At 41.3% G+C, this 285,562-nt stretch overlaps 13 protein-coding genes and 1 long non-coding RNA gene across 37 annotated transcripts; 8 read left to right on the forward strand and 6 right to left on the reverse strand.

Annotated features, from left to right (window-relative positions):
* Positions 1-478: 478 nt before the first annotated feature.
* On the reverse strand, positions 479-20,825 carry c2cd2l (c2cd2 like). Of its 3 annotated transcripts, none has more exons than XM_026181647.2 (15): positions 19,157-20,825; positions 18,462-18,900; positions 8,091-8,186; positions 7,875-7,994; positions 7,453-7,563; positions 6,748-6,855; positions 6,520-6,619; positions 6,299-6,431; positions 5,676-5,740; positions 5,305-5,426; positions 4,594-4,765; positions 4,385-4,483; positions 3,901-3,995; positions 3,251-3,464; positions 479-2,334 (listed from the first exon to the last, which is right to left on the reverse strand). In XM_026181647.2, the coding sequence occupies exons 2-15, from the start codon at positions 18,813-18,815 to the stop codon at positions 2,090-2,092; spliced, it is 2,034 nt and encodes a 677-aa protein (XP_026037432.1). In that variant the 5' UTR covers positions 18,816-18,900; positions 19,157-20,825; the 3' UTR covers positions 479-2,089. The 3 variants fall into 3 exon arrangements, with proteins under 3 accessions (XP_026037432.1, XP_026037430.1, XP_080163627.1); XM_026181645.2 differs by having other exon boundaries at positions 3,901-4,034; positions 19,157-20,824; XM_080307501.1 differs by lacking the exon at positions 19,157-20,825 and having other exon boundaries at positions 3,901-4,034; positions 18,462-19,112.
* Positions 20,826-26,413: 5,588 nt separating this feature from the next.
* Positions 26,414-30,161, forward strand: dpagt1 (dolichyl-phosphate (UDP-N-acetylglucosamine) N-acetylglucosaminephosphotransferase 1 (GlcNAc-1-P transferase)). Its single transcript, XM_026181648.2, has 9 exons — positions 26,414-26,900; positions 27,012-27,132; positions 27,217-27,430; positions 27,519-27,665; positions 27,756-27,840; positions 27,957-28,145; positions 28,246-28,333; positions 29,668-29,823; positions 29,915-30,161. Exons 1-9 carry the CDS (start codon positions 26,746-26,748, stop codon positions 29,978-29,980), a joined length of 1,221 nt encoding a protein of 406 aa, XP_026037433.1. The 5' UTR covers positions 26,414-26,745; the 3' UTR covers positions 29,981-30,161.
* A 1,487-nt stretch (positions 30,162-31,648) lies between these two features.
* Positions 31,649-35,778, forward strand: hinfp (histone H4 transcription factor). Its single transcript, XM_026182350.2, has 9 exons — positions 31,649-32,082; positions 32,445-32,671; positions 33,182-33,293; positions 33,424-33,576; positions 33,663-33,740; positions 34,260-34,380; positions 34,487-34,625; positions 34,714-34,838; positions 34,910-35,778. Exons 1-9 carry the CDS (start codon positions 31,926-31,928, stop codon positions 35,274-35,276), a joined length of 1,479 nt encoding a protein of 492 aa, XP_026038135.2. The 5' UTR covers positions 31,649-31,925; the 3' UTR covers positions 35,277-35,778.
* A 1,065-nt stretch (positions 35,779-36,843) lies between these two features.
* LOC113030693 (inactive serine protease PAMR1) lies at positions 36,844-39,565 on the forward strand. Of its 3 annotated transcripts, XM_026182354.2 has the most exons (5): positions 36,987-37,393; positions 37,526-37,690; positions 37,792-37,959; positions 38,052-38,252; positions 38,420-39,565. In XM_026182354.2, exons 1-5 carry the CDS (start codon positions 37,288-37,290, stop codon positions 38,431-38,433), a joined length of 654 nt encoding a protein of 217 aa, XP_026038139.1. In that variant the 5' UTR covers positions 36,987-37,287; the 3' UTR covers positions 38,434-39,565. The 3 variants fall into 3 exon arrangements, with proteins under 3 accessions (XP_026038138.1, XP_026038136.1, XP_026038139.1); XM_026182353.2 differs by having other exon boundaries at positions 36,844-37,387; positions 38,052-39,565; XM_026182351.2 differs by having other exon boundaries at positions 36,849-37,393; positions 38,052-39,565.
* Positions 39,566-39,639: 74 nt separating this feature from the next.
* On the reverse strand, positions 39,640-41,629 carry LOC145431544 (cobalamin binding intrinsic factor-like). 2 transcript variants are annotated; one of them, XM_080307503.1, is made up of 4 exons: positions 40,698-41,629; positions 40,479-40,614; positions 40,206-40,335; positions 39,640-39,862 (listed from the first exon to the last, which is right to left on the reverse strand). In XM_080307503.1, the coding sequence occupies exons 1-4, from the start codon at positions 40,777-40,779 to the stop codon at positions 39,818-39,820; spliced, it is 393 nt and encodes a 130-aa protein (XP_080163629.1). In that variant the 5' UTR covers positions 40,780-41,629; the 3' UTR covers positions 39,640-39,817. The 2 variants fall into 2 exon arrangements, with proteins under 2 accessions (XP_080163629.1, XP_080163628.1); XM_080307502.1 differs by having other exon boundaries at positions 40,202-40,335.
* A 444-nt stretch (positions 41,630-42,073) lies between these two features.
* On the forward strand, positions 42,074-62,661 carry abcg4a (ATP-binding cassette, sub-family G (WHITE), member 4a). The gene is made up of 15 exons (XM_026182540.2): positions 42,074-42,806; positions 45,039-45,276; positions 50,625-50,742; positions 50,852-50,984; positions 51,068-51,118; positions 52,109-52,254; positions 52,345-52,468; positions 52,687-52,801; positions 52,886-53,025; positions 54,280-54,378; positions 54,497-54,665; positions 54,750-54,850; positions 54,937-55,095; positions 59,092-59,210; positions 59,339-62,661. Exons 2-15 carry the CDS (start codon positions 45,048-45,050, stop codon positions 59,562-59,564), a joined length of 1,929 nt encoding a protein of 642 aa, XP_026038325.1. The 5' UTR covers positions 42,074-42,806; positions 45,039-45,047; the 3' UTR covers positions 59,565-62,661.
* Positions 62,662-65,109: 2,448 nt separating this feature from the next.
* LOC113030812 (histone acetyltransferase KAT5) lies at positions 65,110-77,595 on the forward strand. Of its 3 annotated transcripts, none has more exons than XM_026182534.2 (15): positions 65,110-65,200; positions 65,281-65,347; positions 65,996-66,064; positions 66,369-66,559; positions 67,095-67,169; positions 67,640-67,798; positions 67,891-67,965; positions 71,242-71,304; positions 71,585-71,833; positions 71,956-72,045; positions 72,144-72,284; positions 72,405-72,498; positions 72,588-72,747; positions 72,839-72,920; positions 76,084-77,595. In XM_026182534.2, the coding sequence occupies exons 1-15, from the start codon at positions 65,171-65,173 to the stop codon at positions 76,216-76,218; spliced, it is 1,680 nt and encodes a 559-aa protein (XP_026038319.1). In that variant the 5' UTR covers positions 65,110-65,170; the 3' UTR covers positions 76,219-77,595. The 3 variants fall into 3 exon arrangements, with proteins under 3 accessions (XP_026038319.1, XP_026038320.1, XP_080163199.1); XM_026182535.2 differs by having other exon boundaries at positions 65,111-65,200; positions 67,095-67,163; XM_080307073.1 differs by lacking the exon at positions 67,095-67,169 and having other exon boundaries at positions 65,111-65,200.
* Positions 77,596-79,915: 2,320 nt separating this feature from the next.
* Positions 79,916-117,379, forward strand: sipa1 (signal-induced proliferation-associated 1). Of its 5 annotated transcripts, XR_013911891.1 has the most exons (17): positions 80,691-81,104; positions 98,413-100,022; positions 100,655-100,779; positions 100,858-101,046; positions 102,458-102,632; positions 102,960-103,063; positions 103,990-104,147; positions 104,421-105,027; positions 105,113-105,387; positions 105,806-106,195; positions 107,812-107,938; positions 108,026-108,158; positions 109,061-109,159; positions 111,237-111,309; positions 112,463-112,541; positions 114,290-114,491; positions 116,458-117,379. XR_013911891.1 is itself a non-coding variant. In XM_026181747.2 (16 exons), the coding sequence occupies exons 2-16, from the start codon at positions 98,915-98,917 to the stop codon at positions 114,431-114,433; spliced, it is 3,786 nt and encodes a 1,261-aa protein (XP_026037532.1). In that variant the 5' UTR covers positions 79,916-80,074; positions 98,413-98,914; the 3' UTR covers positions 114,434-117,379. The 5 variants fall into 5 exon arrangements, 4 of the variants coding, with proteins under 4 accessions (XP_026037532.1, XP_026037530.1, XP_080163631.1 ...); XM_026181747.2 differs by lacking the exon at positions 80,691-81,104 and adding an exon at positions 79,916-80,074 and having other exon boundaries at positions 114,290-117,379; XM_026181745.2 differs by having other exon boundaries at positions 114,290-117,379.
* An 8,003-nt stretch (positions 117,380-125,382) lies between these two features.
* On the forward strand, positions 125,383-159,090 carry LOC113030209 (sodium/potassium/calcium exchanger 3). The gene is made up of 17 exons (XM_026181406.2): positions 125,383-125,967; positions 132,551-132,667; positions 143,300-143,376; positions 143,552-143,626; positions 143,726-143,810; positions 144,246-144,349; positions 144,763-144,837; positions 144,927-144,952; positions 148,641-148,694; positions 148,800-148,942; positions 149,037-149,203; positions 149,280-149,517; positions 150,606-150,772; positions 150,954-151,068; positions 151,169-151,281; positions 151,432-151,497; positions 152,096-159,090. Exons 1-17 carry the CDS (start codon positions 125,865-125,867, stop codon positions 152,204-152,206), a joined length of 1,836 nt encoding a protein of 611 aa, XP_026037191.2. The 5' UTR covers positions 125,383-125,864; the 3' UTR covers positions 152,207-159,090.
* Positions 158,756-170,074, reverse strand: dpf2 (double PHD fingers 2). Of its 6 annotated transcripts, XM_026181409.2 has the most exons (13): positions 169,967-170,073; positions 167,547-167,707; positions 166,977-167,084; positions 166,099-166,277; positions 165,910-166,002; positions 165,748-165,826; positions 165,243-165,284; positions 164,052-164,075; positions 163,374-163,511; positions 163,125-163,256; positions 162,926-163,038; positions 162,752-162,833; positions 158,756-161,309 (listed from the first exon to the last, which is right to left on the reverse strand). In XM_026181409.2, exons 1-13 carry the CDS (start codon positions 169,996-169,998, stop codon positions 161,227-161,229), a joined length of 1,266 nt encoding a protein of 421 aa, XP_026037194.1. In that variant the 5' UTR covers positions 169,999-170,073; the 3' UTR covers positions 158,756-161,226. The 6 variants fall into 6 exon arrangements, with proteins under 6 accessions (XP_026037194.1, XP_080163632.1, XP_026037196.1 ...); XM_080307506.1 differs by having other exon boundaries at positions 158,756-162,833; positions 169,967-170,074; XM_026181411.2 differs by lacking the exon at positions 164,052-164,075.
* Positions 170,075-174,692: 4,618 nt separating this feature from the next.
* On the reverse strand, positions 174,693-223,054 carry sptbn2 (spectrin, beta, non-erythrocytic 2). 5 transcript variants are annotated; one of them, XM_026181034.2, is made up of 40 exons: positions 222,491-223,054; positions 207,949-208,136; positions 191,073-191,224; positions 190,654-190,827; positions 190,265-190,356; positions 190,095-190,175; positions 188,955-189,070; positions 188,518-188,630; positions 188,233-188,420; positions 188,008-188,125; positions 187,748-187,906; positions 187,345-187,647; positions 186,082-186,235; positions 185,570-185,964; positions 185,222-185,485; positions 184,928-185,139; positions 184,486-184,623; positions 184,159-184,378; positions 183,475-184,011; positions 183,001-183,203; positions 182,801-182,891; positions 182,557-182,703; positions 182,128-182,391; positions 181,703-181,927; positions 181,512-181,601; positions 180,843-181,121; positions 180,625-180,755; positions 180,316-180,520; positions 179,826-180,200; positions 179,485-179,729; positions 179,233-179,371; positions 179,030-179,114; positions 178,576-178,772; positions 178,295-178,422; positions 178,115-178,190; positions 177,500-177,574; positions 176,288-176,466; positions 175,988-176,161; positions 175,821-175,863; positions 174,693-175,727 (listed from the first exon to the last, which is right to left on the reverse strand). In XM_026181034.2, the coding sequence occupies exons 2-40, from the start codon at positions 208,103-208,105 to the stop codon at positions 175,515-175,517; spliced, it is 7,137 nt and encodes a 2,378-aa protein (XP_026036819.1). In that variant the 5' UTR covers positions 208,106-208,136; positions 222,491-223,054; the 3' UTR covers positions 174,693-175,514. The 5 variants fall into 5 exon arrangements, with proteins under 5 accessions (XP_026036819.1, XP_026036818.1, XP_026036821.1 ...); XM_026181033.2 differs by having other exon boundaries at positions 177,500-177,577; XM_026181036.2 differs by lacking the exon at positions 177,500-177,574.
* Positions 223,055-232,226: 9,172 nt separating this feature from the next.
* Positions 232,227-271,963, forward strand: LOC145431545 (uncharacterized). Its single transcript, XR_013911892.1, has 2 exons — positions 232,227-232,298; positions 271,409-271,963. It is a non-coding gene; the product is annotated as an uncharacterized LOC145431545 (long non-coding RNA).
* Positions 235,643-285,335, reverse strand: ltbp3 (latent transforming growth factor beta binding protein 3). Of its 4 annotated transcripts, none has more exons than XM_080307510.1 (29): positions 285,317-285,335; positions 260,089-260,361; positions 259,843-260,006; positions 259,647-259,752; positions 257,410-257,496; positions 255,743-255,859; positions 255,450-255,602; positions 253,652-253,750; positions 253,539-253,552; positions 253,387-253,453; positions 253,130-253,207; positions 252,110-252,238; positions 250,074-250,205; positions 249,864-249,992; positions 249,581-249,700; positions 248,148-248,270; positions 247,880-248,002; positions 247,578-247,697; positions 247,223-247,351; positions 246,818-246,988; positions 246,622-246,702; positions 246,243-246,371; positions 245,991-246,128; positions 245,762-245,902; positions 240,867-240,995; positions 237,280-237,438; positions 237,108-237,197; positions 236,850-236,978; positions 235,643-236,666 (listed from the first exon to the last, which is right to left on the reverse strand). In XM_080307510.1, the coding sequence occupies exons 1-29, from the start codon at positions 285,318-285,320 to the stop codon at positions 236,515-236,517; spliced, it is 3,486 nt and encodes a 1,161-aa protein (XP_080163636.1). In that variant the 5' UTR covers positions 285,321-285,335; the 3' UTR covers positions 235,643-236,514. The 4 variants fall into 4 exon arrangements, with proteins under 4 accessions (XP_080163636.1, XP_026037562.1, XP_080163635.1 ...); XM_026181777.2 differs by lacking the exon at positions 285,317-285,335 and adding an exon at positions 274,920-276,053; XM_080307509.1 differs by lacking the exons at positions 252,110-252,238; positions 285,317-285,335 and adding an exon at positions 274,920-276,053.
* Positions 280,338-285,379, reverse strand: LOC113031019 (uncharacterized). The gene is made up of 2 exons (XM_026182853.2): positions 284,226-285,379; positions 280,338-284,146 (listed from the first exon to the last, which is right to left on the reverse strand). Exons 1-2 carry the CDS (start codon positions 284,932-284,934, stop codon positions 283,194-283,196), a joined length of 1,662 nt encoding a protein of 553 aa, XP_026038638.2. The 5' UTR covers positions 284,935-285,379; the 3' UTR covers positions 280,338-283,193.
* Positions 285,380-285,562: the final 183 nt, after the last annotated feature.

Here is a 285,562-nt window from a genome sequence, read left to right on the forward strand (position 1 = left end):
CCCTAAATAACATGGTGAGGGAGTCCAGCAGTTCATCTATATGTAAAGAAGCACTTAAACTATAACAGACATAGCTACGTTAATCCTACCGTAAAACAATAAAACCAGGTACAAGCTCTCTCGTTCTCCCAGGACGTGGGGGTGCATTCCTGAGGTGCACACCAAGCCTGCAGCCTGCTAGAGATCACACACAATTGATTATATGCCTCTAAGTATACATGGTTGAATATTTCCTAATACAAATCACTACATGCAGTATTCTACCATATGCAAACTTATATCACTAAAAGATTATACTGACTACTAAATACAATTTTCCATTGACATTAGTACATGTAAGTTAATTGCAGGTACAGAAAGTTATGTTCTTTTAATGTTACGCTGTAGCCCATGCGCCTTCACAGACCTGCAAGTGCATCATAAAAAGGAACCTTTTATGGGTTATTGAAAATACAATGAACGAAGTCAGGTACAAAGATGATGCTTAAAAAATAATTTATTTGCAATAAATTAAATATTTAAAATATAACAGAAGTCATCAATTTTGCAGCCACTTTTTGTTTCACAATACAGCCACAAATCTTTATTCATAACGTTTGCTTTATGTGCCTTTAGACGTTGAAGAGGCTTTGTTCTCTTCTTCAGCATTTCAAAATCCTTTTATTAAAAAAATTATAATTTCAAAAAACAACCATTTATTAAGTTTGGTTTTTCTGAAGTCTCATAGTTAATGCAGTCAGTTAAAAGATTATTTTCATGTTTTCAGACAAGACTCAATTGGCCCTAAAACCTATGTACAACTTCACATACTGGATCTATTTGCCTTCAAAGTATGCAAATGCTTTCTTAAAACCTGTGGCTGCTAGTAGATTTCATTAAAACCCTGAGTACCGTATTTCAACTCTAACCCACACCGAGTCCTCTTGCTTTGCCTGAGCGCAGCATTAGTGAACACTGAGACACACCAATCTCCTTTTTTAAATATAAACTGCAGAAATATTTTAGCGTGACGTACATATATCTAAAAAATATTACATTATCATAACAATCCCAAATGTTCATACAGGAAATGCTTTGCTATATTAGTTCATTATTAGGAACTAATCACATGGCAGCATTCTCTGCAAACGATTTCACCCGCAACCCTTTTGAGGCATTTAACACAGCATGTCCTGCACAGTAATGATAGCTGTTACAACAATGAATTCTGTAGAAGCACGAGAAGAGGCGAGCACGCCTGATCGCGTTGCTGTTTTCCCCCGACAGAAGACTGCGAGACTTTCAAAAGTCTAAAAATCAGCTTCTGGCTTGATAAATAAGGTGGCTGGTTAGATTTTCAAAAGCAAAGTGAAGATATGATACTTCAGAGAAAGCACCTTTGTCAAAGTAAAAGTACAATATGATCTTTTCAGGTTTTTATATAAGATACAACATTTAACATTATTCTAAAACCAATGTCGAAGCAATCATGGATGGACATTATAGCTAGATCAAGACATTTTTTTTAAACTTACTTAAACTATGTGTTGAAAATTACATTTGTATGGAAAACACACCTTAATGTCTCTATATTATAGTGTAATGTAGCTATGATGATTAGTTGTAGGGGGTTCAAATAAAATAGCACTTGTTTAATGAGTCCAACATATTAATAAATTACACTTTAACAACAAGCACATTTTTACATGTGCTGTTAAAAAAAATAAAAAGTCAAAAGTGCAACCAAGAGCATAGTGGCATTTTACATCATTAAAATGTTTTGGAGCGTTTTCACCACCAGTGCCAGTCCAACAATCCCAGAAGCGTGGAACATTTCTTTGTAGCTATTCCCATCTCCTCCACCGAGCAGCAGATTCCTCCTCAAATTTAACAACAATTCAGAGTCAGCGATGTGATTAAATGAGACTTCTGTCCTGAAAGTGCAATAATTTCTATCCAGAGGGGAGCCCTCCCAGAGGTATCCTCCTTTAAAGCTGTGCAGTTGACAACCCACCTGGGGCGCTCAGCCTGTCAAAGACCGTGCTGACGTGTAGTGATAACAGAGAACGCTCTCAGGATGACTCGTGTCCATGTCTGCTGGCCTCGAGAATTAGTTATCCAGTGCACTAGCTCCTCCATTGGCGGCCTTGCCTTTTGATTTGCCAGAAGAGCGGAAGGAGAAACGTTTGATGAGGCGCCGGGAGAAGCTGCCAGACTTTTTACGGCTGATGTTTGGTGCGGCAGTGAAGTTATTGCCCAAGTTGGAGATGTCTTCGTGGGACTGGCTAAGGCAGGACTCTTTCTCTCGATGTCTTCTGCGGAAAAGCAGCTTCGTCCCGCTCTGCAAAAAGCCCACTGCAGGAAACACATCGTGGAGTTACTTCTAGTTTCACAAATGATTTCAATTATTTCACAACATACATGACAAAAAATCCATGCATTTTTGCGACAGGCTGCTGATAACAAAGTGCCTGAAGACATCATCTAAAACTGGCTCTCTAAGTTCTCTGTCATGTGTAGACACAGCACTGACAAGAGTTTGGAGCCTTGTTTTTGCTTGAGCAATTCATAGGTAACGTAGCTTACCAAGCTAAAAGAAAAAAACATTCCTCTGAAAACAGTCAAGAACTGGACTGAAAATGAGTGAAGAAGCAGAAAACGTCCAAAGAAAACTTTGAAAGACCATCAGAAAGGTCGCATAACTATTGTTAAAAAGCACTTTGAAAATAAAGTCTGGCTCCTTGGAAGCAAAATATAAAGAAATGAGGGGTGGCTTAGTTTACTTATTACTGCTTCTCCCACTCCTCTGCCTCACCATTCAAATTTAATTATATTGCATGAAAAAAATAAATTAAATTACAAACAAACACACGTTAGTTTGGCTTTGTAGATGCTGAATTATGGCCTCTAGAGGGCAGCAGCAGTAGAGGAACTGACTGTGGTAAATCTGTGAATTGAACCTGAAGTCCTGATGTTACCTAAGGCTATGAAATATTTGTTTGCATATAAGATACACTGTGCCGTTATTAATATATATAAAAAAAAAAAAAAGTGAGACATGAAAATTAAATCTAAAAGCAAAACGTCTTTGAGACTGAAAAAAATGTAAACCTGCTCATGAAATTCTGCTTTAATGACAAAACAAGAAACATATTTGAATAATTTACAGAATATTTCAATAGCTGAATAATGTTTTTACAGTTACGCTTTTCTGCGAGACGTTACTGAGAACTGGACCTGGATTCTTTACAGCACAGACTGCCTGCGTTACCTTTATGATCCTTGAGACTCCGGGTTTCCAAGGCACCAGTGGAGCCAGTATCTGATTCCACATCATCCACAGAAGGACGCTCTGATACGTCAGAGGGCGTGGTTTCATCTGGATCATGGTGACGCCCTGACCCGTAATGGTTGCCGTGCATGGCTGCGTCCATGGCTGCAGCGTAGCCACTTGATAATGCACTGTTATCTTCAGAGAGTGGAACCTGAAGCAGAGAAATAGATGTCACTACTGAAATTACACGCCATTACATGTATATGACGATTAAATTCAAATATACACGATTATCAGCACACTTTCTTTTAGTGAGGTTGTCGAGCGCTCCTGACACGTTTTCAAAGATTCTCGAGCAAAAATCAGGTCAGAAGATTCTCATTCTTCTGTAAAGTGGTCCAGTGGGGGGGCTGTGGACTAAATTTAGATCACACTTATTCTGCCCGGCTCCTCGTTGTATTTTACAGTAGATTCCCAGTAGCAGTCGCAGCAGTTATTACGGCTTACAGCTAATTTAATATAAAGACTGGAGGTTGGACTATTTCCTTTCAATCATTATACAGGTAACTGATAACCACAAAATCGCTGAAGTTTTCAAATCAAACTCAAAGCACGTGTCTAGAAAGATGGCGTTTTCACTCTCTGACCTTTGACACACCCGAGATGATTAGCGTGCTCCTTTTCGTCGGTGTCTTCCGTGCTGCTCTGGACCCAGACTCTGTCAGCTGCCGTATGGCGGTTTCTGCAACAGGATCCAGGCCATTAGAGAGGCGGCTGCTCTCTGAGCAACAAAAAACACAAATATGTAAATCAGCACTATACTAGCAGACCACCATGTGCTATTTTTATTAAAATATATTGCTGAATTAACTGCTGTTGCACTACATATAAGTTTGTGCTTATCTTTTATCTGTTTTGTGTCAGCAATTAGCTTCCCGCTGCACCAAAAACAGCACGTAACTCCAGCCCGTGTGCGAGTTATGTGATGCTTTTGAAAAGGATTACCTGCACGGAGCGCACGATGCGTACTCAGAGTGCATTCCTCTCGACTCGTGTTACTCTGCTGCGTGTTGCTTATCCTACTTTGCATCTGTTATGTAAAACAAATCTGGTTTTCAGGGCAGAACTCACTGCTCGCGTTGGGGCTGCTGCTGCTTCTGCTATCAGGCAGCACGGTGGGTTTCTTCTCATTCACCTCCACTTTAGACGGAGAACGCAACGGGGAGTCACCTGAAAGGGAACGCTGCTATTTCATTTCTTATTATTGACACTACTAAAAAAAACTCATCAGGCACCTGCCCTGCCTGGTTTGGTGACATGCTTTGCTTTGTCAAACGCACCTGGACTGCGATCGAGTTTAAGTCGGGACTGGACCGTCGTGACGGTGGTGACGATGGTTCCGTCTGGCATGATGGTTCGGTCCACGTCAACTTTCTTGGTGGGGGTGAGAGAGGAGCGAAGTAGCAGAGCTTTGTGGGCACTGCTAGGCTCCTGTGTTTCTTGGTACAACAGCTGGAAGAGGAAAAAAACAAACAAAAAGTGTACAAGCTGGAGGTTTCTTCCTGTTAAAAGGGAGTTCTTCCTTCCCACTGTCACATAGTGCTTGCTCAAAAACGACTGCCTGATTGTTGGTCTTATATAAAGCACCTTAATCCAACTGTTGTTGTGCTTTGGCTCTATATATAAATTGGAAATTAAGTTATTAAGAAATGACAGAATTTGCCAAATGAAATGTTACCCCACAGAGACAAAGCACGTTTATTCTCATTTTCTCTCTCTTTAAAGACAATGTGGACTAGAAGAAAGCCAAAAAAAGAGCAACAAGTTGGCTGCTGGAAAGTCTACAAGAGATCTGACACAGCGATTATAAGAATGACAATGGATTTTGTATCAGCTGTTACACAACACTGCCTCTTTTGTTGGGAATCTTTGATAAAGTCCAGATCTAGATAATAAACCGTAACGCAACCTTCGTTCTGCGTCAAAGCACAAGTAAGAATTTCAAACACTCCCTACACTCTTACAGAAATCTAACTCGTCTGGTCACTCACCTCAGCGGTGATGACAGCGTTTGGCGTTGAGTCTTGGCCAGACCTCATGGACAATACGTGCTGCCCAGTGGGAACTTTACCCTGGATGTCCAAAGCAATGGAGGCGTGACCTGGCAGGAATTCTAATCATATTTAAACACAAAAAGAATATAAACAAATTGTACAAAAAGCAAAAAGGTCTTTCCTTTTACTGTAGTTCTGAGGCCAAAAAAAACGAGCCTCTCCAGACATCACAAAATGCTAACAAAGACAGTGAGTCTGCCAATACTGCATTTTCAGCACTGATGACTCTGCTTAAGCTGTAATATGTTCCTGCTGATCAGCTTTCTGAGCAGCAGCCAGTAGTAAATTGCTATTGAACTATGCCTTACGTTCCCGTTTGCCACTCCGCTCCAGAAGTCTCACTCTCAGCTCTTTGGTTTCTGGGCCCAGCTCCCTTCAAACACAGGAAACAAATGAGTTAGCATTACAGTGAAACTCCATTATCCAAGTATTATTATTTCAATTAAATACGTTTCTTTCTACAGCCATTACTTCTCTGGAACATTAATATTAATACAAATATTTTAACTATTTGATTGTGACTGTGACATTATGGGCTCAAGAAATTCTGATGTTGCTAAATCTGAATTGGAGCATTAAAATAAAAGATCCCCAAAACTGTTGCAACTTTAGGGAGTTTAGAAGAAAGTATTGTGGTCTAGTCTTCAGACCAGGCTTAACACCCAGTTTCAGACATTTCTTTCTACTCTTGGATTTGTGAGAAAGAGCTCTGGCTGTGAGCACAGCAGCTCCACCACTTGCTGTTCAGACCTTCTGGTCGTAAGGGGCAGCCAATCAGAAGAGAGGAGGATTATTTTAAACTGTGAATCATGCAAAGCTGCTCTAGCAAAGTGCAGGAATAAAATGAGGGCTGCAAATGAGGCCAATAGGTGACCTGCAAATGCATCACAATCATTACACCCTGAATCTGCTTTCTAACACGGCAGCTTACAGAGTAATATCTTCACTCCATTCCAGTGCAGCATTGGCACTGCTGGGCACAGGCAGGAAGCGGGTTGTTCTCTCTGTAGACGGTTGGTCCAGGCTCAGGACACAGCACAGCTCCCCTGATTTAGACCATTGACCTGCAAAACACACAATGACGCAGTGAGACTTCGGTAATCAGCAGGAAGCTGTGCGGAAATGATCTGACGCTGGGGGAAAATATCTGACCTTTACTTAAGGTCGCCCTGAGCTGCCGGAGGAGTAGTCGTCTCACCAAGACACTCTGGGATACAGAGTTCAATCCCACTGAGAGACTGTCCATGGGGGCCTGGGAGTGTGCAGAAAGGGGGGTGGAGAGCTCAACAGTGAAACAGCTTTAAGTACATCATCTATTTTATTATATAATCTATACATCTTTTAGTTAATTTGTCTCATTAAAGGCAGTAAATTTCTCACCAAAGGACTGGACGTCCTGAGATTGAGGACCATGGCTGGCTGAGTGCTGAACAGAGTATCTTCTATCAGACCCTTAATTGTGTCTATGTCTGCTTCACCTTCAGTGCACTGTGAAGAAAAAAGCACACTTATTACTCAGTGATGGTTAACCAACACCCGCTGAACCGAACTAACTACAGCCACAAATTGAGGGTTTATTTATTTCATCTCAATTCTTACAGGATCCCAAAGGAAAAAAATTACTGCAGCTTTAATCTGAGAGCATTTTCACCTCTGGGGGGCTGAACCAGCCTTGATACTTCACCCACGCTGGGCTTGCTACGCCGTATAAAGCAGGCTTTTTATATTCCCGTATGGTGGATGTCATTAGTCAACACAATGTCTTGTGCTAAGTATTTGTTTCCTTTTTATTTTATTAACGTTGTTACTTCCTCAGACAAATGGCATTTAATGGCATGCCCATTTATATAACAATATTAAAGGACGGCACTTCCTTCGTGACTAATCTTGGGTTTAATGGGATGGAAAGTCACTTGCATGCAAATCAGTGCATGCTGATTTACAAAGAAGACAAATTAGATACGGGAAATTTTTTAATGTGCGTTTCCTTTTTTAATAACACACGCATGCTTTTAATTTGAAAAATGTGACGGTCACTGAGAGCAGTGACATCAAATTAGTGCCATTAGCGGTAAGCGTTCCCACCCGTCTCTGCAGCTTGCATGGAGACACGGTCAGAGAAAACGACGGCTGCTTGGAAAGACTCCAGGATATCAGCAGCCCCTCATCCTCCACCTCCTCCAAGCACGCCACAACCTGATGGAGGTAGACGGAGCGGGGGGGGGCAGGGACGGTAAGAAAATAGTAACAGGCAGTTATAACAATAGATATTCTCTGTGCAGCAAATTGTCATTAATAAATAATTGTCTTACATTAAAATGCATCAGGTAACAGAAAAACATTTCACATTTAATGACCACTGCAATGAGGGCACAGATGACATGCGACTGTCTGTGTAAATTTTCACATTTGAATAACAATGCAAATCACGCTCTGACATTTGTTTTTTTAGAGGTCTGGTCTCCCGTGTACAAATTGCTAAAATCCAGGTGCAGTGCTTCAGGTACCTTTGCCACCACAGGTGCTATAGTGATCTGATAGGTGTCCATAGAAATGGCAACTGGCGACTGCTGGGTGACCGTCACGGGTAACCTGACCCTGTCTACTGAACAATTACAGTGCAAAATCTGCAAAAGAAAAAGAGAGGAGGACAAATACTCATGCATACATACACTCAAAATGCACTGCTCCTGATGTCACAGGTATAAGCAAAGATTACTAACCATTCGGTTTGCTGACTGGTCAGTGCAGCTCACGCTTTCTATTGCAGAGGCAGCACTTATCTGGAGGCTGCTGTCAAAAGTGATCTGAATGGAGCTCTGGCAGAGACAGAGGAAGAGAAAAATGTCCCAAACATTACACACGAGAAAGAGAAAAGAGACTTTGAGATGACAAAAGATGTAACAGTGCAGGGATACAGCCTTTAATACAGCTGACTAGCAGCTGGGTATGTGGAACTTGCTTTATGGACCTTTGATCATATCATAAAGTAAACTGCTAATTAATCCTGGTATTTAATGCATTTAAACAGTATCTGCTCACATAGCTCTTCCTAGATACACTCACATAAGACAGTGACTGTGTCGTTCACATGTTGCTCATCCAATGCAGTCTTTAAAAAGTAAGAACTACTGTTTGTTCCTGTTTGTACACTTCCCTGTTAAAGCAACCGCACTGTCTTTGCAGAAGCCCAAATGTTCCTTATAGCTGTAGTAACCATGACGATTACTATGCGATCGTTTTCTTGTGTTTAAGTTCCAAAGTGCAAGTGAAAAGACTGATAGTAGAATTCACATGTATCTATAGTCACTCTTGTAAGTGCTATACGGCTATAAAAAGGCAGTGCTGAACAAATGCATGCAAATGCATTATTGAATTTACAGTTCATGGCCGACCACAATTGTGATTTAAGCCCAGGCAGCTGCATGGATTAGTGGGCTCAGATGAAAAATGTCCGAAAATACTGACAAAAAAAACCAACACATGTAGTGGTAATTGTGTTAATAATACATTTATATAATCCTTTTTTGTAATCCTTCAGAAGTTGGGAGATTTAATGCTCCTGGCTGCTGAGAAAACCCCATGTCTCAGACCTCGTAGCAGCATCTATTTATCAAGTCGGTGCTTACTCGAGCTTACAGCCGGGCACGTTTTCCTGTGTGGAGGACAGCCCTAACAAGAGGAAGAAGTAACTCGGTTTTAAGAAAAGATTCAGCAGAATCACACGGGCACGGCGGTGACCTACTATCACTATGTGTGCGTGTGTTGGCCAGAAGATCTGTTTTACTGGACAGCTTTAACTGAGAAGCGCGAGAAAACAAAATCCCCTATTGTCACAGCATATGTTCCACTAGGTCCAAGTCCAATCTGTATCAAACACAACAGCGGAGGCGGGGCAGAGGTGGGAGGATGATATAACAAAGTTTGTGGTGTGCGTGCGAGTGTGTGTCTGTGTGTGTGTCACTTATTGCAGCCAGAAGGGCAGGAAGCCAAGTGCTATGCCGCAAGCTTACGTAGGTTCCCCTGGACTAACACTGCAGTCACATGACCGCAGCGTACAACCGGCTGTGTTTACTTCAGTTGGCTGGAGCCTCTAAAACTGCTCAGTCACCCAACTGTTCATTTGGATTAAAGTGCAGAGCAAATATGATATATCAGATTGAGAAATACAGCTTAAACCCTGTCTGTGTCACTGCAGGCGGGCACATTAGCATCTTTGCCGTGGAACTAAACGGAGTCATCTAGCAGAAATTATTACGAGGAAGGCACAGCAAAGTCCATTTTTGTAGACTGCTTTTACAACATTTTGCTTGTATTAGATGGCTTCTGGTGTAATTATAGAGTAAATATAAGAAGACAGGCAACAAAGCCGCCTGCAGTGAAATGAGGACATCACACTTTGATCGCCACCAGAAAACAAAAAAGACACCCTTGAATCCAGAGTCAGATTTCTGGCGAGTCAAACTGCACTTACAGCACAGATTTGTGTTTGTGTGCATCAAACTTGCTAATCCGTGTTGAAAGGAAACTGACAAATTTCATTTTTTTTCTTTTCCAAATGACTCCAGTAAACATGGCAGCAAAATATTGCCAGCATGTGTCAATCACTCATCATTCATAGGGAAAAGAAGGCCGGCTCGCTCCAGCTTTGTTCATGATTTCAGTTAAAAATCATTTTCTACTCTTATCTTTTTTCCAGCACTATCCTTTTTTGGGTTTGTTGTAAGATGCACCTGAAAAATTATTATGGGAAAATATTCAGCCATTATCGTTTATTGTATTTTAGCAAGTTAATAGAATATCTAATTAGCAGTAGGTTTATGGTTTCTCTTCCTTCCAGGGAGTTTACACCCATTGGCTTTATAAGGAGCCATCTGCTGCACTGTGGTGTTTTGTATCCTCCTTGGCAGAGGCTACAGACCTCATTTTGTCATGGAGAGAGCAGTGCTAGTAGCATGGCCGCTGATTTGTCCTTGTGATCCACCGCTGCTCAACAGAGTGTATGTGAGGGGTATTTCTGGGTAGAGACAGTTCCTGAGGACATCCATAGTGTCACTTCAGGTTTGTCAGCGTCCCCCCCTTTGGGTCTAACTGGCTGAACGCCTCTGAAAAGCATGTGGGTCAACCAGAAATACACTCCCCCATGGCTTCTGATGACCCTCATTTTCCTTCCCTATATTTTATGTTATCTGAGCTTCCTGCTATAACAAGGTGCACGATTGGAAAATTACAATGTTCATGCACGGGAAAAAGCATACATGAAAATTATTATTGATGTAATTACTCAAAATGGCAAAATAACAGACAGGGTCTGTGTGAGGGCAATGTCAACAAACTGAATGCGTACATGCTGCCATACTAAAAACAGCCAGAGGGCTACACCTTGGACAGCTCTCCGTCCAGCCCTATGATGGACCATGATGGACACGGAGAGACAGACAACCGTTAGCTCTACAAATGGAACTATATCTACTGTCTCTACTTCTTCTATCAATAATGCAGCTAAAATTAGCATTTTTGTATAGACAGTATAAAAGATGGATGGAGCCACTGTGACTTTACCCACTGCTTGCTATGAAGCCTCGATCTGAGTAGTTTCTTCTATTTCCACCTTAGTGATGTGAAATTGGATGTGACAGGTTATGGCTGTATCTGACTGAGAAACAAAGGAAACTGTAAGCCCATTAGCTAATTAGCTGAAGCTGATCCTAGATAATTGTTCTTTCTAAATGTTAGAATTGAACTGAATTTACAAAATGGACATCATATTCTATTTAACATACCTGAAACGAGACACTAAGCTGAGGTTTTTACTGACATAATAGAGCAAGCAGGCACACCTAGAAGTCTTAGCAACCAGAGGAGTCGCTCCCTGTTGGCCATTAAAAGGACCATCATTTTTTTATATTGTCTACTATTTTTTTTCTACAGCTTTATTGCTTCATTATCCCACAAGCTATAAATCTGGAAGTGGGAGTACAAAGAGAGGGAGTTCTTGAAGTTTCTCCTAAAACCAAATGGCTAGCATGTGAGATTAACATGCTAGCCACTAGGATTTAACACCCAGTCACTACTTTTTTTTACTCTTTTAGGAAAGCCATAGTCCAACACCCACCATGTGAAAGCTTGGGTTACTATTAATACTATTATTAATACTAAAAGAATGATAGTACAATTCATGTATTTCTATAGTTACTCTCCTAAGTGCTATATGGCTAAAAAAAAAGGCAGCGCTGAACAAATGCATTATTGAATTTACAGTTCATGGCGGACCACAATTGTGATTTAAGCCCAGGCAGCTCTGTGGATTAGTGCACCGGTCCCCAACCCTCGAGCCATATAAAAATTATAAACAGAGTCCGTCACAAAGGGCAGCCCTGGTGAAGTGTCCGTTAATACTGGCAAAAAAAACCAACCCAACACCCACGAAAGTTTTCACAGGTTTCACAGTAGTCCTGTAAAAGAATTAAGGAATTAAGAAAGGAACCAGCAGCCAGGTGCTGCTGATCAAATGCAGTTTGCTAATCAAATGCTGATCAAACGCACTTTGCTAATCAAATACACTTTGCTGGACATACCAGCATTTTCACCCCAAGGTCAGAGCATGCAATGCTCAGACCGTACAAACCCAAGAACTACACCTCAGACTCTACAGGCATCAGGTAGCATGTTAAATGTTAAAAGTTCATGACAGTACAGCTAGAAAAAGACTGAACCAGTGTGTTTGGAACTTGTTTGGAAGGGTTACCAGGAGAATGTCTCTCCTATTTAAAAAGAACATGGCAGCTTAGCTTTGCAAAGCCGCATTTGAACAAACCACAAGATTTCGTGAACTTTGGATGAGACGTTTGCTCAAAATGCACCGCCACATTTGGAAAACGCCTAATGCAGCATATCAGCACAAACTCCTCATACCAACTGCCGAGCACGGTGATGGAGGGGTAATGATATAGGAAAAAAGAAAATTACCAAGTCGAAGTCCAGACCTCAAATCGATTCAATCTAAAGAAAGCTGCGCATAAACAAATGCCTGGAAACCTTGATGGACTGAAGCAGTTGTACAAAGTTGGCCAAAATTCCTCAAGAGTGATGTGAGAGAGTGATAATGATTAAAAAAAACGAGTGCTGCAAGTTATTCCTGCTATAGACTCTTTTAGAAACTACTGAATCAGGGAGTGTTCTTAGCTTTTTACATGACTGCACCGAGTCATTAAAGGTTTTTTTTCTAAAGTATACCTAAGAATTGTAAAAAGTTACAGTGAATCTGGAAAGACAGTAGTGCCTTAAGTATCCAGTAATCCATCTTCACTTCAGAATTTGTTCAGGTACTATTAAATTTACATGTTGGATATTAGCTGAGCCTATTTAAATGCTGAGTCATAGCCTCAGAAAGAAGTTGGCGTAATAGTAGATTTTGGCTGTTCAAATAAAACTGGCTGGTGAAGATGGAGCTCATCATTAGCTCTGACTAAAGGATGAAAAGGTTGGTTTCCTGCACTATGGTATCAAATCAGCGCTGAGTGTTTAATGTCCCCTGTTGTTAAGAAGGAACCTACTTGAGAATAATCACAGGGCATTAATCATCTACCAGCAGCTCTCAGAGGGAGAAGAAGTGAACTGTGTCCTCAAGCTATTCACCAGACTCTTTATAATTGCAGATTGTGAATATACAGGGAGCTTCCTTCCCTGCAGATGTACGCTCGTTTTGTCCTCCCCTACCACTCAGTAATGATGGCTTGACAGCATGTGTCAGCTGCACACACAGGCTGCTGATGCCTTATGATCTGCACGTCTGGGGCGGCCGACCAGTCCAGTCCTTCAAGACTCCTCTACAAACTAATCCAGCCAGAGACATCTGAGTAGCTCCATATCGAGTCATTTCTTCTGAGGCAAGATTATATCCAGAGGCTCACGCTGTAAATACTTCAACAGACAGGACATTTTTGCTGGGTAAACAACTGAGAACTGAGTCTGCATAATGGGAATACACTCCAAAGCTACAGGAAGAGACCAAAAACACAGACATGCTGCTGCCGATGTTTAAATTAAACCATGCTACGCAATTCATGTCAGATCAGACGTAGTTATAGTCGGTGTCAGAAGTAAGTATTTGAGATTATTGTGCAGAATGTAAAAATCACTAGAATCTGACATCAGAGATGACGTACTTCTGTTAACATCGCAGCAATGAGCTGTAATGAAGCCTTGGGGCCCTCGCTGGACTACAAGGACAGACGAAGCGTGAGAAGGGGGTGGGGTGGAGCTGGTGGTAACAAGTATTAGTTACTGAGACAAGAGGTAGACTGTGTATCTTCGAAACCGTGAAGAAGAATGAAGCACGGCTGGTGCTCCACCTGTTTACCCTGGGTTTGCAATCGTCTTCTCTAATCTGTATCAGATACTGTGTAGGACACAGAAAATCAAACCTCATGGCTTTAAGTATCTGCAAAAGAAAAATGCCTAGCTTCTTTCTCTCCTCACACAACAGTCTATTTGGGTAGTATAAGCATTCTGAGCTGTGCCGTTCTGCAGCACAAATGTACTTTCAAGTCATATTACATTTAAATAAGTCCTCATTAGCTGCCTCAATATCCTGCAATCTCACTACAAAGGGATGAGGCATTTGTTGCAGTTTATGTAACAAGCCCAAACCCCGGTGTCAGTACTCAGCCCTCTGAATCTTTTTGTGTGTGTGTGTCTCATCATGCTGTTTCAAATGCTGGACATCAGGGTCAGGGTTGGGTCTGCCCTCTGGAATGTTTTGCTACAAGGACAGAGCACTGTGACAACACTGAAAATGAGCGAAACAGCAAAAGGATTCCTGGCCTTACATCACTCCCCGCTGTAGTCAACAATATATCGACAAGCACGCCAGAGTCAGCCGTCCGGGATGAGGGATGTTCAAAACTGCACAGTCGCGTCGCTGACACGTAGGAAGATATCAGGAAAAAAAAAGACCCTAAGACACTTTTTGTTTCAGTGATCTCTTTTCAATGTGGCATCAAACCAAAAACCTGCATCTAAAATATCAACTTTCGCAATCGAGAGCAGCAAAGTCTTAAAAACTTTATGTGGTAAGGTCACAATAGCAGGCTAGATCACACTGCCTGTCATTTCAACTATTTTACTTCATAATTTGAGTATAAAACCAGTTTTTCCTGTATTAAGCTGAGGCACATTCTCAAACTTGTTGTTTCCTGACTTCAAGTGAGGTAAACAACAGAGCCACCAGCTCATAGCTGTGTGTGTGAGTGGCAAACAGGGGTTTAGTCCTGGCTAGGTAATGTAAATAAAATTCATACACTGTATGAAAAAAATTAATGTAACCACCAGGTCTGAAAATAAAGCTGCGGAAATGACTTAAGCTTTGATTCTTTGACTCTCAAAAAGACGTTCAGCTGTATAGAAGCTATAAGACAGTGACCTTATTCCTCACTCATTTAACTTTGTGAGGTTGTTTGTTAACTTCGAGTCTTCAAAGTCTATAATCAGGCTCCAAAGAAACAACAGGATGACATCCAAATGCCAGTTTATGTATGATGGTCCACCTCTTTTATACACTTCGTGATAAAATACAACAGGAAGGAAGTTTTATGATAAATGAAAGAAATATTGTTAATCTGGTCATTTTTAACAGATGAAATGGGACCATCAGTGCTAACTGGGGCTTATCTCCACAGGAATTTTCGGGGACTGTTAGTACATATATATTAAAATAATTATTGGGAAAGAATAAATCATAAAAATACAACTTGCAGACTGGCAGGAGGTTTGATGAACCCTTTCTGTTGCTCTAACTTGACCTTGCATGCTCAGTCAGCTTGCCTTTATTTGGATAAATTTCAGCATAGTAATTATTTAAAGACCTCTGTCACCATCAATCTTAAGTGCCGGAAAAGTACTTAGGTTAATGCTATAAAGGATTTGCGTACTAATCCCCACGATGACACTGAAGCACCACTTCCCCGGTGCTGTGTTCCTCCGGGGAAGCTCATGTTTTGCCCGATGTAGAAACACAATCATGCACGTCCGAGGAGAATATGAGTCTTTGGGACCGTAATATATGTTCACGTGTCTGTTTTCAGAGCGGCCACAGAAACCTGCCTGGCAGGTGGCAGAGCCTCGCTGTATGCGAGAAGCAAAGAATGTGAGGCGACAAGTTTCTTGCCACTTAATGCTTGCCGTATCGCCGCGGCTCCTTACAGCAGGTTTTTCCAGTCTGGTTTTTACGTGGCAGGTGAACATAATACAGCTAAGACACACTTAACTGGCTAATAGAACACGATACTACTTAATAATGAACAATTGAATAGTGTCACATCCAATGCACCTGTTGTTGATGGTAAAACGGACGCTATGGAGACCGAAGCATGTGCCCCTTAAGCTTCAAGACAAAGACTGCTTCTTAGATTACATCCTGTGGGTTTATCTTTGAAACAAGGCACACTGGTGATTTGGTACTTAAGAGTAATGTTCAAAGGTTCATTAAGAAACTAACATTGATTTGCATATGGCCCAGACACATTTAGAACAACAGCTTGCTGTGTTTGCAGACAGTATGACTAGCAGATATTTTATTGTGATGAATGAACTCGGGAAGCTCTGGTTCACACACTCGGCTCACAAACTAAACACCCTATGGACAAACACACACAGCCAGCTCGTCTCTGTGTCCTCCAACATTGACTTGCTTGCCCAGTGTTATAAAATCACCTCCCAGTGAACTTCAGACACTTTATTCGCCCTTTTTCTGCACCTTTCTAGTCTAACTCAAAGTCCCTTCACTGTGGTCTGAAAGCATTTCATAAGTTGGAACAGGGGTCACAGACCGCACACACACAGTTCATGTGACTATAAATGAGCTATGAGCAATTACAGCCAGGTGACGGTGCTTTTTATCTTTGAATTATTGTAAAATCATAAAACATTTTATGAAGGTAAATACAGCACGCTCGGCACCTGGAAACTGCCACTAAAGGCTCACCCAGGGTTCACTTCAGAGTTTGAGTGTCTTAGTAAATGAGAGTGTCAAAGGTCAAAGCAGATCAGCCAGCCGAGGTCATAGTGAGATAACTCGGCTGACAGCAATATAGTGAAGAAAAACGATCCACTACAGCACAGGGACCTCTGACTATCAGCACAAAACTGGGTTATATGAAAGCAGGTATCGAAAGCTCAACAGACTTACTCCTGCATACAAAACATGTACAAAGTGCAGAGAAGATACACTTTTCTGCCACTTTATTAGATACACCTTTTGCCTTTAGAGCTGCCCAAATTCTGTGTAGCATGGATTCCACAAGTGGCTGGAAACATTCCTCAGAGATTTTGGTCCATGTTGACATGATAGCAGATGATGCAGATTTATCCGCTGCTCATCCAAGATGTGAGTCTCCCACCGCATCTCAAAAGCGCTCTGTTGGGTTGAGATCTGGTGACCGTGGAGGTCATTCGAGTACAGTGAGTTTATTGTCGTGTTCAAGAGATCCGATTGAGATGTTCTGAGCTTTGTGACATAGTGCATTATCCTGGAAGCAACCATCATCAAAAATACTTAAATGGGCTGTGGCATTAAAATTATGTTCAGTTGGTACTAAGGGGCTCAAAGTGTGCTAAGACAATATCCCATTCATACAGTGGAGGATGGATTTTCATGTTGCGACCCTACCATCCAAATTTTGTAGCTGAAATTGAGACTCATCAGACCAGAGCCTATATAATCTGTAGCCTCAGATTCCTGTTCTTAGCTGACAGGAGTGGTCTTCTGCTGCTGTAGCCCAGAGATGCTCTTCTGCACACCTTGGTTGTTACAAGTTGCTATTTGCATTATTGCTATTCCTCTATCAGCTTGAAGCAGTCTGACCATTTTCCTCTGACCTCAGGCATCAAAAAGGCATTTTTACCTTCAGCAACCACTCAGATTGCTCAGGTTGAACTTCAACAGGCTGTCTTCACCATATCTGCATGCCGAAATGCTGCCATTTAATTGGCTAACAAGATAATAAGATATAGCTGAGCAGGTGTACCTAATAAAGTGGCTGTGATTGTACCTCCAATTCAAAGAAACGCAAGGCAAGCAGTCTTCAAAGCTCTGTGCTCTCATTTAGATGTTTAGATTCTTATCTGTCACATAATGCCATTAATGACCTGAAACAGATGGTGAGGCCCTGATCCCAACTCATGGGGTCAGTCTGGGGTCACAAGAAAAGGTGCCTGAAATACTCGGTTATGAAAACAGGTCATCTTTTAAAGAAAACCAAATACTTGCATTGTAATAATTTTAATGGTATTATTTCTGAATAAATGCTCTCCTATGGAAGATGTTTACTCTGGACATCTGCAGATGAGCTCTCAAACAACAAAGGTTAGGTGACCCTCACGAATCAGAAAACAAGTGCTGTTTGTTGCAGATGTGCAATGCATGTGATTGATCTTGTCTGACCCCTTTAAACTCCCCGCCAACTCATCTCTCGATAAACACGCACGGTTTTAAAAGTGGGGGGTGTAGAGGAGCCACCTCCGTCTGACTTTGATTCACACAGATGAAAGAACGACTTAAAGGGAGAAAGACCTTTAGGGACACTGGACACAAAGTGGCAGGCTGTCTCCAGTGCTGAACCCACTGAATCAAACATTGATGCGTTACGCTGCGTTCTAACTGATGGCCAAGGTTACGAGCTGAAGGGAGGGTGACACAGCCATTCTTTTCATTCTGCCTCTTTCCCGATTTGATCAAACACACATCTACTTCTTCCCATGAGGGTATAAGACTATTTTTATGAGGTGTGGGTGTTACTGTGGCTGTGCTGACTGCTCTTGCGTCTCCACTCTTTTGTGCATTAAATCAGAGCTGTTACGCAAGGCTCTGCCCCCCATCCTCTTACCGATTAGACACTCCAACTCCCACACCTCCACCTCCTCTGCCTACACACACACTTCCAGCTGCACATGAGCACACCGACTGTATCAGCTCCTGCTTAACTATTTATGCCTCCACTTAATGGAGTAACCTCTTGTGCACACACACTGGCATCATGTTTAATCAGCTCTCTTGTTAAATATGATGTATTAAAAGCTTAAAGATTTCAACTCACCCCATGCCTGCAAGCTTGCTCGTTCAGAGCCTTGACCCAGGTCCTCTGAAACAGCTCCCTGAAGGACTTGAAGGAGAACAGAGAGGTCAACAAGCCTTTAACCCCGGCCTCAGATGTGGGTCGTCCATCCCGGCCGGAGCGGAGCTTCAGCAGGAAGCCCCACAAAGCTCCGGCCAAGCTCTTATTTGGGTGCTGCCTCCAGGCTGGGTCTCGGCTGTGTCGCTTTGCTGCCTTCCTGGCTCTCCACAACCGCAACACAGTCAGCGAGTACTGGAACAACCATCCCAGCACGATGACCAAAGAGGCGAGGAAGAGACCCACCAGGCACAGCCAGCTCAACTCCTGGAGCTCCATCACCGCCTCCAGCAGCCTCTCATATCATCAGCTCCAGATGGAAATAACAGGACTGTGAGTGGTGAGCAGATCAGCTGCTTTCAGCCTGCGAGTGGCAGCAAACAGACGGTCGCGTTGATTACCGGTAATGGAGAATTTACACCGTGGTTATAACGACAAGAACCAATTTTCTTTTCTTTTTTTTTTTTAGGTCAAAATAAAAATTTGTATTAAATTAAATTAAAGATTAGGCTGTATATTTAAAAAAAAAACCTACTGCGTTTGCGCCATGCATGTATATAAAACATGTATACGATATCTAATAATAATATACAGAAAAGTCACATAACGTAGCTTCATACCAAGCTGAAGTTTAAGCGGTCCGAGCTGCAGGCTGCAGGTAATCGAAAACAAATGAAGCCGTGTTCATGGCGATATGGAGCGCTTCCAACAACAACTGTGTCTGTCCCATCTTCGAGCGCTTAGCGATGCTTCAGTGTGTTTGTTGTCAACTGTCGATCCCAACACAAGCCTCCAGCTCTCCGCCTGTGCGATACGGGCTCCGGCGCATTTAAAATCTCCGCTGGTCTCAGCTCCTTCCTCCGCAACCCCTCCACGGCGACGATTTAACAAACAACAGCATCGGCAGACAGGTGGCGCTGCAGGGGACGGACTCATCAAAAAAACGGAAGCTGGTCGGACCTTTCAAAATAAAAGGAGGACACAAAACGGCGTTTGTGTGTGGAGGGTTGTTTTTTTTTTTAAATAAATGTTTAATGTTTCAAGCACGAATACAAATATGACAATTACTGTCAAAAGACGCAATCAATTGCCAGAGAGAACAGTGATTACTATAACAATGTAAACATGCAAAATAAAAGACTGCTACACAGATGCAAGCACACCAACAGTATGTGATATTAAATTAAATATCACACTGGGAAGAGAGAAAAAAAACAAGGGGAGATACATTTTATCTCAGATATCCAAATCAGTGGGAAGGGAATCTTTGGTTTCATCCTTTTCTCAACATTAAGCAAGAATTTCTGTTTGCGCAAAATGAGCACATGTTCTCATTAATACTGAATCATACTCTAAGTAATTATTTATAAGGATAGATGTCATTCATTATCTAAAAATATGTTGTCAATTGAATGTAGAACTGTGCCATACTTATTTACTTGGCATCGATCTGCTACCAAGTAAACACAGGGCCAGTCTCGCTGATACCAATACTAATACTTTTAACCTATAAAGGCAGATTAGGGAGAGTAGTGTGTCATGACTTATGGGGTGAATCAGCATTAATTTGCAAATTCTGAACCCATTCTAATTAGCACTAAATCACAATTAGTTAATACAACAAAACACACCTTTCAAATTCTTATATAGTGTTTGTTTTTGGAGACCAGGAATATAAATGTGCCTGTCGCTTTAAAAGACAGCCTTTGTTCTTTAAATGTGCTATAGGCAATAAATAAAATAGATGTCACAGTCAACACAAAAAATGCTCAGGCATTTTTCATAGTGCATGTTTGCTTTTTGTGAGTTTCATCAGCTAAATACAAAATCAGGTTCTGTGTTTCTAAATAATCAGTTACCAAGTCATTGAAGGGCAAAATGTCTTTGTGTTTACTGTATGCTGTTCTCACATGGCGAAGACTCATATGCACCATATGTCAGTCTACGTCCCTACCCTTACCTATGGCCTCTGGTGAACCTTGTCCACTCCAGTGGCCTTGCCACAGGAAGTTGTTTAACTGCCTCAGTTGCCTTGCCCCGTTGATGGACGAGTCGTCCCGCTCGTACCCGGACTCTGCTTCCACTGAAGAAGTGTCAGTGGGATTAAGGAGCTCCTCAAGTATTTCTTCCACCACCAAACAATAGAGTCGCCTGACAGTTTGCTAGAATCTCTTCGAGGCAGTCTGAAAGTCTTTTTCCATGACCTCTCTAAACTCCCCCCAAACCCGGGTTTTTGCTTCAGCTACTGCCCAATTCGCATTCTGCCTGGCCTGTCGGTACTTATCAGCTGCCTCTGAAGTCCCACAGGCTAACTGGCTTGGTTAGCCTGTGGGACTTCAGAGGCCTGATGGTTCCCTTCACCTCCAGTGTCCACCATCTGGTTCAGGGGTTACCACCACAACAAGCACCAACCACCTTGCGGCCAGAGCTCAGTGCACAACTTTCACCAATGGAGGTGCTGAACATGATCCATTCAGACTCAATGTCCCCAGTCTCCCTCGGAACGTTGTCAAAGCTCTCCTGGGACCTCTGCCAGGTGTTGGCAGCGCACCCACACTATATGTTTTGGCGCCCCAGGTCTGTCCAGCATCTTCCCCCGCCACCTGATCCAACTCATAACCAGGTGGTGATCAGTTACCAACTCACACCTCCCTTCACCTGAGTGTCCAGAACATATGACTGCAGATCTGATGATACAATTACAAAATTCATCATTGACCTGCGGTTTAGGGTGTCCTGGTGCCATGTGCACTTATGGACAGCTCATTCAAACATGGTGTTTGTTAAGTCCAGTAACAGAACAGGGCTTCAGATCTGGCAGGCTGTTACATCCAATTATGCCCCGCCAGGTCTCACTGTCATTGCCCACATGAGCATTGTCTCCCACTAAGAGGATGGCGTGCCCAGGTGAAGCATTCTCAAGCGCCTCACCCATGTACTCCAAGAAAGCTGGGTACTCTAAACTGTCATTTGGCACAAAAGCGCAGATGACAGTCAGGACCTGTTCCCTGATCTGAAGGTGCAGTGAACAAACACTCTCATCCACCAGGGTAAAGCTCCAATATACAGGCAGCAAGCCAAGTGGATACTAGTAATGACTATGTGTTGTTTCTATATATACTTCACTACTAAAGACATTTTGTATTGTGTCGAATCTCATCTGAATCTCACAGTTCATCAGAACAGTTTTTAGCTCATTTGTCATTCAGAGCTACAGATCTCTCACTTCCCTTAATGCTACTTTATCTCAATGGCTTTGGTGCAGTTCTCATATCAGGAAAGTCATTCTCACACCTCACCTTTTTACTGTAATCAGATCACTTAAAACATTTTTCAAATTGTAACACTAATTAACCCTTCAGAACTGCTTTAAGTCTTCATGATGCAGGTTTAACAAGGTGCTGGAAACATTTCTCTGAGATTTTGCTTCATATTGAAATAATAGCACCACACAGTTGCTACAGGTTTGTCATTCGCTCATCCATATTTCCCTTAAAATGTCCTTTACTGGACTGAAATCCAGACTGTGAAGACCAGCCCATCTGGTACCAACAACCAGTTTCAGTCACCTTTCTTCCACTATTCTAATGCTCAGTTTGAACTTCAATAGGCTGTCTTCGTGATGTCTACATCGGGGACTCTTCACCATCTTCAAGCAACTTAAAGAAGTCCAGATACTTTTATTTTCAAGCTCCTTAGACTACAATGACCTGGATGGCTGAGAACCTTCACAGACATCTACATGTTTAAATGCTTTGAGCTGCTGACATGTGATTGGATAATTAGATGTTTGGATTAACAAGCACTTGAACATGCATACATAAAAAGTGGCTGCTGAAGGTGTGTAGCATGACTTTACTGGAGTATACAGCAGTTGGTTCTATGTTCTCAGATTTTCTTTGTCTCTTTTCTGATAGGAAAGAGACAGTACCAATTCGCTTTTCTCAATTTCAGCCATTTAAAGTTTCAAATAAATTCTTCACTTAAAACACCCAGCACGCCCCTGCGGGCGGTTTATCCTTCAAGCTCGGGTCCTCTACCAGAGGCCTGGGAGCTTGAGGGTCCTGCGCAGTATCTTAGCTGTTCCCAGGACTGCGCTCTTCTGGACAGAGATCTCCGATGTTATTCCCGGGATCTGCTGGAGCCACTCGCCTAGCTTGGGAGTCACCGCACCTAGTGCTCCGATTACCACGGGGACCACCGTTACCTTCACCCTCCACATCCTCTCGAGCTCTTCTCTGAGCCCTTGGTATTTCTCCAGCTTCTCGTGTTCCTTCTTCCTGATATTGCTGTCATTCGGAACCGCTACATCGATCACTACGGCCGTCTTCTTCTGTTTGTCTACCACCACTATGTCCGGTTGGTTAGCCACCACCATTTTGTCCGTCTGTATCTGGAAGTCCCACAGGATCTTAGCTCGGTCATTCTCCACCACCCTTGGGGGCATCTCCCATTTTGACCTCGGAACTTCTAGGTTATACTCGGCACAGATGTTCCTGTACACTATGCCGGCCACTTGGTTATGGCGTTCCATGTATGTCTTGCCTGCTAGCATCTTGCACCCTGCTGTTATGTGCTGGATTGTCTCTGGGGCATCTTTACACAGCCTGCACCTGGGGTCTTGCCTGGTGTGATAGACCCCAGCCTCTATGGATCTTGTACTCAGAGCTTGTTCTTGTGCTGCCATGATTAGTGCCTCTGTGCTGTCTTTCAGTCCAGCTTTGTCCAGCCACTGGTAGGATTTCTGGATATCAGCCACCTCCTCTATCTGCCGGTGGTACATACCGTGCAGGGGCCTGTCCTTCCATGATGGTTCCTCGTCTCCCTCCTCTTTCTTGGGTTTCTGCTGCCTGAGGTATTCACTGAGCACTCGGTCAGTTGGGGCCATCTTCCCAATGTATTCTTGGATGTTCCTTGTCTCATCCTGGACTGTGGTGCTGACACTCACCAGTCCCCGGCCCCCTTCCTTCCGCTTAGCGTACAGCCTCAGGGTGCTGGACTTGGGGTGAAACCCTCCATGCATGGTCAGGAGCTTTCTTGTCTTTATGTCAGTGGCTTCTATCTCCTCCTTTGGCCAGCCTATTACCCCAGCAGGGTACCTGATCACGGGCAGGGCGTATGTGTTGATGGCCCGGATCTTGTTCTTACCATTCAGCTGACTCCTTAGGACTTGCCTGACCCTCTGCAGGTACTTGGTGGTTGCAGCCTTTCTAGCGGCCTCTTCATGGTTCCCATTTGCCTGCGGGATCCCCAGGTACTTGTAACTGTCCTCTATGTCTGCAATGTTGCCTTCTGGTAGTTCAATCCCCTCAGTTCTGACTACCTTCCCTCTCTTTGTTACCATCCGACTACACTTCTCCAGTCCGAACGACATTCCAATGTCATTGCTGTATAGCCTGGTAGTGTGGATCAGTGAATCGATGTCTCGTTCACTCTTGGCATACAGCTTGATGTCATCCGTGTACAGGAGGTGGCTGACAACTGCTCCGTTCCGTAGTCGGTATCCGTAGCCAGTCTTGTTAATGATCTCACTGAGGGGGTTCAGGCCTATGCAGAACAGCAGTGGGGACAGAGCATCTCCTTGGTAGATCCCGCACTTGATGGTAACTTGTGCTATGGGCTTGGAGTTGGCCTCTAGTGTTGTACGCCACATCCCCATTGAGTTCCTGATGAAGGCTCTTAGGGTCCCATTGATCTTGTACAATTCTAGGCATTCCAGTATCCAGCTGTGGGGCATTGAGTCATAGGCCTTCTTGTAATCAATCCAGGCAGTGCACAGGTTGGTCAGTCTGGTCTTGCAGTCTCGGCTGATTGTTCTGTCTACCAGTAGCTGGTGTTTTGCACCTCTGGTATTCTTGCCAATTCCTTTCTGTGTCCCGCTCATGTATTGACCCATGTGCCTGTTCATCTTAGCCGATATGATGCCTGACAGGAGCTTCCATGTAGTACTGAGGCAGGTTATTGGTCGGTAGTTGGAGGGGACCGGTCCCTTCTTGGGGTCCTTGGGGATCAGGACCGTCCGGCCTTCAGTTAGCCATTCCGGGTGTCTCTCGTTAACTAGCAGCTGGTTCATTTGTGCTGCCAGACGCTCGTGGAGTGCAGTCAGCTTCTTCAGCCAGTAGGCGTGAACCATGTCGGGCCCTGGTGCTGTCCAACTCTTCATACTGGAGACCCTTTCTTGGATATCTGCCACTGTGATGGTTACTGGACCCTGTTCAGGGAGGTCGCTGTGGTCTGCCCTCAGATCCACTAGCCACTGAGCATTGCCGTTATGGGTTGCATCCTTCTCCCATATGCTCTTCCAGTATTGCTCCGTCTCCAGCCTTGGTGGTGCTGTTCTCTTATTGTTCCCTTGCCACTGAGAGTACACCTTTGCAGCTGGATAGCGTAGTGGTTAAACTACACGCCTTTGGAACAGAGGATCGCAAGTTCGATTCCTGCCTGGGGCGTCTGTATCCAGTAAGGGTCCTAAGGCTAGACCCCCTACGCTAAGCAAGCCTACCGCAGACATGAGCGAGACAGATAAATATGAAGGCATGCCGGCTTGGACGTCGCCCGGATCAACAAGGTCCGCGTCAGGTGTTGAGGAACCAGGGCACCCTGACGAAAAGTGGGCTACTGGAACAAGAAGGCATCGGTGGGCAAGGGACGAAAACAGGGCGTTGTTGGAATGCTACTACGCAAGTAACCCCGGCGGAAGGGGCTACATGAATAGGATGAGGGACCTATGGATTCTTCGATACCCAACATCCACAATGACGGCGAAACAACTAGTAGCTCAGTGTTCCAACATTCGAAAGAAGGGACTGCTCTCACAGCTAGAGATTGACGAGGTACAACACAAATGCTACGGCAAGGAGGAGTCAGGACGCCAGGTCAGGGGGGAGATATCATCACCCCCACCCGAGATTGGGTACATAGCCCCAAGTGCGATAGGAGAAGGATCGTTGAGTGCGAGAGGAACTGACCTGAAAAATAGGATCATGGCCAAGCTTGAAACCTGGATCCCCCGTAGCCGGTTACCAAGATTACGTGAAGTACCCTCAGAAGGTCTGCTAGATGATGTTAATGCGGCAATACCTACAACCACGATTACCGACACTAACAAGCTGATCTACAATACGGCAGCAGTGATCAGTGAGATGCTTGGCTACAAGTTGAACAGCCACAAGGGGCTATATATATATATATATACACACACACACATATATATATATATATATATATATATATATATATATATATATATACACGCACACACATGTATATATATATACACACACACACACATGTATATACACACACACACACATATATATATATATATATATATATATATATATATATATATGAAATCAATTTTCAGTATTGATTAAAGATATGATATGATGAGATAAGTCCCTCACTTGGGAAGGTTTTACTATTATAATATCAAAATGAATAGAGAAGAAATAAATATATGCAACATAACCTATAGCCTACAACAATATTACTAAACAGCAACAGAAGAAAAATATACATTATACAAAAGAGAGAAAGCATTTGTTTTGTCAACAGGTGGCAGAATTTTATCATAAAAATGACGTATGTGCGAAAAAATATGTACCGAAGAAGAAGATTTCACTTCCGCGTCAATACAGATGTCGGAAGTCAAAGTTAGTATTTTCTGTATGCTTTATACAATAAGAGTATACAGAAATCTCTCAAAACCTTATCAAAATTTCAGATATTCTGTAAATAATGCAAACATTGAAACTTACACACAATAGGTATTTTATTCTATTGAAAGCTCATTTTAGCTTTAAAAACGGGTTCGAGAGAGAGACGTTATGGGCCAATAACGTTTTATTTTGAAAACCCCAATCGGAAGTCCCATCTTGTTGTAAGTTGTATGACTTAACGGTTGAACTAATGTCAGACGTGGAGTTTAGACAGCCAGGCAATGCAGAGCTAATAAAATTTACAAGTCGTAATGACAGATGGTATGGATTACCACTGTGACTCGAGGACTTATAGACTTGTGGATTTTTTTTGACCGTGGAATTACAGAGACGCCTTTTGTTCTGAAATGATGGCTTGATATGTTTCTCGTACCTCGGTGATCACAGTCAGAGCCAATCCGTCGCCCGCCCGCAGGGAAGCGGCGTCACAATAGCTACAAACGTGATTTCGATCTGGCAGAAACCAATTCGCCAAAAAGCCCGAAATAATGTCACCCATACCCGTCCTTCCGCTGGTCATCAACTGCTTCATGTCTGTGCTCGGCTGCTTGGCCACACTGAAACTCATTCCGGCTTTCAAAGATCATTTCATATCAGCCAGATTATACGGAGTGGATCTAAACAAAACATCCAAAAAGGAAGTGTGAGTCGTCTCCCTGTCTGTCCTTTTAGCTACACGGCTTTCAGCTTAAATGACATATTCAGTAAAATATGATAATAAATTGTTTTCCTTTTCGCTCCCCTTTCTTTACAGTCCAGAGTCTCAAGGAGTCATCAGTGGGACTGTCTTCCTCATCATCCTTTTCTGTTTCATCCCAGTGCCTTTCCTCAGCTGCTTTGTTGGAGATCAGTGCATGGGCTTCCCACATGATGAGGTGAGTACACTGATGTGCAATGACCCCGTGTTTCTTTCCAGTCTGAACCTCACGTCTGACCTTTGTGTGCGTTGTTTTTGCCAGTTTGTACAGCTCATCGGTGCACTTCTAGCCATCTGTTGCATGATCTTCCTTGGTTTTGCCGATGATGTGCTCAACCTCCGGTGGAGACACAAGCTCTTGCTTCCCACCATGGCTTCCTTGCCACTGCTCATGGTCTATTTTACCAACTTTGGCAACACTGTCATAGTGGTGCCCAAGCCCTTCAGAGCACTGCTCGGACTGCACTTGGATTTGGGTGAGTTGTGTGGTTGTCCGCTGTTCTTTGTCTGGATTCACTGCTTTGAAGTCTTCCTTTAAATGGTGTTTCGTCATTTCTTCTGCAGGCATCCTGTACTATGTCTACATGGGAATGCTTGCTGTATTCTGCACAAACGCCATCAACATCCTAGCAGGCATCAACGGGATCGAATCAGGCCAAGCTCTGTTTATCTCGGGCTCCATCATCATATTTAACCTTCTGGAGCTCAGCGGTATGCATTTTCGTTTCCCGTCACACGGGTGCAGAAGCTGGACATATTTTGTGTAACATGTGGTTCTTTGCACTTTCTTCTTATTATTAGGAGATTACCGCGATGACCACGTTTTCTCCCTCTACTTCATGATACCGTTCTTCTTCACCACATTAGCGCTTATGTACCACAACTGGTAAGATAAGTCTACCAAACTCGGGAAAGTTAACATATATTTTCTGCAATCAAAAACAAAGAGCTATATGTGCAAGTCCCCCTCTAGCATGGTGATTGTAATCTGTTTTGTCACAGGTACCCTTCATCTGTGTTTGTGGGAGATACTTTCTGCTACTTTGCTGGGATGACCTTTGCTGTAGTCGGCATCCTGGGACACTTCAGCAAAACAATGCTGCTGTTCTTCATTCCTCAAGTGGTTAACTTTGTCTACTCCGTACCACAGCTGTTTCACATAATCCCCTGTCCCAGGCACCGGCTCCCGAGGTGACTGCCTGATTATGAACATCATTTATATACGATTATACCCTGTTGATATGTGTATTGCTCAACTTTTTCTTTCTTCCAATGCTCCTTCTAACTAAAGGTTGAACCCAGAAAATGGCAAGCTGGGGATGAGCTACTCTAAATTCAAAACAAAGGACCTCTCTAAGTTAGGCCACCTCATTTTGACGGTAAAGCTTTTCTTTTGCGTTTTCTCTGTTTGAGTATTCCCATGCTTTAATAGAAATTCTCCTCAACTAAGCTGTAAATCATGTCAGCTGCTGGTCTTGTCCCATCACAACTCAAAGAGGAAAGCACCAAATCCAGACTTTTGATAAGATGAAATGAGGAAATCTTTATGAATATCATTATCTAATTGCTTTGGGCAATGAAGCTGATTGTTTCTGCTCCAATTGCCTCGCGCTGTCAGCGTCCGTTATTAAAACCCAGACGCATTATTTGGTTGTGACGCAGAACACATTTTCTCATACACTGTATGACAGAGTCCCGTAAAATACTCACTGCACTGACTGCTTCCATTAAAAAAAAATAACAGGGTAAATAGCAGCCAGGTGCTGCTGATCAAATGCGCTTGATTAATTGTTCATCATCAAGTGTGAGCGCCTCTATAAAAACAGACGTGTTGGCAGTTTGCTGGTGTGAAGCATTCAGATGCTTGTTAACAAAACGCCAATGAGAGAAAGATATAAGCATTAATGGCAGAGAAGCAATTGTTGCTGCCCATCAGTCTGAGATGGGCTATAAAGTAATTTCCAAACAATTGAAGTCCATCATTCTACAGTTAGTCTTCTCACGCGTTCCAACAGATTCAATCCGTGATCACATAATACAGTTTTCAGAGAAATAATAATAAAAAAAACCCAGCGATATGGCCAAATATGGCTGTGCATGATATCCCTCCAAGTGTCACGCACGGTAACGGTGAAATCATTCAGTCAGCCATGAATGCCTCTGTATACCAAAGTGTACTAGAGCCAAATGTGAGGCCACATTTAGCTGTCTGTTCTGTTGCATGACCCAAATGATCCCAAGAACAGCAGCAAATCTAACCTAGAAAAAAAAAGATAAAGCAACAAGCAATAAGAGTGGGCCAGAATTCTTCTACATTAATGTGACTGACTGATAAAGCCATACAGAAAACAATTAAAAGTAGTTCTACGATGTAATGAATCACAGGGAGTATCTAGTTTTTCACAGCACTGCATACAGGTTGTACCGCACATCGCAGCACACCTAGATTTGGCACATAATAATTATGCCCATGGGACAGGTTACATGCAACATAAAAAAATGACAATGAACCATATGTATCAACCTGAAAATCAGATGAATTAATCCAATACATTAATTTGCTTAATTAAAAAAATTGGAGAAGTTGATAATAACTCACAAGTTTGGATATCATGTATGAACGCGCACACACACACACAGCTGAGGCAGACCACTAGCATGCGTCGGGCTGTGTTTACTGGCTGATAACAATAAAACCTTTAATCCTCAACAGGTGGCAGAGTTATTAAAGCTGCTCGAGGTGCGCAGAGGCCATGAGGGGGATGGTGATTTTATTGAGTGCAACAACATGACCTTAATAAACCTGGTGCTGAAAGTACTCGGACCCGTCCACGAGAGAACTCTCACAGTCATCATGCTCGTCATACAGGTATAACAGAGCACCTGCAGTATCCACATATGCCTGAATATTGTCAGCCATAAAATGTTTGACTCGCCTCTCATTTCTGCGTCTCACTCAGGTGATGGGCAGCGCAGTGGCTTTTGGGATCCGTTATCATCTCGTCCGTCTCTTCTATGACGTCTAGATTACCGGGACTGAGGACGGAGTGCTGACTGAGGAAAATATGATACTGCTGTGGAACTATTTTACAGGCTCACTGTTCATTTGCCTTTTAATAGTTTCCACTACCTCACTGACATTTTTCATATTCAGACTCTTTCTGCAGTAAAGACCCAGAGCAAGGATTAAAGCTTTATTTAACTTCACCACAACATTTTCATATATATGTACAAGCAGAACGGCTAATGATTTGATGCCAACAGTAGCGCTCTCCTGGGATTCAGTCATTACAGTCAGGGAAATGTAACTGGGTCTTAATCACCCCACGTGTTCAACCTGAAAGTATATTTTTATACTTGGTTTTTAAAAAGAAAGTCTGTCAAGTTTTGATCTTCGGTGTAGCAGACATCGCTGACTTGCAAATGTAGAAATCCTCTAAAAACTGGTCAAATATTCACATGTTCACATACTGCTTTAACCTGCTGTTGAGAGAAAATGTGCCTACTTACACTTTAATGCAGTTATGGTAGGAATTGTGTGTGTGTGTGTGTGTGTGTGTGTGTGTGTGTGTGTGTGTGTGTGTGTGTGTGTGTGTGTGTGTGTGTGTGTGTGTGTGTGTGTGTGTGTGTGTGTGTGTGTGTGTGTGTGTGTGTGTGTGTGTGTGTGTGTGTGTGTGTGTGTGTGTGTGTGTGTGTGTGTGTGTGTGTGGTGTGTGTGTGTGTGTGTGTGTGTGTGACTGATCGTCTTTGCTTTTCTTTCATCAAATATATAGCCGTGTTGTTTAGGACTGAGCATCATCCCAACGGTTTCAGAAAGAGCATCAACGTGAAGTCAACTGGCACTGGACTTTTTTATTTAGGAATGTAATTACAAGTGCAAAACTGTTTACTGAGATTGAAGGCACAGATTATCAAATAAAAACGGGAAAAATGATGATGTAAGATTGTGTTGTATTAATACTTGGGAGAAAGTGTGCTAAATTATAGTGCTTAAAGTGTTTCCGTTATAGTTCAGAAATGGGACCAAGTCACAGTTTGTGTGGTTTTACCTCTCTCATGCTGAATTGTAACACAAGCAATCAATATACAATTGAAGTGCAGACATTTTACCAAAAATTTAGCATTACCTGTTTATCCATTGTATACAAATAGCTGAAAGGGAGGACATGCAGAGGGTTGGTGAGACAGAAGAGAGTGTTAGGGTTAGATTGAGGCAGGTGATCCGCTGTGGCGACGCCTAACGGGAACAGGTTGTGGGTTGTTTGACATGGAAGACCCAAAGAGTCACTCACCTCAAAACAGAACATTTTGTGCTTTATTAATGAATTGTGCAATGAAATGTGCGCTAGTAAAATCTTTTACCAAATACTTTTTCATAATCTTTAATTAGACATCACTAAACTTATGATTAAAGCACAAAATACTTTGATTTTGATGTGTGGAATTCTTCTGGTCTTCCATAATTGTAAGCGTGTAGTAAGGTGATATTTTTGCCTTTAAAATGTACACAGTGTCCACTAGTATAAAATAAAATTATAGGAGCATAAATGCCCTAAATTTATACTTAAGTAAAATATTTGAATAAATGTCAATAAAAATGAAGATTTATTGTAAATATCTTCCAATTGTTAACTGTAAATACAAAAAGGAATTTTTTTTTGCGTAGGAAAATTTAACTAAACTTTGTTTCAAGGGGAACGTCGGTGTTGTTGCACAGCCCGCGTTTGTGGACGGAAGAAGAACAGGTCCGATGAATACGAGCTCTCTTTTAACGCTGTCGTGAAGCTTATAACAATTTATGCTTTTAGCTTATTAAACAATTCTCTGCTGGTGTTTCAGCAACACTGTGGAGACTGTTTAATGTAAGCTAGCAGCTTAGTTGCTGGGCGGTCAGGTGATGGTCAAACAGCGTTTGCGACTTCGGTCCTGGAGCGAAACGTCTGACATTTAGTCCAGTTGTGACTCGGAGAGATGCCTCCTAACAAGCGAATGCAGAAGAAAGCACTCAAGCTGGAGTGTGAGTGGGGTTCATGCCAGGAATCATTTAATCGGATGGAAAACTTTTGCAAGCATGTGGAGGGTCATCTAAGTGCTTTGGAAGAGGAGGAGGAGGAAGAAGAAACAGAGGGTGAGGTGAAACGCAGCTTCGTGTACGTGTGGCACCTCCATAGCTGAGGTGTTTGTTTTGGAGATGTAGCGTGAGGAGCTGGACAGGAACGTGTTTTAATGATTTGGTTCAATAGGCCTTAACCAGTGTGGCCTCACTTACTGCACGCCTAGACCACCACTAGAAATGACGAGAGTTTTTATCCATCAGCTACTTATTCATAACATTTGGCCACTAGATATTGAATTGGATTAATTTACTTAACTTTGCTGGCATCCAAAGTCCTGATGATAAACAAGGCATTCAGATAGATAAGTCATACTGATCCTTTGCCCAAAGTGATGATTCCTCCTAATCTAGTCTCTTTTACTTTTTGTGAAAAGGGGAGAGAAGCTGTCTGTGGAGAGACTGTGGTTTTTGCTCCGTGGAGGGATCTGAAGAGTTGCGGCGACACGTGTTCTTTCACTGTTATCACACTAAACTAAAGCAGCTGGGTCAGCAGGTTCTCAGTGCCCATCCAAAAATCGGCAACTGCTCCATCGCCTACCACAATCGCAACATCATCCCTGAAATCCCAGATAATTTTGTCTGCCTTTGGGAGGAATGTGAAGTAAGTTTGCTGTATCTGCTGCTGGTGAAAGACGAGAGTAGCAGATACATTGAGCATTGATGGAGCTTTCCCAAATCTTATGCTGCCAGTTCTATAGACACTAATGCTACTTCGTAACGTGAGAGGTCTAGGGTTTTGAACCGAAGCCTGAAAACAAGCTGGCTAGTCTCTCCACTGTTCACTCCAGAGAACATGACATCCATGTTTTCCAAAAAGAATTGCAAATGTTAATTCGTCTGACATCAGAAAAGGTCTCTGCTTTGCTTCACTCTATTATAAATGAGGTTTGGCCCAGAGAAGACAGCAGTGTTTTGGATTATGTTCATAAATGGCTTTTTCTTTGCATGACAAAGCTTTAACCTGCTTTTGTGGATGGCACTGTGAACTGTGTTCAGATCTCTGTTAGTGTTCCTGAACCCAGTATTTCTGAGTTTTTAAATGATCTGTGTAGTAGAGTTAAACTAATAATACATGTGGCTCTGTAACTCTCTTAATGCACATGTGTTAAAGCAACCACCGTATGAAAACCCTGAGTGGTTTTATCGCCATGTGGAAATGCACAGCCTGTGCATAGAGATACCTACAGGAGACTGTGAAATCCCGATCCGCTGTGGATGGAAAGGTACGCTTACAGTGTTTGTTGTTTTTTTTCAACTGTAAATGTTAAGTGAAGATTGTACAGCTGTACATTTTCAGTGTCGAGCTGAGGATTTCAGACTTTTGAATCCAGGTTTTGTGCCTGTCATTTTCAGACTGTGAAGCGACTGCTAAAGGCCGTCCTAAGCTGCGAGAGCACCTGCGCAGCCACACTCAGGAAAAGGTGGTGGCATGTCCCGGCTGTGGGGGGATGTATGCCAACAATACAAAGCTGTTTGACCACATCATACGACAGAGCGCCATGGAAGGTAGATTCTGTCAGATTTATGAAATTAAGCTTAGTAATGTTAAAAAAAACCTTTAATAATCGAACAATCTGTGTCGTGTCACATAGGTCAGAGGTTCCAGTGCTCACACTGCTCCAAACGTTTTGCAACAGAAAGACTTCTGAGGGACCACATGAGGACCCACGGTCAGTTATGCTTCATTGTGCTTTTTTTTTTTTTTTTTTTTTTACACATGAGCTTATGCCATGATGAGGTGTCCATCCATACACAATTCACAAAAAATGATACTCCTGGAGTATGAAGCAAATCTGTTCCATACTCTTGGAGGTGAAGCTTTCACACATTGTTCATCTACCAGGTCTTCACTCAGATTGTGTTTAAGACTAAGACTTTATTTCTGCATGTCACACATTACAATAACCCGGGAATTGTGATGGACTGTGAGCCAGATGAGTTAATCAGCATCTTTCTGGATCTTTTCTGCTTCATAGTGAGAGCATCCAGTTTTAAAATGAAGCATTTCACAACTATTTCTTGGCTTGACGCAACCAAAAATAAAAATAGTCCTTCACAGTGTCTATTTTTGATCTGCTGAGCATGTGATGCACTTTGTTGTGAGTGAGTGAAGAAATCCTGTTGCCAACAAACAACTCTGTAGTCTTAATATAGACAAATTTAATTTCCCCACTGCTTTATTGGGACAGTGAGCCACTACAAATGCCCATTATGTGACATGACGTGCCCGTCGCCCTCTTCACTGCGCAACCATATCAAGTTCCGCCACAGCAACGAGAAGCCATACAGCTGTGACTACTGCGAGTACAGGTACCCAAACCCCTGAAACTTCACCAATTTAAGTCAGGATTAAGTTATTAAACAGACAATGACATTTGCTCCCACCGTTTTTAAAAAAAACCAAAAAACCTCACAGCTGTAAGAATCTGGTCGACTTGCGCAAACATCTGGACACCCACAGCAGCGAGTCAGCCTTCCACTGTGACGTCCCTGGCTGTGGCTTTACATCTCGAGCCGCTTGCACCATGAAGATTCACCACAAAAGAGAGCACGAGGTGATGTTTGAAGTGTTTGTTTAAACTTGCGTTCAAGTAGGGATTTTTGATGTTTTCATTGATGATTGTGTTTTATTTCCATAACCAGGGGAGTTTTGTAGCTCGCTACAAGTGCCATGTGTGCGGCCAGTGTTTCACCAGGGGCAACAACCTAACTGTCCATCTGCACAAAAAGCACCAATTTAAGTGGCCGTCTGGACACCCCAGGTTCAGGTGAGTGTTGCAGTGAAGCAGCTGCAGTAATAGCTATTGCAACGCTTGAAGTCTTTATTCGCTCTTGACAGATACAAGGAGCACGAGGATGGTTTCTTGCGTCTGCAGCTGATTCGCTACGAGAGCGTGGAGCTGACCGAGCAGTTGATGCGAGAAAGACAAAACAGGCAAGCGGAGGAGGACGGCGGCAGCGAGCCGACGGAAGGTCAGGAGCTGCAGGAAGGAGCAGCTCCTGCAGAGGTGCAGGTGGAATTGAAAGGGGTGCTGCTGGAAGAGCAGAGGATCGACGAGCCAGGCTCGACAGTTGGCGCTGAGGAAGGCGGACAGGAAGAGGGCATGCTGTATGTCCTCACTGGAGGACTGTCACAGGCAGGAGAAGAGTCTGTAATGCTGCAGCTCCAGGATGCTGCTCAGCAACAGGAGATGGAGGTGCTTTGACTTGATGCACATCCTGAGCAGGCACAAAGTACACAGTCACACTCTTCTTGGAATTCATGAACTTCTACAAAAACCTGGCTTGGATTTGAACAGAAAGCGAACTGCTTTACTTAAATTATAACATCTGAATTAAGGAACACGTACTGTTATGATTCATGTTGAATGTAAGCCTATATTAGGCAAGTAAACTGTTTTTTATGTGTTTATTTGCTAATGTGTAGCACCTTAATTTTAAACTGTTTTCAGTTAGATGTTCGTGTCTCGTGCTGTAAAATCTGTCGAGACAGTTGAAGGCTAATGTTGCACTGCCTGCTGGGTTCTCAATCAATCAAATTCAGAGATACATCAGCTGAAACCTTTAAAGGTTAAGAACATGAGTCATGGGACGTCGTGTTGTCATTAATATTCAACAGAATCTGGATTAAAGCTAAGAGGGCTCACCTTATCATCTCGCAGAGTGTGTACCTTTCCCAGTTAAACTTGAATAAACACGTGAAACCTTTTTGTCTATTTTTTTTATGTTTTGTAATATTTTTTTAAGAGTGAACTTTTTTTCTTTATGTATTACATACATTCATCATCTGTTTTAGCTCCACCTGCTAAATCTAACTGCACTCCTGCAGCTCTGTTACTGATATACACGGCTGTATAATTGACATCTCAATCGTCTAAAATGTCTTGACTGAACTCAACTGAGCTGTAAATCTAAACGTTGTCTCTGTAGTATTGTTAACGTCCACATTCACCACCCACATCGTTAGTTACACCTTGTTGGTACCAGTTTGGACCCCCTTCTGCCTGCACAGCTGCCTTAATTATTTGTCGCTTAGATTCCACAAGGTGCTCGAAACATCTCTCTGAGAGTTTGACATGATAGCATCACACAGTCATCGCACATCGGTGATGTGAATCTCCCGTCCTGCAACATCTCAAAAGAGTTCTATTGGATTGAGATCTGGTGACTTAAGGGCATGTTCAAGAAACCAGTTTGAGATGACTTAAGCTTTGTGACATGATGCGTTACAATGGAAATCCAGGCTCATCAGACCAGGCGTTGCCTTTTCAATCTTTTGTTATTCAATTTTGGTGAGCCTGTGAAATTTTAGCTTGCTTTTCTTGTTCTTAGGAGACAGGAGTGGCGCTCAGAGTGTGGTCTTCTGCTGCTGCAGCCCATCTGCTTCATGGATGGTCAAGTTGTACATTCAGAGATACTCTTTTGCATACCTTGGTTATAATAAAGTTACATTTTCAGCCAGAGAAATACTGTTCTCTGGATATTTTCTCTTTCAAACCATTTTCTGTAAACTCTAAAAAGGGTTGAACTCACACCAGCCCGTCTGGCACCAACAACCATGCTATGTTCAAAGTCGCTTAAATCATCTTTCTTTTCTTTGTTTGAACTTCAGCAGGTTGTTTTCAAGCAACAAGGCCAACATTAGGTTTGTTTTCTGCTTTTCTCATACAAGAAAGACAAAAAACCCCAGAAAACCATTACAATTTTTCATGCTGACCAAAACAAAGTTCTATATTTCTCTCAATATATTCTATATAATTATATATATTTCATATATTTTAGTTAATCCATCTAATGTGAATGATGTGCATTGGATAAAGCGTCTGTGTTTAAGGTACAAGTACCTCTGTTATCCATCACTCGTCTCATCAATTTGGAGACGGTCGTTCTTTCATCCCTCTTCTGCTTTAAACCTATAAAAACCTTTGATCAGGTCAGGTGTCAAAATCGTGACACAGCTTTGCCCAAGTGGAGTCCCAGGATGATAAACAGTGCACAGCATTAGCTGTTTGTAGAAGATTAGGCAGCACACAGAGCTTAGTTGAAGCGTTACTTAAACTCTCTCTCGCTGCTTCCTCTTCCTCCAGTGAGTGAACTCGGTTCTCCTGGGACTGATTCTAATGGCTTCATAGTTTAGTGATGGCGTAGTATAATGCTTCTAGTTGGTTCCTGGGTGCACCTAAAACATTTTTTTTAGAAAAACTACTTCATCAGGAGATGGGAACTGTGAGATTTTACATACTGCTGCTCCTGTTGTTGTTTGGGTCCATCCACAGAGGGACATCTCAGTTTCCTGAGTGGAATGGAGAGCTGGAAGGTAGTGGTAAGATCTCCTTTTCTGACACTGTAATGCTATTCTTCACTAACTTTCTGGTTACTAAGTCATGGCATACATGAATGTTTGTCCAATCCTTGCGTATTAAGAAGCCAATGATTTAGTATTTTTCTTCTTCAGGTGAGATCGAATCGATTTCCCAGCCGAATTTCATAGATGACACATACTGGTCTGGGTCAGCCCCGCTTTGTTTAGGAGGTTGTAAAGCGCGGCACCGGGAGCTGAGGAGAGATCGCTGTGGAGACTCTAGCTGCTGCTGGCTCGGCTACAAATCCTTGTGCAGAGGTAAGACACAGAATCAGAGCGAAGAAACAAAAGGTCACTTGTTAAAAATACCTTCGTCTTGTGCTTTGTATTTCCTGCATTTCCTTTTCTCTGTGTGTCAGTGAACTGTGGAAGGCCAGATGTGGACTACAATGGAGCAGTGTATGGTAATGACTGGTGGGTGGGATCTGTGGTGAGGTACACCTGCCGCTCAGGATTCAGGCTTATTGGAAACTCTACCAGATCATGTCAGCCTAATGGCCTCTGGACTCCAAAACCTATCTGCCTACGTGAGTCCACACAAACCGCAACAAAACAACAACAACAACAATAGGTTTTCTGACCCAGTATCAACATTTACGCTCTTTGACCTGCCTTTTAGGAATGTGTAAGCAGGGGCAGATTGAAATCAGCGAGCGTGAACTGAGTGGGACATGCAACTCCACCTGCGTGGGTAAGAGCTACTTCGGCCCACCCAAACGAGGCTGCTCTCAGATAGACAACTGCAGGAAGAAGGAGACCGGCTGGAAACGGTTCTTTGCACAATGTGTCCCTTGCATTTGTGACTGCGCTTTCTCGTGTGGTGAGTTGCTTCCACCTCCACATTGTCAGGACAAATGCAAAGCAGAATGAGCATGCTGCGGTGCTGTCTGTGTACAAATACATTTGAATATTGCTCTACACATGAATTTGCTATCCTTCTTTCAGGAATGATATCTGCTTTGTTTTTTTTGTTTTGTTTTTTTCAAGTGTCTGCAGGCTAAAACACAGAGATGCTTACAGTGTAACAAGGCTGCAGACAAAGAGGAGACACAGACCGGCTGTAGACCAAAGAGTCACGCTGCATTTCTGCTGCTTCATCCAATTTTAAGAACAAATCTGGGTGTTTAAGGACAATAATTTAATCTCTCCGGCACACACTCCAAGCCTGCCTGCCTGCTTTCTGTATGTAAAGGATTACATGGCAAGAACAAATCCTTCTGGCACGCCAGTGTTAAGTCACTCTTTAGGATGCAAAGCGGCGAGAGGGTCAGAAAACAAAAGGGAGGACAAATTTAGTGAAAGGCACCTGAGAGGTTTAGATTAGATTCAAGTTCAGCAATTATTTGAAATAGAAAGCGACTTTGGCTGATTTTTTGGGCTTTTCAACATTATTTCCTGTCTAGATATATATATATCTCAATCTCATACTATATTTAGCTTGGATGTCTGCAAACACATGCACATGTTTACTTTCCTCAGATAAGGATGGGAATCAGAGAAACAAGGAAAGAGGGAAGTGAAGCCAAAGAGATTGGCATCTTGCGTCTCCTCTCAGCCCATCTGTCGTGGAAGGAGCTGAGACCTTAATCTTGTTATAAGATGTTTGTTCAGGGGTCAGAGTTAACAGAGAGAGTGGTGTAGAACTGTTAACAGCATTTATACTTTAGGTGTCATGCTGTGTGTACTTTTATTTTCAAGTTATTTATTGAGAAATGTATATCACAAGCCAATTGTATGAATGTGAAATGAATTAAAAACTACTCATGTCTTTGAAATCAAAGGTTTAACATTTAAAGCGATGATTTCTGAGCCATGCAGACCTGAAGCAGAGCTTTACAGATGGCACTAATATTATTCTGATTGGATTATATTATCAGTCATCCCCCGTGTCCATCATCCCATCGCTCCTCACAAAACAACTACTGAGCATTAGGCTTCCAGGCAGGCCTGTGACACTTGATATAGTTCCAAATTAAAAAATGGTAAGAAGTAGTGTGGAGAAAGCAAGTCACTAATCAAAGATTTTCAAAAGATATATGACAAAATATTTAATAAGTTTTGACCTCTGCTCCCATTTAATGGCTTATATGTTTTATATATTTTAAAATCACATTAAAAGACTTCAGAATTTTTTTTCCTCTGTCTTTTTTTTACTCAACTAAAATCGATTTCATTTTGAAACCGAAAAACAGACTCAAAATGTGGGGTTTTTTTTTCCTTTCACTGCCTTTAATAAGCGACATTACAGGTTAAACCACTAGATGTCGCTGTTTTGTCACAAAGTGCATCACAAGTGTGAGATTTAGGACTGATTCCCTTCCACTTGTGATCCTGAGGAGTTACTGCTCAGCATGCATCACTGTTGAGGACTCCAGGTGGTGTACCTCAAGACGATGTGCTCATCCGCTTTGGGCATGTAGCAGCCGATCCCTGTACGACGTTTAGATGACAAACACTGATATTTACACACATACAGCCTGACAGAGCATTATAACAGAAACAACAGCAATAGAAATAACAATGGGGCGTAGCATCCTTTCTCTAAAAGACAAAAAAACATGCTTTAATAGATAAATCACTATTAATGTGTAGTATCACCACCTTCTCCTTCTATAAAAGATAAACACGCACAAATGTTGTCAGAGCAGATAATTTTTCAATAGCTGTAGGAGGCAGTAATTGAAAAAGACAACCCAATCTCCTGTCTCATTATGGCTCATTAAGTCGTCCTCAGATATGCTGAGGTGAAGCTCTGGGGATGACACTCACCTACATCCAGTCTGTCGAATTCTCCAGAGCTTTCAGACAGGATCTCCCAGTATGTCTTCTCATCCTTATTTCCAGCCACTCCATTCACACTCTCCAAGAACAGGCCAAAGTTTGGGTCCTCCTTCACTGTGAACCTGGCAACACAAACAGTCAGGGCTTTAAGAGCAGAAATGGGTCACCCTCAGCTTAAATATGTAAGAGAATCAGCCGGGGCTCCTTTTTAGCAATAAAGCATGCTAGACAGTTATATTAAAGGGGATGTCATGGGTGGACTTACTTAAAGTCGTGCTGTGCATCGTGCAGTCTCCTCAGAGCTCCCAGCAGCACACCTCCCTTTACTACACTGCTGGAGTAGGACTTGAGAGGCTCGTTAGACTGCTCGTTCTCCACAGACAGTTTGATAGAGAGGGATCCTGATTGTGCACGCAAAGCAATTCACATGTGATACAATTTATGATGCACGTCTACAAAAGATCAAAGCTTCTGTAAAATTTACCTTCATCTGTGTCTGTAAGAGCGCCACGTGTCAGCAGGAGGAAAAAGCCCACAGAGAGCAGAGCTGATGTCCTTAGTGCCATGTCGAGCGATCTTCTATCTCAGATGTGTGTCTAACACCACATCACCTCACTACTTATAGCATGCCTAACCCACATTTGTAAGCAAACTCCAGTCCCAGAAAGTCACGAGGCACTCTCACATACCTTTGTTGAGGTTAAACATTCACATTCACATCCTGAAACTTAAAACTAACACAGAAGTGCTTTTATGTGACAATCAATGATGGTTAATGTGTGCTTTATAAATACAGAAACACTGTTATCTCGGAGGTTACACTAGATGATTCATGATCTGTCCTGTGGCTGTGGGTTTTTCTTTCAGATGGGTGGGAGAATATCTCTTTCCCTAAAGACAAATATTATGTTACGCAAACAAATTTTTCTTTCTTTTTTCTTTTTTTTAATCTTGACAGTAGAATAATAAATGTAAGTGAACTAAATGTGACCCAAGTCTTATCAGACGAACCTGGTTATGGGGGCACAAAACATCAATATAGAACTAAAAACGGCAGGTTCACCTTTATTTTGTGAACTGACTTATCCCCCATCACACCAAGGATGATCTACAGAGAATTCAATTAAAAGAACCAAAGTTTAAACCTGCTGATTTAGGTCTAAACCTTACCGTCTGAAAAAAACAATATGGTCCCTCCTCTTAGCAAAATGAGTCTGGCTGAGAAAGAGAGTAATAGGCTGGTTTGCTGAAATTGCTCGTCTGGCCACCAGAGAGTGAGAGCTCGTTTTAAGTTAGTCTGATTAAGAGGCAGGTGCGATTGGCTAAAAATGGTTTTGATTTCCTCTCAGGGGTGATGTAAGGCATGTAGGGCCCGCTTGAACGCGAGTAACCCCGTCTGTTTTACCGAAAATAACCCGGGCACTGCAGCATCAGCACCAGGCAGCTGCGCAGGTGCGGCCTTTAAAGAGACAGAGGGGCCTCATGTTTACAGCGATGGAGCCAGACTTTATCATATGTATCAGCATTGGATGTATACACTTAGCACATCTATGCATATACAGGCTGTATATTGTACGTTACCCCAGCAAGAGACAGCCCCAAATAACCACAGAGCAGAAATCAGCACAAAAACATGTTTAAATTGCGGTCACAGAGGCCAATTTAATCAAGAAGGCTCTAGCAGTCACAGCGATATGAATATATTCAATTAACTGTTTATGAGTTCCCAGTTTAAGTTCAGTGTCCCAGCTTTAAATCCCCCCCGTATTCTTAAAATGTTTCGGAAATGTGCTTATTATCGATCAGCCCTGCTGTCGATTATTGTTCACAGGTTTTATTTCCAATTCATTAGAAAACACCAGGTCGGGATGACGATTTGATCTGTCAAAAAAACAAAACACTGTTTCCTCCACTAGCATCTTGCCAGCAACGCCCTGCATCCCAGACCGGCGTGCGCACCACACAGACGCACTAACCGGCGAGAGGATAACGGCGGCTGCTCTGTCGGGCTGCAGCTGATGCTGCTGAAGCATCTGCAGCGCTGTTTGCTTGGTTTAGTGTGTGTGTCTGTGTGTGTGATTCCAGATGTCACCGACTGAGGATTGGCGTCCACACCGCTGCGGGGGATGTGTGTGAGTACAGGCCGTTTGGATGCGAGTTCGGGACGGACGGATTTCATGAAAGGAACAATCTCAGCGAGGGAAAACATGACAGTCTTCCCGCTCCCCTGACGATTCTCCGGGATGCAGTCATAGTCTGAGGCCGGACATGATCTTAATCTCAGGGATTGCTGTAGTTGATGCGGGATGATGTGCGCCGCACCCCGAGTGATATTGATAAGGGGAACACAGCTCGGTCCTTCACTACCCCGCTGATTTTTTGCTTGACTGTGGCTCGTAGTGATCATCTTCATTTATTTATTTTTATTATTTATTTTTTATTTTTTGAATTTTTTTGCTGGGCTGGGACTATTTGGGAGACCTTCTGATGTGGAAGGACTGGGCTATTTTGCCTGAAGGGATCAATTGAGCACTGTTGCTCTCACCCGGAGGGAAACCAGGGCTGAGCTGCTCACCTGGTCATTTCAACACAAGTATGTGAAATGTTTTTCGTGTATGCGCGTGCATGTGTAATGAAACACACTGCATATTTAGAAATGACCGGTGAAGCCACTTTTACTGCAAGGATGTCCTCAGATCATACTAATGTATGACTCATCTACTTAAAAAAGTCACTTCTGCTAAATACTGTATCTGGCTTTCACCCTTTTACTGTTAACAGGTGCTTTTTGGAGAGATGTGAGCATCCCTCACCACCAATGGCAAGTCTCTGCAGGGCGCAGAATCAGTGCATATTGCACTGCTATACATTATAGTGATAACCATATTTCATCCCCCTGTATAGGAGACTTCTTCTATGGCTGTCTGAGCTCATGTGTCCTGTCTTTAGGGCCGCACATGGTGAAACACTGAGGCCTTCCTCTGACTGAGAGGCCATTAAAGTCTGTCAGGGTTTTACAACGCTTATATGCAGGCTTGTAATGGAAAGTCACTAATGGGAGGATGATCAATAGAAGCCTTGGTCAATCTTCATCACTGGCCCTCCTTTATCTGAGGATATTTTATTACACATACAGTAGGTCATCAGTGGCAGACACTGACTCAGAGTACTACTGCAAGCACTGCAAGGCTTGCATGACAGCAGCAGACGTTTGTAGCCTTTACAGTAATCGCTTAAACAGTTTGGATTTGCAAATACGCATCCCACAAATGTTTTCTGATATACTTTTACATCCATCCCAAATTTCAGTAGTATATGTGATCTGATTGGTGTCGTGTAATAATCGTCAGTGGTACCTGCAATGATCACACTTGGACATGGCTAAGTGGATGATCTGGCGTGGTTTGTGTATGTGTATATTGCATGCATTGCAATATCCTGTTTATTTGTATCTGTCCACAATGGCTAAAACTGTCCTAAAGACATAATCATATTATTATTATTATTACTGTTATTATATTATTATTATGGTCATTTCAGACTTGCATAACTAGGTTTTTCTTTTTCAAAATTATTTGGATGTAATTTTGTAATTTTATGCATTAGTTTTGTTCTCTTAAAATTAGACACATACAAGACTTTTATATTATAAGAAAGATGATTATAAATAGTATAAATAGTATGTAAATAGTAGCTTGTTAAATATACATACGACCCACTAAGTCAGAGCAATCTGTGAACATACAGATAGTAGTCTCCACATTACTATGAAGGACATGCCAGTAAGCAAGTTCCACAATTTTGGACAATATCACACAAAATTTGATATAAGCCTGCTGCTTAAACACAGACATTATTGATCAAATGCATCTATACCATTTTTTCATCAATGCACCAATATGTTTGGTGTAACATGAATCTAGTAAATTTCATTTGCCCAGATTCCAATTTAAGTTTTTGTACTTATGTAATAACATTACATGTGATCAAGTTACTTAGAGTCAGGACTTTGGGCCTACATCATTCACTCACACAATAGTACTTTAATATGTTTATGTTGATGTGTAACATCCACGTAGTTCATTTAAAGGTTCTTAATAAAAAAAACTCGTACTGGTCAAAACCAGGCCACTCAATTAATTCCTTAAGCTGTCTGAATTAGGCCCGTTATCCCCCGAGTTAATTAAACTTAGTTCTAATAGTAATTTATGTGTGTCAAAACCTATTGACTATCATTAATGATTAATGAAATAACTGTGTTATAATTTTGTTTACACTTCCAACAGGCTGCTTTGACTCGGGGTGAATTTGTGTGAATCAGCAGAACTGCAAGTGTGCTGCAGGACTGAAACCAGATCCCAGCTCCTCACGCTCTGAATCTCATTCCCTTAAAACAGCCAGTCCATAGAATAAACTGTAATCAGATCATGTCCGGCACCTAGTTTTAGGATGATGTCTCCAGTTAAACTAAAACCATTCCTGGAACACACCCTTACGCACTCACCTCTGCTGAGCCTACAAAAGTCTATCAGTTTGTTCACTATGTAGAAATACTTCAAATGAATTAGAGCTTCTGCGTGCATAGTGCCGTTTACCGGCTAAAGTTTGAATTAATCTGGTTTATTATGGTGTCTTTTATTTCTAACTACATCTAGCACGTGACACAAAAACTATCTCTGTCAGCTATACTTTGTGATTAACGAAGCTTGCTTTGGTTCATTTATCAGGGGAGCTACACTTCATAACCTGTATAAAACCAGAGATACGAGACGCCATTGCTTTTGAAGCAGAGACTGACACGTCTCCCTCTCGCCCTCCCCTGCAGCCTTTCAGCATGGCTGAGAAGACGATCGAGCAGGGCTCGGTCAGCATCCCCATGGAGGAGACCAAACTTCATGGCGGAGCGCCTCAGGAGGCGCCGCTGCTCACCCACCTGAAGAAAGTGGAGAACCACATCACTGAGGCCCAACGCTTCTCCCACCTCCCACGCCGCTCCGCTGTGGACCTGGAGTTCAATGAGCTTTCGTACACCATCCGGGAGGGTCCGTGGTGGAGGAGGAGAGGTACGGGCAATGCTTAATTCACACAGTAACCATGATGGATGAGCAAGCAAACATTACCAATGGCGATCAATACGAGGAGGCCTTTAAAAGCCTTTGTGACATTTAAGAAAAACAATTTTTTCTTGTTGTTGTTATTTTCTGTTACCTTTCTCCATTATTCTGCCACATATATCCCAGCCCACTACACACACACACACTCACACTCACAGACCTCCACCATGTTGTAGCAGCCAGTGTGCCTGCAAGCTTTGCTGCGCTCAGCACAGTTTAGACATAGTAAATAATTTACACTTGCAGGTTGGCACGCTGCTTGCGTCTCTTTTGTGGCGATGGCGAGTCAAGCCCATGATTGAGCTGTTGAGCTTGAGCTTGTGAAATACAAACAGCGCTTAAACTCAACGCCCTTGTTGCTGATGAGCCTCCAGCTTTCAGTCGACTCGTCAAATAAACCACCCTCCGCAAACTGTTCGGTTTAGCTGCTTTTTTTAATGCTCTATATGCTCAAAAGGATGGGGGAATGTGAGGATAAAGGGTGCTTCAGAGGAATCCTTTATTTACACTAGGCACATGTTACCCTAGGAAAGCCTCTACATGATGCATTGCAGGTTGTGCTATTTTCAGTCTTTTGTAATATTGATGCGCATTATGAAAGCCTGGCAGAGGAGTATTGTGAAACCTGAATTCGTGGAGAGTATCAACAAGGAGCGAAGAGGAACAGCGAGGGTACCTCTAGCTTGGATCAATAATCCAGCGTTGCTTTGTCCATTGAAGCCCATGTTTTTTGGAGGCTAGTTTATTAAAATCAGCCCCTGGTTTGCTTCTGTTTTCTCATCGGGGTGCCTGCCTCAGCTCATCAGCCTGATGATGTGTGAACAGAAAGTGTTTCTCCATCAGCTTTTGCAAATTAAGTGGCTCCATTCATAAAGACGTTCTCCTTGTCATTTTACCCTCTGTCCAAACTCGCTGAACCTCCGATCACGCCTCATACTGGGCCCATCCTGCCCATTTGTTTTAACCAGCAAGCCATACCTAACTTTCTAATTTCACCTGTGCTGGAGTTTATTCTGAGGGGCTTGTCTGTGTTTGTGCCTCATTTACCCAGCTAAGCTCAGAGCTGCTCCTCTCTGATCAAAGCTGCAAAGACAGTGTAACAGCACAGAGCTTAGAACTGCTGATCTGCTGTGTGCGTTTATATCAAGTAAAACACACACGTTTTTATATAATTCCCACTGAATTACACATTGTAGGACAGCAAAGAGGACGAGCCGTGAGCAAGTGACGTCATTTGTATTTAATGTGTTTAAGTCTTTTGGTTAGCGACACACTGCTTGTGAGTCACCTCTGAAAATCTCTGTGATGAGCAGGAAGCAGAAGAACTTGTAATGCAGTGAACGTAGTTTCTGTTTACTGTAAGTCAGTGGAGGAAGGTAATGCATGAGCCGTCCTCTGTCTGTGTTATTGTTATTGTGGGCCCTTTTGTCGTGAGGCCAGTTATTTATCGCTGCTAGGATGAAGCTACTGTGACCCGCTTTCATGTTGAGGATATTTTCCTCCCGAGGGAGATAACTGGTGAAACACTAGCTCATACTTAAAAGGGGAGGGAGGGAGGAAGGGAGAGTGGGAAATGTTTACATGCCCCCAGGCGATTTACTGTGAGTTGCTCATTGCACCTGCACTGATCATCTGGTTAGTAGACAAAGGAGGGTTGCTTTTATTTATTTTTTTGTTATATTTGCAGCTTATTCATTGAATGCTGCACTTCCCGTACCATTATCCTTTTAGGGCTAATCTCAAATCTGTAAAAGGAGTGGTTCATGCTCAAAATGGAGCATAGATGCTCAGTTCTGAGACTCTGTGATGGAAATCATGCATCCTGCTTCATCACTGACATTGTCTTGCAGAAAGATTATGGATAATTTTCATTAGCATTGATCAAATATGAAAATAAAATCTCTACATGACGTCTGCATGATCAAATGAAGGTAAACTGGGAGCCACTCTGTTTGTTTGCCGTACGAAGGCTGGATATTATCTATTAAATATTCTGATCCCTTCAGTTTAACAGAGCTGTTTCTTCCGTTAAACAGCCAGGCTGAAAATGAGGCTGTGAAGTGAGAAAGAACTTACACTTCTATCACTCGCTCTTCATCTCTTATTGAGGCCCGTGGCTCCATGATGCATTGGCTCTCACCAGTAGCCTATAGCACACCCACGTCTCTGACTGAAGTGTCAGCTGTGTGGAGGACAGCCTAGACATCGGGTTTTGACAGAGAAGAGGAATGCATGCAAAAAAAGGGTTGTGTCTCTGGTTTTGCTGCTTTTTTAAAGAAATCATTTTTGTGCATCAAATGTATAAAAATGTTGTAGACGTGTTGTGTTTTTTCCCCCCAACCAGGTAGTATTTTAGCAGACACTTCCTTTAAGGATAGAATGAAATTAGATGAAATAGATACCAGTGAACAAACAGTAAACTCCAAGTGTGAAGGGAAAAAAGAAGAAGGTTTGTTGGGAAAGATCTAATAATTTTCTTTCACTTTAGACATGTGATGACCACACCTGATGCTATTCCCCTTCTTTGACTTTGTCCATGAGATCAGGCTTTAGTCACTCACTGAATAGAGCAGGGAGCAGTGAGGTGAGCCACATAATCTATGGCTCTCATGGCACTGGGTTATGTCCCTGCAGACCCACACAGATAAGGCCATTATCGTCCACGGCTTGTAGCATCAGGTTAGATCATCAGTATGCACCACATGCCATGGCATCACTGCTTCTCTGGCAGCAAGCAGCTCTGCTGTCTGAGTGGAGGCTGTCTGATGTTATAGCACTGAAAGGAGGAGGGGGCACTACTTTTAGGCTATTTAACTCAGAAGGCTGGCAGCTGTGCTGCTGAGACCCTAATTACACAGCTCAAGACAGGAAAATGTGTCCATACGGACACTGGAGAAATGGGTAAGGCGAGGGAGACATGCGTCAAAAGCCAGGGTACTTAAAGCTCCTTTTGACATTCGATTTCAAAAAGATTTCAGGTTTTCTGTCAGCTCTTAAGCTGGTTGTTTTTGCTGTTCCCATTGTGCCTGGAGAACTGCAAAGGTTAGAGAAGTTCATCATTAAAACTGGAGTCATCTTCATTTGCAAGCCACACCAAAGCAACCGTTTGTTAAAACCGCTGCATGGGAGTAATGACTGTGGTTCATCTGTTGGTGCTAGTGAGGGCATCATCATCTTAGATTACTGCTTTAATATGCACACTCCAAACCCCCTGCAGGTCTCAGAGACTCTGAGAGCCTGGATATGTCTGAACTATAGTGTTTTTTTAAAACTAAGCTAAATTTCTTTTTTCTTTCCCGCTTATGAGTAATATTTATGAGTTTTCAGTTTTTGGTATTTTTTAATTTTGTGCTTAATCTTTTGGAACATTTTGTTTTCATATCTTTTGCATTTAAAGGTTTTCTTTTCTTGAATTAGCCTTTTATTGTTCATCTTTCTTTTAAGCATTTTAACGCATTACACAGAGCAGTTGAAACTGTCTTTGTGCTAAACAAATAAACTTGGTTTCCTTTGTCTCGCGCCCGAACCCTAGCCCCCTCTAACTGCAGTTCAAGCTTCATTCTGTATGCCAACTTCACTTAAGAAGTCACTTCTAACAGCAAGTGCATCTCTAATTTACAATAAGACTCCCTTTGCTGGGTGGTGGGGATGCCATGGCCAATACCTCTGCACTGTGACTGACAGGACTCTTAGTTCTGCTTAAAAGTGGTATTTATCGTCTGGGACTTTAAGTGGTGGAGTGAAAATAGGCTTTCTACCTGCATAACCGTCTGTTGAAGCTCTTCTAAAATCAGTGAACTGAGTCCGTTCCAACATGAGACACAAAACTGCCTGTTTCACTGTTACACTGTCGGGAGGCTGAAAAGTTTTTTTTAACAAGTAGTTTAAAAATGACCAAGCGGATGGGTCGTAGCACTTTACATTCCAACACAGGATATAAGAGTTCATTTCATGCTTTTGTCTGTTGTAAAGCCTGAGGGTGGTAACACATACATTCAACAAGAGGAGCGCAGACCTCCACAAAGCCAGCTATAGGGGAACAATGTTACATTGTTATATTTCATAAATATTCTTTTTGTTTTGTGTAGTGCATTAAACTAAATGGAAAGTGTCCTGTTGAAACTACTTGACATAGTTATTTTTATTTTTGACGATACAGTAAATGTGAACATGCATTCCAAGTGAATTACTACTAAATAAAGTAAGTTATTTGTCAATAACTGGACATGAATAACTTGAGCTGATTATATTTTATATCGCAGTGTATTTCTAATGAACTAAGCAGCTCATCCTCTGTCTCTTAACACTTTCTTTAAAGATATAATGTATTTGGGGTCAGTTTGAAAGAAAGGCAGATGTGACACGTAAACGTGAGGTCAGAGGTCAAATGTGACATGATATTTGGATGCAAACTATAATGCGATATTTAGTGTCATTTCCTAAATATTGCCAATACAAATAAAGGCAGCAGAAATGTAAGCGTAGTTTTAAAGATGAAGACATTTTATGAAAGTTTGACCTTATTTGACTTTGAAGAGGTCAGAGGTCGAAAGTAACATGATAGCTAGAATCCCAATGTGTTATTCCTTATATGCCTATATGTTGTCAGTACAAATAATGTCAGGAAGAAACATATAAAGCTATATATAACTATATAGCATTATTATCACTTTGACCTTCAGATCAATCTATTGAGGTCAGAGGTCAAATGTGGCATATTTAATACTTTTTAGGCTACTTTTAAAAGGTTTTTTTTTTTTTTTAACCAATAAATCTTTAAGTTGACCTTGAAGACTTGGTGGATGTAAGCCAGTTTTTAATGGGCTGTTAATATCACCCTACTCTGCACTCCTACAAAGTTTTATCAGAATTTAATCAAAACTTTGTTTACAGACAAACTGACACGTGAACGCTGTGAAAAACACAACCTCGTTGGCAAAGGTAATAAAGTGCAGTACTCCCGCTCTAAACACTTTGAACGAGCTGTTTATCAGATCAGGAGCATTCAGTTTTATTTTTCCATCGTTACTCTTTTTTTTCCACACAGTTCTTGTACTTCTCGTTCTCATCGTCTTTCCGTATCATTTCAGGGCCACATTAAAAAAATGAATAAATAAAAGATTAAATGAATAAGTGAAAGAGTTCAATTTGAATCCAAAGGAAGAAACGCTCACATTAGACCTTATAACATTTGGCCTAAAACCATGAGTGTTAACTTTGAAGTAATGCTTATAAGAATAACTGGTGAAATTAATCACATGATTATAAATAACTCAGCTTTTTTTTGTTGTTGTCAGGTTATAAAGCCCTCCTGAAGTGTCTGTCAGGAAGATTTAACAGCAGAGAGCTGATTGGTATCATGGGGCCTTCTGGAGCCGGAAAGTCCACACTGATGAATATTTTGGCGGGGTACAGGTGAGCCCTGCACTTGGAGTTATTGCAGATGTGGAAATGGAAGATTGAATGATATGCACATGAAGAGGTCTCTCTCATGCTCAGAAGCTGGTACTGTGTTTAAAAACAGGGAGACCGGCATGAAAGGTACAATCCTGGTGAACGGCCGACCGAGGGATTTGAGGACTTTCAGGAAAATGTCCTGCTACATCATGCAAGATGATATGCTGCTGCCACACCTCACTGCGAGGGAGGCCATGATGGTGAGGTCATTAAAAAAGTAAAATCTTAACTTCTCATTGAATCCTAGTTCAGCAATGACAGCTGAGTTCTGTCTGTCTTTCAGGTTTCCGCCAATCTGAAACTGAATGAGAGCATGCAGGTCAAAAAGGAGCTTGTAAGTCTGAACTTACTGATGGTATTTCTGCATTACGTGCAGAAGCGGTTGCTGATGTTAGGGGTGTGGAAATGAATAGAAATGTGTCTAGCTGCAGAGAGTTTTGCTTGCCATTAATACAAATGTTTCTGAGGTAATTTGGGGTAAAACTGCAAAAAAAATGAGGAGTCTTACTTTTTGATCATTTTAATTTTGGGGGACTTTTAAGTCACCACTTTAACCTGAAACAGTTGTCTAATAAGAATTTATATTATGCTATTTAGAGAAGCAGGGCACAGACAAGACAGAGGAGGTCAACCTAATAGTTGCCTGATATAATGGAAATCAATGACCTATAGCAGGGGTGCCAAAGGTAAGGTCCAGGGACCAGAATCGTCCAAACAAAAACTCCTGTCCGGCCCCCTGGACTGCTTTGGAAAATGTTAAGGAAGGCATAAATTTTGGACTTTTAATTGTATTTCATAAGTTTGACAGCTTTTCTTACAAATAATGACTTCCCACCCTTGTTCAAATTACAAATAATTAAGTAATTAAGTAATAGATAAACAGTTACCTACTATAGAATTTTTATTTTCAGTAAAATATTTTTAAAAAGAAATTTTCTGCTTCTTCTGTACAGTGACAGAAAGGTGGGTTTAACTGGTCTGGCCAAAGTAACATTAAAGTGGGCTGTGGCCCGTGATGCAAAATAGGTTTGACATCCCTGCCTTATATTATCACAGCTAACCCAAGCCACATTATCACATTGGAGCCAGAATACTTGCCTGATCCACATCAAACAACACTGAAGGCAGCAAAACACTGTATGCTGATGTGCAGCTGCAGTTGATGACCACTGTCTTGTCTGCAGTGAAATCCTTCTGCTGCACATCACAGCATACATCCATATTTGGCTTTGAAGTTAAATCTCTTTCATATTGCACACCTCTATTTTTAGCTTTGAGTAAGCGCGCCGTGGCGTTCCAACACTTCTCTTTGTTTGGGTTGAAGGTGGACGAGATCCTGACCGCTCTGGGCCTTCAGGAGTGTGCTCAGACACGTACCATCTCTCTCTCTGGGGGCCAGTGTAAAAGACTGGCCATTGCCCTGGAACTGGTTAACAATCCACCTGTCATGTTCTTTGATGAGCCCACCAGGTAGGACAACACTCATCTGGATTAACTCTGTGTGATTTCAGCTGAAATGCAGTCTAAATAGTGCATCTTTCTTTGCGTGTCCCATCCAAGTGGTCTGGACAGCGCGTCCTGCTTCCAGGTCGTTTCCCTCATGAAGTCCTTGGCTCAGGGAGGACGGACAATCATCTGTACCATTCATCAGCCCAGTGCCAAGCTCTTTGAGATGTTTGATAAGGTAACTTGAGTGCTCTTTCTCCTGGGCATGCCTCACCACCCATTAGCTGCAGCTCAGACCTAGACTCTACATGCTTGCAGGGTTTGTTTCATGCAGCTGAAGCTGTGTGGCAGTCGATACCCGGCCCTGTTGTTTTGTCAGTTGTCGATGCATTATTCACGGAGCCATTGTGTTCAAAACTATGTTGATTACTCTGTACATGTGTTCTTATTCACCAGCTGTACATCCTCAGTCAGGGTCAGTGCATATACAAGGGCACAGTCCCTTACCTCATCCCTTATCTGAAGAACCTGGGTCTCCACTGCCCGACATATCATAATCCAGCTGATTTCAGTGAGTTGATTACAAGTGTATATCCATGCATAACTTTTTATATGTTATGCATCGTTCTCATTAGCTTGTCCTCTCTATTCCCAGTCATTGAGGTGGCATCGGGGGAGTACGGAGACCTGAACCCAGTGCTGTTTGACGCAGTCCAGGGCGGACTGTGCTCAGAGGAGGGCAAGAAGAACTCGAGGGACAAAACTGACTCCTCTTGTCCCTCACAGTGTCACAGTGTAAGTGATATCAGCGCTTTAACACATCACACACACCCTGTGTGTCTGGTATTTAACATTATTAAACCCCTGAAAGTACCAGACTTTACTCATTTTAAAGAATTGTTCATTTATTAGGAAAATTGATCAAATCTTGCTTTTTGTTGTCTCTGGTTTTCCTGGAATTAACCACGTTCGTTATTGTTGTCTACTTCTATTAACAATTAGATGCAGGCAACATATTTCTAAACTACAAAGCCACCATATAATAGAAATGATAAACGATACCTTTATAAAAAGTAGTAGTGCTGTACTTACTGGGGTTGTATTTCACCACAGATACTCAAATTGCTCACAGCTGAATGGGAACCTTAAAAATGCTGCTATGACAGCCAATAAAAAATATAATCAGTAGCTAAAAATTGAGGCAACAAAATAAATAAAAAATAGACCTTTCCTATTTCCTATTCACAGTAATACCTTTTAAATGGTACAATTTTTTCATCCCTACTCCACTGATCTGTCTCATTAGTCTCTATAAGCTGTCTTCTCACTATGTCTTTCTCAGCCCTATAATATAATAACTTAATAAGAGCATCAGCAAAAATGCTAGAACCGTGACTGTAAACCACCCACAGCTGTCTGCTTTACGGTTACTCCTGTTTAATGCATACTGCAGTTTTGCCCTGCTGCTTCCTTTAAGCGCAGTGAGGTCATTGATTTTCTCTGTTATTCTTTGTTATGCACTTATTACCCTTCTGATTCTGATTGAGCCAGAAGACAAACACCACTTTTGTATCTGTCCTTTAAATAAAACTACAGCTAGTGTGGATTTAGCTTAGATCTGCACAGGAAGTGGAGTTTTGAGTTTGAACCTGGTCCGTGTGGAGTTTGCGACCACTCCTCACGCTTCGAGCTTACTTTGGTTTCTTCATGAAAGCACACTGGGTTAATTCTGCTGTCACTGTGCCCTTGACCAAAGCAGTGGCCTACATGAAGAGCTGGCCCCTGGGTGCTGCTGCATCCTGATACTGCTCCTCCTAGTAATAATAATTAGAGAGAACATGTTTCCCTGTGGAGTTGAATAGAGATATCCTTATCGTCATAGTTTTCAATTTCATTTTTGTAAAACAAAACAAGTTATAGACAGTAAGTAAGCTGCAAGTGTCTCTGCCACTAGACAGAAACACTCTTGTTTAAAATACACCAAGAAATAATGCTACATGTTATCATTTTAACTGATATGAGTACTCTATTATTTCTAATTTTGCACAGGACACAGGAACACTTGAGAAGCATAGCTTCGCCACCAGTACATTCACACAGTTTTGCATCCTCTTCAAAAGAACCTTCATTACAATATGCAGAGATACGGTATAGTATTTACTCTATAAATATCTCCAGATTTTATCAATTAAAATTCACTTAAACTTTGTTTTTATTCTTGTCATGAGTTACAGACTTTTGAGTTTTATTTCTTTTTTTTCTCAAGGTGCTGACCCACCTTAGGGTGATGTCCCATCTGTCCATTGGAGTACTCATTGGCCTGCTCTATCTCAAAATTGGAAATGATGCCAGCAAGGTTTTCAACAACACTGGCTTCCTCTTCTTCTCTATGCTTTTCCTCATGTTTGCTGCCCTGATGCCCACAGTGCTAACCTGTAAGACTTGTCTTCTATGCAGAGAGTGGAAGTTGTTTGTCTGTTACAAGTGGAAAGTCTTTAAATGCCGCTGTTGTTCCACAGTTCCTCTAGAGATGTCTGTGTTTGTGAGAGAACATCTTAACTACTGGTACAGCCTGAAGGCCTATTACTTGGCCAAAACCATGGCTGACATACCGTTCCAGGTAGTGTTTTGCTTTTTGAACACTTCGTATTTTGTGCATGCGTGGAGTACAGTTTAAACTAATTGCATTAAAAATGTGCTTCACAGGTGATTTGTCCAATTATGTACTGTAGTATAGTGTACTGGATGACAGAACAACCTGCAGAGGTGGGTCGCTACCTGCTCTTTATGGCCTTGTCTACATCCACAGCGCTGGTGGCGCAGTCGCTGGGTCTGCTTATAGGAGCTGCATCAACATCTCTGCAGGTAAGTAATGGAGTGTTCTCTCCCAACAACGTACAAGAAAAAAATAAATGCACCCATGTGGTTTTATAATGATAGAGGCAAAGTTAAGCTACTTCATAATAAGTAGCTTGGTGCACCCCAAAAAGTACATAAGCAAAAGTACACAAGTACATGTACTATTTAAGATGGGGAAATATTGCTTCTTTTTTTTTTTTTTTTGCAAAATTACCAAGAAATTACACAATATTTAAAGTTGCTTACAGTGTAAGTTGTGTCTTCTTTTCTGTAAAATAACCCAAACTTATGCACAACTTAAAATTACTTAAAATGTAATTATTTGTTCTTTCCTGTATGGTACCTGAAGTTATGCAGTACTTAAACCTACTGATACACAATCTAAAATTACTTACACATTACTTAAAATTACTTAAAATGTAATTATTTCTTTGTTTCCTGTAAAAACCGGAGTTGTTACCTCCTTATTCTAGTGTCCCTGCCTAAGTATTTGTAGGTAAATATAATACATTGAAATTTCAAATAAAATACAATGAAATTTCATTTAATTACAGGGGAATTATACCCTTAGTTATGGGCTATATTATAAATGCTTGAATATGTAAAAATGGGCCTGTAGTGCACTGACTGAATTTCAGTAAAGAAAAAGATGTTTGTGTGTCAGATTTTGCTTTTTTCGCTGCTGGACTGTCTCTACTGTTTGAAATAAATCGAACGGGCTCACACAGCAGAGTTGTTACTACAGTGGGTGGTTTTAGTCATACATTTACTCTGAACAATGCTGCGAACATCTTGGCATTAAATGGCACTTTTTCACATGTAGCACACAACAAGAGATTGTGTGTGTCAGATGAGGTGTTGTAATCATTTATTGTTTAACGTAGGTGGAGGTGGTCACCCTTTATCAAAAAAGTATCCCTGCAATCCAAAATTTTTATTAACGAAATTTTCTGTGTTTTTGGTAAACTGGCTTTGTTTATTCTGGCAAGTCTGCATTTAGGAATGATAGCTTTGTTTAAAAGTGGAAGGTGTGAGGGTTGGGTTTTTAGAATAGAATAGAATAGAATAGAATAGAATAGAATAGAATAGAATAGAATAGAATAGCCCTTTATTGTCATTGTACATGTACAATGAAATTGTAGGTGCTCCTCTCCACTCACTAAATAGTAGACAGTAGGAATAAACTGCAAACAGGAGAAAACAGAAAGTCAAGATAGATATATACAAGATAAGATAAAAGGCATACAATGGAGAACAAAATAGTTGCAAAGTGCTCAGAGGTAGTGCAAAGTAAAGAAGCTGTTAATGAGTCTGGAGGTGTAGGACCTAATCGACCTGAGGTGCCAACCAGAGGGCAGCGGGTCAAACAGGTGGTGGGCGGGGTGCAAGGGGTCACCTGTGATGGCTCTGGTTCCTGAGACAGGAGGATCTGGCAATGGTCTCCAGGAGTGGCAAAGTGCAGCCAATGGTTTTTTGGGCAGTGTTAATTACCCTCTGCACAGCCTTTCTATTCTCAGTTGTGGCTCCTAAGGACCAAACACCCAGGCACTATGACAGCACGCTCTCCACTGAGGAGCGGTAAAAGGCCAACAGCAGCTTCTGGTCCACGTTATTCTTCCTCAGAATTTCCCAGGGGAGGGGTGGTTTCAAGCTGAGCAAAGAAGGTGTTGTGCTCCCCTGTGAGTTTGAGGCTGCTGTCGGGGGTTGTGGGGCTCCGTCCTTTGTAGTTACTGAAAGTTTGGATACCTCTCCACAACTGCTGGGTGTTGGTGGTGGTGAAGAAGCCCTCTATCCACCTCCTGCAGGCCTCCTTGGCCCATTTAATGCCATTCCTCAGGTTGGCGCTGGCAGTGCAGAACAGGGAAATGTCCCTCAGCCTGAAGGCTGAGTTATGAGTCATGAACAGAGCCTGTACTTCACTCGTTATCTAAGGTTTTCAGTTAGGAAAAACCTGGATGTCACATTCTCTACACAGCATTTAATGTAGAAAAGGACAGACTGAGTGGAGGTTTCCAGGTCCTTCTGTTCAAAGATTGACCAGTCTTTCAGATCAAAACAGAGCATCATCTGGCCATGTTTTAATGACATGGGTGCTTCGAGGGGTTTATTTCCTGAGGGGAATGCAGGCAGGGATGAGGAGCAGATAGAGGTGGTCAGATTGTCCTAGGTGGGGGAGGGGTGTTGCTCTGTAGGCACGCTTGATGTTACTGTGACCTTCTGTGAAGGCTTCTGTTGTTGGTGAGGCAAAGTTACACTGGATGCATTGTTAATACATTTCTGCAGATAGTTGGTTAATAAACCACACTGTTTCAGTTTTTATTTTGACATTTGTTCAATAAAAAACATAACATGTATGCAACATGTAAATAAAGAGAATGGTAAAAGGACTGGATCTTATATAACACTTATCTACTCTGCCTGAGACACTCAGTGCTTTATACAACTCACCTAATTCACTTTTTAAAAATGCTTTTTCTACATAAGTGCTTTCTGTCAAACATTCACAGTCCAATGGATGCATCAGAGAGCAACTTGTGATTAGTATCTTGCCGAACAGCCATCCCAGAATGGTGGATACTGTGTGTATTTATATAAAGGTTTCTTGACAGAGTTTGATAAGGTGTCTAGCTGACGTTTTAAAGTTATGCAATTACTTGGTTATTATATTTTTTAAATAACTTGTTATCCAGCACTGACGTGGATGCTGACAAGTATCCCAGACTTCGCAGTGGCATAGTGTCTTCTTACCACTTGTAGTTTGCCACAATGAATGATAAGGTCCTCAAAAATCTGTAATGCAATGCAATGGGGAAAAAAGCAGCACTTATAATGACAGTTCCACAATGTAACAGAACAAATTTTATATTGCAGAAAGTTGATTCAGTTCATCCGGACGTTGTGTTATCTTCAGTCTCAGCTGACTGCAGATCTCCCAGCCTTATAAACAAGGCAGCTGCACAACAATCACAACGAGCAGCATCGCCTAACAATGAGCCATGAGCTCAGTTTGTGGTCATTAATATGCACATTACATTCAGAGAGCGTTGTGGCATGGTGGTTTGCAGCAACAAGGTCCTGGGTTTGAATCTCCTTTCTGTGTGGTCTTTGTATGTTCTCCCCAAGTCTGCACGGCTTCTCTCCGGGTACTCCAGCTTCCTCCCACAGTCCAAAGACATGTAGTTGGTGAGGTTAGGTTAACTTGCAATTTTAAATTGACTATAGGTTTAAATGTGAGTGTGAATGATCTGTGTGTCAGCCTTGCAACAGACTGGTAGCTTCTTCAGGGTGTGGCCCACCTCTTGACTTCAGACGCTCCCTTCTTCTCAAGAAAAAAGGAAAAAGAACATGGATGGATAATATGCATATTAAAATGACAGTTAATCAGCAATGTGAAGATACTCTTAGGTACCCTCCTTGATCTAGACATGGTTGCTCTCCTTTTATACATATGGCCGTTTGCTCAAACCAGCTCTCCTCCATGTCTAGGCTGATCCTCATCCTCATCACTGAAAGAGTGCCCCCTACTCCGTAGGTATACGGTAACTAAACTGCAACATCCCACCTTTGATGTGGCTTCCCAGCGGTTCCCCAAGTCTCTGTAAACAGCACATATGGCCACTGAGCAAGGGTTATGATAATTTGCATATTAACAATCATGAAGCTGATCTTGTGTTAGGTAGTGGTGCTGGTTCTGATTGTTGTGCAGCTGTACTGTTAATATGGAGAATGTGCAGTCAGCTGAGATGGAAGAAATCACTTAGATGAGTTATAAATGTTCTTCTAACTGAAAAATGCTGTCTCCAGATGAACTGAATCAAGGTTCCTTAGCTGCATCATCAAGGATGCACCAAGCGTGCATTTTATAGAAAAAGTGACCAGTGTGAGCAAATAGCGGATAATGATAATGATCTAAAATGCTATACTACAATACTTTCTTTTGTCTGCTTACAAGGTAAGAAATTAACTTTTTCATATGATTTTTGCTGCTAATTCATTCCACAGGTGGCAACATTTGTGGGCCCAGTCACAGCCATACCTGTCCTCCTTTTCTCTGGCTTCTTTGTCAATTTTGACACCATTCCCAAATACCTACAGTGGAGTTCTTATGTTTCCTATGTCAGGTATGTCAGCTACCAATGAATTTCTAAGGCTGTTGAATAGAAAATCAAGCTTTTTCTAAACTCATTTTAGTAATTGGTTTCTGTGGTTTGACTGTCTACACTGACTCTCTTTAATCACCCACTTTTAGGTATGGCTTTGAGGGGGTGATACTCTCTATTTATGGGATGAACCGGTCTGAGCTTGAATGTCCAGACCCTGTGTGTAAGTTTCAAAAGCCAGAGGAGGTCTTGCAGCTGTTGGATGTGGAGGACGCAAAGCTTTACGTGGACTTCATGGTGCTGGGGGTTTTCTTCCTGATCCTCAGACTCGCCACTTACCTGGTTCTGCGCTACAAAGTCAAGTCAGAGCGTTAAGACGTCCAGAGGCACAGTGCTGATGGATATGGATGCTCATGAATATCCCAGAAGTGTGAGATAGTAAGAAAACCTATCCTCTCTCTTTTTCAGTTTCAACATTTCAAAATCAATCGAGTATGTGCTGCACCATTACTCAAACTGTACAGTATGGTACAGATTGAAAAGGTTTACTGATAAGAAAATGAAAAGTTTCAACTGTGAATTGTTGTTCCCTGCACACTGTTACTGTATGCCAGGTAATGGTCACCATCACCTTTCATAAATACAATAAAATATTGCTCAGTGGCACCATGAGTGGACAGAACACCCCCCAAAAAAGCAGATCGCATGTTTCATTAAGCTGAGAATTTTGAAAATGTACTTTTTTTGGTGACTCCAGGAAAGTGTTTGTAACTTGGAGCTTCTTAATCCAGTGCCTAAAAGGTATTTCAAGGCCCACAACAGAATCTGCTTAATTGACACAAAGAACAGCAGCCATCAAGATGACCCTGAAACGTGATTTCAAGTCAGATCCTCTGTTATTGCCAACAGAAAAGTGGAAGCCTTTTTTGGGGCTCATCTCTCTCTCCTGTAGGATAATCTTGTCAGGTGTCCTTACCAAAATGCACGACGTGGCGACTTGTCTTTATGGAACAGAAATCGACTGCCAGTGGATGACTCTCCTCGCTGGAGACCATTTTCGCAGGCCTTTTGCCCCAGCGCTCACAGTGATGGGACACTTTGCCTCGGATGAAGAGCTTGTGAATATGTTAAGCAATGTGTCTTATACAAAGACTGACATGGATTCGCCCCGCATCCGGCCCTAACGACTCCTTACTTGCTCCTGCACGTGTTTGCTTCTGCCACAACTCGGGAAGCATTGAGTGAATTGGGAGCGACACGTGAAAGCGAGTAAGCTGTTTGCAGCCTGATGCAGTGGGCCGTCTTCATCGCAGACAGAATAGCATTTTAGGTGAAGTGCAATAGAATATATTATGGCTAAAAAATAGCAAAAAAAAAGGAGAAGAAGAAGAAGAAAAAGTGTTGTTTGTCTAATCAGTGTCGCTCTTTTGACACAGTTCTTTGAAATGCTTGTTTCCACTCGTATGACTCTTTAGCTGCCTCCTCCCTGAGCTGAAAAAGGAAGTCCCCTCCTCCTTTCCTCCTCTTTCTCTCTGCTTTGCTGATGTCTGACAGATGCGTGTTGTTCAAAACAATGTTAGATACTTGAAATGCTGGCTGGGCGGTTTTTGTGCCTCTGAACTAGAATGATTTGAGTTTTCTCTGCTTCCTTGTTTGCACATACACTACACCTTATATCTACATACTGGCTCTCTATTTCTCTCTCTTACACACACACACACACACACGCAGAGGTACATTACAGACATACACACACACATCACCATGGCAATGTTTAGAAGAGCCTCTCCTAGTCACACGGCAATGCAAATATTTTCCAATAGACTTGCTATGAAATATTTCTTACTCCAACTATGCTACTTAGTAATCCTTATTATAATACTTCAAATAATGTGAGTATATAACCAATGATTGTACAGTGAGTATGTCATGCTGTAAACAAATGTACATTTGCACTTTTCAGTGTATCTTTATTGTTTTTTCTTATTTATTTGTATTTAGTTTTATTTTTTTAAACCTACAAGACGAGTGCTGCTTGAAAGTGCAATGGGGGAAAGAAAACGGCACATGGATGTTGCATGATCATCTTAGGAGTGAAATTTATGAGATATTAAATTTTAGAGTATGGGACAGTGGTTTTATTTCCTCATCCAAACATATCTGTCCCGCCACGTTTGAGGAGATGCGAATCCTCCGCTCTGCACTGAGCATTTCTTTTAGAACATCTGGAGCCACGTGTGCGTCACTAGTGCGGATTAAAGATGACACGATCAGGAGTGAAAAGAGGCGAATGTACGAGACGTCCTGGATGGAAGAAGGCAGGGATACAGAACAGAGAGCCAAATATGTCATTATGTAGCTAAAGAGGTTCGCAGTCTCTTTGGGAAGCAGCTGGATTGGAGAGCAGATCACTAATCACTAATCTGCTTCGCTGTTCAGCACAGAGATGGCTGTGATTAATAGCAATAGTTCACATCGTGATGTTTATGAAACCTCCTGCAGTTTATAAGGTTTATGTTCTTCTTACCGGTTCTATTATGTGCAATAACCACACAAAGGCAACTCTGTGAGACCAATTACATGAAATGTGACGCTGAAATTTTTTCGTTGTAGTGCGTTCGTTGCTTGTGTTCAGTGACAAAAGCTAATGTAGGGAAATGGATTGTCAGAAAGATTGTCACCTCAAAGACCAAAGCGGGATCATAACATTTATTCTAATATCAGGATAATTATAGAAAAAATGCATGGAATGAAATAAAAGGTGTTTAAACTCAATTTTCCTACAAAAACAGATGATATGTGTTTTAAGTTTCTCTAAATTGGAAGCAGAAACTTAACTGCAACTCCAACGCCAACCAATAAACAGTCATCAAGTAACTGGACAGTCTGGGGGAGTTTGGGGCTTAGATGTTAAGGCCCGTGGTACCAAAGACGAAAACAAGTCTCCCTTCTTCTCCCCCATAATGTGCATGCAGTGTCCAATATTACCATTAATTTTCTGACCAAAATAAGTGCTCTGAGGACACATTAACAAAGTCTGTAGTACAGTCAGTTTGTCTGGTAGAATCCCTGATTAGCTGATTATAAATGAGGTGTGGGAAGATGTGAGATGTGTGTAAGCGTTATGAAGTAGCTATGGAAGTGAAATTGCAGGATGCAATATCACTTGAACGCATGGTGACGTCACACTGTTTGCGCAGTCTCTTTATCACTTTGCAAAATCATTTCACAGCTTCATCCGTTTGCTCATAAGAAGCCACCGGGCTTATTGTGCACTCGCATGGTAAAGAGTAATATGCAGGCTATCCCTACAGAAAGCTTGGACTCTTATTAAAAATGTGTGATGGGATTAGAGGTAGTTGTTTTATCTAATTTTCCGCTTAGAGTTTAATTTCTGATTTTAAAAAAAATGCAAGTTCTGTATACTGAACGCTGTTCCGAGGATTATATTAAAGATCATTTATAACCTTTACCCTTTCTTTGTGAGATGATTTGATCGGACACTGATCGCTGATACTTTTTCCATAACCATATTTATACACTGAAGAGTAGCAAACACTTAATTATTTGTGATTCTTTCCAGTGCTCAGGAGTACACTCATCGTGAGCATTTTCACAAGACTCGTTTAGCTTTAAATTTACATTAGAGGCATTTAGGTAACCCAGTAGTAGCTCGGCTGCTGTTTCGTGCCATGTATTGATGCGAAAACCTCTTGAAACAGCTTTTTCAAATACGGGTGTGCTTTAAAACATAAATCATAAAGCTGAGGGGCGTGCAGGAAACATCAGGAAGAACCAGAAAATGATTTCCACATTTTATTGCACATTTTATAGCTCCGAAGCTCCCCAGTCCTGTTGACTTGGAGGGCAGTAATTGCAGAGAGGCACAATGTAGCAGGATGAGAGGGGCTGAAGTGTTTCCACGGATGTACATAATGGGTTTATCCAGAGTGGTGAAGCAGTTCAGTCATAAATTACGTTCCTCATCTCAGCAGAAGGTGACAAAAGAAAAGCAGCTTCAACGTAAACGCTCTTTTTCTACATTCACTGGGAAAATATTTAGTTGGGTCTGAATAGGAAGCTAGATTTCAAACTTAATCTACTCTCATTTTTTAAAATAGAGAGAAAATACATGAAAAAGCATGAAGAGAGAGGATATTCCTTCACTTTCTTTTGCTTATCCAGTTCAGACTTGTAGTGGGGCTGGATTCTGTCCCAGCTTTGATGGGGTGAGAGGGAGGTTACACTGAAAACATAAAGAGTGTTTTTAACTGTCCAAGTTCTTTGAGAGTTTTGCACAGCCTCAGAACGGACTTTAATAACTTGAAGATGATAAGGCTCTGCACTAGCACCTTGAGACAAATCAGCACGCTCGCTGGCCAATAAGGCAGCATTATAGCTAGTAAAGGAGCTGCCTGCCTGCCACTTTGCTCACCTAAAATCTAGGAAACTGAAAAAGCAAGGCAAGTTAGACTTCACGATTGTACTCAGAATAATGGGGTCATTGAAGGTAACTGCTAGTGTGAAATTCTAATGTGTTTCACTGTTGGATAAACTGGTCAGAGATGAAACTCATTAGGTAGGCTTGGTGATCCCAGCAGGCCCGATATCCCATGAACTCTTACCTGCATTGAAATATAAATAAAACACATAAAAGTGGTAGAGGCACAGCATTAATATTCTTCAACTCCCACTGAAGCTTTATTTAATGAACTACACGGCCTTGAAAGATAAAGACAGAGAATGATAACACGGCTCTCTGCTGTTACAGCTCTGTAAAGTGCAGCTGGTGTTTCAATGCTTGGAGGGCTCTCTGAGTATTCCCTATCACCACACAGTGAAGATGATGTTCAAAAACACCTCATAATAAACTCTTACACAGCCAGCTGCAGATCTGTAGGCCCTGATCAAGGATGCAGTCAATTGTAGCATTTAATGACAGTGAAATGCAAATGTGGCTCAAGAGGTTCATTAGAAAAGAATGGTGGAGGTTGCAATAACTTCACTGGACAGATGCTTCTCAGGTTGCTAATGTGGACCTCAACAGAGCTGACCCCATAACTAAGCATGTGACGCAAGGTTACTTTATGATGATGGTAAAACATCTCATTAAAGGGACAAGATATTAGTAATCAAAACAAAGGGGTCACTTCTTCTCAAACAAAGTAATGCTATATAATCAAATCATACCTGGTTAATGAATTTAAAACAGTGCAAAAAGCAATTGAATAAACTAAGTAAAAATAACAATTAAATGAAATAATTCAAGGTAGTTGAACACGTTATTGTTTTCAGCTCAGTTTAGTTTCAGTTAGTTTCCACAGTGTCATTGCTACTGTTTTAATCTTTTAATTAGTACCTGTGTGATTATTTAAGCTCAGTACAATGTTCTGATACAGACATGTGGCTTTCAGTCATAATGATAGCCCCTTATCAGTAGACATACTGGTTAATGCCAGTTATGTTGACAAATGTAACCAAATTGACAAAAACTAACTATTAAAAAAATATTATGTTATTTTGGTTAGCTTTTTGGTAGATGTTATGATCCTATAGTAGCTTTCTTTTTCCACTAATAAATAAATAAATAGCAGTCCATTAGTCCAAATTATAGGTTATCGTCTCAAAACTTTGACTCACAAACTTCTGAGAAAATAACTCAAAACTGAGGGGGGGACTTCCCGTTATTAAGTCGAAATTTTGAGATAAATAAACTTTTGACTAGCTTTGACTAGTTTTTTTAGAGGTGGAAACAATCCTCCATTGGTTTCAGTTACTTAACAAAAAATAAAGTTTAAAAAAAATGTATTTTACCTTTCGTTTTCACACTTTTATGCCAAGTGAATCGTTTCAGAAACACCCCCTCGCTTAGCTTCCGGGTTGGTTTTCCGCGGCTCCTTTAGGAAGTTTCATCTTGCCGTATATTTCATCTTTGCTGTGGACCGGCATTTTCCCACAACACCCCGCTCCTCCTCGCACAGATGACGAAAATGGCGGACAACTCATCTTCGGTAGGCTTAAGAAAGATATAATGTTAATATAGGCACATTGACCGGTTTCAGAGTATAAATAAATGTGTTGTTATTTACAGGTCGAGATTGTGGAGGGCTGTCGCCTCCCGGTTCTTCGTAAAAACCAAGAACACGAAGACGAATGGCGTAAGTATTGTCCGTTTTTTTTAATATGCTAAGCTAATGCTAAGGAGCTCAGCTCAGCTGTTGTTACCAGAAGCCCCGGCCTCCAGTTAAAGCGCTGTAAACACCATGGCCACGGATGGTGCATGCTGCTGTAAAGTGTGTATGAATTCAATTGGAAGACTTAAGAAAACTGCTGCCACTCCCTCGGAAATTAAATTGCCAGTTCTTAATTTTACTTAGTTTCACATTTTATAGAAAAAAAGTACTAAATGCAGGTGGCATCAGTGATGTTTACAAATTTGAGAGCGAATTTATCAGGTTTTCTCTCTTACTCTCTTGGCACTCAGTTTGGTCCATAGTAATCTTTTTTAACACATTCCTTTTTAACAACAACAACAAAAAAAAAATTAAAGCACAAATGGTATTTAAACCAAATTTAATTGGGCATTGCACTTAGACTTTATAATCCTGATACCTCAGCATAAATAATTACATTATAGGACATTTAAAATCTCACATTAAAGTAGATTTTGTGCACCTTTGGTTTATTTTTAGCATTGGAATGTAAACAGTAACTTTTATCACATGCCTGTGTATTTAATGTTAAGTGTGTTAAAGCTACAGTGTTTCATAGAAAAGCATCACAACGATTGTCTCTGCTTTGTACAGCACTGGCTGAAATCCTGAGTGTGAAGGAAGTTTCTAGTAGAAAGCTCTACTATGTTCACTACATTGACTGTGAGTATATTTTGTGTCAGTCGTCTTGGTTTTTCTCAAGATTTCACAGCCCCAGTTTAGTAAACATACACCAAGGTTAATTACACCTTTTAAGGTTTGTTTATTAAGTTATTATCAAAGATTGCAAAGCAGATTTGCATTTATTTAGTAATTCATTTTTTTTGTCTTATTTGGATCAATTCAGAATTATAGCTTTGTACACATAGCTTTTGATTCCCCCCCCCCCCTTTTCCTGTCATGTTATGAGCTAAAGATCTTCACACATCAAATCACCACTCTGTCTCTCTTTGTCTGTGTGTTTAAGTCAACAAACGTCTGGATGAGTGGGTCACAACAGAAAGGCTGGACATGAAGAAGCTTCAGTTCCCCAAGAAAGATGCTAAAACACCAACCAAGAACGGTCTTTCAGGTTCCCGTCCTAGTTCTCCGGAGAGAGACAGAGAAAGAGAGAGAGAAAGAGAGCGAGAGAGAGAGAGAGAGAGAGAGAGAGAAGTGGTAAGGAGTCCACGTGTCATTTAAAGCAATGTAATTATAATTCTCACAGTATTAAGAAATGATGTCAGTCTTAATTTCTGTGTTGTGTGGTTTTTATTCATTTTATAGAAAAACCTGCATGATGGTAAATTTCATGTTTGTTGCTGTTCACTTCCATTGATGCATGGTATAAGCTTTCCATGGTCACTTTAATAAGCTGCAGTGTGCTTTATGCTGCTTGAGCACTGATTTGTAACAGTCTACCCACAGGAAATGCAGCCATAATAACAATAAAAATATAGATAAATAAAAGGGCATCATGTTATAGAGGACCCTGTTTTTAACAAAATATCAATATCCTCTTTTTTCAGTCTTACATTTCTGTGTTAATACTTCTTTATCAAACACATGCCACTCAAACGGTGAAACTCTCGTTTTATGATTAAACCTTTAGTCGGATTTTGTGTGAATTGAATTCCTCAGTATTAACCTGAGGGTTAACATGAATTATCCCAGTGTTAACCCGCTTCCTTCTCTTCCTTTCCGTTCAATTCAGAGGAAGAGTCTAGATCTCAACGTACAAACTGCCACAGCTCCTTCCAGAGGCAAAACCCTCCCCACGCCGGTACAAGTAGAATTCACCCACTCCACAAATTACTGAGACCTTTTTAAACCTGGTGTCAATGTGATTCTTGTGTGATGATCCCACTGTTAATGTAGAGCTATAAGGTAAAGTAACGTTTAATATAGAGTGTATCCAAATGAAGATTTGTAATAGGAAGTGAAGCCCATCTGCTGCCATCACATTTAATACCAGGTTTAATGGGGTGTATTTACATTGGTTAACCTGCAAATTAGTTGAGATTTGGAGAAATAAATTGATTTGCTGTGGCTATTAAAGATGCACAGTCTTAGTTCTGTCTGAAAAAGCATCTTGATATCAAGATGTCACTCTTCATTGAATACAAATGGAGTCCCCGGCTTTTAATCAAGCCTCTGATCACGTTGACATGAAAAACAAATCCCATCAAATTCACCTTTGTTTGGTTTGTTTGTATTCAATCTTAAAGCTGAATCTCTAACACTGTTTGTTTGCTGCAGAAGAGGAAAGTAGAGCCTGCCCCCGTGGCTCCTCAGGTACCCCCAGTCATCCCTGTGCCCTCCCTGCCAAGTTCAGCTGAAGCCACTCAGGCAGCTGTTTTTCCTGCCGTGAGAGAGACGCCCACCTTTAAGTCCCGTGAAGACCATGAGCTCACAACGGTAAAGAAAATCCTCTTAAATTCTCTCTCTTTTGTTTTTTTTCCTTTCTCCTATTTGCTAATGAATATCTTTTAATGTCCTACTCACAACAGAATGGCAACGCCCGACGACTCATCCCCGCTCCACCTGGGAGGAAAAGAAAAGCTAATTGTGGGGGAACTGACGAGGTGCGTTACCTTGATTTACTGCATGTTTGTGGTCGTGTTATTCGCTTCATTTTTTGAATTTGTTAAGAGTCTGTCTGTGTTGGGTTTTGTGGAGTTGTATTAGAATGCATTTTGCAAAGCGTCACAGTCCGCTCACTGGAGCATTCTCCGGTGCAGCTGGTGACATTCATTCAGACTGGTGCACGGTTCTTGCACAAGGTCTATACTGTTGTAATAGGACATATTTGTTTTATTATGGGGACCTATTGTGCTTATTTCCAGCACCATATTTTAATTCTTGGACTTTTTTAAAGTAGCTTTTCATGATTCACAGTTCAAAATAATGCTTACTTATCCTGTATGAGGCCCTGGTGCAGCCCCTGAGTTCATCCTCTGTCTGGAATGAGAATTATTAGCCTCGTTTCTCCTCCGTTTAAGTCCGCTTTCTTTTGATTGGCTGCTCCATGCAAAAAAAATGTTTGAGCAGCAGGTGGACGAGGTCTCCATGATGACTAATTCATGGATATCCTTAGGAATGCCGCTCTCATCACGTGGATTTAAGAGTAGAAAAACTGGCTGAAGCAGAGTGTGAGCTTTTGCCTTACAGCAATTACTTGTACATATGTTGACCTTTTGAACTCTGGCCAAATTTATTCTGACCATCCACATCTGTAAAGGTGTGCATATATGACAGAAAATAAGGAAAAGAGTAATCACTATCCCCCCAAAAAACTTTGTACCTATATAAATTGTCAACATCACTGCATAGGATTCAAATGTGATAAATTATTGCTGTCATGTATTTGTTTATAAACCCCACGTGCAATCATAATGATGAAAATGTTTTGGTTTTTCAAAGATTGCTTTGTCATTCTTTAATTTCCCCCTTTCTTTACCCTTTGTGTGTGTGTGTGTGTGTGTGTGTGTGTGTGTGTGTGTGTGTGTGTGTGTGTGTGTGTGTGTGTGTGTGTTTCCCTTTTCATTTCTCACCCACTGTTTCCCTTCTGACCACCACAAAACAATTCATTAGTGTGTTTTTATGTATTGATGTGTTCTTAGCTCGTGTTTATTGTGGTGTTTAAAACAGGGAATTACATTTGCAGCTAGAGCAGGGCGATATGGCCAAAAATATTTATCACGATATATATTTGAAAATTTGCGATAACGATATAACCGACGATATAATTGATGTGAGACAAAATACAACTCCACAACATTACTAGCGCAAAAAGACAACCTTCCATTTATTTTCACTTAAACAAGAAGCTGGTTTTTATGTACATTAAAGCTTTATAAAAATGTAACAGTGCAAATGCAAATTCCTTGCTGAAAGTTTAACCAAAAGGCATTTCCAGTAGAAATGGGCTGACATATCCTGAGCATAACCATGTATAATATCCACTGAAGTTAAAAAGAGGTGCTTTGCAACATTAAACTGCAGTGTGCAGTACGCATTTTTCGGACCATAAGGTGCACGGGATTATAAGGCACATTAAGCGAAACAAAGCAGTCAGATAAATCAAACTTTATTAAACTCATTCTTCTTGCTTCCTCCACTTCTGTACCATTGATTCATTAATGTTGAATTCTCTGGCAGCTGCTCTATTCCCATGTTGTTGCAGTATATTAATGACTAACCTCGTATTGTGGATGGATTATCTCAGTTGTTCTCCTGACTGAAGTTTGGTCCGTTTACAGCATCCTGCCATGCGATTGCATTTGTCTCTAACCATGAAGAACCTTCACGTTAACTTTTATAAGTGGAAAAGTGTTAGTGTTCGTCCTCCAGCTTCACTGTTTATGTTATGCTAACATAGCTGTGTCGCTAGCGATCACGTAGCACATCATTATATACCAGCTAGCCCAACTTCAGTAACCCTACAAACGTCACTGCTGTTTAGTTTCCTGTCTTCATTTATGTTGGAAGTGATAGCAGAGCTGTACGTTTGATTTTTTTCAGAAATCTCTCAGTCAGAACATGCTATATCATGCTTAGGTAACTAGCGAAACTAGCGAGCTAACTTCCGCTAGCTTCCTGCTAACTTCTAACTCCGTTAAATATAATAACTTTTGTTTTCATGGATGCCTGGAAGTTAAACTTTATAGTTACACCTGGTAAAGCAGCAATGCTGATCGTTTTATTAAAGATGAAAGAATTTAGACAGTTTTTAACTCTAAGTGATGCTGCAGTGTTGTTTGACCTGAAGAATATGGAGTTTAGGACCCAGATTACTCCCAGATTTAAGAGCATTTTAGTCCGACAAATACGACAATAACAACGGCCGCTTGCATGTTCTGCAAAAAAATGTGCTTTGTTGTGTATCTGAAGGACAAACACCAAACCAGTTCCACATCACGGAAGTTGCACCATTTTTACAAACCAATTCTGGTTCATCTGTTTCACTCAACAATCGGCCATGTGCGTATGAAAACAAAGGCACTGCGCATGCGCGTTTTACTCCCATTCTATCGCGATATTTCATTTTCCTATCGTTGCCTAACATTATACCGGTATTACCGTGAACGGTATAATATGGCCCAGCCCTATTTGCAGCTATTTAGTTATGGCTTGTTGGCTTAACAATCCTCCTGAAAAAGAACTTGCTCTTTATTTATTTATATTTAGGTTGTTTGATTACTTTGTCATACATTTCATTCTAGCTAATGGGCACAATAACATATTATATGCTGGCAAGTATTGAGGACTGTATGTTGTGCTTTCATATATTTTTATTTTTCAGCATCAGCTCTGGCTAAATTCTGCAGCTTTTTAAAATATTCAATGAGCATTTCATTGATTCTCCTGTGTGGGTCTATGTTTGAGTTGATGTGTGGCTCTTTAAAAAAACAAAACTATCCTATTTAAATGAATCTGACCAAGAATCCTGACACCACATTTTACCAGGAGCCTGTAATTGTAATTTTGTGTCTCAAAAACGTTGTTTGACAAAACATTTTCAGCGTTTGCTGCTTTTGAGGGTTTAGTGTAACCCGGGATGTTCTGTTTTCTCCATCAAGCTACATGTACGCTGCTGTACTCTCATGTTTTATGCCAACCTGCAGCGCTCTCACATCAGCGGTGATGACAGTGGCCATTAGGTTCTTCATAAACATTAACAAATCTGTCAAATCCACATGAGATGAATGTTTGTGTTTGTTCTTTACCCCACTCTTCATTCACTGTCTAACATGTCTGTCTCTGTGATTATGATCACCAGTCAAAGCTGACGGGCTCCTCATGCAGCCAACCTGGATTTTACACATTAAAGCCTGTGTTTTTGTGTCTTTTTCTGCTAGATGATAAAGGTTTTGCAGTATAACAAGCCTCAAAGTGCCAGTGTCTTTCTACCACCACCAGAGGTCTGTTTAATTTCCTATTATTGCCCGTTGATTGTGTGTTGCTTTCCAAATTCAACTGTGCCTTAGTGGGTCCAATAAATCAGAGGTGCTGCTTACCTCAGACCCAAGTTTAGTCTTTCTGGACTAAACATGTACTCTGATTAATCATATTACCTTTTTTTTGTTGTTGTTAAAGAAATCTGTGATCAATCAGCTTTTTGTTCAAACACATTTGAAGCACTTGAGAATAACTGCTGCATAAGTATGTCATCTGTGTAATCTTCACATTTTGTACCACCAGGATTCCCAGGACAGCTCAGATGGCATTCCCTCTGCACCCCGCATGACAGGCAGTTTAGTGTCCGATCGCAGCCATGACGACATCGTCACCCGGATGAAGAACATTGAGTGTATAGAGCTGGGACGGCACAGACTGAAGCCTTGGTACTTCTCTCCATACCCACAGGAACTCACCTCGCTGCCCATCCTCTACCTCTGTGAATTCTGTCTCAAGTACCTCAAAAGCCTCAAGTGTCTTCAGAGGCATTTGGTAAGACTTTTGTTCTCTAAACCTTGGTTATGTTAACAGCTTACACCTGAAATCTGTGCTTCTAAGATTGTTTGACATTGCTTGTGTTGTTAGGTTTATTTTTTATTTCTTTCTTTTTTCAGACCAAATGTAATCTAAGGCATCCTCCAGGCAATGAGATCTACCGCAAAGGCACCATCTCATTCTTTGAGATCGACGGCAGGAAAAACAAAGTTAGTGGTGTGATGCTTCTTTTCTTTCTTTCTTTTTTATTCACCAGATATTTATTGTTGTTTATTTGTGGTTAATACATGTTTTTATATTTTTCCAGAACTATTCCCAGAACCTGTGTTTACTCGCAAAGTGTTTCCTCGACCACAAGACGTTGTATTACGACACAGACCCTTTCCTCTTCTACGTAATGACAGAGTACGACTCCAAAGGCTTCCATATAGTGGGCTACTTCTCTAAGGTGCACAGATAAGGCAGAGAATTTTTTCCACACTGTGATAGTGCACTCATAACAGGAAATATGCCTCTATGTAAGCAGGAGTTTCCAAAGCTTATCATTATTTTTCTTCCCTTTGTGCAGGAAAAGGAATCAACTGAAGATTACAACGTTGCCTGCATCCTCACCTTGCCTCCTTACCAGCGAAGAGGTTACGGCAAACTGCTCATTGAGTTCAGTAAGTGTCGTATCATCAGCCAGTTTTTTAAGTTATGAACATTTCTGTCTTCATGTCACCTCTTGTAAACATCTGTTTGTGTCTGCCAGGTTATGAGCTGTCCAAAGTAGAAGGGAAGACGGGAACTCCCGAAAAGCCGCTTTCTGATCTCGGTCTCTTGTCCTATCGCTCTTACTGGTCCCAGACCATCTTGGAAATCCTTATGGACCTTAAACCAGACAATGGTGAAAGACCACAGATTACCATCAAGTAAGCAAATATTCTGGATCTTATATGAGCTATAAAAAAATGTTTATAGATGCATGTTTGGAGCTGAAATGTGTCGTCTTTGTACTTGCAGTGAGATCAGTGAGATCACAAGTGTAAAGAAAGAAGATGTTATTTCAACACTTCAGTACCTCAACCTAATCAACTATTACAAGGTGAGAGATGAGCACCAACTGTAAATTAACTGTTTACACTTTTCTTGAAAATACACGTTTAATTAGATTTGAAATGCTAAAGACCCAAACTCTGAAGCCTTGAATTTTTAATTTGAATAACACACAGATGGGAAATGTTTTTTCTAGAGGTAAGCCAGGGCTCGCAAAATCGCTAGCGAGGCTAGCGATTTTTTCCAGTCGGGCTACCAAAATCTATCTCTGCCCTGCCCGTCGGACTATCGTAGGAAGGAAAAATATATGTCAATGCTTTTGCATTCTTTCGGAAATGTAGCTGGGTAATTATGTCATTGGCATCGGTGAGCCACTGTCAATATGTGACATATTGAAATCGCGTTTGAATTTGCGCTTGTTTTTTGCTTTCACTTTGCAATCGCGTGAACTGTGTATAGAGAGCGACAGCACTGATCTGTGAGTGATGATAATTTGTGCACCAATTCCTCTGACATCGTCTTATCAATCGTTAGCTTACTATGCAAACATGACAAGTGAAATCTCCCGCAGCTTAAACATGTGAGAGGTTGATCGCGCAGAGAATCGCTGACCGTTATGTGTGTGTGTGTGTGTGTGTGTGTGTGTAAAAGCAGCAGGATATATATTTTAGTTCTGCTGAGCCAAATAAGACAGGTCAGGGTGAAGAAGTGACAGCCAAAGAAAAGTTTACCACAAAACGGAGAAGTTATGACAAATCAGACTATAAGGCAAAAAGAAAGTGCAGCTTTATGGTTTCATGGACAAAATAATTTCTGTGGCTGCAATATGACGAGCTAAATAACCAGGGCTGCACATAAGTGGTCCGCAGGTGCGTATTCGCTGTCAAAATAAAAAACGCGCACAAGATAAGAAGTTGCAACGCGTGTTTGCGTACATAAGATTTTCAGGAGGAGGACAGACATTTGTTTAGAACTCTTAAAGATGTCGAAGAATCTCCTTAAGCAATTACTTTGGTGTTCCTCCACCTCCAAAGAAATGTCAGGAGTCTTTTGTGGTTCGGACCTCCTGCAACCACTTTTCCGTATTCTCTGGAAAGTGGTTGCAGGAGGTGAGCTGGCTTCAAACAAATGATGAACGCACAGAGATGTGGTGCAGAATGTGCCGTGAAAATCCCACTCTAGCGGACAAAAACAGTGCTTTTTATATGGACGCAAACGCGCGTTGCAACTTCTTATCTGGTGCGCGTTTTTTATTTTGACAGCGAATGCGCACATGCGGACCACTTATGTGCACCCGTGTAAATAACATAATGTTCTGCCGGGTGTGTTGTTGGTTTTCTCTCGATTTCTGAGTCGACAAGCGCCTTTGTTACTGGAACCAGTCATTTTAAGAAAAGCCCCCATTAGAACCCATGAGAAATGCAAGAAATGCATTATTGCTCATTCTGCAATATCTTTCCCAGAACAAACACCAATTGCAAATAACATACTAAAAATAAACCTGAGAAATCTGTTTAGAACAGCGTACTATGTTGCAAAGAGTGAACTACCACTGGCAAAATTTAGCAGTCTTTGCAAACTTCAAAAAGCAAATGGCCTAGATCTTGGTTCCACTTGCCTCTTACCCGTGACTTCAGTGGAAATTTCAAATTCAGGATCTGACACAGACTGATTCATGTCCTACACAGTTCTTACAAGTTCATAGAAATTTCTGTTCAATTAGAGCCAAGTATTTGAGTTGATGATTGTAATTTTTATACAATGTTGTAATTTGTGTTTCAACAATTTTTTGATTAATGTTTTGTTTCCTTTACAATATTATACATTAATGTATAATATTGTAACGGAAACAAAACATCAATCAAAAAATTGCTCTCTTTGTTATTCGGGCTACTTAAATTTATTTTGGGCTGCTAAAAACTGAAGAGTCCCTGCCCAAAGGGCTACCTGGGATTTTGAAATTTTGCGAGCCCTGTAAGCAGAATTCTAGCACCCGTTCAGCTTGGTGATTCGTCACTTAGAAGTCTTTTTTTTCTCCTTAACCAAATGAAAGAGGTTGAATGTTCGTTCGGCGAGCTTTGAAGATAAAAAAAAAAAAAAGAAATAGTAGAAACTAAACGGCGAGCTGTGACTTCACGCATATATGGGCTAAATCAACACTGATCATGGGGAAGTGGGCGGGACCACAGATGATTTTTCTCAACTTCCCATGAAGCGACTGAAGCGACTACCAGTGAGATTGAACAATACTGCCGATTCATGTATGATCTGGCAATAAAAACATTCTAGCGTTACCTAGGCCCTGAATGTGAGACCATTCGTGAGCGACCATCTTTGAACAGAGGCGGTGGTTTACGACACCAACTCTCTGCCATTTATAATCCAGTTTTGAGTTCCCTCCCCAGACGCCTTAACGCCCACTCACATCCTGGGCCATCTGACCTCAGGAATTCGCATGATAAGGTGGGGCCAGGTTTCACAATGAACTCACCCGAAACTCTGGCTGATTGGGACCCACACCCAGTTTCACACCTTGGCTCAGGCGATTAGAGGACCATCAGGGGGTCCTTTTGTCCCTCTTTGGGGGGAAACTCCCACTAGGTTTATATCTGGGACTCTCCACCATTTGACCTCAGAACTGAAGAAGCTTCTCGGATGAGAGGTGAAACGTCTTCAAGTAACTTAAAGAAGTCCAGACGCTTTTCTTTGCAAGCTCCTTTGACTATGATGACCTGGATGACTGAGAACCTTCACAGACAAACAGCACAAAAAGACTGCACATTCCAAAGATTCTCCATAGGGTTAAAGCCTGGACTTTCTATTGGTCATTACAGTGTAAAAAACGCTGTTGTTTTGTAAACAATGATTTTAAATCCAGGTGGTGACTTTGTCTCAGCTCAGCTTTAGTATACCACATGCCAGTCTCTCGCAGCAGTAATCATTACTCGTGGGTTTGCCTCATTGTAGCAGTTTTTTTGTTTTTTAATACTCCTTTTGTGGCTTTCAAAGTGCAAAAGCCCTAATTTAATGGCTTTGTGAGGAAAAGCAGTAACACTCCCAGAGCGGGAGGTGTTGCTACGACACTGCAGCCGCACCTTAAATATTTAAGGCTCTGTTTTGTGAGTTGAAGAAGTTGAAAGCAGTGGAGCATCAGCATCTTTTCAAATGAGCAGATAAAATGATGTGTACTGACTTTGGTTTCTTGAATGCAGGGTCAGTACATTCTGACTCTGTCAGAGGACATTGTGGAGGGACACGAGAGAGCCATGCAGAAGCGGCACCTGCGCATAGATCCTAAATGCCTTCACTTCACTCCAAAGGACTGGAGCAAAAGGGGGAAGTGGTAGAGTTGGTTGCTGAATGACGCCAGAACCAGGGCAGCAGACACCCGACGCGAACGGTGGATCAGATCAAGGTTTCCCCTCGGCTTTCTCATCAAGAACCCAGGACTTCTCTTCGATAAACAGTGAACATGAATTGTTTTGTTAAACGTTCATTCTATATCGTGAATCTAAAAGGCCGTCAAACCTGGGCAGAGGGAGAGACTGGTTAACAGTAACACCGCCAAAAACACAACACACCTTCTACTGTGTAAAAGATCCTGTTTATGATCAAAACAGTGCATTAAAAATGACAAAAAGGTGACTGTCTATCAGTGTAAAATGACAAACGCACAAACCACTGAAAGGTTGTTTTTATACACGTGATTTTAGATCCTATAGAACTGCTTCATCTGTTAGTCCACATTTTGTAAAACTCAAGTACATTTATTTGCTCTTCTTGTTGTTGTTGCTGTTCCCTTGACTACCACTGTGGCCACACCCTCTCATCTGCCATGTAAAAATGTTGTCATTAGGATCATTCGTATTCCAACAAAGTTCACTAGAGTCATAATTAAGAAACAAAACTAATGCCTGAACAACACTCCAAAATTTACTTTTTTCTACTTTGAAGGTTTTTCAAAGGTTTTTTTTTTTTTTTTTCCAAGGCTTCAGGACCTCTAAAACCTCTTCCTGGGTATAAAAGATTGAATAGTTGTTATTAGGAACTAAAATCAGACTGTGGATACTTTTATACTCTCCCTGTGACTAAGGCAGATGTTTATTTTGAGAGTTTAAAGAGGGAAATTGTACATTAAGACTTTTTTGGGGGGGGGGGTAAGTTTTTCTTCGAGTGCCTGAATATTAATGTTTCTTAGCTAATAATAATTATAATGCATCAGGCTGTTTTTAGTGTCACTTTACTAGGCTCATTTATAAATGTGAACAGCCCAATACTTTTGCATTATTTATTACATAAAACTCAGAACTAGGCATCAGTTATGTTACACGTTTGTGCAGTTATATATGTTCTTGGTTTGTGATCATTCAGGCCAATATTTCTTTTTCTTTTTTTTCATCACTCAAGCATATCAACCCCCTCTTGATTTAAACGTATATTTGCCGTGTCTGTACATACTGATGACAGAAGCCATGTTGAACTTTAAGGAATGTAAATTTCATGTACAGTCGTCTTTCTTTTTTACTCAATGTTATCTAACAAGCTGCACAATGTTTAAAAAAAAAAAGACCTAAAAGTGATATCTTACCTTCAGTTTTGTGTTTTATGTTTACATGTCAGAAAAGGATGTTGAAATGATTTAGTATATCTTTATGTGGAACACTTCAGAGCGTTTGAACGTTTGATATAAAAAGAAAAGAAAAGCTGGCTGAATTGATTAAAAACAACGCGTCTTTATTGTGTTTATTCTGGTCTGAGAGCCACTTTCATCTGTGTGGACAGGTTAAGCCGTGTAAATGAATGTAACAAATTCCCAGTGGACAGTGCATAAAGAGGGTGTTCAAAATTGAGTTAGTTTGTATGTAAAATTAAATTACATACATTTTTATGTAAAATGAATGCAGTTCATGTCAGAATATGCAGTTTGGCAAGAAATTATTACTGCACCAGGAATGTGAAACAAGCTATCCAGCTTTGAGATCCGGTTGTCAAAAGGTGCCATACAGCCCAATAGATGCTTTACAGAGGGTGAAGAAATTGCCGTAATTGTTATTAATTAGTCCAGTTTTCCGCAGTAAAGTTATGCAGTTGTTTTAACAGGTTGGCTCTGTCATCAAAAGGGGTGCAGGTGGTCCGTGAGCCATATACAAGCCCGATTTGTAGCCGGTGCCAAAAAGTGATTTCAAGTATGTGCCAAAAAAAAAAAAAAAAAATGCAGGAATTGAAACTGTTATAAAGGACTTGTTGACCTATAATATGTCAAAAAATATTTCTCATGAATGGAATCCAGTCTTTGGGCCAGAATGAACATTCCTGTCACAAGATCGAAGCTGCAGTCAGTTTTTGACAAAGTGACTTTTATATACTCATTCATAAAATGTCTTTTTCAATGGAGATCTGGCCAAGAGGGCAACAGAAATGGTAACAAATATAACATAAGCATGTTTTATGTGACCAAACAAAGAAGACGGCTGATTACAGTGTAGGTGCAATGAGGAAAACGGATGCAAAACAGGTCATTTTAGATTTTATACATAACAGCTGCACACATCATGTTCACTACAGTCAATTTATCAATTCTTTTTTAATGTAAACATATTAGACATTAAAAACGGTTTAGAATATTTTCACGGAGTTTCAGTATAAAGCTTGATCACCAGGCGGCAGTATTGTGAACCCATCACCTGTGCGACATTTGAAGTTGAAACCACAGGACGGTCGAGCGGAGCTGTAATTACAACCTGACCTCTGTAATTGTGTTTGAGCGGCGGAGGAACTGAGTTAGACAACAACTGGAAGAAATTTGGTAACAACCTGCATGAAGAGCAGCACTCTAGCATGTTAGATAATTGTATGTTGTTTGTTTTTATTAGACTGCACGGTGCATGTTGCTAACGCACACTTTCCCAGCTGAACACGACACTGCAGTTTACTCTCTGGATGTGTAAAATGTGTAACAATGGATCACACCTCAGTGTCTGCAGGAGGCCTCGTTTATTGAGCACGTTTCCTCAGCGGACCGATCAATGGATCTGCTTAAAAGTGCGCTCAGGCTTGATGGCGTTTTAATGTCTGCAAGTCAGGTTTGAGTTATCAGCATCAGCATCACATCACACCAATTTTTCTCTCCCCACCTCACAGAGCCACACCACTCCCCAGGAGGACACAGGAATTTCACACTAATCTAATATCCTCTTCCTGACATCTAGATTTCCTCACCCTGAGTCTGAGTGCTGGCACATTTTTTGTGCTTTATGGGCCAAAAGTTTATTTTGGGCCCTGGTTATTTTTACTCAGATACACAGTTGGATCATTAGAGCTGCCAGTTTGGAGTAGTTTGGGCTTTACTTTAACAAGCTTGAATTTTAAGAGTCATTATTATGCAGAAGGATGAGGAGAGCCCATAATTTGTAATTGTTTCAAACTGCTTGATTATACCAAGCATGCCTCATAAAATGGAATATCCCACTAAGCATAACAACAGATTTCCACATGGTGTCACTGCCGCACTGAGAGTTGTAGGGTTGTTTGGTTTCTTGAAAAAAATCATGCTCCATCACTGCAAACTAAATATTTAAAGATGTATGTTTACATGGAATTCAAGTGTAGATTGGGTGAGAATTGGATGTAATCCACGATGTTAAACCCGTCTGACACAAGGCTATTTTATAGCTTGAATTGACTTTAACCTTTCTTTTTCGCGCTGACTGTTCCATTGTTAGACGTTGGTGAAATTTGGTGTCACGCTCCGACACTTGCTGCCGATGCTTTCACTGGCTTGTTGTGCTCGTGTCTCTGCATCAAACAGAAAGCAAAGGGAAGCAGGCATCTCCGCAAACACCTCCTGACCCCTTATGAGGACACAAAGAGGTATGAATGTTTGCCACAAAAGCTGGTTTCTCTCCTCTCAACTCTGTTTTAATTTTTCTTATCTCCTCAAGACACACTCTACCAACAACTCAGGCCTCTCCTCTCTGCACTCCTCCCCGCCCCTGCCCCCAACCCCAGATCAGAGCCGCTGACCTCGCGACACACGCACACAAACACACACACGCTGCAACATATGGTACGGCCGGGACAAAACTCCACGCAGTAATTAGGGGGATGGTGCCGGACACTTGGCTCTGCTGCGGTGCAGGTTAAGCAGCGTGATACATCATCTCCTCTCGCGAGCACCATGCAAGGGTTTACCCAAATTGACAGGTATGTGCTTTTAAAGACGCTGCAGAGGCTGATGAGAGAGGACGGCCAAAGCTGTGTTGTTATGTATCCTGTGCTCTCATTGTTCTTAAGGAGGTTGATTGTTTGTTGTGGTCTTCCAGCACACTGAGCATGTTTGGGGAGTACGCAGAGGTCCTCTGCAAATAAACACTCTGTCACACACACACACTTGAGCACACACAACTGCCATTTTCACCTTTGCTTCTGAGGTTGTGTGCACTTTATCTCTCTCGTGCAGAAATTTCAGCGCTGGCGGGGGGAGAGTGACACTTTAAATGAACGTGTTTGATGTCACGAGTGTCGCTTTCCATCAATAAATTAGTCAAAGAGAGGTGGAGAAATCCTGGGAGGCAAAAGTCTTGGTACAACATTGCATCAGCATCGGGTCTGCCACACTGCTGCTCGTGTGTGTGTCACACACCGTTATATACACGAGTGTTTCGGGCATTTGAATCAGCAAGAAAAAATGTTTTTAACCACAGTCATGGCCCAGGGAGGGTTTTTGAATTCCAGCGTAAGAAACGCAGAGCTCTCCGCTTGGACGCCGCTGTCCGTCCGCCACTGCCTCAACCTCTCTCTGACAAGGAGAGGAGGAGGAGGGGGGCCGAGAGAGAGGCCGGGCGAAGCTGTGTGTGCACGAGAGAGAGCGAGAGAGGGGAGGAGGAGAAAGAAGGGGTTGGCTTTAGTGTGATGTGAATGGAATAGAATCAGCGCGAGAGGAAGAAAGAGGGAGGAGGACAGCGCAAATCAACCTGCCCCTTGACTTTAACAACAGAATAGAGCCGGCAGACACAGAGATCGGGAAGTGTGCGTGCGTGTGCTGCTGTTTTATTTTATTTTTGGAGAGAGGAAGAGAACATCAGACAGGAGGAACTGAGGGAGGAGGAGGAGAAGGAGCCTCACCGTGGAGATAGATAGCAGAAAAATGCTGTCACGGGGAGAGAAGGGGAGGGAGTCGGCAGAGAGGAACAGGATGAAACAAGGCAGGGTTGAGCAGAACTGAAATGTGGAGGTAAGCCTTTTCTTTCCGTATTAAGATTTTACATTCACACTGCTGCCGCCCCCCCACCACCACCACCGTCGCTAACACCCACCCTGTGTCCTCGTCCAGAAGAAGATAATGAATTCAGATTGATGGATCTGCACACCCTCTGTGTGCCACATACCTCTGTGTCGGCATGCATATTGCTCTGATAGACAAACCATCCGGCCCACCGACAATGTATGAGAGCAGCAGAGATGTAAAATGATGGGGTTGGCATCATGATATCTTGCAGCTTGTCCTCTGTCTTCCTCTCTGCCCTTTGTGCCATTGCCCCCCCCCTCCCCTTTTTTTTTTATAAATGGATTTTATTCAGCCAGCTAAGGTCTGCTGTATCTACCATTTACACATTGCATTGTAGGTTTGAATCCATCTCACAACCTTTGTCGCATTTCATCCCGGGCCTGCCCTCCTCCCCCTCCTCCTTCTCCTCCTCCTCCCCGTCTCCCAACACTAACCCCCTCCTCATCATCTATCCTGTGTCTCTCCATTGTGCGATCTGTTAACGAGGCCGGCTCGTCTCAAAAAACAGCGCTGTGACATTGTCGGGGCGGCACTGCGAAACCTTCGCCGTTAAGCGCTCCTGGCCGCGAGGGCAAGGTGGAGGGAGGAAAGAGAGGGAGACAGAGAGACGGGGGGGGGGGGGGGGGGGATTGATGGAGGGACACTCGCGCAGAATGAAAGAGAGTCAGAAAGAAAGAAGATGCAGGAACAAAAAAAATAAAAAGAGGATCAGGATTTGCTCCAGATACATATTTTCAAAGACCGAAAAGCCGTCGGTCTGCAGTGGGCTGGGATTTGTGTGGATAAAGAGGATTGTGCACAGACAATGATGGAATGGAGAAGCACAACCGGGATTGGGGTGTTGTTTTCAAGGTGGCAGAGAAAATGAAAAAGGAGGGATGCAGGAGTCAGTCCCCCCCCCCCCCCCCCAACCCCCCACCTTCACCACACACACATACCATCCCCATCCTCTCCTTGCCCTCCGCACCACCCTACCCACCGCACTCTCTAATTTAAGATGGGGCTGTGTGTTTATGAGACGCCAGGGTTTCAGGGGCTGGATGGGCTGCTGTAGGGAGAGAAAAGCAGGGATGAAGAGCCGATCGAGAGGGAAGACGAGCAGCAGCAGCAGCTTACATAAGCCAGTGCACTCAAAGGACGGGCCATTTAATTTACATTGAGCTGCCTGGCTGCTCATCCACTGTGGTGTTCACTGTGGTTCACATTGGCTTTTTCTTTTTTTTTTCAAATGATAAAATGCAGTTTGACCTGACTGGATGAAAAGGAAGGATGTGCGATGACCTTAAAGCGTTGTGTCGGTGTTCCCGAACAGGAGGGCGTTATATTTTTCTACAATCTCAACTTTCTTGCTGGACAGTTCAGTAGAGTGAAACCCCAGCCTTGCAGGTATTTATCGCGGCGAACGATTAGGATGTCTGCATGAAGTGCACCGGCATAATGGTGCTCACAGCGTGCAGCCTGCTCATACAACTCAGCTGCAGATGACTTTTTGTTCTGCTGCCATCCACTGCGTCGCACTTACGGCGTATCGAGGCAGCGCAGTCCTCGGTGTGGGCCATGCCCAAAGGATAAGTGAAAAAGGCCCCTGTCTATAAAAAAAAAAAGAAATCTGAATGCGTGTGTGTATTTTAGAAGAGCAGTTGCGCGGAAGTAAAATGCCATTTCAGAGGATGGCAGCCCTAATGTAACCGGGATCCTTTGTGTCTCCTCGTGGTCTGTAGTTTGCTTTCTGCTTGGCCAAATAAAACAAAATAAAGCACCTGCTGCGTTTACTGCCTCCTCTGCAGAAAGTGTGTTTTCTGATGTGAAACTCACTCTGTTGGTAAAGCAGTGGAGCAGTTAGCATCAGTCGCTTTTCATTAAGCAGATCACCACAAATAACAATAAGTCTACCTGCTGCAACTTTGGAGTTAGAGCCTTGTATGTGAGTGAAGGTGGAAGATCTTTTGAGAATTCATTTATTTTTGATACTAGGAAACAGTGCAGATGTTTTTAACCCCCCCCCACACACACACACACACACACACACACACGCATGCCATAAATTTTCTAGCACTTAAAAAAAAAAGAAAAATGTTACACCGTGGCATTACTTTATGATTAATCAGCCCTCACATCTGCTGCAGTTGATTGGCTAATTATCTGACTCAGCTCCATTTCTGTATATGATGACATCCAGAATATGAGCACATTATGGAGTCTATTTTGGCCTGGGCCCACTTGCTAGTCTGCCTTTATGAAGTTTGTATATGTATTACATTGGTTATTTTACACATTTGATATAAATTCTCAAATGCTAAAAGCGACCTTTAACCTGACACTTTGTTCTTGGCCGCCCTCATATATAGAAAATGAAATATCCACAACCAAAAGCATACAGCGAGCAGGCAGCTTTCAGCAGCCCTGACAATGTGTGTGTGTTTTAATGCGGCACCCTATGTGTCCTCTCCCATGAGAGGCTTCCTCAGTGGGACTCATTCTGTATCTGGTTGAGTAGCAGGGGAGCAGAGTCGCGGGAGAGTCTTGAATCGATCGGCCCGTTTTCATTTCCTGAACCAAACAAGAACCAAGAGAGCTGGGCTCTGTACATGCGAGCGTCATGTGGATGCAGAGCTGTCAGCTTCTATTGTTCCTTGTTGGCGACGCCATAAATTTGTCCTGCTCTCCTTCAGCTGCTGTTTATACCAACCGTCTCCTCTGATAACAGAAACAGTATAGCCCATAGTTTCAGGTTTGCTTCATACCGTGTTCCTGCTCAGAATTAAACCACGATGCCTGAAGTGACTCTCTTGTCCACACAGCAAATAGATGACAGTCCTCACCTGACAGCATGAATGCTGCCAAAGTGTTACTTTGAATTCGCTCTGCACCACAAAGCACCCCCGTTTGATCAAAGCGATTTTTATCTGGTTTTGCACTCAGTGAGAATCAGATAAACATATCGCGAGGTTACCGGGCAGATTTTGTCCTGGTCTTACTCAGCATTATGTCACTCCGCTTGTTTTGGAGCCATTTTGCATGGCTACACCCCAGCAGGCTCCCTGTGGGTGCTCAGTTAGGAAGGGCTGTCGGAGGTGGAGACTTCCTCACATCTGATGGCAGGATGCCGGCAGCATTAGCCACAAGGTAGATCCTCTTAGCTCATGCTCTCTGCTGTCACCTGCTTACTGCTGACCGGTGATCTCCTGCAAGATCAGGCCTCTTTGGGGGGTTTTTTTGTCAAGGCTTTTGCCCTTCTCCACCTATTCAGCTGCACAAATAGAAAGCGGCATAATAAATGTTGGAGAATGACTCATGATTCACAGCGTCAGCTAAAGTAGGACTGCACAATTGAGATATATCAGCATGACAAATATTCAGGGAGAGTTTTACCGTCTCGGGAGTCAATCCTCACGGGCTATTGTCTTTTTGAAAATAAGCATCGAAATACTTAACTATTAAAACGGTTCCCCCCTGTGATTTCTGCTGCACGCACTCGCATGTGCATGGGACAATATTGTTAGATTTTCATAAATTACACGAGGAAAATTTCGAGCACTTTCAAAACCCGTCAGAAAACCCATCAGCTTTTTGAGTGTGAAATCAAGGACGAACTGAGAAATTGGCCCTTCGTGTACAAAAAGACGTAACCGCTGGCGGTGAATCACGCTTTAGACCTTTTAAATAAACGATGTTGTAATTGTTCTGATGGGTATCATGTCTTCTGTGTAGAGAGAGGGAAACAGAGCTAGGCATGTCCAACAACGCGCCCCTGATGTAATAGTCCTAAAATATGTGGAAGCTGCTATCTTCATGAGACATATTTATGTAAGCATCTGCTGTTAACACAGCCCACATGAATACAATCCCACTTTTTACTCCGTGTTGTGAAATGCCCCCTTCCAGAAATATATATTCAAGCTCATTGTACCAAATCGCAAAGTACCTCTCTCAGTTATGTCATACATACATTAAACCATTAAGCGGTGCAGTGGCTCCTTCTCATTGTTCTCATTGCTATTACAGGAGAGAAGTGCACTCTGGGGTATTCAGAGCCACTGAAAGCAGACCAGGAGCAACCGTTCATGCTCGTGCCACGTCACTTTCATCGCCGCATTCGGTCGATAGAGATCAAAAAAAGCAGAAAACATTTTTAGGCTCTGATAGGAGTTTAAAAATACCCTCATAAGGTTTCTATTTTGGGGATGATACTTGACGTATTAGAGATTGCCTCTGTGTTTGTTTCAGGCTGAAGAGGCTCTTTGGGCTGTCACAAATTTGAGAAGGAAGTTGCATTCTCAACCGTTTCATTTGCATGTTAAAGGCAAATAAAGAAGTAAAGAGCAGTTTGAGCAGGTACCTTAGAGCTCCACATCGTCTCTCTGTGGGGCACAGCAGCGACCGCACACAGGAAACTGAGAGATGTGACCTTAGAGGCGCAGAGGAGAGGTTTTTTTTGTGTTTAGCTTCTGCCACATTTCCCCTCATTCTAGGTAAAAAAAAAAAATGCAGTAAAAAAAGGAAAGAATTAGGGGAGAAAATACACTCTACATACTTTAGATTTAAGCAGATTCAGTCTGTGGCCCGGTGAATCACCAATCCCCATTACTGCACACTTCCCAGAATGCACAGCGTGCATTTTCATTCACAAGTGGAAAGCCACAGATGTACGGAACATGTTCCCTGTTTTGACTGTACCCTACGCACATAGCATCACATCAAAACCCTTCAGTAAACGCGCTGTTTGCGTCATCGTACTTAACATATTGGTGCATGAGCTACTCTTTGCTTCCCTTTTTTCTATCTAGGTCAGAAAGTGCCGTGACGCTGGTGCAAATAAAACAAGTGCCACCAGGCAGTAGTTTGGCTGCAAAGTGCAGCAAGGTAGCCGCAGTGTTCACATGTGCAAAATAATAGTTTGTCAGCAGGGTTTGGCTTCATATTTTCACACATATGTTGGTCTTCTTTGTAAGTAGCTGCATTAGCATCAGGGCAAAACTTTGCTTTAGAATATTTGCTCTAGAGGTGCTGGTTGAAGGGAATCGAGCTCTGCACTACAGCTGCGACATTTACATATAATGATGCTCATAGCTGTGGATTTCTTACAATATTGAAATGTTTTAGCACAAAAGACAAATCGTATTATCCAGGGGGAAATGGAAACGACAACTTCCTTGTGTGTGTTTTTTTTTTTTTTCAGTACTTTGGTCGAGCTTGATTTCCGTATCGAAGACGTCTCTACACAAGCAGGGAGAATGGCTTGATGTGAGGCTTTACAGATGCCCGCGCATCTGTGAGAGACATTAGTCTATTTCTCCAAATAATGATAGCAATTTGTGTCCTCTGAGCTCATAATGAGCGTAGATGGAACCAGTGTAGCTTGCAAGCGTGATGGCAGCCATTTAAACGTGGCCTTTACTGACTCCTGTACCCCGAAGTCATAAGCAACACTTATTTAGAGTGAGTGAGGACGGCATTTGATTCGATTTGCTCCAGTAAACAAAGATGTTGAGCTTAAAACGTGTGATGAATTCAGGGCATCGGCATTGCAGCTATTTTATGTGTCTTTACAGCAGGGACAGTGAGGAAGCAGAGGATGTCGGAGTCTCTTCCTCTGGAAGTAGACAGTGTACAGTTACTCTTCAGCGTGCCTTTAAAGCAATATTGAGCAATCTCGTTTCCTCTGCCTCAGAGCTGGTTGCACAGATGACGGAGGGGTAACAGTGAACCGTTGAGCCTCAATATAATAGATACAGTCATGAAGCTGAGGGTCAGTTCCTTTCTCTGTCACACAAACCCAGGCACACAGAAACGGGGCATTTGCAGGGGGACAGCTGCTCTTCCTGTCTCTGTGTGGACAGCGTGCAACATCTATAAGGACACTGTTTTATAGAGTCAGCAGACGCACACAAAGACACACATGCTCTCAAAGTACCTCTCGCATCTGTGCCTTAAACCTCTCTGCCTTCGTCTCTCTCGTGGTGTGCCACAAGGTGTATTTTCAGATTTACAGGAAGTGGCAGTGCTCTGCCAGCGCGCAGAGTTGATGTCATGGCAAATAACATGTAAAACAATAGCATGAGTTAAGTATCTTTATTTAACTGTGGACAAACAGCACCACAGTTGTGATAGAAAGAAAATTTGTGCATGAGAGTGCGTGAGTTGTGCATTGCGCTGTTTAATGCAAGAGGAAGTTCCTGTAGGTTGTAATACTATAGAAAAGGCTTTTCGGAGCATACTTCCTCTTTGCATTTAGGCGGGCAATTAAAATAATGCAAAATGATCACCAAATGCAGTGATTTGTGAAACTTTCAGATTTGTACTTTGTGCTCTGACAGCCTCTTCTTCCATTTTAGCAGCTTGTTTTTCAGCTTACAAAAAGACGGCCAAAAAAGAACTGAAACTGGACGAGACACCACTGGAGTCACACGTTAGATGACCTTAACCATACTTGCTTACTGTAAGAGACGAGGCACGTGTACAGAGAGAGAAGTCGGGCGCAGTCTTAGATTTAAAAAATAAAAAAATCATAACAAATAAAGCTCCAGTGATTGCTGTGTGTGTGCGTGGATGGACAAGGGAGCAACCAAACAATGAATAATTAACATGGTAAACCCTCGCCCCTTTTTACCCCGTCCTATTAATAATGTAATAGACTCATTTTCTGTCTTTCAGGGAGAACAGCTCTCCTTGAAGTATGAAATCTGTTAAATTGTGTTGAGTGGCCTCTCTATCTATAGAGTTTAGAGGAAATCTGTACCTCCATATATAGTCATAACAAACAGTGCAGTACAGCAGAGCTGATGCAAACACAAACGACACTTCACTCTTTTTACTTATTGGTCATTTTGCAGGGTAGTACATTTAAGTTCTCACTGAACTAAGTACACCCGACAGAACAATAAAGCAAGCAGACAGTCTTGATGTCATAGACTGTAGGTAAAAGATGGATGTAGTGACTATGACCTCATCTACTGATTTCATGAGCCTCAATTTCAGTATTCTGGCTGTGGTCATGTTGGTTTCTTACAGCAATATGTTGAAGAAAGAGTGATGAGCTGAGTTATCAGCTCACGCTAACAGGTTTGTTAAGCAAGCCACATACATAGGTTCTATGGGCACAACGCACAGACACTTGCACAGCAAGCCATAATATTGTTTTGTTAGCTAAATTAACATTTTTAAAAAAGGCACCACCACTGCAACCAGAGACCCAAGTCATCTCTTGTGCCAGGCAGTGAACTTGTTTGACTTTTATCTTGTCTCCCTCCTCTCACCCCCAGCTGGTTGCAGCCCCTCACTGAGCCTTGTTCAGCCAGAGGGGTTTTTTTTCCTGTTAAAAGGGAGGTTTTCCCTCCCACTGTCGCCGTGCTTGCTCACAGGGGCTTGTTTGATTGTTTTCTTTGTTTTTTCTCTATTGTGGGGTTTTAATCATACCCGACCTACGGTGGCCAGCTGGAGACAAAGCGTATACAAACTCAAAAACACAACGGAAGTGCTCCAGGACGCTAGGGGCAGTGTTGAGCTCGATTTGCAAAATAAACAGCAAGTTTGTTGCAAACACATGGACTTGGATACCGGCGGAAAACACCTGCAAGGATAGAACAACCACGCTTTATAAGAAAAGTAATGTGCAAACTGTTGTTTGTTTGATTTGTTTTTAATTACTATGAACGTTTGGTTTATGATGGAGTCAAATCTGACGTTAGCTAACAGTCAGTGTGCTTTGCTCAGAGAGAAGCTCAACACTGCCCCTAGCGTCCTGGAGCACTTCCGTTGTGTTTTGGAGTTTGCACATGCTTCGGAGTTTGCACGTGCTTCGGAGTTTGTGCGTGTTTTGGAGTTTGTACGTGCTTTGTCTCTAGGGGCCACCGTACCCAACAGCTGATGTGATTTGACGTTATATAAATACAAGCGAACAGAATCAAATTGAATTTATTTCTACTGAAATTTTTAACATTTTAACATGAAAGTCCATTGGAGTTTACTGGCTCGTTAAACCAGCCTTTAGCGTCCAGTTGCAGAACTGCATTTTTCATACTTTGTCACTCATGCTTCAAAATACCAGATGCAGTCATTGCTTTGTTGAGCCGTGACACTTCGATTGTCATGAAGAAAATAACTGCCGACAACAACTCTGACTAACCACTCTCCTGTCAGCATCACCTTGAAGTTCTGCAAAAACATAATAAAAGCAAGACTAAAAACAATTCTTTCATTCCATTAGCGATGATGGATGTGTACTATCAAAGGCAGAACTGCACAGAAATTTTCTGACAGGCTCTGACAGGTCATACTTGTTGGCTTGAGTACCTGTGTCACTGCAAAATATTGCTCACAGTAATGGCAGATGTATTTCTTTTGAGACTCTTCAAAAACCTGCTGTTTTTCTTGTCACCTTGATAGCTATCCTCTTTGTTAAAATCGGCCCATTGAGCACCAGGTGCCAACAGGAATGGAGGCTTATGTGTCTTTGGGGACCAATAGTTGAGACGAGCATTTGCAAAACTGTTTGAATTAAAAAGAAGAATAAAACACATCACAAAAGAACGAGAGTGCATCATCTACTTAGAAGCCTCTGGACTTGGCCCACTTCACTGTTTGCAGTGTGGTAGTGGGTCCATGAGGAAGATTGAGGAAGCCGGAGCAAGTGTTGGGCATTAGAATGTACTCATTTTTTGAATCAAGTCCAGCCACATTAATACACATTTACTCTCTTGAAAGCACTGCAGCTGCTCCGGCTCGATGTCACATATTCGGAGGCAGAGCAGGAATGCAACCTGATCTCAAATGTAGCAGGACTGCGAACGATCAATAATGAGAGTGAGACTGAGCCTGGCTTTAAATTTCCCCAAATCAATCACTGTTAGGAGTTGATTTAGACCTTGTGGTTAAGAATCAGCAAGACAGCTTTTAACTATAAGGATAGACAGTGGTGTTAGAGGAGCTGTCCTGCAAAGCTGGACACTTTCTAATAGCTGCCTGAGTCAAACTGTGTGTGTCACTTTATGGTCACATGTCAAAACAGTGTCTTTTGAAAGACTTGCATGCATCTGTGGCGACAAGTGTGGTGTTTCACAACTTCAGCTTCGTCTTTGAAAGATGCCAAGCACAGAAAGAAGTTGCAGGTCGAAATGACCGCCACAACCTGACGTGATGGAGTTGATAAGCCTGCAGTAACTTTTGCCACTGATCAGATCTAATTGCTGCTAAGCTGTTAAGCTGATTGCTGCAGCTTCACCCAAAGGGAAACCAGATCAAATCTCTATCGTCTTGATCGGGAGGCTATCTTTTTTTTCACGGTCAAACGCTTGCAATGGCTGCGCCATCGGCGGTAATTACGATAAAAGCACATGAGCTGAAGGTTGAGTCACTTTAACAAAGTAAAAAAAAAAAAAAGTGCTCATTCACTCTGCAGTGTGGCAGCCAGTCTCCAATAAGTGTGGTGTACAAACGATGACGACACACATCCTCTCGGAGTTCAAAAGTCACTCGTCTCTTCCTGTTTCACAGGACGTAGACTCGCATGAGCCGGTGCAAAATAAGTCAAGCGGCCGTGACTTCCCCAAAACTGTGCATGTTTAATTTGACTCTCCTCTGACTTCCGCGTGTGTCCTAACGTTGTACACAAGAGGCGCATTAACCTTGTCCTGGACTTAACACGGACGTGGTACTCACCTACTGTCATCAGTTAAGCCAGCCAAGCCCAGAGCAGTAATGGTCCTTCAAAGCCCATCTGGTGCACTATGCAAAGACAGATAATACTTAAAGATTTTCACCCGGTCAGGTATGTTTAAAGAATAATTCTCTTTGAAGCATGAATGTCTGATGAAAGTTACAAACTGAAGTATATGTTTCTTCTTTTTCTTAAAAGAAAAAATCAGTTTCTCCCTTTAAATGTTTAACCTTCAGATATGACGAAGAGGTCGAGCCTCAGTGTTTGTGCCTCAGGTTTCCACTTCCCACTTGTAAGATGAGTGATGGACCGGGGCTCGCTTCTTTGTGATGCAAGTGAAGGCCTCAAACTCAGATTGAGATGAACACAGTTAAATGCTCCACTCTTCAGTACAACAGTTTCGCAGCATGAAAATTAGAATCCATACTAGTATGTGCAATAAAGCTCGAATGTGAAAGATAAGTTACGTTTTCAGAAGCTTATTTTATGACAGGAAGTCTGTTCACGTTCCCCTTTCGCTTAAAAGTTTCAGGTTTTAATTTTTGCGACGAAATCAAGAGCCATATATTGTCATGGCTTCTGATGCGGGAAGCATTACTTGGCATTAAAATAAACTGTTTTAGCATGCATAACACGGAGATCATTACCGTCCAGAGGCCGAGTTCTGAGATGCAGTATTAAACACTGCTGTCTGCATGTATTATTAAGTTTCTCAGGGATGGAGTCTGGCTCTTGCATCATGGGAGTATCTGCAGGAAAAAGCAGGCAGCAGCCTCCCAGTGATCTTAGCAGATGCAATGGAGCTTTAAAAAAAATATTGGAGAGCATGAGGTGCATGCCTGGGTTATACAACTGAATATATAACTAAATAGAAAAACAAAGAAACTGCAATCATTTTTATATATTATTTATATAGGACCAGTTCCAACCAGCAGTTTTGGATGATAGGCAGGAGAATGAAGCTGCTGTTTTCGCTAATTTGGGGTGACAGAGATCACGTGTGGGGAAAAGTCAATTTAAATGGCAACGCAACCAGATCACGAAGGTGTAAATCATGACCAAATCACATTCTGTGCTCTTTATTGATGCCATTTAATTCAAACAGTTGAAGTGGTTTGCGCTAGCCAGCCCAGACAGTTACGGGTCAAGTTTCTGGTAATGTGGTGGTCAAACTGTGGCTTGGAGAGCATCGGGGGAGGTCAAGCATAGTTTCCAGCAACTCCTGCGTCATCTGACGTAGGCTAATCTGTGGATGTAGGCGCGTTTGTGCATATTTGGAGTAGATAGCTGATGTGTCATGCTACATGCTATATCTTGAAAAGAAAGTTGAGCAGCATCTCCACGGACAGCGACTTGCTGTTTAACCTTATTGTGTTAGAATATGAACGACATCATAATGATGGCATCAGCTTTAGCCTTTTTCTAGTAGCAACAGCATTGTTAGGATATTGGATCCTCTAGTGCTAATAGATTTTAAACCAGCGAGATACAGAATCATCACATGCACATGCACATTTACAATCAATGTACAATCAGCTGTACTGAAAGCTTTTGAGAAAAGAGCTTCCCGTTACTGTTTATTGTCTCAAGCCTAATATCCTAAGTTATTTTTTATTGCACCCTCAGTCAGTCCTGCTATTATGAGATGATCCACTTATGGTCATATTAGAGTTTGGTTTAAGCCAGACTGATATTTGCTCATAAAATTGCTCAGCTTGGTAGATCTTGGGAAAACATTAAGCTGGTTTTCAATGATTTGTGCCGTAGCAGTTTATGTGCATGTAGCAACAAAACCCCAAAAACATTAAAAATGCAAATAATGGCTTCCTAAATATATTAAACAGAAACTTGAGGGGGCTGGGACAAAAACACCAGTTCCTCTTTGCTTTGTACTTTTTCACAAGGTATATGACGCACTTCTCTGTCGTGGTAACACACAGGACAGTTTCTCTTCAGTGACTTCAGAGAGAATATGTATTTTTGACACCAGTGTGGCTCTGTTGAAGATCTTGTTGAAGACGTTTTGTGTTCAAAGGTAAGAAAGGGACTGATTTGCTTTCAAACAGGAAAAAGAAGAAGAAAAATCGTGAGATTTTAAAATAGTGTTTTACGGGTTTGGAAAAATTGGGGGGAAAATGTAAACCTAGAAATTATTGGAAAAGTAACGCAGGTCAAGTTGATGAATACCCAGGTAACCGAGTGTGCATATCAGTTAAGAGCTGCTGGAAAAATAATTATATTGATATGTCTGAGGAGACTCACCTGCTCAATTAATGTTGATGCTTTTTGTCCGAACATCAGAACGTCAGACTCCGTTGAAGCTGTTGCTCTGATTGGGATATAACGTCTGGCTTCACGTGGAACACATATAAGGCACGGCTTGAGAAAGACCAGGACCTGGACTCAGGATGGATGAATCATCCGCTGTGTAGTAAAACACTTAGCAAAGAATTTGAGAGGCAGCTAAAAGGGCCAAGCCACAGAAATAATGGCTCTACTCCATCTCCCGTGGTCAGTGCTACCCTTTCACTCAGTGTCAAACCCAAAACACAGCACCCAAAACAGAGACTGTTTTGGGTGCTGTGTCTATAAATTGCAGTTGCAGAGTTACTGTGGCTAATTATTCCTTTGACACATGTGAAGTCACCCCACTGCCTGGTGGTGGCTGAAACCCACAGTGAATCTACTGCTTCTTCAGGATTTAGACTTTGATTAGAGTTAGTTTCAGGCTTGCTTCACTACATACAGAGAGTCTGTCAAATAGACAGATTCATTACCCTTCTGGTATCTGGACTAATCATGGTTCCATGCATAGTCACCCCTAAAGGCTCATTCTGAACTGCTAAACACACCCATCATGCCTAGTAAACACCCGGGGTCAGGACAGTGCTAGCAGGTGACACAACTTTTATTATCTCATTGCAACATGGCCTCTGAAGCTCGTTAATCATTATTTTAATTGACATAAATAAGATTTTTTTTTTTTAATTTAAGATGCACTGTATTGACATGGATTGTGCATTCATGCATGGCCAGTTGTTTTGGCAAATGTATGGAAAAGGCAGGCTTTTTTTTTTTTTTTTGTAAAAGTGTATATCAGCAATGTTTAAAACATTGCTCTTTTGCATGAAAGAAACTCTGTACATTTCCCTCAGATGTAGAAAATACACCCGTGTGAAGATGCGAATCAACCAAATCGGCCAAGTTCGGTGCCATTTTTTTTAAAGCTGCTTCCAGTTCAGTTCTGTCTGATTATGATAGCAAAACATTGCAAAAGCAGAACACAGATGTCTGCTTATGATCAGTTTCAGGTACTCCAGGACAATGGGAACCTATGAGGAACTACAGTAATCATTTGGAGAAGCACCTATAAATATCCTAAAGATGAGCTTTGGGAACGCCCATTTAATATTTCTGGTTTCATGTAAAAAAAAAATATGAGAACTAATTTGTGGTAAATGAGCTGTGACATGTATTTGGTACAGAGGTGCACCGCATATGTGTAAAGTAAGTTATTGTAATCCTAATAATCATTTAACAGCAATTTAACAAGGTCACCACTGCGCGCGTGTGTTCGTATTTATGGCAGATGTTAAGCAGCTGGCGCACTGTGGAAAACAGTCACACATTGTGATGTGTTTGCAGATTGAGTGCTACCGTAATATTTTGTAATGTTGTTAGATTTTGTCAAAGCTGGAGCATCGAGACAAATTGTCGGATGCACAGATGTGTTTTGTTGCAGTGCAAACTGTCGCTTTTGTAATCCCGCGGCCATCACTCTGATACACGTCTATGTATGCGACACCTACTGTATATAATGTCTGTTACTAACTTTCATTCTTAAAAACTGAGAAATATGAATCCCATCAGTCACAAATATGTTTTGATTTTATGAAAGGAAGTCGCAGCATGACAGCGTCCACCTTGTTTTCCTCGTAAATAAATAAATTAAATAAATAAAAAAATTTTTTTATTTATATAGCTTTCTAGACAGAATCAGAAAGTGCTGCACATAAGATGACAAATAATAAAAGGGTAAAACAGACGATATAAAACAGGCAGAAATTGAACCAAAAACAGTTTTAAAAAGGTGAGTTTTGAGTTGTTTTTTAAAAACAACCACCGAGTTCTTAATGTATGAGGGAGAGAGTTCCACAGTCTCGGGGCCACAGTGGCAAAAGCTCTGTCACCCTTAGTTCTCATCGTGGTCTGTTTTAGAGCAAGTAAGCCCTGATCAGATGACGTCAGGGACCTGCTGGGGACATAGGGCTGTAGCAGATCGTAGATGTAGGGAGGTGCCAATCCATGCAAGGCTCTAAATGTCAAGACCAGGATCTTAAAATGTACTCAATTCAACAGGAAGCCAGTGTAGCTGAAATAGCAATGGTGTCACATGTGAATACTTGGAGGTTGTCTTGTTCTTATAGTTTACCATACATTATGAACATGAGCGTCACCAGTCGCGGGCTTGTTTGACAAAAGTGGAGCTATTTTGGTAAACAGGGTTGTTCTAAAGCTTCGGTGGACTACATGCCACATAGAGAGGGTGGCACCAGGCAGGTTGCTATGGAAACAAGGACTGATTCATGGTTTGAGGTCCCGAGAAGCTCAGGAACATGTGAATTTTTACAAAGGGCCGACTGATAAGTGTCCAAGTTCAACCAGCACTGTGTGTTGGTGGAGAGAAGGAGTGCTTCTGGTGGACCTCAGGCATTCAGATTGTTGTTGGAACAACATGAAAGCAATCTGCGATTTTTTTTAAATCTTTTTTTTCCAAAAACAACCTGCTGCCAATAATCTACACCCCCACTCTGAGACGGTGGAGAGAATTGATTGCTCACACTTTTTCAAAGCATTGTGAAGCATGCAGATGACGCTGCATGTAATGATTGCAGATAGGCATAGACGCAGATCATTTGTGCACACATAGGTGTTGAACATCTGAAAGTTTCCAGGAGGGAACATGAGCAGGTTTTTAATGTCAGAAGCTGCAGCACTCCACACACACAGAGGCAAGCAAAGCGGTTAACTGGTGCTCATTGTCAGATCAGGAGTCTCGCATGAAAGAGAGGAGTATGGGAGCTTACTGGGGGCCTAATTAAAACAATACTATAATACTAAAATACAGTGCAAGTAATATCCACCTTTCACAATTTCAAAACAGAAAGTAAAACAGCATTTAACAGTTCACTTACATAGATTGAATAAGCTCTGCGGTAGATGAAATTCAAATGGAGCAAAAAACCCCTTATGTAATGCAGCTACACTAAAACATCAGCAGGCGCATTTGATGTCAGTGTTTTTAAGTTCAAAATTAAAACACGAGGACAGCTCGTGGCTGTTGTTTTCCAAAGGAACAGTGCACTCAACAGAGAACGATATTGAGTGAACAGCACTTGTGAAAATTCAGGAATTGCATTTTAATTTTTCAGTATTAGATTAAGATCGTCGCATTAATTAAGTCCGCTCTGGGCTTCCACGGGAAACCCCGACTTAATCAGAGGTGCTAAAAATGAGAAGACTTTTGCCCCTAATTCAGTACTTCACCGTGCTTTCTCTTTCCCATTCCAGGCATGCAAAATAAGCGTCTTCACTCTAGTTCAGACAGATATGAAAGTAATATTATATTTACACATAGTTACACATATTACTCATTCACACAGCGTATCTGTAACACTGTTACAGATAGTAGCCAGCCGTAAGGATAAACATTTACGTACACGCAGAGCCTCGAGGTACCACGAAGAATGCTGAGGTCACGTCCTTGGCTTGTTTCTACAAAGTTTGGGGATTAAATAACCTGAGGAGAAATTTACACTTAGAGTGTTTACAGATGGTGATTGCTTTTAGGTTGGATTAGAAACTTGAGGATATTCCAACTAAATATACTTAAGTTAATGCTGAAAACACAGCATGTTTGTCTGAAGTAGTCATCGAGAGGTGTGCACACAACGCAGATTCAATTTTTATCAGTAAGAAATCACAAAACAGCTTCTGAAAATCTATGGCAGCTTGTATTATTAGTGTATTATTAGTTTATAACACAGTTCAGATCAATGATAACATGTCTATAAAAGCATATTGTCAGAATAATGGAAAAATAGGCACTGAAGGCAATGTTGAATGTGTTCCAATGAATGCTTTGTTAGAATAAACAATAATAGAGAAGTCTAATAATCATTGTTTCCCCTTTTTCAAATCTAGACACAATCTCCTTTAGAGAGAACTTCCTGCTCACAGTGCTCATATCGATGATATAAGCTGACCTTCACGTTCATTAGCATATCTTGACACGCGAGCAAATGAACAAATAAATTTGATCCTTATTCAACGTTTGCTTTTTTTTTAAAATGCATTTTTAGCGCCAACGTTTAAACTGCACGTTGATATTTTCTCTTTGGGTGAAAAAAATCAAGCGAACGTGAGCAGCAGCAAGGAGGGGAAACCAAGATTTCTTGTGACTTCCTCACTATTTGGCATATTTTTGTGTTGTGTGTGTTTGTGTGTACTTGTATTGTGCATGTTGTGGGGACCTAAAATAGTTTACACAATCACGCTGTGGGGACTCGACCCCTTTTTCGGGGACAAAATAAAAACCTCTAGGGGGGCCGGGGTTAATGCAAGTAGCGGTTGGCGTTAGAGTTGGGAGAAGGAAATGAATGTAAGTCAGTGTGATGTGAATGTGTGTGCGCTCTGCACCGCTGCACCTGCTCTTTAGGCTGCAAGCTCGATAGAGGAGATGGGTGCTTTAAAAAAAACTAGACAGGAAGAAGCTTCGTACCTTATTGAGAGCGACAAAAAGGTTTCAGCTTGAGTTGATTGACGTCAGTTTGGTCCAAAACAGGGTGCGAGCAACAAACGATGACACAAACAGGCTGATCTGTACCTAGGACAGAATCCACTTTGACGGTAAGTCGGCTTTGTTGAAACAAAAAAAAGATGAATTCTTTTAGGGCTTAAAAACAGGGAAGCACTCTGCTTCATTGTCGTTTTCTCAAACCCTCTTGACTTTCAATGACTCTCAAAATAGTGAAAGTAATATCTGTCGCAAAACACGGCATTTGCAGTTATTTAAAATGCTTTTTGTTGTCCATACTGACGTATTTGTTTGAATACTGGCGCGGGAGTGAACTACAAAACTGTTTGGTGGTGTGCGAATGCACAGTGTCGGGGTGGAGGGGAGGTAAGAGACACGGCGTACACTTATTTCGCTTGTATGCTGGCACATTGTCAGTAAGCCAGGAAGGACCCTCCCCTGTGTTAATACTGTCTATTGTGAGCGTGTGCGGGGTGGATGTGGTGAGTATTAAGTTTGCTATGGAACTATTTAGGGAAACTTTGGAACGGAAAGTGTCTAAAGGAAAGAATAATAATGAGGGAAAACAGAAAACAGAGGTACAAGGCATTACTCAACAATAAAACACACGTCAGACCTGCTTACTGCCTTATTGTTGCAATTCAGTACTTGTTTATCAAATCTTTTTCTGGTGAACTGCTACGGGCTGAATATAAAGCTGTTGATTGAGATTATATCAGTGTGGGTAAAATGTGACGATGGGGTCCAAACTTATATTTTTCTTCCTCTTCTTTTCTGTACAGGTTGCCGGTGGATAAGACCGAAAGAGAGGCCGCAGGCACTGAAAGCGTGCACACGGAAGGACGCTGTGTTGATACATAAGGAGCCTCTCTTAATCAGAGGACACAGAGTCAGGCTCCAGTGATGATCCTCACATCCTTTACAGGAAGGAGCACCCCGCAACTGGAGTACCACCTAAACACACATCTGCACACCTGGATGGACCGCTGCAGAAAACAGGAGCACTTTTTCGCGTGTCCTCATCTTCCACACTTGGGAACGTATTGACAGAGTGCAGTGTCTCACACAGCATCTGTGAGAGCCTGAGAGTGGAGAAGAAGGTCAGCCTTCGTAAGTGGTGTGAATGAGGACTGAGTTTGCTGCTTTCGCTCAGTGTTCCCATTTCACACCAGCGCCATAGAGACCGGGACAACAATTTAACTGGGAGGGTGGGGTTAGCGGGAAGCCCTGGAGCAGAGTGGAGAAAATACCGCTGGACTGGAGTTGGTTTGTCAGGTGGACACCATGCAGTCAGACGACCTCTTCATTCGCAAGTTTCGCCGTCAGAATCAGCGGCCGCCTATCGCAGCAGTCAACTTTGACCCCAAGAGGGAAACGGGTGTAGTGGAGTGGCCGCCAAGAAGGGACGGCGATGGGGCCGAAGCGGACAGCCTCACCCCGAGCCGCGCCGGGTTGACCCTGCGGTCCATGGGCCGGGGGCACATCATGCAGAGAAGTAACAGCGATGTCACACTTGGGGACTTGGACTCCTCTGGGAAGGCGGGGGGGAAAACAGCGCGAGCGGTTGGTGAGAAGGTGGATGCTGGGGTTCAGGGAGACACAGGTGTGCTGTTACACAGGGAGTACGGCAGCCTGTCATCACTCGAGAGACAGACTCAAGCCCAGGAGCCAAGAGCAGACGACCAGGGACCCCTGAGTCCAAGTGCCCTCCGCTTCAAAGACCCTTTCCTGCTTTTAGGGCTGCAGGGACACCCTCCAGAACCCGATGGATACTTTCGAGGTGTTTGCACGGTGGATGGCCCAAAACCCGTTAAGCCACCAAAGCCTGAAGGTCTTAGCAAAAAGTCTAAACCCACGACCTCTCAGGTCCCTCAACCAGTTCCATATGACAACATCGGGGGCGGAGCCTGGGTGAGGAGCTTTGCTCACTATGACGTGCAGAGCATCCTGTTTGACCTAACCGAGGTAGCCACAAACAGAGACAGCATTGGACGGAAAAAGAATATCACCTCAGGGGCTTCAGCTGCCTCCCAGCCCCGTCCCCTCTCCCTGTCCACCCCATCCTCCCCTGCGCAGGGCGGGGGTGGTAGCACAGGGAACGCAGAAGACAACGAACAGTCAATGATGCTAGATGAAGGTGATGGCAACGATAACGAGCTCCTCCTCAGCTGCCCCCACTTCCGCAACGAGACTGGAGGAGAGGAGCAGGCGGGCCTGGGTCGATCCCAGGGAAGGAAGGGACTCTGGTCTAGCCTTCGCATCCCCAACGATGCAGTTTCGGTCCTGGAAGAGCCCAGAGAGAGCAATGTGCAGCAGCAGGGCAAGAGCAACTACTTCATAGAGCATGCTGATCTGGGAGCCCATTACTATCGCAAGTATTTCTACATGAAAGGTACGTGGCACAGTGTCAAAGGATTACGATCAATTACTTTTCAGCTGTTCCCTGTTAAGTCTAACACTCACCAAGATTTAGGAATTTTCCCGTCCTTTATAGGCCATGTGAAATTCATTCAGTCACTTTTTTATGCTTTTTATTTTAATTTAGCCTTTCCTTGTGAGTGTTTATTTATATGAGTGTTTACTGTGTGTGTTGTGAGTAATAAAGGGTCAAGAGCCTTCAGTTTCCCTTCAGTGCTGTAGGTAGGAGTAATTGCACCTGAGTCACTTTATTTTCAGCAACTGTTGAGTTCGCCATCATATTGCCTTGATATGAAGAGGTAGAGTCTTCTGCTTAGAGAGGTGGTTTAAAGTAAATATTAGTCACTTTGAGATTGTTTTTTTAATAGATGAAATAGATGAAAATTAAAATGCAAAATAGAGTTATGGTTTTGAACCTCTTTCTTTTACATTTTACATTATGTTGCCATTTTTGGTCCTCCATATAAATCCCCCTCACCTCCCCTCTGTTATAATTTTTGTACAGGTCCTTATAAGCCTTATAGGTGCTCTGATAGTTGTTTGACCCACTGTGGGTCTTCCGGTCTCGTTCCTCTCAGTATTTATTTGTCTGTCCTGCCGTCGCAGAACATCAGAATTTTTTTGGAATTGACGAACGCCTCGGGCCGGTGGCCATCAGCTTCCGTCGAGAGGAGAAAGAAGGATCCAGCGGCGCTCAGAACAACTGTAGAATCATATTTCGCACCACAGAGGTAAAAGCAGCGCGCTTCTCCTGTCCTGTGTGTAAAATTGATTCGACCGGATGTGTTGAGTGTGAATCCCGTCCGCAGATGAAGACTCTGCGAGGTTCCATCCTGGAGGAGTCGGTGCCCTCTGCGGCTCGACACACGACCCCCAGAGGCTTGACTCCCAAGAGGCTGTTGGAGTTCATCATGCCTGAGCTGAACCAGCACTGCCTTCGCTTGGCCTCAAACTCCCCCAAGGTGCGGGACACCCTGCTCAAACTGGATGAACAGGGGGTGAGTAACGCGACACCGGTGATACTGAAGACTGCTGCATGTGTCGGGCAGAAAACTGTAAATTGTGTCAAACGGCATCAGATAGGGTTTGTGTATTTTTCTCCACTTTATGTTAAAAGCCTACAACTGCTGTCCAAGAGGTCATTTAACCCAGTTATTACATTTGCTTCTATTCCATTAGAACTGGAGCTGTAAGCTAATTGTTTTCAAGTTGATTATGTGCTGCAGAAAGAGTAAAAAGCAAAAAGCTCTCACTTTATTGTTTTTCTCCTGTATTGTTTGACTTGGAGCCTTTGCTTTTTCTTCTGTATTTATCGCAAATATTATTGACTGAGTAAGATTCATTCAAATTTCAATTTGTTTTTAATTAACACTTCATATTTTGTCGTGATTAAAAATTTTAACATTTGTTTGTCACGCATCCTGAGCCCAAAACATTTAGTGTCCCAATTTGTTTGAAAAACACTCAAAAGAAACAAATTATGAGATTTAAATAATGAAATCAAAAGGTACTAATGAATATAAAAATGCACCAAACATTTAATTAGTGAGATGCAAAATATTTTTTGCTGATTACCCAACATTGAAGTCGTTTTTTAAAAACCCATATTTCTTTATTTCTATTGACTTTTTTGACATTGCAGAACCTGCCAAATGCTGAAGCTCCTTCATTATCCTGTAGGTGCTCTCTAGCCCACATCTGAAGTTATATATTCAATTTAATTCAATTTAATGTTATTTTATTTACATGTTGCCAAATCACAACAACACTTGTCCCCTCACGATGCTTTATACTGTAAGGGATAAGCATCGGCGTAACTTTGTGGGGGGTCTAAAATAAATAAATAAATCTGTGTAAATTCCACGATGACTAAACATGCAACTATTTTGCTGGTAATACCTGAAATAAATAAAGAAAATCAATAGCCTATTTATGCAAGATAATTCATAATATTACGCCCCTGGGTATAAAGCTCTACAACAGTAGAGATTAAAAAAAAAACACATTTAGACGAACCTCTATAACCAAATATTTTAGTGACAGTGGGAAGGAAAACTTCCAGTACATCAGGATAGCCATTAGCTGCGACCAGTTGGAGGTGATGGGAGGAAGAAAGGACAAAAGACGTGCTGTGGAAGAGCGAGTTTAATAAAAACGAATGATTAAAGGCAGAGTGGCGTATAGACACAAAGTGATCTGGGTGGAAAGTGTAAAACTGCAAGAAATGACCAGTTAAAAAAAGTCTTGGGAGCTGTGATGAGTTTGATTATGTTTACATTCAGTAATACCCAACTCCCTTGCCTTTTCCTGTAAAGTAAAATATCAAATAAAGGCTAGAAATGAGAGTTCTCACTCTAACTCTGTATATTTTTCAGTGCTCAATAACTTTTGTGCCTCTCTATCTTCCAGCTGAATTTTCAGCGAAAGGTTGGGATAATGTACTGCCGGGCCGGGCAGAGCTCAGAGGAAGACATGTACAACAACGAGAGCTCCGGGCCGGCATTTGAGAAGTTTCTGGATCTGCTCGGGGAACGGGTGCGACTGAAGGGCTGGGAAAAATACCGAGCTCAGCTGGACAACAAGAGTGAGCTACAGACACTTCATTTACACCCACATCTATTGGCTACATCTCACCTTGTCGCAGTACGATTATCCGAAGGGCATCAGTGCACCACAGAAAGCCGAAGATAACTCCTATCTAGCCACATGTAATCTGAGTAATGCCTGCAAAATAGCATAGTCACTGCTGATTATCTCTGAGCTGTTTTCCCTTGAGTGAGCAGCGGAGAACAGCGAACGGGACACATTTCATCCCGGCTGTGACAGCCTGAGTTTAGTGTTTCCTTCAGAGACGTTGACTGATTCTGCTAAATCTCTACCTGTCTGTCTCTTTCTCTGCGTACCTGTGCAGCCGACTCAACTGGGACACATTCGCTCTACACGCGCTACCAGGACTACGAGATTATGTTTCATGTGTCCACCATGCTGCCCTACACAGCCAACAACACACAGCAGGTAACAGCAGCCACAACCTAACAGGCCCGTGACACATGGTTTCCTTTTCCTGCTCTTTGTGTATCACAACACAATTCCACAGAATTGCAGTCTTCCTTCAGCCTTTGTTCAGTATTCTTCAAAAGACCGAATGAGCCACGATTTTCATTACGTAGCTCTCTGCGTACCGTCGTGCTTTAGTAAAAGCTGCAGAAAAAGCCTCTGCGCTCCACAACAAGCATGACATAAAAATCCTGCCCCCCAGTGTTCACTCCCACCATGAAGGTATTCACTGCAGGCCGTCTTCTGTTCATCCGGCTGTCCTGTTTTAACGTGCCGTCTAGGGTTTAAGCCTGTTTGATGTCATTTGCAAAGAAACTGGACATTGCATGTTAATATAGATTAAAGATTTTACATGGCAGTGATGGGGCACTGCATTGCCTCTTTAATCTGCAGCCTCTGCAGCAGCAGCAGCGGTTTAGGCTCCGGTAGCTTCGGTGCAATAATCTACAGCCAAGCCTGCGTTTATATCTTGGGTTTTTGTAATCTATTTTTATATGTTTGTCTATGAAGAAAAGCGATTTAAATCACAACAAATCTCCCAAAGTATGATTAATGAAGTTCAGATGAAAAGACGCAGGAGTATTTACAACTTATTTAGTTTATTTATTCTAATAAACATGATTAATTGTCATTGTTTTGTTCACGTTTAATGCGTCATGTACAGAGCATTAAAACGGAAGAAATCATGAGTAAATGGGCCGATTGGTAAAACACGATCGTTGTTATGATGAACTCGCTTATTTCATTTGTAGGCCTGTCTTGAAGCATTATCTGTCTGCTCTTCCCTTAAATGTTTTTGTTTGGTAGGTAACTGTTCTCAGGTTTAATTAGCTGCAATGGCCTCTGGTTTAATTAATGTCTGTGTTTCTGTTTGGTCTCATCAGTTGCTGCGGAAGCGCCACATCGGTAACGACATTGTGACGATCGTGTTTCAGGAGCCGGGCGCTATGCCCTTTACTCCGAAGTCCATCCGCTCCCATTTCCAGCACGTCTTCATCATCGTGCAAGTTCACGAGCCCTGCACCGAGAACACCTACTACAGGTCTGACTCCATCATTCTGCAGCTAAAATTAAAAAAGCACTTAGGAAAAGGAAATCAGGGATTTGGGTTCTTTGTGTGAGAAGTGGCAGATTTAAGTAAGCTATAAGGATTTTTAGTCGATCTAAAAAAAAAAATTTAAAAACTGCGGGTGTTAAGAGTCACATCCTGGTATTTGCGTGTGCTCTGTCGCAACAACACTCCAAAACAAAACAAGACATAGATTGAATGTTCCTGCTGCACCCTCTCCTCACTCCTCATTTCTCTTCCTCTCAGGGTGGCTGTGACACGCTCTAAAGACATCCCATTATTCGGGCCTCTGTTCCCCAAAGGTGCCCGATTCCCTCGCTCGGCCGCCTTTAGAGACTTCCTCCTGGCGAAGGCGGTCAACGCTGAAAATGCTGCAGAGAAGTCAGAGAAGTTCCGCTCCATGGCCACCCGCACGCGTCAGGAATACCTGAAGGACCTGGCGGAAAACTACGTGACCACCACGCCCATAGACTCCTCCACTAAGTTCCCCCTGCTCTCCCTTGGCGGAAAGCGCAAAGACAAGATGAAGGGCGCCAAAGGGGCCGAGCTGCACAGCAATGGGGCCCTTGTGTGGGCGGTGATGGTGAACAGCATAGATGAATGGGAAGCCGGAGAGCACAAGCTCCCCTGTTTGCTCGCCGTGTCGACCGAGTCGGTGGTGCTCATCGAGAGGTACTCGCGCAAGGTGGTGTTCAACTGCTCCTGTCGCGATGTCATTGGCTGGAAGGCGGTGACAGAGCCCAAAGACGGGGGGCCCTGCTTAGATATCTTCTACGAGCGCGGGGAGTCGGTGTCGATCAGCATGATGGAGAACCAGGCAGAAGACATACGAGAGGTGGTGCAGAGGCTTGAGGTGGGTGACTGTGAACCAAATCGAAATTTCTGCGTGACTATTTTACGTCTTTTTCATTCCTTCACCCGAATCTGCTCTTCTGCAGCTGGTTACACGGGGCTGCGAGGCGCTGGAGGTCACACCCCTGCGCGACGGAGTGGGGCAGCCCGGCTTCCTGATGAACGAGGAGGGCTTTGTGACGGAGCTGCAGCGGTTTTGCTACGCTGAGAGCGGAGGCCTGCAGCTGTGGGCTCGCGTGGTGAGGCTCTGCGGGCACTCGCTGGTTCACCTGAGCCTCGACGAGAGGACCAGGCTGCTCCGCACCGCCCACAAGATCCACATCACCGTCATCCCACCGGACGAGAACGGCAAGCCTCGCAGGTGGGGACGAGAAGGGAGTCGTGGGTATTGAACAGGGCTTGTGGGACAGGTCAGATCGGAACAACACAAGAGCTACTCGCCTCTCACTCTTTAGTGGGTTACAGCCTGCAGTCAGTGTCACACCAGCTGACTAGAAGCAAGTCAATCCCTTTAATGATCTTTAATCACACTGTCACATGCTGCACTGCTGCTACCACCACCTTTCCATTCAGATCAGAGGCAGGACAGAAGCAGCTGTGGAGGGGACTGTTTAGATAAATGTAACCGATGCTCAAAATTCTTCTTTCGTTACAACAAAGCGCAAAGTCTCACAAAGACGTCAACGATATTTTTCCTCCCATCTCATCTTAGTTTCAGCTTAGTTAGCTTTTTTAAATTAATTTGTGTGTGTGATGTTTTTTTCCTCCATGTTCTGCAGGAGTTTCTCTGAGCTGTATCTGAAAGCCATCAAGGATGCAGAGTGCAAGCCCGGTGAGAATCAGTCAGGAGAGGCCTGGGTGCTGGACGAAAGGGAGGAAGAGGAGGAGGCAAAAAAAGAGGATGATGATGTGAAGACGGGCGGGGTCGAGGAGCCGGACACAAAGGAGGCGCAGGCGGAGACCGACGAAGGCGAAGAGCAGCTCTGCGATAAAGTGGAGAGCGAGCGCAATCCGTACTCGCTCCTCACAATGCCCAGCTTACCTTTGTTACGAGCCACATCTCTGCAGGACCAGCCGGCCAATCAGGGCCAGGAGGGCAGCGCTTCGCAGCTCCCGCGCAGCTACTCTCTGGAAAAACAGCTGTCCTACAGCGACACTTGCGACGCGGGGTGAGTGCGACTAAAACTTATAGAGGTGTTCTTTGAAGTGTTACGGCGGCGTCATGAAGAAACACAAGAAATGAAAATCAAGGAAAAAAAGAGAAGCTAGATTTTATAGAGGCTATTTAAATGCATCTGCTGATGATGCAAAATCTCCGTCACTTTGTTTTTATGTCACTTTTCTGGTTCAGAAGTTGAGGCACGGACTGATTTTATCTTCAGGGAATTTAGCGCCTCCACTTTTAAATGTTTGACATTGTATACTCACTTTGATGTTCCTGTTCAAATTGCTTTTTTAACTTTATTTTCTCTCATGTAGAAAGTGTAGTGTAGTAAACTGACACTAGGATATAATACTCAAAAAAATGAACGCAAATCGGATCTTGATGAATGAAAAGGACGTAACAGCAGTCAGCAGAAATCAATATTGTGCTTCAAAATTCAAATTGTTCAAGAGCTCCCTTCAATTTCGAGCGATATGTTTTAGTCTTTATTTATGTTTCACTTCTACTTGACTACATTTCAGAGGAAAACACTGTATTTCAGTCCCAGTGTCAGCTGGGATAAGCTCACTCCCACTGTTATTCTTTAGGGCGGATGGATACTGTGGTGCTCGTGCTTGTTCTTTTATCCATTATAGTCACTATAGTTTCTTTCTGAACAAATGAAGCGTTGTTAAAAAATATTAATGACAAACAGTTTAGGTTAAACCTGAAGAAGGATTTCTGATCTCCTCAGAATAAACAGAAGTTTGATGATATCAGTCGGAGATCTCTAACTAGGAACAATATTTTCACAATATTCTGTTCTTGCAAATAAACGATTAAGGGGGTTGATAACAGAAAGGAGCAGTTTCATCAGCGTGTATCATGGTTAAAAACTACTCAAGCAACGACAAGCCGTAAATACTGCTGATGATAGTATAGCACATTTAACATCCCCACAGTCATAGAGCTAACTTTTGATAATATAATCCCTTTTTCCTGATTTAATATGAACTGAAATTGAAGACTCTTTCCACCGCTTGCTTTTCTAATTGTCATGAAGCAGGTTGACTGGCCAAGCAGTTGATCTCCTGCTAGTGATTTTTCTTAATGAAAAGCAAAACAAAAACATCTTCAAGAACCATACAAACAAGTCAAGAATGATAGCCATGAAGCAAGCTTGCTTTCAATTCAGAGGTTACTTACATAATGATCTGCACTGTGCACTCTTTCCTCATTTTCTTGAGTATCAAAGGCCCCTCCGCATCTGTCTCGGGTAAATCCCTTTAACCACACTGGTCAGCTTGAGGAAAACGCTGTGCATAAAGGAAATATTCATGAGGATAATATTAAATTCTGCTGCTCGCTAAATCGAATTTGACTTCTTTTTATCGTCACACAAAGTAGTACTGAGAAATTAGACTGGACGGCATCACGTGATATATTTGACAGATAATTCTGCGAGTGCGCCACAGTAAATGTGAATCAGGCTCAAATCTGAGCCATCCTGGAGATTACTTCTCTGGTTTCTGTTTTGACCTTTAGATTGGTTTAAAAAAATAAAGCCTCAACGTCCAATTTTCATTGGGTTTTTTGGGGTTATTTTTTCAACACCCTCTTTCCCTCCGCCCCGGTGTGCAGGCACGTGTATGACAACGTGGGGTTGAAGGTTGAACACCACATCTATGAGAACATCGGGGAGCTGAGGGATGCCACACCTGATCTGATCCTGGAAGTCAAACCGAAGGTTCCCCTCGGCGACGAGCAGGTGAAAAAACAGCGCGCCGCAGCACCTCTCCGTCTCCTTTCCGACACCGTTGTCTCTCCTTCATCTCAAACTCTGTCTTGTCTTCAGTTCATGGGAGCCGAGTTTGGCGATGACAAAGCCTCGGCGAGTGACTCCTCTCTCTCGTCTTTGCGGCTGTCAAGTGTGGACCGAGCTGAAAGAAATTCACGAGCCCTGAGTCTTCATAACTCCATCACCAAGAGTAAGTGCATGCTTATTTAGAGCCTCATTGTATGTGCATAACAAAATCTAAAAGGGAAAATCTCATTCAGACAGAACAGCAGACACAGCCGCAGCTTAAATGAAGCCGAAATACAACAATTACACATGTTTGCGAATCATCTCTGCCTGATTTAACCTCAAATTCCTTTTTCCAGATTTCCTCTGCCTTAAAATCCTCTCTTCATTATCCTCCCTTTAGTCCCCACTGCATCCCCTTTGTTCCTCCTCTTTCATCCACGCTGCCCCCTATTCCGCTAATCTAATATCATCCCTGCTCCGCTGCCACCCCCTGCCAAGGCTGGGATAAAAGGGGGACAGATGGGTAGTGGGAGGGGTGGAGTTTTAGGCAGCCCCAATTCAAGGAACCCCTCTTACACCATCTGCTCTGCCTCCACTGAGACTATGAGACTCATCATTTAACTGCTGTAAGAGCACACTTGCTCATCCTCTCATCATCAGAGTCTTCTGATATTTTTTTTTCAGGGGGATGCAGGGTTCTCTCATTGAAATTTAGCTTCAAAATATGTCTTAAACCAGTACTTTTCACTACCTTCAATGTCATTAAAACCCTTATATTCACAAAAATTCACCAAAACTATTAAAATGTTAAAGCTCCCTGTCTTGCACCGTAACTCTCATGTACTATATTTTGATCGCGTGCTCCTATAAATTTCATCTTAGTTGGTCTGACATGGCCAAGCCGGCACATCAGCTCATCTGTGCTCTAAAATCTGACCAGCAGTAACACAGCAGCACCCCCAGGTGGGGACTCTTTGCTATTGCAGAACCAGAAGGAATCAGCTGCTTCACACATCCCAGTCCTCTTGCGCTGTTACCTATAATCTTAGGCATGTTTAGTGAACTTTTTCCTCTGTGTTACAGTTCTCTCGGAGACAACAGATTCGACTGAGGAGGAGTGGCAGTCGATTTCTGACCTGGCCACAGCCTGCCGCAACATCCTGGAGGCTTTGTCACGAGAGGGTGAGGAACTGTTTATATATACTTGATAAATGTGGATTAGACTGTAAATAATGCATCAAGCTCCTAAAATGTTCTGCACAATCACAGGAAAATAGACTCACTTTACTGTAAGTAAATAACTGTAACATTGCCTTAATTAGCTACCCATTATGCGCTATAACTAAAAGCATCCTGGATGAATGCCACTTGGCCTGCACCTCCACCCCATCAAACACCTTTGGGACCACTTAGAAAGACTAAACTTTAAGCCCAGCCGAACTTCGACATCTGGCCTCGCTAATACTGCATAGAAACAAACCTCTGCGGCCAGAATTAAGATGCTGGAAACTCTTTTTAGAAGAGCAAGGGCTCCTGTAAGAAACAGATCCGGAATAGATGTTTAAATGAGTGATCTAGTTGTTTGTCCTTTGGCCACATAGCATAAGGGTTCCCAGATTGACTGCTCAGGTGCACTGTTGTTGCACCACCTTAACAAATAGAATAAAAAATAACTGGAAGTAAAGAGTATTGCAAATGCTACCTGTCTGCCGGACATGTCAACAGCCCTCAGCCTGCGGGCATCATTTGTTGGGAACAGTTAGCTAATGCGAGCATGGTGCCAAGCAAGCAATGCATCAAATGAGCAGTCACAACAGTTTTCGTGTGTAGCATGTCAGAAATGTTGGTGTGTTCTTTGGTGTGTTTGGGCACAAAAAGTTGCATGTTGTATAAAAGTGTTGTAAAAAGGGGGGCATGCAGTCGTCTGAAAAACTAAGAACATCCCTGATTCTGTAGCTTGTAGATCCACGATTAGCAGCAATAACTTGAAGTAATTGGTTACTGTGTGACATTATTTGTCTCACACATTATTGTGGAGGATTTTTGCCCACTCTTCTTTACATGTTGCTTCAGTTCATTGAGGTTTGCGGGCATTTCTTTATGCACAGCATTAATAGGTTCCCACCACAGCTTTCAGTCAGGTTGAGGTCTGGACTTATTGCAACACCCCGAGTTTTTTCATTTTCAGCCATTTTTTTGCAGATGTGCTGCTGTGCTTAGGATCATTGTCCTGTTGCAAAATACAAGCTTTAGCTGTGGACAGATGGCCTCACATTTGACTCTAGAAATGTTCACGGTCGACTTGATGAGTGCAAAGTCCTGTGGCTGCAAAACAAGCTCAAAGCATCACCCCTCCACCACCGTGCGGGACAGCTGGTATGAGGCGATTTGGCCAAATATGGCATCAGGCATTAAATGCCAAACATCTAGTCCAAAGACATTGTTCCACAAGTTTTTGTGTAAGAGGTTTTCTCCTGGCAAACCTTCCAAATAAGTCGTACTTTTTTAGTGTTTTTCTTACCATACATGACCTTTAACACATGATCCCCACGTTGGTGTCGTCCCCACATCATCATTATACTGTTGGTCCAGGATCAACATCCCAATTGACCAGTGAGCCTATCTGAGATTTTATTTACCATTAGTCAAGCAGTTAGCTAACACTTTTCTGAAAACCAACATGAGTAACCTTAATTTGGCTAACAGCAAACCTAAATTGATTATATAGTTGTTATTAATATTGTTATTAATAACTGTATGAATTAATTTAGAATGCTTGAGGTAGAAGAAGAAGAAGATGATTCCAGACGAGAGTTTTATATAAAAACAAAGGTGTTTGGGTTTTTTTTCCACATTACAAAGAAATGACATCACAACAACGTGATTGGTCGGTTGCAATCTTAACATTATTATGATTAGCACCTACACCAACTTTAACATTTAAGCTGCTAACTGAATGTGAAGGTGCAGGTGTAGGTGCAGGAAACTACCAAAACTTCTGCTTTTATAGAGGTGATCACACCTGCTGATGGACAATTAACCAAGTGCAACTGATTAGCAGGATCTGACTCCTACTTACCCTCTTAATTCTTATAAATGCAGTGAGAGCGTACTTAGCTTGTCACAGGAGTGCATAGAGTCAAAACATCTTTATTGACTTAATCAACTTTCACATCTCTGTCTCATCACATTTTATTTAATTTACTGTATATATCACTTATGATCATTATAATAATGTGAATAATGTTCCTTATCGCAGACCGCAAAGCCGGAGACCCCTCCCAAGCAGGCGCTGATCAAACTGACGGCAAGCCAAAAGAATCAAAGGAGAGGTGGGTTGCTATAAAGTGCGTCTAAGCCGAAGCAGTTCAACATCTTTGTAGTTAGCGCCTTTGTCTGAATTACTCCCTTTTCTCAATTCAGTTAGAACGGCACCTCTATTCTCACTCAGTTATTTAGACTACATCCAGCTGTTTGAGTCAACGTGATGGCTTCTCGCCGCCATAAAGAGAAGCCCCTTGCTGACTCGGTGATGCAGTTCTGTGTGTGACTCACTGCTGTGGCTTTTTTTCTTTAAAACTGTAGCTCCATTTTTTACTTGTCTTCAGTGGCCTTGTTCGCCTCCTCCATGCTGAGACTGAACAAACAAAGTCCTGCAGATCTGCCGGAGACAAAACAAAGACAGAAACAAATGTCAACAGTAGATAAGCAAAAACAAAGTTGTGAATATTTCTTTGATAAATCAAGTTCACATCAAAAACACAACAATAAAATCTTCAAGTTATGCACACATTATAGTTAACAATTGGAGTGACGCTGACAGCAGTTAGAGCGCATTTTCCCACCTTTGTGTTATTAAACACGCAAATTTATAAATATATGGGGGAGGGTTTCCAGTTGTCAGATCGTATTTGGTGATCGTCATGAAAACCAAATGAAGTTTCTTTAAAGATCAAACACGCTACACTGCAATTTCTGCCCTTTTCTGTTGTTTAAACCTATCGCACTTTAAATTCACTGCTGGGAGGCCGCTTTTGCTTCGCTCCGTGGGGTGTACTTATTATGTACAGCCGCAGTCAGACGAAATGCATCGTGGGATGACTGCGCTCGCTCAGAGCGGCTCTGCTCGTCGGATGTAGCAATTACTGTAAATTGATGTGTGAGCATTACAAGTTTCATTAAAAGGCAGGAGGGACAAAGCGTCGAGCTCCGAGGCTGTCAGAGTGACAGATGGCGTCTCGAGCAATCAAGCAAATTGAAAAGTTCACACATTTGGTTCGAGAGGAAAGGAAAACTTTTCCACTGCAGGCTTTTGTTGATTTGATGGCTGGGATGCTGAAACACCCTGACGCTTTGTGTTATATTCATGCATTTATTTTTTCAAGATATTATTTATTTATTTGTTCGGATTAGAAAGGGGGAAATCATGAGGTCATCGTCATGTGATCGCTTTTGACAAAGTGTCACTGCCGCTCTCTGTTGCAGTGACTCTCCAGGCCACCTGGAGGAGAAGGTGTCGCAGCTGGAGGCCATGCTGAAGAAGCTGCAGGATGACCTGCAAAAGGTGCTTTGACTTCCATGAATGTTTTTCTCTCTGTGGGTAACATTTTTCAGGGATCCTCAGCTCAAGCAGAAAAATCAGCAGGTAGAAGAAACTATCACTTAAATCGCTAAGCTTCTGTCACTGCGGAGAGATGATTTCCATTTGCCAGTGCAGCCTTTTGTTTACTCATGTCGAATCACAGCTATACAGATGCATTAAATACACACGAAAAACAAACAAACAAAAAAAAAAACACTATAAAAAATCATTTATTTATTTATAATTTCGTGTACAGAAATTATTATCAGATTTCTTTTGAAATTCCAGTATTATACATTTTTACATGTATTTATGACAACTCCTTCAGTGCTTTGATAATGTGATGATGTGCTCTGTTTGTTGGTTTGTTTTGTTTTGTTTTTATTTTCATGTCGATACCTCTGAATGCTGTGTAGCCATTTTCACACATGAACTCCAGACGATGTTGATGAGTCACATCAGGACTTTTGTGTGCAGCTCCCCTTTTTTGTCGTATTTAACTCACGTCAGAAGTGTTCTTACTAGCGGAAATGCTCGAAGCGGTGCAGAAAGGGGTGCTTCCTGAGTAGAGCGAGCGGGAGGCCCGACTTGTGGCACGCACTCGCTGTGAACTGAGCTACCTGCACGATTCTCATCACTCGTTCTTGTGCACTTTATACCGCTCGAGCACGCAACCCCGTCGGGTGATTTATAGAAAAGATCGGCGGTGCAGAGCATGTGTGAAAACGGCAAGTGTCAGGAACTCAAAGGCCACTTTACGCAACGTTTCCGGAGCCTTTAACCACATCTGATGGCTACTACAGACAAGTGGGCATTGTGTTGCGATTTTTTTTTATTTTTAATTATTATTATTTTTGCCAAACACTGTATATGTCCTGTACTGTATATGTACAAAGCAAACATATGGCAGTTTTTTTCTATTTGAAGTCCTTGTTTAGGACTGCAACTATACCTATTTTCAGCATTGAGAGATCTAATGGATATTTTTCTAATCATTCACCTCCGAATTTCCAATGCTGTAATAACAAGACAAACAAACAAACTAAAAACAGAACATTTGGTGCTGAAACAATTAGTTGATTGAGAGAAACTGAATGCTTCTTAGTGCCGTAGCCTCTCAGATATGAGGATTTGCTGCTTTTCTCTGTTTTACTTTAAAACCAAGCAATATTAAAAAACATTAAGTTGGACTTTTGCAAGCTTGATGTGATTGTTTTCCATAGTTTCTGGCATGTGATCGATCGGTGAAAGTGTTCAATGAAAAATAATCATCAGACTTTTCAATCACGAAAATAACCCCTAGTTGCAGCCCTACACCCCACTGTAAGACGCCCTTAAAGCACTGATTTTAATAAATGATATGCAACAGTGAAAAGTCAGCAAATGTTTGGTTGTGTTTACCTGATAAATGTCTAAAACAGCAACAACAACAGCAAAAAAATCTTTTCTTTCAAACAAGTGATTGACTAATTGTTTCTGCGCTGTTTCGGGATGCGACTTTATTCTTGCTCACACCACATTGTGTTGTTTTTATCTCATCACTCTGTGTGTTTATTTGTACCATAGACTGTATATAAAGACCGCATACAGAGACTGTTATATACAGTCTATGACTTGTACCCACAAGTTGCTTAAAGCCACCGGTGCACCTGCCGCTCTCCTCCCATTCCTGCCACAGCCATCTGAGCAACAGCTTTTTTTTTGTTCTGTTGTGTGCCGATGTCTTACAGGAGAAGGAGGACAAGGCGGTGCTGCAGGCTGAGGTGCAGAGCCTCAGGCAGAACAACCAGCGGCTGCAGGAGGAGTCACAGAGCACGGTGGCCCGTCTCATCAAAGTCACCGAGCTGCTGTGCAACGTCAACAAGCCTTGTTAGCTTCACCGCCGCACGTGCGTGCACGCACGGAAATCAGCAGAGTGATGCAAATCGTACAGTGCGGGTTTTTTTACGCTCGACACATTTACTTTGTTCTGACATATTTTGAAAACACACACACATACCTATCCTCTTTAATCTCACAGTCTCTTGTCCTGAATCCTGGACTTGCCTGCTGGTGAGGGAGTATGCAAATCAATTTTTAAGGGGAAAAAAAAGACATTTATCACCCAGTGATGACCTTTGCAGACTGACCGACACAGGCTGCTGTGTTGATGTGCTATGCCAGAGTGCTTCTAGTAGTGTGTGTGTGTATGTATGATTCGGTGGGTGTGGATGTGTGTGCGTCTATATATTGCTTCAAATACTTGACGAGCTGGGCTTAATAGCACTTGCTTTAAAAGACTGAGAGACACTGAATAGCATGTTTGGTGGTGTTTTAGCCAAAATGACCAAAAGTGTATATATATATATATATATATATATATAGTTTATGTATGTAAATATATATACACACAAAGTGTGTGTGTATATATGTGTGTGTGTGTGTGTGTGTGTGTGTGTGTGTATATATATATATATATATATATATATATATATATATATATATATATATATATATATATATATATATATATATATATATCACCAGTAATATATGTGAATTGTAGTACTGCTATCCTGCCAGACATGTAGTATGTAGTTGCAATGTCTGAGTGTGGTTCTGGCTGATAGTGTGGAAGGCCTTGATGTAAAAAACAAGAAGGAGGGAGAAAAAAGGGGGGAGACACGAGGATTACAAGCCTGTAGGCAGCCTTCTACTTCAAAAGATGTAATGACTATAACTGACTCGCTTCAGAGTCCATTACGTAAGGACATCACACTCCCTGCCCTCTTCACTTCTCAGTAGTACTGTATTTAAGAAATTCTCTTTTTTAGGGAGAGACTATTAAAAAGCGAAAGAAAGAAAAAGCCCATGAAATAAGGGACGTAAACTGGAAATGCTTAAAAAAATGAACTGAGCATGCGTGTCTGTCTGAAGTATGTGTGGGGAAAAAAAGAGTGTTAAAGGGACGCTGAATAAGGGTTATACCTCTCCTGAAGACACAGACTACAGCAGGAAAGAACTGCTCCGGCTTCCTTCCATGATTGCCTGTAGCTGTTATCTTCTAACCTCACTATTGTAGCAGCCATACTGTAGAAGATCTCCTCCTGCTGGCCTGAACCACTGAATGCCAAAAGGCAGCTTTTTATTTCAGCTGGCAAAATAGCTTTAGGTGTCCGAATAACAGCACCTTTGAACTGATAGTGAAATACAGAATATTGTATTTAAATATGTTTTGTGTTTGGCGGATGTCTACCGTGACTATTTTTGGGGTAATTGTTTACTACTGCTCATGAGTGGTGGCAGTAAGGACGATAGGTGAAGTCTTACCTTTCCACCCTGGTGTGTGTTTGTGTGTGTGTGTGTGTGTGTGTTTCTGTGTCATTCTTGCACTTTTTTCCCTTTTTTTTTTTTTTTTAATGTAAAAATCAACCCTCGGTGGGGCACATACTGTACTTTCTTTAGGCTGCCCAGGTAACGTCTTGTTCAACATAAGGAGGTGGTAAGATCTCATCCCCCTGACACCACCTTACCTCACCTTTCTGTGTCCACTGCTGACGAACAAAGTGCGTTCAGAGGAGTTTTGGACTGCTTCTCCTCAGTGCCAACGAAAAGCCCAGGCAGCTCTCCCAAACCCCACACAAACTAATCTCCAAACTCTGAACTCTGAACTCCGAGTGGAAAAAAATGGGAATGCCAAACGTTCGCTGGACGCCCAGAATCCGTTGTTTCTTGTACAAACTTCCTCTTGTAATTTTATTTTAGAGTCACTGTGAATACCTGGTACCAGCATATTAAGATACAGTATATACAGATTAAATTATGAATCGAAAACTTTATCAGTATGCGAAGATACTGTATGTACAACTGAACCGCTCCATGTTAGTGCATTGGGTTGTGTATGCCTTCCTTTTTGCAGGACGATGACCAATAACCAATGCAGACGAGTATTGATCATGGCCGGCCGGCTCCCGTTTGATCTCCTCTTCATGCTGAAGCCTCGAGGGCCGCGAGAAGACCCGTTTTACTGTATCTTGTATAGTTATTTAGATTGTAGGAGAGGTTGGTGAAGCATGAGAATGTGCCAAGCAACTTCTGAGCTCCCCTCCGTATGTGTGTATCTATAAAATGTAACTTATTAATCAGTGCAAATGTGGATTTTCTTGTAGCTGTTTTAACTGGAGGAAAGTCGTGAGGATGAAAATGTGAAACAAGGCAGAAAGGAAGTGGGCTTGCTTCTAAGTTTGACTTTCTTTTGTAGACGACCAGCAACTATGATATAAGATGACAAAATGCTATCTGAAACTCTTTAATGTAACTATGGGTCTTGTTATTGTTCGAGCTTTTTCAGCTATAGCTCTTTCATATTTGATAAGGTCTTAAAAATAACACCATTAGGTACGCCTTAATGTGTAAATCAGAAAGGATGGTGCAACTGGTCATACTGGTGTTAATGTGAAGGCTTATTTCTCTGACTTTGTGCCTACCTTAAAAAAAAAGTAATGTATGCTAACCCAGCTTAGAGTTTTAATTTCTTTGACTTTGGTTGCACTTTTGTTTTATTTCCATTTTATTTTATTTTAATTTTTTTGTGCCAGATGAAGGATTTTCTAAGAGACGACAACATCTGGTCTCATCCCGCTGGTTGAGGAAAAGTCATTTGGGTATTTTGGTACCACGTGATCTGAAGATCGGATAATAATAATAGATGTGTGTTGTTAATCTCAAGCATCACTGAAGCTTCACACAGCTCGACAAGTACCACAGATTGTTAAGAGAAGCGACATATAAATATATATATGATTTTTAAAAGTCAATAAAAAGGAAAAAGGTGCTTAAAATGACGGCTGATGATGCGTTGAAATCAACACAGTGAATTTGATGAACTCGGTCTGAGTTCATCACCTATTAGAGATGATTGTGTGATTTTTAAAAATGCACTTTAATAATTTCAAAGGGATAAATGTTGGGAGAGACAACGGTCACCGTCTGCTTAACCTGATATGACATCAAATACCCTGAAAGCAGATTACAAGGAGAAATCATATATTCTGTGTTGGCTTGGATTTTTCAAATCTGGAATCTGAGGGATTTTGTGGATCACGGAGCAGGCAGGTCACTCTTTTAAAAACTAAACTGTGAGAAAAGACTACTCTTTTTAACTTCAATGCCGTTTGAGCTGTAGCACAAAAGTTCACATTTTTGGCTGGTGTTTCTAAACTCTAGAGCTTTTAAAGGAACTATCTTCATCCAGTTTTTGGTGAAGATCTATACTTTAGCGACTACAGAAAGTTTGATCTTTGCCAGAACAGTCGGATGAATTTGTCCAAGAACAGAACGACTGTGACGAAGGAACAGGTGAAAGCAGCTCAGAGTTTGGTAACAGCATGATGAGTCACACAGAGGTGAAAGAGACCAAATCAGATTACTAAAAGCACGTAAAAGTATGATGATAAGGCAGGAAGAAATACACTCGTCAGCCAGTTCATTAGGTACACCTGTTGTTAACACATATCTAACCAGACAATCACATGGCAGCAACTCAGTGTGCTTGGGCGTTTAGATGTGGTCCACACGACCTGCTGAATATCAAACTAAGAATCAGAATGAGGAAGAAAGCTATTTAAGTGACTATGAGTTTTACAATGCCAGATAAGCTGGTCTGAGTGTTTTAGAAACTGCTGATCTCTTGGGATTTTCCCACACGTTTACAGACACCAGATCCAAAAAGAGAAAATATCCAGTAAGCTGCAGTTTTCTGGGCCTTGTGGGGATGCTAGAAATCACATAAGGAAGCAGGTAGACAAGCAACATTGGTTAAAATGACCACTTGTTACATTGAACGTATGCAGAAGAGCATTTGTGAATACACAAGGCATTAAACCTTGAAGCAGATGGCTCCAGCAGCAGGAGACTGCACCCTGTGCTACTCCTGTCAACTAAGAACAGCTCACCAAAATTGGACAATTGAAGAATGGAAAAAACTCGGCTGGTCTAATGAGTCTCATGTTCTGCTGTGACATTCAGAGGGTCGGGTCAGAATTTAGTGTGAACAACATGAAAGCATTGATCCATCCTGCCTCGTATCATTGGTTCATGAGGATGATGTAATTGTGTGGGGGATATTTTATTGGTGCACTTTGGCCATCTGTGTATTCAGAAGCAGTACTTTTGCATCCATAATAATGTTGGGTTCTTCTATATCTGCTGTCTACAGGTAATAGTTGAGGTGTGAATCCATCCTTGTTCTTGAAAAGCATGATTTAAAACACTATCGCTTTGCATTGAACACTAAAACCATTTAAATCAGAATAAAATGTCTCACATCCATAGGCAATAACCAGTTTTATCAAACTTTTATTCTATTCACAATAACAAAAAACAGTTTCTAATAAATATAGCATCAAATTGTACTAAAGAATATAAATAAATAGATATATACATGTATATAGCATATGTGCTTATAGACTGCACAGGTTGGATATTTAGTGAAAGGACACATGCCAGTGTTTATTTATTGTTTATTATTTATTACTGAGAATGAAAAAGAATCCTCATATACCCTCTTCATCCTGTGGGTGCAGAGCTGAAAAAATAGGACAAAGAAAATGAACGAATGGTTTGCACATTGCAGAACTCCAGATTCCTTAATTGTTGTATCTGGTGACATTTGAAGCACTTCTGCTTTTCATCAGATAATAAAAAACCAAGCAGCACCATCTTAAATCGCCTGTGAAAGGTCACATGACCAATAACGTTTATTAGGATTGAGATCTTAAATAGAATAAACAGTCGGTTAGCGAAATCAATGAGTTAAACACGTGCCTCGTTTTTAGGCATTTGTTTCCCTCAATATGTACATTTTTTTACTTATTGTTTATCCTATATCCTCCTGAGAGCTGTGGAAAACCATAGACACGTTGGTATTGAAGTATTTTAGCATGTGGAAGATCTGTGGCCGTGACACTTGACCAACTTGAAAATGCATCCAAGAAACAGACAGCTTAACTTCCTGGTTGTCATTTGGATCAGCTGAGCAAGCACCGTGCGGTGACAGGCTCTGGCCCTGACAGTTCAAAACTCCACCATAACAATATCAGCTGGCAAGTTGGGCGCAGTTTTGTTTGTCGAGATGCTCTCTGTCATCAAACATCCCACAGGGGAACTGAAAATGCTGACAGTGTAAACTACATCGCACATTGAGTTTAATCTGGCTCATGTTTTGAAATAACGAGACCACATTCGCACTTTCCCATAACTTTCCTTCCTTGCGAAGGAGAAACAGCACATCCAAGCAGACGAGCATGTTATTGCTAAGGAGATGTAATGTTTCCCAAGTTCACCATGTTAGTTTAGCAAGGCAGCACCTCGTAATGAACACTCAAGTGCAGATGAGGCTGATGATCACCCCATCTTTGCATTTTTATTCCTTTGATCGGTTTTATGGCAGTCCATTCAATAATTTCTGACACATCACCAAAAACCAGAAATCACACAGCATTAGAGGAACAGACAGGAGATCGTCTGGCAACCACGAGTGTGTTTTCCACATTTCAATTCAATCCAAGGAACATTTTTAATACTTCTGTTGTGATCAAAGTGCCGAGCTGATTAATGAGCTGAAATGATCATGCCTGGACTCCCTGCTGCACTCTTCACAGCGCTTCTCATAATCAGCTGCTCAACATGTTACCAGTTCCTTACACAACACCAAAAACATTCCCCATAAAACCTTGTATCTTTATTTATTTAATTCAGGATGTAACTATCATGCATTTAGGTGACACATTGCAGCTTTAATCCTGATTTGCTGCACATTCCTGTCTCCCAGAACTGATGCAGCGTGAGCTAAGACATACATTTTCCACAGCTTGCTCCACAATCATAATACAGCACGACAACATGATACAAACATTTCCCAGGACTTTGTCCTCTGGAAGGCTTTCCTAAACACCAGCCTGAGCAAAACACTTAATCTTCCCTGCCCTGACACCAGGAGGAGAACTGATGACAACAATGCGCTGGTCTATGTCTTTATTTGGGGTTGGAGAGCAGGAGTCTTCACTAGGGGCTACGTGTCACAAACAGCTCAAGGGCTTAGAGCCAGTTTGACTCATCCGTGTTCTGTAAATACAGAGGCGGCGTGTGTGTGTGTGTGTGAGAGAGAGAGAGAGAGAGAGGGAGAGAGGGAGGGAGAGTGAATGTGTGTGTATGCTGCATATTGGATTTTAAATGGCCAGGCCACAACAAGTACATGAAACCTGCTGTAAGTTTGCAATGCCCGTGTAGACTTCCTGCCATTAGTTAAACTAAACTCACAATAGATGAGTCACATTCATTAGATTTGATTTGATACCCATCTATAAAAACAAAAAAAATAAATGGTTTTCCTAAAATGTATTTAAAATGTATTTAAAAATATACCCAACAGTTTATGTAGGCAGGTTAATGCGGGCCAGTCTAAGGTTAAACGGAAGATTTGTGTTTTGGAAAAATACTCTTACTCGGTTGGATTTCACTCAAGTGAAAAGCTAAAACACGTATTTTACGGATATATCTCAAATAAAATCTAAATCTTAACAATTTAAAATACTAGATTTACTCAGGTTGTGCACTGCATTCTTCTTTTGATCTAATGCAAACATACGGACAAATGCAGTAGTTTTGTAAAGCAAGCAGTCTGTTAATAAGTGATATACTTCATAAAACAACACCTACAAGTCAGTGATAAACTAATCCGAGTCCTGCCAGCCTGCCAAAAACTCTGGAGTTAAACATTAAAAATGAAAAACACCAGGGCGCTGCAGGCTCTCTGGTGTTGAATGAGGCTGCTTCACCTTTTTTTCCATTCTCCTGAAGTGAAAATGGGTCTTTTTTTAAGGTCTTAATTTTTTAAAAGAAGACATTAGCCAGACCGCTTCTATCGTACAGTCCATCCACATTTTACGCAAAAGGGTTTGTGTGCTTTCTGGAAACCTGGCAGGGTGGATTACTAGCAGACCGGACTGCAGGAGTGTTTCTTCATCTTCACCCTGTTTCTGGAAGGTCTCCATGTGACAAGTAGCCTTTGTTTCTGCATACAGATGATCCATGCACACTTCTGTCATTTTTATTTTGCATTACTTCAAGAACTGGGAATGAGAAAATAGGGAAGAAAAGAGAGAAGTTAAATATGTTTTCTTTTTCATTCTTTCTCTTTAATCTTCGTCCAAGCAGAAAATCTGAATCTGAAGTTGAGTGTCCTGAAATAAAATTTATCACTTGTCTCGAGTTTTTTGGTGTTGCAAACGAGCCACGTGACTCTTTTGGCTGACTTGTGCTAATAATAACAAAAGTATATTATGTGACTTGTCAGGGTGGACATTTCCTGTGAGAGCGAGCTCGCTGGAGAAATGAAGCTTCGAAATCTCCTCCTGCTGCTTGCAGTGGGGAGGAAGTGGACACAAGGAAAGCAACATCTGCACAGCACTATGCAGCTTAATTAATTAAGAACAACTTTATGGGCAGATTAGCAAATAGAATAAATGATTGCAGCTAATTATACTTCATTCAGTGATGTCTCCACTACCTCACTACCTTTATCTGGATGCTGTTGTTAGTGAGCTGGCCAGATGCATCACTACATGGCACTGATATGGATACGAAAACAGCATAAGATGATACAGTGAGAACACCCACACACACGCCAATACACTTCTTAATGAAACCATTCTCACCTTGCTTTGTTTTGCAAACTCAAATCTTTGCTTTTAGTTTTATGTCTTTATGCGTTTTACAATTTTACCGAAAGGCCAAAAAAGAGAAGAACAAAACACCCAATGCTGCTGAGGGACACAACTAATGATCTTTACCATTTTACATCTGCTGGCAACTCGTGGAGAGCTGATCATGTGTGGAGGACCGTCAGAGTTCATGGGATTGTTACCATCTTGTTCTGTTATTTGAAATGTTTATTCTTGTGCAATGTTCACCTAGGATATAAACTTAATATTTTCCATGATGGGTGTTGTTCTGGCTAGTGTGGTCAACTCACAACATGGTCTCTGGTCTGCTCCTGTCATTATTTGTTTGGGCTTTTGGCATACCTAAATGTTTTACAAGGAGGGAAATGAAACCATTTGCTAGCCTTGGATATAAACACGTTGTGTTCTCATAGGAAACATTCTGATGTTTTAATTAAAGAAAACTTGGCAGTGGAAAAAAAAACACCACTTCTGTCTTTAAAAAGTTTTCTATCCATCCATTTTTTTAATATCTTATCCCGTGGGGGGAAAGGCTATCCCACTTGACAGAGGGTACCTTGAAACAACCACGTCACTTTAGCATCAATTTCAAGCCATGAGTTAACCTAAAATTGCATTTATCTGGCCAGGAGGAAGCTGGAGTAATCAGAGAAAACTCATGAGGTTCAAACCTGATTATATAAATGATGGATATGATGTTAACCACTGGTCATCTGGACTTGAGTTTGGCATTTTGACCATAGCCAATGAAAGGGATTGAGAGCACAAGGTCATAAGATAAGCATTTGCTGAGGTCATATATAAGGTGAACTTTCCTATAATTTGAGTGTGTAAACAAATTTGTGTCCCCACAACAATAAGTAATACATGACCACACACACTGACACCCACACAGCAATATTGGTATGGCAGGGATCAGGCCCACACAATGTGCTTACACATGGCCCACATACCGCAAAGAATGATGGCCCTTTGGTGGCCCAGATCAGGTTTGCCAGAGGTAATCCACACATGGGCCAGCACAGGACGACCAGGGTGTCTGAAACTGGCCTTGTGCTGGCCCATGTGTGGGCCACCTCTGGCAAACCAGGTCTGGGCCACCAAAGGGCCATCATTCTTTGCGGTATGTGGGCCATGTGTAAGCACATTGTGTGGGCCTGATCCCTGCCATACCAATATTGCTGTGTGGGTGTCAGTGTGTGTGGTCATGTATTACTTATTGTTGTGGGGACACAAATTTGTTTACACACTCAAATTGTGAGGTCTCGCCTACTTTATGGAGACAAATTGCAAGATAATTCATTCAATTTTAGGGTGAAGGCTTGAGTCAGGGTTAGGGTAAGGTTCAGGCAGGGACTTGTAATGGGTAGAGTCAGGATAAATCTCCAGAAAATTAATGTAAGTTAATGTAATGTCCCCAAAAGTGATGGAAACACAACGTGTGTGTGTGCGTGCGCGCACGTGCATGGGGTTAGGGTCAAATGTTGGATGTATTTTGGTGTTTTATTGTTTTGTGAAATATTTACATTGTTTATTTGTTGTTTATTTATTTGTTCTTTCTTGTTGTACTAATACAACTTATTATAGAATAACTTGGCATTTTACTACCCTTGTTGCACAGTGTTGCCTTGAAGCAACAAACCAATATCTGTTTGGGGGGGGGCAGGGTGTCAAATTTTATGATTGATATATTATTAGGGACCCTAAAGCTCCCCCAAAATAGGGAGAAATATTTTTTTCCCCCAAAATTAAAAAGTCATGCAGTAGAGGGTTTTTTAAGGCAATTGTTGTTGTGATTTGGTGTAATATAAAGAAAACTGAATTGAATTAAATGTTTAATTTAAATTTCACAAATAGCTCCTTCAAAGTATATATGTTCATACTGTATGTTTTCTCTTTCTCATTATGTTTTTCTCCTCCTCCACCACTCCTCTCTCTCCTCCTTCACTTCCACTTTATCCTTTTCCTCCTCACTTCAAGCCTCATCTCCTGAGCTGAAGACAGAGCTCTAATACACAAAAATGTGCATAAACATGTTTATTCATTCCCAATATTGTTGCAGTTGCTTGCAACCTTGATGTATCTGGACAGCTGACAATGAGCTGGCTAGACAACGACAACAGCTGGTTATAAGTTAGCACTAAATGTTAACTTATATAAGTTAGCCTAACAACTAATGTTAGGCTTGAGTGTCATAAAAAAGGACACTTTCCCTCTAATAAACAGTTTGATTATATTCTCACATCTTAAGAGAGTTTATTCACTAAGTATTCAAGTCTGAAAATGTTATATCCACTTCAAAGAAGGCTAACAGCAGCTAACAGCAGCAAAAACTGCAGCGCTTACTAACAGAAAAAGATGTCCTCAACAACTGACCTCAGTATTGCTGCCACTGATCAGAAGGGAACTTATTTGACTAATTGAGTTGTATCGGACTCCTTTCACAAAGATTTACATCCTCCTAGCGTAAATAGACATGGACACTGGCTGAATAAACAGCAGACCTAAAGCCTACATTCACGAGATTTGTTTTTTCTAGAGCGACTACAGTAGATAAGATTATGTAACTGAACTGAGAGGAAAACAGAATTCAGTTGACTGCAATCTGCAATCTACTGACATCTAGTGGTGAAATTTTCCACACTGTACCTTTAAAGAAAAATAATTGAATGTACTGAATATGCGATGTGTTTGTTTCTTCACTTGTTATTATTAGAATGTGTTAAATTTGTTGTAACTTCTGCTGCTCTCTTTGCCAGGTCTCTCTTTAAAAAGAGATGCACTAAGGTCAGGTTATCTTCTGTTTTAAGGTTGTTGGTTTTTTTGCACATTTCAAATTATAAACAAGTACAAGAAAGAAAATATTTAGAGCCGCTTCAAGGTTCCCTGGATGTGAAAGCGATTATTTAAAATACTGTAACGCATTCGGCTCCAGTTTCCATCATTCCCCGCTTTGCACCCCTGTAATTAGGTGAACCAGGTGCGCTCAGCCAATCAGGTGTAGACAGAGCATTGCCCCAGGGGAAGTTAAATCATAAAGTTCTTCTGGAGAGGTGTCCGTCACACCTTGCAGTGTTTTTCTTTAATAAGCCACAGCTTGCAGCTCGGAAAAGTGGAAATATCAACCACATGTCATCTGCTCGACATCGGCTGCGTTTGTCGTCGCCTGGTGGCCGCACGGGGGAAGCCCACAGCGTGAGCAGACAGGCAGAGTGAAGGCACACAGGGCTCAGAGCATGTCGCCTCCTGTTGCTGCAGCTCACTGTGGGATCTGCTGTCGACCTTTCACACTGTACACATGAAGGCGGAAAGCTTTTTTGCGCCTCTCCTCGCTATGTGCGACCCGGACCTTTGGATGAGTTTACCAGCAAAACGTCTCCTCTGAGCCTGGAGGGGGGAAAATAAAAAAAAAACGGGTTTGTCGTTTGCGGGGATTTTCTTTTTTTGACACAACTTGTCAGAGAAGTCGTTTTCTGCTCCTGCTACTGCTGGCGGTTTGTTCGGAGCTTCTTGCGGTGTAAAAGTGTGAAACAAGTAAAAGAGAGCAACAGATGTTTCTGGTGGATATGCGGCCGGCTGAGGAATGAAAGCAGCAGCGAGGCACCGGCGGCCCTTCCAGCGGTTCTGCTGCTGTGGAGTCGGGCTGGTCGCCGTCATTTGGCTCGCGCAGGTCATCCAGGCACCAGGTGAGACCTTAATATAGACACAGAGGCTGAGCGCGCCTGCGTGCGTCTACTCTATAAATCCGTACAAATATCAGCTGTAGGATATCTCGTAAGATTGAAATAAAATGTAAAACACATTCTTTCTCTTCACATTCGCAGTATAATGAATCTGACTTTCCACGCATGTGTGTTTGCTCTCAAGAATGAGAAATGCCGCTGCTGTGCCCACTTAGATGCTAAATTATTATTATCTCGTTCTTATATAAAGATTTATGATGATTAATTCTCTGCATCCTGGCAGTGAGGAGGAGAAACCAGAAGGAAATTGTTTAAAAACGCGCACACACGCACTTAGATGTGTATTAAGGTAGTGCTTCTCTCAACTAAAGCCACATGAAACTAGTAGAAACGCTGCATAATTCATGTGTTTGTCTTCGAGAAAAAATAAAGATGTATGTATTACATATGTATACCTGTGGTACAGCTGCAGATGCACGTGTGTAGAAATACATGTACATTATTCCAACACTTAACGGTGATGAATAAGTAGGAGAGCAGGCAGGTGCGCACTGGATTGATTGTCAAGTCACCCTGAGGGAAGGTGACAGTTTGATGATTACATAAAGCAGTGACAAACTGTGGCATGTTTAAATCCAATCACTGCGGATAAGGTCACTTATGGGTTGGGCGTTCAATTTATATTACATCTTCATCTCTGAAGAATTACTGTATACAACAGGGCATGTTTAATTTTTGGGGGCATATTTGCCTTATCCCCAAATAGACCGCCTGCCCTGTTAGTGTCCTCCTGTTCCCGAAAGCGGCGAACATGGTTTTCAGTGGAGTGTTGTTAATTAATAGTTAAATTAATCAAATTTGTCTCGGTTCGTTTCTTTTGGCAACATGTGACATAACTCATATCCCCTAGGACTGATGCCTGCAGCCTCCAGGGTAAAATAAACTTACATCTATAAAAGGACATGTAGTGAAGGAAATGTCACATAAGTAACCGGCTTTATAATTTGTGTATACACACACACACACACACACACACACACACACACACACACACACACACACACACCTCCATCTTTATGTGCTTCCGTCTCCTTAAAACACAACCCCTCTAAGATTATGCGACACTTCCAGTTGTATCAGTAGCCGCTAAGTTAGATGCGTTATTCTCATCTAACAGCATTGCACCTAAAGGCATCACCCCACCCCCTCACCCTTGTCCTCCTCCAGCTCATCATCATCCCCTCATCGCCTTTGCTGATGTGATCCCTCGCTGTCACGCACACTCATCAGCACCAGCATCACCAACTGCGTTGCACCCCTCTGCCACCCTTTGTTCAGATAAATATTTGAATAGGTGAACTTTTTGTTCCATCACTAGTGTTTTGTTTTTTTTTACCTTTGGGCTTCATCCCAGTAGCACAGGACATCCTTGGTGGAAGAGTGTCCTTCTGAATGAGCCGTGTCATTAATATTTATACTTCACCTTTAAATTATGAGTGTGCCCATCAGCTCTGAAGAGGGTTTCCGAACTGAGACCAAGGCTGCTCAACTTAAAACCATATAAAAGCACAAAGCGCTGGGCAAAGCATGTGTCCTGCTGTTTGTAATGATGACAGGCAGGTTACTCTCACAATAGTTGGAAAATATTACACATACTGTAGCATCCTGAATACCACTGCTCCGTTAACCATTTATGGATGTGTAGCTCTGTTACTATCAGTCTGATACTGGGGTGGGGAAAAGAGAAGCTTTACATTAAGGATTGGGAGAATGCATTACAATCCAAAGCAAACTGTTGTCAAGTATTTCTGTGCAAAATCATGTTTACTGTGATTTTTGCCAAAGAAAAAGATTAATGGTAAAATATTCATTGTTTTTAAGCAATGCAAAACACAAGAAACACCCTTCGGACACCAATATTACCACATGAGCAAGACACTTCCAACATGGGAGCTCATCTCAGTTTCTGGGAAGATGTAAAAAAGCTTAGCAGGTTTAGTGAACGTTAATCTTTTTCACATTTTTCTGTCAACTTTGCAGAAGTAAACATAATATGAAAGCAAAGTACACACATGGCTGTACCAATACTGCTAATTTATATAACCAGCAGATATGAGGCAACTTTGGGATCATTTGGAGCTGTGTTTGCGTCTACCTGATAAAATTCAGCGTATATGTGAACTTTTAATAGTACCAAGTTTCTGTAAAGTGAAACACACATTTTGCCCATGTTGCTGGGCATCTACCGCACGTTCGCAGATGAACCCACGGCTGATAAGAGCACTGAGAATCAACCAATCAATTTTTTTAAAGCTGCATAAACCTGACAAAATGCTCCCGAGTCCCTCCACATGAAATCTTCATGCTTTTCTTTAAACATCTGCATGAAGATTACAGTGACACATCCACGTATGTAGATCTCGAAAGATTGAACAGCTCAAGTATTTGGATCTTTTACGTAAGTAAAGGTAGCAGTACTACAGTGTAAACACGGATAGTAATGTTGCTGCTCACACAAAATAACGGTGACATTTTAGGATAGGAACATTGTGCACACGTCCAGATGCCTGTCGTTGAGGTACGTAGAAAGGTTTGGCACGTGTTCTTCTGTTATAAAAAATACTCATCATCCATGATTTGTTCCTAACTGTCCGACTCTAAAATGTCTCCACACTTGTTTTAAATGTTTGATTTGGTATTGTCTGCACTCAGATGTTAATCAAAATGTGGCTGAGGTATAATTCAGGTCAAATTTAATGTTTATCAGCTCTTTGTTTAGCGACACAGGACACTTACTAAATGTGCAGTGTGAATGTCAAAGAGACCCAGAGGACTACAGCGTTATCTATGTGGAAACATGGCAGTGTTTCTGTGTAGATAACAGTGTTTCCATGAGAAGATTGGACTGCAGATTCCCCCCCCCCACACACACACACACACACACAGACGTTTTACCTGTATTGCTACCTTTTGAGGATTTCACTGTCAGGCACATTTAATACTGCAGACTGCTGTCTGTCTGGCCTTGTGGAGGCAGTGAAGGTGTTTGGGGTTCGATCTCAAGAAGCCAGCCTGTCAGTCATTGTGTGATTGATGGCATCAAATGTCTTGTTTCCGCCAAAGATGGCGATACTACTAGGTTTTCAGAGAGGAAAAGAAGATGGCGTAGGGCCTTGTTCATCTGTATCTTAAATAACACATTGTTGTTTCAAGTCAGACAAAGGGAGGAAAAAAGAAGCTTTAAAGGTTTGTATGGTAGTTAGACCATTAATCCCAGTTTAGCACAAGTTACAAAAAGATTCCGAATATTTGATTTCTTCATCACATTAAGACTAAAAACAAAAGTAAACAAAAGAAATCATAAATTATGCGGACATAACTTGCTTGGACCTTCCCACAGTCTGCACTGCCATACAGTGAGTTATGACCAAAATTATGTATTTAAAGGTTATGTGTTTATACTGGGCCATTTCTCAGCAGGATTAAGGTATTTCCATTCAAACACCTCATTTCTTGTTCCATCAGCTTTCATCACTGATCAGTCTGGTTCCTTATTCCTTTGTTTACATGTAAATGTTACTAACAACTTTACTGTTACAGTAGATAATACTGTAACAGTAAAGTTGTCCAAATTTGACACCATTGATCATTAAGGTAAAAAGCACCTTCACACTGCGTTCTTAGTGCGTGGAAAGTGTGTGCATGTGTAATTTCTGTTACAAAACTTGTAACTTCAAGGATGTCTTTAAAAAAACGTTTAAAAAAAAAAAGAAACACTGGAATATTGAGGTTTAGCACCTTAGAAAACTTTACAATATAGTGCATTGAAAACTCTGTCCATGTAGTTGGAATGTGAAAATCTAAAGTGATAAATTCAGAGGCTAAATCATTTTTTAATCAGTGTTTGTTTGATTTAAAGTTAGAAAAAAAATTGCTTTTAGTTATATGAATGCTTATATTTAAAGTTATATGCGCTCATTGGCTGCTTTGTTAGGTTCACCCATTCAACTGCTTGTCGGCCAATCACATGACACCAACTCAGTGTACTTAGAATGCTTTGAAAAAGAGAAAGTATCCAGCGAGCTGCAGGTCTCTGGGCTAAAATACCCTGTTGATCTCAGAGGTCAGAGGAGAATGACCAGATTAACTCAAATAACTGCTTGTTACAACCAAGGTATGCAGAAGAGCATCTCTGAACACGCAACACATTAAACCTTGAAGCAGCTAGGCTACGGTAGAAGACCACAGCACATGCCACTCATGTCAGCTACAAACAAAAACACTAAGGCTACAACTCACACACAGGCTCACCAGAATTGGACAGCAGAAGATTAGAAAAGTGTTGCATGGTCTGATGAGTCTCAATTTTCTGCTGCCACATTCAGATGGTAGGATAAACATGAAAACATGGATCTATCCTGCCTTGTATATCAACAGATCGTGCTGCTGGTTGTGGTGTAATGTAGTGGGGAATATTTTCCTATCACACTCTGGGCCCGCTTCTTATTGTTTAAACACCACAGAGTACTGTTGCTGCACACGTCCATCCCTTTATGACCACAGTGTACCCTCCTGTGTACCATCACGTACAGTGTATATAAGATTTCTGTAGTTACTGGACATTACACCAGCCTAATAAAAGGTCTATTTTTAGTTCATTTGTTTGCATTTGGTACCTCAGCACTCCTACACTCCATAACTCGTGACACTTTTGTTAGACCTGATTGTTTTATGATGTGCGTTTGATTTGATGCCCTAGTAAACTACTTAGCAGGGTAGATTTTGAAGCTTGCTTAATTATTATTGATTTGATGATTTTAAAAGCATACTTTTATAAAGAATTATTGACCATGTACATCTTTTTTCCTATAATATAAACCTATGTAAAATTCATAGGTTTTTCTTCAAGGTTTATCTAACCTGGCTAATCAACCTTGTGTATCATCCTGTATTCTTCCAGCAAAATAATGCGCTGTGTCACTAAGCTCAGATAATCTCAAAGTGGTTTCCTGAACATGACAATGAGTTCAGTGTACTCAAATGGCCTCCACAGTCACCAGATATTAATCCAATATAGCACCTTTGGGATGTGGAGGAGCAAGCAATGAATAAGCAGCTGTGTGGCTAAAATCTCAGAGGAATGTTTCCAACACCTTGTTGAATCTATTTATGAAGACAAAAGGGAATCCAACCCAATACCAGCGAGGTGTTTCTAATAAAGTGGCGAGTGAGTGTATTTTTCCCCACACTGGAAGCTATTGCTTATTCAGTGTTAAAGATAAAACTGATATTTGCTTTCTGGTAAGGAGGTGTGACAGTGTTTCGATTAATCAACAGACAAATTAATTAGTTCGGCTTTTAAAATATCTACTCTTCAAAACCCAGATATATGATACAGTTAGTCAAACAGCCATGATGTGTGCAGATCATAGCATGTTGAGATTACAGGAATAAACATCACGTATTTATGTCTCCTTTTTTTAATGAGCTAAAATGTTGGTTTAGGCATTTATAGATGTGTCCCAGTGAGACATGTGAAACGCGGTACAGAGCCATCTGTGGCAGAAACCTATTTGAATTTCACACGAGGCGAGCTCCTCTTGATACCTCAACATGAAAGCCTTCACGTCTCTTCTCAGCCTCGACCGCTGCCCTCGTGAAATGGGCTCATTGAGCTGTAAGGTACAAAGGGACACGACAGCACCCGGCAATCACGAAATGCATCAGAGGCAGACGCCGAGAGGCCTCATAATAAAAGGACGGCGTGTAGTAGAGAGCGTAATAACTCCCTCGCTATCTTCTCAGCCTGTAGTGGAAAGCTCTCAGTGGGTGGTGGTGGAGAAGGAGATCTGTATATATATATATTTATATATATTTTTTTTTTCCATATATATAGATTGTAGAGGCAGATTTATCTGATGGGACTTATTCAGCTGTCGCTCTGCCAAAGCTATAAAAGGAAACCCACACATTTCAACTGTTGAGGAATAAAATACACAACAGAAATAGACACTGTAAAGATTTCAGCACTGATGGCTGAGAAATAGTGAACATGCTGTTATCTCCCACAGACAGAAACACAATGCTACAGTGTGATTATTTATTTATTTGTTTTTTGCTAGACCCCCCCAAAAAACCCTCACATTGGAAATTACAGTAAGATTGCTTGTCCAGCGTTCGAATTCGTCAATACAGAAAAAAAATGATGGTGTTGGTAAAAACAGTTTTTAGGCAGCACACACACAGCTCTGAGAAATCGCGACAGGTATTTTAATTCAGCTAATTATTTTCGTTATGGCCTCTGATTATTTCGTTTTAATTTTGGTTTTTAAAAATCCAGTAATTGTTACAGGTGAGAGATGTAAACCAGCAAGTGTTTGACATTTTTGCTTGAAAAGATCAATAAGCAGTTTGTCCTGTCGTCGGCTAATTAAAGAAACAATCCATCCACATGCAGTGCAAAACATTAGTGAGAATAGTTTTTGGTATTGACTCTAAATCAAAGCACCTTCTGAATCTGGAGTCCTGTGAGGCCTGTTCATTTGGCTGCTTTTGCACTAAAATGGCTCGTGTTGTTTTGCAACAGAGACAGAGTCTTTGGGGTTTCAGCCAGGCGTGAATGGTGAGACGCTACAATGGACACGAAGGTTAATGCAGGAGAACTCAGACAACCAGAGCCTGGATCTGGATCAGCCCCGAGCAGGTGAGTCACCATTCTTTTCCTAAATAGATGCCGCTTGTTTCTCCAGGACACACCAGCAAGCTCCACAACACTGTCTGTACTTCCTTCCACTTATTCCACGTAGATAATGCCTTAAAAAAAACCCTATATGCTCTGTAACAGTGAATTTTTACATTTTCTTAAAACTGAAATAAAACAGTTTTATACACTGAGGCAGTCATTAGTTAGGAATATAGAGAGCAAGCTATGCTGTCTGATTGTGTATGAGGGCGCCCGCCCCACCTGAACAGTGACCACCACCACCTCTGATTCTCCTGCTCCCTGGAATTCCCACTTTTCCACCTGCAGGTGCATATTTGTATTGGCAACTGGATCTCCTAAGATGAAGTAGCAGAGAGCCAAGACTTGTAGGAAGTACAGGTTGTTGGCATTTATTGTAATTTGTTCAAACAAAAACATGGCTTTTCAATGAGCTGTGTGCCAGCACATGATTTTACGCACCACAGTTCAAGTCATCTGAGACAAATGTTCTCCCAGACTTCTTGGGATGTTACAGTTGTGCTCTGTGTTGAAAGTGTGACCCCCTCTTTTGGTGTGGACACTCCCTGATCTTTCAGGTGCAAGTTTGAACCCTGTGTTGAAGTCACAGGAGGTCAGAAGAGGACTTCAAGGAAGCAACCCACAGTGGAGGCTGTGTGTTACTGCAAAAGCCAAATTTATTTGGGGTTACGGATTTTGTTTGGTTATTTACAGGCACAGTCTCTGATCTGATTTATAGTGTGGTTCAGCAGTTATTGCCTGACGGGAGTTCTTATGTATTTGTGTGTGTGTGTGTGTGTGTGTGTGTGTGTGTGTGTGTGTGTGTGTGTGTGTGTGTGTGTGTGTGGGTGTGTGTGTACGCAGGTAAAAAAAAGAAGTCTACTAGAGATGTGCTTCTCCCCTGCAGGTGAACTGAAAGGTCACACAGAGTAGGCATTGTGTTTGCTGTCATGAGTGTGTAGTTTGCGTGTCAAGCTCGTGCACTGAAAAGAGGAGATGGATGAAGCCCATAAGAAGACCGGCAGAGTGAAGATCCGATTAGATTTTCTGAGGTAGTCTGTCTCTAACAAATGCCCAGTTACTTTCTTTGCTTCCTTAGCTTTGGTCGGCCCTGAACGCTTCGGATGGATTCTAACTGCCCTTCATGAAATTATTACTGAGACATGCAGCCGCTGAGCAGCCGTAATGGGACTTCTGCTTCTCTGGTTCTCAGGCTGATTAGCTGGCTGGCTGACATGAGCTGCATTCATCACAGCTGACACTTTTATTATTAAAAATTCAGATCGGAGAGGAAATCTCTTCATTGTTGTGCGGGGAGAATAGCACAGAGTAGATAAAATAACACGGCTGCTCAATGAAAAATCTGTTGCCCTTCTGATAGAATACAATTGAGTATCTCTGTATCATTTGCATTCCCTCTATGGCTGTTCTAATATTAGGCTGTCAGTCACAATTCTGTATTGTATGCAAACTGAACAGTTATTGTTGGAAGCTGAGGACAAAATTTCAAGCTTGGTCTTTGGGCAAGTTATGCTAATAATATTCCATGCAAATGGCCTGCCAAGACCACACTCCTCACTAAATGCCACCCAAAACCTGTTCTGCCTAATCTGGATGTGCAGCTTAAAAATACAGAAACACAGTACAGGGACATGAGTATTGGGCCACACCTCTTCATCTTTGAATTCAGGCGTCATTGCCACAGGTGTATAGGGTCAAGCACCTGGTCATGCACTCTGCCTTCACAAACGTTTGCAGAAGAACGAGTTGTTGTTAAAGAGCTCACTGAATTTGAGCGTGTTGCTGTAATAGGATGCCACAGTTACAACAAGTGAGTTTGTGAAATTTCTTCTCTCCTTGCCCGAGGAGTTCAAGCGCTCCTCGGGTAATGACATCTGCACAAAACCTGTGCCAACCAGGGGCAAGACTGCTCCTCTGAAGCCATGTTGAAACACCTCTAAGCAGCAATTCGGGAAATTATTTTGAAGCAGTAATTTAAGATAAAAACAATATACCACCAATCATCGTCTATTTATTTTAGAATGTCTCTGCAAATCCACAATAAGTGCAAAATCTCATCTTAAATAACCCGTCGGTATTTATAGCCTCCAGATTGATAGTTAACCATGCCTTCATCCCAGGCTGTCAGAATTAATCAACGCCGCCAGGAGACACGCACCCATCATTTTACATATAAGGAAAAAAATGATTTTAATTGATTTTTTTTTCTGTTGCGTGATGATGAAAACAGATATACAGGTGAGATACAGCTAGCTCACTGTCCCTCAGTCTGCCACACACCACAGCAGAGGTGCTCATACTTCGCACTCCTGAGATAAAATAATGAGATTCGTTGTATCTCCACCCCAGTGCTCCATTTGTAACCAGTTTTATGTTTTTTTTAATCTGATGACACATGACCTTTATTGAGTTCCTGGCTGCAAACAGATTTCCCTCATTATCTCTTAAAAAGGCACAAGTGCACATGGGGAAGCTGTGCTAATAGACTGGAGACATGAAGATGTAAAAAGGCTGGACAGGTAGTATAAGGCACAGCAGTGAGCACGGCCCGAGCCTCAGGTTGCAGTCCTCCTTCTCAGCCGGCCGCTTGACAGCGATTGCATAATCTGGAGTGTGATTAAAAACCCTGCCCTGGACCTCGGGGGATATTATCTCGGGGATTGCACAGTAACGTTCAGCCCTCCGGCTCTCTTTTCATCCCTCTGCTTCTTAGCAAGATGGAGACGGTGTGATCCGGCTTCAGCTGACAAGCCTCGAGGAGACTGTGGTTGCTAGGCAACTGAATGCTAAATTTTGAAACCCAGACAATTCAGTCTTTCAAGCATTAAAAGTGCAAAGAGCTAAAAATAGACAGCTGGCCTCGGGTGGGGGTTTAGGGTTCAAAGAATCCAAACGATGTAAAAGAAGTAAATGGCTCAGGGTGCGTTGTTGTCGAGGTTTGTTATGTTTGTTTTGGCAAGCAACAGTCGGCTTAGAATAGTATTTTTCCACAGCCATTTTTGGAGAGTTTTTTTTCAAGAGGGAGGAAGTGTTGAGAAAGAAAAACTGGCTGATAATCCAACTCAAATTGTCTTCGAATGGTCCTGGACTGTTATCAGGGCGCTTACATTATACAGTCGCTAATGAAACTGGAGAAGAAGCTTTGCAAAACAGCAGATATGGGTCCTTGTTCCAGTTCATATTCTGTCCATTAAATACTCAGCGTTTTAGGGCTGAAAGTATGTTTATCACATTCTCCTTTAAAAGGAGCTGTTTATGTTTCAAATCAAATTTGCATGTATCCCTTCAAGTCTGCAGAGCCATTTATCCATCTGGAGTGCTCTTGAAGTTGCTCAGTTTTGGAGATGTTGACTGCAAGAAAGTTGTCTCCTTACATTATTTGAAACTTGGTAGATACTTACAGGCATATTTACATTCTCACATGAATACTGTGTAAGTATATTCGATTGTACACCATAACTGCTTACTTATATACATGCTTAATTACTTACATACTTACTGGCATATATAATGGATTAATAGCTTACTTACATGCTTACTTACACAGATACATACATAGTTAGATGCCTACTTACATATATACATGGATGCTTGCATACTTGCTGAAATACATACTTAACCCTTTGAAGCCTGAAACACGAAATAATAATTCAAATTTTTTTAATTCTAGTTTAAAAAATATATATGAATGAGTTTTCATTTGTAGTATATTTGCTACATCAAGCATTTTCTGACGCATTGTAAAACGTGCAGTGTACACGTACACTGCACGTTGTAGGAACAAGGAACAAGGAACCATGTCGGTTTTTGGGGGAGAAAAAAAATTACATTGATGATAGAAGTGTCATGAAGTCTCAGAAACAAAAACCCATGTATCAAATATGGTGTACTTGGCTTTAAAAGGGTTATTTTCGTACTTGAATATTACATATAGTGACATACTTACTTATTTGCTTGTTTACTTGCTTCATTAATGTCAAGAAAAGTTATCATATTTCCTTTCATAAAAGCAGTACCTACCTAGTACCTAAAAAAACAAACACTCAGTCCTTGTTAGCAGCTTTGTGTCTTTGTGCTGAGCTACAATCACCAACCATAGGAAGTGTGCAGTGAGCTAACAGTGCTGCTCAGCTCAGAGGAACTCACAGGGCTCTAGACTAACCTTCTGCCACAGTTGCATTGGTGCGCCCAACTTTATTAACTGCATTGCTTAACCCCACTGTTTTACATGTTCACTATTCGCTTGATTGATTTATAAATGATTAACTAACAATCTTGTCAACACAAAGTTCTTTATTTGGAGCACAGTTCTAAAAGAAAGATAAGTTACTCAAAAAGTGCTTGTGCTTAAAGTGTGTTGGCACTCTTTGGCAATATTGTAGACAATGTTAAACTCACATCGGCCTCCTCTGACGACCTCTTCTCACCAGCGCTGAAAGGCAGCGAGGAGAGGGGACTCTTGCATTTATCATGGCATTTAATGTGTTTTCTGGACACACTGTGCTTTTTCAGCGTTCAGAGGTTGATGGCTCCGTGTCAGAGCACTGGCTATGAATTTCAGACGGATCAGGGCTTAACTTAACGAAAAAGTCATCTTTTCTCATTACCCACAGCTACATCCACTTCTGTCGGGCCTAGGCTACATAAACACAAAACGAGGACCCAAGGCATCAGAAACTGTGAGTTCTCGGCCTTCAGCACCGATGGTGTGTCCGTGTACGTGCCGTTGGGTGAGAAAGCCGCCATCTCACTGATTCTGATGCGTCGGGTCCGCGCTTTGATTTTATGTCTTTGTGCAGAATCCGTTTACCCGCTCTCATTTGATGTTTTAGCTGTTTGGTGGTTGTTGAAATAGTTTTGTGAGCTTTAACCTGAGATTCTGGCGTTTCTGGCAAAATACATATATAATTAAAAGTGGATTCAGGATTTTATGATTCGATATCGCTTTATTCAAGCTACTCACCTCTCTCTATCCACCTGCACTTTCAAACGAACACTAATGTAGAACTACAGGAATATATTGACCGCGGCCAATCAGAGAGGTCCCACGCCTTTTATCTCTGATTTGTTTAGACCACGATATGGGTATAATGTGTGTTTGTTGTTGACCACACGGAGACTTTCCGAGTTGCGAAGACAAGGTGCAATCTAGGACTTTTTTAGTCGCATCATTGAGAAATTAGGTCGCATATGCAGCCAAAGAGGGCTCTAGAGTGCACTAGAGCCCTCTTTGCATCCTGTCACAAACACATGCCTCCCATAGATAGATGCTGAGTTCTTCACAGTGATGTGGTTGGCTGGTATAGTAGTGCGGAAAGAAAATGGCTCATATATGAAACTGCTCACGTAATGGTTTTACATTTTAGGTCTTCTTTCGAGTTTAGTAACTAGGTCATGATTTCTGGAAAGTCACTGCTGCAGTTTCTCAAACACTTTTTGATGGTTTGAGCACAACAATGTGAATACCATTTACTTTTACTGTAGAGAAGCAAAAGCCACCATCTCTATGCAATGGATAAAATGTACTAAGACCACATTTTACTGTGGGGGTTGACCGGTGTTCTTTTAAAATGACTGATTAATGAGTTTTGTGTTTCTCCTTTGAGTTTATTGTCTTGCTAATGATGCATCGTGTTGTAGTTTTATTGAGCGAACGTACACCCCACAGTTTTCTTTTGTTCTCTGTTATCAGAACAGCGTAAAATGATGTTCAGTGTTTATTGATGCGAAAGGTGGTTGTTGGAGCTTGAAGCCTGCTGCTGTTTCATCAGTTTTGCATTCAATCTGCCTCAAAGGAAAGGGAATCAAAGAACAAATGCATAATTGAATTTACACTACACACCTGGATAAAATATTTATTTTTCTGATTTCTCATGAAAAATGCAGCTGTTTTGCAGAGTTCTCTTTCTCGCGCTCTCTTTGTTTGTGTGTGTGTGTGAGAGAGAGAGAGAGAGAGAGAGAGTGAAAGAGAGGGCAAGAGACTATACGCCAGCGCCAGTCTGGTTGGTGCATGATATGACTTTACTCAATATGCTTGTCAATACCGTAGCTTGACTCCAGGACGCCCTGCAGACTTACAGATCGATAACATTATCCTATACCGCCCACTGTCCATCCATCGAATCTGCTGAAGCTCCATGGAGGTTTGATTTCTAAAACCTGCAGAATTTGCTCGGCACTGACCTTATGCTTCAAGATCTAATCTGCAGCATGGCCTGTTTTTGATCTGGAGCGAGATAAAATACACATTCAAGAAACAATCTGTCCTCTCACACTGCAGATTTAAAAATAGACTAAGGTTGTCATCTGATGTCATTATGCTGTAAAGTAGCAACTGGTTGATTCGTCCATTCAGTTTGAAATGGAAACATTATTTTATAATGGCTATAAGTCTTGTGGAGGACTCAACTAAAAGCTAATAAAGTTTTATGCTGTAGATTTTCAGTGCGTTGAGAATGGAAGCAGACACATTAGGGTCAACTTGCACTTGTTTCTTTACAAACATGCTAAACCATACCTCCTGGTTTTTATTGTGCTTTAGAGTTAATCTTTAAAATTTATGTGCTGACCTTTTTCTTTAGCGACTTATTTTCAGCTATAAATGATTGCGTTTTCCTTCTATGCCAGTCTCACACTGACAAACTTCAACAAAGCAAAAAATACAACAGCAACTGTTGCTTTAAGGTCAGCATAAATCTCACTGGATAGTCTAGAGCACACAAAGAGTGATGAGTAGATTCATGGCACACAATCAGAGCGTACACCTGTCAGCCACAAGATTAAAACCATCAGTTTTATAGTGTTCAGACAGATTGGCTACGGGAACCTCTGGGGGTGGGGTGGATGGTGGACCAGATCTACCAGTTCTTTTAGGTTCTGTGTTTTGTAGAGTGGCCGGCCATGTGTGGCCAGGAGGTTAGACACCCTAAAAAATGATCTGACTCTGCTGGTGCCGCCCTGCTCTGTCAGCAGTTTGTAGTGTGATAGGGTACATTGTCCTATGAGACAAGGCTGCTGCCATCAGGGAGCACAATTTGGGTGTTTTGGTTTTTAGTTAAACTAAGATCCAGATAAATGCCCAAACCCAAAGTCTGAAGTTGCTGCTCATATGTGGTGTATATAACAGGGGGAAAAATCCTTTGCAAAAAAAGGTTCCAGGTCTTGAATGACCAGCATATCATCAAGTTATTGTTAGTCAGCATACATAGCTCATCTAAATCCTCAGTTGTGTTTTTTTGTTTGTTAATGTGAACAATTTATGTATTTGTATTTATACTGAAATTTGAATTGTCCACCCATAGCATATCATTTGCATTTGTGCATCTGAAAGTAGAGAAATGTTTAATTGATATGAGCAGTTTCTAATTTGCACATAATCTAAATGATACTCGTCATCTGATATTTCCAATTGGCACAGATCTTGAAACACGTTTGGTGATTAAACATATTTTTGTCATTAAATTGTATCCAGTACAACATATATTTATTATTTCTATAATGTATTGGCCCCTGTTAATATTTTGGAATGATTTGTTTCTCTGATGCGTTGTCCTTTGGACTAGAGGAGAAAGAATGTCCAAAATACACATGTAATTTTTTTAGTTTACAATTTATCACTTGGATTTTATAGAAATAGATGCATACTCAAGGAGATACCTCACTTTATTGAAACATCCTTAATCAAACAGTCATTTATTAATGTTAGTAATATGGTAATGACTTTTTTCCGGTAAAAATTTATATATTTGTTTACTTCAGAAACATCTTGGTGTAGCACAAATAGTAAGGAAACTTGTTGCAGGGTTATTTCTTTGTTGTAGCAATGCTCCTTGGCAATAAATATTATACCATTGGAACACCTGTTCATTTTCCTTTAAATTGAGCCACTTTTAGAAAAAGAAAAATGCGTTTAAGGGTTGAGCAGCAGGGTTGAGCAGCAGAGTTGAGCGTGAGGGTTACGCCCATTAAAAACTTGGCAAATCTTCTCTGTCAATGCCAAACTGCTTATTCTGATATTGACTCTTAATTGGTGTCATGTTTATTGAAGAATCTTCACCAGCTTGAAGTTCCCCTGTGGCACGGGCCCTTTTTAAAAACAGTCAGACATGATATGCTTGGAGTAGACACCAACTAACCACAGGGTCCATGCTCACAGGTGCTGACAATCAGCCTTGATTGGAGCCTGATTGTCAGCACCTGTGGTACCAGAAGCTCAAAAGAAGTGTCAATAGCAGAATAAGCTGAAGATTTGGGGTTTTTTATGGGCAAAACCCACATGCTCAACTCTGCTGCTTAACCCACAAATGTGGCTCTGTTTAACAGGAAATAAACTTCCCAACCGTAAAAGATTTATTACCAAGATGCATTTTTACAACAAAGAAATAATCAGCCAAACACAAATCTCCTTACTTTTTACACTATGTTTATGTACCAGACTTTACAGTTTCATTCATGTTTGTCTTCTGAAAGGTTTAGCTAAAAGAGTTTGTCTATATATCAGTCAGTTTGATTTATAGAGCAATTTTATCCCTAAAGACATGGCTATTGACAGCATTTTCAGGTTTAACTTATTTACGGTGTTTAATAAACCCTTTGAATCTAATATGCCAACAAAATGTAACAAACTACCAACCCACTACATTTCTGTTTAGCAAAAAGGAATAAGTTAATTTTATACCCTACTTAGCTGTAAAGTATTACAAAAGCTGTTTGGTTGTGCTAGTTCAGGCTGTGAAGAAGTCCTTCCTGTCAGCAGTACAATGCATACTCGTGTTTCTGACAGTCTGTCACTTTACCAGCAACCATACAGCGAACTGAACAGATCTGAAGAGAGTCTGTTCTTTAGCAGTGCTGCTTGTGGAGGAGTGCAACAAAGATAAGTGAGCTGCTGTGAACACTGTGACCGACAGAACTGGATCAGAGGTGAATGAGCTGTGGGAGCTTCTTGTGATGCTGGCAATAAAAAACACTGAGCCCAGAGAAATGATATATAGACTATATATATTCTCAGAGTAACCGCACACCAGCACTGCTGTCCACATGTTCCCGAGTGATTAGTAAACTTGTGACTTTACTGCTCTGACGGCGCAGCTGGCTCAAATCCCCTGATTGGGAAAGTTGCAGATGTGCGATCATCTTCGACCCTCTGGTGTTTCCGTTTGTGGCCTTGCACTGTGAGACCACAGCGTAAGATTCTTGGCAAAAGCACATTCAGCAACCTTGAGGAAGCCAGTAGACTGTTTGTGTCTCTTTGTATCTGTGTGCCGTGCCCCCTCCTCCCCCCGCTCTCTCAGACCTCTCCTGAGGGTTTGTTAGGAAAAATAAATATTTTTAGACATTACAGTCCAGAGCTGCTGTCACTTTTTTTTTCTTTCCTTTTTTCATAAACCCTAACCATGGGAAACACATATTCACCTCCCTTTTTCTCACTGCTCTCTCAGTTGCCTTGCCTATGGCTTCCTACTGCCACCCATCAGAAAAAAGCTGCCCCCGGGGAGCAGGTCGCCATAGTAACTACCTTCACCAGAGCAACCCCTCAAAGGGTCCATCTGAGCTACATGTTGAAGCCCCTTCGTTTCCATCCTAATCTGAGAGTTTGTGTGTTAGCACACATGTCCGACAGCTGACAGGCCGCTTGAGAAGGTGCATGAGGAACTGCTTCAAATCCAGCCTCTTTCATTCGTCAGATTGGGTGACAGAAAGTTTACGTGCTAAACCTTGACAGTTTATTGGACGAGCTGTGCCCCGCAGTAACAGCTGGACCACAAAGGAGCTTTTTTACCTCAGCCCGTCCACAAACTCATCTCGCCTCTTAAAAACCATGCACAAGAAGCAGTTCGTGGCACAACAGCAAAAATGCGGAAACGTCACTGCACAAACATTTATCTTTTCAAACTGAACAAATTTCTGTCCCCTTCTTCGGGACCATATGGCCTCCTCCTCCTCTCGATCTCTGCCGCCGCAGAGTCAAAGATCAAATCTCATATCCCTGATCACAGGGGACCCTCTTTTAATCCATGCAATCTGTTGTTCGGTTTCCATGCAGCCGAGGTGCAGCGTGTATCGTGGCGGCTACGCTGTGCTTATTGTGTGCTTGTCGACCCGCTGTTGTCTCACAGAGCAGAAGGGCTATTAATAGCTTCATGCTCCCCAGTAGTTTACATTCATCCAGCTCGGCTCAGAGTTGTAAATTGGAGCTGTACCACACACTCAAGGCTTTCTTTCGCAGTGTCGAGGGAACAGAGGGGAGCTAAGCTGTCATTAACAGTTCTTTTTTTCCCCTTTTTTTTCCTTTAAACTCAAGGGAGGACAGGAAGCAGCTGCCAGTTTCACTTCCACCTCACTTCCTGTCTCATTTGTCACTGCAAAACGAACACTGGGTCTCTGTGATGCTGCAGTTTGTAGCTTGTCTGTCAGAGATCTTACCTGAAATTGGTGATGATGATGATAAAATTATATATTCATTTAAAACGTGTTTACAAATGATGATTAATAAAAATAGTCTTCTGGGTTTTTTTCTTTCTGTTTTTTGTTTTGTTTGCAGGTTTCAGTTTTTAGTTGGCATTTATTTAATAAAACGTGTGTACCTTGCAGCCATCCATGAGTTTCCAGAGGACATCTTCACCAAGGAGCAGAGGAAGAATGGGGCCGTGTGTCTCCATGCACTCTGTGTGAGTATTTCTTGCAATGTTGCCTCAAATCTGCACATTTTCCTCTCCATTTATAACCCTGAGTCATGATGCTGACACTTGACATCAATACAGAATAAACGCACACAACAGGACGACATATATAGCTGGTTTATGTTATGTAAAGGCAAAGTGTGTATGGGTCCCTCTCTTCCAGGCCATCTACATGTTCTACGCTCTGGCAATTGTCTGTGATGACTACTTTGTTCCTTCCCTGGAGAAAATATCTGAGGTGAGGAAAACCAGCCCCAGCTGGCCTTCAGATATAAATTTATTGTTTTAAAATATTATTATCGGACTATTCAAACTGTTTTTTAATTTAATTTTCCAGAACCTTCAGCTCAGTGAAGATGTAGCCGGGGCCACATTTATGGCTGCTGGAAGCTCAGCTCCAGAGCTTTTCACCTCTCTCATTGGTTAGTAACCCAGCTAGTCTTAACCAAGTAGCAGCTCTTTCCATTCAGAGAGAGCATGACAACATTTGTTTTCACTGCTTGTCATCAGATTAAATGAGAAAAAGTGATGTTTGTCAGCAGACCGTGCCAAAACCTGGTGAAGTGGAGCATGGGTAAAGAATGGCTTAACTTTCAAAATAAAGCAAAGCTTTTGGGAGAGGATTGGCTCTCTTCAATGCTCTCGTTGTTTCAAAGGTCCTGATCTAAGTAGGTACCGGACATATCCAGGAGATGTCAGCAGAGTCCAGTTTAAAGCAACACAAAGATTTTTCTTAGTAGTTCATATTTTAGCTTGTGGATTCTCATCTGGGGTTTACAAGGATAAACAGCCCCTAAAAACACGGAATGACAGACAGATTTTATCTGACGTCAGACAAATCCTCTGCACTTTTTCAGGTGTCTTCATCACTAAAGGTGACGTTGGCGTCGGCACAATCGTGGGCTCAGCTGTCTTCAACATCCTGGTCATAATTGGTTTGAGTGGAATCTTTGCAGGCCAGGTAGATTAAACGTGTGACTCTTACTCACATCTTACAGCCAGATGTTTGTCACATGTGGTGTAACTTTTCTTTTTCAATGCTTGTTTAAAGGGAAACTGTTGTGCTTTTAGATATTGCTACAGTGGTGATGTGTTTGTTAAACATTATTAAAGTTTCAAATGAGCTCAGACTGCTTTAAAGGCTCAGTCTTCCACAGTTTTTTTCCACTCCACTGCCAAACAGAGGGGTTTAGTCTGAGCGCGGTCATCTCAGGACAAAGCAACTTATCAAACTGGTGTAAAGAACCTTCATTTAATCTGGCTTTGAAATTAATAAAATGTAATAGAAGACATTGCAATAGAAGAAACCTGTTCATGCGCAGCTCTGAATAATGAATAATAAAATATTGTAACACGAGTATCTGTTCTCCACAGACAGTGGTTCTGACATGGTGGTCTCTCTTTAGAGATTCCTCCTACTACATCCTGTCAGTACTGACTCTCATCATGGTGAGATACACATTTAAACAATAAAGAGTAGTTCCTCTGAGCTCCGTGTCATCCTTTTTGCTTTTAAACTGTCTTTTCTTTCTCCTTAGGTCATCTATGATGCCACAGTTGTCTGGTGAGTCCACACAGCTTTTTCATTTTTAAAGGTTGTTTTAAGAAATTTTTAACTCCCTGTTTTTTTTGTGTGAGCCAGTACTTTACACTGTTTTCACTGCTTGTATAAATGAGCTCAGTTTGAGACTCGGCGTGTTTAAAAAGTCTGTCAGGAATCGGATTAAATGGGTTGGATTGCAACAGGAGCTGACGTTCCTGTTGACATGATTTTATTCCTCGTTTGCGGTTTACTGATGACGAGAATTGTAAATGTCACAAAAAATGAATTTAAAGCGCATTCTTTCATGCTCTAAATGATGTCACAACCTCATTCCTCAAGTGATTTGTATTACTTTTTATTATTAGTAATGGCAGCGTTATAGCTGTGATAACGGACTGTGGTAAATCAATATGTTTCTGATTTATTCTTGAAAAATAGTAACATCTGAACAAATATTTCTAATCAGAGGCAGGAAAGGAAAATGTTAGTAAATTAATTTTGATTGATTTCCTTTGGAGGTTTATGCCATCAGTGGCACTCATTTCAGTCATTTGCAGCTTATTTGTAAGATTGATTTGATACTGGTTGTTAGATTGATTTCTTTTGTGTAACTCTTCCTTTACAGCTGGTTTTTTTCCCGCTCTGGATGCCTACTTCTCTTCCCGAGACCTTTAGAGTAAAAGAGCTTTCCATTGTTCACCATGTTGGGATTTTATTGAAAGGGTAGATTTATTCAAGGATCTAATGTCCACTGTGGTGCTGAATTCCTTCGTGATATATAGCAGGCTGTTTATTGAGTCCCAAACCGAGGCCATCTTGGTGTATTTCACCTCACCGCTGTTTGCAGCTGCGTCTTTTACTGTCAGTCCTGTTTGTTGGTACGGATTGTATTTGAACTTGGTCACTGGCATCCTAGTGCTCAAAGTAGTTCAGAAAGGACAGAGCAGACTGCAGCACACTGAACTTATTGTGCTTTCTGTGTCCATTTCACTGTTGTCAGTCATAGCTTTATTTATTCACAAATCAGGGAAAGTAGAAGTAACTTTATCCAATATAAAATAATTTACTGTTATCCTTCTCAATTAAACAAAATGGGTTTAATTAAGGATGCTATATGCTGGGAATGTAAGACAAAAAGAGGCACTTATGTGCATGCACGCGAGTGTGCAAAGGTTTTTCTGTTTTGAAGACATCTTTACGATTGTTGAAGTGTGATTTGCCTAGATCACCAACACTGTGTCTCCTTGGAGACAGTGGTGTCATGCCACAGCTGAATAAGTATGCAGCGGGCCTATTGAGGGTCGGGTTAGGGATTCGTGCCTGACTAATTCTCAGGTTTTGGAAAGAATCTCAAACTGTGACAGTGAAAATGTGGCAGCGATGTGGAGAAGTTATGTTGTGAAGGCTTAGCTGTAAAAAATAGAGATGGCCAAGGAGCAATGGGACAGTTTCAGTCAATTCATATTCAAAGACAAAGAGAAAACATGCATAACCTGAAGTGAACTGGACAGTGTGTACTAGACGTTTAGATGCTTATTTTAAAAATTGCTTTGTATGACTCAATCTGTGACAGTGTTTCTGAACTGCCTTGTTTTGTGTTGATGTTTTTATATATATTTCAACTACATTTATATCCCTATATAAGAAAATCATTCACAAAACACTTCACTTCTCTTTGACCTTTATGGGAAAAGCCATGAGGTCAAGGAAAGATATGAAGGGGAATTCATAAGGACTTAGCAAAAGAGAAATGCAGTGTTAGGATGACTAATTGAGATTAGTTGCTGGTCTTCTCTACTCATATGTTCTTGTACTTTATTTTGTATGCATTTTTTTTTTTATCCAAGTTACGATCTTCTCCACCTTCATGTTGTAATGTTCATAGCTCATGTGTGGGTTTAAGAACCTGTTGAAGGTTCAGATTGAAAACATTTTTATTAGTTTCGAGAAAGTTGATTCACTTTATCCAGATTTAATGTTTTCAGTGGGAGAAACTTTTCATCGCTCAACGAAGAAGCAGAAGCTGCAGTCAGGTGAACAGAATTAACTTTATCAGGGTATCTTTCCCTGGATGAGTGAGCATGCTTGAGACATATCAGCAGAGTATGGCAATGGAAATGGAAAATAGGTTGGATGTTTGTTTGCACACTCCATCACTTTGGATTGCAATTTAATAAATGATGCCCAAGTGTCTCCTCTGCTAAAGGAGGCATTACAGGAAGCACTGAAGTACCCCTTCTTAGTATTTAGAAGATCTGCTACTGTCATGGCCACTGTCCAGATGCTTCTGGGATACCTCACTGAGTTTGGAATCTCTCTGAGCAAAACTGACTACTCAACTACAAACTATAAGAGACTATAAGAAGTTGGTTTAGGGCGCTCTTATGTTACTGAGTTCAAATGACTGTAGGTAAAATCTGGATGATAATGGACTTTTAAAGCCATGTTTTTGGTGGTTTCTGGTAATTCAGAGGTTCAGAATACAAAAGTGACTTTCATTATGGGCATCTGATCAAAGTGTTGGAAATGAATAAAAGCCTGAATTTACAGTTAAAAGCTTAAATTTGCAAAATTCCATCCATCCATTCTAAATAAATACATAAATTATAGTTATAAATATTCAAACAAAAGGGGAAACATAAAAGATAAATGTGTCCCACATTTCTATCTTTAAAAAAAGATTAAATAAATAAATACATTTCAAGACTGAACTGCTACACTGTGACAGAGTGAAACTGTGAATAAAAGGTGACCAAAGAAGAACACAAACCAATCAGTGAAGAGGAGGAAGTGTGGTCAAGAGAGCTGGATAGACTTAAGCGGTTTCTGTTTAATTAAATTATCCTAACTAAACAAAGCGATCCAGGGTCATTCTCAATTTATCAAGAGACTTTTCACGCTGAGGAAAACAAAAATTCAGGGAATTCTTATTAGGAATTCTGGAGAGTTTGAGGTCAATACTGTCATTAGTTTTCTAAAAAAAAAAAAAAAGAAGAAGAAGAAGAACTTGGGGATGGGGATGAAAGTAGGAGTGATTATAGATGCTTTCATAGCATTTTATTCAGCAGGGATATTTAAATTCCATCATAAAAAATGGCTCGACTGCTTGAATTTGGTCCTCGGTTTTTAATATCACTTAATACTAAGACTGTGGCTCTGATAATATGGACTCCCTGGAGTGTAGTTAACATAGAAAGTTTGAAATCTGTATGTGGCATCTCTGGCAGCAGGTTTTGAGGTCTGTAGAAACCACAGAGTTTTATTACAGCTTGAGATTTATTTTTAAAGAGTTAAAGCAAGTGAAGGATTTCAGGGATATTAAAGGTGGAATAAAACACACACAACATGTTCATCTGAAAATAGTGTGATAGTCCTCCTCGGGTACGAAATCTCTCTTTTTCAAAGTTTCCATAAGTATTATATGAAGTATTTGTAAAGGTGTTTTCTCCATCATTTTCCCAATATGAATAAAAAAAATAGTCACGTTATTGTTCACATTTGAAATACAGATGGAATAACCCCCCAGAAAAATGCAGTGTGCAGCATTACGAGCTCAATCTTAGCCTTAGGTCCTCTGCTAATTGGAAGGCTGATGGTTCAATCCCTGACTGCTCCAGTCTTTGGGCAGGATACTGAACCCCAAGTTGTTCCCAATGCACACTGATTCTGTGAAGGTCAGACTCACATAAACGTTCTGCTCACTGTGCAGGTGGGAGTCCTTACTGCTAATGACGATGTATGGAATCTACATTATCATCATGAAGTAAGTTTCCTGAAGACAAAACCTCCTCATCAGTCAGTAAAGCTCCATATGTGTGAGTTGTAAGAATACTTGGATGGTGTAAGATGGTGGTTTGCTCTGTCACAGGTTCAACTCCCAGATTTTTGTGTTTGTGACACGTCGGTTGAGGAGCATCAGGCCGTGCTGCCTCCGATCAGAAGAACGGCGAGACAACAAGTTGGGAGAAGACACCTCGGCGTGTAACACATCTATGGTGCTTCTCAACAAAGGTTTGTTTTTGTTTTGTTTTTTTAAATGATTTGTCGAGTGTGAATGAAGTAGTTTTATATGTTGTGCTTTTCATTGGCAACATCTCATACACAGGCCAAGCCCATGGTCAGGAGGCTTCTCCAGTCGTCATGGTAGATGAGCTTCTCATCCTCAACCCTCACAAACTGTCATTCTCAGAGGCTGGCCTGCGGATTATGATCACCCCCCACTTCTCACCCCGCACCAGGCTCTCCATGGCCGGACGCATGCTCATCAGTGAGGTATTTAATGCTCACATACTGTGACGCACTCGCGCACAAGAAAAAAAATTTTCTAAATGATCTTTTTCGACCGCAGAGACAGAGACTGCTCCGTATTTCAAAAAATCAACGGGACGTTGAGGCCGGACCCGGGTCAAGAGGGGGGTCCACCAGCAACAGTCTGAAGAGGACAGCCTCCTGCAGTCTGGAGAACGGAGGCGGGAGACCCGGCATGGTCGACACAGAGTCAGGAGACAAGCCAGGGGCCGAGGTGTGCCAGCAAGAAGATGAAGATGACGATGAAGATGGGATTTTCAGTCCAGTGCGCATTCCAGGTGAGGAATGTATATTTTAGACTGTATAATCAAAACAGATACATAAGATGAGCTAGAATAGGGCTAGGACTTCATAAACATTTGCTTCCTTTTCAAAAAGCAAATGTTCAATTCCGTTAACACCAAATCACGACAACAGTTGCCTCACTTTATATTGTAAGCTAAAGACGCTACAATGATAACTCGGTATTATTAGTAACATAGTAACAATAATATAGAGTCAGACGATCCACTATGAGCAAGCACTTTGGCAACAGTGGGAAGGATAAACTCCCTTTTAACAGGTAGAGACCTCCAGTAGAGCCAGGCTCAGGTCGGGGTGGCCATCTGAGCTGACTGTTGAGGGTGAGGGAAAGAAGACAGGACAAGGACACGCTGTGGAGGAGAGCCACAGGTTAATGATAACTAATAATTAAATGCAGAGTGGTGTATAAACACATAGTGAGTGAAAAAGAAATGCACAGTGCACCATGGGAAGCCTCTAGCAGCCTAGGCCTACTGCAGCATAACTAAGGGAGGCCCTTAACTATATACCTCAGCAATAAAAAAGAGTTTTCCACATGAAGCTCTCGCTGGTTTTCTGTTCATTTTTTAATGTGTAATAACACTTGTTGCTTCTAAGTTCGATATAATGATTTGATTGATTAGCTGATTGATGATTGTGCTATAATGCTCATTTCTTACTCCATAGTCTTTTGCTCTACTAGAGAAGCGCTGCACGATTCAAGGTTAAAAATAATCCTTATTCATCTCTGTGCAGCCCCCGAGTTTACCCATTTACCTCCTGCCTGTTTAAGGCCACCCTGCCTCTAAATCAACTTTCTTCTGATTGGCTGCCCCTTAAAAACAGGAGGTTTAAACGCCAGGCGGGGTGGACAGAGAGCTGTGCACCTTAGATAATCACATTAAGGATATCATGAAGCCCCAAGAGTAGTCACAGGGATTACTTGTGCTTTCGCTGGCCTCTGAACAGCCTTCAATAAATATAGCTAGAATTTGTCAGTTTATTGTTGACTTAAATTGATCTTACTCCTCTATCATGTTAACCCCTTGATTGCTGATACAGTCCAAATGCTGTCTCATCACAGATGGCTGGTGTGCGCGGGTAAAGTGGGTGATCACATGGCCTCTGGGCCTATTGCTCTACTGCACTGTGCCTAACTGCATTCTGCCACGCTGGCACCGCTGGTTCATGGTCACCTTTGTGGCCTCCACTTTATGGATCGCTGTCTTCTCCTACCTCATGGTGTGGATGGTAAGAGCAGGTCTTCTGTCTACAGTATCTCTTGTATTCTCAGACACCTGCTGAAACTGATGTGATGTACATCTGCATGTTGGTTTGTAAATTAAAACAAAAACAAAAACTAAGCTAGTTTGAAGGTTTTATAGACCAGTAAGATAACTTTATCCTAATATTTTCTATATGTTTCTATCAGGTCACCATCATCAGCTTCACACTAGACATCCCAGACTACATCATGGGCATAACCTTCCTGGCAGCAGGGACTAGCGTGCCTGACTGCATGGCGAGTCTGATTGTAGCTCGACAAGGTAAATGTGTCCTGCGTGATGTCTCTCTCTTTCATTTTTATGTCTCTTTGTGAGGCAAGTACTTAAGCATTTCTCTGTCACTTTTCCTGTCTTTACTCAGGCATGGGGGACATGGCAGTGTCCAACTCTGTAGGCAGCAATATCTTTGACATCCTGCTGGGTTTGGGTTTCCCCTGGGCTTTGCGTACACTTGTGGTGGACCACGGATCAATAGTAATGCTTACATTCATCTTTATGTAACACCTCTTCAAACTTCTTTCTTTCCCGGGTTACTAATTTTTCTGTGCGAGTTATCAGAGCGAAGCTTTGCAGCTTCTCACTTCTGCTTGATGGTCATAACACTGATGTTTTTCTTTCCCACAGATATCCATAAATAATAAAGGACTTGTATATTCTGTCATCCTGCTGCTGGCGTCTGTGTTTCTGACAGTAAGTAAATGCAAATACCAAAGGTTGCACAGATATATAGGTGATGTTCAGAGAGGTGTAACCAGTATAAAGTGTACAGCAGAGAGCTCTGCTAAATTTGGGTTTTTAAAAAAATCCCACCCAGTACATTTCTATATCAAACAGATTTAAAGTCATACGAATCAATAATGCTATTAGATCATTCAGCCAGGTTTGGGGCTCTTTGAGTGTTTTGGTTTGCAACATTGCTGCAAACTTAATATACACTCACCAGTGTGTGTTTGTTAGGCTACAAAATAACTATTAAATCAGCTGTGCATTGGGTGCTCGGCACCAGTTGCCACACTAACAAAGTTGGCAAACATGTGGAGCAGCTTGCAGCTAATGAACCAGATGTTTCCCTCGGGATGTGGTGGAGAGCAAAGCTTGCAACATGTTGCACTGCCCCCTTGGGGTTGAAACGTATATAAATAGAAAGCTATCCAGTTATGTATTTTTTACTAAACGAAAACTAAACTAAAAAGGTAGATACATTAAAGACAATTTTATTTAAAATAAATGGACCCTTGGCAATTCTGTCCCTGATCAGCATGTCTGCATGCTCCGCATCTGCTTGCAGGTGCTGAGTGTTCATCTGAACCACTGGAGACTGGACCGTCGGCTGGGTCTGGGTCTCATGTTTCTCTATGCCATCTTCCTGCTCTGCTCTATCCTCTTTGGGCAGATGTGAGGCTTACAGGTCAAAGGCCAACCCAACTCAGACGCCATGCTGAGTATCTACCTTTCTACCACACGTCCTCCTTCCTGAAGCCAAAAAAAGTGAAAAAAAGTGACGGCATTGATGTATTCCTCTTATTAATTCCTCTGCAACTCAGTGGGACTTGTTAGGGTGATACACATGCAACTACACAAAACGTTTTAGCTTTTTTTTTTTGTCCTTCTTGTACAGTGGAGTGTTTAAAAGCAGTCTTTCGGTATTAAATTGGGTGATCTAGCAGAAAATGTAGGAATGTGGCAGATGGAGGCAGCAGATCTGTTGGGCCTTTAGTGATATTTAAAAAAACACAAACAAGTTATGTAACTTAAAAGATGTTGAAGTGCTGTTGTTGCACAGTGGTGTGGTTATTTAATGGCCAATATTTTGATGATAATTGTACAGAGAACTGAGCTGAATTTTTGTTTTTCTGTGTAAGTATTACAGCAGCCACTCTGCTTTCCTTTCCTGCTAACGTGCAATTATAAAAGCTTTATGGTCGGTGCTAGACTGATGATTGGCTGTTCTGCTTTCAGGTGATGGATGAAGCTCATGATTAGGTCACGTGGCAGCAGCTAAATTTGTCAGCTGTGGACTAATTTGCTAAATTGCTTTAAAAAACATTTTAAATTGGTTTGGAGATGAGGTGCACCAAAGGCCTGGGTTCTGAAGCAAGTCCACCTTAAAAGGGATGTTTTCTTATCTGGCTTCAGTTATCCTAACATCAGAAAACCCAATAAATCTGACAAGGTTAACTCAGAAAAGTCAACCCAGGGTTTGTTTTTTTTTAAATTAGCAATGACTGAGTTCATGTGAGAGGGACTGTGTTTGCAGATGACCAGTCGTAAACATGGACAAGAGTATTGACACTGTTGCCACATGATTTACAAAACTGTAATATTAAAAGAATATTAAAAGAAAAAAAACAATCAAATCAGATAAGGTCAGATTTAAAGAAGTGTACGTGTGACAGAAAGACAACCTTGCTCATTAAAACACAAAATGCTACATGAGTGTAAGCCATTTATAGCTAAATGCAAGATACTCAATCACTGCTCGATCATGAAGGTAGAAAGAGTCTACTATTACTCTGCGTTACTTTAAGGTGCTGGTTGCCTAAAAGAAAGTTCCTCTGGGGTTTAAGACAGTTTAAGTCCTTCAGTTGCAAACTAGTCATTGTTACATGTCTGAGAACAACACTGGCTCATCTCAGTGTAACACAAAGTCATTTAAACTTCTGGTCTGTTGCTCTGTCCAGTTAGGAATCACTGCGAATACATTTCACCTGCTTTGGTGCAAATGAAAGTGACAACAAGATGATGACCCCCAAAGAGCAGCTCTCTCTCCTGACTGATTTTTTATCTGGATTCGCCTTTTGCCAACTTCCTTGTCACAGTAGTTGCAGTTGCACTCAAGGTTTACGGGTTGTCCAGCTTCAGCAGGATGACACATCGTTTGATGCTTTTGTAAGGAAGGAAGTAGGCTGTTACATGAGAGAGAGAGCACTACAAAACTCATCAATCCTGCTGCAAGACTGCTGTCTTCTCCTGTATACAATGAGGAAGAAGAGTACTTCTAGAGCGCTGCAAATGACCTCCAATGGGTTACTCTTGCATGTTTCTGACCAAGCTGTCTGAAACAGGTGGCCCTGGTCTCCTTTAGTGGGACCTGTTCTCACAGACCAGCCCCATGTATAGCCTGAATGGGCTTCAGGTACCATCACATGCTAACACTACTAACAAGGAGTCTAGCAGAAAAGCGAAACTAGAAAAAACTAGAAAAAGCAAATCTAAAAAAGCCGTCATGGGGGGTAGCCATTCATCTCCACTGCACTTGTCACTTTCATTTGCACCAATGCAGATTCACGGTGGTTTATGTTTATGACTCTGTGTCATACTGGGGCGATTAAGTGTTCACTCATTTTATTTTCTCAAGCAGTGTATGAAAATAATTCAGTCCAGTTAGTAGGCTTTGCTGACTTGCTAATTTTACATAAGGACTAAGTACAAAAGTTAGCTATAGCTATATTAATAATTATAGAACAATGAAAAGGTTTAGATTTGTACAAGTTACTCCTGCTAAGAAGTGTAACTTCTTTACAAAGTGTAACTTTGTAACTATCTTTTACAAAGATAGTTATCGTTGTAAAACTAAAAACTCAAGCCCTTAATCCTGGATTATAGTCCAGGACTCGGAGTCATGAAATATCCGTTCATCTCTAATTTGAAATAAAATTTTAAAAAAAACAACCATAAACTCCAATATAACTTATAGCAAAGTATTAATCTCTTAAGCTCTTAGTACAGTTTTTTATGTCTGTATTTAGTCTGAAAATAAACTCAGAACTAAATCGGTCAAGAAAACGCAGAAAACACGTAAATACTTTTCTCTGAAATATAGAGGTGTATAAGTGCAACTTGTCAATGTGGAAATGCTGACAAACTGCCATTGATCTGGAGTTTTGGTTGGCGCACTCTGAGGGCATCTCTTCAAAAACTCTACTCTTAATGAGACTCCTGCAGGCACATTGAAAGGGCCAACAACCAATCACCTCCCCCCAGCTGATCCAGTCCAGCACCAACCAAGATTTATTTGGCGATACATGTTAGCAACCCTAAGAGCAGAAAAATCTGCAAATCTTTCCCATTTCTACTGGATAGATTTCAGATCGCACTGTTCTCCATTCATTTTAGAGCAATAGTAATACAGCAAATTTACATGTTCTACCCTTTTCATTTATTTAGATTTTCAGTGGTAATTCAGCCAAGCTAATGCATGACAACATCACTACCTAGCTGACTTCACCATTGCAACAAGGACAAATGGTTTCTGGGAGGGTTCGTTTTACTGACCTGTGTCTGATACTGAATCCACATATTTTCACGCAGGAATTCAGTATTTTTATTTTATTTCTGACTACAAAAATCAAAGCGGCTGAGAAAGGTTTACACAGCTTGGATGGAGGGCAAAAATAATGCATCAACAGTAAAAATCCTACTCTGCATACAGTACAGAAAAATGTCTTTATCATACGGAATAAGATATGTTTCTTTCCCCACAATAATAGGGAGAAAACCTCAATAATCAGGTGACCCCCCTCATATGAGCAAGGCCATGGCGATAGTGGGAAGGAAAAACTCCCTTTTATTAGGGAGGAACTTCCAGCAGAACCTGGTTCAGGGAGGGGCGGCCATCTGACCAGTGAGGGGGTAAGGGGGAGGGACACAGAACAATAAAGTCACCCTGGAAGAGATGCAGAGATTAATAACTACTGATTAAATGCCGAGTGGTGTGAAAGCACATAGAGAATGAAAAAAGGTGAGTCGGGATTAAAGACTCGGTGCATCATGGGAAGCCCCCCCAGCAGTCTAGGTGTATTGAATCATAACTAAGGGAGGCTTCAGGGTCATGTGATCCTATATGCTTTATCAAAAAAGGCAATTTTTAGGCCTAATGTTAAAAGTAGAGAAGGCGTCCAAACATAAGCAGGCAAATAAAAAAGAGGGAAACCACTGCAGTTTTGAATCTTACCAACAAGAAATAACTTTTCAATCACATCACAGGAGTTTCGCATCATATTGGCACAATTTAAGCTGGTCATTTCAAGTCATTTTGTCCGTGCTGCGAAGAGATTACGAATAGAGATTTTCGAATAGCCTCGTATTTTCTGAATGTAGCTGACGTTTGTGTGAAAATATTTACATGCATTCAAATGTAGCAGCTGGCACTGAGTTACAGCAGAGCACGTCAGACGAGAAAGTGGGTACTTTTTAGTCCTGCACCACAGGAAACCATACATGCGTCAGACTGTTTTTAGTACAGCCGAAATGAAATGCACAGTTTCACAATATTTTGAAAATTTTGCCTGATTCTAAGCACGTGTTGCTGCAGCTTACTGTAAGTAAAAAGAGTAGCAGTAGTACTACGTTTTGTTTTGGGGGTTTTTTTTTCGTTTTGAGGTCTTATTACTATGAAATCTAATATATATAAAAATATCAGTGTCACAGATTTTAATGACTTTATGTGCAGGTTACTAGTGAAACGTCACGTTTAGGTACGACTATCGATGTTTGTATTTCTTGTACGTTTTATGCGATCGTGTCACTTTGGTGGAACATTGTGCAGCAAAGCAGCCGATCAGGATAGACACAAAACAGCGCGCACACGCAGAGACGCGTCTGCTGTGTATTTATTGTGTCAAAAATCGCTTTGTGTTAAACAATATATACTCAGATACACAGTGTAATTGTTGGTTTCTGATGGACAAACTGTCCTCTTTCAGCTTGTTGTGTGAATTCAAATCTTAAATGTTCCAGCAAAGGGATCCAGGTGATTTTTTTTCTTCCTTCAAATGGCTGTACAATTATTATCTTTGTCTATTGGACAATACTTTTTACTGTTTTTAAATGTTAAATAATTTACATAGTTTTACAATAATGAATGTCCTACAGAGACTAGTTTTGTGGTGTTTTTAAATATATTTTTTAAATACATGATGTAAAGTTAATTATGAGTTATTGTAATGGAAACGAATGCGCGCTCTGCCGGTGCGTTCAGTGACCTTTCTAAGGTGGTAATCTTTTGTTTCGTGGCTGATTCACTGACACGGCTGGACTTCACGTAAGAGAGCAAAGAAGACGACGCTCCTATTTACAGGTTTAAATTCAGTGAGAATTTTGAAATTTGTGAGCAGAAAACAGTGAATTTCTTTTATCTCTGCCAAGTTGTTTAGTTGGTTGTCTGCAGTGGAGGCAAATGAAGCTTATCTTTAATTAACTTTAATTGACTATTAGACTTTTTACTTTGACTTTTAACTAGTTAGGTGTGCATGATTTTGGATGATGACATTGTTTTTGTAATTATGCCTCTGTACGCGACCACGTCTGTAGACTTCAGCCAGCCATTGATTGCAAAGGGTTTTCATCCAAGTATTAAAAACAAACTTTCTATTTAAAATGTTGCTGTCCAAATCCTTTTAATATTTATAAACACAACTGTTGAAAACCCTGTTGAATCAAAGCCTAAAATCTGCGTTTTAATCACATCTAGACCGTTTTCACAGCACCACAGTGGATTTTACATCAGAGGTGAAATTACAAAAAGTGTCAATTATCCAAATGTTTATGGGCTTAACTGTATATTTCAGATCACAGCAACAGTCTTGCATGTTATCAAAGTCCAGTTTTAGATCGATTTGCTTTGATATTTTGTCAAATTAATGAGCAGGTTCCAAAGATGGTGGAGTGCAGTCGAGGTTCAGAGGTCTGTTTTTGTGCAGCACTCACAATGAAAGGGAAACGTTTACTCAATGCTGAAACTTTGTGTTGTTTTTTTTTAAAAATAGAAATGAATCATCATAATAATTGCTGACATATTAAGCTGCTATTGCATATTCATTGGCCAACACTGGCGTTGTTCACTTTTGTTGGCATATCAGTAAATAATACGTCACTGGCCGACATTAACGTTAGAATTTTTGTGCAGTTCAAACTTTTAAAGTTAGTGTGTGAAGAGCCATGATGAAGATCTTTGTTCTTTTCACACAGGAGGGACAAATATGTAACTAAAACTCAGAAACAGGTGATATTTATAAGGGCAATGATTTGTTGTTTGTAATGTTTTCCAAACTCAATATCTTAATCCATTATTATTATTATTATTAAGATAGAAAAAGGTATAGGTAAGCCTTCATCTTAGAGCCACTACAGGCAAACAGAGATAAAATGTTGGGTGAAAATTTGCCTCATAAAGTGGCCAACCCCACAGTCTGAGTATCACTATACTTAAAGTTTGATTGCCAATATGAGCACAGAATATCAGGTAATGATTGCATTCAACTTTTTCCTATCATCTCCATCCTTCATCCATCAAAATGTGTTGTTTTGCCAGCAGTTTACTTAAAGCAGTGTGTGACACCAGAGTCTTTTTTCACTCCGCTGTAAGCTCCTGATACACACCTCATAATAAGCAGCGTCAGAACAGCTCGACTTGCTGCAGTACTTGTTGTGGTTTCACCACAAAAAAGCAAAATAAAAAAAAATTAAAAACAATGTTCTGGTTATTCTGCTGTGATGTTGGAAATAGAAGATATTTTAGGCTACAAATTTACTGCTATAGAAATTGTATTGGATCATAGAAGACTGTTCTTGTATCTTGAGTGCAATAAAAAAAAAAGTGCAATAACAACTGATTTTCTTAACATTTCTTTTAAGAAGATTTCTTTTAAGTGATTTGCAAAATGATGAAGGTGCCACTTTACGTGGTCAGTCCCACTGGACGTCTAGAAGGGAAAAGGTTTAGTGTGGTGACCAGCGTCTAATGGAGGAAACCAGAAAGGAAACTGGGCAACGGCCAAACTTTTTGGCCACTTATTTAACTGAGAACTAAACTGAAGGTGAATTCTGGAGAAATGTTTAAGCTGAAATAAACACTAATGTCCTTTTCAACTCTCCCAGCTTCTATTACTTTTTCCCCATCCGTCACAGTGAATGTCACGATGTAAGAGGAGAAGAAATAACAGCAGACTATGGTGCTTAGTATTTTTATTTTCCTGAAGATAAATTTTCATACAATAAAACATTCCATCACAATCCAAATCAAAATCCACCCCATGAGAATTCCCCAACTATGTAAACCTATGACCTCGATTTAACCCTTTCATGCACAAATTATGGGAATTGTGCTAAAATATTTTCCTCTTTTTTTAAAAAATAAAATCTCACTGCCCACACATGTGGACACCATGCAACACAGGAATAAAGATGGGTACAAAGCCAGCGCTGGCAGCATACATGAAAGGGTTAAATATGTTATTACTATAGTTGAACGCGTCTCACCCAAAGCTGGAAGCAAGAAAACCCGAGTCTGATACTAAAATGACACAAGAGCCGACTGTGACAACAAAAGCCGAGCACGTGCTTCTTGTTTATGTCAGTTTAGTTTGGATGTTGGCTGCTTAACCGCTGAACGCCATTATCCTCTTAATCACATTATGGACTTTGCTTCTTGTTGTGCAGCTTTGGAGGAGAGCAGCTCAGTTCAGACCTGGATCACAGGATTAACTAGAAAGCAACTTCCGCTTGAGTCCCGAAATGTCCCACGCATCAGATATGCAAACATCACTGATGAATACAAAAACAAACAAAAAGAAAACAACAAAAAAAAAAAAACGACCAGCAAAATATCCTAGTAGCCACCATCTCTCTAGATAAAACAGTAAGTTTAAAACATGATGAGAAAATAAACCAAGTTATACTTGTGTAATGCTTTAGTAATTGTTAGTTGGCTATTGAAACATGACAGCATGGTTAATTTATATTACACCACTTCCCAACACCTTTGCCGGCCTAACTGAGACAACTACGGAGAAGACGAGTGCTGACAATTACTGAACATGCACTTGTTTAACTGTAAGATTATGCAGTTATTGAAGCAGATGCTGCAGCTGTCATGACTATTTATCCCTCAGTCTTTGTGCCATCTATCTACAGCATGTTTAAACCCTTTAAATACTGTTTCTGTGTGAGGTAAAGTTACTGCTTTTAGCAGTTCAGCCAGACTTCCTCTCACCTTGACACAGAAGGAAACCATTGCATAATCAAACTATGAAAGCAGTGACAGAAAGAGCCATCTCCCCACATTATACATATACATATTATAATCTCTTTTCTACAGTATGGAGCCATCCATAATTCTTGCCACAGTCCACTATCTGTAATAGCATTTTCTGATAAAGAACATTTACAGTATCGCACATTATCTCGCAACAGAGCCTAAACAGACTCAGCCATGAGTCCCTGTCATCCCTGCCTCCTTAAAAGGGCTCTTCTATTGCTTTTACATTGTCAGCAAGTGACCATAATCGAGGTCACATTGTCCTTAGGTTAAAGAAGAAAAAGGAAAAAAAAAAGAAGAAATCTAGTGGTGTCACAACAACAGAACGATGGATATGGTGCATCATCAGCAAACTGCTAGAACACAGCGATTATCCCTTTAATGGGGCTGATAATGCTAGCGGGATTTGTATTCGACTCGACTTTATCACATCTGTCTAACACAGGCCAGATGTGTGGCCCGGTGAGAGATTCAATATCAAGTTTGCTTTGGAGAAGAGCCGACAAGTTGTGTCAAAAAAGGCCCCAATGCCAAATGAAACTAGCACATTAGTAGGTCTTTCAGCAGCTCTGAGTGCAGCACAAACACGAGTCCATCATTGGACTTCAGTCTAACTAACTAAAGTCCTTCAGCCTTTGGAGCCACCTTCGACGAGCAGTTTCTCTGCGTACCTTTATGTGGCCGCAGGCAGCGGATGACATGGAAAAATTATTTACAGTCTCAGCAAATCCCTTTGACTCTATCGAATGACCAGCCAAATACAGTTCAATAAAACAACACCTGGTGCTGGATGAAATGGGCTCTAAAACATATCATAACCATTCTGGCTCCAATTTGTGCACACGCAACACTAATATATATATATATATATATATTTATACTATAGAAATATATAAATATTATAAAATGTCTTTTTTTTTACACTATGAGTGAGCATTGGCATGCTATTTGATATCAATGAGCTCTATTTATGCTCTAATCATAAAATCAGTACACTGACAAGGTTTTAGCAACTTTGCATGTGTAAAAAAAACAAAACAACAAAATTAAAAAAAATTAAAAAAGCTGAACATGAAGGGATTATTTGGCTATTTATGCTTCTATCTGCGAACATGATTGGTGCTGAAATTGCTTATGTGGCAAGGTGGTGAAAATAAAAATCTGTGGGACTGAATCTGAGGTTGGAACTGTGTAACAGTCGTATCTGATGGTAACTGAAGCCAGTCTGGTGAAGGTATACCTCCCAATCCTTCCCTTTATCCATGTCCAGAACACACCCTCTCTCTGAGGTCAGCTTGTCGGGGAAGTCTGTCATCTTATCTTGAAGGGTAAACGACGCTGCTGCAGGACGGCTGGGTGATGAGTGCGGGCCAGAGCGGCCATCACGACGATGGGGCGTTCTGGTTTTGGTATATAGATGCCTTGTCTTTCAAAAGGTCCAGACATAGATGACAGCTCCAGCTTCCTGAGTACCCAAATAACAGAGAGAGGCAGTAAAATCTGATGTTAAACTGCATTTAAACAGGAGAACAGTAGAGGCCCCTAGATCAGTGGTCCCCAACCTTTTTTGTGCCACGGACCGGTTTATGTCCGACAATATTTTCACGCACTGACCTTTAAGGTGTCGCAGATAAATGCAACAAAATAAAACCAGTACCGATACCAAAAAAAAGAAAAAAAAGAAGAAGATTTATTGATAACACGTGAAAAGACCCAGGGAAACTTAATGATAAAAATGATAAATTTTTTAAAAAAAAAAACCTTAAAAACCCTGAAAATCATAAATATCAAACCCGAGCCTCAACTCTCGCAGCCCGGTACCAAACGACCTGTGGACCGGCCCGGGGGTTGGGGACCGCTGTTCTACATGATTAATGAGAGAGCATGCACCGCTGATTCTCTAAAATGTTTTGGCACTGAATAAAATAATAAAATGTATTGTTTTTAAATTAAATAGTACCTTAATTACAAAAGACTTGCTGTTTTCTTTGTTTAATAACAATGAAGAAAAGCTCACAGAGACACAACAGCTAGCTTTTCAGAAGCTGCTGAGACAAAAACTTGATATAAAAGCAGATTTATTACAGCTTTGTCCGAAGGCTTTTGTCCAGGTTGTGTAAACTTGGCTCTCTATGTGCGTGACTGCGATTGCAGATATTTTATGTCCTTTTGCTCAACCTTAAAAAAAAAAAAATCAACTTTGTTGGATTTTTGCCATGTTCAGTTATTTAAAAATCAATACCAATTATCCATTACCTACTCCTACATAATGTTTGTGTAATCAAAGTAAACATCTGTCATGTTACCCTAAAGTAAACAATGCCCAGAGAGTGAGCTGCCTTGGCGGAGGTTTATGCTCTGAGTGCTGCTCGTTCTTGTACACACACACACACACACACACACACACACACACACACACATTCTAAATTGTAAATAAAAATAGAAAGCAATGATTTTCAAATCACATGAACTGTATACTTAACTGAAACTGAAGCAGTCAACTATTATTGAACTGGGCTTCTACATTTCAGTAAGATTCACACATGAACTTTGGACATGTGTGATAATGAGAGAATCAGGATGTGACATTTTCCACAGCAGTCCCGTCTACATTTAGCACACAGCAGGAAATAATCCACGTTCGCATTACTGGAAATACCCTGTGTGGTAAATGCACTCTTCTATTCACACAATCCGACATCACGGAGTCATTTTGCACAACGCCGCTGACAGGTTAAAGACGAGCTCCTGTCCAGAATAAATGCCTCAGACATTTGTAATCTCACATTCACCACCTTTGCGTGACGTCTAGAAAATGCAGCTGCAGGTCATCTGTGAAAAGGGCTTCAGATTCATTCTTTTCTAGGAAGTAGTAAAAAAAAAAAAAAAAAAAAAGGGTGGACTTACCCTCTGGAGGTTCAGACATGGGGGGGTTGAGACAGTACATGTGATAGCCTCTATCACAGTCATCGCAGAACAGAAGCTGATCCTGGAAAACAAAAACACTCCAGTTCTCTGCACGAACAACCTAGATCTCACTTTAACCCAGAGACAAGCAAACAATCTCTAAAGACGACTCACATCATTCTCCGATGTGCCGCACATGTTGCAGCATTTGCACTCTATGCACTGCCAGCGGTACGTCTTGACGGCGGCCATCATTACAGGAGTGAACTGCAGGCAGGAGGGGTGGCCTGCGTCGAGAAAAGGGTTTAAACACGTTACATCTTTCCAAGAATACTTGCTGCGTGGCTTTTCTCATATCGCTACTCTTATTTACCTGAACGTCCACAGTCAGAGCAGGACACCAGCTCCTCTGATTGGCCGGTCTTGTGATTAGTTTTGGAGTCTCCCAGACAGAAATCACAGTAATTATTAGGCAACGCGAGCCCATCTGGACCTTTCTTTGGAGCTGCGTGGGAAGATGAAAACATGCAGGCCAATATCAGTGATCAGTTACACCGACGCTGTGACCTCAGATAATCAACTGACGACTCCTCCGAATCGACATTGCGCCGCTGTCGCTTACTTTTTGGCTCCTCGGGCAGCGACAGGGCGGGCTCGTTCATTTCCATGTCGTCTTTCTCCTCACCCTCCTCCTCGGCCAGGTGGGAGTGGGTGTAGTGGTAGCTCAGGCCAGGACGGTTCTTGTAGCGCTTCCCACAGACTGCCACCAAAACCACAAAATACGACATGTATGATATGAAAACAAAGAACAGACCAGTCAAATCAGGTGTTTCTACCACGTCAGTGGAGGAAGGTGAAGGTGACTCATGGAGAAAAGGACTATTCTTTACAGTGCTATCATGGGACATCTTAAAGCTGATGAGGATGGTGAAACCCTTCCTACTGTTCACATTATCATAATTAGCATCTTTAAAAGTATCTTAAGATGATCAAAGGACTCTTGCAGCAGTGTCCTACTTACAATGTAGCCTCATATCATGCACATATTTAACTGCTGTAACTGAAAAACAGTTACTTTGCAATTATTGATACAACTATTAGTATTTCTATTTTTTTTAACTGACACAATGCCTTTGACTATGTGAATAAAGGAAAAAATTAGACACAACATAGACTAGTGACACAGCGAGACAGAAAGCTACGACTCTCGTATGGTGGTTTCTCTCAATACATGTCAACAACTTCTCATGTGGTAAAGTGATGATCGGGGAGGGAGAAGAGAAATCAGTTAAGAACCCACCAGGTTCCTGATGTCTCCTGCTTTCTGTTGAGTATCAAAATTGGCACAATGACATGATAAACTGGCGGTGAAATAATAGGAAAGATGAACAACATGCTTTATTTATGTATTTATTTGTTTACTTGAGACAAGCTTCCTCTTTGCTCGAAATCTACAGTAAACACAATAATAAGACAGCATCTCGACCACTCCTGCTGCAGCTAATATGCTGGAACTGCTCTGATCTTGGCTTTAGCTTCTTCAGTTTAAGGGTCTTAGAAGCATTGACAGTGTTTTGACTCGAGACCTCACTGCACTGAAACAAAACTAAGAAACGCATGTCACCATTTTGCAAAACATCATGTTTCTGATTTGAACTGGTATTCTTTTAACAGTTGAGAAAGCCAGTGGGATTGTGCAAGGAGGATTTACTGACTTAAAGGAGAACAAAGATGCCACTGTGTGAAGCCGTTGTCACAGGGAGGGTGTGATGTTTGTCATAGCAGTCAAACACAGTACTTCTTCTTTCACTTCCACACTTTCTCTAATTTTCATTTCCTCAAAAGTCCAGCAATCCTAGGTCTTCGACTTTCGGGAAGCATCTAACCAAGAGGCTAACAACCAAACAGAAACTATTTTTTGTGTGGGTGGGGTTGGTGGGGGAGGGAGAAAACAAAATACTCCCCATAAAGTCAAGCAGACATTAAAGTGACTCAAAAATCAAGCGAACACATGGAACATGGAATGAGATTTTACAGGATGCAGAGGTGGTGAAGAGGAGAAATGCAGTCAAAATTAACATAACACAGGGGGGAAAAAACAGCACACGCACTCACAAAAGGGGAAGAAAACATCAGCAGCAGGATCTAGCTTCCAGCTTATCAAAATCTGTAGGAGGTTCAAGGCCAGATTGGGTGGAAAAAGTAACTTTTAAAGGCCACTGCTAATCTTCTGTAAGCTGAGATGACTCGTATATGTGGCTGATTACATGATTACAAACTACACTTTAGGTAAAGCATATAATAACAGGGCATTTACGCTCTCCAAATGTAGTTAATTACAATTCAGGACGATGTGTGTAACAGAACATTTAATTTATGAACTGAACTACACAAAGAGCAAATCTACTTGGTAACAGACAGAAAATAAAAACAGGCAGCAAAGACAAAAGACACGGCAGACTGGAGTGAAAAGGAATGAAGAGAAGTATACCTCTTTCAGAAGGTTTTGAAATATGCTTTTGTTTGAGAGTGTCTGAAAGAGAGAAGAGAAGAGAAGGAGAAGAGAAAGCACAGACAGAGACTCAGACCGACAGAGGATCAGTCAAGTCAGTCGGCAATGACCTACTGAGCACTGCAGCTCAAAGTGAAAAGGCTTCACAAAAGAGGAAAAAACAAAACACATCAAGCAGTTTGACAACACCAAAGAAGAGGAAGACTTTTTTTCTCTCCCTGCACATGGAAATACCTGTAAATTAAAGTATGACATCATAGTGGCAAAAATACAGATCGACTAGCTTTGTAAATATCAGATATAAGAAGTCTAACGAAGAACAGAGAAAAGATGGAACACATGAAAAGAAAAAGAAGAGGGTGAATTAAAATGTGATAGTTAATGAGGACTCGAGCTAATATAAACATTACAGCTATGAACACCTGCGGTGACCTTCTACTCGGAGCTGTATTCACATGCTCTACTCTCAGCCAACAGGACTCACTGTCACAGGCGTACGGCTTGTCTCGGTCCTCCAGTGCTGCCGTGTCCAGCTTCTTCCTGCTGCTGCCCACTCCTCGGCCCTGCGCACATTATTAGACTCAGACGGGCCCTTAAACGCATGCTTGGGATCGAGAAACCGCATCGATCGACAGCCGTTATTTACCTTCCCTTTCCCTTTGCCTCTTCTTTTAGGCGTGTCTTCTTCATAGTCTTCATCGTCAAGGTCGTCCAGGAAGTCGTCAGGCTCGATGATTCTCTGTGTTGACAGGGATGAGGAAGGCATGACAATGGGGTGTATTATATTTCACTTTTCCATCTATAGCAGCTTTACTTCAAATCTCAAAACAAGAACCTTTCTGATCCGGGCGGCAGGGTTCAGGCCTCCGGTGTAATCACTCATGTTGGAATCCTCCTCAGATCCTCGGAGGTCTGCGGATGTCCTTTTGTCCAAGGAGTCCCCCTTCAGCAGGGCCTCCAGGCTGCTGCCATCCGATGACAACAGAGCATCCTTCTTCAGTCCTAAATCTAGCTCTATGAAATCAGGAAAGGCAAAACACAATATAATATACCTGAAAATGTTGGTGCCAGACATTTTAGTTGGTTAAAATAATTAGGGATATTCTAGTGAGGTAAAACCAGCCTATTTTGCAGCTCTGTGTAGTGGCAAACAAGATGATACGGTGAGCTATCAGCATGAAACAAGTTTCTGCACTGATCTAGAAAAGGAGCCGTTGTGTGTACGCAATGTCAGAGTAAACTGCCTCAAAACCAGCCCTCTGAACAGCGTGTGACCACATTCTGCACAAGCATGAGGATGTTAAACCACAAGGACAGAAAACTGCTGGTGCTAGCACTGCTAATGTCAGCCGCACTCAGCAAACCAATCAGATATAAGGTGTAAGCTATGTTATGCGTGGCACAAAGAGCCACACATGTCAACGACATTCAAATACTTGTTTGCCCCGTGATTAGCATCAATTTTGAGTCTTTTCTGACTTTTAAACTAGTCGACATATCATGTTTTCTCCTGCTTAGTCAGCAGGAACAACACCAACACTGATACATACAACTGTAAGCACAGGTACAATTCAAGTTGGATTTAATTATTGATGGATATCTGTTACAAGATAGCACCACATGTTCATCCCCGCAAAGTCTTTGATATCCACCTTAAATGCTGACACACTAAAATAGGAGAATAAGCTAAGCTGCTCAGAGCTACTGTGCTACCTGATTTAACCGGAGGGAAGATAAGCCGGGGGTCTTCTGAAGGATGAGATCTTCGTTTCTTTCTCCACCTCCTGGCTGGGTAAGTGTACAGCTGTCCTGGAGCCATGCCTGAGGGAAGGCAGAACAGGAAGGCGTTCACAGTTATCAAACAGTTCTGACACACTGGCAGGGGAAAAAAAAATCCACAGGCTCCGTTTGAATTTTCTTAGACTGTCCTTTTCAGAATCGGTTATTTTCGCATTTAAACACGAGCAGGCACCACCTGGCTGCCAGGGAGTTGCATTAAGTACACAAGCTCTGTTTGTGATTTTAAACATGCATGCATGGTGTATTTAGTCCTTTGTTTTGAAGGCATTGAGGTTATTTGTAGCTCCTTCGAGAAATTCTGATAAACAGCGGAAATGATGATTCATCTTAATCACTTAATCACTCATCTTAATAACGAATGCTTCACAGCATCTGTGCAGCTTCCTCTGGATCACTTCTCTGCTGCTCATTTTGTCCAGCTCTTACAACTTTAAACGCCTTTAGCGCAGGTGAGCAGTTCGACGCTCACGTATGGTGTCTCACCTGGTCCCCTGTGTCTTTTCTCCATCCAGATATAACAGTTGCTCTGAGCCACGCCGGTCTGCGAGTCGAGGAACGGCATCCGAACGCTCCTCTCGGCGCACAGCCTGGCATTGTAGTTGTGACACTGCTCCATGGCATCTCTGTAGTACTGCTCTCCCAGCCTGATGAAACAAAACCAGAGGCAGATGCTGGTCATTAGGTCTATTATGGTTCCAAGACAGAAATCAGCAGCTGTTGCCGCTCCAAAACAAGTGCGGTCTCAGTTTATTTTAAAACTGCTTGTGTTTTTTTGCTCTGCTGCCTCCTACTAAGCAGTGTCTTTGTGCTTCAGACTAAATGTTTAGTGCAACAGCAGGTGCTCTTTTGTTGGTGCATCAACAACAACAACAACGAGCTTTGGTAGAAGCACAGGCAAAGCCAAGTGTTCAGTATTTATAGCATAAATATACTGTTAGAGTGCTGCTTGCTTAATCCCTTTTAAAGAAGCTGAGGGCTGAAGCTACTCAAACTGAGACAGGAAGACATCTTACAATTCCCTCAAGCTATCAAGTGTCAAAGAAAAAAAAAGGGGGTGGCACAAAGAACCTCGTGATGCAACAACTGCACCTCTCGAGGCTGTCAGGAACCCCCAGAGGGCAGCAGTTCAGTCCTGATGAGATAATAAACCATGTAATTGTGTTAAACCTTAAAGAAGCTTTTCATAGATTTCAATCTCCAGTTAAAGACTTCATTATTTAACTTGCTGTAAGGCCATAATAACATTGCAAAAAGCTGTCTGTGCTCTGTGGGGTCCAGCCAAAAATGAACACTTGCTTTTCTTTCCAGAGAAATCATTTCAGGCAGGGTGAATTAACTAGAAAGAAGCCGTCACAAATGCGTGAGAGCACACCAGATACACACATGGGTTGGCTAGTACTGACATATTCTTGTAGTGGCGTATATGTTGTCTGATTATTTATGTAAAAACGCTTCATCCCACAGCCCAGAGACACGTACCGAGGGGGTTTGGGTTAATTGGAGAGTCAAAATTTTACATGGGTACGAATGTGAGTGCGGTTTTCTGTCTTTCTGTGTTGGCCCTGCATCTCCCCCTATGGTAGCTGGGATAGGGTCCAGCCCTAATTGTGACCATGATAAGAATAAGCAGAAGAAAATGGATTTATGAAAGACACACCACAGAAATGAAGCAATACTCAGAGCGGCAGAGTGGCTCTGGTTTTATTATGTGTAGAGTGATGCTGATTGATGTGCATTATTCTTGCAAAGGGAAAAAATTAAACAGTGATTGAGTTGCAAAAAAATATATATTCATATAGCCCCATTTCACCAGTGTTATCTCAAAGGCTCTTCACATGATACGGTAAAGAGCTTCATATATTATGAAGAGAAAGCCAATGGAAAGGGAACTAAATCTCCCTTCACCAGGAATAAACTTCTGATGGAGGAGGCTCTTTGGGTTGGATGAGGGGACAGAAATAAAAAAAAAAGAAATCAGGTGAATATATTTCTGTCAATGTAACTATAGCATAGTGCATACATAAAGGATACCAGCTCATTCAAACCAGCACATCTAGCATGTAAACAACAGTTCATTTATATGTTTTTGACAGCACAGACTTGGTTTCAAGATTACATCATCTTTCATTCTTTGTCAGTATTATTTCACAAGGAAATTAAGTTTGGAAGCAAATTAAAATATTTTGATGTGTGTCGGGTAAGTTTTATATGTTTGTGCTGCCACAGTTATCGCAGGTAGAGGTACGACGTACGCGTGTGTACGCTGGCGTGTGACATTAACCCCGAATCGGGCTGTACGGCTACACGATGTAAGACGACGGAAATGGAAGCACGTTAGAGCACAATACAGTGTTCTGGTCTTTGAAACGTTAAACTTTATAAGCAGTTCTTTTATGTGAATCGGAAACACCGGCTATGGCTCCGGGCTCTCGAGTTCAAATCTTCAGCGAGGGATTTTCATTCATTTTAAACTAGTCGCTCCAGCCACTCCAGCCTTCGCTAACGACGTTAGGCACAATTACACTCTCTTTAGCTTGTTAGCGTGACACCTAGCTGCCATACTCAACTGACGTTAGCGCCACAGCGTCCGTTTGGTCACAAAAACACAAGTGGCCGCCACACCGCTAAAAATACACGAAGGATTAAATGAACACAAGTTCGTCTACATTGACTCGTGATCCATGTTTCAGAAACGTCAGCTGCGTGTCTGCTAACTTACACTTCCATTCCAGGATGTGAACAGACACGACGCTCCGACGCCTCTGGCTAACCTTACTAAGTCAGCTGGAATGCTGCTAAGCTAACTAACGACAGCGGGTGTACGATAGTACAGGCGTTACAATGTGATGGCTGTGTGTGTCACCTGCACACATGTAAGGTAAGTAGAAAAGTCCAACACTTACAGTTTGACAACATTCTCAACAACAGCTGCCATCTTGCTTCGATACACTGGGAAAGTGGCTGCCGGGTAATGTGTGCCCTCTGTCAGGACTTGTAGGCAGATGGTGGAGTAAGGTGAAACACATTGCCCCCTACTGCTGGCCTCGTGCCATTGCAAGGGGTTTTATTATTCCAAGCTGCAAATCATGTTAGTAATGTTTTAAATTACTTACAAAGCTTCCAGTGCACAAAATGTAGTTCAGTGTTCTTTATACACTCATCAGGCACTTTATTAGGTACACCTTCATTCAAATATCTAAACAGCTAGTCACATGGCAGCAACTCAATGCATTAAGGCATTTAGAAATGGTCAAGACAGCCAGCAGAAGTTCAATCTGAACATCAGAATGGGCAAGAAAAGTGATTTAGGTGATGCTGAATGTGGCAGGCAACTAGGTTTACTGGGAGTGGTCCAAAAAGGAGAAAATATTCAATGAGTGGCAGTTCTCTAGGCAAAAATGCCTTGTAGATCCTGGTGAGTGGTCAGAGGTGACTAGCCAGACTGACAGGATAGCAACAGCAACTCAATTAACCACTCACTGCAAACTAGCTATGCAGAAGAGCATCTCCGAGTGTCAAATCTTGAAGCAGATTGGCTGCAGCAGCAGAAAATCACACAGGTTTTTTTTCTAAGAACAGGAAACTGAGGTTAACAATTTGCACAAACTTGTCAATGTCGTATGAGTCTTGATTTCTGTTTTCATTTAGATGATAGGGTCAGAACTTGGCCTAAACAACATGAAACATGATTGTGTCAACTGCAAACTGAGCATCATCTAAACACCACAACCTATTTGAGTATTGTTGCTGACCATGTCCATCCCTTTATGTGTACTAGTCTTCTATCGGCTGCTTGCAGCAGGATAAAACACCACGTCATGAAGCTCAAGTCATCTCAAACTGTACTCACAAGGCTTCCACACCCACCAGATGTAAATCCAAGAGAGCCTTTGGGATGTGGAGGAATAGGAGATTTACAACATGTATGTTCAGCTGACAAATCTGCAGCAGCTGTGTGATGATATGTCAACATGGACCAAAAACTCTGAGAAATAAGAATTAGCCTTGGAGGTGAATGGCGTGACATGTGTAGCAGCGAGGTTTAAGATCTGCTGGAAGAGCAGAGTACAGTCTGCTTTCACTCCAACATTAACATTTATTCAAAGCAGTTATGTGGGGGGAGGCTGTGTGATAAAAGTGACGGTCAGTTTTCATATTTCATAGAAGCAAAAGGTCACAAAAGACCAGATAGCAATTGTGCTTTTGCCATAATTATACTGGTGAAATCACTTTAACATGCTCATGGCTCAGTACCAGAACTATATCAAATAATTTTGTCTACAGGAAACAAAGCCACACCTAGGGTGGCTGAGTGGTTAGCACCATCACCACACAGCAACAAGGTTCCTTATTTAAACCCTGGTCGGGGAATTTGCATGATCTTTCTGTGCCTACGTGGAGTTCCTCTGGGTACTCTGGCTTCCTCCCACAGTCCCACAGTCAGTTTAACGCATGATTCTAATGTGAATAACATACTTAAAGTGTAGCAGATGAAGTACTGTATGAATATACAATTTTTATTCCTTAAACTCAGCCTACAAGCACAATCTGTCTAAACAACCTGCAGTCATTGAAAAAGAAGGTTTTCACAGGACTCCGTGCATCTTCAGTGAAGCATTATATTTGCAGAAAGTTGGAAAAAAGGATACAAAATATTTCTGATGGCCTCTGTGTTCATCTATTCACATTAAAACTCATTTCCTATAAAAGAATGAAATTCAAGTCTCTAACTCAAAGGTAACAGCAAAACAGCTGCAGACAACTTGATGTTCATGTGTCTACTGAAAGAAATAACACTGAATAAGACACTGCAATCCCCCAAAGCTTGTTATGAAGCAGTCTATAGCCAGAAGCGTTGGAGATGGTCAATTGATACAATGAGGAAAAGCAGCTGCACGACATGTCTGGTGGAGGTTTTTGCTGCTAAAGCAAGATCTGTGAGTTGCTAAATAAAGACGTCATGCATGCAGAACTGTGAATGATAATCCTACATGTTCAATAAAGACAAAAAAAAAGGCATAAGTGAGTTTAGTCAGAGTGTGTTGTGACAAAACAATCAAACATTCAACTCACAGGCGCTAACAGAAAAGAATATCTTTTTTTTCTTAACATAAAAGATTCAACAGCATCACGTTCTTGATTAAACCATGTTTTATTATTCCTAATATTAGATGTAGATACACAAGTCAACAAACATTATCTTCAATTTGTAATGAAAATGCTCCACAGCACACTGACATCGTGTGGAAAGGTCTGATATCACAGACACGTACCTGAAAATGGACAGCAGTTATACTTTTTGCAATAAGTTGCATTAGTAACAGTAGTAGTAATAGGAACAACAGTAGCAATAATGATAATAATAGCAATTAATAATAGTAGTGGTATTAACAGCTCTGAATTACAGAGGAAGGAACAGACATTCGTCAAAAGAAATGAAGGTAGGTGGACAGGCTGCGAGACAGACCACTGGATGAAAAAATGCAAGCTCCCACTAGACAGCAAAGATCCTGCCTTCTTCTAAAAAAGGAAGCTCAAATTGTCACCAGTCTGTTTTCAATCATGTGTAATACTTAACAAGTTGGTTTTCTGCTTCATTAAGTACTCCATCGTTACAAATACTCTTAGAATCAAAACGTAACTCTTTGACATCAATAACACATACTTCTCATGTTCTGGTCAAAGCTCACCAGTAGCACAATGTTATTTTAAAAGGATGCCATTTGCAACATCAAATCACAGCCAGCTAAGGACGTTTCCACAAGACTGGTTTGCCAGGGTCACTCTGCATTAAATATACAGGGCAGTATCAATACGTGAGTGTGTGAAAGAGAGAGAGCTTGTGTACAGTATGTCAAGTATGAGAAATATTTTTGCTTCACATGACCAATTTGGCCAAACTGGTTTGAATCATTCACATTCAAATGAGCTGATAAGAAAATACACTGTGTGACCTTTGAACTTGGATCGCCTAATATCTGATGGAAACTGTTCAGAGCGGTTATCGCTGGAAGGGGAAGGACTCCTTTATTCAAAACTGTGCACAATGTCTGCAAACTCCACTGGCTCGCTTATGTATGCAATGACCTTTTTTCACCTGGATCCCACATTGTAGTTCAGACTGAAACTAACTGGGAGCTCCACCATACACTCAGGAATGCAAACTCTTACAGTTAAAGAGACGAGGCAGGTTTGATAAATCTGGACCGCGTGCTGTTAACTGAACCCAGACTTGTTGCGGCATTCCTATGAACTGACCACTCTTTTATGGAACTGTATACCCATCCAAGCACTAATCAGCTTTAATAAGCTACTTTCAATATCAGTGCAACACAAATAGTTACTTGCAGCTCGTTTGCTTTTATGGGACTCCGTCAGATGTTTGTTTGTTAAACCGTTGCTGAATCTTTGCTGTTATAAGCAGTTAATTCATGCTTGGTAAGTAACTGACTACACCAACCAATTAATATGAAGGCAGAATGTCAGGTTGTAGTGTCTACATTCACAATATACTATAAATGCCATCTTCATTTGAAATGTACAATATGTGAGGAGACTAGCAAACCTAACACCTATCATTTGTTTACATAATCCATAGTAGGTCGCCATTTGATTTATTTTCACCGCCAACTGATTATTACTTGCTCTCCAATTATCAAGTCCAATGTATGTGTATATTAACACATGTAGATGGCATAGATTGGACACTTGGAAGTATAAATCTAGTTGAAATCATGCCACATATTCAAGTGCACGGCTGATCAAAGAGAGTTGAGGGCATTCTTCTATTTCTGGGGTTGGTGCCAAATCAATCCACTGACATACATGAGGTCATTGCCACAGGTCACTTTTTAAACAAACTTTCGTATCTTTTTATAAAACTTGACAACTCAATCGTTTGGTGAGTAAAAAAAAAAAAAAAAAAAGTGGGTTTAGTGTATTTGTAGTGGGTTCAAGTAAGGCTCAGGCTCATATCTCTTTGTTGTAAAGCACACAGCGCATTCCTCAGTGCCTATCCAGTGTCACCTTCACGCACCTCACTTCACCGGTAAAGCCATCTGTCAACCCTCCTTTTGTCCTGCTCAGGTCCCTGTGCTTCAGTTTTTTATCTATACACACTGCCCCCGTGCCTTCACATCAGTAGGTGGAGAACGGAAATAGATATCAGATGACTAAAACAAATAACAAATTGTCTCGAAGATCATCGTTAGTGATGTCAGCTGAAGATATTTTCAAACCAAAAGAAAAGCACAGCTCTGGGAAATCATTCCAGTGATATTAATTTCTGTTTCTTCCCGGTTTACCGATTCTGAGTACCGAAAAGCAGCATCCATCTGGCCACGCTTGATCCGAAAAAACATAAACATGCAAAGTCCACAGCACCACAACTCACACAAACGCACCCACGCACACACACACACACACACACACACATGCACACGCTAGAAAACTAATCTTCTCTGCTTTGTACAGAAAAAAGAAAGAAAGTTGAACATCAAGCAGAAAAGATCACTCAAAAAGAAAGAATCAAATACAGGCAAAATTAGAGATAAAAAAAATAGTAAAACCACTTATTAAATATATATATTATTTTTCCAAGGAAAATTGTGATCACTTACTGCACACTGCTAAAATTCAATGAGCTTTATTTTCCTGTCAGAACACCTCATAAACTGTCATTCCTAAAAATAAAAAAAAGGAAAAAAGAAAACAAAGAAAACAAAAAGATATAGTACATACAAGGGCAAGCTGACATTCTCCACAAAACCAAATTTGCTTCTCTCAACAACATAAATCAAGATTATCTACCATCAAATTAGTCTTTGTCAAGCCAGCAACTGAAAAAGATAAATAGTAATAATGATATCAATAATATTGAGATTAATAACATCAATACCAAGAACAGAAGAAGAGATGTAATGTGATCCTTTCTAATAGAGAGCAGTTAAAACTGGGCAAATGAATCAAAATGCAGCAGAGTGGAAAACCATCATCTTTTTTTTTGTTTTTTTGTTTTTTAGAGAAACAGTATCACAACAGGGTTAGCTAATCAAGACTCACTGAAGAGCAAATATTCCTACAGAGGAGGATCCGGTTCGCTAGACTGGAACTGTCTCTCTGCTAATGACATCCACCCCCGGTTCTGACTCACACTAATGACCTCTGTTGGTCAAAACAGGGTGAGGGCTCTGATTGTTGGGTGCAGTTAAAGTGAGATGTGGACTGGATGAGTAATAAAATAAGTGACACATAAAACCAGCAAAGAGGGAGAGAATAAAAGAGAAAAAAAAAAAACTTTTCTCAGCTACATGACGCAGCTGTTAACAGATTCCTCGGGGCTTGCACAGAGAGCAGTGTGTTTGTATGACCTGTTTGTACTTTCCTTTATATCTGCCTCAGTTTTTTGAAATTTTGACAAATTTAGTTCCCATCCATGATTTTACAAATGTTTTATTTCTTCTTGCCGAAGAAGCTGAACCTCTTCTCGCGATCCTTCTCTTTCCCATCCTTGTTGCGCATGGTAACGCCTCCAGCTTCACCCGAGCTGGGCGAGATGGGCGGCATCGTCATGGCACGGCTGAGGGGCCGTGGAGCTCCAGGCGAGTCTCCTGATCCTTTTGGAATGGAGCTAAGGATGGACTGGATCCAGGAGCTCATCTCCGCCTTTCAACACACAAAAGAGGCTGGTTATGTTTTATATTCCCCTAAATGTGTTTTAATGATTTGAGCAATATAAACCTGTTATGTACATCTCACCTCATCCTTTGCTTGGAACAGGTACTCTTTCCCATCCCCTAACCTGCAGTCACAGGGTTGAAAGGGTCAACACTTAGTCAGGGGTAAATTTAACGTCTATTACACCAATCTTACTATTTCACCGTGGCCTTTAACTTTCAGACACTTCATGCTGTCCGTCTTCTCACCTGAGCTTGAATACGTGTTTCCTTTTCTTATAGTCATGGGCTATTTCACACACAGCCTCTCCCAAGCTGATGGGAACTTCTCCGTGGTATGGAATGCCATTGCTAGCACTCTTGCCGTCTTTATAGAAACCAAGACTTCCTTTTCGTAGGACACAATACACATTCTGCCAGGACCTGCGGGAACAAATGAACAGGATAAAAGTTAAACTGTTCTACATACAGATTGATATCGCTAACTAAAGCCACGTCAGCATTTCTTTCTCTTTGCACGTGAACAAATCTTCTTATAGCAACGCTCACCTGGTAGCTGCCTTTTTGATGTGAGACTCCATCTCCTGTTTTCGACAGAGCATCCCCTCCATGGTCTCTGGCTCCGAGTCTGCCGCGCCTCTGCTCGGTAAAGTGGCAGACGGATCGACGCGAGACGATGCCAGTCCGCTGTCTCTGCCCGGTCCGTTCACTGACTCAGACTCTGAGCCCTGTGGTTAAAACCAGGACATGAATGGTGGTGAGGGGGGCAGAAAAAAAAAACACAGCTGGATGGAAGTGGTGATTAGCAAAGCAGCCATTCACAGCCATACACGAAAAAGCTATGATGACGTCTGCTTTGACAGCACTGTATGATTACCTGAGATAACAGCATAGCGAGGGTTCAGGAGGTCTACATAATCACACAGCATTCTGACATTGCACAGACTCTTACTGGTAAAACACACAATTAAAATAACCAAACATACAGGAAACAGGCATGCTACACTAAACTAGATTTTAAATTAATTTAAACTGCTCCAAAGAGACCCGAAATCCAACTTGTGAATACATTTAAATATTATTCTGATGCTAATCTCAGCTTCTTCAGTCAAATAAAAAATATAAATAAATAGTCCTACACTATTGCTCAATTACAGTTCACCTCTAAGACTGGAGATGTTGAGATCTTAGAGATACTGCAGCTTAAGTGTTGTGGCTTTAATTGATCTTATAAACCTTAAAAAACATCCACAGACAACAGGATTTTGCTTCTAGTACTGCGACTATAGTACAAAACGGAAACTCAGGGCACCTTTTGTGTCACGTACTTTTCTACAAAGGATTCTCACGTGACTCCATCAAAAGACTGACACTCAAAGGCGACTCACACACATGGATAAAGACTAAAACAAACTACATATAAATTAGCTTTGAACAGCTACATTTATCACCACATTTACTTTGGGCTCCACATTTACAGTCACTCCTGTCCTGGTCAATATGAGCACATATAAATATATAACTGCATATTTGATCCATGAAAATAGTGTGTTCATGAATCTGCATCATGCCTTTAAACAGCGATGGGGCTCGTTAATGATAGCTGTAGCTCATGAATAAATAAAGCGATGGTTGCATCTGTGACAGAGAGCAATAGCTTCTCAGTAGAAGGAAAAAGGCACTGCAGTTGACCAGGAGCTGAGCGGAGGCTGTGAAGGGGACGAGGGGTAGCTACAAAGCTGGCCGTGACTTGGTACTCACACGCTCCTGCTGCTTTGGCTTACACACACGTTTAGGCTCTGATTTCTTTCCCACTGACAACGATAGCGATAATGACTGCTGGCAAAAACGCAATAAGAAATTGTTAAGAAGTCTGGGGCAAAAAGATGAATGTCAGGATATGGCTTGCACTTCTAGAACTGCAGAAACACAGAAATAGTTCTCGTTCATTTAGTGATTTTCTCTGTAGCATCAGTTGCAGAGGTTTGCAACAGTGCTGCCCACAAGCAGCCAATCCATCACCTCTGACACATGAAGTCACCGGGTACTTGTTTTCATCTGCCACTGAAGAGAATCACTCATATAACATGTATGAATTTAAAGTGTAACACAGTTTTCTTTCCAGAACCTAACCCAACGAGTGGCTACATATAATAAACATATCTGTCAAGCAAAACACAACTGCTTGCTAATATACAGCTTGGCATTACACTTCATAAGTTAGATCAAACTGTCTGATGGATATGAATTTTAATGACCTATCTAATAATGTGTGAGATGAAGGAAGACAACACGGTGGACTACATGTTAAATTATGCTGGAAACTCTGTAAAAATCAATGAAGCACTTGAAGCATACACACAAAGCGTATCTTACTTGTGATGTGTCATTGTCGCTGTGTACTCCGTTCACTGACACGGACTGATTGAGAGTGGTCTGGTCCAGACTGGTTCTGTGTTACAGAGGGAAAAGAAAGCATGTTAATTTTTCTCTCGTAGTGTGTTTTTGCTTTACACGAACACTCTTGTGCTCTACCCAGTCTTCTCTTTGGCATACCTGGCTGCAGAATCATGTGGTTGAGTTTCTGTCTCAGACTGTGGCACTTCTTCTACTGGTGGAGGAGTAGGAGGTCGCCTCGCTCTCTCCTCTTCCTCCCGCCTCCTCTGATTTTCTTGCTCTTCAAGCTAAACAGTGGAAAACAATTAGCCATTTTTTAGTGTAATACCAAGGGAGTCGGGTTTCTATTGTCTAAATTATAGATGATGCAGAATGTACTATATCCTACACATCCTGCATTTACCAGTGTACTCCAGAACAAGCCAAATCTCTCTACTTACTGTAGTGAGCTTCTCCAGCTGCACGAAGCGCTCTTCCCAAGCCGTGGCGAGTTTCTCAAAGGCTTCATGGCGCTTAATTAGGCTCTCTACTTCATCCACATTTGAGCCCAACTCTGCTGCGCGCACCAGAGGTTCTTGCCCAGCCAACCACGACTCTGCCACATAAGCATCACGTCCGAACTGCAACACCTCCAGCACTGATATGAAGATGACCAAAGGCCACAATATAGAGAGAAAAACAAAGAAAACACAGAGAGGATGAGAAAAAAAGAATTATAATTCAATGTACAATGCTGCAGTTGCATAAAGAGACCTTTAAACCGGAGGTACCGGTTTGCATGTTATCTACCATCTCTTGCGTGTAGCAACTTGCCTACAACACCATGCACTTTTGCCACGGCTCTGTTGGCCTAAATGCACCCGTGTGCAGTCCAAAAATGTGAAGCATGCATACCAATTTGTAAATGGTCCATCTTGTCTTGCCATTTTTTGTTGATCTTATCTCTTTTTTCCTGGAGTTGAGTCAGTTTTTCTCGGATCTGTAAATAGGTGAACAGGTTCAGATATCAGTTCTTGAGTCAACATGGTTTTTTGTTTTTTGTAAACATGCACTGTTCTCTCTCAAGACAACCGTAAATGTGACCCACTGCAAAATACCTCATCAGATGCATAGTGGTTTTTGTTGATCAAAGTATTTCCCATCTCAACACAAGCAGTGAAGCTGTCTGTCCTAGCGTCAATCTCTGATCTGATGTCTTGATGATTGGCAATTACTAACCCTGCAGAAGATACATCCCTATAAAAAAAAACCCCACAGGAGATAGGAGAGGCAGGTTATATATGAATAAACAAGTTATTGTTGAAGTTATTTTATAGTAAGTGGAAATTTAAGCAAAAAATGACATTTACCTTGGGCTATCATGTGCGTCAATCTGCAGGTTCACACCATCCATCCAGAGCATGAGGTCTCGCACCATGTTGAAGAAGCGGAATTTCTCCACGGTGTCCAGCAGGAGGAGCCTGCGAGCCTCGCCAGCCTCGAGCAGGCCCTCCCAGGCAGAAGTCACAGCATGTTCGCTTCTGTGAATGTCATCCGCTTTCTCACCAGCGTAGGCCTTCTGCAGGCGTGCAGCATCATCCTGCACTTGATTCACCTAGGAGTTCAAAGGAGCAGAGGGATATTTGGTCTCGTATTCACATATTAGTTTCGCCATCTAAAATGAGATCACTTTTAGCAAGTGATAACTGACCTGTCCGCTGAGGGCCTGGATGTCATGTTCAAAAGCGGTGTGCTGTCTGTGCAGATGCTGGACAGTGTTGAGGTCACGGCCAAGTTCAGAAGGCAGTGCTTCCCTCTTCTCCTTAACACGTCCAAGCACCTCCATGGCATCTTGATGGAAGCGGTGCAGCTCATAAGAGGCTGCCAACATTTGCGTGCGTGTGTCAATCAGCTCCAGCAGGTCAGCCCAGGCCTCGTTTAAACCGTCTTTCCATTCAGCAACACTGGCGTTCTCAGGATGACCCGACTCAATCAGATCATCTGCCAGCGCATTTACACCATCCACACGCTCTTGGCCGATAGTGCTGGTGTCACGAGCAAACTCCCGGAACTTGTCCCTCAGCATCTGTACAAAGAAAAAGAAAAGAAACAGGGCAAAAGGGAGCAACATAATTAATTCAGCTAAATCTCTTTGAGCTTTCATGTCTCCAAAGTATGCTACTGAGAGGAAAAAAACTCACTGTGACATGTTCATAGTCCTGTCCTAGTTCATGGGAGCCAGCAACCACCTCTCTCTCTGCAATCCACTGTTCCAGGTCATCCACCTCCCGCTTCAGCTGGGTCAGCCTCAGCCTCTCCTGAAGCCGTCCCCGACGCTCCTCAGCAAGGTCCTTCAGACCTGCGTACAGCTTGTCAACTTGGGCTTGTCGTAAGGTGATTCTTTCGCTGTTTAATTGAAAATGAGAGAGATGAGGTTATGGGTGTCCTGTTCTATTTATAGAAGGTGAAGTGTGGCATCTGAAAATGTTCACAACGTCTTGTGCTCTCACCTCTCTGGGTGTTCATTGTTGACCATGAGACGACTGCTGTTGGCCAGTTGGTGGATGGTTTGGGCGTAGTCTTCAAGTGCCTGCTCAAGGATCTGGTGCTTCTTGACCATCACTAGAGCATTTTGCTCATCCTGAGAGAAAAAGAGAAAATTATCAACTTTCTTCAAGCACAAGATGTAGGAAAAAAAGCAATTAAATCTCACTTTACACGAGCTTACCTTGGCTTTTTCTTCTGACATCATGTGCAACTCTTGCTCTCCCATCCAGGCCTCTGCCTCCGCAGCATCGGCATAGAACTGCTGGGCACGATTAGCCTCTATTAGACGGGCATGACGCTTGTCTGTCTCGGCGATCAACTGGTCCCAAAGGCTCTGCAGTTCAACTAGGCGATCCTCCAGAACAGACTGGCGTTCACCATCTACCTGGGTCTGAGTCTTGCCTCGTCTGTGGATGTCATCAATGCGAGGCTGATGGCCTTGAATCTCCTTCTGCAAAGTCTGATTCACAACCAGAGACAATATTCAACTTTCTTAGTTGGCTAACATTCCCTACTCCTCAAAATCTCTCTAAACTCAGTCCAAGTGTCTGTTTAAAGTATTTAGATTCTTGCATGTCAAAGTTTGGAACCTGATTACCCATAAAATTACGTCTTATCTCTATGACTGTGGTCAATGTTCAATAAAGACATAAAAATACATTATTTTTGTACTGTAAATTTATTCAGGCTGTTCTCGACTGTGACTGTGACTTATATGAAAATGAGACCACATTTTATGAGTAATCAATACCAAACCTTTGCCCTTTAAGCTACTTACAATGCAACACCTAAAAATAATACTGAAAATTTGTAACTTTTTCAAAATATATTGAAAAAGCTGCAACTTTACCTGGTTCTTCTTGATTAGCAGCTGTACAGTGGGCAGGTCTTTTCCATGGTCTGTGGAGGTTGCTAGGGGCATCCTTTCTGTCACCCACAGCTGAGAGGCAAAGATTGATTATTAATTATCTTAATGTCAGGATATATTTTGTCAGAAACTGTTTATTTTATTGATGGAATCACTAAGGTTATCCCACTCACAATTTCATCCTCCAGGTCTCTGTTGAATTGATGTGCTTCTTTGGAGGCGAGCAGCTGCTGTCTCCTGAGGTTGAGTGGGTCTTGGAGGTTGGCGAAGCTGTCGGTGACACGCCGTTGCTGACCATCTATCTCAGCCAGTCCGGCATCTTCCTGGGACAGAGCCAGAGCCTGAGACTTCAGGGCCTGCACCTCCTTCTCTCTGACCTCCATTTGATGCTCCAGCATCTACATAGAGAGAGCACAAACATTAAAGAAACAAATGCATAACATTTAGCTCCACTAAGCAAACATGGCTACTTGCACCACATTCATTTGATTATATGTAATATTGAACATGTTTAAAAAGTGAGACTTTTTTCGCCCATTTTAAAAATGTATTTGCAAGACTAATTTTAAAAGTGCTTTTTCTGTACTATGTAGTGTACCTGGTGCTTCTTGAGGAGGATGTTCACACTGGTCAGATCTTTTCCATAGTCATCACTTTGCAGCTGACCTTCAAGGTTTTTCAGCCAAACATCTAGAGCGGAGCAGCTCTGTGTGAAGAGCTCTGCTCTGTTAGCATCAAATAAGCACTGAGCCTTCGTACGAGTTGTGCTCTCCAGCTCCTCCCACTGACGCTGCAGGTCCTCCAGGGTCTGCTGGACAACAGGTTTCAGCTCAGGCTTCTCAGCAACCAGTGCTTGACCCTCCTGTTAGAGATGAGACACAAAAACAAGCTTGAACGTTATTAAATGTCCCATTTGGTCAAAGTCAGTGCCATTTTCCAGTTTTTCAAAAGGGAAGCTAAATAAAGAAATTAAATTATAATGACATGGATGTTATGATTATACATTTACTGATTTAACTGGCCACACCTTATCAATTTTGTCGAGCCAGTCTTTGTTGGAGGCCAGCTCTGCCATGAATGCCTGGTGTTTCTGCCACTTGCTGTGAAGATTTCTGGCCTCATCATAAGACATGTCCTGAGCCGTCAGCATCTTCTCATTTATCCACAAGGTGAGCTATGAAAAAGACAACAGCATAATGGAAGTTTCAGTTTCAATGTAAATATCAAGATGCAATAGTTTGCATTAGTACTCAACTAAGCCATATTCTTACCTCTTGTCCATCTTGGAGGAAGTGCTGAAGTTCCCGGTTATCCTTAAGCTTGGTCAGCAGTTCATTTGCAGCCTCTTTATTCTTAAGATGTCTGGTGAAAATAAACGGGAAAAAATGTTTAGCCTTCAAACATCTAATTAAAAATGTAAATAATAAAAAGTTATATAAATATCAGTTTTTCTTCCTTCTTTTACTCTAACCTTTCCTGGATTGAATCAACCTTTTCCTGGATCTTATCAGAGTTTGCATTAGAGTCATTAATGAGGCGTCTTCCAGCTTCCACCACACCAGTTATTTTCTCTTCACTGGCCTCTGTGGTGGTGAGGAAATCCTCATGCTTCTTAATGGCCTCCTCTGCTGCCTGAAGACTGGTGGGCATCTCTGTGTGGGACAGCACGTACTCCTACGCAGAGATGGACACAAAAGGAATGTTAAACATCGTCTCACATGCAGTTTTCATAGGTAATTATCGAATTCCAGTGATTTTTACTTTTTTTTTTAGGCCTTTTTTCCTGTTTATTTATACAACAGAGTAAGACATTTAAAAATGTGGGAACTGGTAAAGAAGAATTTTTCATAGAATATCAGATCCATTTTCTCTGAAACGTGCAGTTATTTGCTTTGCACCAATAAAAAAAAATTGTTATTTCTTTGTCGAAGAGTATTTTCCTAACCTGGCTGTTAAGGAATGCCTCTGCCTGCTTTGCATCTCTCAGGAAAGTCTGGAAGTCGAAGGCTTGGGCCAACAGGCTGTGCCGATTCTCCCACATGCGCCGCAACTCATGCCAGCCAGTGTCCAATGCCTGGAGCCTCTGGGCCAAAAACATGTGCTGGGCATCTGTCTGACCTTGGGTGACCTCCTCACCAACCGCACGCATCTTTTCATAGTCCTCCTTATAGTTATCCACCTCGTTCTTGATGCTCTCATGCTGGGCTAGCAAACTCTCAGCCTCAGGCAGAGAAGTGGGAATATCCTCTGAAGCCACGGCTGTCTGGGTGCGGGACAGCCAGGACTGGAAGTCATCCAAATCCCTAAGGAAACCCTGTAGCTTGCTAGCTTCCCCCAGTGACTCTTCCCGTCGCTTCATGGTGGCGTTCAGTTCCTCCCACACCTCTTGAATCTCTCCCAAGCGTCCTTGGATCTCTCCTGCTTGATCTGGATGTTCCTTGGCCAACTTTTCTGCCTCATTTCTCAAGTCATCTAATTTCCCCTGAAAAGATAAAGAAAAATATTTAAATTGCATATATTATACTAAAATACCTCATCACAAAACCCTAAATAATACTATATTCATTTTGCCTTGTTTCACTGGTGTTCTGGTCCCACCCTCCACCCATTACATTTACACCTCCCATACCTGGATAGCCTCAAGGTCCCTCTCCATGCCAGTGAGTTTGCGTTGTAGTGCCATCACTCCCGCCAAGTCATTGCCAAGACCCTGAGTAGATTCAATAACTTTGGTCTTTTCCTTCATCCAAGTCTGGATCTCATTACACTCGAGTTGGTAGTTCTGGATGTTGAGAGCCGACTCAAGATCTTGTTTCTTTTGTCCAGCCAGTTGCTGAAACTCCTTCCATCTAGAAACAACACAGACCAGGCTTAAAATGCTACCTGCACGCCTTTTAAATAATACACATTCCTCAGCAGAAATAGGGTTACAATAATTCATAAATGTAGCTCTGACCTGTTGTTTAGTTGGTCTGCTGTCTGGTGGATTTGGTCTTTGTTACAGTTGTCTGAGCTCAGCAGCTGCTCTGCCACCTGGTTCACATCAGTGACACGGGTTCCTAGGTTGTTCATCTCAGGTTCCAGTGTCTCAAATCTATATCCATAAATGAAACACCATGATTAATTCACTCATTCTATCTATCATAGACATTTCTAGACATTATAGTAGATTTAAAAACACTGACTGTTTATTTTTAAGATTAGAGCTTAGATCAATATAATGTACAATTTTCATCTTTGCTTTATGTCATCAACATTAATTTCCGCGATTACATGTAATGTCATTTCACAACTACAAGTGTCCGTCTTAGTCTTTCAAACATGAAAAGATTTTGAAGAAAAATAATTAATCTGTCATCATCTTTGGCATTCGAACCTTCCCTCACCCACAGACTCACCTTTGCTGTACGACCTCCAAGTCCTCCAGCTTTGTAGGGATCTCCATGCCATGTAACCACTGTTCCTTTTCCTCCACCCAGAGCTGACAGGCACCAGCTTCACTGAACATGCGGTAGAGGGCCAGGGCACCTTCCAGAGCCTGGCGTCGAGCTGCTGACAGGGTCTCCAGTTCTTCATAACGTTGTTCAATAGCAGGCAGACGACCATCCACCTACAGTCAGCAATAGGCAGTAATTTAGTACTACAAACAGCATGCAATCATTGAAGAAGTATGAAAAAGAAAGCACACGTACTTCAGGGTAATGTACATAGGCCTGTGGCAGTGCTTGGACCTGCTCGTGCAGAGAGTCAATTAGGGGGTGGTGACTCTGGATCTCCTCTTCTATCTCCCTCTGCTTGCGAGCTAGAGTTTGGGTAGAGAACTCATCGTGGCCCACCTCCTGACTGGATACCTGTCTAAGTGTCTCCATGATCCATGCCTCCATGTCATTGGCATCCGTCTGAAACTGATGCAGGGCCACGGCTTCCTTAAGGCTCTGCTCTCTTTGCTTAGTTGTCTGAGAAGCATCAAAAATAAGAATATTATGGGTAAAAATGCAATATTTGAAGAAAGCACCTTAGAATTGATGATGAACATTTACCTCCTCCAGATGGGCCCACTGTGCATGGATGTCTTGAATCCTCTCAGTTACTTCCGAAGCTCCAAAGTGCCCTTCTTTAACCAGATCTTCTCCAGCAGCAATACTGTTACTCAGGGGGCCATAGCGGGCTGCCATCTCATCCCTGAAAGCCTCATGTTTACTGAGTAGGTGAAGGGCAGAAGTAAGGTCACGGCCACAGTCTCCACTAGCCAGGATCTGTTCCTGCTCTCGGATCCAGGCTGCCTCCTCTCCGAGATCCCACAGGAACTGCCACAGACGCCGTGAGTCCTCTAGGCGCTCTCTGCGATTCACAGCGAGCTGACCAAGTTCTTCATAGGCTTGACCCAGCAGCTCAACCTTCTCACTAACTAGTCCAGGCTCACAAGGTTTATAGGCTTACAATTAAAAAAAAAAAGGCAGAAATACACAGAATTTAGACAGTGTGCACAAAGGGTCAGACTAAAATGCATACTCTGTACACAAAATGTGCAAGACCATTTTTTAAGACTTACCCTGCTCATGGGAAGTGAAGCGGTTTGCAGCTCCTTGCACTGCCTTGATCCTCTCTGCCTGAGCAGAAATATCAGCCTCTACCAGATTGTGCTTTTGCAGTAGGTCTAACACATCATGCAAATGTTTTCCGCTGTCCTGAGACTGCAGACGACCCTGAAAACAGAAAGCACAGTCCAGTAGAATATTTCCCAGTTTTATCTTGTGAAAATCGACAATTACCTAAGTATATATTCAATAAATAACGATTGTTTTTCAACTTACCACAACATAAACGTCATTTTTAAATATAAAAATGCTAATAAATCTTTAGTGCTTGGTGACTTCTCACATATTGGGTTACAAACACATCACTCAGAGCTATAGACAAGTCACATCCAAGTAGCTGAGATTTTATACTACCCCATTCTATTGGTTACTTATAATATCCTTATAGGGTCAGGTCAGCCCAAAATTATATCTATAAATTTTATCTCTTGCCTTCAGTGTGATTTATCCATTTAAATCTGCAAAACCTGTGAGTAATTTCATTTTAGAATTACTTTACGTTTTACCAACCACAATCTCTCTAGAGAAGAAAGCATCTGTTTATCAGAGATAAGAAGATGATGCTAGTGACAGCATGACAGAATCTAAGCAGCTGGGCTGTAACGTTAGCTAGCTGCACATATGTAGACAGTAAAAGGAAAATGGTTCCCACAACTGCTATTCCCATTGCTACTGCCATTCATGGAAGTCAGGTTTTAGTCAGTTTGGATTATACAGTATAAATTACATAGCATAAATGATACTTCACACTGTTCAGCTATTTAAACCAAACAAGGGGTCTGATATATTGGCAAATGTGTCAGTGGTAATCAGGCATTACTGGCGCTTCCTTTGGCCAATCAAAATGTGAGCACATTTAAGATAAGTCTTTATTGCCATTGCGCAGTCATTCTTAGTACAATAGTACAACGAAGTTGGAAAACACAGAAGAAAGGTGCGTAATTCTAGTCACTGGAGTCTACCTCAGTCGACCTCAGTAAAGCCAGCAAAGAAAGGTAACACCAATCAGGCTAGGCCTGCACAAAGCTAATTACTGCTATAAAGTGCTGACACTAAAGCTGTCAGGGACATATGTGAAAAACAATTATGTTAATTGAGGATTAGGAAACTCATTTTTGCTAATTAAAACCTCAAGAGAATGCAGGAATCAAAGTAGTAATTCAACACAAAGCGCAGTCAAATTTATGTAAGCTTCTGTTTCTTTGTGGTAGCTTTACCTTCTCATCTGCCATCCAGTCCATGATGTAACGCATCTCCTGAAACAGCCTCTGTAGGTCACGGTGGGCATTCAGACGCTCTCTGCGTGCAGCCAGAAGTTCTTTCAAGTATTCCCAGAGTCGAAGCACATTATCCCTTCGTGCGAGTATGCGCCGCACATCATGATATCCCTCTGCCTCCAGCTCTTTGGCGACAGCCTCCACTGCGGCCACACGCTCCCAGTATGCTCCAATGTCTGTCTCAATTGCCTCGTGTTTACGAGTGGCAGCTTCCACTGCTCCCAGGTCGGTTCCAAAATTATCCTAATATCAGAGAAAAAGAAGCACATGATTGCATTATTGTAAATCTATTTACTGCATTCAAATCAGGAATTCAAATTTTGTTTGTGTTTTTTCAATTTACCTGAGACACCAGTCTCTGGTTCTCGCTCAGCCATGTCTCCCGCATAGCAGCTTTCCGGTCAAAGCGAGCAGCGAGCATCTCCAGTTTCTCCTGGCGAATCAACTCATTTCTCAGTGCCAGCTCACGTTCATGTTCTGCCTTTTCCAGTCGTTCCCATGCCTGCCATGCAAATATAAGCCAGGAAGCCTGTATCATCCAGAATCTACAAAATGAACATTGAGTTGGAAGGCTGTACTTGCCTTTTCTAGAACAAGCCATACCTTATTTATGTCAGAAATGAGTTTTCCCTCTCTTGGCATGTAAACCTTCTGATTGTTTGCTCTCATCTTGCTTTGGATAGTAAAAAGAAGAACCTCCAAGTTTCCTTTCTCTGTAAATCTGAGGACATCAGACACTGATAGTTAACGTACTGCATAGCGTCACCATTTTGGATTATAATTGATTACCAAGCACTGACTCATTCACTTAACCCAGCTGACACTCACTTGGGAGGTTTCTCCACAGTCCTGTAGGAGTTAAAAGCTTGGAGCTGGTTCTGTACAGCACTCAGAGAGTTAGCTAGCTGCCGATCATTGAGTGTCACTATGGTCTGCTCGATCCACTGCAGCAGCTCAGAGGCCAGGGTCTCATACTTCTCTATCAGCTGGTCGGCCTCAATAGCATAGTCGAGCACCTGAAGTGCAGAGAAATGTATTATTTGAACTGGGGACATAAAGTCAGTGTACATCTACTCACTTTCACTCACATAAATGTATACACACAAAACTAACCTTGCCAATTCGTTTGCCCTCCACTGCCAGGGCTTTCATCTTGGAGAAGTAATGATAGTAAGTTGCCACATAGGTAATTATAGACTTTTCATCAGGCTGATCCACATTGACATCTTGAAAAAAATAATAATAATATGGTTAATATAAATATTTACATGGTATTTATATTATATATACTATAATATTTGCATCAAAACACTCTGAATAACACGTGGGAAAGTGTTTATATCTTTAATCATGCTTTTTGTTATGTCACTATAGCTGACTTGCTACAGTGATGCAGTGTTGCCTAATCTAAAATTTATTGCAGTAATCCTCTATAGCCAAACTCTCGCCAATCTGTTTCAGGCAACAGCTTAGTGCCTTAGCAGACAGATCAGGCCATCAATGTGACTTACAAGAGCGCTTTTGTTGTTGTTCAGGCTTTAAACACTCACCTTCTGGGTCCAGCAGCTTGGTAAGCCCCAGTTCCTTCTCAGCCACATTGAAAGCATTTTGGAGATTGTAGTGAGCGTTGGACCTCTTCAGGTTGTCAAACTCAATCAGGTCGGGTCTGCAGAGGATTGGAAAAAATTGTGACTTTAATGAGAAGGGGTTACAGAAGAGTGCAAGGTGCAAGCAAATACGAATATCGGCTGACTTATTGCAACTTGTTGTAGTACAGAAGAAAATGTTTTCAATCCAAGGTGCATAAAATGTTCCTCTAGAACTGGATGAAGTCATCTGCATGAAAAAAGGCTTCTGATCATGGATGAAAACCACACCTGCAAACTAATGCCTGAATGATGCTTTCATTTACAGTTGCTGGTTGGTGGTAGAAAAGTATGAAAGGCGTTCGGGTGAGTATATTTTATTAAAACCTATAGGATATTATAGCATGAATGCATTCACAAAAAATAAAATGAGGACAAAAAGGACTGAGCATAATGTAATTTCTTGCATGATAATGTAAACGACAGACAGCTCAGTGGTTTGCGTAACTACCCTACGGCTCACTAACTGCTCTGAAAGCCATGTTGGCTTTCATCTATCAAGTATCACCCTTATCACCCTCACAGTATGCAGTCATTGTAAGGAACAATATGCTCTCCTCTGTTTGAGTCATATGTGTTTAGGCTACACCTTTGGCTTCTACTTTACAGCTCCATTTAAATGTTAGCTATTCATGAGTTACCAGCAGAGTGTGCAACTGGGGTATCAAGGATGGCTCTTAATAGAAAATAAGTGGGTTATAATTTCTGTGATCTAGGTCATCTTATTCCCTATTTATTTTCATCCTTTCAGGCATACTGCAGACTAAAGAATGGGAGGAGCAAGTGGAGACCTAAATAGAAAAGGGGATAAAAACACCCCAGAGATGGGAAATGGTTCTGCGACAGGTGCTCCTCATTACGAAGGGAATGAAAACCATTAAAATACAACACTCCCTTTTGATTTGGAGGATGACTAAGTTATCTAAAACAACCTTACAGTAAGAAACAAAAACTGCAATTACACTGAATAAGTAAATGCTTAAAAAGGGCAGCTTTTACTGTAGCTGTTATCAGTGATGTGAAATACATGAAGAAGTCAATGACCTGTGTTTGTGCACGATGGCATTGAACGCTAGACCATCTCTCCAACTGGTAGTGAAGTTGTGTATATTCACATTTGGGTATCTGAAAAGGGCAGATAAGAATTCATTAATCATTAGCTCAACAAAGAAAAATTCAACCCTTCTGGTTCTCTTTTACTGCTCCTTTCTTACCCAGCAGTTTTCATTTGGCACCAAAGCAGCAGCGCATCTTTAGCTGATTTCTTCTCCTTATTGTCCTCAGTTTCCACACTGATGTCTTGAATCTGTAAGTATGGTACACATCCAGTCAGGTCGGAGCTTCAATAATAACTGACCTTCAAATGTTATTGCAGTAGTGGGGTGTATAACATTTAAGGAAGTCAAGTAACAACAGTAAGTTCATAACTACAATAATGGCATAAAGAATTACTTTTTAAAATTATGTTAACTTTTAATAATTCAGTTTTTCTGGGCATGGCTAAATCCAGAGACCTGACATCCCAAAGCCCAAGTTCAGCAACATGGTGACTGAGGTGAGAGGGAAAATCTGTAGAGCTCATCACAGCTACTTTATATATTACCTGGAAGCGAAGGATGATGGTCCAGATGAGACCCAGGGTGAGACGGTGATTCCCATCCACAATGTCATGTGAGCCCATATTTTCCAGATGAACTTTTTGCTCCTTAAGAAACTGTAGGGCTTTGTCAACATTTTCAAGGCAGTGGATACGCATGCGGCCCTTAGTAGGTTTTGGCTAGGGGAAGCAGCAGAAAAATACAAGTTGACATAGGTTGACATTGTTGAAGAAGACAGGGCTTGGCAGGAGTTTAAAAAAAGAAAAGCAAGTAGAAGCAAAAGAAGTAAATCACATATTTTTTTAAAAAACAAAAAACAAGAAATGAAGCACATGATTTCTCCTTCCTCCTGACTTGTGAGGGTCATCCTGAGGGTATGGGTCAGGATTGGGACATAAAGCATTAGTTCCTCTGTGATACTAACCAGCTGTTCTCCTGAGAGCACTTCCAGAAGGCGGATTAGCATGCGCCCATCCCGTAGGTCGGTGTACAAGTCACCAATGCGACAGGTCACTCGGCCTAAGTGAGAATTTACCCATTTGGTAAAGGTTTTCTTCTGTACTGCTTCACGTTCATCTGCAAAGGATGAAAGAAAGAGAGGGGGGTTAAAGCCTTTACACATTACAACAACATAAACTTTACTACGAACTGTCTTCAGTGCCATTACTCTGTAGGAAATGCATATTTACAGTAAAAAAAAGAAAAACAAAACAAATGTCTATAGTTTTGATCACATCTGAGCTCAGCCAGGAGACAGTAAGTCATAAGGACTTAAGCCCCTGCCCTGTGCAGTTCATTTCACAGACAAGCTATGCCATTAAGTCTTTAGAATCACTAGTGACAGCTTAGTGAGAGGTGCTCCCCCCACAAACCACAGTTTACCGATAGCTCTGCTAATGTGTGCATTGCTAATTACTCTGAAGACGTCAGTTTAGAAACAAGACTGTGCAAAACCAGCATGAAGTAATGGCATTTAGTGAGTACTTTTTATTGTTCCTTTGAAAGAGCAGGGCTGAAAAAAGGAATCACAATAAATTAAGCTGTAACAGCAGCTGAGACATATGGACCGGGGGAGTAAGAAGCTAATCCTGCTCCACCACCTAACAAGGTGACCTCATTTCTAGGATACAAGGTCTCCCTGCCTTTTCAAAACACTATTCTAGCACTGTACTTACAGCACTGCACCTAATGCAAGAACAACTTAAAATTAGACATAAAACAGGGCAGAAGTGCAACTCAAATCTAATGAGTCAAATTTAAGAAACTCTCCATTGCAATCTTGCGCCCTCTCGCTAGTGAGGTCAATCAGTTTGTTCATAAGTTAGTAGTTAATTAGTTAGTTAAAAAAAATCTCAAAGGCGTTGCATGTGGTGCTGTTCAGGAGCACTGTTTGTTTAAGAGACCGTATTAGTTGCTGCATACGCTGAATTTGCATTTTGAAAACATCAACACTTGTTCATTTGTCAAAACTCCCCAAGCAGGAGGTAAGGCCTGCCAATGCAAACTACTTTATTGCTCTAATGAAACATTATGCAAAGCTGAGACTGCCCACTCAAAGACCTGTCCAATACCTAGTCAGTTCATGCAGGAGTGAGAGGCTGCAGTGAATAAGCTTAACAGTGATCCGTGAGATTAGAGGTCAGCATCCCTATGGTAACTTTAGTGGACTAAAAAAAACATATAAATACATATTAAGCTGACTTCATAACCAATTGTTTGCACGACATTTACTGAAATTGACCGAAATACAATAAAAGAAAGTAGTGGAAGGATTACTGAGTCACTTCAAGGTTTAGTCATTTGTATTTCTGATTATTAGATGGATCCTAAGCTACTCTGGAATCAGTGAACAATCTAAGCTGAACAAGCTGCAGTAACCAAAGACTGCTGTTGCGTAATCAACTTGCATTAACGGTAAACTCAAAAAGCAGAACATTTTGAAATCTCATGCACGTCTCCATGGGTGGAACATCAAATCAGTGGTATAATTATTTCAGACTGAAGGTGCTTCATCCACACTGCAGACAGCACTCTTTGTTTCTTGTAATGTTGCGCGCACAGCAAACTTCAAGTAATCTGTAATTAATTGTCCATTTATAAGTATTTTCATTTAAATAAACCTTTCATTAAGCATGACCTCTCGCAACCAGGCCCATGTGGTGTTTGTTAATATTATATTAACATGGTATCAATGATGTATATAAATCCCATGAGCATCTGACTTGCCAGACTGCCAACTACAGAAGGACAAACTTGTCGAGTCTCATTCTGCCCACTGAGACTCATGTTACAATGTCTTTCTAGCCATTTCACAACCTTGAAATGAAATCTCAAGGACTGATCACACTGCCAAAAAAACATCACCAAGAGAGCCTAGAAAAGACTCTGCATCAGCCTTATGGCGTATGGACTGCATGCTCAACCTAGTGAGCTAAACAGCCACTCCAGTTTTTATACATTTTTAATTAACTAATTAACGTATTTATGTTTTGAATACATTCACTTAGATTGTTTTACTGAAACAGCACTGAACTGAGTGTCTCAGCGAACATTTCCAAATAACAACAAGCACTTATCATGTCAGAATTTCACACAAAACCACACAGGAAGATGAAAGGAAGTTAAATTTACATACAACTATAAAGTATTATTTACTGATAATGTTATACCCTGTTGGGTGGGGCAGCAATTACTGAGAACATGTGCATAGAGTCACTAGAGTACCAAATAAATAAACCACTGAGTTAATACTCAAAATTATAATGCAGAAACCTTGGTACAGATTGCCATCTGACTGTGTTCACTGGATGCACAAAAAACATTTCAGTTAACAGATACAAAGATACATATAGGAAGTCAGCAGAAATTAAATAAATCAACACACTGAATGTTATGACAAAACCAAGCCAAAGAGTTTGTAAAGCTGTGATTGTTCCTACTACCACTAGAACTGTAGTAGTACTAGGTCAGAGTAATACTAGTAAAGGAATAGTACTCTATTGATCAGGCCATTGTCTTAGAATGGCTAAACAGAACTCACTCTTAAGTTAAAGATATGACGCGTGAGTCCATTTAAAGGTTAAAAAAAATGTACAAAACTTCATTTAAAGCAACTCTGATAGTGATACTTGACAATATGTGCAGACACCTGGCACTGTTTATTACATGGTTAGTACCATTCTTAGACTAGTCAGAACTACGAGGAGAATGCATTCTGCCCAGACACACAGGTTCCTTAAAGAATACATGCAACCAGAGACTGCGACCACCTACGAACATGACGGTGAACAAAAACATACAGACAGCACAACACCAGAGCAGCTTCAGGACAAGTCTCAGATTTTCCCTGAGTTGCCCAGCCAGAGCCGAAACAAAGTCAACACAATACTCATATTACACCTATGGAGAGAAAAGAAAATGCTTCCCATCCAAAGTAATAAAGGTCTTTACTTTTGTAATTTAGAGATTTAAGTTTTAGATTTTTAAAAACCCCAAACCCCCAAAACAAACAAACATCTTTACAATTAATGATACTATAAAACTGAATGAATGATAGAATGAAGAATCTAATTCAGTTTAGATAAGACGTGAAATGTTTGCTTTTTTTTAAACTTGTTAAATTTTTAATAACAGAGTTATACAAACAAAGACAAAAAAGCAGGTTGTAGAAAGAAATGTTAACTCAAAACAGGCGACAGGGCCGGCTACAGCCATGGCCTACAGGCATATATGGTGAATAGCTGGAACTCAGGCTACCATTTCAGCTATCAGCCCGACAGTCCTGAGGATAGGTGTGTTTTTACCAGTTTTACTGGAACTTAAGAGATACGCTGACAAACAAGGAATAGCATTGTCATCAAGCAGCTACTCAGTCAAAGAGCTTTAGTATAGGATAGTTCTCTAGATGTTGCCATGGGATGAGCTAGTAGTGGATTGTGGTTTGGGCTTTGGTTCTTACACCTTTTAATAATAGACTCTAACAAAGCCTCCTTTATTTGTTTCCCCATATTTCTCGTGTCTAACAATGACAGATTATTCAGTTATTAAAGGATTGCTAATCAGTATGAAGTTGTTTAATAAGCCAGAAAATAAGGACTTCTGTTGCACAGGAGCGCTGTGGAAGTGGCTACATTCCTCTTAAGGCTTGGTCATGTTGTGACATAGCACCCAGCAATGAGGAGGAGGCAGTGGGTTGGTGGGCAGGGGTCCTAAAAAACCCCATAAAATGCTAGTACCTACCTCGCCTGTGCTACACTCCTAATAACAATGCTGCCGAACAAGAAAACCAGACAGACAAACACAGACATCAGTCTCTGACGTGTTTGCTCATTCAAAGCAGTCAAACACAAACCTGTCATCAGAGGTGGATATGGTAGATAAGTGTAAAACTACTGCAGCTGTTGCTTTTGCAAGTGCAAAGCATGACACGTCAACTGTAATGTTAGTTCGTTCACATCTAATTGAAATTTTACATTTTACTAACCTGCTTAGCTTCCACAACAGGAAGTCTGGTGGTGCACTATGTATTTTGAAAAGTGTGAACACTGATGCATGATGGTGACAAAAGATAAAGAAAGCTCAAACTATGCTCTACTTATAGTGTCAAATGTCTCACGTCATGTGAAACACCTTCAGGGTTTCCAAACACTGTTAGAGAATTACACAACAGACAATATGAGAGAAGAGTGAGAAAACTGGGGCTTTAGAAGCCAAGTCTGATAATTACTAGTTTGTCTTGCATTGTCTTAGCTCTCTTCTTCAAATAAAAACACTAAAATAAGTCCGCAAACTTCACAGTTTAAAATAAAAGCTCTCACACTACTATTCATTGTGATAACACCGTTGATTTACTTGTGTTTACATACCTGTAATTAGCACTAAATAGACAGATAGTGCTCTGGATGTTATATAAATCCTAGCATATACCCCATGTCAAATGAGGATTCAATCTACTACTATACTATTTATTTTTAATTCAAAAACATATTAAACTGGATACCCTACCACTAAATGATTTCACAGCACATGTGTCTGACATAAGAGTAAAATGTACCCGTATTTAGGTATCACTAAAACGAACATTATAAATGTAGATTTAAGATCCTGCCTATCATGCATTTCTTGCTCACTCTTTTGGAGTCTCTTTGTGCAAGGTAGAAAAACAAGTAATTCAAATTCTAAATGTCATGTTTTTCCTCTATAGTTTACTAATAACAGATCAAAACCTGTGGTTAAAGTCATCGCTAAATGTTTCAAAGGCACATTCGGGCATGTCCAGCCACTTTGAACATGTTCGTGTCTGGTAGTAAGCTTTAAGTATATGTCAGAGTGAGGGAGGTGAGGGCCTGTCTCAGCCAGTGCCCTCTTTACAATTGAAGGTTCGGGGGTTTAGTTTGCTGCTGCTTTTCTATTTCACTGTCAAATGAACTTGGGCACTGTTGATAACGATGATTATCTGCAGGTAATCCGAACCAATATGCCGCCAGACTTAATCCTGTCTGTGTGGCTCATAGTGCCCGGGATCATGTTTGGTGATAACATGGAGACAGATACAACACTAACACTGACTTAGTGGCCCAAGGCTCAGAAGGAAAACCATAAAGACAACAGTCTTTATCAGCAGTGGCAGTTTATGGGGTCATATAAAGTTTAGTTTATCATTTGTAGGAAGTTATTGGTTTTTTATTTATTTTTGGGGGGTTTTTTTGTTTTGTTTTTTAATATGCCAGCATATAATGTGCTTTTTTAATTCAGTGGTCACTGCTGCATCAAGGTGTAATAAATAATGATCACAGGAAAAAAAAAAAATCACATGACTGTGTACATTAAAATATGTTTTTTTTACTTGCTGTGACCCCGCAGTGTGCAGTGTAACTGAGACAGAATATTGTTTGGCTGGAAATTTCACACTCACACACACTGTGTTCAGTTTGCAAAAAACAGGACTATCGTTTCAAAAACATGTTTGCTGCAGCACAGCATGTGATCATCATGATGGTTGCCATCTCGGCCTGTCAAAAAAGCATTCATACAGCAAAATGTACAAAACATTTAAAATAACCCTGAAATACGAGGCAATAAATCAACTGAACAAAATCAGTAATCATCACTTTTTGATTAAGACTTTGAGATTATTATCCACTGCTGACAATGTCACTGATAAAATTAATTTCCTTTACGAGCCCACGTCAAGGTCAGAATTGTTTGTGTGTGTTACTGTATACACAACAGAGACTGGAACAGGACTTAATGCCAGCACTGTTTCTGCCCGCGTCGCTCATCAAATCTTGTCTGTTTGTGCTGTACATCACGAAGACAAAGCATTAGTGAGGGGGGGCAGAGGGCAACTTCTAATCCTTTGTTTCTTATGAATTCTGCATCCATGCACTGCGTTGGATGACAGTGCATTCTGGACTCCCAGTGGCATCACTTCTGCACGCTGGACAAGGAGCGACGCTAACCATAAATAACTTTCCACAGTAAGCACTTCAGATAAAAGGAAAAAATGTACACTGCAGATTTTCTTCACCTTTTCTAAGTAGGATCACCCACTGTCAAACACACTGGGCCATTGTGTTGCGATTTCTTTACTTACTCATAAATTCAGGCCCCTTTTCTTTGGAACCAGCTCCCAGTTTGGATTCAGGACACAGACACTCTCCCTACTTTTAAGATTCGGCTTAAAACCTTTCCTTTTTTGATAAAATATTTAGTTAGGACTGGATCAGGGGATCCTGAAGCCTCCCTTAGTTATGCTGCAATAGGAATAGGCTACTAGGGGCTTCCCATAATGCACTGAGGATTTTTCTTCTGAACTCACCTTTTTGTACTTGCTATGTGTTTGCACACCACTCTGCATTTAATCAATAGTTATTAGTAACTTCTTTTCCACAGTGTGTCCTGTCTTTCTCCCCTCAACCCCAAACTAGCTGTGAACCAGGCTCAGCCTCCCTGAGCCTGGTTATGCTCGAGCTTCCTTCCTGTTGAAAGAGAGTTTTTCCTTCACACTGTTGCCAAGTACTTGTTCATAGGGGGCCGTGTGATTGCTGGGTTTCACTCTATTATTGTAGGCTCTTTACCTTATAGTAGAGCTGGGCGATAGAACGATAACGAACGATCTGAATAACTTTTTCTCGATAGAAAAATTTAACTATTGCGATAGACCTCACCGCTCTTGTCCTCTTAAAAAAAAAAAAGAAAAAAAAAAAGAACAGCCAATCCAAATTAAGTAGCGCAGAGCTGAACCAATCACAGCGGCTTTTGTCAGACTAAAGTAACTGTTAAAACTGTTTGAAAAGCTAAGCTATACAACAAGGAGAGATTGAGAATTTCCTTTTAGTTCTCAGTTTATTTGATATTGACAAAAGTAAGTCAATTTTGTCTGTTCTTCTGTAAAACAAACTAAGATTTATTTTTAGAATTAATATTTTGTTTCTAAGTGGAATTGACAATTTAGTAGTCTGTGTTTTTTGTTCTATTTTGAAACTTAAACGCTTTAGCGGCTGCCTTTTGTGTAGTTTGCAATATTTGCCTTTATTTATCTGAAAAAGTCTCATGTTCCTTAAGTACATCTACCCTGTTGAACTTATTATGGGAAATAAATATTTAAATCAAAACAAGCTGCTGATTATTTCACATTTTACTTGTGAGCAACGGCACATTTAAATCTTACAAATATAGTTATTTGGCTTATATCATGATATATATCGTTATCGCCTGAAATGAAAAAATATATCGTGATATGAAAAAATCTTATATCGCCCAGCTCTACCTTATAGTATAAAGCGTTTTGAAGTATGTGTTTGTGCTCTATAAATAAAACTAAATTGAAACTGTATATGTAGAGTAAATGAAAAATCAACACTATACTACATCAGGATTGTTGGGTATGTATAAATGCATATTACTACAATATGCATACATTTATTTATGGATGCATGTCAAGTTTTATACTTGATATCTGCCTTTATAACATACTGCATATTTAAGTAATTCTGCATGAATGTATAACATGGCAGCTTCTCAGGAGAGCAGGGTGGTTAGCACTGTTGCCCCACCTTCTATGTGGAGTTTACATGTTCTCCATGTGCCTGTGTGAGTTCTCTCTAGGTACTCTGGCTTCCTTCCACAGTCTAAAGGCAGAGTTGCTGATGTTAGGTTAATTAGTGATTCTAAGCTGCCTGCAGGTGTGAATGTGAGAGTGAATGGTTGTCTGTGTTTTGGCCTTGTGATAGACTGGCGACCTGCCCAGGATATACCCGGCCTCTAACCAAATGACACCTGGGATAGTTATTGGCTCGATCACAACCCTGAACTGGATAAGCAGTTAAGAAAAATAAATGTATGGATGGGTGGGTGGGTGGATGGATAGATAACTTTGTGCTGAATCCATTATGTACATAAAACAGCAAGATATTTCACATTCTGTGTCGAATGGTGACAACCATCTAAGGACAAAATATTGTTGGTTGCTGCAAATAAAATCATAAAATTGCAGGTTTTACCACTGAAAATTCTAAAACACACACACAACAATCACACTAAAGCACTACACGGGTCATTTGGAACTAATCTGGAAGCGCCATGAAGCTCAGAAATCTATAGTCAGTGATTGGCTTGAACTGTTGGCTATCTGAAATTACAGAGTAGACCCAAGGCACTCATTAAAGAGATACCATGAAGTACTTAGAGAGAAAAAACTCCCACAGACAAAAGCAGCTTGTAATCTTTGTGGTTAGTGGTTACCATTCTGCACTGACACCAGTGGGTGGTTTCAATCAACACTAACTATGGTGTGGGGTGCCATGAGCAATGCAATCATTTTACAGAAGTTGTGGGAGATGTTGGTGTTTGTAAATATTTTTCTACCAGTACGGGGAAAACAACACATGATGTACTCATTACCTGGAGCCACCAAGCTAAAAATTAACGCCACATTGGCAGAAATCTTTCTCAGTCCCACGCTAATCATTTTTCCACTGTAAGTGAAATGTGTTTCTACCCGTCATTTCACCACTGCTTCTTCAACTTAAAATATCTATCTACTTGGAAGTCAACAATTTGTGTTGTAAATATCTACAGTGTTATAGTACCCTGCCACTGTTTGTGTTTATTCAGTGCCATTTTTATATTCTGGTTTGATTTCATTCTTTGCATTTTTGTGTGAAATAGAAATGTCTTGTCTGTGCAAGTGAGTGAAACACAGATGCGCATGCTTTCACATTCTTCTCCCTATAAAAGCGGAACTTCCCTTCCTTCACTTATAACTTTGAAACTAGGGCTGTAGTAAAACCGCCGCCTTGCCACATGTGGCATGAGTTATTCTTGCACTTTTAGCAGCTTGAGGTTGCAACTTTAGAAGCTTGCCCAACTTTAACGGGTTTGTTATTACAACTGACAGGGAGGGTATGACAGAGAGACCTCCTCTCCTTTTTAAATCGTACTGATGGAAGTGATACCCTCCTTCAGTCACATTTCTTTGTGGAACTTTCAGCTGCACGTGATAATAAAGGAAGATGGGAGAAATCTAGACTGGGCAAGGCCAATCCCATGAGAAAAGAAACATAAATAAGCATCCCTTAACGATAACTTCTGGACCCATGTGGCATGTAACATGTAAATAGGACAACATTCATTATACCATTGTTGTCTAATGACCTCTTTCTTTCTGCACTTTACAAACAAAGAAAGTTATTGTGCATGTCTGCACCTATGTTAAATCTTCACCCTTGCTGATGTGACTCTCAGTTACAGCCAAAGGCCACAAGTCACTGAGCTTTCACTGAGACTTTTAGAAATATCAGGTTACAAACATTCAAAAGTGTCTTGCTAGATTTGATATTTGAGCAAAATGCACCACTGATGTCCCCCAGTATTAATTCATTTTTTTAATTATGCAGAAAAAGTAGATAAACACAACAACATTAGCCACTTCTTTATGGAGAGTCAACAGATTATATGAACTAAATTAGTACAGGAAATACATATCAGGCTGAGAATCAATTATTACACACTACAGTGAGAAATCTGTGGGTTCAGTTCAAAATAGCCTATGCTGCAAAGTATATATGGACACCTCGTCACTTTGTCTATTTGAAGGCTTTAGAGAAAAGTACTTTCTGTTTGAACAATGCCATGCTGCTAAGGCCTGCTGAGTGACAGTACTGCCAAAGTCCACAGTGGCTAAGAAAGTGACCCTTTGGACCAACACTCTGTTGTCTAAATGCCCTTTTACACATTTCCATTAACCTCACAGCATCTGAACCTGTTAGCTTCAGTCTGACTGGGCACCCTGATCCCTTCTCTAAAAGCAGTCTTACTTGGCTGAACTTGGTAACACTTGTATATCACGTTCAATACAAGCACAAGTTACGACGGCATGCAGCCACATTAAACAGGGGCATACAGTTCAGAGATAGACACAAGATTGCCACATACTGATATACTAAAGCATGCAGACAATGTGACTTTTGTGGCTATCAGAATGAAGCCAGGGGTAACACTGACGTAAAAACAAAATGAAATGAATGAATGCTGTCACTAAAACAACAAACCAAAACTGATGAAACAATGCCAAGTATGGCTGTTTGACAAATTATAACTCTTACCCTAATTACTGATGAATTGGGATAGTGAATGAAAAAATATTCATCTTGGCTCTTGCCTGAAGTAAAAGGCTGAACTTTGGTATAGATTTCCTCCAATGTACTTTACACACAAAAGGAATATAATACACAGTGTGATCTGGGCAACAGGAAAAAAAACTTCCCTCCAACCTGTAACAGAGACTACTGACAGAAATGGCGTAAACCACTAGGCCTGGTTTTTCATTAAACATGTCTGCTTTGACCACTGTAATATAGTTATTCAGTTTAACTTTTACCATTTAGCCATCACTTACACAACAGGCAGAAGATCCTAAACATGACTTCTTGTTGGACTGGTACTGGGCCCGATAAAATATTTGCCCTTGTCTGTGTTAAGATTTCTAAAGTAACTGTAGCATATTGCACAACAGAGATGACGTTTGTGTTTAAAATGACAAAGCGCTAATTTAATCTTGCAAAAAATGAAAATTGCAAATGAATGGCAAATATTTCTAATAAAATGTAAATGATGCAATGCAAAACCTTTTTGCAAATTGGTGCTATGACAAAACTATGTGAGTGCACACCATATCCTTCAATTACACCAGCTCTCATGATTCAACATGAGGGAGTGACACAAAGAATGAGCCGCAAGGGTAGTCAAACTGGAAATGCAAGTGGGTGTTGACAAGATGTGCTGTGCATTTAGATACATGTGTATCATTGCATTTATGACAAATTTTACCCAAAACACATCTACGCACAAACACGTCTATCAAAGTAGAGGTAGATCATGTGTAGCTCATAGTCATCTCTCCAACACATTAGACAGAAAGTATCTTTGTAATAGGGAATCATTGCTACTAGCTTGATGACTAATCTCTGAACCCATACATTTGCCTGTGAGTTACAGGCTGAAGTTGAAGAAAAACATGCTGGAATGTACCCCTAGCTTACCGGTGAATGTGGGTGCAAGATCAGTTTAAGAAAATGCAGCAACGTTTATATATTCTTAAGGAAAGTGATACCATTTGTTATGTGGCTCTTATCTCCAGTGAAAACTAGTGGTGTTTTGAGTTAAGATGTAAACATTACTTCACAGATAAGAAATAAACCTTCTTTCAACAGAAACCGTGTCTATTTCCGCGATAATCTTGCGATAATGTAGATATTGGCCAACATGTTGGTGTGCAACAAGAATGTCAAACCTGCAAAGAAAGTAGAAAGTAGACCTGCCCTTCAAGTAAACTTGAAGGCAGTTCTCCATCCCAGATGGCAACCAGGAATAGACTGATCTTCATGCACACAAATGGCAGGCCAGTGTCCCTCACACTACACACTTTCAAATACTGTAAACCTCCACACTTTAAAAACTGTTTTCAGGTAAACATATTAACTGCTATTTAGCGCAAGCTTTTACAGACATTAGTTAAGAAAGTAATTGGATTAGTGTAGTTAAGAGATTAATTTTAAGGGAACCCTGTAAGTTTCAGCCTAAGATTCTTTTCCCATGGCCTCTGATTTCTATAAGCTAGATCTCATAGACTTGGCAGGCTTCAGTGAGTAACAGAGCTGTGTATTGTAATAAGATAAGAACGGACAGGTGGCGCAGTGATCAGGTACCAGACTGACTGCCTGCTTTAGATATGAGCCGAGAGCCTACTATATCTCTTCCTCATTTCTCTCCTAGCTCAGAAAAGGTTCATAAGTAAGAAGAATTATTTCAACCTCATGCTGATAATTACCTCATCCAGGGGAAAAAATAAAGTCTTTTGCGGCCTTAGTTACAACTCGAAGCACCTGCACCCACAACTACTGCATGCCAAGTAGTAGATTTCTACTCAATATTTCCTGTTTCAACAAACAACAGAATACGTGTTTGCTGCTGGCTCTACAACTGCTTTATCAACATTAGTAACATTAAAAACGGTTTTCATAAGCAGCACAGAGTTATACGGCAGAGTTATCAAGGTTATCAAGTTATCAAGGTATCAGCTCAGTTAAAAAAAATGTTTAAAAATTAAAAAAATAACAACATCATAGAAACGTGTGGTATGAGATCTAACTCTTACCTTGCAACTGTTTAAATCTTCCTTCGAGGATGTTAGAGTATTGCACCTGATTAACAAAAGCTGCTGGGGACAAGCAGGAATCTCTTTCCCTGTGGTCCCACTCCATGTTTTTTTTTCGTCCTCAAGCCGTCTTTGTAAAATATTCCTCTCTCAGGCACAGAATGAATGGGTATTCTCCCACATAGCACAACAGAAGCAAACTTTGCGACTTTTAAAAGAAAAACAAACCAAGATCAAATCCTTTAAAAGGTTATCCAAAAGATACTTTTAGTGTACCACAAAAGCCTTGGTATATCCTCCTTTTATTCCCACAACACAAGCTGAGAAATGTTGCCGCCTTTTCTTCTCTTCATCCACCGTAAGGTCCACCTTGTCCAATGACACGCAGAGTGAGTGCAACGGTGGGGGATTTTTTCAAAGAATCATTTAACCAAAACTGAGGAGCAAAAAGTTCTCTTGTTTCATTCATTTCACCACCCCTCTGGCCTCTGAGCAAAGTTACACTCCCTTGTGGTTCTAGTGAGAGAACAAAAAAAACCCTGGGTATTCCTTCCCTTCAACCTCTGTGCATTTGCTGGAGCAGAACACAGGAGCTGCAGGCAAGCTAACCGGCCATAGTCGGATAGCTGTGTAAACAAAGCCTGCTGGGCTCTCTAAAAATTGTGCCATTTGCATAAGGTGTGTTTGAAGGAGGAGCACATAGATAGAACATGGTGGAAGCGAGGGAGGAGGTGTGAAGGCGGACTAAACCATTAAAGTCCTCTGCTCAGTGTAGCCCTAGGTGGATTATCTAACTCCACCTTAATTCCAGAGAGCACCGGGGTGTGGCTTGCCTGAAAGGTGCGTCACAAAAGTCCTCATCATTTTACATGATCGTATGTTATTTTGTAAGACAACGTTTAATCTTTCCTTTACTGTATGTGGGGGCTGCGTTATGAGAAGGGCGTTAAGACAGGAAGGAAGCTGCTGAGAAAGTCTCAGAAAGGCAGCAAGTGTTTCCTGCCATAACAAGATTCAAAATCTGTCAACTTGCGTGTTACTTCATGAGGCAGAGGGGGTGGAAGTCAGTTGTTAACTCTTAAAAACTAAATGGTTTAAGCAGATCTGACTTCTTACTAGTTTAGAACCAAGTACTAAAATGATTCCTGGCAGCTCTTCAAGAAAATCATTAAATTAATTTCATTATAATCAATTTATGCGTTTTCAAGCAGTTAAGAACTGATTCTCACCATTGTATAGTTGCTGAATACATACTTGCCATTATTTCCATTAAAGAGTTTAATCTGTGTAATACAGAGTAAGTTCACTGTTAACAAAGAGTATACATTAACAGGAGATTATAAATATAAATTCTTAACAGTAAATAGCATTGAATGGAAACTTCACCTTTAAAATGTAATGTATATTTAATAAACGCCAGCTCAAAAATAACACAAAACTATAAACACAGTGAGGACAAAGGTCATATTCTTTCAGGCTCTTTTAGTCTGGTCAGGGGGGATCATTGTGGTCTGGTCTGTGTTTGTCCTGATGAGCTGGCAGCATCTGGATTGTTCTCATTAGAGGACCAAATGCCCCAGGCTTTCTGTAACTGGGTGTTTATGGAGGGGGGACTGGACTAATGAGATCCAAAGAGGACACACTTCCTCTTGAGGAACAGCGACTATGCTACAATCAAATGTAGTGAGAAAAATAGTGCACCAAAGCTATCCCACTTAAAATCCCATTGGACATATTTTAAACATCGCAATCACATCAAAAATAAAAACCAGATAAATGTGAGCATTACCTCGCTATGCAACCCACGAATGAACAAATTAAGAAACAAGATTAGAGTTACTTTTGTGAAACATGAAAACTGTCTAAATGACATCTGGGAGAAATTCCACACTCAACAAACTACAGGCAGTGACAATGAATAATGAGCTTGTGTGGTTAATTAGCCTGATAAGACAGAAAAACCAGAAGCTGCTGGGGGAGTAAGCACTAAAAAAGGGGAAAGAGTAGACATCTCTTGCTAAACATGTATATTTTATCTGTCTCACAGCACAACCCCAGCTGAGCACCCATGGGAGGACGGAAGAATGAAGTGTACTCTAAACTTTGATCTGAAGGGGAATTCCCCTAAAGAGAGTAGGGTGAACTACTCATATGAGTCCATAAATGTGGCGAAATTTACACAAGCCAAATACAAACACACGTGTCTGTTTTATGTTTCAGTTGATTATTAAAAATATCCTATTAAAAGGCCTACTTTAAATACAGTTCAGGTTTGTTGTGTCTATGATAATTATGCAGATCTATTACAAAACTGAACACAAAGCACACAGATATTGAGAAATCACTCAAATAATTTTCAAAGGCCATGTGTTGTAGCTGTGGACGCGCTCTCAAGTGAACACGCCTAACTGTTTGCGTTTGAAGCAAGCCGTTGGTTTCAAAAAATGCAAATTTGCACAGCTTGCCTTGCTGCCCACACGGTACAGTACAGTCGATAAGTGGTTATCTGTAAATGAAAATGATCTTAAAACAAGAGAAGCTCTCCACTGTAAGAGGTACGCACTGCTAATCATGTTACATAGAGACAGGCACAAAACGTTTGACAGAAATTGAGAGGAAGACGTGAAAAGAAAAAGCACCTTAGAGACTGCACAAAGTCTTGACATTTGGGGAGAAGTCATAAACGGTGGGCCTAAGCTAAGCCTGGGGGGAATAGCTGCTAGAGCATGTCAAAGAATGTGCACATCAAGTCCACACTTGTAAAACTTAGACAGTATTTAAAGACATTCACATAGAAGCGCACACATACACACACAAGTTCTTGTTTGATCACAAGTGCAAACAGTATTACAGCATACTGCTATATAATAAAAAGTTACCTGACAGGACATGACTGTTTATAAAGTGCAATTTCTATATAACGGCAGCTCCTAAAGGAAATGAACTGTGGTGCACTCCTCCCCAGTAAAATGAGGTGTATATCTGACAAACACATTGACTACAATAGTGCTCAAGATCATTATAGCGTGTGGTTTCGATGTGTGCGTGTGCGTGTTTGTGCATGTATATATGTGTGTTGGCGACTGCCTGTTGCTCCCCTCTGCTGGGTTCATTATGACACTGCATCTTGTTTTTAACAATAGAGGTTTTAATAGAGGTGAAGCCAGGCCAGGCCAGTTAAATAAACACACACAAACACACCTCCAGCAGATCTGATAAAACAGCCAATAATGTGTCACCTTATTTGACGCTTCCAACAATGGCAGACTGGCCTGTGTTTGCACAGCTTTGAGGCTTTGGAGTAAGCTACTGAATAAAACTGTCATCGAAATTATTATTATTATTGCACTCTTAAAAAGGATAGCATCTTAATTCATTTCAGTAAGATCACTAATCAGACATAACATGAGTTTAGATGCAGAAGCACTGGTGTGAAAAGAACCTGCACAGAAACAGATCAACCTAGCCACATTTCTCTTTGCTCAACAGACTATACAGCTTCCTCGTTTTGTCCTCCTTTTGGAAGTATTTCTGTCTTGCCCTATAAAGACAGAACTGAGCCTTTGGGGACAAAAAATAATGAAACCTGTTCCCCAGTCTACAGAGATTTCTGCAGTGTTAGTATCAGGACTGATCTCAAGTGAATATTGCTAAAACTCTTGTTGGATATTAAAATGCATGCTTTACAAAACAGTTACAACATTGGGGTAAGTGCAAAACGATCTTTCTCATAACATATTGGGAATAAAAGAGTTTTCTTAAACTCAACTTAAAAAGCTCAAGACTTCACTGTCACAGGTTTTCTATTCTCACCTTCTCACCAATTGTTTTACAAGTTACATTTGGCATTGCTTTTAGCCATAATACTCCTCGGAGTAAATGTCTTATTTTCCTCAATGAACCTTCTTTCCTCTCCCGACTACTTCACCAAAGAAACTGGTAGGATAAAAAACTCTGTCATGTCAGAACATTGTGAGGGCAAAAAGGAAGCGCAGAAATATCCCATAATAGGTCTGTTTGCAGACCTATTATGGATAGATTTAAACTGCCTGCTAACCAAATCTTGGAATACAAGAGCATCAGCATGTGTGCAGACACTTGATCTATAAAAGTCTTGGTAAAATTCGAAAGATTTTCTAAAAGCTAATAAAAAATTTTCCCAATCATGTATGTAATGTATGTATGTAATGTCACCATCTTTAAATAAAGACTTGTCATATGGTAGCATTTCGGTATTTGAGACCAAACGTCATTATTGAGTTGTATCTTTTGTTTACTTTTTTAATCGTCACACAATTTACATCACACTGTAAAGCTCAGCACACTTTAATGGATCCATCAGTGCAATTTTAAAACAATCCATTCAACAACAACCTTAGCTAGTCAAGCCTTCAAAATTAGTAGAATTTAATTCAAGTCTCTCCTGGGCAATTTTTATCCCTGGATACCTGGCATGCACTGGTATACTTAATAAATTGTACTTACAATTTAGCCTTTAGTGTTACAGTATCCGGCCTCTAAACAGACATGTGACACTCTTGTTTTCAATTGTGACAAAATGTTTTAAACAGAAAGAAATGCACGTACATGGGTGCACATTGACAAGCAACACTGGAAGAATGTACACTGATGTGTAGCATACCTGCGAGGGCCTTAATACGAGACCGTTCAAAGAGACGTGCCGAACTGTTCTCATTGTCCCAGTCAGTCTCTGCTGCCAGGTCCCAGCGATTGTTGATGTCATTGTACTGCTGCTGGATCTCCAAGCTGTCGAAGTCTGTTGGCGAGATTGTGCTCATGTTGTCCAGGCTGGAGAAAAACGCATTCAACCTACAGTTCGGACACAGAAACACAGACAGTCAGTGCATGGACAGCAGGGAGAGGTCATTGCATAATACAAGAAGCTTCACAACACTAACCCTTGAAATATTTGAAAGACAAAGTTTGAAAATTAAACTTCAGAAACAAATGGTCCACTTCTATTTTCCATATAAAAAAAAGAAAAAAAAAGAAAAGACAATGCACGTCAACCACACACTGAGCACACAAAGCCTGCCAGCTGCACTCTAGTTTTATATGCTCAAATGTAAGTCATATGCAAATGCAAGCTTGGACGGTGCAACTGCCAGTGTGTAACAGACTTTGAGATAAGTTTAGCAACTGTCACGAAGTCATTATGCTAGTCGATTAAAAATGAGAGCTCCTGTAACTCCAGTAATGTCATTGTATGCTGAGTCATAACGGCACAGCAGTGTCAACCTACTTAGGTTTCAACTTTTGCGAGTATATAACTATAACCTAGCAACCAAAAAAGACGAAGACATATGGCAGTATAAATACACTTACACAGTGTCATACTGCATTAAACCAGGGTTGTAATGACATAAAAGCTGCACATAAAAAAGCACTCTCTCATCGCATGGCTTCACTTCTAAAATTAAATAAAGGTAAATAAAAAACTGCTTATCTGCTAAAATGTCAATACGTATTGTATCATTGCAGCAAAACTAAAATTGATTGTTTTTACAAGATACTTTAATGGAAAGGGGTTTATACCAGAAATCTACTCCCCTGCTTTTGTAGTCTTTTTATGCCATTATTGCATCTTTTGTAAAGAAACTGCACTGAACTAAAAAATCTTTCCTTATGTCAATATGATAACAGTTCAATTATTATATATATTTACTGAATTTCCCAGAGGAACTGACTCAAGGAATTAATAAAGTTCTGTCTATATATTTATTTACCCATTATTGTAGATAAATAAGAAAGGTTAGTTAAATGGCACCTGTTAAAAGAGAGTCAGTCCGTTAACAGGTGTGGAGTCTTGGAACTGAAAGACATTTTGTTAACATTTCACAACATAATTATGAGATGTGTGTCATTCATGCATTCCTGTGCAAGTGCTGGCAGATTATATCACACAAACAGTAAGGGGCCTCATCAAAACATTGCTCTACATCGCCACAGCTCGCCAAGTGGTCTAAAACCTCCTCAGAATAAATTAGTCACCTCGGTCCTTGAATCACTGCTAAGAACGCAATATCTTCCCATCCTGCTGTTTGTACGAATTCAGCATCCAGTTATAAAAAAAAAAAAACAAGGCTTCCTAATACGGCAACAATCAATACTTCAAACAGAATGAGGTCAATCCCACCCTCTTTCTCCAGCTGGCTAGCTCTCAGAGTTTGGTCGAGAAGCAGAAGCATCTTGTCTTTTCTATTCAATTGAATCCTGAGTGTGAGACAATTATTCTGCACAACTACAGCACAAGAACTGCTGTACAGGCATGGTGACTCACACCTTAACCATTTGACATGGTAAAAATTCTATATGTAAAGGCTTAACTGTATATACAGCACTAACCAGACACAGCTTGTCTTTAGTGTTATGCACAAATACACACAATGGGGGACCTACATTAAGATTAAGCCCCCTGCAATAGAGATCCATTAGCTAACTGAAGCCATTTGCTTAAGAGCATTGAACAGATTAATAGACATGGTTGAGTAGTCAGTTTGTTAATACCTGTGAGTTTAGCTTTAGTTGTGTCTACCAGCTGTGGCTAACCTAATCAGAGCCATTAGATGAGGAGCAGTGATGGGAAGAAATGACAGATTTTTACAAAAATAATTGTGCTGTTAAAAGTAAGTAATTAAAGGCTAAGCATGACTGAGAACTGCTGAGCCCTGTCCTTTTGTTCAAGGTTTAATTTATTCATTAAAGGATGCAAACTGCCCTTTCCAAATATGGACATAAATACTGTCCATCAGGTTTATGTTTTAGTTTGGTCATTATTAGATCATGTTATACTGCAAAGAATAATCAGGCCATATTACACACAATTAGTATGCAAATTCAATTTCTGAGTCACCCAGGTATGACTTAAAAAACCTGATAGCAGCCAATGGAATAGATTTATCTGGTTAAATGTAAAGCTGCTGTTAATATATCTGGGAGAACTATTCTTGGACTTGTCATGCTTTGCCAAGTTGATGTATCCTCTAAATCACACTGGAAATCAATAACAGACAGCTACCAGATGGGCCCAATCTGAGTGTACACAAGAAATACAGGGCCAGATTGCATCTATACATGTTCCTTCCATCGCTGATTCTAGAAAACACACAACAGGCAGGCTATAACATCCCAGAGCAAAGTATAATAAAGGAAAAAAGTGCACATTTTAAAAGCCTAGCATGAACTCTAAAAGGAATCAGAACTGAACCTTTGTATCTTAAAATTTTAAAGAGTGTTCACTCCGTAAATATCTGTGGCTACACCGTAGCAACCTACTGTGTGACAGAGCAAAAGTATAAGGCTTCAGTCAGTTTTGTATTTTCTTTACAAATATATTTTTCCTGAGCAAATTGTACATTTACCAGTTTTTAGTATAGCTTAAGACAGAAAAGAAGAGAAGAGATGCTGGTGTTGCACTTTCTGGTGCACCGTTGTCAGTACTGGGATATTGCTAATTATGATTTTTATCTTCGTTTTTAGATAGTTTTCTTCAAGTCATGCACAGCCATTTCTGTTGTGCAGCAGCTGCGTACTTTAACATAAATTTGATTTTGTAAAATATACATAGAAAAACAAAACAAAAACAAATGCTTGGAAAATCCTATTAGTGGTTGATTAAGAAAGTGGATGGGAATAGAAACTAAATGCATGGATTAGAGAAGCAGGAAATACAACGCCTTGGAACTGCTCCTTGATTTGTCACCTATCTGGCGCCCTAGGAGTGACTTGCCTTTTCTCTACAACTCACTGTATGCATAAGTAGTCAGGTATATCACTGAGTCTTCAGTTGAAGATTGGAGCGATGTTAAAATATTTGTACTATGACACAGTGGTTTCAAAAACATCCAAACACTGCTCTCCTCCTTTTCAATTCATGCTTTCTTCTTTACTCTGGCATATTATAGGACTAATAATAATAATAATAATAGAAAAACAAAGACACTACTACACTATGTGACTGGTATGGTATCAGTCTAGCGTTACTGATAAGTAGCTACATTTAAGATTTCTACATAGCCCAAATTATAAAAATGCCACAGCATGGAAGCAGGAGTCACACAGAAGACAGACTATCCAGGACAGGCCTGGCAGTAATATAGTCCAAGGCAATCTGTTTGGGGGATTGGCAGGAGCTGGAGAGGGGCAGGACCAGTGAGGTCACAAGAGTCTGGCAGCGATAACAAAGCGCCAATCCTCCCCTTGTTGTGAGTATGAAGAGGCTTGGCTCAGTGTCTGGACTAATCGCTCCTCAATGGATCAGACTAACAATCCCCTGACCTACTATGATACAGCCTACTGTACTCATCCTCCCACACACACACGCACAACACTGGGTGACATAAAAACTGCACATACAAGCTGACCTGACCTATTACCGCACACCACCCCCAACAGCCCTTCTACATACAGTATACACATGATGCTTTTGAAAGTGACACTTACAAATCCACCCACGCAGCATGCAACCATATCAGCACTCAGCACACAAAATAGATTGGTCCAACACCAACAATTATGCCAGCCTGAGTGATGTGCAGCCACCTCCCCCAGTCCAGACAGAAACAAAATCAGATAAAGAAATTAACCCATAAAAATGCAACTTTGTAAAAATGCCATGCAGGAGCCTTCAACCTGATTTTTTTCCCCTAAAAAAGCCTATTTTCCAAATCTTCAGACATAAGATTTAAGCCCCAAAGCTACTTAAAAATAAATAAATAAAAACACAGCCTGGCAGACAGATGTGGCACAAAAAGGTCACATAAAAGAGTTTCTATGAAAGAAAATCCCCCCAAGGTCTAATCCACAAATACAAAACAAAGACAAACATTTGTGTATGAAATATTTAGAACCTGTCACAGCCTTTATATCTTAACATGCTTTTGAAAAATTATTACTGTAATTAAATCAAAACAATATACAAATGAAAGGCACATGACACAGATACATAGTGCTTCTGTACAATGGGAAAAAGATTAAAGTAGGGCACAAAGAAATGCCTCGTGGCTAAATCGAGCTCTATACTGGGCAGACACACATCAGGCTATTACTCACAACAGAACGACACTGGTTAAGAAAGGAAGGCAGAGCTAGCAGTATGATAGGCAGCGCCACCACCTCTGCCTATTTTTTCTTCTGTGTCACCCCACCTCCCCTCCCAGAGCTGCCTCCCTTTGCCCAGCTGGGCTGTTTGTCACTGCACCCGTTAATCAGGGAGAGAGGAAAGAGAAATAGAGCCTGCAATCAGTCACCCTCAGGGAATTAGGCTTGTGCACATTAACCAGCCAAACTGCTACCTTGCACCAGGGGAATAGGGTAGACGGTCTCACACACACACACACACACTCCTTATAATGGCAGACAAAGGGGCGATACAACTCATAACAAAACCATGTTAAAACACAGTCATTCAAAACACACAAAGATAAGATTTTTAACATTTTACCAATTTCATTGTAAAAATCTTTAAGTGAAGGAAAAAAAACTAAAATTTAAGAAAATGTTTTGCTGGCATTCTTTATGAGTATACCGAAGCCATGAGCTTTGCATTAATGAATATTAATATATTCAAGTGAATGTGGCACCTCTGCTTTGCCCCAAATCAAGCTGCCTGTGATACTTAGTTGAGCCTGCAGGGTGTGGAGGCAGATCCCAAAAAGCAGAGGACAAAGCGTGCCCTGCCAAAGTGGCCCCACACAATGGAGAGTCAGCAGAGGGATGAGGCCAGCCGTTCAAGCCTTTCCTGTTTGCAGAGATGAGGCAGCCAGAGGCACATATGCATCAGAGGCCCTTCCACGGCCTGCTGATCCTGGCCTGAATGCCCTGCTGAATAGGACAGCAGAGATCCTTTGTTGACCTGTAGCATCACATTTATCAAACACTCACGCAGCCAGCATGCCCTTCACATATCGACATAGATATCAGCCTAACTCCAGATAATATTTTGTTTTGATGTCATTTTATTCTACATCCGTATTATCTTTTCATTTTCACAAATGACACACTAAATTAATTTTAACAAGTAATCATATTAACAGTCAAACTAATTTATTAATCAATGCAACATGGCAAATACAGAAATTGTTTTCCAGAGCTGAATTACTATTCACTGCAAGAAGTCACATTTCCCTGTAGTCTTGGAAAATGTCATCAAACTCAGTGACGGTTTACAACTTTCTTATTAGTCTGAAAACACAGAAGCGCTACTATATACTTTAGGTACTTAATGGACAAAAACATAACGATCTAGTTTATAAACAATGTCAATCCTCCACATGACCTCTATATTATTGAAATCTGTATTATCTGACAGAAAACATGGATGCCTATGACCTACATCTTCTTCAGTGATTTGTCACATTTACAACAAAAAAAGAATAATTAATAGTCCCATTGGTATCATTAATGTTCAGTACAGAGAGATGCTGCTATACAGGCAAGTTAAGGCCCAGTGAGAATACTGGCCCATCCACAATATGGCTTATTAAGACTAATACTAAAAACAGGCAAATGCTATAGTGTTTGTGCTCCCCTCTTGCTGCTGCAGCTGAATGAGTCCTGGGCTTAGCCTTCATTTCTAAATACATTTGGCTGGGAGTTACAATAGCATCAATCTCCCAAGCTGCCAGAAATCCAAATTAAAAACATCAGTGAATTAATTATTCATGCCATTTTAAAACACACAAGAACAAATGCAGGCACGAGCTCGGGCATCACGCCTGCATGTGCTAATACACAGTGCTTCGGATTCATACAAGATCATTCATATCAGTGAAAATAGCTTCATCCAATCAGAAAGCTTTACTACTTGATGGACAACTGGCCAATACAAAAATACCTGGAACCAACAACACTACCCAATATATGAATAATGTGGCTGAATGTGAGCTATAATGAGAAAATAAAAAACAAAGCCTTGCTTTCAAACATTTCAGTTACCATTAAAAATCCTAATGCGCCAATATAAAAACACACCAGGATTTTCTTTTAAGATTTCTACCAGTGGTGTGTAATATTTTTGTACCACTTTACTTTTTAGTTTCTAAACCATCTGAAATGTAAAGTTTTATTTAGCAACATCCTCTCTCTGTAGGAGTTTGATAATTGTTACCCCGTGATTAACAACAACCTCATGAAATATGTTCATCTGGGTGACAGAAAATAACACATATTTAAGGTCTGCGGCAGATTTAAATCACCACGTTGGTGTTACTTATAATGGTGGTGTCACACAGCTGTTCTTTGAAGTGTTTTGAAAAGGACTAGCAAGCATTCATTTAGCAAATTGCAACCTTTGGCAAAAACGTGATCACTTTAGTCAAAAAGCAGTCTTGCTGCACTAAGATGCTGTAGTTCCTAAATGTAATTTCAGAGTACCCAGAGAAAAGCAAGAACTGATAAGCTGAACGCATACACTGAAAGGTATTCATTTAATTTTAAGATAAGTGATTATCAGCAAATGCTCCTATCCAAGTACTTAACCACTGTCCATATCAGTATTGCTTGCTAGCTCTATGATTTGAAGTGGCAGTGAGACTTTGCGCGTTCAGATTTCTGTGGGGGTGTGTAACACTTTGTGACCTTGTGAAGCACTGGCGAAACAACTGTTCTCCATCTAAAAATCAGCCCCCATAAGTGGTGCTGACAAAAGCCTTCCAGACCTCACCTTTAAGAGAGATATTTATTCATTAAAAGACTCTAGATGCAGGTTTAATAGAGTACAAGCTGTCATAATAAAAACAGCTGGAAAATGTCATGTTAAGAGTTGTGTTTTCCCTGTTTTCTACTGCATCTACTACAACATCAATGCTTCTGGCAATATTATAAATAATATAAAGAGAGTGCTGGTACTCGTTCAGTTTACATAGTTGGTTTTCATAGAATCTGAGATACTGTGTAAAATTTAACTGAAAACTGTGCAAGCAACACATAAGGAACGCAGGTTACTAGCATTCCTGATGCTCCTAATAACCTGGCGCATCAGGTTAAAGAACATCTGTATCACTGTGGTGCATCTTAAAAACAATCTATAAGCATTAAGTTCAGTCAAGTTCTTGACTACAGTCTGGTCGCCACATTGTACCAACCACACCCAAAAGCAAGCAAGCACACAACTAAATAGCTATGCAAATGTGAATTTAATATTTCTTAATGAATCAAAATAGCAAAACCAGCAGATCATCACAGTCAACACCTATAGTACACCCATGTGATGCTGCCTTGTTTCTTAGCGCAGGGAGCTAATTTTTATTAAGCAAACCACTGGGTATACATGACATCATAAAATGTTTCAGTGTGAATCCTCAGTGAAAGAATGGAGTACCAATGTTAGGCAAGACCAATGTTAAATGCTTTGGCACCATAAAGACAGCATAAATTTATATTACCCTCTTATTAACTGATAGTTGCTGATTTACTATAATATATTGCTTGATACAATAAAACAATGGTCATGATCTGGTCATAGAGATATTTATAAATCTGGTTTTTATAAGAGCAAAGTGCAGAGCTGCTATTGTACTGAGTCCGTGTATAACTTCAAGAGCAGAAAATGGCTGTAGCCACTTGAAAAGTGATAGAACTGGAGAATCTTTAAGTGCTACTTCATACTGGCTGCAAAAGTAAGTCAATTCCCAAAGAGCCCTAAGTTAAAACTATACAGCGTTAAAAAGAATGTTTAGATCCTGGTACAAAAAGTATTTTGTTCTCTATGGATGGCTTCATATATCTAGGCAAGGTGAATTTTATTAATCCATCTGGACCCTGGAATTTAGGTTTTCATTAACAGATATTCCAGCACAAAAAACACTGGGAACTAATCAGCCTTTTCTAGGCTTCATGTTCACTAACTAAAATCACTGAACAGGACCTTTGTAACTCGTTTGTGCTACTGATACATTTTTATGGCTTGCAGTGTGGCACAGACTGTCCAAGAGGTGTTTCCCTCAGTTTGGTGAGTGAAATGTTAGTGTTGTGAGTCAAAGCAATGTTGTCCATTTCCAAATCTGTTAATCCACATTTAAAACTGAATTAATGCTGGAAGTCCACTGTAGAAGCACTTCAGAAGGTTCAGTATTAATGGTGCCCTCACAGATGTGCACATTACTTTTCTACATGAATACACTTCCATTACATCACCCTTGCTTCTGAACCCGCCAAAAGCACATGAGGCCTAAGCTGACACTACACATTGGCATAAACTTAACCATATGTGAAGATCTGTGAATAGTTCTCCAGCTGTTATGTATCTGTGCAAACTCCTGTTGGAAGTGGGGATAAAACTCCCCGGTGTCCATTTCTCCCTCCTCTTGTGTGCAGAGTAGCCACAGCTAAATTAGCAATTAGCATCCACACAGCAAAAAGATGGACAGCAGTATTAATTTGTATAATTTCACTCGATATAATAAAAAAAATTTGGAAAAAGGGTTGGGAGATAACACTAAACTTTATGTAAAACAAAAAAGTTACAGCTTGCGAGATGCTTTTAATGATTATAAAGTCCACCCAGAAGCACTTGACAGTTATTTTGAGTATTAAGTAAATTAACTTTAGTTTTAATGGTCACAGGGACGTTAAAACTGCATGCATAGAATCACCAGCCCGATCTGATTAAAACAAATAAGTTAGGCAATTCTAGTTTACAATAATGTTTTAACAACTTTTTCCCTTAGAAGTTAAAACTGTCATTATCTTGGTTCTTAGATAATTCTCTCATAGATTTAAATTTAGAACCATTTCAGTGCTACATCTTCAGCTGATAATGTCTCTGGCTCTACACACCACATTTCTTTGTTTTAAAATACTTTAAGTTGATAATCACACAGTTGTTCAGAGAAGCAGCTATATTCTAATGAACGGAAACCTCAATTTAACCTTAAAAATTTTAACTGCTTAGGTGGTTTGCATATGACCCAGAATTTTTGCCTAGTAAGACCGACTCGACATTTAAAACATGGGCTAATAAAGTTGAAAGACGGAAAAATGATGAGTTTCCAGGACCTTAAGAATAAGTATGGGTTGCAAAATCAAGACTTTTTTTAGATATTTGCAACTGAGGGAATTCTTGAATAAAAAGCTAAAACATCCCCAGTTACTGACTGGGAATGAAGAAATTCTTTACATATTTGAGAATGCATATAGAGATGCACCCTATCAAAAAATTATTTCCAAATTATATCGTTCACTGACCAACCCAAGGGGTCATGATACAAGATATGTTAAAGCAAGATGGGAAACAGATGGTAATCTATCCCTAACAGAAGAGGATTGGGATGGGATCTGTATGCAGCAGTGGTCGGTAACAAGCTCCCCCTCGTGGAGGGAATTCAGTTGGAAGAATATAATTTGTTATTTTAATACCCCGGCTCGAAAATCCAATTATTCCCATAAGACAACATGCTGGAGGCAGTGTAGACATGCAGCAGCAAATCGGTTCCACATCTTTTGGGAATGTCCTCTTGTGGCTCCATTTTTGAAGGAAATACATAAGGTCCTGGAAACAATCTTCCAAAAGAAAATACAATTTCATTTTGCAGTATTGTACCCAGAGATGGGCAGTAACGCGTTACTTGTAACGTGTTACTGTAATCTGATTACTTTTTCGAGTAACGAGTAAAGTAAGGGATTACTATTGCAAAAACGGTAATTAGATTACCGTTACTTTCCCGTAGGAACGCTGCGTTACTGCGTTACTAAAACCGTGATTTTTTGCGAGAATGTCTCACGACAGTGACGTAAGCGAGTGCGCCGTTAGTGACAACAGCTGTGTGCAGATCAACAATGGATCACATATCGATTGTGGGAGAGAGTATGAGCGTGCAGCGTTTAAAGCGTGGAAGTACTGACCTTACTTTGAGTTTGATTCCATAAAAAGTGACAAAAACATTAGCGTCTGTTGTGCGTGGGAAGAAAACTTCTTTTTACAGCGAAAAAAACCCCCTAAACTTCCAAGCAAGTACCGAGTGCGCAACGACGTAATGGGAAACTCGCAGAGAAAGTCGCGGATTCTTCAACTGACCGCGGCACACCTGCACCAGGGTAAACCTCCGCCTACCGCAGTGCTGCTTAATAGGTGAAAATAGAGCAACAGGACCGCTGAGTCTTTGACCTTATTTATGTTCTGCTGTGTTTTACTTGCATCTATTTGAAAGAGTGAGTGTAAACACAAAAAATATTTTATTTTATGTGCTGGAATGTGTAGAAAATAGGTTTAAATGTTAAACTAATTTATTCAACTCAGAGAATGTTGCATATAATTAAATTTTTGCTTGATGCATAAAGTTAAAAGATTAAAACTGATAAAACAAGTTTAAAAAAAGAGATTTTTCCATTTGATTACATTTTGTATGATGGATTATGCAGAAAAAGTAGAATTGGGCTTAAAGATCTATCGCTTTATCACCTCTTCAGGTTGTAAATCGTGTTTTTAAAAAGTAACTAAGTAATTAATTACTTTTGAAAATAAGTAATCAGTAAAGTAACGGGATTACTTTTTTGGGGAAGTAATCAGTAATTAGTTACTGATTACTTTTTTCAAGTAACTTGACCAACACTGATTGTACCTAGGGAACTTAGAGAGTCTTAATCTATGTAAACTGGATAAATATTTGTTCAGTGTGCTGAAATGTGCTCATTAAGCAAACCCATTGTTGGCTTAATGAGGATACTCCTACTATAAATGAGTGGATTGACGTGATATATACTATTTTTGTTATGGAAAGAAAAACTTTTAGGCTAAAGTTGCAGGCGGACTCATTTGACGAATACTGGTCAAAATGGTTGAACTATGTACAAAATGGGAGGCCTGATTTTGTATAATCTCGTTGTATTTTCTGGTTTGTTTGTTTGTTTTTTTGGGGGTTTTTTCCTTTTCTTCTGTATCAAACGTAGAAAGACTGGATAAATGAACCACAATAGATAAATAGATTATATATTAGTACACTATATCATGAGATGCTCCTGTAGTTAGACCTATAAATATGAATTGTTAAGAGATACACATTAGAAAGCAGCCATAAAAGGCTTAAATTTGGTTAGTAATATGGTTCACTGCCGCAAGATAAAAGCGTGAATAGCATGAATTGAAAAAGGCTTGTCCAAGAGGGATTTTGAGAATCAGCACTACAGGGGGCCCATATTCAAAGTCCCATTCTATTGTTGAATGCTGTTCATCAAGGCAACCAGCCAGCCAGCTAATAGCAATTTCTTATCCATCTATATCATCCTGTCTGTGTCTCCATCAAAAAAAGCTCCACATTTTTTGGGTGTTTTTCGTATGATCTGGATTCCACGAGGTTTAATTGGTCAACAAGCACATTTTACTCCAATGAAAGGATTTTAGTGCATTAATCTATTTTGTTTTGTTATTTCTTCTTCCAGGAAACAGGATATAGCACTAAGTGAAACACTAAGCACAATGTCTAATTACACAATAATTGAGAATACTTTGACCACAACAACACACACCTCTTTCCTGAACATAAATGCTTATTCAGCTGCCAGGAACATGGCACTTTAAAAAATATTTTTAAGCTCACACATTAAATGATATATATAGAATTACTGGTTAGTTATATCAGTTGAACTGAATCTATAACAATATGCTAATATAGTTTACATATATATGTATGCTGATATTTTCTTCAAGTCTAGTCAATGCAGTGATTACAATGTGTATTAGCAGTCCAGAAAGAGTCTATTTATGTTGATACATCTGAAGAAAAGCCACTAACAAAGACAAGAAGACTGACCTATTCTTCATATTCATCATGTGAAAAGCAAAATCTATTTGTAGCAAGAACTGAGATCAACTCCACAAAGAAAGAGACAAGCACAATAACTGGCTAATACTGAATAATTCAATTAGTGGCTTCATATTTGTCTTTTGTTTTTTTACAATATAATGGCAGGTATGATCCAATTCTGAAACGTTAGGTCAATGCATGTGTTTACCTTTACAGCTTTCAATGGGTGACAGCAATATCTTTGCTTGTTTTGTTATTGTTGTCATTCATCTCTGTTACATACCACGAAAAAGTGACGAAAAGAATTTTTTTAGTCTTATTGTGATTGTGATGTGACAAAATTGTCAGCCACTGCCATCTGTAAATGTGTTTCATTTTTTTATAAGTGGCTAGTATTGACTGACAACAGCATAAAGCCAATATATCAGTACTTCCCTATTATTTAAATATGCAGGATTGGTCCTGTTTAGTTTTCAAGCAACAACAACATTTGTGTTCATCAATAGCCATAAATAACAGAAAGTGCAGAGATGTATGTTAAGTAAAGTAGCACAGACTCATTGCCTCAGCTACATACAGGCCAGTCATGTTTATGTGCCTAGTGTCACCCTTATGGCTTATTTCAAGCCATAAAAAAACCTTAGTATGGCTATATAGAGACAATAGTTGTACAAGCCTTAATACCAGGGATAGAAAATATATGAAGTAGAACAGTAGAAATGGTAGAACGGCACAAAATCCGGCACTGTTTCATAACACACTGCTGAATGTGAAACATACACTCACTACCAAATCATCTCTGCCATAAATGTGCCTTTTACAAAGCTTTAACATATTCGGAGTTGTCACAGTAAAAATCATGATTACGTTTATTATTGAGGTCATAGTGGGTTTTAATGATGTACTGGACTACCCGGCACTGGAAACTGTCCCTAAATTTTTTGTGATGAATATGAACTGAGGACATGCAGAATGATTTCAGGCCTAGCTGACAGGAAGGGTCTTTACCAATTAAAACAACTCAAATCCTACATGAAATTAAAATTACATTTTAGAATACATTTTACTTATTTTGTGTTGACTTTATAGACATGAATTCAAAAACAACAACAACAAAAAATCATACAATTATATCAAACATTAACATCCGAACCAGTTTTCAGGCCTATGATACAGGAAAGGGGAGGAAAGGCAATGGAAATATCACAGAATTAATCTGCTTTCTAACCTACTCTGTAAAGCTAGAGATTCAGTCACTGAATATAAACTGAGCCACAAACCAGAGCTGTACTGTGCTGAGAACAACTGGATGACTGTCTTCTAATGAAGAGATCCTCACTTTGGTTTCAAACCATTTCCTTGCAGACTCTTGTAGCCCTAACAGCAGTTAAGTGACATCAACAAACTCCTTAGCTACTGTGTGGTTTACAACACCTAAACGTTTTAGCCCTGCATGACTAATTTGTGCTTTAAGGTTTAAAAAAAGAAAGAAATACATACATAAAATCAACAAAAACACCCCATCATGGGTGTTACCCAGTACCAACATTAGACAAAAACATCAAATTGCAAATTCCTCATCAAGAATACTGATTACAATAAACCATAAACCAATCAACCAACCATGTGAGGTTTTTTGTTTTCCAACCATTTTCAGTGCAGACGTTTCTGGGCCAGTGAAACATGGATCTACACGTGGTGGCCAGTAAATGCCAGCTCCGTGCTATCTGCTAGTTAAAAAGTGAGGCGCTTGATGTCCATATAGCAAACTTGCACATTTCAAAACAACGTGTTAACTGGCTTTTGATTGCAATCATCTCTTCCCTAGTGAGCCCTCATTTTTACTTTTACCTGATGCATCCCAAGCTATGACTCACAGCCTAGGCCAGGCACGCAGAATAAATCTCAAATGTCATATGATAACATAACATAACCACGAAGCCCACAGCTTTACAAGATGCCAGCACTGTAGCATATCATGGTATGGTACGTAAAAAACATAGCCAGCGGCAAGGCTTGGTTGGTGTAGAAGCAGATGCTGAATCAAAGATCCACAGGCAGGCTGGCTGACTGGCTGTGCACAACACGCAGATAAAATGTGGCTGCATTTGACATCGATTCAAACAAAGGCAAGAAGAGGTAGACGTACACAGAGATGTTCCCAACGACTAACACAACGCGCTGCAGTTGGACACTTCCCAACCAGGCAGCTAACATAACAGAAATGTATGCAGGCTTATCTCCAGTCACAGAAATGTAAAACAGAAAACGTTGTCTTTTGGCATGAAAAGCTAATAGCAGTGGCAAGCTAACAGCAAGTCACCTGAATATCAGACTCCCCCCTCATTAGCTTTGTTACGGGTTGCTAGCCTGCTGGTGGCGGAAAATAAAGAGACAAAAAAACCCAACAACACACACACTTACCCCTTATTTTCTCTTCTGTTTAAGAGGCCCTCGATGTTTTGTTTTTTGTCCTATCGCGTCGCTATATGCGAAATTTAACCAAACATGTGAAAAATCTTCCTTTGCTCTCGGACGCGTCCGGCTACGCTAAATTAGAATATTAACGGTTTAACAAAAATCCCAGGTGACACTGGTAACGTCTTCCCTTTAAATCCGCATCCTCGAAAAACCTCTTTCCCTCCGCGCTGCTAGCGGTGCAGCGCGTTACGAAACCAAGCCAGGCTCTCTCTTTATTTAGCTTTCACACAGCAAAACGGTCTGCTGGGGGGGGAAAACATATACAGGCTGAGAGGACCCCGTTTTGAGGCAGGTATGAGACGGATATCCGCAGCAGCTTCTTCTCTCCCCCCCCCCGGCAGCCGAGCATCCGAAGGACCGTCCGTACCTCACTGACTCCAGCTCCCTGTGCTAACGTTCAACAGGGAGAAGAAAGAAAGAAAAAGTAGATGTGGTGGTGGTAGCTAGGGATGTGCGTGGGAGGGGGTTAGGTGGCGGGTGAGTGGGAGGGTGTGTAGGTTGGGTTCTGACCCTTCACAGTCGCGCAGTATTCTCACAGTATCAGTATTCTCAACAATAGCAGGAAGATAATGCTCTGTCCTTGTGTCTGGTGCTGTCCCTGGTGCTAAAACTGAAAGCTTTCACTTTCATATACCGGTACCGTGGTTTTAATTAGACTCTGTCTATCTACAGTGCTGTGCAAGTGTCAAACCAGCCCCCCATTTCTTTATATTATGCTTGTAAAATTGTAAATTGGAGCATTTCATTGAAACGTGCAATGGTTTTAATTCTTCAACAGCGTTTTTTAGGCTTCTTTGACTTCCCAGTGCTCTTCTTTGGATGCTGGCTGCTTTTTGTTGGTCACTCTGTCACGATGATCCCACACTGCTTTGGTATTGAGATCTGGGGAGGCCAATCCATGACTTATAGTGAGCCATGAAGTTTCTATGTAGGTTAGGTATGCTTTTTTGAAGGGGGGGGGGGGGGGTAGTTTATCTTTATTAACCCCAAGTTGCTCTCTGATGGGAGTGAATGTTAGATGTTAATGTTAGGAAGCACATAAGCATAGAAAGGGGCTTAAATGGATGGGTGAATGACGCTAGTTGTATAAAATTCGTACTTTATACAACTTTATACAACATACTTCTCATTATGATCCTTATATAGAACTTTTCTAAGAACTTTTTTATAAAAAAAAAACAGTTCATTAACCATTTACTGTGCTGGCAGTGTGTCTGAGGTGTCATTGTCATGCTGAAATATCCCAGTCAAATGTTCTCCAATTGACCTGACACTATTTGCTTTATCAGTTCTGACCGGATCCCCACCACGAGCTGAAATGCAGTCCCAAACATAACAGAGCCTCCACTGTGCTTTATGGCTTTATGGCTGTAGATACTCACTGTTGTACCTCTCTCCTGGTCTTCTCCATGCATACCAATAGCGGTTTGAAGTAAAAATGTCAAATTTCATCACTCATTCATCACTCCACAAGACCAGCTGTCACTGATTTTCAGTCCAGCTCTTGTGAAATTTGACACACATCAGCATTTTCTCTGTTTCTCTTCCTTAAGAATGGCCTTTTGACAGCCACCCTTCCTCTGAGACTGTTTCTGATGAGGTTTTGGTGATCAATAAATGGATCAATTGAAGGGCCAGATGCATCACTCGGGTCCTACGTTGGATCTTTGCTGGATATTTTCCTGTTTCTTAAGGACATGACTTTCAAATGCTGTTTATCTGCTGTAGATAGTTTCTTAGGCCTGCTCTGTGTCAAAGCCAGAGCATACGAACTGAACAGGCAACCAACTTTGACAAGAGGGCATCTGGTTCAAGTCACTTTGCTATTCCATTAAAAAAAAGTGCTTGTACTCACATACACTTTGTCTAGAATTTATAAGCAAATATGTACAGCAGTATCTGTTACATTTACATTTTAAAGGGTATTACAAGAGTCAGTCCTCTGTGATTACTAAATCTATACACTGTGTCAGTCTACACAATAAATTTAAGAATAAACGAGCCACTTTAAACTACAATCACAAACTGGTATGCATAATAACAACCATAGACTCATAGAAACAGGAATCCACAGTTATAAAAGTGTAAAAAATATCTGTCTTAGATTGCAGAAGCAAATTAGGAGACACGTTTTCTCTAGGAGCAGAAGTGGATCAATAAATCACTCATGCACAGACACTAGGACAGCTGACTGAGAGCACAGACTATCTTCAGCGCATTTCCATTTGTTTTAGCAATTTTCAAGGGAGTTACTTGTTTTAAAACTAGCTGCGTAAGCTGATGAAGGCCCCTTTTTTAGTTTCAAAGACACATGAGGGGTACTTCCCAAGGTTTAACCTGCACAGGTCCATCCGCACAGTGTCCTTCATTCTGGTTAACATGATTGATGCAGAAGCACTAAACTACCAGTAACTGGATAAATGAATTGATTTCTCACTGCAATAATTTATCAGCACTGTGAGTGCTTAATTTTTTATAACCATTCTGTAGGAATTAATGTAACTTATAGTTGAAGTATGTTAATAGAATTCAGCTGAGGGAGCACTGTGACCTTTATGGATGGACCTCCATCCAGTGTTTGTCCATAATGCCAAGTACATATCCTTAAACCAAAGCAAGTAATATTTTTTCCTATTAAATTCAAGACAAGAAAGTTGTTTCTACTGTTGTACAGCTGATGCCTCCAAAACTGGGAAACTCATACAACAATAGAGGGGATGTAGCTACACTGTATTTTTTGAGTGAAGTGCCCTTTTAAGGTGGGCTTAAATTCCTTTTATAGCTCTGACAATTCTCCAGTCATTAAGCAAATCATTTCATGACAAAGGGTAAGCATATTCAAATTTATTTTGGTGTATAATTCTCTTATTACTTGAAATATGTAAAATATCGTTAAATGCTTGGAGTATTAAATGTATAACTGGACCCTAAAGCTTCAGATTCTCAAACTAGGCTCCTTCTCCTTCTTTGTCGGGATTTCTTAGGATTAGGATTTCGTTCCATATTAATGCACTATACTGCAAGAATACATTTTACACTTTTTGAAATGAAAGACCTATCCTCAACACCACATTCTTGATCTTTATTTTTATACATATTTATTTTTTCTTTTCAGATTTTACTCCAGATTTTACTTAAGTTCAGAGGGTTATCTTTGAGGAACTGCAGTTCTACTAAATAATTCCTGAGACACTATGCAGCACCTGGCTGGTGTGCAACATAAAGCAGGTCATTGAGATCTGGGTTATTCATAAAGCCCCGGAAGATGGTCATGAAAGAGTGTCTCAGCACCATGGGTAAGTGTTTTCCTGTGTGCTTTTTCTCTGCTGCACTACAGTGTGTGCAGTGTCTTAATGGTTACAGCAGTTAGAAAAGATGAACACTCTAGGGAGCCATTCATTCATGTTGGTTCGCTATTGGCAGGAACTGAGGAAGGCACCCAAACTGACACCTAAATCAGTTTTGAGTCTTGGTCTAGGTCCGGCCCATCGACGGGTGTAGCGAAACCAAAAAAATGGTGGTGGTGGTGGTGGTGAGGGGTTTATGGGATGATGGGTCTCTTGGGGAGGGCTCAGCAGTTTGAAGTAAAAAAGCATGCTACTCATTAAAGGCAGTTAGTGGTAATGAAAAAGCTCTGCTGTGTTGTTAGAGTGGTTTGAACACTTTGCAGTGTGGACGTATTATTGGAGTTTTCCAAACGAGCAGCCTCTTTACAGCTGCAGCTAGAAAGGTTGTTTTTGATTTGCAACATCTTTAACTATATTTAATGCAAAAAAAAAAAAGTGTGAAAGGAAAATTGGGAAAAGTTGTTGATTTGAAATTTGAAAGAAGAATGGGGATATAAACCATATGGATAATAGATTTGCCTGTTTTAATGAGGTGGCAGTGGGAAACCATAAAACAGTTGAAATGTGTTCAATAAGTATTCAAGTAGAATTTGATTGGCTTAAAGTAATTATTTTGTGAATTTGGAACATTATGATGTAAGTTTACAGAGGTTTGAGCTTTAACAGTCAGATTTATAACAGAAAACTTATTGTTAACCACACAAATGAGACCATGTCACATCTGGAATGTAATGTAGGGTAACCTTGAGTAAACTGCTCCCTTCTTAGGATGACCGAATAACACAGATAAATGTTACCAAATATTTACCTATTAATTAAAAGCTGTGAACAGGTTGGATATAAAACTGCTAAGCTGATAATGCTGTATATACAAGCTCATCATTGACACCTATCAGGGCACGTTTCTCTTTATCTCTAAAAAATTTTTGGCTTGAAAGAATGTGACTTGTAACTACACAATGATCTTAATGAGGCCTTAAGACACTAGAGTTAAGGTGGATTTAAGTGTGTAAAGGAAACCACGAGTCTTTGACCAGATGCTACACAGCAGTGTTTAAGAATAAAAGAAAGCCCCGGGTCTTCAAAAATCACTCAACTGAGCTGCATGCTTGTGCATCAGGAACGATAGCTCTCTCTTTCTCTCTCTCACACACACACACATGCACAGAACCTGTTTACGCCCTCAGTCCTAGTCACCCACCTCTGTTTAAAGACCCACACCCAAGCAGACAGCTCAGCCACAATCCACCATGACAAAGGAAAAGAGCTGAGCGTGGGATATAAGGCTGCCACTGGCTGCCAGAGTGTGTCCAGCACAGTGATTTCTGCAGATTGCAGCAGTTTGAGATAAACCCCCTTCTGTCTGCTCACTATAGATGGGACCTGGGTGGGTGGGGTCATCATTGGTGCATGCAGTGAGCGGGGTGGTGCTGGAGGGTGGTGTCTGATAAAGTCTGTGTATACACCACCACCCCCATCCCCCACTCCCCATCCAACCTCAAAACAGTCTGTGTGTTTGATTAACACTACCCTCATTAAAGCTGGGTAATTGAGAGGGGTCTCTCTATGCGCTGCAGCCTTTATAAGCTGAAGAAACAAGACTGAGCATTTATTCCAGATAGATCATGTCAAACAGATCACAGATATGATATGTACTGCATAGTGTCCATTTTGCAAATTAATTCAACAGCCTCCCAATTAATTGAAAATATAAATTGTAATAAAAAGGTATATTTGCAGGTACTAATGCAAAATAAGCCTGCAATTCCTGCCCTACAGGTGCCTTCCTTTTATGTCCTACACAACATGAAACATGGAGTGGAGTTGGGTTGCAAAGAGGCTTGCAGACATGGAGCAATTGTAGGTAAGTTAAAGCAAAAAGTAAAAGTAAATGTATCTCATGAGATTCAACTGCTGGTAGAATGATGAGCTGGGACGCTTGAGCAGTGGCCTGCCTACGCCAATGCTATTGTCAGTTTATTTATATTAAATCTTGAAAGTTTATCTATTGATAAACCTAAAACAAAAAGTATTTTTGCTGTTTTTAATCAGCGCTAGTTTCTGCCTTTATGTAAAATAGGAGGAAAAGAGGAAGACCACAGTGAAGACTCATCAATATAGTGAAGGTCATGCCGAGGGTTGGTGTGATGATGCTAGTGACAGGGTGACATGGAGGCAGGTGATTCGCTGTGCCAACCCATAAAAGGAGTAGCCAAAAGAAGGAGTAATAGCTGCCTTTATGTGTGACCAGTGTTGAAAGTATATACAGTAGATAGAGCGTATAAATCAACCAGCGTTTATCCACAACAGTGCAAACAGATTCTCCAGACAGGTAACAACACATTTCAACCTAGATCATCTTCCCCTTTTTATTCTCTCTTTGCATTAATCAACCTCTAGACTTTGAGCATATTGACGAGTAAACCACCCTAAATAGCCTCACATACTGACATAATTATCCTGAAAAATCTGGTGAGACTTTATGACTCAGTCTTTATGAGTTTTCCCAGTAAATGTTAAAGAAAAAATGCAGATCATCTTGCTCTGTAATTGCGAAGTGGCAAATGTGAAATTTGCTTGTCATTTCCAAGCATCACCATATGCCGTATTTGTCTCTCCGCCTCCAAAGTCAACCAAAACTGTATTAGACCAACAAAGAGGAAAGTTTAGTAGCTGCAGTCTACAGCCAGCGACACCCAGCGGGTTATACTCCGGTCAGCATGACCCACTAACAGATATTTTTATCTCCAGCACAACTTTTTGAGTTTTCTCCGGAGAACACCTATGCTATTTCTGGTTCGGTTCTTGCTCATCTGTCTTTGCTGTCCCTTTTCTTATCTCTGTTTCTCCCCAAACTAGTTGCTGGAGGTCACCCTGCTGTTCCAGTTTAAAATTATATAATAATTAGACAGAATGAAACCAGGACACCAAGGAACTGTGGTGCCACTATGGTGCAACGTGACTCACAGACCGCACAGAAATTGGGATTGACTACAGGTCTGGACAAATAGGAAGCAAAGCTGAGTGGGGGAGTTGTGACAGTTTTTTGTGGTTTGCAAATCAGAAGATGAGCTGTTTTACAGGCAGTTAATGTTTATGAATCCCATGATAATACTGTGGATCCACTCACATTCTTTAGCGTTTCATATAATTTGTGTTTTTAGGAGGTCACAGCGGGCATGGGAGTCTACACATGAGTCAAGGCAAGTCATGATAACTGTGTACTTTTTGCAACCACTGTGTTTATCAGACCAAATCCTTTTGCCAGACAAGCAGACTGAAATAAATCAAAAACTGAAATCGTTAGTAACATTCAAGTTGATGTTTAATTTGTGAATAAAGCACATACAGCATGTTTCCCCCACAAAAATCAAATTAACAAGTATGCAGGAGCAGCTAGACTGAAGATTACTGAAAAAAACATTCAGTGCTGTACATGTACTAGCAGCTCCCTCTAGTGTGGGTTTTATTTGAGTTTATGTTTTATTTTTGCAGGGAAGGGATAGTCAAAAGTAAACTCTTTGTAAATGCAAACATTTTAGGAATTAATTTTTGATCATAAATCAAAAAAAAAAAAGTCAAATGTCAAAGTAATAATGCAATGCAATGTCAAAGTTCAGATTTGCATCATTTATTTTATTGAAAAATAATTAACTTCAGTGACTAAATGAAATGAATAAGTATGGTCTTCAGTGCATATAGTATTCAAAGGTAGAGAAGTAGGATAGTCAGGGAGATGAAGAAAATAGTGGCAAAGGAAAAGGAGAACTTGGACAGATGGAGGGAATGGGGAAGGTGGGGAAGAGCTGTTGCTTTAAATTGCGCCACTAGATGGCACTGCTCCTTTTGAGGTACCGCTGTGAGTGCAAAGAACGGTAGATTGCATTGACGCCTAGTTTATGAGCACTGGTGTTTGCAGGGAATATAGGCTCATTATCTTGAGATAATATCCTTTCAAACTGTGTGTTTTTTACTAATAAGTATTCAAACGCGTTGAATTTGGGACATACTTGGGGTTCTGTCCTTGAGTGTAACCGTGTTTGGGTGGATGTTAATAGAAGTGTGGAAAGCTGAACATCAGTTGTGAAAGAGGCCACCCTGACCATTTGTCCCTTGTGTAATCCCCTTTCTTGATCTTCTGCATTGCTGCACTGTTGAGCTACTTTTTTTTGCATCCTGACTTAGAATTAAGCCTCACGCAGACACTTCACTTTGTCAGACAGAGACGATGGTGACGACCAGGATTTGGGGGAAACTACAGAAAGGGACTCTGTCACTGAGCTTCAGGCCAAAGGATCAGAAATGGGTAATAACTGTTTTGAGTTGTGGAGCTAGCAAGTCATATGTTTATTTGCCATGGGTGCACCACATCCAAGAGCAATGGATGGACGTTGACGAGTTTATTGATCAAGTACCAAAGCCTCTCAAAACTAGAAACCTAGGCAAAGATGACCAGGTTGACTTCATCCTGTCCCCCCTCAGGGGTTCCACACTTGAAGACATCTGTTTATGCACTAAGGGAGAAATATTGAGTTTTCTCAGAGAAGCCCAGTATAGCACAGCTGTTGGGTACCTTTCACAGTCATCCCCAGCTGGAAGGTGAAGATTTCTTTGAATACTTGCACACACTGACCCAGATTTTCCACTCATCCCTTAAACAGAAGCCTGACACAGTATCTGATGCAAAGATGGCAGCAAGAGAACAGTTTGTGGAGGGAATAAGAAGTTCTGCACAGTGAAGGGAGCTTCACAAGATGGTGAGAGACAAGACAGAGTGAATGCTTTTTTATGTATTTCAGTGAGCTGTTGCTTGGTCTCTAGAAGACAACAGTCTTCTAGTGCCTAGTGGCACTAGAGGTGCTAAGAGCATGACATCACTGGGTGAAAATGTAGTCGAAGGAAGTCCGTCTATGTATGGAAATCAAGAAAAGCCATCTGCTACCTTAGATAAAATTGTTGAGGTGGTATGAATGTGGTAAGGAAGAGTGTTACACTCAGACAAAGATCATACAAAAATCCCAGACCAAAGTTTCACTCCACAGACGATCGAAAGCCTTTTTCAAGTGATTTTCTTCTGAAAGAGTAGTTAGTATATGTCCAAAAGATGAAAATGAGGGAGGTAGGTAAAAGGCTAAGACCTTTTTTGATACAGGGATCAAACTTAGCTGACCTTTTGGTGTTTGCAGTGGTCTGGCGACTTTGGAAAGACTCATGCATGCCGCTGTAAATGCCTTTTAGTCTTTTCATGCTTGTATACTAAAACAACATATTAGTCCACTCATCAACATTTGAATACCATTTGGCATGTCTTCAGACAGTGTTGCAAAGATTCAGGGACACCGGGTTAAAGTTTAAGGCTGTAAAAATGTTACCTCCCCTGATCTAGTATACACTTTAGAATCAGATCTCAGCTGAGGAGCTAGGCATGGACCCAGCCAAGATAGCCGCTGTGAAGCAGTGGCCAGTACACACCACAGTAGAAGACTGGGGTGAATCTTTGGACTTTATGTCAAAAAAGTTATTACAGGAGGGTTTTTGTAGCTTGCAGGCACTACATGAATACATTAATGTGAGTGTTCGGGAAAATACCCAGCTAAATGTAAAAAAAACAGTTTGAAAGTTTGAGGACACCAAGAGTTTTTTGAATAGCTGAAAGAGAGGAGGCTTACGAGTGCTTCTCTCCTCGCTTTTGCTGATTTCTCGCTCTCATTTATATTTGAGATGGATGCCAAGAGCTTAAGACTGGGAGCAGTTCTTTGCCAGGTGCAGGGTAGCAGAAAACATGTCATAGCATATGCCAGTAGGAGACTGAAGAGTGCAGAAAGAAATAACAGAAATTACAGCAACATGAAGTGAGAGCCGCTCTCAAATGGGCTGTCTGGGAAATGTAAGAAATATCTCCTGGGCTGCAAATTCACCGTACAAACAGAAAACCACCCTCTGCTCCACCTTTTGGGAGATGAAGAGGAGTTTGATGGCTGTATATCCATTTGTAACTTAATCAACTGAGCAACAGCTTTAGTGCCAGAGATAGTAAGCGCAGGCTTAAAGTGTTGTCAGGTCAGGCAAACTCATGTCATGGCAACTGAGCAAGATAGTCACCTTAGAGACTCCCAGGGCAATACATCCACTCTGGCAGGTTATGCTAAGTAAGAGCTGCACAGTTCAGGCAGTTTTGAGCCCAAAAGAAAAAGCTTACCCATCACCAGAGAAAAGGTTTGGCTAAACCTTTGACTTCTCTGCTCTGACAGTGGCCCCAAGTCAGGAAAACTGAAGGATTGCTGTATTAAGTAATCAATGATGGGCATTTAAGAGAGTATTGTTTTGTTTACAGGAAGCTGTTCTGGAGAGTGTACAACAGGGACTGGAGTGCACGCAGAATCTGTTAAGGCAGACTTGAGTTGGTATGTATGATGATGTGGATAAATGGGTATAACAGTTACAGAGGTGTGTGCCCAGTAAGTTGCTGCAGCCCAAAAGACGTGCTCTCATGAACCCTTTTCTAGCCACTAGACCTGTTGATTTTAAGTTCACGCTGACTTTCACATGACCAAATACTGGTACAACTGCCAAAGTCCTTCTCTGAGAGTGGTTTATTAAGTGGTACTGTGTGCCTGAGAGCATTCAGTTCAAAACAGAAATTTTGAAAATGGGGTATTTCAGGAGCTGCACAGGTTATATGAGGTCAAGAAAACATTGAATCATCGTCAAGGTAACGCACAGTGTGAACGTTTTAACAGGACGCCTCACGGCCTATCACGACACAGCTTTCTACTGGAGAAGAAACACTGAGTATTTTCAAGAACTATTAAATGTGCACAATGGAACTCCCCATGAAACGACAGGTGACTCACCACATTACCTCTGGCTTGGAGTGCAGTCACACCTTCCTGTAGATGCTTTGCTAGGTGAAAAGCAGGTATAGAAATTAGGAAAAGAATTATGGCTCATTTATGATATCATATTGGTTTTTAGGCTGGACATAATTATTCCACAGATAACTGGCAAGAGTGTGGTAAACGGGCTGCAAGGTCACAATCTTAGAGAGGGGGTGGCCAAAATTCAGTCCCTCTGGGCGCTGGGGTGTGAGGTGGTAGCAAAGAAAAGACAACTTGCAAGGGAGTGTGAGGTCCACAGGATTTGTTCCTTGCCGTGTTGTCTAATTTGTCCAGGTTCATTTGTCCGGCAGCTTATTATGCAGCATGGAAAAATGAAGTTTAAATGTTAGTGCTCTTTGATTTACTGAGTAGAATGAGTTCCTTGTGTTCTCAAAATAATGATCTGTCAAAGGTTCACAGTAGCAGTCGGCTATCCTAGAAAAAATATATTCTAATGCAGTAGTCATTCAATGTAAGACATGTAGGACACTGGGCTAAGAAGATGAGGTTCAACACTAAGCATGTGGCAGTGTGTGACATTCTCTCGCCCATCTTTCGCTTCATCATCCTACTTTCTCTTCCTGTGTGTTGCCGATGCTGATGTAGAGGGTGCTGACAGTATGCCTTCTTCATCAGAGTCATTCCCACTGCTAGAGGTGGTGTCTGACAGTTCGCTGGAGGGCCTGAATCAGTTATTGGTGATCTGGTCATTGTCATCATTATCATCCTCTTTTGGCCACTTCCAGGTACCGGGCTAGAGAGCACTAACATCATCCTCAGAATCATTTTCAGTGTCACGTTCAGCTTCAGATTAATTCCAAATTGGCTTCTCACCATTACTACCCTCTTCATCGGCCTCTTCTGCAGTATTTTCATGATTGTCCTCAATAATTATGTTGGAAATGGCATTGTGCTGTAGTTGTTCAGGAAAAAGAGAGTTCAAAATACAGACCATTTCCTCATGTAACAGGTCACACATTATACCAACCCACAGCCAGCTGACCAATAGACAAATTTTGTCAATTTCTGCATATCGTTTCACTAAAAGTAATGCCTGGAATATCCTACCCCTATAAAAACAAATAGATAACTATTTTACTGTTTTAATGCTCAGATAGTGGGAAAACACTTTGTGAAATCTGTGCAAATCTCTGTGAAATCCAGTTGTATCTGAGAGCTAAATCAGTTTAGCTTTCACATTTCAGCAGCAAATTTCCCTTAGTGGTGCCCCTGGCAATAATGTCCACAACACTGAAGGAATTATAGTGACACAAAGAGACCACAAGATGGTGCCATTATTTAAGTAGCTGATAACATTTGTGGGCTTTTAAGTTTAGGATATCATTTTCACCACTAGTTTAGCCCTAGTTTAAACTGATTGTGTTTGAAACTTGAGATTAAGATTTAGATAAAAAATTAACTTGTAGAAAATGATTATGGACAAGACTTTCAAGCTTTGATATCCAACATCTGTAGGACCTCATTTGCAGCACTTAGAGGAATGGCTACATTTGTCTTGTGTTACTACTTTAAACTTTTTTATTGAATATAACAAAATCTATCTATAAACACTTCCTGATGCTGCAGAATGTTTAAGCCTACAGTATTTAAAATCTCACCACTAAATATGAGAGGATTGCAGATTGCAATCAACTGAGTTCTGCTGTCTTACTTACCAGTTGAACTGCATAATTAAGTTCGTAATCCAAGCTATGGTAGCCACCGTAGGACAAACACTCTGGCCACCATTCATCTGTATTTACTCTGGAGGACACTGTAAAACTTTGTGAAAGGTGCAGGATACAAGTCGAGGAGCTAGTGAAGCTCACTTCTGCCTCATAGCGATACTGAGGGGAGTTGTTGAGGATATCCTGAACTTGTCATTAAGCGCTGCTGTTTCTGCTACAGTTAAGTGCTGTTAGCCTCTGTTAGCTGCTATTAGCCCCTGGTAGCTACTGGTAGCTGTCGTTAGTAAACTGCTGGACATTGTTGAACTCACACACTTATTGAAAAACTTATTGAAAAACAACAATCTTAGGTTATAACCAGCTTTTGTTGTAGTTAAAATGGCTGGCCAATGAAATTATCAAAATATTTGTAAAATACAAAACTTTAAACTTAAAAACTTATTTTGTTAAATATAATTCAGAACATTTGTTCCAATTCCAAGGAGTTACTTCTCCGTCGTGCTTATTTTGTGTGAGGATACAATAAAAATCTTGCTCGTGCTATTGAAAATGGTATTGAGTATTAAGCATTTTCCTGGTTTACAAGTCTGAAATTCTAGTATCGGGAAAACCCCAGCTAGATCCCTGACTTTAACTCACTTGAGGTGAGGAGGAAGAAGATTGGCAGGTTTGTACACACATATAAAAATGCATTTAGATTGAACTGTATTCAAGTTGGTGGGGCAGCATGATGGCTTCCACAAGCCCACTCCTATGTTTTCTTATGAATTATTTCTAAGCTCATGAGAATAAGCATGTAATTACACACTAATTAAGGTGCATTTATGAGTACAACATTCTATTTTTCTTTTTAAATAAACTCAAAAATGATCTGACTGTACCTTTAAAATGTGAAATCAGTACTGTGTGTGGAGGAAAAAAAAGCACATGAACATAAATCTAATGGAAGATCTTGGGAGACTCTGCCATCCACTGGGTTTATTTGCTTTCTAGGCGTGCTTGAAAGGCAACACTGAATCATCCACAGTCCGATCCGGCATATTTCTGAACATGACTGTGGGAGAACTTTGTGCCTCCCTGCCTGAATGTGTCTGTCTGAACTTAAAGCATTGCTGTTTTCCACATATCTTCATATGTGTGGAAAAAAACATATTTCCCTCAAACAGAAGAAAAACAAATGCATGAAAGGGTGTCATTTTTTTAATCAAATTCTTCTTATCACAACAGCATCTTTGGCTTTCTAAATACTTTAATGCAGTGTTTAATGGCAATAGGTGTTAAACTTGCTTGATTTCTTTTTCAGAATAAGCTATATTTCGCGAATATTTCCACTATATTTATTGCTAAGTGCGTGAAATGTTTTTATCAAGCTTAAGTCCACTTAGGTGCACATGTCAAATTATACAAAAACCTCAGGTTTCTCATATTTTACATAAACAAATAAAGAAGGGGAGGACAGGGACCAATCCACGAAACAAACTGTACAAAAAAAACAATGTCAACAACGTGTGGCAAAGAAATAAAATCCAGATGACTAAAACATGAAAGAATGTGGATGCAACTGGGAATGTAAATGGGAATACCACAAGGCACTGCTACAATATACAACTACTGAATAGGTTAAAGACAATTATAATACCATAGAAATGTCTGAAACTCATTTCCTCATTGTTTGAATCAAAAATTCAAAAGAAGATAAAAGCAACTGGGAGGTCACAAAATGCACAATTTAAACTACAAAAACAGTTCAAAATAAAAAAATAATTACAAAATACTTTTAGCGCACAAATAAACAAACATATTCCTTGTCTGTGTTGCAGATCTTTTAAAATGTGGACTGGCCAATGAAAAAGGGGCTGACAATGATATGTTTTGTACATTTTATATTGTTATGACGTGGCTCCCGATGACAACATGTTTGTATGTTTACTGCGTTCACACAGTCCCATGTATGTACCATGAGAGAGGAGTGTAAGAGCTGCACGTGCTGGTTTGTTTGTGCACGCCGCGTAGATGGGGAGAGACGTAGCGGCACGCAGAGCAACGCACAAAGGTTACCGAGTTCTGCGACGGATGCACACGTTTGGCCTACGCGTGTGCACAAAGCCTTGCTTGCACAAGCACTTGTACGAGCCAGAAGTGTTCACACAGCGAGCGTTCTTGCATGGACTAACACGGACATCTGGTTCTGCACACTCGTCAATGTCTGGAACAAAGAAAAACAAGTATTCATTAGTGACAATGAGCCATAAAACAGAAATCCAAACATTACTTGACAGAACAAAGTTATAATCTGCACATTGGCTGCTGTACATACACTAATAAGAGAATCTAGGACTCTAAAAGAATATGTGTATTTGCATTTTTGTAGTGTATATGTAGGACAGACCTATACAGCGAGCACGCGAGTAGTCTAGCCTAAAGCCTGGGTTACATTCACACATAGTGCCCAGGTAGGAACGGACACAGCGGCCATGTCCGCAGCTGCATTCGTCGGAATCTTCTTCTGAACTGTCACCTTTTCACAAAAAGAACCAGGGGAAAAGAGAAAATAGGGGCAGAAAGAGGTAAATAAATAAGCCTTGTCTGAGGGCAGGAATGTTTCAGCTATCACTGATTTTTAACAAAAACTGTCATTGAGTGTTACCCGGGTTGTAGTTGGGAAAAGCTGCCTGCAAATCCTGTTCCCCGTCTGACTCCGTCTCAAGATGCATCCCACACAGATGGCTGAACATTGCTGGGTAAAACAGATAAAATTCTTGCTAATTCAATAAATGGATTAAGTCCTAAAGAGGTCTGGTAAATTTTCAGTAGCTCACCTGAGTTTCTGGGAGGGCAGCTGTTACACTCGGGCCCCCAGCCACGACCGAAGTGACAGCAGCACTCTGAATACGTCACCACCCGGTTCTGGGGCTCGCTGCAGATCCAGCCCTCCTCAATTCGCGTGAAGCACACATCCTTGTGAGCTGCAGTCCGATCTAGAGATGGAAAAAAGGATAAAAAACAAGTCATGAAATTTTAACTGATCTCAGTGTTCAAGTGTATTTAATAAGAGAAGGTAAAGAATACTAATCTTAATATATAATATTTGAAAAAAGTCAGATTGGTTCACATTGCAAATTACACCTAAAAACAGTAAATGTACATTTTTATTTGTACTACAAAGTAAGCACACAAATACTATTTTTTTACAAGCTTGTAATATCTGGGAGTAACAAGCATCAGGCGCCCATTCAGACATGTATATCCATCTACACCATATGGACAAAAGTATCGGGCCACCCACACACTTAGGCTACGTTCACACTGCAGGTCTTAATGCTCGATTCCGATTTTTATGTCTGCTTGTTCACACTACAAATAAAATGTGACAGCAAACGCGCTCTAGTGTGAACCCTCAAAGTGGCCACATGCGCAAAAGAAGACGTCACACACAACGCGCTCTGTTTAGACTCGAACCAAACAGTATTGTTTGACTGACGGCCCTTAATATAAAGACTTGTTTCGGACTTTACGTTTCCCAATTTTGCTTTAAGTTATAAAGTTATTTTGTTATTTACATATGGCCTAATAATTATCCTTATTGCTGTTTTAGAGAGGAGCGGTGCTTCAAAGGATAGTTGCAGATTTCTGTCAGAATCTGCAGATTATATAGTACAAATGAAATGTTCATGTTTCTCCAACGTTGTCTTCCCAACAGTTTCACTGACATCTACATGGGATGGCCAGGAAGCGTTCGCGATGTCTTATCGGGTGCTTCTCCGGCGCTGATAATTGGCATCTGACGGATTTAATGCAACATGACCGTTCAAACAGCAGTTGCTTTCTAAAACATCAGATATGTATCGGATTCAGTACCACATACGAAAGTGACCCAGATCGGATTTGAAAACATCGGATTTGTGCCGTTCACACTGTCATACCATGATCGGATATGGGTCGCATAGGGTCAAAAAAGTTGGATTTGATGCGCTTTCGCCTGCAGTGTGAACGTAGCCTAAACCTACAGGAGCTGCTCAGCCATGAAAACCCGGGCCATGAAGCTCCCAGCACACAGTTTTTGTGCTGTTGTTAAGGCGGAGGAAGTTAGGAACTCTGCAGTTATTCAGTCAGCAGGGTGTTGGTGACATTTACACACAATGTGCCTCAGCACTCGGCCACACCGCTTTGACTTTACATGGTCTGCCACTTTGTGGCTGAGTTGCTTTTGGTTCCTAAACTCTTTCACTTCATAATAATACCGCTACTGTTGATCATGGGATCATGTAAAAGGGACTTTTTGTGTCATCACAGTGGCATCCTTGTAGTACAATGCTTAAATTCAGGGCGATATTTAGGGAAACCCATTGTTTTGTTTGTAAAGGCAGACTGCTTCTCTCTTAAGAGAAGTAAGAGGTGTGGCCAAATACAATTGCCCATACACAGTCAAATGAAAATAAGACTGCATGGAGTCCTGTGAAAAACTAAATACACCCCATGATTCAAACTTGTAAAACAACTTTCGGCCCACTCTTCTTTATGACATTGCTTTAATTAACTGAAATGTGTAAGCATTTGTTTATGCACAACTCTCTTAACGTACCGCTACAGCATTTAAATCAGGTTGAGGTCTGGACTGGGCCACTGCAACTCCTTATTTCTTTTCTCTTTATAAAAAAAAATTGCTTGTGTAGTTTTTATCATTTTCCCCTACATGACCCAGATTCAGCCAAGATTTAGAGATTGCCTCACATTTGACTCTAAAATACTCTGCAATGATTTCACGGCCAACTCAATGAGTGAAGGTGCAGGCCCTGTGTCCGCAAAACAAGCCCAAATCATCACCCCATCCACCACCTTGCTTGATGCTTGATTTGAAGTGTTTGTGCATATGCTGTGTTTCATTTTAATCAAACGTGGTGCTGTGCATTCTGGTCACAGTTCCTGTCGTCTTGTGGTTTGTTAAAATGCAAGTTTGCAAATCTAAACTAAATCTAAATCTTTTTAAAGAGAACAAGAAATGCTTGTTTATTCTTTCTCTGATTGTGCTTGTCATTGACTTTAACATTACCATGGTAACTGAGCATGTTGTCTGAGTTGAAGCTCTTGACTTCTTGTATTTTCTCTGGGCTGTCTGACATTGTGATGAATTTGCTAAGATGTCCACTCCTGGGAAGATTGTGGCATTATGTTAACAAAGACCTGAATCCTTCTGGCCAGCAAACATCCAAAACCTCTGCTTTAATAGAGGTGCTCACATTTGCTGATGATCAGTTAATCAAGTGGATTTATTTAGAAGCACCTGGCTGCTACTTACCCTCTTAATACATGTGGAAGGGTGTACTTAGGTTTTCATTGGACTGCAAAGAGTCTTTTTGTATGACTGTAGTGTACGTCTCAAACTACATTTGGAGGATGGAGACCTGATCACGCTATATACTTCAAACAGATTCAGTTATTCTGTTCAATTATTCATAACGTCTTGTATCTAGGGATACGTGATAAGCATTGAGTTACCAAAACCATAAAAACACCAACAATTGTTGCTTTTACTAAGTTATTCATATGTGCAGGATACTGACAGGCTGACAAATAACAATTCCTGCAGTGTCTCTGTTTGTAGTGACAAATGATGGATGTACAAGTGTAAGACGCTAATATGATGAGATGAGAAGGCTAAAATATATTATAGTTCTGCAGAATTATTGAGAGTGGGTTGTCAGCCTTTCATGCACTGTGTTTAATAGGAAACAACACTCTTGTTGTTTGCCAGACAAAAAAGACAAACGGCTGAAGTTTAGCTTCATTAGGCAAAAACCGAATAGTTACAGATCGTTTGCTTTTGGATCTGTTTGTTCTCAGCCTCTACATTCTTGGAAATAAAGTATTATAATGTTTACTTTTAATGTTTGTCACACTTAAAAAGTGCAGCGGTGTTAATTGCAAATATTAAATGACTCCATTGGCATTGAAAACTAATGCTGTGAATCGTGTATCGTGCAGGCCTTTCTCCAGCAAATGAGAAGCTTTCAGATGCTGACTAATTCTGTAACCTAATAAATGCAATTTTCATCCACAATTTAAAAAACCCAAAACAAAAAGGATGCACATGTTTCTTTGTTGTTGTTTTTTTATTTATTTAAAAATGCAGACGGAGTTGCGCAAATTATATGGTTACTGTCACACACTCTGGCATTGTTTGTGTGCCTAAATAAGTATATTCACCATATTTTTCATAACTACACAAAGAACAGGAAACTTTTTCTCTATAAATTGGGTAAAATGCCAGATAGAGCCAGTAAAGGCCAGATGGGACACAAATTGGAGGAATTACAGTCGGGAATTACATAAGCGGCAGATGACGAGGTAAGCCAAAGCTCATTTTGAGTGGTCAGGTTCAGGTGAGCTGACGCTGCTTTGTACCCACCGTCATAGACGCACTGTTTCAGCGCTGCACTGAAGGTGAGGGGAGGGTCACAAAAGCAGTGAAAGGAGCCGGGCGTGTTCTCACACCTCCCGTTCTTACAGTACGAGGGGTCCTGGCACTCATTCACATCTGCAAAGGGCACCACAGACACTGGTTACAGTAGGAACATCTGCTTGGGGCCGGCTATTAATTCCAAAAGAAAAAAAAAACACATTACGATATTCAGAATAATTCAGTCTGGCAACTAGTATTTTTTCCACTTATTTCCTAGAAGATGTGAAAAATACATTTCCTGCAGATGTTGCTTTTTGTTAAGGCTGATGTGAGCTCTTTTTGTAAGGGTAAGGTTTATGTCTTAGTTACCCTGTATGTCATATTTGCTACCTGTTTACATTTTTATCATAAATACTAAACATGAGGTTTTTTGTGATAAAATTTAGCCATGCACAGTACAACACCTAGAACTCCTCTGATGTATCAGAAAGTTTAAAATAGGAGGCTCGGTTCCAGCTACATTTCAGTCTGCCAATAAATTTAAAGACACTTTAAAAGTAAGAATGTACTGTTATGCACAGTGGCTGAACTAGTTCTTTGATCACCTGTTGTATTTGTAAGTTTGCTCACTTAATAAATGAACAGTGTCTAATTTTGATGGTAGTTTAATTTCAATAGAGAGAGAAGGAATATCAACCAAAAAGCCAGAAAAAACACATTACATAAAAGTTAAAAACGGATCATTGAGTGAAATAGGTATTTGTTCCTCAAGCAAAACATGACTTAGTTCTTGAAGGAGTAGCACTGTTGTCAAGTTTCTTGTAGTTGGTCACCAGGTCTGCACGCATCTCAGGAGGGATTTTGGCCTGCTTCACTTTACAGAAACTTTCTGAATCCTTCAGGTTTCTTGGCTGTCACTTAACTTCAAAGCTTCAACTCCCAGCAATGAGTTTCTATAAGATTGACATCTGGAGACTAGCTAGGCCACTCCATATGCTTCTTCTTTAGCCAATCCTTTGCTGTTTTGGTGGTATGCTTTGGGTCGCTGTTGTGCTGGAAGACCCATCCGTGACCCATCTTCAGTCTTCTGGCTGAGTGAAGGAGGTTCTTGTCCAAGATTTTAATTTATACGGCCTCTCAACGTAGTAAAATCGTCCTGGATCCTTAACAGAAAAACAGCCCAAGGCATAATGTTTCCAACTCCTTGCTTGAGTGTGGGAATGCATCTCCCAAGGCTTCTCTGAATCATTTAAGCTGTTCACTGGCAAACAGCTTGTTTATGTGGCTTCTTGAGCAGAGGGACCTTTTGGGCGCTGCTAGATTTCAGTCCATTAAAGCACACTGGTGGTGTTTTTGGTAACTGTGTTCCCAACTGCCTTCAGATAAAGAACCAGCTCCTCCCGTGTAGTTTTGGGCTGATTCACCACCTTTCTCCTCATCATCCTCACCGTATGAAGCAAGATCTTTTACGGAGCTCCAGACCGAGGCTGACTGATGGTCATTTTAGATTTCTTCCATTTGAATAATGAATAATAACACTAAGAGCTGGCAGCTTCACACCAAGCTTCTTACTGATGGTCTTGTCGTCCGTTCCATCCCTGATGTCCTTTGACAGCTCTTTTGTCTTACCGATGGTAGTGGAGAGGTTTGATTGGAAGAAACTGATTTTGTGGACACGTGTGTTTTATACACATAACGAGTTGAGATCAGGAGTATCTGTAATTGATTGACTGATTGCAATCTGTGTGTACCATAAAAATTAGAGACTGTTCATTTCTTTCTAAGTAAGGAAACTTATAATAATTATTTTCCCCACTGTAGGCCATTTACCTGGATTGGAGTTCTGCTTATTATTACTTTAAATCTCTGTTCTTTTCCTTGAAGCTTGAATTTAACAAAATATGGTGGGACTACTGTAGACTAGAACCTACATAATAGGGTTTTACCAAATACTTAGATGTCATTCTTAAAATAGAGACCTAATCACAGTGGATTTTCACAGTTTTCAGTTTCATACGCTTGATTTCTATTTTCAGTACAGAAGTACCAAGGATTTTGTGAAAAGCATACAGTTACAAACTATTTTACACAGGCCTTATGCTTTCCAAAATTAACATTTTATGACAAGAGCATATGTAGAAGTAAGTTTATTTTAGACTCATCAGTATCCATCCACCTGTTCCTGAGTAATTTATTTATGTCGTGGTTGTAGTGGTAACAGGCAGACCCAAACCATTTATACTTCGTACTCTCATGAGTCCGGGTCCTGTTATCTAAGAAGCTTTCTCTATTTTTGCAACTCTAGCATGTCAGCCACAAAAAACTGAGGTGGACTTTCCAGGAGCTGCTAGAGCCTTGTTTTGATGACATGATGCAATGGATTGGTCTTGGTAGAGTTCTTTTAATTTTAGGGATTTTGACTGCTTGTATCCTGCTTGAGGTTTATGACCACTGGTGGGACTTAAATTGACAATTCATGTGCATGTAGCATTTTAGTTTTGTTGCTAACATGAGAGCTGGTCAGCTTTATAGGAGCCGATGTCCCGAACCACAGGTCAGTGCCAAGATTCTTAATATGATCCTGTGTTACCTGAACTCCTCCACTATGAGCTATTGCTTCCCATGTCACCTGTAAGGTGTAATCCTCCATTCTGTGGGACAGAACCGATCTGAAATTTGAGGCAACCATCTATGTCCCAACTGTACCTTATTCAGCAGCAAAGTGCCTCTGTGAACTTCATCTGCACATCTGCAATGGTGCGTCATTGCTGCAACATGAGACACACTCCAAACCCACAGTTTGGTTGTGTGCATAAATATAGTATAACAGATAAAACAAGGATACACATGGTGTTGAGAGCCCACTTTAAAAGACTGACCACATTTACACAGGAATTCTGGCAGTATGTTCATCGTACTGCCCCCCTAAAGTCATTCTTCACTGCTGAATTTCAATACGACTTTTTTACTTCATTTGCTTTGCAATTGTAATTCTAACTGCAAGTCCTCAGCCTTTGGTCATAATGGGAAAAAAAGCAATTTTCCTGTATAACACAGATTTTTCCACCATGATATTAGCAAAATTACACTCCATGGGACAGTTAGGCCTATCTGGTAGCTGATGCAGCTCAGCACTGAGTGATGACCAGATGAAAGCCCAGTTATTTTTTCCATCCACAACATTAACTTCAAGATTTATGAAACAGCTACATGATAAGTCATTCTTTTCCAGCGTTGTGTAACACCAGGAACTCAAAACCTTCTTTTTTCCAGTATAGAAAACAAAGCGACTACTTCAAAAATCTCATCAACATGCAGATTTCTCCTTAACAAATGTAATATTTGTTCAATGTTTGACACTGATGAGCCACAGATCCAAGCAGCAATCACACTGGACATCACAAAGACAACCGCTGACTGGAGTTATCTAGATTAGAGAACATGTAAGCATTATTAAAGCCAAACCTAATACTTGTAGAGGAAAAGGAGGCTATTTTTAACAACTCTGTCTGTTACAGCACTGGACTGAGACTGAGTCTACAGTCTAAATATAACATTTTTCCATCACAAGCACAACTTCACAGGTTGTTGTGAAATTCACAACTGATTTACGTGGACAGCACAAGCACAAGGTTTCAATCTTTATATGCTTTAGCTCTGTTGACTTGATAAAACATCGCTCTCATTATATCACCATTGCTACATGTAAAAAAACAAAACACAGTCAGACAACTTACAGTATTGTGCAAAAGTCTTGAGTCTCATAACATTATATATTTTTCTAGAAAAATGGGAAATGGTTGTAGCTAATTATTGAAGCGTGTGTTAACATAACTGTAGAGTTGGCCACCTTTATTCTTCAGCATAGCCTGAACCCTCTTAGAAGAGCTTTCTTGTAATTTCTTCTCCTTACCTCCAGCGAACACAGTGATGATGATTTGAATCATAAATTTTAAATTTGGATTTATTATTCAATCAGTCTGGCTTCTTGATAGAACTGAGACTGATTCTGATGAGGCTTCACTCAGATGAGCCATATGCATCACTGTGCCAAGTCTTTGCTGGATTTTTCCCCCCATATTTATTAAGGCCGTGAGGTTCAGATAACGTTCATCTGCTATAGACGAGACAGAAAAACTTGTCAAGTTTCTTCAAATATTTTAAGGACACAGTGCACACCATGCCAAAATACATCAAATCTTTGGCCAATAGCTCTTTAAGGATCATCTGGCTGGTGCAAAAATACAGGTTCCTGGTAATAAAGTAAATAAATATTTAAACCAATTTAAAATTGGTTCTGTAAACACAACAGTGGTAGATCCCTTGAGTTGGGTGCCTTTTTATGCTTGATCAGTGTTAAATGGCTTAACAAATAAAAGAAACACTTCTCTGAAAATGGACAGGTGCAAGGACTGGATTGAAAATAAGTGAAAAAGCAGCTGATTAGCCAAGAAAAACTTTGAAAGACCTCCTAAAAGGTCACTACGAGAAAGGTCTGACTCCTTGCAAACAAAGCATAAAGAAAGGAGGGGTGAGTCAAGACTTTTGCACAGTATTGTGTGTTTGAAATGACACATTTATTACAGCAGCAGAATATATTCGTTTTGCACCTAGGCTCCAAGACCATCACTCCCTACAAATATAATATACAAAACTTGGGGAGTGAAGCGTAAATATAACCCCCCCAAAGGCTTTCAAAGTGTATTATTGATATATGATGTGAGGAGAGAGTGGGGTTTGATATGTGCATGATGCAGTGCAGCTGCAGTAACCAGCTTAAAATGGCTCACAGACGTTATTCATTTTAACCAGGCACAGAAATATTTTGTCTTACATAAAACACTTACGTAACATATAACACTGATCACTGGTCTCTCCCACTGCAGGGAGTCTGCACTCACCAGCCTGCTCCTCAGGAGTCACACAGCTGTTGCGGTCAGTGGCCAGGGTCCAGGGTGGAGAGCAGATGCAGTAATAGGAGCCCGGGGTGTCCACGCAGCGGCCGTTTTTACAGTTTTCTGGGTTCTCACACTCATTCACATCTGCGCAAAAAACCCAAAACAAACAGTGTTCAGGATTATTCCTATAGTATCCTGATAAATGCAGTTTAAGCTGGGCGAAGATACTAACCTGCTACTGTTACCATTACGCACTTTTTCCTGTTGGAGTCTGGGACCCAGGGTTGATTGCAGTTGCAGTAGAAGGACCCTTCAGTGTTGATGCACCGGCCATTAGTACACATAGACTCATCGTGACATTCGTTCACATCTGGGGAAGAACAAGAAAAGAATCCATCAAACATCTTTTAGAAAGAACCTAAAAATCTCTGTTTTGATTTTTCAAAATGAACCTTTAATACATATTTTTATGGGAGGGATTTACCAATGCACTCAAGGAGGTTGCTATCGTAGTAGAAGCCCTGTTGACAGTAGCACTCGTAGCCTGGAAGCGTGTTCTCACAGCGACCCTTCTTACAGATTTCTTCAGCAAACAAGGAACACTCGTCAATATCTGTGGACAAGGAGAGAAAGATTGCTTCCTGAGCGGCAGATTCACAGCTGATTCTCAGAGGGATTAACTGACAACTGTGACTAACAGCAAACATTAGAAACTGTCAGCTTCTTTGGACATGGATGAAACAAAGGCTCTGCAGCTGATTAAAGTGGAGCTCAGATTGTTTTAACATCACAGAATGGATTAAGCACTGTGTAATTCTGGTGTGCAGTATGTGATCTTGGCTCTGACTTTACACAATACCTACCCTGGTAGGCCGGGAGGTTGTACTGGAGACTCTCTTCATAGTAGAGACCCTGCCCATTTGGACAAAGGTCGTGGAACTCGGCTGGGTTGGAGAAGTAAAAGTTGAATTCACAGTACATGATGTAATTTCCACGTGTTTACTGAACACAAATATAAGTTGACTTGCTTTTTGTGTACATGGTAAGGTTCACATTTACCTGAATGGGAGACAGGACAGGGATAGATCTCACAGTGATCTCCCCATCCCACTCCGATGGAGCAGCAGCACTCCTGCTTGGTGACATTGGTGGCCAGGACGCTATCGCAGAAAACGGTGTCATCAAGGTTCAGGTAGCACTCTTTCTTCTCATCCATCACCACTCGAACAGCTGCAGCATGAGGAGGGTTTAGTGTGGATTTCCAGCGACTTCACTGGGCTACAAACGGCCTTGGGTTTAACTCGGTTCAATTTTATTTATAAAGCACCGAATCACCACAAATCACCTCAAGTTAGACCCTACTATAATGCAAAGCCCAGATGCCCTTTCTTTTTGACCTTAACAGCTCATACATATACAGAATATGATGATTTATGTCTTCTGAGGAAATCAGAGCAGACTTACGCTCACAGTAGTGTCTATCCTCTGAGAGGATGTAACCGTGATTGCAGACACACTCGTACGAGCCCGGTTTGTTCCCACAAAAGCCGTGGGGCTGGCAGAGACTTCTGTCCAAGGCGCATTCATCAATGTCTGAAAGAGAAATCAGACGGGCTGCTCTAAATATGGGAATTCATACAACACCTGAGTTGTGAGTAAGGAAAAAGTGTGCTGTTTGTGCATTAAATGATTCACAAAAATGATGACCTTTCAAAATTTTAAATAAAAGGCCAAACGTGGTGTTCAATCCAATTCACAACATTATCATTTATTACACACAATCCTGTTTTCTGGTTAAAACACGACGTGACCGACTGACCTTGGCATTCCCTGCCTCCGACCAGTTTGTACCCCTGCTGGCACTCGCAGTGGTATGTACCCATCTTGTTGATACAGCGGCCCCCATGACAGCTTGATGGATTTTTACACTCGTTGATATCTGACGGGAAGGAAACAAAAACAGCGCCAGAATGTGAAGCATGTGATGGGAAGCTGGAGCTCTGTTCTTTCCTCGAACTGGTCAAGGCTTCACTGAACTTTTTTTTATGTGCTCTTAATAAAAGCAGGTGGTTAAAAGATTGCATTTCACTGTCAGCGCTATCTGAGTGTATGGTTTCATGCCTTCACAGTGGCTGCCCTCTTGTGTGCGCTGGTATCCTGGGTAGCATTGGCATTTGAAGGAGCCGTCAGTATTGATGCAGTGGCCGTTAGCGCACAGCCGAATGTCCGCACACTCATCGATGTCTGCGTGAGAGAAATCATTTCAGTGAACCCAGCTGGTGCAAACACACCTTCTTTTATTGACAACTCCTCATTAAAATGCGCTTGTGGGGATGAGGTTGCTCAGTTTTAAGACAGGCTTGCTCCAGGTGACAAAAGCATTACTTACCAGTGCAAGCTTTGCTGTCTACAGATGGGAGGAAGCCCTCGTTGCACAGGCAGCGGTAGGTACCAGCCAGGTTCTCACAGTGACCGTTAGGGCAGATGCCAGGCTTCTGACACTCATTAATATCTGGTGAAACGTGGGAGAGATCCAAACAACTTAGTGTGATGCAGTAGCCACAGATCGCTGCTGCTTCTTTGGATTCTTGCTGAGTTTACCTGCGTATTATCTTGATGTTTGGGTTTGACAAGACTTGATAACCGTTCCTGTCACTCTACTACAAATTCCTGCTACTGGAAGTATTTGCCACTTATTTTGGGGGATTTGACATGTGATTTATGTTCAAGTTCTATATTTAGTCCTTTGACTATGATATCATTTCCTAGTGCTTCAGAGCTTTGTTTCCTATGCTGCTAGTTACCTTTCCTGTCCATTCTCTCCTAGCCTCATCTCTGTGTTTTGGCTTTTAGCTCTCCTTTGGGAAGTCAGCCCTGTTTCCATGTCAAGTTTGGATGTTTGAGTCTGTGTCTCGGTGTTATTTATTTCCTGTTTTATTTTGACAATCTCTTGTCTCCTGTGTTTTGTGTTTAGTTCTACTTCCCTCAGCTCGTCCTCGGCCCTCACCCCTCATTATCTCGTGTGTATTTATTCTTTGTTTTGTATTCCCTCGTGGTAGTGTGTTCCTTTGCCCTGTATCTCCTGTGTTTTACTTTAAGAATCAAGTTCCTGCCCAGTAGCTGTTTTTGGATTTGTTTTCCTGTGGACTTCCAGCAGTAAAGCTGTGCTTTTGAGTTCATTCCTGGTTTCCAGAGCCCTGCATTTGGGTCCTAATCCTGTCTGCCTCACTGCCGAATCCTGTTGTATGACTTCTTGTCTTATTTTGTGAGTCTCTTGTGCCTTGTTCTTAGTTCTACTTCCTGTGTCTTTGATTAGTTTCCCAGGTGCTGTCACTTCCCCTAATTGCCTTCTGTGTGTTGTGTATTTACTGCCTCAGTCCACTTTTGCTCCCAGTCATGTCATACTGTTTCGATCCAATTATTTTGTTCTTGAGCATAACTCAGCTGTCATAAGACAGGTCACCAGAGAGAGAGACATTCATGCTTAAATTCACAGTTACAGCCAATTTCGATTTATCATTTAATCTAAGTGCATGTGCTTGGACTGTAGGAGCACCGACGCAGACACAGGGAGGAAAATAAAGCCAAATAAATGTCTTGCTTTTTGTTTTTAAACTCTTCTCTTACATCCTGCATTTAGGTCCTTAGTGTGCACACTCCAAACCTTAACCTTGATTTATTCCATAAATTACAAGGCGGCAAATGAATGTCACGCTTTTTTTTGTGTCTCAATCTCAGCAGGTTTTGGTTTTCTTAAAGTTTTAGTGTAATGATAAAAGGCCACTAGTGATCAGTTTTGCTGTATGGCAGAGCTGCACTTACCATAGCAGATGCCAGCACGGGCTTCATGACCAGGCAAGCAGGGGACACACTCGTAGGAGCCTGGCGTGTTCTCACATTGCTCATTGGGGCAAGTGTCGGGATTCAAACACTCATTTATGTCTGAAAAAGATGTGGAGAAGCTTACACACCGTCTAGCTGTGCACATATTAACAAGTAGAGCACGGACGCATGCATATTGTAGCAACACACATAGTAGGTGCTGTGTCAGTGGGAGGCCTGTGCTCTAGTATGCACAGTGTCACAATGACCTGTGTTTTTTTACCTTCACAGGCTGGACTACGGTGTGACTTGCTCCTAAAACCGCTGTGACATTCACATTTATAAGAGCCTGGTAGGTTCACACAACGACCCCCGATACCACAGATGTCCTGGTTAAAGCACTCATCCACATCTGCAACACAGAGAGGTCAGAGTCAGTGCAGGGATATAGAAAAAAATCATTTTAATCTTGGAAAGGCTCAGCTTAACTTACCTACACACTTAAGTCTACCATGCTGCACCATGTGTTTGTAGCCTGGGCGACAGATGCATTTGTATGCTCCCTCTGTGTTGACACAATAGCCTCTGCCATGGCCGCACGGCTCTGACTCACATTCGTTATCATCTAGACAACAGGAGTGAGAGAATGAGTCAAGTGAAAGCAGTATTTAATACAGACAGACAGCAAAGGCTCATAAAGCTTAAGGGACAGATGGCTGGAGTTTTTCACCACGAATGAATGTCAGTCGTTTGGCGAGATCAAGTGGCTTTTACTCAGGAAATTAAAAGCATAGTGGCTAAAAATATGAGTTTTTCATCATAGAAATTATAAACATACCCGTTTCCTTAAGAAAGCATAAATTATTTCTATTTGCACACAATAATAGAATTATTTCAGAAAATATAAATTACCAAGGTGAATAATATAGCTAAACCTTTTATTGCAATGATAAGCTTTATCTTTTTAATAAAGAAAGTTAAAATTGATGTTAACTGGAGAAAACGTTGTGCCAAAAACCAAAGAAATCAGACTGAAAGAAAAAGAATTGTTGATGCTCACAAAGCAGGAGATGTATATGTAAAGTTATCAAATGTCAAGAACTGGGTTGAGAAGCATCATCTGTAAATTCAAAGAGAGACACACAGTACCGAACAAGCGTGACAGAGGTAGGAAGTGAAAGATTTCAAAGCCTCTAAAGAAAACTAGTGAGAGTTTCAAAGACCCAACTTCAAAGACACGTGAGTGACTCAGCCAAATCAGAAACCAGAACTGTGGGGAGGAACGGACTATGAGGCATCAGAGCAAGAAAAACTCCACTTCTGCAGAAGAGACACCTTCAAGCCAGACAGTATGCTAAGGACAACCTGGAGAAAGATTATCCATACTGGAAGCACCGTCCGTACAGTGTAACATAGTGGTGGGAGTATTATGATGTGGGGATGCTTTAGTGTGTCTGGAACTGGGAATCTTGTTGAGGTGGAAAGAATCACGAAATAAGAAACCTCGAGCTGTGTCTTCACTTTGGTGGTCCAACAAAACAACAACATATGTGACCCCAGGCTGTTAGCCCTGACTTGAATCCCATTGAGAATCTGTGGGGTGAACTAAAGGAGACCATCAAATCTGGAGGATCAAATCTAGAGATTTGCTAAAGAAGAATGGGCTGAGAGCGCCAAGGAGACGCACGTGAGACTTGCTGAAAAGTACAGAAAATGGCTGCACCCAGCAAAAAGATACATGACAGACTATTAGCATCATGGGAGCTAATAGTTACAGGTGTAAACATAGCTGTTCAGTGTGAATAGGCCTGCACCATGAAATTTGAGTTCAAATCCAATTCAATACAGCTGCTATTTCTGCTATAACAGGAAATAACATGTAAAATATTCCTGTTATGTGTCTATTTTTACTCTTGAAACAGCTCAAGGCACTGCTCATCAGGAAAACACATGCAATCAGTGAAATACGCCTCAGATAGCAGAAATGCTTCCAGGGCACAAATAAGTTCTTACTGTGGTTTGGGATGTGTCATTTTGCCATTCAGTGTTTTATGCCTTTAAACACATTTGAAATTGAAGTTGGTTCCATTTTAGCTGAAATTCTAACACTGCTGATGACTTTAATAATGTCAAAAGTCACAAAACATTAATGACAAGCAGACTTTAACACATCTTTGTCTCACCGGGAAACCTTTGATTTCTGGTTTGGAGAGTATTTCTGTATTTAGTCGTATGTTGTCATAGTGATGAAGATGCTCAGTGTATTTTGTGTTTAATCTATTTGCAGGTATTTTGTAAGTTGCAATGTGTTGAGCTCTTGCAGCCACTGTAATGTTTCTCAAAAAGAGATTTTTGTTGCCGTTGTTGTTTTTTTTACATAATATTTAACATAATAATTTTTATTCTCTAAAAGCTGTGCCTTTCCATTCCTATATGAGAAATATTGCTTGAAAAAAAAATCACACACTCATATGTGAGGTGAGAAACTACTCTCTGCTGGCTCCTCCTGTCTCTACCATTGTCTCTTACCCTCACAGATGTTCCTCTGCGGGTTGAAATGGTAGCCAGGATGGCAGTGACAGATGTGCCCGGTCAGGCTGTTCTCACATTCTCCATGACCACAAATGTTTCTGCTCAGCCTGCATTCATCTGTCGGTGCTTCAAGGAGGAAACAAAGAACGACATCATATATATATACATGCATATATATGGATACATAGATGCAGAAAGCTGAAAATGTCCATGCCGTGCCTACATTTTTCTGTCACTGGCTTTGTTTGCATTCTAGCAGACACTGAAATGCGTCAGACTTTTTCCAAATTAAAGCCAGTGACAAAGCTGAATAGAAAACGACCAACTGAAGCTGCCATGAAAGAGAAATTACACTCAAGGAAGACTCTAAAAAAAGTCACACATCTGCATAGAAGACAGACCAGATGAAAGCAGCAGAAGCACAAAAGCTGAGCCCTGTGAGTGCTTTGGATTCCTGCTATCATTCAGCACATTTTTTTTCTTTTTCATTTCATGGAAATGGAGTGTGACTCTTACCTGCTAACCTGCTCTTAAATACCAGCACACTTCACCTCCATAGAACCGAGAGACTGTAAACACGGCCTTGAGGCTGGTTCATGCTTCATGGTTGAATGCATGTGACATGCACGGTGCCCCAAAGCATCAGGTAATCACTAAAGCAAAGCATGCGTCAGATCAGATTGGCTTACTTGACTTATTCCCCCCCCCCCCTTTTTGTTGGATTGTTTTAGCCTTTAAAGTGGAGTGCTAAAACAACGCACAATAAAAAAATAATTTAAAAAAATGGAGTGCATCACATGACAAATGCTGTTCACCACACGGAGAAAGTCAACATGTCATTTGTGAGAAACAAGCGCCCATCAGGGGATCTTCTCTTACTGGGGAATGTGGAGAGCTGGATTTTTCTACCTTTGTGGTGCATGAAACATGAGCCAGCATTTATATTCAGAACCCTTTAAGAGATTAATAGAAAGAGATTTTTTTAAGCTGGTTTGACGGCTTGTGTTTGAGACTCACGGAAGACTTTTGTTTGTGTTTCGAAGGGGTCATTGCCGGGGGTCATTCGGATGATTGTCGGTGGGGTGGGTTTAATAACTGTGGAGAAATGAAGTGGGCAGACTTCAGGAGGATGTATGACATGTTCAAGTCCTGATGTTTGATCATTCTTCACAGCATTCAGTCTACAATGTCTACAGATGTTCCCTGCAGTGTGCATTTAGTGAATGAATTTTCATATGTATGACTCATGCAGGCGACCCTCGAGGTGCGCTTACCAGGCACACGAGGACGGGTGGTACTGGTGGGGACCTGGTGCGCAGTTGTCGTTGTCTCTGCATGAATCTGATTGGAAGAGACGATCTGATTTTTAAACGGCAACAGCGATTGCTTTTTATTGCTGTATTAAAATGTAGAAACTATATCTTACCCTCTTGGTGTGCTCTGAAAGAAACGGCAATAAAGGGAAATTTAAGCTCTCAATTCACATGATTCATATAAAGATTTTTCTAAAAATTGCAAAGAGATTCTTTGTGCACTTACCTTGGTTTTCATGGTCGCTGGGGACGGTGATTTGCACCGTCTCTCTTATGTTTTGCAAAAAGTAGCCTTTCCCAGCAGGGCAGAGTTTTTTGAAGGCCACTGAATGCCGTCGGGAGGAAAAAAGAGGAGAGGACTTAAATGTTGCTTTAATTCTCACACCCTGTAAAATAGGTTCAGCCAACTAATAGTAAGTTTGGAGAATCACTCCGTTGATATGTTTAAGTACAACCAAAAAACTGCATTTTGGACTCCAACCCCGCAAAGAGAAATAGTTTAAAAAGCATATGGAAATCCCAAAATGCAGATTTTGTAACTTTAAGAGAAAAAGAAACTACACTGCTTAAAAATAATTGATCTGGTCAGTTGAGTAACAGAGGGGGTGAATGATGGTAATGAAATTAATACCAGGTGCACTCAAAGGGCAACAATGAGACAACCCCAAAAAAGCTGACATTTTCCCCATCAGCAGGACCGGTATCAAGTGCTTAGTGGAAGGAGGGACAGGATGAGTACTGCTAGGGTCACAAAATGACCTCCAGCAGGTCACTGGTGTGAATGTCTCTGACCAAACAATCAGAAACAGACTTCATGAGGGTGGCCTTAAGGCCTGATGTGCTTTATTGGGCCTTGTGCTCCCTGCCTGGCATGGTGAAGTCCTATTGACACAGAGGGACACACACAAATCTACAGGCCTGACTGCCATTAGGCATCAGGATGACATCCTTGGACCCATTTTCAGACCCAATACTCCTCATGCGGAGTACGCAGGCAGTTCCTGGAGGATGAATCATTAGATACTAATCACAAGGCCCCAACACTCGCCTCACCTAAATCCAATAAAACAACTCTATTTCAGTTTATCTGGCACCAACACTTTGTACTGTCCAAGAGCTCAGTGATGACCTGATCCAGATCTAGCAGAGATTCCACCGGGACACCGTCTGTCCTCCCATTAGGAGCGTGCCCAGATGTTGTCAGGCATGTCAACACATGGGGGCCATACAAACTACCATTCTGAGCTGCTGCAGTGAAATCTCAGCAGAGCCTTCTGGATCAGCCTACTGCATAATTTTTCACCTTTTTTCAGGGATCTTTGAATTCAGCCTTTTGCAGGTCAATCATTTTTATTTCATCATCAAATGCTGTGTCATCCTTTCATTCCTAACACATCGCCTGGTCCATATCAGTATAGATATCCAGCATGAGTGTATTTCCCCACTGAGCTCTTGTATGTTTTCATAGTTTGACTTTAATTTGTTTGGAGCAATGTATGAATGTTTATCTTTTTAAATTAAATTATGAAAAGAAAATTAAGTATATTCTACTTAGTTCACTTAATGGCCAAACAGTTCAAAATATCCTGCTTTTTTTTTCTTATTCTATTCATCCCATCAGACTGAGGAGAGCAGAAACTGTTTACATCTGAGAAGCTGTAACGATTTATTTTGTGCAACTATTTTAACTAATTATCAAACACGGCAGCAAACTGTATCTTCAAGCATGGGCAACAAAATGGAAAGCTCGAACGCTTTCTTTTGTTATTGTTATTTCTATTTCAAACTTTCATGTCATCAAGAATGAAGAGCTGAGCTGCATAATGACCTGGAAAAATCTCTACAATATATCTAGCTAAATGAAAATAATGATTATTTATTTAAAGAGGAATTCTCTGTTGATCATAAATAAGTAACTTTGTTTCTAGACTATGCTGGTGTGCAGCGAGTGGACTGATGTCCCCGTGACAAAAACGAACACGACGCTCGACGTGGCAGGAAGTAAAACCCGTAAACTGACTCACCTGTGCCCTCCTCAGGACATCTTTCACAGTTTCGGCCCCAGGCTTTGCCCACTGTGCAGCAGCATACCACCTGGGTGTGGGGGGTCGGCAGCGGGTAATTGCAGCTCCTGTCGTTGGATGCTATCCGGAAGCACTGACCCAGAGGGGGATACTCTAACACAGGAGAAAAGTGTTGTGGCAATCTATCCCGACAGTACATTGCACGTTTGGAACGATTGTTTCATGTCTTGTGCTTTGTGGCTGTGCAATACAAAGCAGAGAAAAGAAGAAAGCCAGAGAGGGTTTATATTCACCAACACATCGATTTCTCTCCAAGACAAAACCAGATTTGCATGAACACTTGAAGCTGCCCAGTGTGTTCAAACAGTCTCCGTTCTGACAGACGCCCTGCATGGAGCACTCGTTGATATCTTCAGGGTCAAGAAAAGATAAGATTAAAATTAAAATGGCAGAAACAACTCCTAAACTTGGCTTTAAACTGTTCTTTTCCTTGTTATAAGCTACTCCTGGATTCTGTAAAAAAGTATTTGGCCCCTTCCTGAATTTTAAATTTGTTTTTGCACATTTACGTAAATGTTTCACCTCATTGAGCAAATTTTAATATTAAACAAGGACAACCTGAGTAAACCCAAAATGTAGTTTTTAAATTATGTTACCTACTTGGATCTGTGTGAAAAAGTAATTGACCCCAAAAGAACAGCAAGAACTGCAGTCAGGTGTTTGTGGTGACTGGCAAAGAGTCTTTCACGGGCCACACTGAAGGCCCGAACGGCCAGGTTGAAGTCATGCCAAAGCATCTCAATGGAACTTTGATTAGGCGGACTTGCTGGTCTTCGAGCAACTTAAAGAAGTCCAGATGCTTTATCTTTAATTGTTTTTGAAATATTCATGTTCAAATATTGGCTCAGATTTTAATGTGTGAAAAAATGGTTTGAGAGTGGGTCAATGGAACACTTTGCAAATTAAAAAAAGAGAGCAAAATTACCCTGAAAAACATTTAATATATAAAGGAAAAAATTCACTGACCTTATTACATGAAACTGTGTGTGATCAAACTGTGGGCCATAAAATGTTTACGCAAATTTGAGATGACGCTCAAGCAAGAAATGTTCTAAATAAATGGCTGGTTTGACATGGAGTGACCCAAATTTGAGACGGGCCTTTGTGCTCTTTGTGGTCAGCAGTGGTTTTCTCCTTGGACTCTCACACGGCTGCCTTTTTTGTCCAGTCTCTTTCTTATTGTTGAAACATGAACTCTGACCTTGACAGATGGAAAGTGATGCCTGAAGATCCTCTTGGATGAGTCGTCGCTGCGCTCTTGGAGTAATTTTTGTCAGCTGGCCACTGCTGGGAAGCTTCACTACTGTACCAAGATTTCTCCATTTACGGATAATGGCTCTCACCGTGGTTCATTAGAGTCCCAAAGTCCCTCATTACTGAGGGGAATTACTTTTTCACAAAGGGTTTGGATAACTTAACTAAGGTCATATTTTAAAAACTGCATTTTCTATTTATTCTATTGAAGTAGCAGCAAGAAGAGGCACTTGCTCCATATATTGGTTGTTAAGCTTAACGTGGGAATGCTTTACAAACATTCAGAGATGAACTTAAACACTTGCTTTACTTCTCTCTGGGATCACTTCCTCGGAAATGAAATGCTGGTTTGGTAGCGAGGCTACAAATACACACAGCCGCTCTATCACATGATGCACACTGCTCCGAAGTGCTACGGTTATGAGCTGAGTTACACCGTGTCGCAAGTTTTGTGAGGTGCTTTTTTGATATTTAATGGATCGGATTACATTTTTAATTTCTCTCCGATATCCGATCCAGTAATTTACATCAGTATCGGACCGATACCGATACGTAATATCGGATCGGTCCATCTCTAATATTAACACTTATTGTTTAAAGTAAGAATTCAGGGAGGAGGAAAATACTTTTCACGGCTCTAGTTTACCTTTACAGTGAGTGCTGTTGAATCTTTTATAGCCTTGGGGACAAGTAGAGCCATAGTCTTCCACAATGTTCTGTTTGACTGATGCATCTGAGGAAAGACACAGCAGAGCACACAGGTAAAGGTATATGAAAAGCAGATAGTTTGACATCAAATTATACAAAATGTTTAGGCACCCACCAGGTAAATGCACCGCAGTTGCAATTTTTTATACCTCAAATAATACAACAGCCCTTTACAACTAATCAAGCAGCTGTGAAACTCCCACATCACCTGTACCTCAGGTATTCTCGTCTAAATCTCATCAGTAAATCTTATATAAGGCTTTAGTGTCTCCCTACTGTTGCTACAGATCTGCAAACTGTTTTGCAACCCAGCTCCACCCCTGCCTCTCCTTTCATGCTGTGTCTGACAATCAATACTGTATCCTTTGTAATGCCTGTTCTGTTCTGCCCAGTGATCTGGCTGCTGTTCTACACACCTCCAGCTTTCCACACAAGCAGGTAGAACAGGAGGAAGTTCCTACACTACCTATAGCTTACTGCAGGTGGAAATGAGAGCTTTCTTTTGAATGTAGTGGCCCCGGTTATCTGTTCATGCAACACTTTTTCACGTCCCTCCCAAACTCTTTTCTGAACAAAACCGCTTCCATGACTTTTTGAACGACTGTCACACAATCAAAGCCTTCAAGCAAAGCGTGAGAAAAGTGAGAATAGTTTTGTAATTATTGTAGAGGTGTGGGAGTTGAATTCTTGATAGGAAAAAACACAGAAGTCCTAGTTTAAACATCAGTAATTGGGGAAAAGCACCTTTTTACTGCGAGCTAAGTGACAGGGCTGTCTCCCAGTGTCTGTGGAGGCTCTCTGCAGGTCTCCCACAGTCCAAAGACACGGCAGTCCAGAAACATGAGTTTGGACTGTGGAAGTGTTGTTTCTAAATCACCCATAGGCGTGAATGAGTGCATGAATGAGTGTCTGTCTTTTTGTGTTAACCCCTTTTGACGGACCACCTATCTGGAGGGTACCACACCTCTCACCCAATGACAGCTGAGATAGACTCCAGACTGAAGGGGATGGTTAAAAACTATTGCCTGCAATTCAGTTCAATTCAGTTTAATTTATATAGTGATAAATGTCAACAACAGTTGCATCAAGGAGTTTTATGTTGTAAGGTAGGGAGCCTACAATAATACAGACAAATACCCAAACTTGAGCAACTGTCATCAAGAGCAAAACTGTACGTTTATGTCTCAGTAATTGCTACTTCTCATTTTTTATGTATTTGTCTAATTGTGTGGTTATATAGATCAATGTTCCTTTAATACTTTTTAGTTTAAGTTCCATTTTTGGGTCTGGACAAACCTTCCCTTTCTTTTTGTTTTCTTTTCTAATCATAGTTGTTTGAAGTCTTGGGGTGGTAGCTTGCAAGAGAACTGCCTTAAATTTTCTTTCATGAGACCTGAAATAATAAACCATGGTATTCTCCTCCTCCTTCTTACTGTTCAACTTTCCATCAGGGAGTAAAAACATGCAAAGCTGTTTTATGACAGAGCCGTGGAAACACTGCACATTGTGAAATCACAATGGAAACAGAGGCAACACCGCAGCTTACCTTTATCATCTCATTGAAAAAGAAAAAAAAAGATTAAAAATACAACCAGGTGTAACATAACAGATAGCACTTTTTGCAAAAACAGCTTTTAAAAGACTAACCAGGATCAGGTTTTGTCAAAGGCCACATTGTCTGAAGCCAGAACTGAGAGAGGGAATAATAGCGGAGTGGAAAAAGCACGAGTAGCCAAGATTTTCATGAAATTTGATCTTCTGCAGCGTGATGACAGCGCTGAACTGGGCAGGCCCATAGGAACATGCTTAACTAGAGGGTTATTTTCCACATTCTCTTTTTCTGTCTCACTGTCTGTGTGTAATTCTCATAATTTCTTCCGTTTCCCCCACCTTACCGCTAACTTTCATGTAGACGTTCAGACACTCGTTTTTTTAATAGAGGTACAAAGTGATTGTTTTAATCCAGGGCCATAATTTCAGAAGGTGGAAGGTATAAATTGGTGGGAATGCTTCACATTTTTGGCTCAATAAACAGTAATTTTATTCCCGGGAACACACAAGATGCTGATTTTTTTTAAAAAAATCTTAATACTGTAGATAAAGATGAAAGCTAGAAACCCTAGATGTGTGACATTTACAAAGCTGGTAAAAAAGGACATTTCTTGAGGTACTCACTTGGTAATTTGGGGCACTGATAACATTTGTTTTGTCCCCATGAATTCCCCACACTCCCACAGCAATCCTCCTGATTGGTCAGAACAGGAAGCGGGGTGCTGTTGCACTAAAAGACCAATATTGAGAAATATTAACAATGGGAAAACAAGGAACGCATCTATATTTCAAGTTCAAAACTTCTTACAACTGAACTCACGGCTTGTTTGGGCGTGGTCTCTTGAAAGCAGCGCCCCTTTGGTTTGCGCCTCACCAGGACCTGGCGTGTCCCCGTTTTGTGAGGAGGTTTGATATCCGTTGAGTCGAGTGAGTGAATGATTACGGAGGTGTCTGGCGTGTGGTGAACACGTACATTAAACTGCACTGGAAGAGAAAAATCAGATATGAAAGGAAAGGGAAGAAGAGATATTACAATGTGAGAAGTGCTGAGGCAGACGATAGGTACCTTCTGAGGAGTGATGCCCCGGCTGTGATAAGGGGACGTTGAAGATTGACATTGACGACGTGTGTGTAAACTGGCTGCGGCTTATGCTTGACTCCACAAATTTCTGGCCGTCTGGCTTTAAAGCTACGGGGTACACAGGCTGCTCGTTGCCTCGCGCTGCCTGGGCTTGCTGGAGAGGAAACTGGCAGAGTCGACCGGTGAAGCCGGGAGGGCACAGGCAGTGCTTCCTCGAGCTGCATACTCCTCCATTCAAACACGTCAAGGGACACACAACTGCAGAGAGGAAAAGGCAACAGGCGCAGTCTTAGAAATATAAGTTGATAAAGCATGAATTCATTGATTCACTAAAATACAAGTATTTCATACTTTGAAATCCATCAATATGTATTCATGAGTTTTGTCAGACTGAAAGTGCTGATTTAGGATCCCCTGAGTCAGAGGCAGACTTTTATATGATCTTTCATAGAGTGATGTGAACAGCCTTATGATTCAGTAATGTACAGCATAAGTATGGAAGACAGACCAACGGGTTTGCAGCATAAGCAGGGCAGCGTAAAATCTTCACTTTGAACCGTGCCACTATAAAAAAAATGAATGAGTCCCTGAAGCCAGTCGGCCTGAGCAAGAAAGCAGGTAAAGTCATTGATCTGTATAACGGCTTCACTGTGGCATATGGGAAAGATCTTGAAGTTCGTGGGAAAGCGGCTGGCCTTAAAGGCATATACAGTACTCACTGCAGGTTTATTAGGTTCCCCGCTGTGTTTATTTAAGTGCAAAGTTGTTGAAATTCCCACAATAAGAACAATCGCAGGAAAGAGATAAGAGAGAGAGAGAGAGAGAGAGAGAGAGAGCAGGACTGTAAGAAAACAGCAAGCAGTGATGAATCCACAGAGAAAGATAAAACCCAAACAAGCTAGTGAAGTGGGAGTGAAAGCTTAGTCATGAAGGCCATCTCGTTATTGTGCTTCGATCCATGTTAGGTCTTTGTAACATCCCAAATGTTTGTGATACCTGAGCGTCAGTAAGACTTCCAAACACATGCACTGCAATTATGAATTAACATCATAAGCTACACGTATACTTAAGAGCAAATCAAGACAGTTATTATTAAATGTGCTGCAATTACATCACACAGCAAAAAATACTCACTGGACACTTCATTAGGCACAGCAGTTCGACTGCTCATTAGTGCAACTTGTTTAATCTTATCAGCCAATCACATGGAGCCAAATCAATACATTTTGTTCAAACTGTGCATCAAATAGGAAAAGAAAGATCGTTTGAAACTGCCGCGGTTTTTGGTGCCGGACGGGCTGAGTGCTTTAGAAACTGCTGACCTGCTGAAATTTTACTCCACAGTCGTCTCTAGTGTTTACAGACAATGAGCCAAAAAAAGAAAATATTCAGTTTGTGGCAGAAAATGCCTTGTTGATGTAAGAGGTCAAGGCAGAATGACTGCTTCAAGTCGATAGGAAGGCAGCAGTAAGGTTAGCAGCCACTTGTTACAATCAAGGTATGCAGAGGAGCATCTCTGAACGCACAAGGTGTCACGAGACACTGCAGCAGATGTTGCCTGGTCTCAACATGAAAACATGGAACCATCCTGTCCTGTGTCAACAGCGTAGGCAGGATAACGCCCCATGCCACAAAGTTAAAAACATCTCAAACTGGTTTCTTGCAACATGATAATATGTTCACTGTAGTCAAACGTACGTCAGCAGTCATCAGCATCATCTCATGTGATGGAATAGGGGATTCACATCACAGGTGTGCAGCCGCAGCTGCGTGATGATGTCATGGCAGTATGATTGACATGAAACAGATGCTTTGGGAAAATGACACATTATAACTAAACACATCCAGAAAAGGTGTATAGGGTGCATAACAATGTGACTGTTAGAGCGAAACATCTGAATGATGATGCTCACACAGTAATCTAACAATGAGTTAAAAAAAATAAAGGCGTGTTTCTTCAAGGCAGGGCTCAGCGGTTTGATAAAGTGCACCATTTTTTTTCACAGTGCCGCATAAAGATGTTCATCTTTAAGACAGTCTAAGCTTTCCATCTTGTATTACATAAGAATTTTTTTTTCAGTAAGAGAAATACTGTGTCTGAGCTTAAAAAAAGGAGTCAGTCGGTTAATAAATTCACACATTTTGATAGTAAATCAGGCAGCTGGCAGCAACCTGTGGAAACTCCAAGAGGTTTGTGGTTAAAAAGCAGCTGTGGACACTACTCGTCAGGTTAAGAGCTTTAATGATGCTGCGATTGTGTCTTTAATGTGTCTTTTATGTAAGAGAAAAATCTGAGTATTATTAGCTGTCATCAAAGTCTCTGCCAAAGGAATGTGTGTGCTTTCCAAAATGTTGACCAATTCATTAATTTTAAAAAAGCTAGAGGTCTGTTTGAACAACAGAATCCGACTGCATTTAAGGCCCTTTTTTAGGTTATAAACCAACCAATTAGTCAAGAAAACAAACAAAAAAAAATTGACTGGATGAAAGCAACTGTTATTTTCTAACAAGCAAGAAAGAAACTAGACTTCAAATGACAGGGTGCTCACTTGTGGTGTTCACACAATGTTTTTGTTTCATTTTTCAGCTCCATTGTTCTCACTTCCTCACACCCTCCCTTCGATTACCAAGATCCAAAACTTTTCTCCTATTAATGCAACGCCCTTTGTCAGAATGGTTTCCCCTCGGTTATTTTCCTGCCGTGTTTTCCTCCTTTGTCTCTTTTCGTGTCACTTGAAGTTGAATTACAGCCTCTTTGTTAAATGCACTCACTGTTGTCTTCCTCCTCCTCACCACCGCTTCAGACTTCTGCCTAAATATAGAGTCCACCATCTCTTCTACACGAGTTCTGCTTAATCACTCAAAACTTAAAATCCATTTTTCACCAAACAAACATTCACTATAGAGCTTACCCCTCCTGTATCGCTACAACATTAACTTTGAAGAGGAGAGGAGAGGAGGCCTCTCACTGTTGCTGAGCCAGGTTCGCACACGTGGAAGTAATTAGTTGCGGACTGCCGAGGAGTCTGGGCTGTGGGGTAATTAGGGGACTAGATCACTTTAAGCACAGCAGGGATATCCTCATATGGTGAAAGTCTGGCAGAAAAATGAAAGAACTTCAATGAAACACCCAACAAGTGGCATAAAATATTTTCACTCTGAAGCAACATGGACACTTCAGAGGAAGTCTGCCTATAACACTTTGTGACAGAGGACTTTAACCACTAGGACTGGGTGCAGGCAGCAACATGCAGAATCAGGTGGAAAGGCTCAGGCACAGACTGAAGACTACTTAACTCTGACATAAGAGCTCCAGTTTCCAAGGTTCACATTTCATCTCAGAACTGGATTTCGAATGAGAGGAAACTGGGAAAATGAGGGCCTTGAAAATTGAGATTGCAGACACAGAAAAAGAGCCAGAGGACTTTTTCCCCCGAATCTTACATTAGATTACACAATCTAAACGCACAGAGGCTGTGGAAACGACTAACTGTAGACAGTCTGGACTTGAGCTGGGAATGTGTCTGAATGAGACATGATCCAGCTCCTCAAAAAAGAGAAGAGAGAACATTTTTCATACCTGGAGTTGAATTTCTTGGACTCCTGTGAATAAAACCTCTTGATGTTTTTAGCCTGACGCTGCGCCGTGCTACATGCAACAATGCTGATTGCACAAACAATACTCTGTGGATAACACACATCATCTGCTTGGTGCATGATTATATATATCACATCTGTTGTTTCTGTGACCGGTCTATTTTTACACTGAGTTGTGAAACACACTGGTTTATCTATTTTAAACAGAAAAACAGTCAAAAACGCCAAAAAAGGGTCATTCACAGCATACAGAGATGACAATTCTACGTTGATTTGTTATGACAGATAGTCCAGTTTTTGGAGGGAAAACTCTGTTGTTTGTGTCTTCTGGCTGTTTAAAGGAACAAACTCCACCCTTGAAAGGTTGTAAAATATACTCCTGACGAAGAGCAAAGTGAGCCTGCAGCTCTAATTAAACTGTAGTTTAAAAAAAAGAAGAGAATTTCATTTTAAAATCAAATCCGGACACACCTAAACAGCAAGAGAGACTATAGATGTAGGAAATATCATCAGCTGTGATATTGCAGATGACCTTATTCCTTCCTTTTTGGGCTTCCTGACAACTGTTAAGATGTTCTTCTCTATGTGTTACATGCTGCTGTGAGCGTTTTGTTGTGTAATGTCATAGAAACCCCATATATTTATTTACAAAAAGCATTTCATGGCGCTTTAAACAGAAATGTCTGAGTTAACAGGAAAAAAAAACAACCTGCAACATCTGGAAATTTCAAATTAAGCCAGAGTGAAAGAGCAAAAATCTGAAGATCCTCAAAGAGGCCATTTCAGACAGGCTTTAAAACTTGGTCAGCCCCTGAGCTCCCATGTTATAGTGTTAAAATGCCTAACTTAACAGCAGAAATAAACATATAAATTTGTTTTTTAGGTGTTCGTAACTGGCTATAACTGCCCAGAGATACTGCCATGATGTCTGCTGGGTGGCAAGACGACACAAGCAGCCAAGATGCAACTGTTTCAGGACTTTATTGAAGTCTGGTAGATGATCGTGGGATCCTTTCCATGGTAAACAAAAATGCCTCCATAACAACCAGCCAAGTGTTAAAAAAAAAAAAAAACCTCTGCAGGAGGAGGCTTTATCACTCAGTGGACCATTTAGGTATATGATGTCAAATCTATCGGAACATGAAGACTGTATACGGGAGCAAAGAGGGCATTCTGCAACAGCATTCTCTGGATGACTGAGTCTGTGTTCAGGAAGGAGGAACTATGGAGGTTTTGAATAGCTCATGGCCTTAAGCATATAACATCATCTCTAAAACAGTGGAGTCAGTGTGATGCATGTGCATGCCTGGCTTCCATTGGCACTGGGTGACGTGTTTATTCGTGTTTATTCATGATATGACAGAAGTGAAAATATGAGCGCTACTTTCTGCTCGGATTCAGGGGTGAGGAAGGTTTCCAGGGTCACAAGAGTCACGTATCAAGTTAAAGCTCCGACGGCAGGTGGTATTACACCTGCACTTCGTGCCTTTATTATCCTGACGCACAAACCTCCGCTTCACATCTTCCTCCTTTAAGTTCGAGCCATGCACAGACTAATGTTTCCTGATTTTGTTTGTAAGTGGGTGTGTTTGTTTGTGTGAGAGTGCTATTAAGTCAAGGGTGTATCGCCTCCTCAGAATGCTGCTGCGGTGGAGCGACTGCACCACATTACAAGCTGAAATGGGCACAACGTTTAAAAGCTGAGATCATAACAAAGGGTTTTACTCTCCGGCGGACTTTCCCTTTAAATCATCACCTCGGCGTTCATTGGCAGAATTTATGACCCAAAATCGCTCAGCGACTCTGTCTGTCAGCTAGCTTAGCCTCTCGGAGACAGACGCCCTCTGTTTTCCACCACACCTTTGTCTTTACAGATCTAACACATTCCTGAACCGAGAGGTGGTGTGTTATTAAAAATCAAACGTGCTTAAGAGTTATTTGGTGGTCTAGATGAATGTGAGGCATGAACAGGGCTGGCTGTGTCAGTGGCGGGATGTGGAACATGTGCATCTGAAGCAACTACTCTATCATGAACAATATTTTCCACGTTAAAAAAACAACTGAAGAAGTAGAGAACAGTCCATGATTTCAACATTACTCACTGCTAATCCATGCCAAATCGATCCACATAAAGTTTTTAATAGATAACTTTGTTCACTTCAGATCATGTAGACACACCGCACTGCCATTTCATATTTTTGATCTATCTTTCCAAAATGTGGTTGGAGTGGAGCTAAGAAAGCATTTGAAGTTGACCTTGTGCTTTGCTGTTATGCTTTCAAAACCTAATTTAATTTTGAATGCCAGCTTCCCCGTACGTTCCAAGAGTCAGGAAGCTTATAATTTTCCCACCCACTGCTGACTTCAGAAGAAAGACACGAACAGCACAAAGAGACAGGAGGGAGACTCCTTGTCTTCAAGCTCTTATCATCAGCACTTCAAGTGATGGACAAATGAGAGGGAACAAACAGTGTATTTATTATATATAATAAATATATCATATTAAAGTGAGGGAATAAAGCCACACGAGAGAGATGTAAAATCCACAGACTAAAAAATAAGTGGATTATTGCGATTCCCAGACACTTATTTCTTTAAGAAAAAAAAACAGATTGGTACATTCCTCAGCTCCTACGTAAGCAAGCCCAGTGTAACGAGAAAGACATAAATAATGTCCAAAGAAAGCCCAGGAAGACTCGATCAGATTGAAAGATCTGAAAAGTTTAATGATGTTAAAGAAAGAAACAAAGAAAGAAACAAAGAAAGAGTTGCCCTTTGAGTACCCTGTGAAAAACCCACCCACTCACTTCTGTCTGTCTGGAGATGACGCATCATCAGCCCCCTCCCTCCACGGCGTCCTTTCAGCCGCAGCCGCACCCTCCCAGCACAAAAACAACAAATTACAGTCCTACAGACTGCAACTCACTGAACTGAAAGCTACCCCACATAATCTTGAGCCATACAGATGATACAATGGCCCGATCTGTCCCCGTCTCTCACTACTGTCCTCTGGCCAAACTTAGCAAGCTAACCCGTCTGAAAGTTGGTGATGACTCCCGCTGAGTCACTTTCACTGTGATTCAGTCCCTGGATGGGTTTTTGGTCCCAGATCTTATTGGCCCGTACAGCTGCAGGAATACAGAGTGTGACACCACCAGGAGTTGTTTTTAGACTGGTGGAGCTTTCAAATTATTACTGAGTAATTGTGAAGCATGACACAGTTGGTAGTTGGTGTTTATCTTCAGTGGAAGTAATGATTACATCAAACTGAGTGTAGAAATATCTAAAAATGTACTCCAACATGTTTTTTTTTTTAATATTTCTTCCACGTAGTGAGTAATTCTCATCAATATTTTATGAAAATTCCACTTGGTGGTTTATTAAAGTGGACCTTTTCCTCATTTATCGCTCCATATTCATAGTCCTGGACTCTACTACAGTAGAGTGGGTCAGTAGCTTTATATGAGTCACAACTGCTTATTTTTCTCATACTGTACCTTAATGCAGCCTCTCGGTTCACCCATGGTCCAAAACAAGCCATTTAAGCCTTAAAAGGTGCCTTAAGGCCACCCTTCTTTCAGGTCAGCTTTCTCTTAATTGGCTGTTGCTTGGCTTGGCTTCAGATGCAGTTGTTTAGTTTCCACAAACACAGCCGGGTGCTTGAGGGTACTGCCACTAAATCAGGTTCTAAGTAAACTAACTGCAAACCCACTAAAAAACATAATTTGTCAGACTTGATTGGGCAGTCTTTTAAATCCATCCATCCACAGTCAAGGCCGAACCTGATCCAGAATATAGGAGCCTACAAAGATTACAGCAGGAAGTCTGAATATTTGGTACAATAGGTCAGCTTTAGTGTTCACAGTGAAACATAAACACTGCTTCTTTGTTTTTCATGGCCTCTGTGGTCTCATTCTACTATGGAATATGAAAGTGGTGAAGCTCAACCTAGCTTAATGCCTGCGAGTGGAAAACTAGATTTAACCCCGTGACCCTGTTCTCGTCTTTTAAAAAGTGCTTCCAGGATTATTTCTGGTTATATTTTTTTCTTCTCGTTGACCTGAGAGAACTGTGACTAAACAACACCGGCTCCCATAAACAGTTGCCACAAGAGCCGGTGTTTAAAACGAGAAGAAGAGAATGGCTATCATCATATGACGTGCTTCCCTTTACCATCAAACCACGTCCCCAAATACACCCACCGTCAACTGGCACTGTGAGACCACATACCACGCCAAGCAAGGGACGACGCATGAAGTGGGTCAGACTCCCGCAGCTGAGCCAGACACTGGGAGTAAATGACATAATCACCGCCTTATGAAAACACAAACCTGCGTACACATTCCTCCTCCTCCTCCTTCTCCTCCTACTCTCCCCCTGTAGAGCTCCCGCTCCTCCATCAACCCCCAGAAACTCTGGACGGCCTCACTTTCAGCTATCCAAACAACAGTGCTGCCCTTTGCCAGAGTCCAGCACTGTCACTGAAGGCTTTCATTACCTCTCTCTCTCTCTCACACACACACACACACACACACACACACATAAAGGCTAAAACAACAGTTTGTTAACATTACAGAGACGGGATGATGACAACGACGACTGCTCCCGAGAAACAGAAGCAGCCGTCATTAAGGGGGATCAGTCTGAGTATAGGGAGGGCCGCGATTTCCCAGATCTAAATCAAACCCTGCCTTGCGCAATGTGGTTTTCACATGTCATGGAAATATGCAACCACACTGCGCAGCTTTTTAGCGGGCACAAATCCAGCGTTACCCCATCACGCCCCTCTGGCACATACGTTTTGTGGAAAGAGAGCAAGAGAGTCAGATAGAATCTTGGCACCGGTGCAGATGATGTCATCTAATGACTATCTAAAAGCCCCGGCTATAAGGACTGCAGGGCAGGCAGGTAAGAGTGCTGACTGTGCTCTGCTGAGATTATGTCAGATACCTGTGCTGTGAGATACTCAGCACTGGAGTGCGTGGCAGGTAATGTCTGCAGGGTGCTCTGTCTCAGGCCAGGGCAGGAGGCAGCGCTGGCGGAGGCCATGTTATTCTATTTACCCTTCCTAATCGCTACAGCTACAGGGTCTCTGCTCGGTGTGGGTACAGTCCCCAGCATTCCTCTCAGTAGCTTTAAATAACTGCTCCATTCCCCCCTCTCACTACACAAATGGGAGGAGAGTGTTAAAGATGGCAAAGAGGGTTGTTTGTTTGAGCTGGGTTCATTCAGCACACCACTCCTGGACACAGTCACATGCAAAAAATATACACGCCGTTGCCCTGAGACGATTTAAAAGAGAGCACCTCTAATTGCTGCTTTGTTTCCACAAAGTTCATTTAATGAGATGCTTTTTTTTTCTCTTTTTCTTCACGCTGAAAAGTAGGATTAAAGCGTTCAGAGCGGCCTGTAAGACTAGAAAAGCGCTACATAAATGCAGGCTATTTAGAGTCTGATTGGATGGGGAACTCCGGCTTAAGATCATGTAGATGTTGGCTCTGAGTGAGTGTTGTGGTGCAAGCTTGACTAAAGTAAAATTTAAAAAAAAAGGAAAAACTGACTGTGGAGTTAACCTTTTTAAAAGGCCACGCTTCACTGAGGGGAAGCTGCACTGAATCAAAACAAAGTGACTAAAATTGGGTGTGTTTATCTTTTAAAAGATAAAGCATTTTCACAGCTTTACCAGTTGGATCCACTTTTATGAGGGGAGCCCACAGTGGAAACAAAGGCAAAAAAAGAAAAGGTTAACGAGAACACAAAACCTCCCAAATAATTACAAGCATTATTTAAATGGACACACGGAGGTTACACTTATTTAGATTAAAACTCAGCCTTGGCAACAGGGTCAATGGCCAGCCTGTAAACAGCAGCCAAAGGTAAGAAGCTTTCGTGATTATTAAGCTGGGAATGAATGTGCCCGAGAGTCCATCGCTCATGTGTGTTTGTGTGTTTGTGAGTTTGTGAGCACGGGAGCCGTGCCCAGCTTTGCCTCTGAGCTCAGTCCAGCCTGTGGCAAAAAATCCGGAGTGCTGCAGGTTTCTTGGTTGCCTGTGTTAGACCGCTTTCTCCAAAGTTTGGCATGACAGAGAAAAGAGCGTGTGGGGAAGAGCAGAGGGCTTTGAAAGGTAAAATAAACTTGCCTCCCTAAAGAGAAAGAAGGAGAGAGAAAGCAGAACCAGCCTTGACTGCTGTATTTAACTGACTTGTGTTCATCTTCAGGCTCCCATGGACCTCTGACCCATGCCAAGGGAAAACCAAAACAAACCACAAGGCTACTACTGTCACTTTACCCTAAATACAAAACCACATGGGAAATCCTCAAATAGCCATTTCCACTTGTCATGATGCCCATTTTAGGGGACGCAAGCCCAGACTGAGCTATGATAAGAACCACTTCCTGTGCAAACGAGGCCCCGCCCCCCCTCACAACATTCCCTTAGATATTCCAGAAAAAGATGAGAATCTGGAGCTGCCTGGCAACAGCAGGCCTGATAAAGAGGAGATGCAGAGGAGAGAGGAGGCTCAGCGGGCTGTCTGGGAGCTGAGCAGCTGCTGTCAGGAAGGCAAGATATATTGGATGCCTCCGTGCTAGCAACAACGAGAAACATTTAGACTTGGACTAAAAAAGCACGCCTTAGTCAAAGCAACCACAGTATGTGCACTGCTTTTATGTAGCCATTGATTCTGAAAGAATATCTCCTAAAAGAAATACATAATTCTGACAAAGTACAAGACGTATAAACTTTGAGGCGCAATAACCAAGAACCAAGATTGAAAGTGTTGGGGATAAAGGAAGTTTTTAAAAGGGGTCATAGCATGTGATCAGCATAAGCTAAGGTCATTCACGGGTTTCTCTGTGAAGTGAGTCACATGTAACTCTTTCATCCTTTTTAATATTTTCCAGACTCTGAATGCTAAAATTCAACTTTAATAAATAAAACAATATGTATTCTGCAATAGTTTTATCGCTGTCATAACCACCTAACCCCCTGCAGAGCCCTGTGATTACTTACATAGGCACCATGTGGAGTCCATGAGGAGGGCAAATTGTATGTTGCTGCAAACAGTTCTTTTTTCTGCCTGCCATGCCTGGAAGGAATTCTTTGCTTTCATCGGTTTTATAAAGTGCAAAGTGAAATGCAGATTCATTTATGACACATGTAATCAGCGCAAGCGTATCGACAAAACAAATCGGATGTCGTAATCTGATGGCCGATCCTGAATGGGACATACTTAGCAATAAAACGATGTCCTGTAACGTCTGCCTGTGTGCAAACGTTCTCTTATAGAAAGTCCAAATGAGCAGCGTGCTGTGCAGGTGATTTATATTCATGTCCTTTAGGTTATTCACACTGAGACAATCTGCTCTGTCTGAACATCTGGGTGGTCGCCTCTCCGTCTGTCTGTCCCAGTCTGCAACAGCATAATGACATCCCGCGCAGATCAAACAGATTCATTATTTCTATTTATTACTTGATTTACATTTTGGATAATTGCTGTTTATGAACTAGTGTATTTTTAAACATAAAGAAGCTCGGGCCTTTACGCAAACAAAGCTTCTGTGGTATATTGCTGGAAAAACAGAGTAATTGTTTAAAGCTGCTCTAATCTATGCCATACCTTTTTATTTTAGTTACAGTACTGCGCCAAAGTCTTAAATCACCCCTCATTTCTTTATGTTTTGGATCTTTCTGCCTTTTTTTTTCAGTTCTCTCAAGATGATCCCACACTGCTTCATTCATGTTGAGGTCTGGGCTGTGGGGAAGCCAATCCATGACTACCAGAAATGTAGCTCCAAACCATGATAGATGGCTGTAGACACTCACTGTTGCTTCTCTCCTGACCTCCTCCATACATGCTGATGGAAATTTAAACCAAAAGTTCCAACTTTGGATTCATCTCTCCATTAGACTTGCTGTCACTAATTTTCAGTCCAGTTTTTGTGTGAGCAAATCTGAGCATTTTCTCTCTGTTCCCCTTGCTTAAAAATGGCTTCTTAACCGCCATCCTTCCACTGAGACTGTTTCTGATGAGGCTTCGACAAACAGCACATGGATCAACTGAGAGATCAAATGAGTCCTGTGTCAGGTGTTTGCTGGATTCCTTCTTACTTCTTAAGGACATGACTTTCAGATCAAATACACCTGCTGTAGATAGTTTTTAGGCCTTCTTCTGTCCTCTGCTTGTCCAGTTTCCTCAAATTTGTTTAATGACACGCTGCACACCATGGTGAGTTTTCAGCTAATAAATCTTTGGGAATCCCCTTGTTGGTGAAAATTTATTCTTTTGTATTTGTTAAACTGTGTTATCTTTGCCATTTTTCATAGATTCAACTAAAGAAATTAGTAAAAAAAAAAAAATTGGATATTTTAGGACATTTTGTTAGTAACAAAGTGCTTACAGATAGAAATTGGCTCTTTGCTAAGTTGTCTGTTATGTGTAGACACAACATTTGTTCATCCCTTGAGCTAGCTGCCTGTTTTATGCTTGAATGATACATAGGTCAGCGTGAAGTGACTTAACAAACAAACAAAAACAGTCAGGTACAAGCACTGTGCTGAATATGTTTGGGAAAAGCAGCCAATGTCCAAAGAAAACCTTAGAGAGATCTTCAGAAAGCCTGGTGAACTGTTGCTCGAGACCACTGGAAAAAATGGTCTGGTTTCTTAGAAGCAAAATATAAAGAAATGGGAGCCAGCTCAAAAGTTTTGTACAGTAACGTACAAAGAATACAAATCGTGCAGAGTGATTTCACATCCTTTAGCTCAGCCGCTTTAGTTTTAAGTGCCTGTCACTGGCTGAAAAGTCAGAGGATCAACAAACTGAGGAGGGTTTTATGATCACCATAAATACACGCACTGTACCTGTATTATTTAGCTTTTGATATATTTAACTTTGGATAACTTCTTTGGCCTACTAAAACAGAACAAACAGAAGTAACGAACAGGATTTCACTTCCCTCTTTCAGTTTAATATAAAATAAATGACCTATTTTGCCGTGGAAACACAAACTTTTGAGAACATGTCAAGTAAAGCAAAGCAAAAAGTCTCAGTGAACTACATTATGACTAAAAGTGTATCTTGGTTCTGAATGTGTTTGCTCTTTAAAGACTCTTCTTTACTTCTACAGACTGACAGGAATCATATTTTCTTTTGTGGAAAAGTTTTGTTCAGTCTGGGCGTCAGGCTCGCCGTTGCTTACATCATAACTGCTCAAATATGGAAAAGTCTTCATATTGTTGCTGCTATAGCCGTGGCCGTTTTAACACGGGAGAGAGAAATTTCCACTTGTCCAGACCACATTCCAGCGCTCGCGCTGAACAGCACACATCTCCTGTGCAAGCTGGAGTCGACTCCTCGGTCCCTCTCTGCAAAATACTCCGATAAACGGACGGATAAATCCGGGAGACGGGACTGTGTGACGACATGATCTCGTTATCCAGACACACTGCGAAACAGCATGAGGCATTCCAGGAATCCGACGCGTCTCTCTTGAATTACTTTACACAGAAGCTCCATAAAACGTGACGTACCACAAGGAAATCGGGGGGAGAAGAGGGAAGACTGATGCCGGAGCCAACTCTTTGCCTCTACACTGTGTCAGAGTGGAAGAATACTGTCACAGCAGTGCAAGTACCATTCACTTGGCCTCAATTGAATCCAGCCTGCTTCGACTCCAGCTACGACTCTACACGCAACTGCAACTCTGTGCAAACCTGTGTGTGATGAATGCAAAATGCACCACAACCACAACCTGCTGCTGCCACTCCTCCCTCCCCACAGGCATTGTTTATTTTTCATCCAGCAGCTCTGCATCTTAGTTTGGTTCTAAGAATTCAGCCAATAAAGGAGAGAGAGAGCACATAAGTGGAAGAGGAATCTATATTTAGAAATATGTGAGTTTTAAGAAAGAAAAAGAAGAAAGAAGCCGTATCATGTTAATAAATATATTTATTACTGAGCTGTGCCGTGCAGCGTAGTGTATTAGCTCACTTTCATTACTGTTATTGAGTTAATTCACTGTCAGACTGCGTTAAAAAGCTCAATCTCACTCTGTATACCGAGCCACTGAGGGTAAATCCATTTGTGGAGCGGCACACTGATGTAGACTGCAAGGCTCCAAGTCTCAACCACAGCTGATCTGATACAGCACAGAAACAGCTCCACTCATGCCAACCAGACACTGGAGTGAGGGAGGTGGGGAAAGTATAGATCTTAAGAGTACATTTATGTGCCATGTAATGAGCCGTGCCTTACTAATTAAAGTGTAACCCAGGAACGTTTTCCAGATGCAGCGGAGGGTAAACCTCAGCTCACCTCATCTTAGCCACCTATTTATTTGCACAGTTTCCTCACATGAACCCACGGAGCCTATCAGCAGCAGGTATGGAACCAAAAGGCCTCGAGATGATCAGATATGCTGGCTTTGAACCAGTTATTTTGTGGATTATGGGCCATTTTTTGTGACATGGTGTTGGTTTTGATTTTTAGGTGGACTTTATTGCTTCAACTCGCGCTCGTGCTATCAACTAACCTTGAAATGAGCTAAAAGTGTTTCAGATTTTCAGGCATAACCTTTTCTTATAGAGAAGCACAGTTGGGCCAGTTTTAGGTGTTTTATGGAGCTCCACATTGGTATAATAAGCTATTAAGAAAGTCAGCTTTTAAGCAAACAAACAGGCCTCCCTCACCTCTCTACAGGGGCGATGTGCCAAAAAGTGATTTCCATGGTTTCTCCTTGTTTCTTATGTCTAATATCTTTACTTATTTTGGTAAAAAGATGGAGGGCAACATGATGCTGGGGAAACTTAAAGTATGCCTATAAAATTGTAATGTTATATTTGTTACAGTTTCTGCTGTCCTGTTGGCCAGATCCCTTATGAAGATTGTTTTTTATCTGCATAAATAAAGAATATATAAAAGTCACTTTGCCAAAAACCCTCCAGCTTCGCCTTGTGACAGAAATGTTCCTTCTGGCTTTAAATGGCAGGACATCAGTCATGATATTAGATGTGTTTGGCATATTTTTGACAGATTGAAGGCCAAGGAGGCATTTATAATCGTTTAAATAATCGCGATCATTTCTTTTTGCAATTACCGGAAATCCTTTTTTGGCACAACAGGGATAACCACAACGTAAAAGCCTGGGGTCAGGACAGGGCTCTCACTAGACATTTAATCGCCCTCAGCCCTCATAAGAAACTGCCTCTGTCACTTACCGACCCTGAAGCCCGGTCCGGTGAGCGTGTCGGCCCCCTGCCCGTTCTCCGCGATCAGCGTGGTGTTGTTGCCCTGCTCGCAGGTATCCTGGCACTGCCCCTTCAGGCAGACCCGCTTGCAGATGAGAGGAGCGATGACCACCTTGAAGCGCTCGCGTGTGGAGGAGCGCTCCGTGCACCACACCAGCCTGTGGACGCTCAGCCAGATGACAAGCAGATGGGAGATCAGAGAGGGCATCCTGGCATCCTTTCACTGCCCTCCACAGAGACCCCGGGACATTTAATCACAAGCCGAGGGTTTCAGCTCCAGCTCAAAGGCGCCTGCTTTGTTAACACAGAGGGAAACTTTTGACGTCTCATACGGTGGAGGAAAAAAAACAAAAACGTGTGTCCTCCCTCCTGTTTTCTTCTTTGGGAAAAATAAAATCAGTTCCCTCGCGTACCCATGTGATCCATCTGCAAAACCGACGCGTTTGGCATCCTCGGTAGCTTCTCCTAGTTGCGCTCGTTCCAAAAAGTTGCAGGAGTTGCTCTTTTGCTTTTGTCGCTCTTCCTTCTTCTCGCCTGTTGCTTTGGAGGGCTGGAGAGGAGTGCGTATGTGGGTTTGGAAGAGAAAGAAGAGAGGGAGGAGAGGAGGAGAAGGGGTGAGCCAGCCCTCTCTGGAGAACTTGGCCGGAGGCCAGCCAGGCGGTGCAGGAGCAAAGCTGAAAGTGGTTTCCTTGTTGGTTATTTCTCCTCTAACAGCCCTCCTCTGCACAGCTGTGCGTGTCACTCTCAAATAGAAAAAATAAAACAAAACATGGACACAGGCTAATAATTCACTCCGTGTTCGTGAGATTCTAGTGCGTGAAAATGCACTGGCCTCTCCGAGGTTCCTCTCTATGTCTGTAAAAATATCAGCCAGTGTGCATACACTGGTCATAACATGTCATTACGCCGCAGTGTGTCACTGCACTACATCAGTAATTGTATTTGAATATTTTGCTTTTCACTTGAAGCTAAAAAATATCAGTCATGTGGATTTCTTCAAGATTTTACAGGCAGTCTAATATTTCTTGTATTGTGTGATGAGCTTCTTTATATTTCACAGCTCAGATATTTAAATAGCCGTAAGGATGTCCAGAAGCACGGTACAGCTGAAAAGCCAGTATCCCAAGGACCACTGGTGCTGAATGACATATAAATGCTATATACATGCTTACAGCCATTGTGTGTGTATTCCAACAGCATTGTCTTTTAAGAAGAGTTCACCAGGGGTTTGAAACATAAGGCTCGGGGACCAGAATTAGCCAGCGTTTTCTGTCCAGTCGGCTGGAGTGTAAAATGACAGTCTTTGGCAGGCTGATATGAGGCCTTAGGTTTGACACCTGGTCTAAATGCTGGCCTACCTACAGTCCTGGCCTATCTATGATGGTAAAACCTTCCACTTTCAAAATGACAGCAATGGGTCTCCTCTGTTTCCAAATGCTTACAGAGTGCTGTTAATAGAAGAGGTGATGCGACCTGGCATCAAATCAAAACTGAGCATACACTTTTCAGAAAACACCTTTCTTACTTTCAGCATTTAAATTTGTTGGCTCCGCAGCTAATAGATGCTTTTACAGTCTGGGGTTATAAAAGCATCTATTAGCTGCTGAGGTTTTTGCAACAACTGCAACAAATTCCAGTTTTCCATTCTTGCCCTCGGTGTGCAGATAAATAGCGCTCAATCTCGCAGCCGCCCACGCCGACTGAAACAGATTAAAGTCAGACGGCCAACGTGACACCACACAGTCTGCAGCGCTGAGACCTGCCTAAACACTTAATGCATGATAAGTTCAGCTGCGACTCTCGCCTGGGACGAACGAGCGTGCTGATTAATCACACTTCAAAAAGTAAAAAAAAAAATATATGAAGGTGCAGCACGGGGGCTAGTCAGTGTCTGGGGGTCATGTGAGCAATGGGTGAAAGTGAGAAACAGACAAAGGGAGGGGAAGAAAGCAAGCTGAGTCACTTCCTCTCCAAAAAAAGTGAATGTGTTTACTTTTAGTCGCTGAGGAAATGACTGCATGGGCCTACAGAGAGTTCACGAGCCGTTCTCACATGTCTCTGAGCCTCTGCTGCTCACCATCATAAGGTCACCGACTGCCAAGACACACACACGTGCACACATGCACGCACACACAGAATGAAAATACACTGCAGGTCAGACAAGAACCCATCCTTATTGTTAGTACAATATAATTACTTCCCATCTGAAAACTGAAACCCTGGTGATATTCTCTGACAAGCAGACAATAATAACAGACAGCACGGACAAATAAGCAACCTTATTACACAATCTGTGTGTAAAAAGAGCTGAAGATGGAAATTCAATCCTTTACTTGGATAAAAGCAGCAACGCAACATCCAAAAGATGAAGAATGTGAGCGACTAAAGCAAAGACTACTTAGAGCAGAGTGCCCCGAACAATAATAAACCCTTCTGCTCAATGTGTCCCGGGCCTCTAAGTTAATCAACACACAAAGTGCAGTGAGATAGTTAACATATTAGACTGCGTCTTTATTTCTACAGCAGCTCGTGTTTCTCTATGGAAACAATCAGAGCCATTTCCACAGACAATGCCAAATTTTTAAAGCGATCACGAGGAACTACACTCAGCGGCGTTGGAAGTTTTATCAGGTTTGGCCACGAGAGAATCTCAGTGAACACTCAGGAGCAATGACAACAGCTTAATGGATCTATGGCAGCCTCTGCTGGATCACTTGCCCAGTGGTTTAAACAAAGACGTCCAAAGGGCACGTTGGCTCCAGGTGGAGTTTTCTCTACAGAACAGTAAGAAGAAATTAGTTTCGGTGCCGTGCACAAAGAGTCTTATTTTTTTTGGATCAAGCCTGTGAAGCATATTGGCATGATTTACGATACATGAACTATATACGGTTTTTCTTAGGAGCAGATTAGACTGTGTATCAACACAATTTGTACTCTGGATTTTGTGCTTTTATCCCCAGAACGGTCAGTGATTATGACTGTTTATCCTTTACAAGGTTAAAATGTGTAGTTTCTTTTCCAAACTGGTCTAAAACAAACCCACAGCTGCACAACTTGAACTCAATGGTGCATTTTGAGGGAATAATCACTGCAAAAACTTGTCCTGGGAGATTAGCTTTTAGACCACTTGCCATAAAACTCATCACACTGGCTATTGTTCCACCAGACAATAGATTGCAGTAAGTTTAGTGATCCTGTAACTTTTTTATCTACTGCACGTTGAAATTTCTCTTTGTCCATTTTATTTATTTGTGACCAAACAGATACAACAAGGTGCTGGAAGCATTTCTCAGAGAATTTCGTCCATATTGACGTGATAGCATAACACAGTTGGTGCAGATTTTTGGGCTGCACATCCGGCATGTGGATCTCCTGGTCCAAAGGTGCTCCGTTAGGTGTAGATCTGGTGGCTGTGGAGGCTTTGTGAGTATAGCAAACTCACTGTCATGTTCAAGTAACCAGTTTGAGATTATCTGAGCTTTGTGACATGATGTGTTATCCTGCTGGTAACAGCCATCAGAAGATGGGTACACTGTGGCTGTTTAAATGATGCTCATTGGTCATAAGAGGCCCAGATTGTGCCAGGAAAATATCCCGCACACCATTACACTTCCAGCAGCAGCCCGAACTACTGATGCACAGCAGGGTGGATCGATGCTGAACCGCTACCATCAACACTCATCAGCAGGTAACCTTTTTTCCAATCTTGTATTATTCAATTTTGGGGAGCCCACATTCTTTGACCCAGTGTGGTCTTCTGCTACTGCTGCTGTAACAAATCTCCTTTAAGGTTTTATGTGTTGTGTATTCAGATGCTCTTCTGCACACTGATTGTGACCAGTGATTATTTAAGTAACTGTTACCTTCCTATCTGTGGTCGACTCCTTTGTCACGTGGTGTGAGCAGAATCATCTGCAGCTCAACGTGGCAAAGACCAAGGAATTGATCGTGGACTTCAGGAAGACCAGGAAACACTTGACCCCTGTTTCAATCCAGGGGGTCAATGCTGACATTGTGGAGGACTATAAATACCTCGGTATACACATTGACAATAAACTGGACTGGGCTAAAGACACCACAGCACTTTACAGGAAGGGCCAGAGTCGTCTCTATTTTTTGAGGCGACTGAGGTGCTTCAACATCTGCCGGACAATGCTCAGGATTTTCTACGAGTCTGTTGTGGCCAGTGTGATCCTCTACGGCCTTGCATATTGGGTTGGGGGGGGGGGGGGGGGGGGGGGGAAGCAGGCTGAGGGTCGAAGATGCCAACAGACTCAATAAACTGATCCGTAAGGCCAGTAATGTTGTGGGGATGGAGCTGGACTCCCTTAAGGTGGTGTTGGAGAGGCGGATGTTGTCCAAGATAAAGACAATGTTGGATAACACCTCCCACCCACTCCACAACATACTGGTCAGTCACAGGAGCATGTTCAGTGAAAGACTGAGGTTACCAAAGTCTACATGTCTAATTTAACTGAATTTCTGCCATGTGATTGGCAGATTAGACATTTGCATTAACAAGCAGCTGAACAGGTGCACTTACAATAGCTGGTGAGTGTATACCAGAAAGTACAGTTCTTTGATTGGAACTGTATCACAGCATTAACTATCCTTTCTCTGTGTTAAAGGCTCATCCAGCTTTGAATGGATAATGTTTGCGTGAGACGTCCCAAATATTTTTGACAATCCCAAACATGTCTTTAGCAGTATTTTATGCAAATGCGTTCTGGGAGCTATGACTGCTAATTATATCAAGACGTATCCAATTTACGCTTACGAATCAACACATTTATGTGCTATGAACCTTGATGAGCGTGACCTCCTCTGGAGGGGATATAACCAGGAGGGACCTTGATCTGTTTTATGGCAAATATTACAAAAAGAAAAGAGTTTTAAGTCTTATAGTGTAGCCAACAATGTTATGGAGGAAAGCATTCTCATTTTTTTCAGGTCCATCTAACCTGTTAAGTTTCTGTAATCGTACCAAAGGCTAACTTATACCTTAAACAGCAGTTTGGTGTTTTTGAACACAGATGTCATTACTCAGCACTGCAAGGAGAGCAAAGTGTTATTTGGGATCTGTGTCTGGGTGTGACCACACCACCTACACAATCTATTCTGGCAGCGTTTCAGGCAGTGTGGAAACTCTCCCCCCAGGCTTAATGCGGTTTTTCCTGCCATAATACGACAAAACAATAAAATGAAACAAGATGAAATGGCAGCTTTACATGGCTCAGTGAGCAGTTAGGCGGCTGATCGAGCTCACAGATTATTTACTACCTACACACGATATAAATTATCTGGGTGTGTTTTGGCTTTAAAGCAACTTTTTCCCCTTTTTCCCCTAAAAAAACCCCCCAAAAACAAAACAAAAGAGAGAAAAAACAATTATAAACAAGGCCCTTTAATATAGTAACATGTACAGTATGAATGTGAAGTGGGTGAACAAATAAGCATAAAAAAGTAATTCATTTCACATTTAAACACTGATTTCTTAGGGAATAATGCCATTTCTGTTCAAGCCTACATGCAAAGGTCCCCCCCACCCCTCAAACCCACCCATGTGTAATACAAAAAACAATAAATATGCTTATCTGGGGCAAAGACTACCTTCTTGGTATACACAGTGACAAATATTTAACACTTTTAGTGTCACTTTAAAATGACTTGTACATAGAATAGTTACATGGAGGTCGTTATAGTAGTACACATGTTAAATAACACCACACAGTTTAGCTCAAAGGGCTGAGAAGATTAATGCTCTGCTGTTAACACCTGGTGCGCTGTAGCATCAGGAACAAGTGTAACTGGGTTACATACATTTACATGGTATGTTAGTATACTGCTGCTTTCAGCACAATGTGTGTTTCCTTTAAAAAACAAAACTGTTGCACGACAACTTAAGCACAACCCTTACTAAACCGAATAAAAATGCTCTAACTACATTCTTATATACACAAACAGCTGAGAGGCATTGTTGCCAGCGGAGGAACAGATATGCACATGCAAGCACCAACGTCTGTCTGCTAGCGACTGCCTAGTAACAATGATACAAGTCCAGAAAAAGAAAATCTTTCCAGACATACAGTAGCAGCGTGAAAAAAACAAAACAAAAAGAATAAAATAAAAATGGAATGCTAAACTGAGGTCCACGGGGAGACGTTATTTAGCGAGAAGAGAGAATAGGAGAGTGTTTGAGCTCCTGATGTGGTGCACAAAGATGCCAGCTAATTGCCTTCAACTAGTCCTGTATGATTTGATAAACAAATAAATGCACTGAGTGATTTCTTCAAAACAGGATGTCTTCGACACAGATAATTTCCGTTTGATAACATAACAATTGTGGACCGATGAGGGCTCTGCACAGTGACGGGAAGAGATAAGAGAGGAGAACTGGCTGAGAGAGAGAGAGGGGTGATGGCTGACTGAAATTTGGCTCACGACACACACACACACACACACACACACACACACACACACACACAGCTGAAATTACACTTTAGCTTTTGGTCTGTTAGTGTTTTATATGGCATTGCTACAGCCTTTCATTATAAAAATGAAACAGCAGGGACAGCAGTGGTGTAATAAAAACAAGCATACTGTTGTCGTTTTTTAAAGCAGCATATTTTAGATTAAAATGTTACCGTTTCCACCTATAGAGGGCAATAAAGTATCTACCCGGGGTTTTACTGAAGTTGTCAGTGAAAGAAATCAGATGCTTCATTCACTCACATTCAAACTCTGATGAGCTTTTTTGCCCAGGGATGCTTTGGCGTGCACACTGGAGCAGCCGGACATTAAACCATCAACTTTCTGATTAGTGGATGGCCCGCTCAACCTCCTGGTGACTGTATCTCAGAAGGCATATTACTAACAATGTTACCAAGAACATGAGCCCTAGCACCTTCATAAAAGAAATCAGGATAAAAGTTGGTCGACTGGGCCGATTGTGATCCGTGACCACTGAAACAGCTTGTGCATATAAATCTGGCTTTAAATAAAGCATGAGCATCAAAGATGAAAGGAGCAGAGGTGGGAAGATATTAATATACCATGAAAGGAGACCATCTTGGACTACCTTGGCTATAAAGCCATCATAGTTTACGCAATTTGAAAGTTGAGTGTTAAGGCCTTTATACATTAAACATGTAAAATTCACACAAATATTTTGTGCAGCCTCGCTTGTTCTTAATGCAGCCGTTCATACCAACCAGGTATGATTTTTTTCTAATTTTTCGCATGTGCATAAACAGAGCTGACCAATCAGATTACTGCGTTTTCCAACAAGTGTGCTCAAAGCGCACACCGGTGCTGAACATACAATTATATGGAAACAAGAAAATAATATTATTTTACCTCAGACACACAACTAGACGCTGCTCCGGGTCAATCTGCTCACTGAAATGATTTCTCTGCCTCCTCAGGTGTTAAATGTTCTTAAATGTACGAAAGCTGCCGTGATACAGCTTCAACTCCTGGATTAAACCAGCTTGTGAGAACTGGAGAAAATCAGAATCATTGTTTCTTCTTCTTGATGTCGATTTGACGTTACATGACAAATTCGCATCCAAAATAAATTCGGATTTTTGTGACATTTTTCCACAATGTGCTTGGTGTGTAAAGGCCTTTATCTGGTACTTCAGCTGAGGGAAATTCGCCCACATTAGACATTGGTCAGTTTCATTGATGTGATTATAAATGCCCAAACCTGATCAATTTATTATGATTTTAAAAAAACAAAATAAAAACCTACAAACTAAATATGCTGTTACCAAATCCTTTTTCTGTAACAGTAAGGATGCCTTCATTATTGTGAGTGTTTTATAAATTCATGCCCAGCTCCGAAGTTTTTTTTAAATATTCTTCCTTTTTTTTTTTCTTTTACATTTTTTGGCTTGTGCCCACATCTGCAATAAATTTCCCAAATTATTGCCAGAAAGTTTGCAATCCAGCAACTTCCCGGAATCTGTACACTACCTGCACTGCTCCATAAACATCTGTATGAAAGAACAGCTGCTGCTGAAGAATGTACCGTGGTAATTTAAAACTAAGCTTCACATCTAAAAGTGTAACACTTTAATATCTTGGACAAACTAAGCTCCAAGGCTCTGGTTATATGTAGCCTGGTTCATCACCCTAACACTGCGGAGTGAAGGTGACCTCGTGGTCCATCAAACTACACAAACACATCAGTCTGTGCTTTTTTTAAAAACACCAACAGCGAGGCACCTCTTTAACCTCCACCTAGACACAGTCTACAACTGAGCTGTCATCCTCCTCAGCTCCCCACTCCCCAAACCTCATCTGCGGAGACGGAGCTGCTGGATGGAGGTTATTAATGTCGTCCATGGCGTCTGGGTCGGCGTCTTCATTGGTGCCGATTCCCATGTGACCGCCTTCCTCGCGGTGCGTGCGGATGTGTTTCCGCAGAGCCGCAGGCTCTTTGAAAGTGCGGTTGCAGAAAGGGCAGCAGCACGGCCTCTCTCCGGTGTGGATCAGCTGGTGGTGTTTCAGGTGCTGCAGGCGACTGAGCCGCTTCCCGCAGATGGCACACACGTAGGGCTTCTCCCCCGTGTGGGTGCGCCGATGTTTACGCAGACCATCCAGGTGGCGGAAGCAATTTCCGCACTCTGAGCAAGAGTACGGCTTCTCCCCCGTGTGTATGCGCAGGTGGGTTTTAAGCGCCCCTGACTCGCGGAACCGACGGCCGCAGACTCCACACGGGTATGGCTTCTCGCCTGTGTGGATGCGGATGTGCTTCTTCAAGCTGGAGATCAGACGGAAGGTCTTTCCGCACTCCAAGCAGTGGTGAGGCCGATCTCCAGGGGGCTCGACCACTGCCGTGTCAGGAGCTGATGGTCCTGCAGAGTCATCAGCTCCGCCCGATGAAGCGCTGTCACCTCTTCCTGCTCCAGGAGTCCTAGCTAACTGTTTCTGTCCATTAAGTCCGCCCAAGGCACTACTGCATTCACGCATGGGTCTTTGGTGACGCAGTGGGTGAGGGAAAGATCGCTGGGAACCTGCCTCTCCTCCAACTTGACCGTAGCCAAGATCTCCCACGTTATGTGACGACCGTTCTCCGTCCCCCGTCGCTATGCTGTCCTTCCTGTTGGGTTGAGTGGAGCCTGAAGCTGGTCCCTGCTCCTCTTTAATCTCAAATCTGGACGCTCCACCAGGTCCCTGAGACTGCCTCTCGTCTATAGACAAAAATAAAACATGTACATCATTACCATGTTTGAACACAGTCATCAATCTTTGCAAAAGCTCCACACTCACCTGGTCGGCCAGAATCGGAGCACATATGAGATGCATTGGATGTGAAGGAGTCCAGAGCGTGGTTGGTCACAGAGCCATCTGGCTGGATTGAAAGCTGGCACATTTTGTACTCATCTCTTGGTTCAAACCCATGAAGTGACTCATCCACAGAGCCACCAAGACCCAAGTCGACACCCGCTCCATTCACGTTTCTGGGGTTCTGGTGGTCCCTGTCCAAAGTCATGGAAGCCATGGAAGACAGCGACGGGGCAAACACTGACTGACTGATTGACTGAGGGCCCGTGTAGGACACCTGAAGCTGATCTATGAGCTTCTGAGCACTGCACAGGCACTCCTGCAGGGTCTTCAGCTCCCTCTCAGACACTTCCAGGCGCACTTTGAGCCTTTCGTTCTCCTGCTCCTTATGCAGCAACTCCTGCTGAGTCTCATTGAGCACTAGCACCACTTCCCCGAGCAGAGTGTCCACTGCTGCGGACATGGCGGTTTGGATGGTCGGGGCGAGACGCGATTTGAGCGACGTTACAGTCACACTGCCCTGCGAGCCTCCGTATCCACCCTTGTCGGCTTTGCGATCGTAACAGGACTCAATCCTGTCGGGGATGCTAACAGCGCTTTGTTTGCGGTTCCCACTGTGGAGCGAGCTGCTGCCGCTGTTTGACGGAGAGGAGGAATCCATGCTTCCAGCATAGCCCGTCCTCCTGGAAGTCATTATTATTATAATGCAGTTAGCTAGCTGGTATTCAGTCAGCTAACGTTTACACGCCGCGCTCCTGAAAACAGCTCACAAATATGAGCACCAAGAGAGGGGAAACTCTGCGGGTTTTGTTGCTTTACTGTGTGAGAGCAATGACTGTCAATGACTACATGCGCCTCATTAGCTGTTTAACTGGCGCTGCCGACAAAAACAATGTAGGTAACTCTCCGCTGGGCCTGGCTCTGGCCCGCTCTCTGCAGGAGTAACAAGGCCAGACGGCAGAGGACCACTGCTAACGCTGCGGCCCCGATGGAGAGGTGTGCTGCCGCTCTTTAGCTGTCCTAATAAAGTCTACGAGTTATTGTTCAAAACACGTCCACTCTGCACAGCGACTCACCCATCTCCTGCCTCCGTCTGCAGCGACTGTAAGCGCAGGCCCGTCGCGTGTTTGTGACGTCAGAATATGGGGGCTCGTTTTACCCAGGGTAGGGACTCGCAGGAGGTTCTGCGCACCTAGTGACTTATCTTGCTTTAATCTCACAAAACATTCGAGTTTAGACACGTCCCAGTTCGTACATTTTTTTCTTTCGTTTTCTACTTCTACCCTGAACTACAGCTACAAAAATGAATATCAGATTCATGT

This window comes from Astatotilapia calliptera, chromosome 10, assembly GCF_964374335.1.
Source record: "Astatotilapia calliptera chromosome 10, fAstCal68.1, whole genome shotgun sequence".
Classification (NCBI taxonomy): domain Eukaryota; kingdom Metazoa; phylum Chordata; class Actinopteri; order Cichliformes; family Cichlidae; genus Astatotilapia; species Astatotilapia calliptera.

Excerpts from the sequence above, each read along its gene's own strand:
- c2cd2l (XM_026181645.2), bottom strand. The coding sequence starts at position 18,815 with ATGGAGCTCCAGGAGTTGAGCTGGCTGTGCCTGGTGGGTCTCTTCCTC. Across the intron at positions 7,995-8,090 it reads ACCAGTCAGCAAACCGAATG|ATTTTGCACTGTAATTGTTC; the intron begins GTTAGTAATCTT and ends TTTCTTTTGCAG. Across the intron at positions 5,427-5,675 it reads GCGGAGTGGCAAACGGGAAC|AATTCCTGCCAGGTCACGCC; the intron begins GTAAGGCATAGT and ends AAATATGATTAG.
- dpagt1 (XM_026181648.2), top strand. The coding sequence starts at position 26,746 with ATGTCACCCATACCCGTCCTTCCGCTGGTCATCAACTGCTTCATGTCT. Across the intron at positions 27,841-27,956 it reads GCGCTTATGTACCACAACTG|GTACCCTTCATCTGTGTTTG; the intron begins GTAAGATAAGTC and ends GTTTTGTCACAG. Across the intron at positions 28,334-29,667 it reads TAGGCCACCTCATTTTGACG|GTGGCAGAGTTATTAAAGCT; the intron begins GTAAAGCTTTTC and ends AATCCTCAACAG.
- hinfp (XM_026182350.2), top strand. The coding sequence starts at position 31,926 with ATGCCTCCTAACAAGCGAATGCAGAAGAAAGCACTCAAGCTGGAGTGT. Across the intron at positions 32,083-32,444 it reads GGAGGAAGAAGAAACAGAGG|GGGAGAGAAGCTGTCTGTGG; the intron begins GTGAGGTGAAAC and ends TTTTGTGAAAAG. Across the intron at positions 32,672-33,181 it reads GCCTTTGGGAGGAATGTGAA|CAACCACCGTATGAAAACCC; the intron begins GTAAGTTTGCTG and ends CATGTGTTAAAG.
- LOC113030693 (XM_026182351.2), top strand. The coding sequence starts at position 37,288 with ATGGGAACTGTGAGATTTTACATACTGCTGCTCCTGTTGTTGTTTGGG. Across the intron at positions 37,394-37,525 it reads TGGAGAGCTGGAAGGTAGTG|GTGAGATCGAATCGATTTCC; the intron begins GTAAGATCTCCT and ends TTTCTTCTTCAG. Across the intron at positions 37,691-37,791 it reads CTACAAATCCTTGTGCAGAG|TGAACTGTGGAAGGCCAGAT; the intron begins GTAAGACACAGA and ends TCTGTGTGTCAG.
- LOC145431544 (XM_080307502.1), bottom strand. The coding sequence starts at position 40,779 with ATGGCACTAAGGACATCAGCTCTGCTCTCTGTGGGCTTTTTCCTCCTG. Across the intron at positions 40,336-40,478 it reads GATGCACAGCACGACTTTAA|GTTCACAGTGAAGGAGGACC; the intron begins GTAAGTCCACCC and ends TTGTGTTGCCAG. Across the intron at positions 39,863-40,201 it reads ATTCGACAGACTGGATGTAG|GGATCGGCTGCTACATGCCC; the intron begins GTGAGTGTCATC and ends AACGTCGTACAG.
- abcg4a (XM_026182540.2), top strand. The coding sequence starts at position 45,048 with ATGGCTGAGAAGACGATCGAGCAGGGCTCGGTCAGCATCCCCATGGAG. Across the intron at positions 50,743-50,851 it reads AATATTTTGGCGGGGTACAG|GGAGACCGGCATGAAAGGTA; the intron begins GTGAGCCCTGCA and ends GTTTAAAAACAG. Across the intron at positions 54,379-54,496 it reads TTACAATATGCAGAGATACG|GTGCTGACCCACCTTAGGGT; the intron begins GTATAGTATTTA and ends TTTTTTCTCAAG.
- LOC113030812 (XM_026182534.2), top strand. The coding sequence starts at position 65,171 with ATGACGAAAATGGCGGACAACTCATCTTCG. Across the intron at positions 66,065-66,368 it reads CTATGTTCACTACATTGACT|TCAACAAACGTCTGGATGAG; the intron begins GTGAGTATATTT and ends TGTGTGTTTAAG. Across the intron at positions 67,799-67,890 it reads AAGACCATGAGCTCACAACG|AATGGCAACGCCCGACGACT; the intron begins GTAAAGAAAATC and ends TACTCACAACAG.
- sipa1 (XM_026181747.2), top strand. The coding sequence starts at position 98,915 with ATGCAGTCAGACGACCTCTTCATTCGCAAGTTTCGCCGTCAGAATCAG. Across the intron at positions 100,023-100,654 it reads CAAGTATTTCTACATGAAAG|AACATCAGAATTTTTTTGGA; the intron begins GTACGTGGCACA and ends CTGCCGTCGCAG. Across the intron at positions 111,310-112,462 it reads CCAAAAGAATCAAAGGAGAG|TGACTCTCCAGGCCACCTGG; the intron begins GTGGGTTGCTAT and ends TCTCTGTTGCAG.
- LOC113030209 (XM_026181406.2), top strand. The coding sequence starts at position 125,865 with ATGAAAGCAGCAGCGAGGCACCGGCGGCCCTTCCAGCGGTTCTGCTGC. Across the intron at positions 143,811-144,245 it reads GCTTTTCACCTCTCTCATTG|GTGTCTTCATCACTAAAGGT; the intron begins GTTAGTAACCCA and ends GCACTTTTTCAG. Across the intron at positions 148,695-148,799 it reads ATCTACATTATCATCATGAA|GTTCAACTCCCAGATTTTTG; the intron begins GTAAGTTTCCTG and ends GCTCTGTCACAG.
- dpf2 (XM_080307506.1), bottom strand. The coding sequence starts at position 169,998 with ATGGCAGCTGTTGTTGAGAATGTTGTCAAACT. Across the intron at positions 166,003-166,098 it reads CTGCCGCCCGGATCAGAAAG|AGAATCATCGAGCCTGACGA; the intron begins GTTCTTGTTTTG and ends CTGTCAACACAG. Across the intron at positions 163,039-163,124 it reads CTCTGACTGTGGACGTTCAG|GCCACCCCTCCTGCCTGCAG; the intron begins GTAAATAAGAGT and ends TTCTCGACGCAG.
- sptbn2 (XM_026181033.2), bottom strand. The coding sequence starts at position 208,105 with ATGAGCACAATCTCGCCAACAGACTTCGACAGCTTGGAGATCCAGCAG. Across the intron at positions 188,126-188,232 it reads ACTGTGGAGAAACCTCCCAA|ATTTACAGAGAAAGGAAACT; the intron begins GTGAGTGTCAGC and ends TGATGTCCTCAG. Across the intron at positions 186,236-187,344 it reads ACTGGATGGCAGATGAGAAG|GGTCGTCTGCAGTCTCAGGA; the intron begins GTAAAGCTACCA and ends TTCTGTTTTCAG.
- ltbp3 (XM_026181777.2), bottom strand. The coding sequence starts at position 275,157 with ATGCCCTCTCTGATCTCCCATCTGCTTGTCATCTGGCTGAGCGTCCAC. Across the intron at positions 253,208-253,386 it reads CACCCGTCCTCGTGTGCCTG|TTATTAAACCCACCCCACCG; the intron begins GTAAGCGCACCT and ends ATTTCTCCACAG. Across the intron at positions 252,239-253,129 it reads AACACAAACAAAAGTCTTCC|CACCGACAGATGAATGCAGG; the intron begins GTGAGTCTCAAA and ends TCCTCCTTGAAG.
- LOC113031019 (XM_026182853.2), bottom strand. The coding sequence starts at position 284,934 with ATGACTTCCAGGAGGACGGGCTATGCTGGAAGCATGGATTCCTCCTCT. Across the intron at positions 284,147-284,225 it reads CTCCGATTCTGGCCGACCAG|ACGAGAGGCAGTCTCAGGGA; the intron begins GTGAGTGTGGAG and ends TTTTGTCTATAG.